This window comes from Sinohyriopsis cumingii, chromosome 9 (genome assembly GCF_028554795.1).
Source record: "Sinohyriopsis cumingii isolate HCF-2022 chromosome 9, ASM2855479v2, whole genome shotgun sequence".
NCBI classification, from domain to species: Eukaryota; Metazoa; Mollusca; class Bivalvia; order Unionida; family Unionidae; genus Sinohyriopsis; species Sinohyriopsis cumingii.
In genome coordinates, this window is record NC_142969.1 from 100,010,249 (window position 1) to 100,298,606 (window position 288,358).

The 288,358-nt window shown below is 36.7% G+C and overlaps 4 protein-coding genes across 5 annotated transcripts in view; 1 reads left to right on the top strand and 3 right to left on the bottom strand.

Moving 5' to 3' along the window:
* Positions 1 to 4,289: 4,289 nt before the first annotated feature.
* Positions 4,290 to 118,642, bottom strand: LOC149792340 (uncharacterized). 2 transcript variants are annotated; one of them, XM_089970914.1, is made up of 9 exons: positions 118,536 to 118,642; positions 52,400 to 52,615; positions 51,871 to 51,934; positions 47,189 to 47,350; positions 39,854 to 39,963; positions 36,965 to 37,299; positions 26,232 to 26,309; positions 20,337 to 20,566; positions 4,290 to 19,468 (listed from the first exon to the last, which is right to left on the bottom strand). In XM_089970914.1, the coding sequence occupies exons 2-9, from the start codon at positions 52,462 to 52,464 to the stop codon at positions 18,962 to 18,964; spliced, it is 1,551 nt and encodes a 516-aa protein (XP_089827040.1). In that variant the 5' UTR covers positions 52,465 to 52,615; positions 118,536 to 118,642; the 3' UTR covers positions 4,290 to 18,961. The 2 variants fall into 2 exon arrangements, with proteins under 2 accessions (XP_089827040.1, XP_089827041.1); XM_089970915.1 differs by lacking the exon at positions 26,232 to 26,309.
* Positions 74,971 to 80,421, bottom strand: LOC149792341 (E3 SUMO-protein ligase ZBED1-like). The gene is made up of 2 exons (XM_089970911.1): positions 77,189 to 80,421; positions 74,971 to 76,701 (listed from the first exon to the last, which is right to left on the bottom strand). Exon 1 carries the CDS (start codon positions 78,518 to 78,520, stop codon positions 77,288 to 77,290), a length of 1,233 nt encoding a protein of 410 aa, XP_089827037.1. The 5' UTR covers positions 78,521 to 80,421; the 3' UTR covers positions 74,971 to 76,701; positions 77,189 to 77,287.
* A 52,064-nt stretch (positions 118,643 to 170,706) lies between the features above and the next one.
* Positions 170,707 to 209,393, bottom strand: LOC149792342 (c-Myc-binding protein-like). The gene is made up of 5 exons (XM_089970916.1): positions 209,276 to 209,393; positions 185,062 to 185,134; positions 176,384 to 176,432; positions 173,594 to 173,723; positions 170,707 to 170,939 (listed from the first exon to the last, which is right to left on the bottom strand). Exons 1-5 carry the CDS (start codon positions 209,288 to 209,290, stop codon positions 170,892 to 170,894), a joined length of 315 nt encoding a protein of 104 aa, XP_089827042.1. The 5' UTR covers positions 209,291 to 209,393; the 3' UTR covers positions 170,707 to 170,891.
* A 231-nt stretch (positions 209,394 to 209,624) lies between these two features.
* The window catches only part of LOC149792343 (serine-protein kinase ATM-like), a 360,810-nt gene continuing 282,076 nt past the window's right edge, over positions 209,625 to 288,358 (top strand). The window contains exons 1-4 of the mRNA XM_089970917.1: positions 209,625 to 209,781; positions 226,166 to 226,292; positions 276,475 to 276,591; positions 282,675 to 282,819. Of these exons, the coding sequence (XP_089827043.1) occupies positions 226,224 to 226,292; positions 276,475 to 276,591; positions 282,675 to 282,819 (331 nt within the window). The 5' untranslated portion in view covers positions 209,625 to 209,781; positions 226,166 to 226,223. The remainder of the gene's footprint in view (positions 209,782 to 226,165; positions 226,293 to 276,474; positions 276,592 to 282,674; positions 282,820 to 288,358) is intronic.

Genomic DNA, 288,358 nt, shown 5'->3' on the forward strand with positions numbered 1-288,358 from the left:
GCGTCACATTGAGATAAAAATGTCACACTGCACAGCATAAAAGTGAAACCCTGAACAAGTTCTAACAATATCCTTGCTTGCACACATGAATCCTCTCACTAACAGCTGACAATACACAGCTGGTATGAAAACCGATGCTGAGGCAATAGCAGTTAAAAGTCTTGCCAAGAGATATGCCAGGACAGCTGACTCCGGCTTGCTGGGTCAAAATTTAAACACTTTACCAACTGGCCAATGACTATGCCATCATGTTGAGGAAGTAAATATTACTAATTAATATGATTCAGGAAAGTTTAAGCACTAAATGATCAAAACAAAGTGTGATTAGATATAATAGGGTTAGATACAGAGGATCTAACAAATGGCTAAAACTACAAATCCAAGTCAATCATGAATGGTAGGTCATAGTGACCTAGTTCAATTACTTTCACTAAGATGCATCTAAATAACAATATTTACAAGTGTAGGTATGAAAGGGTCCAGAATACTAACCATGTAATGAATGGAAGTCCCTCAAACATGCGAATTACATAGAACTGACATATTTCTAGTACAGCTGAATTAATTTATCTTAATGCAACCAAATTATTTTCATGAGTAATTTAAACAGGGGGAAAAATAATGAGAGTGTAACTAATTATTCAGGCTGAAAATACATTCCACCAAAGTGTGAAGTTAGACCACAGTGACCTGTCATTGGCATGCTTGACCTACCATACCCAAAATGCATCCAATCACAATGTTTGACAGCCAACATGTATATACTGAGTGTATTAAGAATAAATGACTGAATGAGTGAAAATACAATTCTCTCAAGTGTGAAACATGCATAATCAGTGATCCATATTTGGTTTCGTCAAGCTGGTCTTCTTGAAATGCATCCACATAACAATAAAGTCTGAGGAGTGTAGTGACCTAATTTTGGTATGGTGGAGTTGCTCTCTTTGAGATGCAAACACATACCTATAAAACAAAATGAGGAGTGTAGTGACATAATTTGGAATGGTGGAGTTGCTCTCTTTGAGATGCAAACACATACCATTAAAACAAAATGAGGAGTGTAGTGACATTATTTGGAATGGTGGAGTTGCTCTCTTTGAGATGCAAACACATACCAATAAAACAAAATGAGGAGTGTAGTGACATAATTTGGAATGGTGGAGTTGCTCTCTTTGAGATGCAAACACATACCAATAAAAAAGAATGAGGAGTGTAGTGACATAATTTGGAATGGTGGAGCTGCTCTCTTTGAGATGCAAACAGATACCAATAAAAAAGAATGAGGAGTGTAGTGACATAATTTGGAATGGTGGAGTTGCTCTCTGAGATGCAAACACATACCAGTAACATCAGAGTACCAGTATTTTTCAACTCTGGCAGCTTTCATTGCGACCTTACAGCATGCAACACTGAATCTGGTTTGTACTGGATCACAACTTTAGACTGACCATGTCAAAAAATGTCCATGTACTTTAACAGTGATTTTACTTTGATGTATCTCCTGGGGCATATATAAAGGAATGTGAATGTATGAGGATCAAAATAAAGTAAATAACTGCCATTTAAAGGTATGTGTAATCAAATTCTAAAAAATTCCCATCTTACTGAAATAATATAGAATGTCTACATGTCAATACATCACAGTGTCAATTTCAGCAGCAACTTGGTCTTGTCCACTACAAATGTCAAAAATAAACTTGTCTCTCCTGCTGCTGATGTCAAAAAATACTTTTGTCTCTTTGGCAGCTCAAAATACTACTAGTCTCTTCTACTGTTGATGAATATAATATTTTTGTCTCTCTGTTTGCAATGGGAAACAAGAATTCTCCTTGCAGCACCCAGCTAATGTTTTATGCCCTCCAGAAAACAGGATTTTAGTGTTAAAATCTACAGGCAGCTGTGACTGCACCAACAAATTATGGTACAATAAACCTTCAGTAGTTCAATCACTCAAATGCTCTGCTTAATTCCAACATAACATATTCTCTTGACTGTATGTAACCTAGTAAAACTCCAAACAACAGGAAATTTTACTCAACAGTTTGGCCCACAGCACTTGAAATTTGTAAGTTTTTGTTTCCACTTCGAACAAAGATGCTTAATAATGAATGCATTCAAAGCAATCTGTGTTCATGAAACATGAATACCCTTACACTTTCATAGTGTGCCTTTATTCATGGAACATGAATACCCTTCCACATCCAGTGTGCCTTTATTCATGGAACATGAATACCCTTCCACATCCAGTGTGCCTTTATTCATGGAACATGAACACCCTTCCACATCCAGTGTGCCTTTATTCATGGAACATGAATACCCTTCTACATCCACAGTGTGCCTTTATTCATGGAACACGATTACCCTTCCACATCCATAGTGTGCCTTTATTCATGGCACTTGAATACCCTTACACTTTCATAGTGTGCCTTTATTCATGGAACATGAATACCCTTACACATCTACAATGTGCCTTTATTCATGGAACATGAATACCCTTCCACATCCAGTGTGCCTTTATTCATGGAACATGAATACCCTTCCACATCCACAGTGTGCCTTTATTCATGGAACATGAATACCCTTCCACATCCATAGTGCACCTTTATTCATGGCACATGAATACCCTTACACTTTCATAGTGTGCCTTTATTCATGGAACATGAATACCCTTACACATCCACAGTGTGCCTTTATTCATGGAACATGAATACCCTTCCACATCCACAGTGTGCCTTTATTCATGGAACATGAATACCCTTCCACATCCACAGTGTGCCTTTATTCATGGAACATGAATACCCTTCCACATCCAGTGTGCCTTTATTCATGGAACATGAAGACCCTTCCACATCCATAGTGCACCTTTATTCATGGAACATGAATACCCTTACACATCCACAGTGTGCCTTTATTCATGGAACATGAATACCCTTACACATCCACAGTGTACCTTTATTCATGAAACATGAATACCCTTACACATCCAGAGTGTGCCTTTATTCATGGAACACGAATACCCTTACACATCCAGAGTGTGCCTTTATTCATGGAACATGAATACCCTTCCACATCCATAGTGTGCCTTTATTCATGGAGCATGAATACCCTTCCACATTCCTGGTGGGGCTGTGCTCAAGGAACAATTACCCTTCCACCTTCATTGAGGGGTTTTTGTTCATGGAACACAAATACCCTTCCACATTCATAGTGGGGCTGTGCTAAAGAAACAAGTACCCTTCCACCTTCATTGTAGGATTATGTTTATGGAACACAAATACCCTTCCACATTCATAGTGGGTCTTTATTCATGGAACGTGAATACCCTTCCATATTCAAAGTGGGACTGTGCTCAAGAAACAAATACCCTTCCACCTTCATTGTGGGGCTGTGAACAAATGCCCTTCCATATTCATAGCGTGTTGTGTTCATGGAACAGAACACCCTTCCACATTCATTGTGGGGCTGTGTTCATGGAACAATCTTAGCCGGAATAAGTAATTATTTGTGCAAATAAATACCATCAGTTTCATGCATTTCATTCATGAATGGGCTGTGTATTTATGTGTGTCTGCACATGTGTCGATGAATTTCATTCATGAATGGGCTGTATTTATGTGTGCATGCATGCATGTCTGTGGGTGGATGCATCAAAATTTATGTTTATATACAAATAGGTGCAACAAGTCTTCTCACATGATATATTCTTAAAGTAGTGGTTTGACCTGACTTACAATGTTACACTGAAATATACCTTACAACTACCAGTATAAGAACAATAAAGTTTCAAAAGGAAACTAACACACATTATGAAAACAGCACACGTTTCCATGAAAAAATAAAAATAGAATTATAATATAGTTCTACTGTTAATAAAGCCATAAAATAAAAATGATTCAGTGCCACTGTTATTTTGTTATAATGTACATTATTTTATGTTGGCAAAAAGTAGAAACTGGTCATGATTATGCGAATCTGGGATTTAATAAAAAAATTTAAAAATAAATTACAAATTGCATATGTTTGGCTGCAAAACAAAATTCGCAAAGCATTTAAGTAACTATTCATACTCAGAAAATCAAGCAAGATCTTTCTCCAAGTTTCTATCACAAAATATACGACTTTAGAATCGTGAAGTGTGTGCTGACAACACAACAATGCCATGTGAGTTTCTATTACAAAATATATGATTTTAGACTCATGGAGTGTGTGCTGACAACACAACAGTGACATGATTTATGTATCTGGAAAGTACTGTAATTGGTGATTTAAATTAAATGAAAGACAACAAATAAAATCAAGAAAACTGTATTCAGTTAGGAGTAGTGTATCATTTTCTATGATGGAATAAACTAGGTTAACTGCCTTTCTGGAATGCAAAACAAAATATAATGAATAAAATGAAATACATCCAAGCATTATTACATCTACTTGAAACAAGATTACAGCAATAAAAGTAAATAATTTATGCCAAGCATTTTAAAATCTAAACTAGGATCTATCTTGTCCACCATTTATAATGATCAGAATGTATATATGCACAGTTGCACTATTAATGAATCAATAGGCATTTCAACTAAAATTTTCTGTGGCTGGGGTTTTCTTTCTTCCTTTTTTCTGACAATAACAAAAGAACAAATTTTGATGTAGCAAGTATTAGCAACAAAAATAGGGTACAAAAAATTCTAAAACAGTGTACAATAAATTTAAAAATAGGGTACAACAAATTCTAAAATAAGGTACAACAATTCTAAAATAGGATACAACAATTCTAAAATAGGGATATATTTCATTCAGAACGAATGAAACTGCTCTGACATGAACTGCCACAATATGCAAATAAAATCTGGATTTTAAGAATAAAAGGTTCAAACAGTAAACTGAATTAAAAACTTAAATGACAGCAAAAGACACCATGTATTGGTCAATTTAAAATGAACAATGGATTCAAAACTGAGCACACATCATTCTGTACAATATTTAACACATAAAATCTCCCAACAAAAGCATGCTATGAAAGCCTGAAAGCATATTTCATCACATTAAGTCTCTTTCTGCATCGTAAACTCAACTATAAAAGCCTAAAGGCATAATTCTTCATCATACACAGAAAACTAAGACAAAAGACACTGAGCAAAATATACAAATGGACTTTCAGCTCTACATGGAGGATTATGTTGACATATTGCACACTAAAACTGGACTTTTGATACATCAACCTGAGTTTGAATTAGAGACAGATATTTGTACAGAATTCTGAAATGAAATCCTAGAAGCATACTGCAAATAAAAAAAAGATTAAAAACATGAACAAGTGTTTGATCTCTGTGTTTAATGCTGATCACATTACAATTAGCACACATGCTGCCAGGATTTTATCTAAAGGGGTGAACTCCCCCTTCTCACCATTTTAAAGCGGGGAGAGTATTCAAAAAAGAGGAGGAGGAAAAAAAGAACATAGTTACTTAACACATCAATATCTCTCTCTCTTCCTGCTCCACTGTTGGAGCTCTATTGAATCAAAATCTTTGGAAGATGCTGCAAGTAGATGTATAGGCATTAATCAGTTGATTGTTTCTGAGCAAAATCTGTTCCCCATCTGTGTAAACTGTAAATATTGCTTGGTGCTGAGACCCCCAACATTCAGAGTTGCCTGACTGAAAGGGCCTATATATAGCAAGCTTAGCCAGCTTGAACATGTTGGGAAACTGTTCTTTATGGTTGTTATGTACCTTTATTTGGATACTTCAGCTCAAAATAAAAATTTTAACTAACATAAGCTCTGCCAAAGTTTAACTTTGTTGAATTGGTGCTTTACTGACTATTAAGCCTGATTTCTCATCATGTCCTAAATAGTGCATAGGGGTTTTAACAGCCATCAAAGCTATAGCCTGCTTGTTCAGACTGGTATACTGATCAAACAAGTATCCTTACTTAAGTTCATTTTTTTATATCTTATTTGTTCAGTTCATTCTAATCCTGATATAGCAATACAGTTTTGCATCTCAAGATCCTGCAAAGCTAAAATGTTTGAGCAAAAATATTAAAATTGCACTCTACCTATAAATTGTCTGTATTTTAATTAGGCTTGGTATTCAACCCTTTCTATGATTTAATTTTGAAATGTTGCTGAAAATGGACAGGGTAACTGGTATGTCTCCTATTTTTGTCCATACAGCAGGTACACTGGACTTCTATCTATGCCATTTTTGGGCTGACTGGTCTCTCTTTAACACCTTCCCAGCTCCAATATTCTTCTCAACTTTAGAAATAATAACTCACTGCCAAATCATCAGCCAGTATAAGTGGAAATATTTGTCATGCTGAGATGAACTATGCTGGGAATCAGCCATATTGAGTTTTCAAGGTAGCTCATATTTTAAACACACATTTGTAAAACTTCCATGATGCAAGGTTCAAACTATGGCTGAATGCTTGTTCCATGGTCCAATGTGTCATTCAAATATAGCTTAACAACCAGTCATGTCAAGATGAAAAATCTAGATGTGTAAACAGTTGCCTACCTGAAGAAAAAAAAAAGATCACAAGTGCCACAATACCTCTGCTGATATGTCTGTCGTGGCAAGCAATTTAAGCGTGAATGGTTAAATAAAAATTCTAAACTGTGTAGAGTACATTTTGCGACTGCAAGTTATGGAAGTTCTTGTCGAATCACTGCCATCCAAGTGTGCAAAGTCATACATATTCTGCCTGATTTGCACAATCACAAGGCCTGGTAGCATCGATGTATCGGTATATAAAACTTAACCTGAACTAGATTAGATTACCTACCATGAACCTCAGACAGCTCATGTTAAAGCATTGCTTACTTACTTTTTAAAAGTACGAAAAGACAAACTACAAGAGGTATTTCTGGATCTTTTCCGTTTTTTTTATATAAAAAATTACTCATAAGGAGTAAGAGGTATCCTGGTTGATGACTAGTCTGGGTTTTGCATAATGGTTAGTATATGACTCTATTTATCAAATGTGCTAAAATCAGCTGGTGCTTTCCAAAATAAATACAAAACTGCATCTTGCTGCGAAGTGGATCATTTACATAACTATCTGTGACCACATAAAAGTTCGAGTAATCACTGTTTAATGTATTTTTGTACGTTTTCTAAACTGCAAAAATAACTAAGTTGAAATAATATATGAGAAAAGCATTTACACAAATACATACAATGCTGTGCATTCCACTGATGAAGTGTAAGAAAAATCACATATTTTTGTGTTCAACTTTGTTTCAACAGCATCTAAACTTTGCATTACATAATAATAAGCGGTTACATAATGACACAAATGTCAGTAAAACTTTTTAAAGTTATATACAGTTAGCAATATGCAATCATACATGGTTTGTTACATTACTGAGCATGCCAGGAATCCAAAAAGCTAGTGGAGTCCAATTCTTGTAATGAGTTTTCTCACAAATGTCTTCAATTTAGCAAAGTAAAATGTGATCATTAATCCTGCAATGTAAATCACCAATCAGCCAATCATAAATTAATTAGTGAAACAAGTGGGGTTCTTTTGCTTCTCATTTTGATATATGATACAGCATCTGCATTGAAAATGTTTCATTAATGCTAAATTTTGAGACGAAACTTCATAGTAAAGTAAAAGAATGTTAAGACAGGACCCAAATAGTACAGAGAAAATAACTATTTTTGACTACCAGGCACAATTCCAATGTTTAATGCTAATTTCACTTATAGGGGCTATTTACTCATTTATCATTAATAATCCTACACTTCAAACCTATAGAAAGGATATCAATTGTTACAATAATCTAAATGGAGTACCAACTAAGGCTTATGTCTTCTTTAAAATGTATATACTTTGTTTTCCTGCAGGTTTTCCAGTTCACTGGATTCACAATGGAATGTGTCTCTTCCAGCAATCAACATAATTATGGTGCACATTATAAAATTATCATCTTCACATTTAAGTGTATTTGGTGTTTTATGATCCTTCCATGAATATTTCAAAGGAAACACTATTTACTAATAAATACATGCAGCTGATGAATTTGTGCTGATTTAATGCATGAACATGTGTAAAAATGGTGAAATTTTTTAATATTTCTAGCAAGATCTGTCACTGATACTGGCATTGATTTTTTTCCCCCCAAGACATTGATAAATGAATTAGATTCTAGGCTGCTGATAGAATTTCAAAAGTTACCTCAAAGAAAACACTAACTTTGTAACTTTTATTATTTGGTACCATAAAAGGCTGCAAAATGAAATTTTACATTATGGATATTATTCATAAACATTTTTCCTAACAGTCTGCCAATTAATCTAATTCTGAATGAAGTTACTGTAGTGAGTCCATGGGCAAGACACTTTAATTGCCTAGGTTCTAAATAATCTTCTTATGTTGCTGTGCTGTAAAACATTAAACATCAAGAATCCAATTTTTCCAAGTAAAAATCTCTTCAAGAATACTTACCAATCATAATATCTTAGAAGAACTACTACTACTACCAATCATAATATCTTAGGAGATCTACTACTACCTCCCAAACCCAGCCCTCCCTGATACTGTTTTTAGCTAAAGGGAGCTAAAAATATCTGCACACCTATTTGGTGGTCAGAGTGATCTCCCTTAGGTACAAAACTTCGGGGCAAAAAATACCTCAGTTACTACTGGAGTGGTGTGTGTGTGATTACAATTTTTAATGTAGCTTTAACAACAATTCAGTCATATTACTACAATGTCTGCAGTGTGGCAGTTTATAGTGATGTCTAGCACTGGGGCATCATGCCACAGACATGCAGCATGATGTCCCACCCAGTCAAATTATCCTGACACCAGGCCGACCAGTCCTAACACTTACCTCTTAATGCTGAGTGCCTAGCAAGGCAGCTATTACCATTTTTGTAAGTCTTTAGTATGACTCGGCCAGGGTTCGAACCCATGACCTCCCACTTCTAAGGCGGATGCTCTAACCACTAGGCCACTGGAGCAGTCCCCACTGGAGTGGAAGGTACACTCCCTATGGATGTGACTGCAGGGAGGCTGGGAGGGTGTATGTGTATTATGATTGGATAAGTATTCTCAATGAAACATATTTTACATGGATAAATTGGTTTCTTCTTCAAATATGTGATCAGATCATAATACCTTAGGAGAATAGGTAAGCAGTGGAGAGAGTTATATCCCCTTACACTACATATATCATCTCCAGTCCATAAAGTTATGAGAGATAGCTTCTAGGTAACCCAACTGGAGGCATGGCTTCAAATGGGACAAATTTCCTGTGCAGATCCAGTGGAAGTCATGAAGCCAGATTTTAAGCTGTTGACCAATCATTTGAGCTGGGGTTATATCCCTATATGCTGAGTGAATAACCCCTTTTACTCAAGGACTAGTCTGTTTTGATATATCCTCCAGTCCTTGTATGAGAAGTAGAAAGAGGTGTGATCTCCCTCGACGGAACTGCTCTTTTCTACTCAGGTACCACATGAAAGACTGGACTGGGTCTTGTAGGTGGCTTTCAGCTGATGTGTCCAGATAAGACAGAGGTTCATGATAAAAGTTTGGCTCCCATGGAAAAGAGATGATTCTTGGTGATGAAAGAGGATTCCATCATGAGTAAGACTGACCTGCCTTGTTGGAACTGTTAATAGCGCATGTATTTTGCGAATTCTGCCTGCCATCGCTAACAACATGAGAAAGCAGGTTTTCTAGGAAAAAGAGCACCAGAGATACCCTTGAAATTGGTTCAAAAGATGTTTTGTTCAGCCAAATAGATTCGTCTTTGGGCATAGGGTTAATGTTTATGGCCGTGTATACACAAAGTTGGTGAATAGGTCAGGTAAGTCCTGGGTTTGTCCAATATCTTCTCTCCCATGATAATGAAAGGTGTCAGTGATTGTGGAGCAGTAACCTTTGATCCTACTCAGTGCAAACTTTCTTCGAAGAGTCAGAGGAAGAAATTATCCATCTGCTGTATGGATGCCTGGAGTTGCAGGATATGTTTGTGTACCACTGAGTGAAAATGTGTCATGTGCCTTCATATGTTTTTAGATTGGAGGGCCCTCACAATTCTCTCCGTGACTGGATGTAAGAATTGTTTAAATCTGAGGGCCTGTTTGCTATGATCCAGACATGCAGGTTCAGGAGCTCTGGACAGGGCAAAGATGAAACAACTGCCATCATGGTTGCTTGATTAAAGGAAAACCCAAATTTTCTGCAGCGTTTCCAATGCAAGATTGATGAGGTCGTTGATCCATGACTCCTCCAATCAGAGTGGTGTGATGAGGATGAGGTGACAGGCTGAATTCCTAGCTATTTGTGAGTTCAGGTTGGTCCAATCAAATGATAGGATGTTGACTGCTGAAGCTGTTGGGTCAGGGATGGGAGAGACAAAGGATGGGAGTTTGGCATTGAAACTTGTTGCAAACAGGCCCACCAATGGTTGGTCTAAATGGGTACAAATCTGGGTGAGATACGAGGGATGGAGAGATAGTTCCTTCTGTACTAGTCGATTATTCCATGACAAAGAGTTGGTCAGCACACTGAGACATCCTGGCATATGTGAACGTGTATGTAGCTTTGGTGATGACAAAAACAATCTAAAACTTCCCCACTATGATGCAAAAGTCTGGGGAATTAGGTCCTTGTTGTTGCTGGAGATAAAGAACCACTATATAATTGTCTGGCAGAATGAGAACTCCCTTGCCATGTAAATATTTATACCACCAGTGAAAGGATTTCCCAATGGCCATCCTCTCCAGAATTACTGATGTGAAAATGTTGTTCCTGGGGAAAGCATCAACCACTGGTGTCCTGAAAGGATGGTAGTAAGTGGGTTTCTCAGTCTTCGTACTTGCGTCGGTACAGACTGTAATCTCGAGGGTTGGACATTTATACTGATGATGAGCCAAGTTATGTCACTCCCAATTCCGCTGATGTTGCCTTAATTGGTGCAGATGATGAGAGGATAGTCCAGTTTGTAAACTTTAGCAATCCATTCGTGCAGAGGAAGCAGCTGCAATGGGCTCATAAGGCCACCTAGGACCATGAGATCCACTGCCACATTGAGAAAGTCTAGTAGGTTAAGGGATTACTGTGTGGATAACATTTCCTCAAAAGTAAGGTGCTACCATAGATTGTATTTCAATGCCCAATCCTGAGGGAGGCAAAATATGTTGCCTGTGTATTGAACTCCATACTTAGGTGAACAAATCATTGAGATAGTACTAGGTCAGCTTTTTCCTTAATTTCTGAGAAGACCACATTGGTAACAAGGGTTATCATGCCTTGTTAGATCTAACTCACTGATGTTTCTGCAGGATGTCATCCAAGTAATTTGCTGTTGCTGCCAATGTCATCCAAGTAACTTGCTGTTGCTGCCATAGAAATGGTCTGGACTTGCACCATGACTTGCAGAGGTTCATATCCTATAAGTGACCCTTGGGTCCTTTTGTTGATTTCCCATACTATCCCTGTATCGACACTGTGGTTGTTGGAGAGAGGGAAATATGTATTCCTGATGGTTTCTTTGCAGACTTCATCTATCTGGATGTTAAACAGAAGGTTCGAGGATAAAGGTTGTGCTCTTAGCTTGGCCATATAGTGGTCCTTCAGGAAAGTGTAGACAGAGGGCATCGAGTCGCATTCCACCAACTGCACTTACAGCTGCAGTTACGGCATTGGTCAGTGTGTGTTGAGTGGCTCTGTTTAATACTCCAGCCATTCTTGAGACTGACTCCCATGCATGCCCTGAGGTATTCGGAGTTTGCTGGAAGATAACCAGAGAGAAGGAAAGTCCAGCAACAAAGTCATGATAACGAATTTGCTCACTAACTGCCGAGTGTCATCTAAGGCCATCTGGTCAACACACATGGAGTGTGGCTGTGTCAACCCCCAAACAGCGATATCACTGTCAAATGCTGGGATTTCCAAATGAAAGAATGGGGGGGGGGGGGGAGCAAAGGTAGAACCACCAATGAGTCAATGATGAAGGTGGATAAGAACACCTGTAACTCTCCCAGAATAAGGAAGTAACTTAAGTCAGGCTCTTCTGTTCTGTCTTAAGATCAACAGATGCTGGAGCTCTGGTTCAGGCTGTTGATGGAGTGGGAGGAGGACAAAACTCTGGGGGGCGGAAAACGTCCTCAACAGAGGCATGGAAGGCTAAATCTTCCCAAACCATAAGATAGCATAGAATAGATGAAACAGTACTGTAGAACGAGCAACATCATCTTGGTTGTGTGAGGTAAGACTAAGGTCCCCTGTTAATGCTCAAGACTTGGCTGGCAAAGATCTGTCACTCACTATACTTGTAGAACGTCCTGAATTAGAAACTGTGACTCACTGAGTAAAGATGCTCTTCTCATGGCAGAGTGTCGAGGTGGTATGAGAGTCAGTCTGGTCCCAGCACATGTCTGTAAAAGTTGGATGTACCATACTGTTATTGATCGAGTCCATAATATAGATGTTTGGCCCATCATGATCCAAATTATATGGCCTAGACTGGTCACAAGAAAAATAGATCATCTGTGTGAGGAGGATATCATTAGGATCATCAGTTGGGATTGGTTGTAGTATATTTGATCCATGTAACCTGTCTTTATCTCTGTTGAGTGTGAGGGAACTTGGCTATTAGCTCTGTCCCTCGCTGTTTTGCTAGAGGAATCAAGTCAGACCCCAAGGATGTAGGGTAGAGGGAGTTCCAAAAATGCTGTGATGGTGAACTGGTTGCCAGAGCTGTTTTCAGAGTATGTGAATGTTCTGTGCTTCGTTGCTGAAGGGTAAGCTAAATTATCTTCCTTGTCCCCATAAAGATTCACACTGAGGAAAAACTTGGCATGCAGTCTTTGTTCTGCATTGTGTTATTTAAGCTTGGTCTGAACTGAATGTGAAGTCGCTTAGGCTACCCATGCAAATACCTAAATGTGTGACGATGAAAAAGAGTTAGCAAGTAGTAATGGCAGAACTTTGTCCCGACAGAAAGAGAATAAAATTGGAAATACAGATGGAGTATACTTTCTTTAAAAGTGGCGAACTCTTCATACTTGTAGTGGTATATCTTCTATATAGATTTTGGCTTTTGTGAGGTCTCTCGTGGGGTCAGAGCATGCTTCTTGACATGAACGGAGGTAGTAACTGAGATATTTTTAGGCTTTGCTACTGAGCCTTATATCTAAAGGGAGATCACTCTGGTCAGGAGACTTTTACCTCCCTTTAGCTAAAAATAGTATCTAGGAGAGATGGATTTACGAGGTAGTAGTAGTTCTCCTAAGGTATTATGATTGGGTAACATATGTTTGAAGAACTCAACCTGATGAGCATTTGATTTATTACCAAATTATATATTTTTGTGAGTTTTTATCTTTAGGTATTCACCACACAGTGCCGAAAATATTTTACACTAGCAGATGCCAGTGACTTCAAGGTAAAGGTCAGCAGACAACAACACTGGCCGATTTCATCATCAGTTGTTTCCAACCTGAAAAATGTTGATCAACTTAGCTGTACACTGTACACAGCAAACAAAATTCTAATATTAAAGTGATTATCACCACATATAGGAAAATTATTTTTACCTCCCTTTAGCTAAAAATAGTATCTGGGAGAGATGGATTTACAAGGTGGTATTAGTGGTGATGAATAAATTTGTGTGAATTTGTTTTTGTCAGAGCAATTTCAGTCTGGAAAAATGATGAATATTTTGTGTGAAAAAGCTGCATGGTAAGGAGAATGTCTTGAAAAAATCAAATGAACTTTGTAATTATCTGTCATGGGTAAACTGTATGCGTGGGATATACACTTTTTCATGATGTACAACTCTCTTAACCCTTTACCTCATAGAGCAAAGTTACCCAGTGCGCTATAAATAGAATACCTATTACCTATTCAGCTCCATACACATGCCTGTTAACTGTTAAGCAACGTAGTGTATGTTATGTTTAACAGCAATTTTAACCATTTTACATTTTTTACATCTATTATATATGGAAAAATTTAAGAGTAAAGTCCAATCATTATAGCTGTGTAATTACTTTTCATGGAAGAATTTTTTATGCGCTTTAAAATCTTGAGATAACTTGTTCACCGTCAAGTCAGTGAAGCAGCGTGACCAACCGTAGCTGCCATTTCTCATACTCGAAATTTTTTTGTCTGCGTCTACATCACTAAGTCATCTGAATTTGATAATTTATAAAAACTAATTGCTGCCTACATCAATATCAGAGCCTTTACCTAAGTTATTGAAGCTTTCATAATTGTGATTCTAATCTTGAAAACTTCAAAAGTACTGAATGAAATCAGTGACCTTCATTTTGGAGAGTGGAGAATATGACACAGTTACTTTAAATAGCAGATTTCGACTAGAGCATAAACAGTGACCACGTGATCTGACATAATGGTCATTCGCAGAAATAAATGTAGTATCTAATGGGGGATTTTCCCCGAAGGTGGCGCTACGAAAACCCGCTTAAAATGGCTGATGTTAACAGCAGGCGTCAAAAAGGTGCTTCCATGCAAATAGAGTAGAGGCATCAAAAGGCGCTTCCATGCAAATGGAGTAGAGGCGTCCAAAGGTGTTTGCATGAGGTAAAGGGTTAACACCACTGTTCTTAAAGTTTCCCTGGTATTCATAATGAAAGGATGTCATGAACTGACTTTCAAACTCAATATTGTGAAAAAACTTTAAAATGTCAAACTGTATGATCTAGCAAGCCTATAAATCAGAACCATATCAATCTCAAGTTGAAACTGAATATTAAATGAAGTAATGGAGACCATATTTTAAAAAATGTCAATGATTATTCTTATGTTAGTGTAAATTAATATATTCATATACGAGTGTAAAAGGCTTGATAAGACAATAATTAAATTTAAACCAAATGCAAATCTGCATTCAATGTTTAAGTCATTAAGCTTTAAAAAATTCATTCAATTAAAAATGGACAACAAAAAATACTGATGTCTTTCACAATCTCTCATGCTCTATGTTAGAAAGTGAAAAATATAACTTATTATGATTTTGCAGTTATGAGTTTGTAGTAACGAGTTTTAAGTATTGAAAAGTATAAAAATTTTGTACATTAGGAGACAAAAAAGAACCCAATTCTCTTATTCATGCCATCTTACACACAACTCAGAACACAGGTAATAGTAATAACAGTAATAAAACAATTATATGGATTTTAAGTTCCATCAACACAAAACATCAATCTAACAAAGAACATCAATCTGTCAAAGCTTCACACTGAGCAAATATTTATTTTGTGGTGGTTTTGACAATTGTATCATATAACAACTATCTAACTACATGGTTAAAAAACTATACCATTCAATTCTGAAAGTATGACAAAGATGATCTCACTGACTTAACTGGTCAAGTTTAAGGTAAAGAAGTGCTCAACAAGAAAAAGAATCTTTAATTATGTTTAATGAAGCAATCTGTTGGTCTATCTTAAACCAATGAATTGCCTGATGATAATCCCACTCATTAGTGAAGCATTCTCTAAAAAATCACGTTATTTCTTACGAAACTTTGACCATTTCCATAGGGATAAATATTCTGTTGATAGCTAAATTTCAAGAAATTGGATAAAAATAACAATAACAATCTCATTCTGTCCATCATGTAATTAAAGTACTTGGGTGTCTCAATGAATAAATGCAATTGAGCATCTGCATATAACTGATGTACTTAGGTGTCTACATATAAATAATGTAATTGGGTGTTCACATTTAATTAACATAATTGGTTGTACATGTAAAATTAATGTAATTGGGTGTCTACTTATAATTAAAGTACTCAAGTACTCTGGTGTCTAACTATCAGTAACCTACACAAGCTCTTGGACAAGCTCAGCACAATTCTTTTGATAAGGTAATGAATCAAAGAAAGCCAAGTTCAACACTTCTTTCCACTACATAATGACTCAAACATAGCCAAAACAATTCTTTTGACAACATAAGGAATCAAAGAAAGCCAAGTTCAACACTTCTTTCCACTACATAATGACTCAAACATAGCCAAAACAATTCTTTTGACAACATAAGGAATCAAAGAAAGCCAAGTTCAACACTTCTTTCCACTACATAATGACTCAAACATAGCCAAAACAATTCTTTTGACAACATAAGGAATCAAAGAAAGCCAAGTTCAACACTTCTTTCCACTACATAATGAATCAAACATAGCCAAAACAATTCTTTTGACAACATAAGGAATCAAAGAAAGCCAAGTTCAACACTTCTTTCCACTACATAATGAATCAAACATAGCCAAAACAATTCTTTTGACAACATAAGGAATCAAAGAAAGCCAAGTTCAACACTTCTTTCCACTACATAATGAATCAAACATAGCCAAAACAATTCTTTTGACAACATAAGGAATCAAAGAAAGCCAAGTTCAACACTTCTTTCCACTACATAATGAATCAAACATAGCCAAAACAATTCTTTTGACAACATAAGGAATCAAAGAAAGCCAAGTTCAACACTTCTTTCCACTACATAATGAATCAAACATAGCCAAAACAATTCTTTTGACAACATAAGGAATCAAAGAAAGCCAAGTTCAACACTTCTTTCCACTACATAATGAATCAAACATAGCCAAAACAATTCTTTTGACAACATAAGGAATCAAAGAAAGCCAAGTTCAACACTTCTTTCCACTACATAATGAATCAAACATAGCCAAAACAATTCTTTTGACAACATAAGGAATCAAAGAAAGCCAAGTTCAACACTTCTTTCCACTACATAATGAATCAAACATAGCCAAAACAACTCTTTTGACAACATAATGAATCAAAGAAAGCTAAGTTTAACACTTCATTTCTTTACATGATGAATCAAACTTAGCCAACACAATTCTTTTGACACCATAATGAATCAAACACAGCCAACCCTATTTTTTTATAACTATATATGTTTTCAACATAACGTGGTTTGATATTGGAGTTTCAAATAAACAACAATTAGCTGGAAGCTGATGGTATAAAGATGGAGCATGGGAATTCATCAATTCAACCTGACTAAAAAGTATCATCGCTTTAATATCACCTTTTTATGTGATCGGGTTGGTTCTGTTCTGGTTTGACATCATGCACTTTTGTAATGTCAGCTATACTCAATCACTATAATTGCATGTGCCGCCCGAGACAGCGATATCTGACGTATTTAGTATATAATGTATGTGCCTAGTAACTGACCATGTAAGAACAAAAATAATGAAGCAGTCGGAGAAGATTCTGAACCCTTGTACTCTAACTCTTCCCATGTGTATTAGCAAAAGCGCACATGAAACCATGTACTGTCCCTGTATTATCATACTGTTTAAAATTGTCTGAGGTGTCCTCAATATGCAATCAACATAGACCATAGCATTTATCATAATATACTCCAATTCAGCCCCATAGACTTAATATAGGAGGGATGTAGAAAATATTTTCCTGTATACATCATCATCAAATTTGATGTTGATATGGTTGTATATTATGTCATGTTGTCCAAATTGCCCAGAGTATTCAATATTTATGCATACCAAGAATAAAAGAAAAGAAAGATCATATATACCTGATTGTTTGTAAGATTTTGCTGAAACTAATGTCAATGAGACCTCTTAATTGATGCTAATTAGAAAATCAGAGTTACTTCATCTGAGAAATCGGACACTATATATACAATAATCTATAAGTACTGAAGGGATATGCAAAAAGGTAACAAATTTACAAATAGTCTACCGTGTTAAAATCATGCCAATTTCATCAAAAACATATTTTTAAAACAGTAAAAGAAGTAACCGAATTCTTCATATTAATATCCCAATAAAGGATTTTTTTTAAATTTAAAAAAGTTAAAATTGACATCAATGGTGTGAAACTAGAACACTGGATTTAAAATGAAAAAATACAACCTTTAAAAATTTTTCTTCAACTGCAAGAAACTTGTGAGGAAATTTGTGTTATTATTGTCATAGGGTTTAATGTCATTTTTCAGCACAAGAAAGGCTATACATGGCAGCCAGTATAAATGGTGGAGGAAGAACCCAGGAAAACCCCTGGGAAGACCCACTGACCCACAAGAAGCTACTGGCAAGCTTTCTCACATACCCACATTGGCCAAGCCCAAGACTCAAACCCACGCAGACAGAGGTGAGATGGCAGTGATCTGTAACACTGAGCGCTTTAGACATTCTGCCACTCAGGGCCCCCTTGTGAGGAGAAAATGTTTGTTAAGTACATGGCTGTAATTGTGCTAATCTGAATTTATTAAAGATTAATTAGTTGAATCATAATGGAATCAATATTTTCATTTGCTGTTAAAAATATAAAAAGTTTCAGTGTAAGTCATATTGTCATAATTAAAACAAAATATATTTCACAGTCATTTAAAGGAAAATCAAATGTGTTTTTTTTGTGTTTGTTAAGGCTACCATTCTGAAAGTTAAGAATTTGTTTTACTTATAAGATTGACAGGCATGTTCTGAAAATGGAACATTACACTTTTCCTTCACAATCCAGCACTTTTTAAATCATGAAGTTGGTTATTATATTCATGAAAAATCTCTCCACATAAAATTATTTTAATCATTTAGCAATCCAATGTCAAGCTGTCTACAAGCAAGTCAAACATTTCTGTCACTAGCCAAGAAGTTCATACTGAATATCAATGGTCAACAACAAAAAAATATCTTGCATTATTTAATGAAAATACCGATTCCAGACTAGTAGGTAATTTTGAGAATTTTTCAATCCTTGATTATAGTTTAAAATCTATTTTAGTAACATTTGATTAGTGAATCATTTATTGAAATTGCTAGTAGATTTCTTCTTTTAAAAAAATCATAAGTATTTAGTAACAACTGTATAAAGTAATTATTCAATTAATGACAACAAAACATAACAAGGTCAATATTAACACAATCAACTTCCTTTTTACATTGTCAAAACCATCACATCAATAAAAAGTACAAATGCTAGGAACTTTTGGGTTCCCCATATTTATGTTCAACTGTAAAATAACAGACTTCTGTCTCTGTCATTTGTTCATCAGGTAAATCTGTTGAAGGGCCATCTTCATCTGTTTCTTTTGGTGAAACATCCCCAAGTGTGTCACTATGAATTATGTCCCTTTGTACCCTAGTGGATGATGAATTAGTACGAACAGGTTCTGATGCTGGGGATTCACTACGACTAGTATGATCTGTAAACACACTATCTGTATCAGAGAATACATCCAACACAGCACCTTCCGATGAAGCTTTAGTAACAGAGTTCCCTGAATGTTCATTTTTTCGGATTGGTTCAGGTTCCGTGGGTGTGCGTACTGTCACCACGGGACTATAATTTGGTCCTAGAAACCAGTTAGAGCGCTGACGTAATCGCTCAAGCTGCTTACGTTTTATAGAATTATATCGGCTAAGGCTTTTCGTTTGGGTCTGAGTATGGACTTCATTCAGACTGTCCTCCATTGATTTGGGTCTCTGAAACAAATTTAAATAAAAAGAATATAATTTTACTAATATGTTGAATGTACAAATCTGTATGAAATTAACCATCCGTTTTCATTTACAATGATATAGGAATACAAGCACCTTTAATATTAACTAATAAACATCATTGTGTAATTTTAAGACCAAGGTACCATCTGACAACATGGTCTGTATGTTCAGGACTTTATGAATTATAAAGCCCGATGCCCAGGACTAGTCCAATGTGTCTGTCAGACAGATGCATGGTGCATGTATCATTGTTTGTGAAAATATCATCAATACTCGCTTATTAGTCAAGTCTAGCTGCAAACTGCAAAGACCCAGATCTGCTGGCGCATTATGTGTGGTCTGTGCTGCTTGTTTGGAGTAATCAGTAAAACAAACAATATGGATCCTGATCTGCAGGTGCATTATGCTACAGCAGATCAGGATCTTGTTGTCTGCAGTTTGCTTTGACTTATAGGCAATTATTAGTGTATGAATAACTAGATTTTTTCTAAGCGATACTGCACATAGAAGTACTATATCACTCAGGAAGAAAAACTTGTTCATATTTTCCCACTAAAATGTAGCAAGTTATTCATTAAATATTCATTAGGTCACTGTGAAAGTCATGACATCATAAAGAAGTAAACATTACTGACAATATATTGTGGATTTTACTGTGCAAATTTTGCATTCCACCAATTAGAAAAAATTGTTACATTCATAGTTTCTACATTTCACAAATCAGAAAATGTTTTAAGTTGAGAGCTGCGTTAGAAGACAAACTTATCTACGTATATATCTAGAAAAATACATATTAATCATAGCCCAGAATCTGGAATGACCAAGAAATCCTGACATTAGCCCTACTAACCTTGCTGACTTCTGGTGATGGTACAAGAGAAATTTCTGGAACCGACACAGTGGAAGTGGCCATTCTCTGAGAGTCCACATATGGCCCCTCTGGGGTCAGGTAAACTTTGGTTGAGACGTGCGGAGTGTCGGGTCCAGGACTTGCTCCCCCCTCCTGCTCATGTTCATGTTGCCGTGGAGGAGGATGCAACTGAGTAATGTTGATATCATTAAAAATGTCCTCTGAAACAGCTGAAAACAAAAGAACACAGGTCACTCAGTGATACATAGACAATTTTTTGCTAATGGTAGAAAGCATCGCTTCTTGCCCAGGTAAAGTTAATACCATGACATTGTTAAACCTGCAACCACTGAAATATAATAGCCAAAATTTAAAACCTGTGTTGGAAATATTCTTCTAGGGAAACAACAGGAACTCTTCTTCATTCCATAAACTTAAGTACAAACAAAAATGACATTTTGCACTTATCAATGAAAATAGATACCCAAAGAACCATAAAAATTCAAAAACCCATAAAACCATGAAAATGTATACCCACAAAAATAAACTGACAGTACATGCAGTGATCAGAACGTTTAGAACTTGATTATTCTTTCAAATGGTTAACTGTATTAAAACTGGCTATCATCTGTACTTGCTTATAAGTCAAGTCCAAGAGCAAACTAAACAGACCCATATCTCCTGGTGCATAATGTGCTGGCAGATCTGGGTCTATACAATCTGTAAGGAGTAATCAGTAGAACAGAAAACAGGACCATAATCTGCTGGTATTTTATACTATGGCAGATAATGATCACTGTGCTTGCAGTTTGATTTGACTTATCAGCAAGTATATATGTTATGCTTAATAGTTTCTTTGTAGTCTTCTTCTTTCCCCTTAAAGGAGTACATGTATGTATGTATGTATGTATGTATGTATGTAGGTAGGTAGGTATGTATGTATGTATGTAAGTACATGTATGTAGAATATCAGAATGTATTTTCTTCAATTTGCTTGCAAAGCAATAACTTATTGATATGAGGTATCATAAAATGTAATAGATCCCTGAGACAAAATTTACTACATCAGAAATATGTAATGATTCAATTGTTGAACAGCTTTAAACAAGTCACCACAAGGCACTCCTATCATTTTTTTTACCAGGTGATCAAAGATACATAAATATAGTGAAGAAAGTAAAATACAAACATATATGTAAAAAAATGAATATGTAACCTCCCATGAATGTCTGATTTCCATTATATTTACCATCTTATTACAGGACTCGATGCTATTAAGAGGAGATGGTGGGCCTAAAAAGAGGCGTAAACTGAGCCATTTCTACCTCAAACTGTTGGAGTCAATGAGAACTGATAGGGCATAATCATCTAGTTCATTCTTAGTTGGAGTGGCATTGACTGGGCATCACAATATCATTCGGTGGAAGTGACATAAAAGTATTCTGCTCCATTTTCAATACCTCATCATGGCGGGTAGGGACTTTTCTTCCCTGGATGATGCTATGCAAGGCTTAGTGGTACATAAACAGAAGATGAGACAGGTCGGTTCTAAGACCTTGAGAGAATACTGTTCAAGGGAAACTGCAATGTGGTTCTAAATTTGCAACAAGTAATTTCTCTCAGGTCACGTCATGTTCAATACAACCATTAACATGGAACCCTTAATAACTGTTCTGTGTGTGGGGATGTGAGATTCACAATTGGATAATGATTTACTGACGATTCTCCACTCTGTGGGATAATATATTCATGTGAAATGGATGAGGTTTATCGAAATGAAAAAGTAAACGCTACGTTACAGCAATTGGCAAGTTATTACTATTAAATCCAAAAATTAAATGAAAGATCATTTCTTCATTTTAACTGCCGAGTGTTGTAATCATCACTGATATTTATATGCAATAACAAGTTTCTCAAATTAGCCACTGTGGTTGCCATATTGGATGTAACATCAATACAAATTTAATTTAGGACAAAATATACATCATCTGAAGTGTTTAGGTGAAAACCCCAAGTGAATATCACCATTCATTCAAGAGTAGCAGCAACAACATTTTCAAGATGGCTAACACAGTGGTTATATTTGGAACAAAGCTAGGCACCATTTGCATTTAGGACCAAGTAGACAGCATGAAAAGTCTTTTCTTGAAAACCCATGTCTATATGACTTTCTGTTCAGGAGGAGTAGCAATAACATGATTTTCAACAGAACAGCCATTATGGCTATATATCACATCAGCATCATTTTCATTTCGGATCAACCTAATATCACAAGAAGTCTTTTTGTGAAAATTATGTTTCAAAACGAGCATCCATATTGGAGTAGCATAACAAGATTTTCAAGATGGCCACTGTAGCAGCAATATTGGAGGTCAGATTGACACCATTTTCTTTGGAACCAACTTGATGTCAGAAGTCTTCCAGTGAAAACTTTGTCGGTATGACTTTCCATTCAGTAGCAGTAACAAGGTTTTCATGATTATGGTCATGATACAAGTCAGACTGGTTTTTTAGGACCAAGATGTCATGATCAATTTTTCTGTAAAAACCCCATGATGCTATGACTTTCCATTCAAGAGAAGCATCAACAACAACAACTTCGAAGACAGCTGCTGTAGTGGTCACGATGGATGTCAGTGTGGCACCATTTTCATTTAATACCAACTAGACATTATACGAAGTCTTCTGGTGAAAACTCCATGTAGATAAGACTTTCTGCTCTGGGGGAGATGCAATAATAAGATTTTCAAAATAGTTGCTATGGCCATATAGGATATCAGAATGTCACTATTTTCATTTCTGATCAACAAGGCAGTAAATGTGTGTATAAAGTTTCCTTGCAACCTTCCAAGCTGTTTAGGTGTTGAAATGATAATAAACTTGTGCTGAAAGATGGACGGATGATGGACAACAGGCCATCTATTAAGCTCTTTTGTTCACAGGTTTCATTTTTGGTGAAAACATTCATGCATGTGATCTCAATGAAAACACAGAATTATGGATTGAAAATCCATTTTGGATGCCAGATCAATTATGTAAAAGGGTAATCAATGAAAAAAGTAAACTAATGAGTATTTTTCATTCCAATCATTGTCCTATATCCTAATCATATTCAATGAATCAAGGCAATCATCTGGTTACAGATTACACCACACATAATCATGAAGTCTTAAGTCTTTAACTTAATCAAGGTGTGACAGCACACACATAAAAGCTGCATGTATTCAAGTACATGGATAAACAGGCAAGATAGGGAGTCCCCATAAAGTAAATGTATAAGCAAAGAAGATAGGGAGTCCTCATAAAGTACATGCATAAACAAGCAAGATAGGGAATTCTCAAATTACTTCAAAGCAAGCATGGATAACTAGAAATCTTCAACCATGCAGTATAAAGCATATCTCACTCAAAATCATGTTTTATACCATTTTCTTAATCTCCTTCTCATTCCCTCTATCCCCACAGAACCAGTTGTTTATGGTTTTTTGCACAAGATCTTTCCTGAACCACATTCTATACCATTCTCTCCATTCCTATCTTTCTCTTGTTGTTGTTGTTGTTGTTGGGGGTTTAACGCCATTTTTCAGCACATGATAGGCTATGCATGGCGGCCAGTATTAATGGTGGAGGAAGAACATGGGAAAACCCCGGGAAGAACCACCGACCCACGAGAAGCTACCTATCTTTCTCTCGGCACAGAACTAGTTGTACTGGGTTTATACATAAAAGCCAGATAGATGTATAGGTATAACTTGATATTAATTAAACATTACTCTTTTTCCTTTTCTAACAAAAAAAATTATATTCAGGACCCTATTTCATAATTAGTCTACTGGTGAAAATCCCACGTCCCATTTTTCCATTTAGGAAGACTTGCAATAACAAGATTTTCACGACGGCTGCTACAGTGGCCATACTGGATGCCAGATTGGCACCATATATATTTAGGACCAATTAGAGAGAGGACATGTGCTTGAAACAAATGAAAAATGGAGATATTTCACTGCGTTGGTGAAAATCTTGCCACTTGCTAAAATTTTCACCAAAGAGATGAAATATATGCTCAAACATATTGGCCAGCAATATGCAGAACAGATCACAGAAGCAAATTTCTTACTAGATCCCACATGATGTTAGCAGTTTACCATTTATGTTCTGTTGTGTTTGGTGAATATTTGCACAGAAAATATAAACACTAACAATTATCCCTCAATTCAAAGTAAAACAGCACATTAAGATAAAAGAGAAGTTGCATCTTGTTGGATTAGAACTTGGTTCACCATCAATGGGAAGTGGTCATACTCTCTACTTAACCAAGCAAGCATCAAAGAATATCTTTCTTGGCCATAATGTTATCATTGTCTATTCACAGGCAGTGAGAAAACATATTATTTTGCTCCAGTGAATTACCAAGATTTCACTCAGAAAATCAACTAATTCACGGCCAAGCATGAAATAAATATCAATATAAAGCTTCTAGACAAAATAATGATGATACAACCATCTTTTCAGATGCAGTAGCAACTACAAGATTTTCAAGACTGCAACCGTGGTGACCAACATTGGATGTCCAGGTAGTAACATTTTCATTTACAATCAACTAGACATAATAAGAAGTCATCTTGTGAAGACCCCATGCTGATATGACTTTCTACTGAGGAATAGTAGCAGATAGGTTTAAAGAGAGTAGAAATAACCAAATTTTCAAGACTGCCACCATGGCAGCCATGCTGGATGACTGAATGGAACCATTTTCATTTAATACCAACTAGACATCATGAAAAATCTTCTGGTGAAACCTCATGCTGATGTCAGTTTCTGTTCAGAAGGAGTAGCAAAAGCAACATTTTCAAGAGGACTTCGATGGCAGCCATAATAGATGTCACATAATTACAATTTTCACCTGGACATAATGAGAAGTCTTTTAGTGAAAACTTCCATCCTGCTATGACCATCCATTCAGGACGAGTCATTACAACAATATTTTCAAGATGGCTGCCACACAGCAATAATGGAAGGCAAAGCTGCATCATTTTCATTTAGGATCAACCAGACCATGGAATGAATGTGTGGGTAAAGCCTGATGACAATCCTCCAAGTAGTTTAGGAGAAGTAGCAGTGACAAACTGGCCTTAATGAACAGACAGATGACAGACAAGAGGTCATCCCAGAAGCTTGCCTGGTCTATCATTAGTACTAATCTGACAAGACAAAATGCCTTTCATGATACCAACACATACATGTACTACCATGTTCCGTAAAATGAAATGGTTCTGGAGATATTAACAGCATGAGAGCATAGTGGATGGATATGTGAAAACAACTTGTAATAAAAATGCCAATATCTCTTAAAAATGCTGATGGGACTACACTCCTTTGAGGACAAAATCTCCAGCCATAATACAAACGCATTCCCAATTTCAGGAAGATATTTGAAAGTGTTCAAGGATTTTGGTGATAAAGTAAGAAAGAGAAATGGACAAGCCCACTCCAGCAACATGTCCCTCCTAATTTAGTGGGGTGGGGATAGTGGATAAGGGATAAAAAAGTTAACTCAATGCATAAAATCTTATGAATATGAGGAATTTTTTAAAGGGTCCTTTGGGGCTGATAATGAGTCTGTCTCATAAAAAACATTTTTTTTCCAATTATGCAGTTTTACTCATATCATCAACACCAGAAAATTTTTCAAAATATCATGCTTGCCTTTTTCTTACTCCAAATTGATAGACCCAAGCCTGATTTAAATTTCCCCCCCCCTAGAAAATTCCCTGCAACAAAGATTGTAGCAAGGAAAGTGGCATATTTTGCTCTTATAAAATACGAACAAAAGAAACAGAGGAAATGCAAGATCCTGGTAATATATAAGCTTCTTATCAGGCATTCTGATCTTACCATGTATTTTGGGATCAAAGCCAGACTTAATTCCCTCGCTCAAAATAAAAAGAGCTAAACCCCGAGCAGCTTCCTTCACTAATCATGCAAAAGAAACAAAAAACAAACAAAAAATGCATGCACTTTAACATAAATAGAAATATACAGACAAACAAGGTGGCTAAATAATATACAATTTACATGGAAGGATGGAAGGTTAACAGCTTTATATCATGATTGATATTTTTGAAATTATTTGGAGAATTCTTTAAAAGAAACTGAATGTTTAAGATATATTGTAGTTTCAACAATTAAAGTAATTTTAAGTAAGAAAACATTTTCAAACAAAATGTATGCAAATTAAAAGCACATTCAGACCACAATTGCTAAGGGAGGTTACTTGTATTAGATAAGAAACATGCATTAATTAGCTCCCATGGTATGATATGTTCATCTGCAAATTTGTGACAATGATTTCTCCCTTGGTGCATTCCAAGGACTGGCATAAAAAAAAGACTAGTCTCAGCCTCTAAAAGTCATGAAAAAAATGTGTTGGAGGACCATGTTATGTGTCTAATACAGCCTTGAGTTCATAAGGTAAGTGAAAAAAATATGTAAAATTAACAAGTGAATAACACCCAGAGCAGAATCCTAAATATACTTCAACAGTTGCCATTTTACAAGGCACATAAATACAAAAGGTACAGACAAAGATGCATTACCACACAACATGCCAGAAGATCTGGGTCTGTCTTTTGATGAACACTGTAAACCCTAAACTGCTGCTGCACTGTGTGATGGCAGATCCTGGGGATACGCTATTCAACTCACGATAAAATAATGTAGACTCTGATCTGCTGGCATATTGTGTGATGGCTACCTGAGTCTATGTTGTTGATTCCACCTAAAAAGTAGACTTTCCCCTGATGTGTTGGCATGTAATGTATGATAATGGATCTGGGTCTACACTCTTGGTTCTTTTTATGACAAACATTGTAAACTTCCCTATTTCTAATATGCTGCGTGATAGCAAATCTGTGCTTATGCTTTAAGCAGTTTCATGTATGGTACATACTGCAATGACACAAGATCTATGATCATCTAAAATGCAATAAACTATGTCTCAATAATGAGTAGGGACTATTCTAGGAAATGCAATAAATTATGTCTCAATAATGGGTAGGGTCTATTCTAGAACATGCAATAAATTATGTCTCAGTAATGGGTAGGGTCTATTCTAGAACATGCAATAAATTATGTCTCAATAATGGGTAGGGTCTATTCTAGAACATGCAATAAATTATGTCTCAATAATGGGTAGGATCTATTCTAGAACATGCAATAAATTATGTCTCAGTAATGGGTAGGGTCTATTCTAGAACATGCAATAAATTATGTCTCAGTAACGGGTAGGGTCTATTCTAGGACTGGCAATTGAAGGATTTATCCTAAATTCTATAAAAATTGCAAAATAATAAACGGAAGAGGCAAAGACTGTGTATCATAATTAAAAGTATTACCTTTACTTACTTTGGTAGTGCCCATAGTGTTAGAAAATTCCCCCTTTTAAAAAAAAGTTGAGGGGGTAGTGGGATTTCCCCTGGAAAGTTTCAGAATAGTCCCTGTGCTTTTTCTATTTCCTTACTATGTAGCTTGTGTTATATTGGACATAAATGTTATATCTGTTGCACGTATTGTCTTGCCTGTTTATGTTTAAAGTGTACAGCCTGACAGATTGTGCATTATTATGTGCAGTAGAATACATGTGTAGGGGTCATCTCAAAATCCCCTGTAGCATGTATATGTAAGTAGGTAAATCAGCGAAGTGAGTGAAAAAATAAAAGTATTTACCATAATAGCATATGTAATGTATTTTGGCATGCATTACTAACCACGTCCTATTCTCCTTTCTCTCAGTAGTCTTAGAAGTCTTTGTAGAGAGCAGTTGTGCAACTCTCTCTAGTATGTAGTAATACTTGTAGAACATAAATCTGTATCTATATATACATTTCTTATACAATAATTATAAGCTAGTTATTACCATGAAGTCTTAGTTCTGGTAAGGACTGTGGATAATTTATAACCAAGGATGATATTTTCATCAGGTATAAACTGTGTGAAGTTTGTACTGTCTATATTACATTTTTGTTCTTTATTTTGAAGGTTTAATTGCTACCTACCTGACATCAGTGAATCAATGTATAATGACTAGTGAATGAATCATGATCATTCAGTATGTAATTATAAAGGGAAAAAATAAGATAATCTGATTTAAAATCCTACTGTTTTATATTGTCTCTAGTATCTAAAACTGAAAAGTACAGACACAGTTAATTTAGCCAAAGGACTTGTGCAGCATGGAAGTACAGTCCCTCATTCTAATGCTGCTCATGCAAACCCTTAACAACAGCCAATGTTATAGGACCTTGTACTGAACAATATGTCCTAACAAATCAATAAAACACACAGAGCATATTTAATGATGGGGGAAATTGCATCATAAATGGTGCTCAGGAGCCAGAAACTACTATACAGTCAAATAAATGTACTAGCAATTAATGATTTAATGGGATCCATGACCATATCCATAACAACTTTAGCAGTATACTGACGGGATATATAGTGAGGGACCACTGCAATCAAGTGATCTGAAAACAAGAGCCTCAAGGTGGGCTGAGATCACTCATCTGACTGACATCTGTCTCACAGCCATATGCAAGAGTAGTTAGCAATTAAATCTGTGTCAGCTGGATACCTTCCTTAAAAATTTCTTACTATGCTGCTAATTGCTTATTTATACACCTGTTTCTAGGTTTCTTTCTATTTTTAAAAATATTTATTCATATATGACAGCACATAAGCATCACTTGTCCAGTACTGAAGGAAACTTAAGCAACAATATTTTCAGATAGTCAAATTCTATTGAGCATTTATTTTTTGGGGGTGGGTGGGTGGGTGAGGGGTGATAATGTTCAGTCTGTTTTTTGTAACAGCATATTTGATGACAGATCAGCATAATTTGTAAAACTGTTAAGCACTTAATGTCAGAATGCTTTCTGTCAAAATTGGTCTAAGTCTGCTGAGTGTTTAATTTTAGATGCAATTTTAAGGTTTTATACTTTGAGTAACATCAGCCATATTAATGGTGAAATGGCATCATTTGTTTAAGTTGAAAGCTCTTCAGGCCAGAATATTTAGTAAAATTCTGCTATAGCATTTCTGAGAAAAAGTCATTTAAAATGGGGTTCATAGTTTTTTCCTTAGTAATGAGTTGGCACCATTTATAAGAATAAGAAAGGTTTTCAAGCCATGGAAAAATCTGTCAAACATGGTCAAATTCTGTTTCTAGTTTTTAGCCATTATTTGAAAAAATTTCTTTTTTAAGTCAGAGCAACCATATCTGACTGCAAATTAGTCTAATTTGTGAAAATCTGAGAAGCCCTTGTGTTGGGATGCTTTCTGTCAAATTTGGTAAAATAGTCACCATATTTGATGACAAAATGGCATCATTTAAAGGAACCTGAAAGCCTTCAAACTTAAAACCATTAATACTGTTATATTCTAAGCATGTAATATGAAACTTTTACTTGCAAAATTTCTAAATTGTTCTGGACTACCAAGCAAGGGATTTTTCTAATCCAGAATAAGACTTTCAATCAAGACATAATTGTTATATTCTAATTACATGTACATGGCAATGAAAACAAGAGAGAAAGAAAAAATAACTGAAAGTGAACTTGCTGTTCAACTTGATTTATTTGTCCTAAAGTACTTCTGATAATATACATTTGTACAAATGTCTGCCAGTAAGTGAAATCTAGGTCAAGCACTCAGTGTAGGGCTTCCTGCATATAAAGAGGTACTCTCGAAGCCAAGTATATTATGATCCAAATCAGATTAATTACATATGAGGTTTATAATAATACCAATACTAGCTGAAATTACACTCAATCAGATTTTATCATCTAAGTACTACTGACCTAGCATTAAGGGGAAGGAAAAAAGTTGGGCTTTTAAAGAGGGGCAGTGAAAGGGGGTAAATATCTAAGTAAATAAACAGGAGGGATATTCAGATTTCAGCATGATGTACTTGCTAAGGGGAGTGACGATCATGAAAGGTTTGACTGTACATTTTTAAAACTGTTTTCTAAAATGCTGACACCTTATTTCAATCACCATTTGTATTCCAAATGCCGTTTACACATCCCTAAAGTAGGGCCTAGTTGAGATGCCAACTCTATTGGTAAGTCTTGTCATTGATTAATCACTCAGCAAATTTGCATTCAAAATCCTGATCCACACTGCTGTAACTTGAATGGTATTAGGTGCCATCCTAGACCTAGGGCAAGTGGTTTGCTCCCAGTTGTGCCATTTTTCTCTGCATTATTGAACACATCTTGCCTGCATCTGGGTTGTCAAGTCTGTTTGAAAGTAGTTCGACAATAAAGTCTACATTGTAAACATAAAATTCAGAGCCATATTCTAGGTACTCAGTGACCTAAGAAATACATACTGACAAAATTGGACTTCAACCACTGTATCAGGAAATTGTCCAGAGTGACAAGAAATTAGTCAAAAATGAAAAGTACTTAACAGTTACTGTTTTTAAAAAGTTTAAATATTCCTTTTATCTATTATCTGTAACATAAGTCACTCTCTCAAAAGTCTTATTCCAGTGTGGAGAATGTCTGTCCAAATATGGGCTCCACCTGTACATAACATAATTGACATGATGAGTTGAATATTCCAATTAGTTCTCTTTATTATCATTCATTATCTTAATCTTATTAAAATACTAACTATTAATTGACCTATGCTTTTCAGGATGACCTTAGCCATGAAATAGACTGATTGAAAGACAATAAAAATCACACCTTGTGTTTGCACAGTTCATTTGCATTGATAAAGCATTACCACCCACACTGGACATGGGCATTAATTTGGGCTTGTGGAATTTGAGTGAGGACTGGTGATTTTTTATCATCACCAGCCCGGGGCCCGTGTCTAAAAAAAATTCTTTGAGCACTGCATATGATAAGGAAGCCACCCACTCCCCACTTTCTAACTTTGTTTCATTGCTAGAGATCAACAAAGTTATTTAATAAAATATCATTAATATAATCTGGTAATCAAATTTAATTTTAGCTTTTAAATGTTTGTTTTATTTTAACCCTTAAAATAACAAAAAAATTATAATGAATTTTATATTGCTTCAATCCACATGTATCTATAGGGTATTCAGTAGTTGTAAGTTCCATTCACTAACTTAAATTGATATTCTGAGTGACAAGAATAAAGAGGAATGTGATATAAAAAAAGGTATTTTAAAACACTAGTATTTCTGAAAGTGAAAGAATTATAAACGATACCAATATATGAAAACTGGAGTTAATACTTAGTCGAATCAATTCTGCATTGAACTATTGCTTGAAATACAATTACTAATAAAACACAAGGATTTACACAAATTACTGCATAGTACTAAAGCTCACATTTCACTGATTTTTGGATGAAACCAATCAGCATCACATCACTCAAATCACCTGGTCCTCGTAAGTGATACTCAGGGCTGTTCCATTTAAACACATATGGCACTCAGAGAAGGCATTAAAAAAAAAAATATATGCCAGGGTACTCTTATTACTCAAAGAGTTCACAAAACACTTGAACAAAATTCTAAACTGCATCTATGGGTGACTACTCCATGCTGAAAGTGCCTTTCCAGGGTCCCAAGTATGTTTTACTGGAACTGCCCTCGGGTAAATAATACAGAAATTGTTGAATTACTGGTAAGCAGTGATATTTAGACCCAATCATTTATGTTTCCATTCAGCATGAACCTGATAAGCAACTGCTGTTCGTTGTCTTTACAGTTTTGTTCTTTTGTATTCTTTATTTGGTGTATTTGTAAAAGTTAATCCATGAAATCAAATACCTATAAAATAAGCAAACTTTGAGGGGCCCTGAGTGGTCGAGTGGTCTAAAGCGCTCTCCGTCATGGATCACTGCCATCTCACCTCTGTCCGAATGGGTTCGAGTCTTGAGCTCGGCCAGTGTGGATATGTGAGAAAGCTTGCCAGTAGCTTCTCGTGGGTCGGTGGTTCTTTCCGGGGTTTTCCCGGGTTCTTCCTCCACCTTTAATACTGGCCGCCATGTATAGCCTATCTTGTGCTGAAAAATGGCGTTAAACCCTATAACAACAACAACAATGCAAGCTTTGACAGGCACAACCATGAAAATAAGTACCCGTGAGAATATCTGTTGTTAAAAACCCCCACAAAAATGCAGACCAATGAACATAAGTGATACTAATTTACAACAAAGATCATGACTTCACAACCAACCATCCATAGCACTTTCCTCATATTCAACTTGATGAGAAATAGACGAGCAAAAGGAGGTGTGGGAGGAGTGAACAATTATCCATAGCTAGCAATGAAATAATATTGGAATGCATCAAAGATTCCTGCAGATATGATAACTGTTAATCAACAGCAAGGGAATCCACCACATGGCGAAATGAAAATATATATAAATATGTTGGCAATGAAGAAATACTTTGAATTCTTTTCATGGACATCACTTTCCATCTGATTTGCAAATAATGACATGTTCATCAGAATTTAAATTCATAAGGAGGGGATGGGGATTCCATGGAGTGAGAATGGGGATTCAGTTTTGTTTCTATCAGAAATTACAACTGAGTAGTTGGGATAAAGAATACGTTTGATTCCATCAGAACTTAAATTCATGGAGTGGGGATGAAGATTCCAATTGTTTCCATCAGAACTTAAATTCATGGAATGGGGATTGGGATTCCATATAGTGGAGATAGGGATTCCATTTGTTTCCATATTGGGATCATTGTTCATCATGTCTTTAAATTTTTGAGTTGTAACAAGTACAAAATCCAAGACAATGGGATCCTAAGAATAATGGGAAATTTTAGAATTGTAGTATCTACAAAATCCATGAAACTCAGATCCTAAGAATAATGGGAAATTTGTGAATTGTAATAACTACAAAATCCATGAAAACTGGGATCCTAAGAATAATAGTAAATTCACAGTATCATGTACACACTGAAAAGCTGTTGTGGGGTTTAATGCCATTTTTCAGCACACGATAGGCTATACATGGCGGCCAGTATTAATGGTGGAGGAAGAACCCTGGAAAAGCCCGGAAAGAACCACCGACCCACGAGAAGCTATTGGCAAGCTTTCACACATACCAACATTGGACGAATCCAAGACTCGAACCCATGCAGACAGAGGTGAGATGGCAGTGATCCGTAACAGACAGCGCATTAGACCAGTCGGATACTTGGGGCCCCCCACAATGAAATGAAAAAATTCCATAAATCAAACACGATTAAAGCAATCTAATTAAAATCAGATCTCCACTGTCCTATGCAAATATCTGACAGCGATGGCTTAGAGGTCATGTTGTGGTGACCTATGTTATTATCTTTACTGCTATTATGTTAGCATTTGGATTATTTGAATGTTAGGGTGTGTTGAACACTATCAATAAGCAGCATAGTGATAGTGAAATCAATCATCCAGAAAACTAAGATGAGTTGGACATTTTGTTGGGCAAGTAATATTTTCTGTCCCTTGCCCAGGATTTTATATAAATATGAAGGAAAGATCCAGATTTTTAAAAATACTATTTCATGAAAGTTTTTATTTTTCTAGCACAAGACATCCTGCCCTGCATCATGTGTGAATATTCTTTTGTAACTTAACCTATGAAGGGTTTTATGATGATAAATATATTTGCCATCTTATCTCTACCACCATTTCGTGATACTGTGAATCAACTTTTGTGGTGAAATCCACAAAAATTGGTACAGCACTAAAAAACTACATTATACATCATCCCAGGCTTTATGTAAAAGCTGACAGAATGCTCTCTATCCTGCCTGAAAGAACTATAAATTGTCCAGCTACATGTGCCCCCTCTATGAGTCACGACTATTAACGTCCATTTAGTATGGATAATTGAAGCAGTACAATGCATGTAGCGAGGTTAACTTCATCTAATACATATATGAACACATCACAAATAAGGATTAGACAGCTGTGGTCTACAAAGTTACATGTCTAACCAAGAAGGATCTGCGTGAAAATTCTTAAGATGTGAGCAACATCCTAGCCTTGTCCACTAATTTACCATGAAATGTATGCACTAATTTACAACTAACCGTGAAACGTATGCACTAATTTACAACTAACCGTGAAATGTATGCATTAGTGGTTGCAAACCTAACACTACTGCCTATAATCTCAACCATGCAAACAGTTAAAGACATATAGTTTGTTTTAAAAATGTTCAGGAAGAATGTAAACTTTTAGAAATTGTAACAACCAAGATTTTGTATCTATTACCAAGATTTCTAAATCCAAAATGTGAAACACAATTTTAAAAAAAATATTAAAGTTAAGGGGGGTTTATGACAAGTTATTGTATATTCTCACTTAAAAGTCAATTTTTTTTTGTACCAAAAAGTCTTGTAAGCACAACATACACCAAAAAAATGTAGTCAATCCAGGAATAATACTGGGAACTCCAGATCTCTGCAGTACAAATAATGTACTGTACAGTTAAACATTTTGTTCTTAAAACACCATTCCCATTCAGAATGCTTTATCCATTTCAATATGGTATTCATTACATCTTACAAGTATTTATATTTTATTTTTTATAATCTGAAGAAAAAATTCTAAACTGAATTTTAGTTCAATACAAAGTGGCGTGTCCATCAATGTTGTTTACCCGTAGGCTTTTACTATGAAGTATGTTGCTTTTGTGCATGTCCAAACAACCTGTATTTTTACTGTATGTTGTGATTTGTTGTGTAAACTGTTTACTTGTTTTAGTGAGTGATTTGAATTTTAATGTTGCTTTAAAAAATTTTCAGTCATATCGCAACCTCCTGTAACAGAAGCGGATGCTCTAACCACTATGCCACTTATTTTTTTTATGTAATAGAAACTTTGATTTGATTTATATTTGTGCATTTGATAAGCCAGATCTAATTCTCATTTTCTATTTCCAAAGTTATCTTCCAGTGCAAAGCCCTTAGCTTCTAAACACAGCATTTACACTGAGTTCCCAGTTGACAATCCTTTGATCAAACAACGAATGTAATACTGGTTCAGCGCCAATTAGAGTTCTACAGGTCTAATTGTCTGACCTTAATTTCTTAGCTAGTGAAGGGAGAGCCCACTTTATGACAACCCTTGGATCCAGCCACAAATCTGATACTTGTTTAGTTCCAAAATGAGTCCAATATTCAGTTAAAAGAGTTGATCTGAACTCTCTGTAATCATGCTGTACAGTCGACACCTGATCAGTTGTGCCATGTTCTTTAACAGATTTCACTGAATGTATGCTCAAAGCATCACTAACAAAGCTGAAGCTCAGTCTCCATATAAAAACACACAAATGAAAGAAAAGATGAGAAATCAGGATCTGATCATGTTTAATGTGACCAAGATGAATTCTTGGGCCTTGTATTAGATACCATTAGACACTGACATTTACAGGATAATGTGAATCACAAATGTGTGGACTTTACTTTCAGTGTTTATGTGCAAGATGTGAGAAATTAACATATTACAGGCTCTTGTGAACTGCATCATTGTCGACTACTATTTCTATACCGGTATGTGACCTATAAGAAAATTCATGGATTTATAATATAAATGTATTTAAACTGTCAAGCAATATAAGCTGTTCATTTAATTTTAACCATTTAAATTCAGTAATATAACTGTATTTATTTTACATTGTTTTTGTCTTTATTTTCTCCATCTATCTAAACATCCAGTTTGGTCTCTTTAATTCTTACAAAGTGCAATTCGGGGGCCCCGAGTGGCTGGGTGGTCTAAAGCGCCCTCCGTTACGGATCACTGCCATCTCACCTCTGTCTGAGTGGGTTCGAGTCTCGGATTTGGCCAATGTGGGTATGTGAGAAAGCTTGCCAGTAGCTTCTCGTGGGTCAGTGGTTCTTTCCGGGGTTTTCCAGGGTTCTTCTTCCACCATTAATACTGGCATCCATGTATAGCCTATTGTGTGCTGAAAAATGGCGTTAAACCCTACAACAACAACAGTAACAAAGTGCAATTCTGAATCACTGATGACAAGTCACCTGCTATAAACAGATTTGATGTGCAAAGTACACCTCTACTTACATGAGGGTCAATGAGAAATTAGCTTTTGCAGACCTAAAATGGGTGTGGAGGCATTCTATAATTGAGTATATAGGGTATTTAACAAACAATCTGAATTTGACAGGAATTTCTAACTTATGTACGACATAAATACAACATGAACAATAAACATTTGTTAAAATAGACCATACTGTTTACCATCATTTACTATCCTGTCATAAGTACTGCATGGCAATGACTGAGAACTTACGTCACATGTAAATATCACTGAGACACACAAAATTTATCCCCTTTTTGTCCAGACCACCTTTTACTTGACTAAACAGAAACCTGAACATTCTAGTTATTTTAGTGCTTGAAATAACATGGATTCATGAACATAGAGATGGATGGACAAAATGTACACAAACACCAAACAGATCACAATGTCAAGCTTCTGCCAAAGATGAGCTGGACAATTATGAAATCTTTTAGTAATACAATATGCTAGGTCCTGCAGGCATTTTGCAGCATGTTACATCATACAACTAGTTTGATAAATCTAGTACTGTACTTAGTCTTAATGTATGTACTTACGAGGCAGAATATCCTCTGCTGGGTATTGATACTGATATCTAAACGTCTCTCTAACATGAATTTCTGTACGTGTCGTCTTTGCAAAGTATTCAATATTTGTCTGCCCAAACATCCTTGCCACACCAAAATTGTCAATAAGAAGCTGCATTATTCTACTAGCTTTTTCCACTTTGGCAGGATCCATTGCACATGTGTGAAACATACTTCCTGCCACACTACGTGATAATGCTTCCGTGGACATGTAATTTTTCTCTGAATTATGAACCATTGTAAACCAAATCCCGAACAACAATGATAACAACTGCTGGTGAGGCAGCGACAATGAATGGATAAACCTGAAAATAGAATGAAATTTTGGATTCTAATTTCTTTCAATCTTGTCCTTAAACCTTCTTAAAAAAGTATCACTTGAATAATAAATTAACTCTACGTAGGCCTTTGTGTATTCAGTATCTAGATTGTCTAACAATGCACCAGTGCACTGGGTCAAAATTGTGTCAAAATTTAAATTAGATGGACACCATTGTGAATGCAATGATTTGCCTTCTACAAAAGACAAACAGGATTATTTATGAATACTTTCATTCTCATCACACATTACAAACATGGAATAATATACTTAAATCTACTTGGGGGTGGGGGTGGAGAGCAAACTTCCAACTTTCTTAACCTTTCACCTAGGGTCTGGATAAGTGAAGCATGTGCATAGTTAATCAAATAAATTGCTATCAAGAGTACTGTGAACAGAACAATATATGCTTAGCTCGTATTTAATTTGCCAGCCTACAAGTCAATGTGGAGTGTAAGTCAAATTTTTTAATTTTTTTAATTTTCCATCCTTCATCCAAATACAAGTCAATGCTGAGTGTAAGATGAGGCCAGATCAATACCACAGCTTCGTCTTTTTCACTTAAGTTCATTCCACACAGCATCACAAATTTTATCCTATCTGCAAGTCAGTAAATTTTCAAGTCAGCATCATTAAATGTACCTAATTCACATCATGAAGTACTTTAAATCAATTGGATCGTTTTAGCTACATTTTTTATAACACTGACCAAAAACTTCCGGAGTTATAGATAGGATAAAGTTTGCAATTCTGTCAGGAATGAAACTACAGTAACTTGAGGTGTCATGAATAGTATCGTTTTGCTGTTTCAGATTACTGGCAATAGGGAAATTGCATTACTCATGTTTCAGATTACTGGCAATAGGGAAATTGCATTACTCATGTTTCAGATTACTGGCAATAGGGAAATTGCATTACTGATGTTAAAATGCTTTTTTCAGTTTTGTTTTGAAGAGAGAGAGATGGACGCATATATATACTCCATCGCAATTGCTTCTTGCACTTCATGATCAAAATAAAATATACCTAAATATAAGAGAGATATTTCAGCCATTAAAGTTATTTTGTACCTTACTGCCTCTGTTGAGCTGACACTTTTATCAAAAAGTGAAAACAATAATAAATTTTAGTAAATGAAAACTACCATTATTAAAATATATACCATGCTATTTCAATTTCAAAGCTTAAATATTCACAATATTTATATCCACAAAGACTCCATTTAGGGTAAATCCCACAATGACCATTTACCATGTTGTGTAATTTTCTTTGCAAGTATAATGACCTCTCCATTTCCAATAAACAAGATTAGGCTTTATCACAAAGTGCATGTATGCATTCTGTAGATAGGTAACATTCAGTTTTGATCTTTGCTCGTGCAGAAATAATGTTATTGTGTGGAAACCATTAACATTCCCTCATTCATTGTGACCTTGACTTTTGACCTCAAATATGCTTCTTTACATCAAGAGCAAGCCAGTCACACAGTTTGGTGACTTTTGATGGTGGAGAACTTGAGTTATTGTGCAGTAACCATTTTTCTTCCTTCATTCATAATGACATTGACCTTCAACCTTTTGACCAAATATTGATAGGATTCTTCCTTACACCAACTGCAAGCCATCCACAACATTTTGGCAAATGAAGACGGTGGAGAACTTTAATGTCTAGAAACAATTCTTCTTTTCTAAGTATCAGTGATCTTGATCTTTGACCTTTTGACTTTCAAATTTCCAGGTTTCTTCCCTATCCTAAGCAAAAGTAATACACAGAGCTTAACTGAGGTAAATGCTATGTACAACTTAATTTGCTGTGTGGAATACAAAAGTTAATGGACAAACTTAGTCATATCATTATATATTCCACCAACCATAATGGCAGACATATAAGAACATAACTTTGTGAGGGTTTAAAAGAACGATGCATTTTAAATGCAAGTGTGAAGGGTATAGTTACATGTATCAAATGTTTTAATTTTGTCCATAAGAGAAGCTTATGTGTATGACTAAAGTAGAAAACAAATAGTGGGTGTCACTGAAGTAACTTCCTGCAGGAAAGCTCAGAAGACAAAAACGTCCTGAATGAGAATATCAGTATATTTGTGCAACATAAACTTTATATCCATCATCAGAAAAAGTAAAGAGGAATCCTTCCAAAGAAAATGGTTAAACAGTTCCCTCATTTAGTTTGGAAAGTTCTTTCATTCAAATAGTAAATGAACAAGATACTCACTGTATTCACTGTTGAGAAACCTGTGCTGGTAATAAAATCAAATTCTGGAAATCAAAGTGGTAATGTACTTAATGGAATAAAAGTAGGCAATGTGTTCACAATATATGATCTACAGTCATGGGTTCAATCCCATTTCTAGCACAAGCAGGGGAATGTGGATGCCACCCAAAGTAAGTGGTTTCTTCTGCTTTTTCAGGCTTTTGTCAAACATCTGGACTATCTCAAGTTGGAGCTAAGTCACTGTATATGCTATCATAACTTGTTTATTTGTCATAAAATATAAAAAATGCAATTAAATTATTACTTACTCACTAATGGCATCATATTGCTCCATCTTGTGCCCAACAGACAACACCTGCAGCAACTGTTCCTCTCCGTTTTCACCGAAAACTCCCCCAGGAATTGTCAACAGGAATTTCTAGTGGGGGGTACGGGGAAAAAGTGTAGAGATTAATGCTTGGAACATAACTGGAATTACTGAGTACCAAAGAATAAGCCCAAAGTGCACAAATATTTTAGACATATTTCCCTATTTCCAAAGAAAAGATGAAAAAAGTATGACACACGTACTGCTGTATTTCATGCAAAAGTTTGCACACTTTTTTGATTGTTGTTGTTGCAAAGTATGAAAAATAATGTGTAAAAAATGAACTTATATTGATCCAACATAAACTGAACTAACAACATCATGCATTAGTATACTATGTTGTTCAGATTAACTTTTACAAGAGCCCTTGTGTTCATCATACATTTATCCTCAAACCTCATGGTCCAAATAAATTATTACAAAGATTTAAAATTCAAACCATTTATATCCACGTGTCCTCCATTTAGTTTAAATCCAAAGGACAATCAGATATGCAGCAAAACTAAGCCACCTTAACAGTTAGCATGCAGTGTTTTGTTCTTTGCCTGGGAAACACCAACATTAACCATTGAAAATCAGTAAGTGCATGAACACTTCCTCAGACAAGGCAGCACTGGGCCTCATCTATACTTTAGTCAGGCTTACTTGTTACTTTGTGTTCAAAGATTAGACAGTTCTGTCAGTGAATACAATGGTGTCACTGGCCACCAAACTCATAACAGTAGCACCTGGCATACACCGTACCATATACATCAACATATACGCAAATCATACATGAAACAAATATTGAAAATATATACCAAGCAACACAGTGGTATACATTCTAAATAAATACATTGATTGGCAAAAAATGAGCAGGAATGATAGGTGGCTGTCTATAGAGAAATGGTATTTAATATTTTGTACACCAAAGGCAGGGATTTAAAAATGTTATAAGAATGGACTTGTCTTTGGGACACCCGAGTTTTTACTCAAACATTATATCCCAAACACACACACACACACACACACACACACACACACACACACACACACACATATATATGATCAAGAAGATTGTTGAACTATTACACCATACCTGCCAGCTTTTTAAAAGCCAATGGGGAGATTGAATAAAAAATAGGAGGATTGGGACCTAAAATAGGGAGGTTTTTATGCAGTATTTTTCAAGTGTCAGTTTCAAATAATATTGACTGATTTTCCAGGTCCAATATGCTTGAAATTCGCAAATGATATGCCACAGGCACTTGCAGAAAAAAAAATTGGGGGGGGGGGGAGGAGGCAAACATGTAGTGGTCAGTCATTAAATTGTATGGATGCAGGCCTATAAATATTCAAAGGTACTGTTTGCAAGTGCCCATTGGACATGCTGTATTTTCTCTCAGGATGTGACCCCTTTTCATATTTTGGAGATGCTCCACTGACAAGGCCATGGACAGGGACAACACATGCAGAAACATTTGCCATTGCTTCTAATTAAACAAAAGTGGCAATGGTGATAGGAATTCTTTTCTTAGCGGGCTGAGCGAGACTGTGGAAAAGGTATCCGTATGCTCTGCAAGGTCAGAGACTTTGTCAAACCATAGACTGCAGAAGGGATAACCATATGTCTTCTTGCAATGAGGGCAAGATAAACAAGTCTGGTGCATGTCCCCAAGGGACTTTCTGTGACCACACCTATTAATGCCCTCCAAATACACGTACATTGTTACCAGCTGAAAAACAGACTTTATTTACAAAAGCTAAAAGTAACACAAGGAATGTGTAGTTTAAGTTTACATTAATTATGATAATTTAGCAAGAAGTCACCCACCTGGGATTCTCACTAATGTATTAATATATTTATCAATTTTTTTTTCCTGAAAAGAAAGAAGAGACAATGCTAAACCCAAAGAAGTAATTAAAAAAAGCAACAAAATAACAATGTCAACCAGACTTAAATAAAAACTTAAGACTACCAAAATCAGCAAGAAACCAATAGATATGATCGCTAAAATAATAGGTAACAATCAAGGGCAGCTATCCAAAATTAAACTTGAAAGGGAACCTGCGTTCAAACACCAAGTACATAAAATGAAGGAAAAAAAAGTGGTGTGCAACCTGCTTTATTGAATACAAAAATAACTAAATTCACAATAATAAAATTAAAGTCAGAATGATGTGTAATGAATAATAATATGAATAAAGTAGAATCCATTCACTGCAATGATGCAAGGACATGGAATATTCACTAAATCTAAACCCATGGTAGGTGAAAAAAAAACATTTTCCTTTAATTACCAATGTCCTTGAAAAGGAAATGAAGGATAAAAGCAAAACATACATAAAATGCTTGGGTATACAAAATGCAATAACTCAAGAAAGAGCTTAATTAAATTATCTTAAAAAATCAAGCAGGGTAGAACCAAATGTCTTGCAAGAATATGCTAAAAACAGATATTTAAAATTCACTCAATGATCTTCTAAAGCACTGGCAATCTTCTTCAATGTGGACATTGCAGACATTATGACCATGTGACCAAGAAAGAAAACAAAATGACCACCATGAGTATGTGGTTTTCCAGAGGAGATCCAGTGTTCTGAAATTTTCTGATGTACCCTAATGGGAGCATGAATTCTTGTCAAACAGTCTGGGAATTTTTTACTTGGAAAAGTACCAGTTATGCAATAGCAACAGGTATGGTATTACTGATAATAATAATAATAATAATAATAATAATAATAATAATAATGACCTTATTTAAAGAGGGTAACACAATTAGCTAAAAACTAATTTATTTATGTTAGCTGCATCTCTGAAGCCACTGGATATATTGGGTTTGGAAGAAGGAAATAGAGTGGGCATTTCTAATCTCAGCTGGAATACTATTCCAGAGCAGAGTTCCAGAGTACTGGAAACTTTTTTTTAAATAACTCCTTGTTTGGTTTGGGAATTTTAATATTAAGAGCTATCTTTTATGAGAGAGAGCTATCTTTTTATGAGAGAGAGAAAGAGAGACAGAGAGAAATGTTTAGGCAAAAACTGAAAAATTAAACCAATGACAACAGTCTAGATAGGTTTACTCATTACCATCACACTTTGACTGAAATCCTCCCATGAATAATTGTTAGAGATTAGTGTCTTTTATTTCTAAACATATCTGTCAAGTGAATCTCTTGAGTTATACTATTAACATTTAACACCTACTCAAATTAAAATCAGCCAAAAGCACTTAAGCACTCTTTGAAAAGCCAAATGACTAGAGTTGGCATGCTCGCAATCAACCTATGGCTCTGAAAGCTGGTGAATCCCCATAAAGTATAAATTGTACCATTTAAATGAAATTGATATGTTACAATAGAATTATTTATTCCTCATATGCCAAAACTTGCATTAAATAATAAATATTTACAGTATCATGTTTGCGTGAGAAAATGCATAACCTTGATGCTGACAAGATGGGAATGAGATAAGACAGATAAAAAATGTAATAGAAGAATATGGTACATACATACACTAAATAAAGGAGTCTGATGTTTTATCAATAAAGTACGGCGAAATCTCTGACAACATGAAATCAACTTATCGAGAATATAAATGAACACAAGGAGTGCAAGTGTGACCACAACCATCCGCTCGATTCGACTTTTCTCACACGTCTTTTCTCACTTCAGAATGACAAAAAGACTGAAAAACTACACATATAAATTCAAAAGACAGTAACATACCAATGCGTAACTCTCAGATGAACATCGCATGAATCCAATCCAGTGAATTAACCTTTATTTTCACCATTATTTTCTCAGAAATGGCAAGTATTATAATCATTATGTCGCTAATCCAGTCAAACAAGACGAAACTAAGGTGTAGATGAAACCTGACCCAGTACTCACCATTTGCATTACTAGTCACATGACTTCACAAATCTCAAATGAGGACATCGGAAGTCCAATATTCACGTGATATCAACAACAAACTCCTTTATACTGTTGTTGCACTGAAATTCAATTATATTAAATAAAAGTCAGACACTTTTTGTAAAAACCAGCAATATGGCCAGTCTGATTTATCAAGCAGAGATCACATGTCAACGTGGTGGTCACGTGATACAATACTCCAAATGTTGTTCTTGAAATATATAAATATGGAGAATTTTGTGTTTTTTCATTTTTGTATTTTTATTACAACCAGTATATGACTTTCATTTAATATTTTTTTTCTTTTTCTATAAGATCTGAAAAGGTGGGTTGTTAGATATGTGTACAGTACTCATGTGACTAGCAATGCAAATCACGAGCACTAGGTCACATTTCATCAATGACATAGTTTTATCTTGCCTTTCAGCATGTTAAAGACAAAACGATATTACAACTCACAATTTCTGAGAAAATAAGTAATTTTCATATCGATTTCATGCAGGTATCACTTGATCTAGCAACGTTTAAAGTTTGCTAAGCCATCTAGTAGCAGCTACACTTTACCACCACCATGTTGGCCTCTTGTGATGCTAGATTGGTTTTCATACCTTCCATGTAAGGAAAGATACAGATATCGAGCTGACTTTGAAAATAAAAGTCTACCAGATGAATCTAATCCACTGGGTGTTTGGATTGACTCAGCATATATGTTTATTGTAAGCAACCAAATAATCCATACTGCACCCTCTGAATATTCTGGTTAGAACTCAATAAATTTAACTCAAGATCAGTTTAGTTACAACTCATTTATGTGATTGTTTCGGGCGTCAAGTGGTGGCGGAAAATTCCCTTGTTTTTCCCTGACTTTCATTAATATTAGCAAAATTCCAGGACTTTTCACGGTCGGAATTTTTTAAAATCATTTCTCCTGACTTTTTCCCGACTTCCTGGTAGTGTGGGAACCCTGATGTATATGCACTGATCATGTGTAATGTTGTAATGCATGTATATGCACTGATCATGTGTAATATTTGTAATGCATGTATATGTACTGATCATGTGTAATATTTGTAATGCATGTATATGCACTGATCATGTGTAATATTTGTAATGCATGTATATGTACTGATCATGTGTAATATTTGTAATGCATGTATATGTACTGATCATGTGTAATATTTGTAATGCATGTATATGCACTGATCATGTGTAATATTTGTAATGCATGTATATGTACTGATCATGTGTAATATTTGTAACGCATGTATATGTACTGATCATGTGTAATATTTGTAATGCATGTATAAGCAGCGATCATTTGTAATGCATGTATATGCACTGAACACATGTAATATTTGTAATGCATGTATATGCATTAATTATGTGTAATATCTGAAACATCAAGATTGTGATTTTTATGCATTTTGAAACATTCTCATATATTAAATAGTAAACTATTGACAACATAAACATATTCTTATTTTATTTCCCAGCTCTACAGAAAATAGTTATCATCACTGAATTTTCAGAAGCATCCAACAGTTTGTTACTGAAAACAGTTAAACATTTTATGAACAAATGCACAGATGATAATGTAAACCTAAGCCAGGTATAGAAACAATCCAGCTTTGGACTGGAGGAGGGATGCAACTGCAAAATGCAGGGCACAGGTGATAATCACCAGTAGGTCACATTGTACCATTCTAAAATTACCAGTAGGTCACATTGTACCATTCTAAAATTAGCATATCCCTTTCAAAAACTGCAAATCTTGACAGTATCAATACTTATTTTTAGATCTGTATGCCATTTTCTGCAATATTTGATTCTTGTTACAGTGAAATGCCATCTTCAATTTTTTTTCTGCATTCCCTGACCATATCAGACATGTTTAAATGACACCAACCCAAGTGCTCAAAATATAATAGCCCAACACTCAGGGCCTCTATAATTTTGTATCTGGCCCAACTTTTTATTTGATGCAAAGTGCAAAGTGCCTGTCAGGCTTATACAAAAAACCCTAATTTGCCTGGGAAAACTTTGATCAATTGACTATCTGCAGAATTTTATTTTCATGTTGTTGAAAGACTAGTGAGTTATTAACACTGATCCTCATGCATGCCCTTATGAAGATTGTCTACTTACCATACTTCTACTGAAAGCTGAAAACTTTATTTACAAAGCAAAGAATGTGACTTATGAATAATGAACAGATTTCCTGGGTTACCTACAATTATAATGCTCACTTATCTTTAACATATATGTGACTCTACTGGTGATGGGACAAACATACAGATTTTAAGACCATCTATGTACATACTGTTTTAATGCTAAAATCTAAGCTTTTGAAAATTCAAATTTTGTAATTTAAGAATATTTTAAAAAATTGAATAAAGAAAAGCAAAACAATAATTTAAAGTGTTCTATCTATGCATGATAGAAACAAGCCAGAACCAGTCTACTGGATACTGGAACTAATCCAGCAGTCATTGAGACCAGTGCAATGACAAATGACTGAGTAAACAGATTAAGTATACATAAGAAACTACTGATTAATTTATTGTTGTAATCTGGAGAATTTCAGCCAAACACATGATGGGGGGGGGGGTATAAGCAATAATCGAACTAAAGGTGGTCAAGAATGGCTCTGAGTCTTTGATTGAAAATCAGCCATCCTTTGGCAGAGATGAGATAAAAAGGAAAGACTGCCGACAAAATAATTTTCGTACAAATATTTAAGTAATCCAAGACTGTGACAGTTAATATGCAACAATTCTCATCTTCATATGACCTCTCCATCATAGATAATGTGGGTAACTGTGCACTATGATGTAGATTATTTATACTGCATGTGTAGCAATAAGGCATTAGAATTAAACTGTCTTATAAACGCTTTCCAAGTAATGGTATTTAGAGTAGTATATTAAACCATGAATGGAATGTTTCATGTTTCTTAAAAACAAGGCTTGGTCTTATGTCAAGCTTACATTTACATGAAATACTTCAACAGTGTCAATATCAACCCTGAAACACACCCAGGAAAGTGACCATCTTGTTTTTTTGCAGATATGGGCTTCACACACAAAAAAAGAGGTCCCTTTCGTTTGTCTATCCCACCACTAAGTTTGCAAAGTAAAGTTTTAAAAATACTTAACATTGAGATTATTCTAAAATTAAGATTAAAACTGACCCTAAATTAGGGTTTGGTTTCTGACAAGAAAGACTTCACAAAAAGAGGCAAAATCTTACACATAAAATTCACATTCTTTAATACATTTAACTTCTCATAAAATGGAACATTAAAAATATACCTTTTTATTCTTAAAATTATTGTTCCAATGTTGAAGGATGCATAGCTTTAGTATCTTTGTACCTTTACCTTGATAACAGAGGCTAATGTATAGAAACTATAGTTGGAGAATATGACTGGTTTGCCCTCTGATAGTCTTTTAACAACTCGCCGAGTGTCACTGGGATTGCCAGGCCGACGAAACAAATCCACTGTATTGATACCTTCCCTTGCCATATACACCAATAAGTCCTGCAAGAGAACGGATGAATGAATATTTTCAAGGATAAGAACTAGATCACATCATCTAGAACTGTTTTCAAAATTTAATCTGTTATTATGTTCTCAAAAGCAAAATGTACTTTAAATTGTCACACAGTATCTTGCAGCATAAGCCTAAGTAACTTCAGAACCAGATGGATGGGAAGTAGTTCTTGCAGGTATTTTATTTTGGCTATTTGAATGTATATGAATTCAGGATTATCAAGAAAATTATCCTACATCAATTCTGGCCCTAGTTTCATTCACATATTCTCTTTCATTTGCTTGAATGCATCTGCCAGATCTGTGAATCCCAAATCCTAACTGATCCAGAAAGTGATCCTGATATTTTTATGTTGCACAATAAAGTCAGGAGATGATTGTTTGTTTGTTTGCTAGTATTAATATTACTTTCAACACAATACTGGCAATATTATGCTGAGGTAATAAGCTAAGTGCCTTTCCTAAGGAGATGCTGAGGAACTGACCCAAGCTGACCTGCACAAGTATCAACTTTACCACCCTTGAATCACAAATTTGTTCTTCTACCAACTGAAATAATGTGATTCCTTCAGGTGAGCTGGAAAGCTTAAAGAAAGAGTTTCAATAACATCCTGGATCAGGAAACTTTTGCAAAATAAAATGTCATAAATTTTGCATTTAAAAAAAAAAGAAGCTGTAATTGTCTTGCTTGTGCTTGCCCTGTAAATATTCTGCACAAGTTCTGGTCCCAGTTTCAATCAATCTTTCTGAACTTCTCCCTACATTGAGATTTTACATTATCTGGCTAATTATACTGAAATTTGTTTTCACAAGTGGAAACAGTACAAGGGTAAAATTGTAACCTTGTGGTATCCAAAATGTACACCTGGGTGAGAAGAAAAACAATGGAAAATTTCCAAAATTATCCTCAGTAATAAATGATATTTCTTTTCAGACGGATTAAAGTTATTATGACTTTTATTTTATTTACTGATGACTGCTAAAGTTAAATAAAAACGTTACTGCTGCAAATCATGCAAGAAAAATAGTGAGTTAGAAATGTGTTCATAGAACAAGTTGCCGAGCCACAGAGCCTGAAAACTGATCAAAATGCTAAACTTAACCAAGACTTGATGGATGGATTGATGAATGGATCAATGAACTAACTACAGTAACAATATATGCCCTCTCAATGCCATGACATCAAAACTTCAATTTAAGGAATACAACTTTAGACATTTGGTGAACTGCCAAACAATTAATATTTAATTCTTTAACTACTACAAAACTTAAGTTTCCTAACAATGATTTGGCTGTAGCAAGTGACAGTGCAAGAGTGAGGGAAACTGAAACTTTTGTTACCAACTTCTCTAACATTCAACATTTTTAGAATCTACCAACTTTTGTAGATGCAGAAGAATTATCATCTCCATTGTCCTATACAAAGATTCATCTAACAGACTGAAATATTATTGGATATCAGATTTTATTAAGTCAGATTAAGTCAATAAAATGATTAAAAACATTCAATATAAACCCAGTTGGCATGCTGTACTCACAAACTTGTGTATCAATAAAATTGTAGTTACCTCCCTTTCAATATCAGAGAAACTGCATCTTTTTATAAGCAAATACAATTCTTGATGTCGTAACATTTTAAGTAAACTGTAATGATTGGAATGCATTCTAAATTCTTCTCAAATTGTGTGTTTGTGTGTATGTATGCATGCATGCATGCACGTACATATGAATAATTTTATGAGACTTCAGTACAAACCTTAATACTCTGTGACTTGACCCTTTGATATGTACTTCTCTCATGCTGTGGGATTGATTTACATAGATTTTATATATAATTTAGATGCAGCAAAGTGCACAAAGATTTAACTGCCTGTTATTATTTTGAGCTGCGCCTTGCAACATAATATTTGCTAGAGTCATGCAAAGTAAAGAAAACTTCACCATGATATAGTGTAATAATGTTGGCAATGCTAGATGGTTACACTGAAATCATTGCTAGTTATTCAAAGTAAAGCAAACTTCATCATGACATAGTGTAATAATGTTGGCAATGCTAGATGGTTACACTGAAATCATTGCTAGTTATGCAAAGTAAAGCAAACTTCATCATGACATAGTGTAATAATGTTGGCAATGCTAGATGTCTATATTGAAATCACTGCTAGTCATTCAAAGTAAAGCAAACTTCATCATGACACAGTGTAATAATGTTGGCAATGCTAGATGTCTACACTGAAATCATTGCTAGTCATGCAAAGTAAAGCAAGCTTCATCATGACACAGTGTAATAATGTTGGCAATGCTAGATGTCTACACTGAAATCATTGCTAGTCATGCAATGTAAAGCAAGCTTCATCATGACATTAAACCCTTCATATATGGCACATGATACTCATGGTTTAGCAGGAGATAAAAAAGAACTGGCTGATTTGGTTGAGTGCCTCAACACAACTTCCACAGCATACGGTATGGAGATTAGCACCAAAAAACCCAAACTGATGACAATCAACACTAACGACATCAGTGGAGAAATAAAGGTCAGTGGAAAGAAGCTGGAAAGAGTCACAAGCTTCAAGTACTTGGGATCAATTATCAAAGATGAGGGCTCCAAACCAGAACTACTTTGCAGGATTGCCCAGACAACAGCAGCAATAATAAGGTTGAGACCAATATGGAAAGATACCAACGCTGCTTTTGTTTCCAAAATAAGGCTGACGCACTCAATTGTGATATCCATTTTTCTGTATGGTTGTGAAACATGGACACTCACATCAGATCTACAAAGAAGGATTCAAACCTTCAAAATGAGATGCTACAGCAAGATCTTGGGCATCTCATACATTGACCATGTAATCAACGAAGAAGTCCACAACAGGATCCAACAAGCCATTGGATCCTATGATGACCTCTTGACCACTGGAAAAACGCGCAAACTGAAGTGGTACAGTCATGTCTCAAGATCATCTGGACTGGCAAAAACAAGAGGCAGACAGAAAAAGAGGTAGGAAGAAGATAACATTACGGAGTGGACAGGCATGGGATTTGGAGATTCCCAATGGGCAGTAGAGAACAGGGAAAGATGGAGAGAATTGGTAGTAAAGTCAAATGTGGTGCCCCAACAACCTCTTGGGTTAAGATGATGATGTTGATGATGATGATGATGATGATGATGATGTAACTAAATTCAAATCTCCCTCTTTTCCCAAACTTTGCCCTATTTTGTTGGGAGATAGGTCTCTTTACTGAAAAAGTTGAGTTGAGTGTGAACCCTGAGCAGTTTTGTGTTAGTATAAATATTTATATGCTGATAAAACCCCATATTATCTTTTTTATTCCTTGGGTCTATCCTAGAACTGACTGGTCAGTGGGGCAAATTCACATCATTTGGGGAAAAAAGGGAGAGGGAATTTTCTGAATCTATGGACAATTTACTGAAGGAAAAAGACAGGACTTAAAAATATGATGCATGCTTTTCACAAATTTGGTTGATATTTTAGCAAAATTATAAATGCATGCCACTGAATAAACACAGTTAATACACATTAATAAGAAAAGATAACTGGACATTTCAACATTTAAATGTGTGAATACAGAATATCCAGTAAGATAAGGTGTATGCAAAACAGTGTTACTGTCATTATCTTCTTTATTTTCATTTCCGAAGTTTGTAGAAAGGAGAACCACACAACTTATTATATATATAAGCTGGTTTATAAGTTATCAAAACACAGATTAACTTGCACAAACCACTGCTATGGGCATAACAGTGATTCCTAATTAATACTGCTGAGACAAAGCACTACTATGGGCTTAACAGTGATTACTAATTAATTCTGTCAAGGCAAAGCACTGCCATGGGCATAACAGTGATTCCCAATTAATACTGTTGAGAAAAAGCTCTGCCATGGGCATAACAATGATTTCAATTAATACTGTTGAGACAAAGCACAGACATAATACTGTTGAGACAAAGCACTGCCATGGGCATAACAATGATTTCAATTAATACTGTTGAGAAAAATGACTACTAATGGCATAACAATGATTCCTAATTTAACAATCTGATTAAAATCAGATATTCACTGTCCTACTTGAAGATCTGACAGCGACCACTTAGGGTTCATGTTCTGATGACCTGTGTTATTACCATAATCATTCATTTTTTCAGCCAATCAGATGAAGCCTTATATCTTTGCATTTGGGATAATGAGCAATATAGCTGAAGAGCATCAGTGCACGCCTACTGAGCTGATTCACTTGCAAATTTCTGAAAGCTGTATTTCCACTGGCTAACTCAAAGGTAACCAGAACATGACCCCCCACCAAGCGGTCACTGTCAGACCTTTACCTGGGACAGTGCAGATCTGATTTTAATCAGATTGCCTAATTTAACCAATGCTTCATCACATGTGTAACAAAAATGTGTTGGTGATCCTTCCCACCATTCTAATGTCATATTAGTAAAAGTGTCTTCATCAACAGCCAGTGATGCAGAACTATTCTATTACCATGAGAGGATCTGGTATATATCCATGCTTCAAGGTAATGGGTAAGGGAGCTCCAAACTTTATTCTGAAAAGAAAATTACAAAGATGACAAGTATGTGCATGAATTTTTAATTCTCTATTTTGCATTTGAACTGTTACTATATTAAAAAATCCATATTTTTGGAACAGGCAAATGACAAGAATAAGCATGAAAAACTTTTCAAAATTGTACTCTAGCTTTTAATATCAAATAAGTTTAGTAAATCTTGCTTAAATCATTTACTTTTGTATGCATGTATCTTCCATCTACAACGTAAATCATTTACTTTTGTATGCATTTATCTTCCATCTACAACTCGTCAAGTGTGTGTTGGTGTGAATGCAATGTATCTGGACTGCCATATCGTGACCAGATGTTGGATATATATTGTATAATCAATGGAAATACACAATCTTAACAGGAAACATGACGTCTTGATAAAAACAGTAATACTTTAGTCCTCCCCATTCCCCCCAAAAAAGATGGCCAACAAGTGAGCAAACAAATTACTTATTTTGACGCATTGCCTCTGCACTTCGGTCAGACACACATCCACCAAACACATTACGCAACATGGTCAAATAATCCAACAGGTTCCATCATCTAGGGAAGCAGCTGCAGGATAATTATTCAAAGCATGCTTCTAGTTAAAGACAGGCTTGAAAACACCTCCACTGTATCCAATCATAGCTCCTCACAAACAGTTACACTCTGAATCTGTCCTGTCTGCAACAAAATGTAAAAAAAAAAATATATACATACAGGTTAGTTTTCCTTAACCTAGTGAATAAAACAGTTAAAAATCATCCTGGCTATTGATTTCTAAGCAAGTCATAGGAAAGAAATTCAAATGCATATTTTTCATATAAGGAAAAATCATTTTAAAACCCTAAAGTGGCTTCCATTTCAGCAGAGAACTCAAAACGGTTTACTAGTAAATGAATCTTTACATGTATTTGCTCCTGATCATCTTAAATGTAACTTTAAATTTGTTAAAATGTACACAGGTACGATCCATCTCAAACAAGAAGTTGTATGTACCTAAACCAAATTCGGAGTTCTATAAAAAGTTTTGCTTTTCCTCTAGCCAAACCAACCATGGAATTCCATAGAACCTTATATAAAGTCAGCTGACTCATGCCAAGTTTTCAAAAGCTTCTTAGTCAGCATCTACAGAAACAATCATTTGTATGATTTTATATAATTGGTTCCTACTACTTATTCAACATTGTCATGTGCTCACCTATATTGCTTACTACAAGTTTGTTACTACTATTTGTACTCATCCTTAAAGCCTTGTGCATATTTTATAGTAGCAGTACATCATTTGTCTAGTTTTAATAGTCTAAAGACACCTCATCATGCAAAAATTGTCCATTATATACATATTTGTACAAATGTAATTGTAGAAGGCCTCGTGGAAGATTGGTCACTTGACCAAATGAATTTCTTCTTTAAAAAAAGTCATTATTATTATTATATTATTAAAATTTAAACACATGAAGGTCAGGGCCTACGTGCAAGCATCTTAGACCACCTGTGGCTCTTAGAGGCAGAATGAGAAACTAGTAAGTGATCGCCAAAATGCTGCCTTCACAACATTGTTGTAGCTGTGTGGGGTGGGCAACAGCTACATTGGGGAATTTGCAGGTAGAGCAAACAACAACAAAAAAATAGGTTACATATTCATTAAATTCAAATTCAAAAGCTCTCTCTAACCATTTCTGCCTCTATATCAGCCTAGCAGACTTCACAGGAGACATCCTGATATCATATTTCTATAACTGGCTTGATTGTTTCTGGTACACAGATCTGTTTCCTACATTAAACTAAACATTTGATATCTTGCTAATGAGTTGTCTAGAACCAGTTGATTTAAAAACATATAAATGATTATAATATATCTGATCAGACTCACACTCACTTTCAACCTCTTCCTCAAAATATAAATGTTAAATAAATGTAGTTTAAGTGTAAGGGTTGGCAAAGATTGTCAGAGTTCAAGTATAAAATTCCTATTTCTTTAAAATCTATATAAAAGATATTCTTGCTAATTAGATAAACTTAATCTACTATCTTGTTTCTAATATCATCAGCATTTTCAAAATCTAAAACTAACTGTAAGGCCTGTAAATAATCATTTAATTAATCTGCATAAACACAAATGCCTGTTTTCACTTATATAGACCATAGAGCTAGACCTGTTAAACCAAATGATTAATGTCCATAAGGCCATGGGGTGAGTGTGCTGTAAAGATTCTGCTTGTATTGTTTTGGAAGATGTGGATTCTGTTCAACATGACTATGTACAAGACAAGAAAATTGGAAAACAGTTAAATCATATAAAAAGTCCCTTCTACAACATCCTCCAAGGATGAATAATTAAGACAGCCCCATGATGCAGTGAAGGTTTGAACCTCTTACACATTTAGTTTCATAAAATAAAATTATATACTGGTTGTTGTTGTTGTTGTTATAGGGTTTAACACCATTTTTCAGCACAAGATAGGCTATATATGGCGGCCAGTATTAATGGTGGAGGAAGAATCCGGGAAAACCCCAGAAAGAACCACCGACCCACGAGAAGCTACTGGCAAGCTTTCTCACATATCCACATTGGCCGAATCCAGAGACACGAACCCCCCCCCAGACAGAGGTGAGATGGCAGCGATCCGTGACGGAGAGTGCTTTAGACCACTCGGCCACTCGAAGCCCCTAAATTATATACTGGTAAGGGACTGAAAAGTCCTATTGATGGTAGTGATAATCAAGCACGAGATGGTGGATGTTGAAATATCAACAGAGTTCCTAAGAGAAATGAAAATACTTATCCTGCCCTTCCTTTTCCCTTTAGAGGCAACAGAATCATAGTACCTTAATGGGCATAAAAACCTGTCTTGATCATCCTCAGCACAGATTCAACTCAGACTGGGAATCTCTGGGGGTAGATGGGCTAATGAAACTAACTTATGTTATTCCTTAAAAAAATCCTGGTTGACAAGACATAAAGCTTGCTCCATCTTCTCGCAGATGCCAGCCAAAATGAGCAAAAACAGTCTGAGTGTGATGTCCTAAAATGTGAACTCAAAGGGGGGTGTTCTCTGAGGTTGTTCAGCTAAGAAGTTCCAGACCTCCATGCAAAAGAGAAGGGAAATTATGCCTCTTTGATGGAGCACATAAAATACTGACCACTTACTCACTCAATGCACCCTTGCAAGCATAGAAATATGGCTTTCATTTATATGCTGTTCATGTGAAGGGACAAACTGTCTCAAGTTCATTGATCTGAAGGAATTACACCCTCTGGCTAAAAATAAGCACTCCAACTGGAATCTGACATTTCAGGGAACATATACAAGTGGAGGATGGATTCATGCATAGGGAACACAGTCAGCAATCTATCCTGATTCATCAACTAGCACAAGTGGTGATGACAATCTGGTCTTAGTAGAACGAAAGCTTGTATAGATTTGTGTGTGTGTGGTTTTCACCTTGCAGATGTCCTAAGGAAAACAGCTGCAGCAGTACTCAAGGTTTGCAGTAGGGATAGAAAACAACAAGCAGAAAATGCTGTCTTTGCTCATACATGTCTAAAAAGTTCCAGGATTTACTTATCTGATCTCATGGGTTCTGAACTAAGTTCTGGTTCATGTTGAAGTTCATCCCCACATAAATGAAGTACTTAAATGAAATGAGCTCTGCCTTTTCAAGAATGGGTAAAAATAAAACAACCAAGTTATTCTAGTCCAGCAACAGAACAGACCCTGATGGATGGACAGTACCTGAACAATGTGGATAAACCAGTTGTCAAAATACTGGAGAACTGGAGTTCCCAGTAATCAGAAATATATAGAATCAATGTTGTAGTTTGGACAGAGACAAGGAAATCCCAGTAAAAGGGGTTACATTATTTGTCTCCCCACGAGGCTTGCCAAGTAGGGAGACATATAATGTAACCCTGCGACTGGGATGTCCTTGTCTCAGTCCAAACCACAATGTAGATTAATTTTCTCACCCAATATTTTCCTTTAAAGAAAAGAAGAACTCTTCACTAGTGTAATATAGTTCATGTGCAAATGTTTACATGTGGCTCATTAATACAAATATGTTAATGAGGGCTGTGGTGTGACCACTGCATCCAAAGTACAAAGTTTATATGCATGAGCAAAGAAAAATAACAACATAAAATGTTGCACAGTAATGAGGAATAAAATGTCGCACAGTAATGAGGTATTATCACATTTAATATATGGATGTTATATGAAACAACAAATAATTTATATTTATTACAAGAAACTGTTTCATTTTCATCAGTTCCAATTTGGAAAAGTTGTATTGTAAATAATGAAACAAGACTGGGTATTCAGTTCTACTGTAGTTATACTTAGTACAAGCTGTAACAAAGAGTAACATGTTGCATTAGATTATTCATGAGTAATTAGGGATCTGTCACTATTGTATATAGCTCTCCTTTTCTTTGAAGGAGGTGAAACTGTGACATACTTGTGTTGTCCTTAATACTGATTGTAAAATTACCCCCATGTATAAAAGACCCTCCAAATATGGACCCTAGCAGATAACAATGTGCTAAACTTTCAAGTTAACTGATTCTTTGAAAATTTACTTTTCTTTCTTGGAAATATGGCAAGTGCTACAGTGAAATTTGCTTATGAATTGATGTGTTGATGGATATGTTGATGGATAAGTGCATTATTTGTCATTAAATATTGTAGGCATATTTTTGATTCGACTGGGGCACAATGGAGATGCTTAACAAAATTAGAATAAAGCATATTATAACACATTTCTGGCTGTAAATAAGTTTTCCGAAGTTGTTAAGAGAGTTGGGAGGCTATGAAGTATATAGGTCTATAATCTATGTGCATGGATCAGTGTTTTCTGGCATAGTTCATTTCACACAGCATTGAGAATTTTATCCTATCTGTAGCACAGTCAATTTTCAGGTCAGCGTTATTAAATGTAGCTAACAGTATATAATTTGTTTCACACAAAGTATTTACAACTAGTTAGGTAGCTTTAGCTACATTTAATGATGCTGACCTGAACATCTACTGAGCTAGGCCTGCACAAAGGATAAAATTGACCGTGCTGTGTGGATTGAACTAGCACAATACCAAAAAGCTTGACACTGTATGCGTGTGCATCTTTGTCTCTCTCGAAATGTTTTTGTATGGCGTGTTCTCAAAGATGGATTGACCTTAAGTTACAATGATTTTGTTATATATTTGTTGTTGTTGTTTGATTTTAGAACAACTACTATGTCAGGCAAAGCAGAAGACAAGAAGGCTTTCTTTTTTAAAAGTAGTTCCGAGCGTGTGGACACCTTGACTCAGACGACTGGTCCGAGATGCCTAAACTGAGATAAGAAAAGTAAGTTTAGCAAATCAGCTAGATTTTTGCAGATGGATTCATTAACACATTAACCCCTAGTGACAACTTAACGAGCAGGAGGTAGTAGCCTACTGCCGAGCTCTTTAGCATCATGGTCATGCATGAGACACTAAAGTGGATGATATTATAGAAAGGTAGACAGATGTAACTCTACAATGATACCAAATAATCTGGAATATCTAGATGCACTACAAAATACAGATCAAAAACCCTCATTTTTTGGACCCGACTTTTCTACCCAAAATTCACCCATGGTCGGAATCCAATTTTGTGTCTGGATTTTAGACTTTTTGGTCTCAGATCTAAGGCAAACCGGTATGAACTGCAAACAGACAGATGAGCCTTTGCAAAAAGTAGGATAAAATGAACATTTGGAATAAAGATTGGTCTCGATATAAAAATAATGGCTCTGTTTAGCAAAAAAAAAAAAAAAAAAAGAACTTTAACTTTTACCTTTCTGCTCATGCACGAGTCAGATAGTCAATGAAAAACAATGTTTTTAACACAACTAGGCAGTATGTTACTGAAAGATCACCAGGGATTTGGTGTTTTCGGATCTATTCAGAAATAGCTTTCAAAATGTGTTTCCTACTCTATTTTCAAATGACAAAAACCTCCAGGGGTTAATCGTTAATGTGTTAATGCCTCCTTCAGCATAATGAAGCAGCTGAGGCGAGATCAGCATAAGAAGCTATGCTAACTAATAACTGGACATTTTGATCAACAGCTTCAATTGACCTTACGCCAGAAGGTAGATCGCTCTGCCCACCAAACACGTGACTTGACAACCTCTTAACTTCCGACAAACATTCTGTGAAAATGGCGGGCGTGATAACATTAAAAGATATACCAGTACCAGACGATATTGGTGAGCAATATTTGTCATATGAAACAACATTGAGACAGAGACAGAAAGCAAGAGCATTTATCCATCATTTGCACTTCTCTAAGTTACGTCGGTATGCGGAAAACTTGCCCCCACGTATCTGGAGAAGTCGCCCCAGAGTGGTTGGAGAAGTCGCTCCAATTGGTTGGAGAAGTCATCCCAAAACTTGTCACCCAAATAACCTTTTTATAACAGAATTAAGTCATCTTTTACGTGATTCATATATATATATATATATATATATATATATATATATATATATATATATATATATATACGAGATCACAAAAGAGATGTTAACTAAATTAAAGCAATATCATAGTAATATTTATAAGGACAAAATTAAGTTTGTATATAATCTAATGAATGATGACAGTATAGTGATTAAGAAGGATGATAAGTCAAACACTATTATTATTGTGAATCAAGATGATTATGTTAAAGAAGTGAACATCAATTAGAAATTAAATTAAAAATTTCAACATGCATTAGTGAGATCGCTAAAAATAATAATTCTATATGTGAGGAATTTGATACTTTCCCTCTTAACATATGTACACCTCAATTCTACATATTACCCAAAACTCAAAAAAATCCTCACCGTAACTTACCTATAAATTATCCAGGATGGCCCATTTTATCAGGCTGTAGTTCATATACTGAAAACCTATCCAAATTTATTGATAGTGTTTTACAACCTTTAATGAAATCACTTCCTTCATACATTAAAGATACAACTACTTTCATTAAAAAGTCAAAGTCAAAGTCTATTCCACATCTATCTGATAATTTCAATCCTGGTATCATTAGATGTAACATCACTATATACCAACATTCCGCATGCAGATGGTATTGAAGCGTGCAAATATTTTCTTGATAACAATCCTAATAATAGCTCACTATTTAGCAAAGATATTTGTAAAATAATAATAACTTATCTTGGAAAATAATTATTTTCAATTTAATAATACGAATTACATACAGATAATGGGTATTAATATGGCTCCTATATACTCATCCCTTTCATGGGTGAATTAGAAAAGGATTTTATTCAAAACGAAAAGTTTAATCCATCTCTTTGGTTCAGATTTTTAGATGACATATTTATGATCTGGAAGCATTCAACTGAAGAACTGAAAAAAATTATCGATATACAATAGCCGAGTTGATATCGACAGATGCAGCTTGTCGGAGGAAAATGGCGGACGTAAACAGTGCCTGGAGGTCAATCAAGCAGAATGATTGACAGCTGGCGATAGGTCAATTGCCTACATGGGAAGGCATGCCCCAGCTCAAGCTGAAATACCCACTTGATTGGGGAGGTTTAATAGGTCACTTCAGGAAATGTACATTCAATTCACTTGTAACACTACTGAGTAAGTCTTCAAAATGAATTTTCCCAATGTTGCATATATTATCTTGACCATGGTTCCCATCAATGTAAACTGGTAGACTTTTGAAAGTTGTTGTAGTATTCTGTTTAACTTGCTTCCAGAATTCACAGTCAAAATTTCAAATAATTTGGGCTAGCAAGTCTGCTCTGTTTTACTTCTTCCTTCTTACAGATTCTAAGAGCGTACTTAAATTGTGTTCTTCTTTGGCATGTTTGGTTACTGAGATGGCCATGAGGAGGTTTACCGTTATCATGCCACGTAGGGTAAGCATATTGTGCAAAGTCATGTAGTTCTTTGACACAGTCATTCCAGCCTGGTATAATCCGGTGATCACGTTTGGACTTACAAGTCAAGCTATTATCGGAGTTCGACAAAGCTTTTATCATATTTGTGTATAATTTACTATAATCCATTAATGTGTTTCATATGCACCCGATTAATACAGCCATTATCATTACAGACTGCAACATATTGTGGGATCTCTATCTTGTTTAATAAGAATGCAGATGTCTAAGTATAATTCCATTTCTCATCAGCAATTGATGTTGTATTTCAAGGTTAAGTTTACTGGGGCAAGAATCATATCTAGGAAGTAGATCAGTTTTTATAGTCATTAAAGTAGAATTATGTGCATTATTCACATATCATTTATAGCGGAATGAGCAGACTGTGTAGAGACAATGATCCAACCAAGAGACTGTATTGTGTGAATCACTGAGATATGTAAAATTTGTTTTGCAGTCTACTATTAGTTTTAAGTCCGTTATGATACAATCATATTCATCACAAAATAGGCGAAGTTCATCTCCAAAGGCAGTGGTTTTGAGTGTATATTCCAATCTCCTATTACATAAACATTTAGAGTGTTTGCATTTTCTACAAAAGAATTAATTTTCCCTAAATAATCTACAAATTATCCCAAATTTTCCGCAAGATCACAAGGTAAATAGAAATTGACAAAAAGCAAGGAGGAATCACGTCTTGATATTAATACCTATTAATCTGGGATCATTGAGGTGTTGTACTTCTATTAATACTTGCAAGAGATCTATGGTATAGTAAGTACCCTGACACCGTACAAGGTCTACCTGTATGAATATCGTTGGAAGGTTTAATTGGCAACTCCCCTGATCCATAAAACTCGTGTACGGATGAGAGACAATCTGTCTCACTGTCGAGTAGCCACAATTCTTGCAAGAAACAAATATCAGAAATATCACATAAAGTTCTTAAATTGTGCATATTTCTTGCTAATGAACAACAGTGATAAAAATAAACGCGTAAAGTATCCATTATGTATTTTTCAGTCCAATCTAGTCCAATTTCTGAATATTATAGTTTAATAAGGTAATATTAAGCTGGTTTTGTTGCAATAAATAATGATATAATAAAAATATCTGTAACTGTCCCTTTACTGTTAGTTTATGCAGTCAGCCATGATGATGCTCTAGTTTTCTGCCTAGCAACCAGTCTCAGTAGCTGTTATGATGATAAAGGCCTCACTGTACTACTAATGATATGGAAGAATGGGAACCAGTATAGAAATGGGTGAAGATAAAATAAGCGTATACATGAGTTTGACTGGCCAGGATTGGTTGATAATGAAAGTAATATTTAAGTAAAAAGAATCTTTTGGGAGCTTATCCTATATGTAGTTGTAGTTGGAGAGAAAAAACCCAAAAAACAGTTTTATTCATGGAATTTCAGTCATTTTATAATTAAATACTAAAGAACTCAGAAAACTCATTAATAAAATTAGCACCTGAATCTTTGGTGCAGATGGGAAATCACATGTTTGAAACACATGCTGATCCAGCTCAGAAATTTAAAGTCACTGAATTTTAATATCATCATGTTTACATATATTTAGTATTGGAGCTGAATTAGTACATGTACCAAGAGTCCAATAGAGAACAACAGCCCTATAGTGGTTACACATATAAATGTACAATTAAATTTACTATAAATGCAAAATTATGGTTTGATTTGTGGATAATAAGCAATATGAATACCTTCTGTATATCTCAGAGTGACTTTCAGTGGGATATCAAACACACTTTCAGATATGGGAACTGTTGCCATGAAAGGGGAGGGAGTGCAGTGTGTGGAGTATGTAGATTTGACAATGCATGTCCGTAGAGTGCTTTGCAGATTGGTTAATATCTCTGCAATCAGATATATAAAGTTTATACAATTTACCATTTATAGTCTTATTTTGGTCAGCAATGTGATATTTCCTTTTTGGAATAATAAACATTATGCTCCATGGCGATGACATCTCATGAATTCGTTTCCTATCAGTTTCATTCAGTGAATATTTTGGAACCTAATATTTTGCATTTTAATCGATTTATGCCTACCTGCTTTAGTTTAAAATTAAATATGTTCTGGTTGAATTTCAGGTAATTTCTGTCATTCAAATCTCCATTTCTGCAATGATGCATGAATATACACATGGTCACCTTCACCTTTTACTCATTTTTTGGGCAAAATACGACAAGGCTGATAATATATTTCAGTCTTACATTTAAGAGATAAACAGTGATAGTAAAAATGGTAACTCTTGATGAAACGGATTTTTAAAAGAAATTTTTCTGATTTTCTGCAAAGAACCTCAAATATTAAAATGCTGCTTCAAAAGCTCCAATGTTATTGATGATGGTGTACATGAAATTAAAACTTAATGTAATATTCACTAAAATAATCATAGACAAGCAGAACAATGCACACTTATGCATTCTGCTACTATGCATAGGTCTGTCAAGTAAATCAAGTAAGAATACTACACTCAAGGTACTAATATACATGTATATGGAAGAATGAGAACCAGTCTAGAAATGGGTGAAGATAAAATAAAGTATAAATCAGTTTGACTGGCCAGGATTGGTTCAAAATGAAAGTAAGATTTTTGCAAAAAAGGAATCTTTTAAGAGCTTATCCTTGTTGTAACAGAAAAAAGCCAGGTTCATTGTTTTATTGATGAAATTTCAGTCCTTTTACAGACTTGTGTGCAGAATTGAAACCATTTGTTTCCAAAACAAAGACATCCAGAAAATGCAACAGCTTGTAAGGTTTTCTCAACAGTGAACCTGTCAATGACGAAATCTCTCTCCTAATAAACATAGGTTTGATCTTGAGCATTCCAAAATGTAACATTATTGAATTTTTAATTTCATGGCATTAGCATAGACTAACTATGGGAACTGAATCAGTACTGGGAGTCAATAAATTACTGCAGAAAATTCATTCCAGTAATTCTTTAAAATACAAAAAATTGTTGTTCCATTAACACATATTCTTATTCAATACAATAATCTCTACAGATACACTACATTATGATGAAAAAAAACAGCTGACAAAAAATAATACAATAACTCCATACTGGGTCTTTTTTCATTAAAACTAATGTACTGCTGTTAACAAAATGAAATCAGATTTTGATTTTCATTATTTTAAAGCCAACTTTTCTGTCTGGGATATAAGTGGTGAGATTATTCCAATTAATTTTTTTGTGCATTCTTAACACTTCTTTGGTCAAACTATCAATCCCAGTACTGGTAACCGCATCTGTTAACCAAGGGTAACCAATCCTCTTTAAGACTAATTGGAGCAAAGTGGATCTTCTACCCTTGACCAAGCATAAATGTGGAATCAGATGCTGTTGCAAAGTCCATATTATCATGGGCACCAATTTCAATTCAGGTATTTTGTAAAGTCACTAAATAACTGAACTTATATCAGACCATCAGAATGTAACACTTTCAATGAATTGCATATTTAAATGTGAGATATTCTTTAATTCTTTAAAATTTGCTTCCAAAGACCTCTATCAGAGCAAAGTGATTTAGATCAATGAGAATCTTGCTGAAGAGATGAAATCAACATCTTGATTACTAACTGTACCTGCCATATAAATGGGGCACTAAGCACAAGCTAGTACCCTAAATAATACAAATGTCTAATTCTATGCAACTCTGTTACACCATGTTGCCCATGTTTACATGTGCCCTTGCACATTTTGCTGTGAAAAAGTGTGCAAGGACACAGCATGGAGAAAACACTATTAGCAGTATAGGGAGCAACCTTCAAGCTGACTGTACACAGTACTATGCAATATTGTCCTTGGAAAGAAGCTAAGTGGAAAAAATTAATACTGACATAAAATGGCACTGACAACTAATATTTATGTCTTGCCACTTTACTGTCATTCATGAAATGAAGATGAATACCTGTGACTTGTTTCATAGTCCCAGAATATGAGATCTGAAACAGATTCTTTGATATATGAATAAATTCTGTTAAATCTAAAGAACAAAATCATGTTTCTACAAGTGTATTGATACAAAATGAACAAACTCTATCTTCGGTTCACTAGATGTAAGTTACGTCATAACATGAGACCACCTCCCACCCCCATAATGTTCAACTGGGGAAGAGAATGGGCTTGATCTAAACACTTGAACTTTGACGTTACTTCCAATTGTGGATGGGCAGACATACTTATGGATATACAGAAAGGCAGAAAGTGATCACTGTTTTGAGCTGTTGCCAATGCTCGTTCAACAAATTAATATTAAAAAAGTATTTAAAAAATGTCTTAATCTCAGAGAAACTAATCCCAAGAAATGAGACAGTGTGATCTAAAAATCTATATTAAAAAATTCTAACTTGTGACTTTACAAGTGTGAGGCTGCTATAAACATTATGTCTTGCATGGAGGGTCTATTCCATTGTAGGGTAAACTTCTTCCTCTTTTCAAAAAAAGGAGGTTATTTTCCAAATACTGGAAGGTTTAAACAAAGAAATAAACAAAGGACTTGAAAATACGATGCACAATCTTAGTGCATTCTGTAGATTTTTCTGCACAATTAAGAGGAATCAGCTTGAAACCTAAAATTGTGCATTCTAGAATAAACCCCAGCTTGACTGACCTCTCACATGATCATGGATGGCAATACTGCCTCTGGAAAAATGATACCTACTGCTGACTGGGAGTCCACACAGACTGACAAGATGACCAAAATAGACTATGATAATATGATCACATACTCTGATGAAGTGACTGTATAATAGACTCGAACAGGGTAATCAGAGACTGATAGGTAGACCACAGAGACTCTGACAGGATGACCATGCACATGTAAACTGACAGGGAGACTACAAAGTCAAACAGGCTAAATACATGGACCTGGACAGGTGACCACAAAGACAGACAGGAGACCTCAGATTCTGATAGGGTGACCACACAGGTTGACAGGGAGACCACAAAGACTGATTGGGTGAACACATAGATTCAGGCAGAGAGATCTCATGGATCTATGGCATATGATCATACAACAGTTGATCACTACCTCTTGATCACCACAATGACTGATCATCATGCCATTCAATCACATGAAATATATTGTAAAAATTGGTGATCTGTTCGATTATCACAAAGTGTATTGTTTAATTGGTATATTTATTCTGAGTTACACTTCTGATGTGTACTATATAAATACTCATGCATTCTCATCATTGTAAGTGTGCCCCTTGTAAAATATCCATTTATGGCAGCAATATCAGGAAAGTTGAAGCAACTGAAAAACACACTGATATCGTAATTTTGAATTCTGGCAACAAGACAAACTTAAACTGGCAGACTATATGGTGCTACACCAAATATCATCAACTCCACAGTGAAATCATGCATACCAAAGACGATCATCTAAAACTCCAAGGAATATACATGCCAGCTACATCAATAACATGCCTGCATGCAGAGCTTTCAGAGCTCTCTTCCCAATCAACCAGTGGAATAAATGTAATGCATCTACAGATGGCATCACTCACTATTAGCTGTCTTTGTCACTTATTTTAGACCAACTTCATACAGAGAAGCAGAAAGAAAAATGGAGATGTTTTGACCATTACATAATTCCCTAGCATGCAGTCCATATAAACAGTCCGGCTTAAAGCCCATGACAAATGTCTTGGGCGTTTACATGGCTGAGAAGGGCAAAGTGGTCACAAGTACAACTGTAAGCAACCATCACAGCACAGACTACTTAATCGGCTGAGAAGAGCTAGAATAAAACCATGTTAAATCCTTTAAAGACTACTGTCAGTAAGTTTCTTAGGCTAAATTGCACGGGTAGAGTGAAACAACCCAATTCATTTTAAATTATAAGTAAATGAATGGGATGCATGTTCAACAAAAATTACTACAAATTACTGCACTGAATGAGAATGTTAAAGTCATCTTTATTAAAGATTACTGACAAATTCATGATAAGCAGAAACATTTCTTTATACTTGGATTTCACTCCATACATAAAATGCAAAACAATTATTTCTGAAATCAGAATAGTGTACGAGACTGAATCGTTTTTAAAGAAAGATCTTGAAAGGCAGCTCTGATTCAGGAAAGGATCTGCAAAGTGAGCAAAAAACAGCAAAAAACTAAATTTCAGAACTCCTGGACAGAGTCTGACTTTGTACTGGTCAGCTAGTGGGGAGTATTTTATTTTTGCACACAATGCAAACTCCGTATCAAAATCGGTCATTCTGCAGTGTATAATATCCATTTACATGGCAACACCACCCAGCATAATTGACACTCCCTCACAGCAATTCTGATTCAGAAAGATCACTTTGTATGCCAAGAAAAATTCAGCAAGATCTTCAGAGAAATGTGAACAACAGTATCATCCAGTACCAATAAATTTAGTGCAAACATTAGCACAAATGACACTTGCATTACCTTGAACTCTCTATGGAAATGATGCAAGCATGAAAAACTGCAACTAATTTATAAAATATTCCACTGTCCAATGAATTTTAAAGACAAAAGCTTGGGGTTTTTTTTCGCTAATATAAGTTTAGTTGTGATTATGTAAGTGTTGACATGTGTTTGTTTTTGTGGTGGTGGTACTGAACATTACTAAATCTACCAACTAACTATATTTTGTTTGCTCGTTGTAAATGCTTTGGAGAAAAAAAAACAAGGTTATTTTTTTGTCAAATATGAATTCAAATAATTTTCACTAAGCTTATATGAAAAGATAACTTTTTCACAAATAGATGATGTTGCTCTCTTGGCATTATGTGCACTGACACCACCACCACTTGAGACCTCAAACATTTTAAAATTTTCTGAATCCACAAAACCTACCAGCACTGCCTCGGAATATGGCTGGTATGTGATAACTGTATACTAACATTATGAAACTAGAGAAATAACTTTCGATGCAAGTGAGCAAATGTCATAACGATCAAATGTAGTAATGAACAGTGTCTGGTATATTTCACACATTATATATGTAATTGTACAATATTATTATGAAACTTAAGAAATTAACTTTGTTTTGTGGTGAACAAGCATTGTGACTGATAAATGTAGTGACAAGCAAATACTGCAGTGATCAACATGTAGTCATCAAACATTAGGTTACTTGATCTCAAAGACACCTACTTAGGTGCATACAAGAAGCCAGCCTGACATCTCTCATTACTGCAGGGAAGTTAAAAGCAACAAAGTCCACATATGTGGTCAGACTACCATCTCACCATGTTACTGCAGGCAAGACAAAAAACATGAATACTTCAGTCCAAAACCGTCTGAATCTTTACTAATCTGATATCAGGGCCTACTTTTCAAATCTTGAATAATTTGACATCAGGGCTTAGTCCCCAACAAATATTTTCCTGTTAACCTTCATATGAACAAAGAAAAAAAATCAGGGACAAAATTTGTATATGTCTGCATTTGGAAATTTATGGAATGTGGGTATTTTGTGCTCCATCTGTAGAGTTCATGTCTGAGGTTATCAATGAAAAAACCTGGAGCCTCTCTTCCTGCCTAAAATTTCAGAATGAACTGACAGTGTACATGACAGAAACATTTATTGGAATGGATTGACAAACAGTGTAAACAACAGGATTATTTATGTCATGGCTGAATGTGTATTTAAATGATAATAAAAATATTTTCTATAAATGTAAGAAAAACATCTATGTCCAAAGAATAAAGATAAAGGGTAGGCTTTAATCTGTTCTTCGATAACTCCATATTTTCACAATGGGACTGATGCTCTACTATCCAAAAAGAATTTGCTGAATTCATGAGAAATCTGCTTCTTCTTTCGCATTAATTGCTGAGTACTGAAATCAACTCAAGTGTTCTTGAGAAACTCTAACAAAAAATAAAAAGGTAACAAAAATATTTTCTAATGTGTTCGAGTTAACATGTTTATAATACATGTACAAGTTCAGCGCTAAAGTCCTCTTCAAGACCTTGGACCTCAAAACCTGACAATATCACTTAACTCATCTCAGATATATTGTCAAGTTCAACCCACATGCTAAATTTGCATTAATTCTTAATAACGTTTGGAGGTAGGGGAACCAAACTTATTGAACCTGAACTGTTTAAGGTATTCTTCTACTAGTCAAGATTTTCGACAATAAAATCAATGTCTTAGTCTTTACCTGAAAAACAACAAAATGCAAAGTCTGGCCAAAATTAATTTTTTATGTACAAGCCACTGTCTTCATAAGCTCACTAAAATAAAAAAATTAAAAAAAATTAAAATGCAAGGGGACCTGGTTGGCTGAGTGGTCAAAGGTGCTCGCCTTTACAGATCACTCACATCACAACTCTTTCCATGGACTGAAGCTCGGCCAATGTGTGGGTATGTAAGAAAACTTACTGGATGGTTCACGTGGGTTAGTGGGTCTTCGAGGGGTTTTCCCACTACCAAATATATATGTAGTGGCTTCCATAGCCTATCCTATACTGTAAAATGGTGTTAAACTCACAAAACCAAAGCAAACAAAGATGCAAGCAGTGACATTTGACTTGACCGCATTTTATGCATCATCTACAGGTAGTAATTAGTCCTACAGTGAAAATACTACATTGATCTGTCCTGTGAAAGAGGAGTATTTAAAACTGGCCATGGCAGCCATATTGGATATCAAATCTGCACCATATTGATCTAGGACAATCCATGTGGAAAGTGATTGTTGCATTGTAAAAATTTATTAAAAGAGACCAATGTTGTTTTATCACATTACTTATTTCTTTTGTATCAAATCAAGTAAGGTACAAAGGCATGCAAATCCTACTTGTTCTTGTGATCACTATCAAGTCCCAAACTCGACACATTTTATCTGACCAGTTGAAGATGGTTTCACATCTTATGTACTTATCATACTTATCATTATAACGTAGTATATATTAATCAGTAATTATCGTAATCACTGTAAATGTGATATTGGGGGGTCAAGGAATCAAGAGAAAGGCATACATGGTCGATGAATATCTTCATGTCTTAGAGAGGGTTCATAATGGTGAAGTGAGATCGAAAGTTTGTAGTAACTCAGATTACCAAGTCAACAATAGAAGGTTGGTTCAAGGATAAACAAAAATGTTGGGATTACTTGCCTACCGTATATACTCACAATATAAGCCCATTTGCTTATAAGCTGACCCCCAAACTGAACAGGTATAAACGCTAAAAAGTGCATGACCCGTGTATAAGCCGACCTACAACTCAGAGAAATCTCAAGATGCACGAGGTAAGTTCTAAATGCATTTATTTAGGCAAACTTATATTTTAAAAAAATTACATGTATACTTATCTGTTTTCTTATTGTTTCAGCCTAATTGAGATTTGTGTATAATTTGATCGAACAAGAATTTAGCAAGAGCGTGTTGCTGTATCACTACCTCTCTCATTTGACTCGATTATTGTTTGTTTATGCATTATTGCATTGGACATTTTATATCAGTGCACTGGTAATTATGTTTTTACTTTGCTTTGAAGTTGTAAATACCTAACTCATTAAAATGTAATCTCACTATGACAACACAATGAACAAACAATATAGTTCGATTCAATGCTCGCAATTAGGCTACTGAACGTATTTACATAATGGCACTACCATATGTACATTGTAGGTTTGATTACTTGCTGAATTAAGTACATCCCTTGGAGTTGAATAATGGGCACCACTGCGCTAAACTTTAATGATATCTCCTAAATACAATAATCAAGTTTCAGAAATAATGCTTCAAAAATTATGCTAATGCCGTAAAAGCTGAGTTGTAATTTGCTTTGATGTAAGCGACCTTACACTGTGCCTGTCAACTCTCATGCCAGGAGAAGAAAAAAAACTCCAGAATTTTGGGGTCGCTCCATGGCTACCTCCCAATTTCATATCTTCCGATTTTTGCAGAGAACTCCTGATCATTACATTATGTCTTCGATTTTCATTTCTTCTAAAGAAGAAAAGTCCCACATGTTTTGTATAACACCTGTGAATGATTGTTGTGACGAAATAATTACTTAACTATAAAGAATTCGCTTCTTCACTAAACAGAATGTTAAGTTTAAACATTATTCACGTAAAATAATGATTTTTTTTTACCTCTTCAATAATAAAACAATAAACCACAACAACAAAAAAAACCACAACAATAAAATCATCCACAATTAATTTCAATCCCAAGAATGATTGCTACAAATACTATAACTCCATATGCTGTAGTGCCCTTCCCACAAAAGAAACTTACACAAGTGAACACCTGACATTTTTATACCGTTTATACCAATGTTAATCACCATCATTAAATTAAAAGAAGGAATGAAAATATATACCACGCAGCAAATGTGTCCTCAAAAAACTAATTCATTTAGAATACATGTTTTATAATAAACAATACTAAATGAGTATATATAACGAGTGGAAAATAGTGGCAACATGTATGGTACCATGAGGCTGGCTATTTTGGTACCTTTAGTGCAACAGAATTGGGAATCCTTTGCTGGTGCTTGTGTAACACACAATAGTGTATGTAATACGTTGTCTCTTTGAATTACAACTGAGGGCCAATCATTTTCACAAAATAGTTGCATGGATAAAGGATTAATTTTTAATTACTTGCGCTGGCTTTCTTGCTTGTTTATTTAAGAGTAGTCTTTAGCTATTTTGCAGTCTGGCCACAACTTACCAGAATATGAAAATAAGGCACGTCCTGTGGGAAAATAGGACACATCACTGGGAGAAATGGCAAGTCTTTCTTCACACATATTGGACAGGAAGATTTTAAAAATGCCACGAAAAACCTCCCAATTTTAGGTCCCAATCAATATGTTTTTTATTCTGTCTCCCTACTTGGTTTTTGAAAAGTTCATAGGTATGCCTTACACCCCGTTTTACAAAATTATGGTAAAAGTGCTAATATTATGGAATAAAAGGCAATTACACATCAATGTACTGGTAGTTACCATTAAAATTCCCTCTTATCACAAGCCAGTTTCAGGGTTTCAATGATTAACTGGCCTGTATTGCTGTTGCAAAATGAAAGACAAATTTCCTGACTATCAACATAGATAACGCCCAAACATCAAGCTTTCCATTGTGTGGAAAGTTAAAATGTTTGTTCAGCTAAAACACAAAACTAAAATTGATTGATGTTGATCTTAGTTGATCTATACGAGGATTTCAGCCTTTATTATTACCACTCTTCATGAACATGTTATGCTGGTTATATGCCAGGTGCAATTAAACGCGCGTATATTTTTATAAATATTACCTCTTCTATCACTGAAAAGGAGTAGCTCGTAAGCGCGTGATGCAACATTAATGAAACAGCTATTAAAGCATTGGTGAAATGTTATCTGGAAGAATGCAATTTGGTCGAAACAATTAATAAAGCAAAATCTGCATCTAACATGTTTGGGAATAAGTAAGGATTTCAGTGACGCTATGCATGCTTTGCACTGTGTAAGTACTGTACATTATAGTCCAGCATGGTGTCCCCGGTAAACTCAACCAGCCCATGAATTATGAAGCCTGTATTTACCTTTATTTAATTTCATGTTTGAGAAATCAGAAAGTATGCACATGCAAAATAATAACAAAATCAATCATAGTACTTTATAACAGTTTAATAATTGTTGGGTCAACGAAAGTTACCTTTTTACATGCCTATGTCTTAGGACATGGAAAAAATTATTGTTTCATGTCCCAAGATTTACAGCCTTAATAGTAGTCAACAAAACGATTGAAAACCTGTCAAGTTTAGACATTGGACCCCCTCTTCTTCCAGGCCTTTATTTTTCCTAAATTATTCAGCTTATATGTGAGTATATAAAGTATGCTAATTCCGATGATAGGTTCAAACAAAAATGGGCACAGACTGCAAACAATACAGAACTAGATTTTTTAGCATTCTACAGTAACAGTATCTACTGGTGAATCAACAATCAATCTATCCATCAGTGAAACGTAGCACAGTGAACAAATTTTGTGTTTGATTCTGGATCGAATGGATAGCCAGTGTTATGCTAAGGATAAAGAGTAGCAGGAAGGTGTGCTCTAATCGTGGTACTCAAAGTATGATCCGAGCAGCTGTTTTTAACTTTTTGAAGTTTCTGACGTAGATATTGAGATGAACCAGACAGAACTGAGTTACAATAGTCCAGTCTTGAAAGTCTTGCACATGTTCATGACATGTTGGTGCAACGTGAGAGTACTGTCTAGAGTGACACCTAGGTTTCATACTGATTGTGTGAATTTAATGTTGGTGTTACTCATATTTATTGTTTGAGGTAAAGGATGTGACTGAGAAAGTCATTGTGTTGTGATCAGAATGGCCTCAGTTCTATCATCAGTCATCTGCAGCTTCTTACATGTCATCCATGATTTCACAAATGCACCTCTCTACACCTTGGATGGTAGCATCAACTTCAGTTGAGTGGCTAGATTTGTATATTTGGGTGTTGTCAGCGTACAATTGGTGAGACATTGGATGATGATCTATGACACTTGAGAGCGGCTGAGTGTACAGGATGAAGAGAACAAGTCCAAGAACAGACCCCTGTGGAACACCACAACATCGATTAACTGGGCCAGAGTGTATTCCATTTGCAGACACAATTTATGTCCTGTTGACCAAGTAGGACTTGAACCACAGTAAAGCTGTATCATGAATGCCAAATACAAGTCAAGGAGGGTGAGGATTGTAATCTTTCCACTATCCAAAGCAGAGAGAATGTCATTAACTACCTTTAGAAGAGTAGTTTCAGTACTGTGGCAAGGGTGATATGCAGATTGTACATTGCTAAAAAGACTGTTGAATTCAGATGAGATACAAGCTGGGATAGAACAACCTTATCTAAGATTTTTTTTATGAATGGGAGATTAGAAACTGGGCTGTTGTTCTTTAAATCATTATGGTTGAGTGTTGGTTTCTTCAGCAAAGGCTTTACAATGGCAGTTTTGAAAAATGATGGGAATTCCCCAAATGAGAAAGAGGTAATAATAACATCAGTTAGTGAAGGCAATACTGGATCTGCATTCAAGCAGCAGTGATGTTGGAATTGGATAAAGTTCACAAGACTATGGTGCACTCTTCATCACGATTGTACATACTAAATCCATACAGACAGGTTCAAATGCTGCTAATAGTTGCCGCTGAAATTCTGTATCCCAACTGTATGGTGATGACGAGTCAACTGAAATTGTGTTGTCACGCTTATCTCTAATGGTGTGTACTTTGTCACGCAAGAAATTTGCAAACATATCTGGAAGTCGACTAGAGAGAAGGTAGTTGAAAGTGGTGTACATTAATCTCGAAGAGCTGTTTGTTGCTGGAACTTTCCATGATCTTAGTACTGTAGTGATCAAATAGAGCGATGGTCAAAATATTGCCTGTCTCTATTAAGAAGTACATCCTATTCTAGTTTATCTGATGAAAGCCATTTGGACTGAAATTGTTGGTTTAATCCAACTGTCATATATAAATTAACAACCAGTAATCTGTATTACAAATTTGTATCTACAAATAAATCATTCTGATCATTGCCTTATTTGCATATGATAGTCAGAAAAATGGAAACATGATAATGTAGGGCAGGTAAGTATGTATTTGTGCCAAGAAAGTAGCTTTGGATGGAAGAAACTTGCTACACAAGGCTTCTCCCAGAACATGGAGTCTTGACCATAAATCATGAGGTGATATAACCCCACTTCATCACCTATACATTCTGGGGTGGAACATTCACTCGCTGAGTATGGGTGAAAACGTCCATAATTTAAATGATGATTCACTCGCAGAAATTTGCTAATGGAGGAAAAAAAAATAATGGGATTAATATGCAGTGGGTGTTAAGAACGAATGACAAAGAATGGATGGAAAGAAGAAAGAAAAAAAGACTTTAAATGAAATCATGAAGTTTACCTTTACCTCAGTTTTACATCTCATTCACTCATGACTGAAAATAGTCTATCCTCACATATGAATTGAGAATACAAGACTAGCAACACTTTCATTCTTAATTGCAGTAATACTTAAGACCCAACTACCATTTCTTTATGGTAACATGAGCAATAGATGTACATAAAATCCAATTGAGATAAATATAGACATGAGCAAAACAGAACATGTATCCCATTATACAATAATCAGATAAACTAAACAAAGGAGTGTCTTTTCCTCAGGAAGGATAGTACTGACTTTTCAGGATATTAACATTTCTTACCTATCATATTATAATGATCCGCATCAATTACTATTATCAGATGATCAAAATTTACCACATAAAACTATGCAGCAGTTAATAATCATGTGCAAGAATCAAAGTTCAACTTTAAATATTTGTCATCACCTCCATAAATCATGTACAAGGCCAAAGCCTGAATTGTTCTACCACAATTACCTACATAAATTCACCACTAAAAAAAAAAAGAACCCACATAGCACAATTTGAAAGACAAGATATGGAGAAAGTTTACATTTTGTCTAACCAATACAGTAAAACCTTTCATCAAATTACCATTTAGAATTTCAAAACCAAGATCATTTAGGTCTACAGTATTAACATTCTTACTGAATAAAAATACAATGTCAACCAAAACTATTAAAATTCTTACCCTAAAACATTTTTTAAAATTAAGACAAAATATATTTAAGGTATTTAAGTCAAGAAAACAAATTCTCTAAGAATCTTATATAATGCTTTATGTCATCAATTATTGTAAATTCCTAATGTTTCACCGAGTACCAGATTTCATAATTGCCATAGCTTTAAGTAGGGGTGAAACGATACGCCTGTGCCACGTATTGATACGATACACGATACACAGCCTACGATACGATACATATCGATACATGTATCAAACTGAAAATGGGATTATCACAGTACATTTGATTAATCATGTGAATGTATATGTTGAATGGTATTTTCAAGTTCAAACAGTGTCAAACATGCAATGTATCAGCAGTGAGTCACCTTGTTAACCTGTTATGTATAATGATAACAGAGAAAAAATTGAATCAAGATACAATGTCACGACTACTAACATTGTTGTTCTGTGTAACCAAATAAAATATAACAAAATCTTTGGTGTGTTTCTTTATCCTTCATTCAATAAAAATGAAATGTTACAAGTTTTGTGTCTGATTCATCATGCAACAACATACTGGAACAAAATAATATATTAAAAAGTACACGTAACACAAAAATACAACAAAAATTTAAAATGCTTAGGATTAGGAAATCATAATTATGCAACCTTTTCTAAGCTGTATACTTTCCTCCTTTCTTCAGTTCAAGAAAGATCATCTTAGAAAACACAAATGATAAACTTCACTGCAGCAAACACTAATTAATTTCACATAAATTGCCATGTGTGTAATTGAAGTCTATAGATGAATTAAAGAAAGTTCCTAATAACTGAAGATGATATCCTCATCAACTTAAATGCATCTTCCAGCAAATGAATAAATCTTCTTAAGTCACAAACTCAGTGTTCTAAAACTAGCTGACAATTGTGATGACTGTAAATGGCATAAATGAACTGAATTAGATAATTCTGCCTAACAGATGCACAGGACTATTACAAGTTTTGTGTCTGATTCATCATGCAATAACATACTGCAACACAATAACACACTAAAAAGTACATGTAATACAAAAATACAAAATAAATTTAAAATTATTGGGATTCAGAAATAATAATTATGCAGTGTTAAACCTGAGATCTGTTATATCAATCTATATCACACAAACACCCAATTGCAGTGTAAAAACTGAGATCTGTTATATCTATCTATAACACATACACGCACCCAACTGCAGTGTCAAACCTGAGATCTGCTATATCAATTTACAACTTGCAAGCACCTAACTGCAGTATTGAACCTGAGATCTGCTACATCCATCTTTATCACACAAGCACCCAACTGCAAACAACGTTGAGCCTGAGATCTGTTATATGAATCTATAATACACAGCACCTAACTGCAAATAATGTTGAACCTGATATATGCTATATCAGTCTATAACGCGCAAGCACCTAACTGCAAACAGTGTTAAATGTAATTTCACATAAATTGTCATGTGTATTCGAATTCAATAACTGAATTAAAGAAAAGTTCATGATGATTGAAAATGATATCCTCATCAACATAAATGCGTTTTCCAGAAAATGAATGAGTCTTCTTAAGTCACAAACTCATTGTTCTAAAACTATCTGGCAATTGTGATGACTCTGTAAAAGGCATAAATGAACTGAATTAGATCATTCTGCATAACATATGCACAAGACTGTCAGACTACTCGTCACAACTTTCAAAGTTTCATATTCTTCTTCAAAAAAATCAAAATATCCACATTCTCCCCAGTCAGAGAGGCTCTTTGTGCTGATACAACATCTCCAGCAGTTGAAAAGACTCTTTCAGATGGCACTGATGTTGCTGGAATAGTCAACAACATCTTGGCTAGTTTGGCCAGCAAAGGGAATGATGTTTCGTTGAATTTCCACCACATCAGTGGGTTGTCACCAATATGTATACTAGATGTCTCATTCCTATAACGTGTTATCTCCGTGTCAGCCCTCTGAAAGAGGGACTTTGATGGCTCCACCTTGACCACGTACACATCTCCAAAAAGATCTTCAAGTGCACCCTTTTTCACTGGAGGCTCATCAGCTTCAACCTTCGCTGTTGCTGCTGGTCTGTTATCTCGTTCTGTAACTTGTACTGCAGGAAGCTGTGGTAGTGGGGGAAGACTAGATGGTAGTACATGAGTGAGTTCATCAGTCTTCTCTGTCTTCACTACTGTTTCACACTGTAATAAAAATCAAAATTATATAATATGTACTCCTTAAGTTAATACGAATCTCGCAATTTTATGTTAATTAACATTTTGGCATTAATTCACTGGCATTTAATATAAATAAAACAACATGATTTTATCAATATAAGATCAATATTGAATATTAAGAAATATTTGTGTATATGAAGTTATGAACTTCAAACAATGAAGTTATGTAATAGTCTGTGTGTTTGCTCTATATGTGTGTGTGTGTGTGTGTCAGTGTTTCAGAGGGAGATGGAGAGAATCGGATGACATAAGAACTTTGAAGGTGACTCTGGGGCATACCAAGATCAGTGGTGCATCTAGGGTAACGTTTGGGGACAAGTGTCCAATTTTAACTACCAAAAGAAATTTCATATATCCTTAAAATCTTGAAAGGGGACAATAATATTATGTTATACTTCAACTGCTGCACGTAGATAACACAACGATACTCATATGTAAATTTTTGACTTACCTCATTGACCTTCACTGTTTGCATGACAATGGAAGCATATATTTGGATCCTTGTAGCATCGTCTACATCAGTTAGAGCCCTAAATCTTGGATCTAGGGCTCAACTCTGCAACAGAAACTGCTGCATGTCCTTGTCATTGTATCTTTTGTCTAGGTCTTGGGAGATTGCCACCTTGACTGCCTTCACAAGTGCAGAGTCACTTTCTTGCACTTCCATTGCACTAATAATACGATGTTTAAGAGGAAAAATCATTGATATGGTAGGTGCTGCTTCATTGCACAATATCGTTGTAATGGTTTTCATTGGTTTGAGCAGTTTGAGAATATCCTCTGCATTTGATACATCATCCTCTGATAAAGTGTTTAAGTCCGTCTCCCTCTGTCTGATTTCCTTACTTAATAGAGTAGCTACAATGGCAGGCTGCTGCTCTAAAAATCGATCAATCATATCATAAGAACTATTCCAACGTGTCTGGACATCTTGGATAAGTTTGTGTTTAGGAAGCTGCAACAGCTCTTGTTTGGATTTCAGCAGGGTAGTAGCAGTTGTACTGCGATGGAAAAATGAGACAATGTGCCGGATCCTCCCAAGAAGGCGTGACATCTGATGAACTTGCAATCCTCTCTGGGTTGCTAGATTTATAGTATGTGCAAAGCACTTAATATGTGGTGTGAACTTTGCCTCTTGAATAGCAACATCCATGTTAGCAGCATTATCTGTTACTATGGGGAGTAACTTGTGGGGCCTTTCCAGTTGCCATTCTTTACTGGCATCAACTAGTACTGTTCCTATATTTTTACCAGTGTGAGACTCGTGTAAAGGTCTCGTCTGAAGAACAAAACTTTTCATGCACCATTCCTTATCAATCAAGTGAGCTGTGATTGTTATGTAACTCTCTGTAGCCCTTGAAGTCCAACCATCTGTAGTAATGGCCACTGATTCTGCCTCTGATATGGTGCTTTGCACTTCTTGTCTGGTGTGAAGGTATAGGTCTGGGATAACTTTCTCTGCGAAGTGTGTTCTTGATGGGATGATGTAGCGAGGTTCCAGGGTACGAATCATATTTCTGAAACCTAGCGAATCAACCACTGAGAAAGGGCGCATATCATGTGCAATAAACATCGCTATATGCTTAGTGATTGTCTGTGATCTTTGCGATGATGGAATTAATGGAGAATGAAAAACTTCAGTCAATCTGAGCTGACCAGTGATTGTTGGATGTGATGGCTTAGGAGTAGGAGAAACACTGACTTTGGGAGCTGAAATCTTGTCATCTTTAAAAGGAATTCCAATGGCAATGGTTGGGTGGTGCCATTTTAAATGTGTAGACATATTTGTGGTGTTTCCAGTATTCCTAAGAGCTGTAAAACACAGTTTGCAAACACACCTGGACTTGTCTACTTTTCTTACTCCATTCTCATACTCCACAGGATATCAAAAATAGTTCCAGGCCGATGATCTTCTAATCGCAGGTAACTCGAGTTCAATTTTTTCGGCCTTTTGCGTCTGCTCCATTTGACCGGATGTTGGAACCACCTTGGTCACCCCGCTGTTTGTAGTTCATTGCATGAAAGCATCCCAAACATCTTAGTGATTACGAATAATCATAAGTTCTATCACTGGTTCCACACCCATACCGATAGTTTAGTCCCACGCAAAGAGAAAAGAATTGACACTTACATTATTATAATAATTTTAAGAAAAAAATTTTTCCTTCAGAAACTATTATTAATTTATGTCTTTGATTATATTTTTAAATTATGGTATTATTTAAAAAACAAAAAATAATGTAATTTCCTAGTACAAGGAAACTCTTATCTATAGAACTGGTCCGGGTGCGGGAACGGAGATGACTAACTGAATCTCAAACGCTATACTTCCTGTGTATACAAAACAACTACCGCAACAGTTTGGTCTAATGAGCTCCTAATTTAATTATCATAACTGCTGAAGATTTATGTAGCTATTATAAGGTAGATATCGTTTTGTATCGATTCTTCACCTTGTGTATCGATATGTGTATCGAAATGGCAAAAGTATCGATGTATCGATGAATCGTTTCACCCCTAGCTTTAAGGATCCAACAGTGATCCTTCAGAGGAAACAATATGAACTCTTTTACAATCCACAGCAGTGTGAACCCTTTTTCAATCTGAAACAGTATAATGAACATATTTTACAATCCACAATAATATGAACTACTTTGCAATCCACAGCAACATGAACCCTTTAACAATCCAAAACAGGATGAACCCTTTTACAATCCAAAACAGTATGAACACATTTTACAATCCACAACAATAAGAACTACTAAACAATCCACAACAATATGAACCCATTTACAATCCACAACAATATGAACCCTTTTACAGTCCACAACAATATGAACCCTTTTACAATCTGAAACAGTATGAACACTTTTTACAATCCACAACAATACGAACCATTTTACAATCCACAACAATATGAACTATTTTACAATCCACAACAATGTGAACCCATTTACAATCCACAACATGAACTATTTTACAATCCAAAACAATATGAACCCTTTTACAATCCACAACAATATGAACCCTTTTACAATGCACAACAATATGACCCCTTTACAATTCACAACAATATGAACCCTTTTACAATCCACAATATGAACCCTTTTTGTTCTGCTTTTTAAAAAAAATTAATATTAGGAAACAGAAATCTAGATCAAAACAAAAAGGTTTTACATCACTAAGCACACATGATGAAAACTTCTACAGCCTGATTTATCATAAATGTTTCTTCAAAGTAAAAGTACAGTAAAAACTATCCTTCCAATCACAATGGAATGAAACTTGCAAATTACAGTTTAATCAATGGTCTGGTATCACTGACTGGTTGCCACACTTAGCAATTAGCATCAGTTAAAACCAGAGTAATTTATGCTGACATATCAATGTTTGTTATGTTAGTATATACTGAATATTTCATGTTCCAGTCCAGGTTAAACAAAAACCACCAATCAGAACTGAATGAAGCTTATTCACTGCATGACATACTGTAAGTGCAGGCATCCAAACTTGATCAAATTAGATACAAAGCAACAGAGACATTTCTCATAAATTGGTTATTACACAGGGATAAGTTTGGAATGTTTCCTTTCAAGATAATAAGGAAATTACACCATTTCTTCTGTTTTTAAGATGATAATATAGAGCTTTCAATGACATTGATAATTAGACAATTTTAAAGCATTCATGCAATACAAAACAAACGACATGACATGGTGACCAAGCCATGTCCTGAAATGACCGAAAAGGTTGAATTAGAATCACCAACAACTAGCCCGTAGTCTGTTTGGAAGTATTATCTAGTCAAAGATGAGACTGGCATATAAATAGATAATAAATCTTGGTCTGATTGTAATCTGCATACTAGAAATACAACCAATATTTTGACACATGAAATGGCTCCACATTACCACTGACAATCCTTCTAAAAATGACAAGACCTTCAGTTGATATGTCTGTGGATAATGTATCAAATGGTAAGTTGTGTGTCATGATATGTATGATACAAGGCACAGATGTGTCATTTCACCCTCAATTTCACTGTGTATTATACTGTACAGACTTGCTTATAAGAGAAGTCCAAGTGCAAACAGCACAGACTAAGATCTGCCATCATGTAATGTGTAATAAGATCTAGATCTGTACACAGGCCTTGATCTGCAGACATATTATGCTACAGCAGATCTGGATCTTTGTTGTTTGCAGTTTTATGACTTATAAGCAAGTACATATGGTATTAAATGTTCAAGTTGGATTCAACTGCAAACGACCTATGCCCTCATCTGCTGTCCCATAATGCACCATCAGATTAGTCATAACAAGCATCAAAGACCCATATCTGATTCAAATTATGAGACAGCTGATACAGATCTATGATGTTTGCAGCTAGATCCAACTTGCACATGTATACATACCGTACCGAGGGGTCCAATTAAACGCAGTCACTGTGCACAGGTGGCCTTTACATGCAGACTATTGATTTATAAATGCATGAGACAAATGCACTTGACCTTTATACATTTCTGCTTAACTATAGGTTGGTGGTAATTGTACCAGGTATGAGTGTACACTTAAACATCTCATCCTACCATAAACATCTCTCTCTCTCTCACATACACACACACACACACACACAATTTACTTCTTTAAGAATAAGATCTACAATGCATTATTTGCAACAAATTACCCAGTGCAATGTAGATCTAGAGCAAACTCAGTTCACTGTACAAATTATAATGTAGATCTAGAGCAAACTCAAATCACTGTACAAATTATAATGTAGATCTAGAGCAAACTCAGTTCACTGTACAAATTATAATGTAGATCTAGAGCAAACTCAAATCACTGTACAAATTATAATGTAGATCTAGAGCAAACTCAGTTCACTGTACAAATTATAATGTAGATCTAGAGCAAACTCAAATCACTGTACAAATTATAATGTAGATCTAGAGCAAACTCAGCTCAATGTACAAATTATAATGTAGATCTAGAGCAAACTCAGTTCACTGTACAAATTTGAATATAGATCTCGAGCAAACAAACTTTACTGTACAAATTATAATGTAGATCATGGGCAAACTCAATTCAACAGTACAATTTTCTGGCAACTAATTCTAGCCAAAGGGTCACTGAGTTCCCATGGTGTCCTTCAAACATATGTCAAAAGTCATGCAAAACAAGATGTTCTTTGTATATCTGAGTAACCTGAATGTTGGGATGTACAGTAGATTTTATTCAGTACATCGCTGTCTACACCTGAGCCTGTAAAGCAGGCAGTAAAAGCCTTCACCTATTTTTGGCACATATGTACTATGTACCCACACATACATAACGATTTCCAAACAGGAAATACACAAATGTTTTAACAAATATACAACAAAATCATCCACATCAAGTTACATGGTTTTTTATTTCCTTTTTCTCATATTAAAACATCTCCCATCCCATCAACCCACACCCAAGGCCTAAGATCACTTCTCCATCACAGCTAATCACTTCTTCCTTACAGTTACAGTAACAACAACACCCACTTATTTATTTTTTTATTCTACTAATCGTCTTTACCAAAGATACTGGTGCTTAGTTTCCAGAAATGTCCATTACCAACATTGAACCTCATTTTCTTCTTCATTTTCTGTCATTTTCAGCTTTCAGTTGTTGCAGGCAAGGGAAGAACAAAGTTGGTCAAGTGACGTCTGGTATATGAATGACTGATGTCTGAGTTACCTAAGTCTTACTGTGTAATGACCATCTATGAAACTGGCCAAGCAGCTGGGAAAAACCTTGATTGCAACGAGAACGGATCATATTCAAAATAAATACTGTAACCAAAGTATGTTGTCCACAATCAGCCAATATTTAGTACTATTTGTATTTTTAAATAATCTGTACACAAACACCCAATAGGTCTGGATAATATAAATATGTTGAAGCATTTAATTCACTTTATAACATGCTAGGATTTATGGTTAGGTTGCTTATTTTCAAAGCATGACTTTTCTCTTTCATATTTTTTTCTTTTTGTAACTTTCCAGTCCAAACCCACTCCAGACAGCTCTGATGGCCTAAGTGGTTAGAGCATCTGCTACAGATGCAGGAGGTTGGTGGGTTCAAACCCCAACCAGGTCATACCAGAGAGTTATAAAAATTGACTAACAGCTGCCTTGCTAGGAACTCAGCATTAAGTGGTTGATTTAGGACTGGTTGGTCTGGTGTCAGGTAATGTGACTGGGTGGAACATGATGCCACATGTCTGTGGCATGATACCCCAATGCTAGACATCACTCTAAACACTGCAGACGTCATAGCAATATGACTCAAATTGTTAAAGCCACATTAAATATCCAAAAACATACACACAACCCCACTCCACCCAGTCTATGTCAAACCTCCTCATTTTAGTACATTGTACTTTTCTTGCAACTTGCTATCATTATTGCCTAGAGGTTACTTGCACAGTATATTCAGTGTGAACATGTTGGAATAGAAATGGCACCTCCCCAAGTGGAGAGTTCCCAGAATGGATGAATGGAGTTAAAGTGTCTGGTGCGAACATGTACATGCATATGATGAAGACACTATTTATGGCACTGTCGATATACACTTGTTATGATGTGCTCTAACATCATGAAATTTAACTAAAGAATAATATTAGTCAGCGCACAGTTCAAGTATTATGTCAAATGTTATGTCTTTTGATGAAATTCACAAGTACATTGTATACAACAGCTGGTGACCTAGATATATTCTTTAATGTTATACAGTCTTTACAAAATAAGAGTCAACTTCCTGACAACCTAAAAAGATTGACTTTATTCACAAACAGGAGTCCTATTGACGTTTGTTCACTGTATCATCATTCAATATGTTGCTTAGTTTTTACACTTGCATGAGCATTACGAGATGACATGAGAAAAAAAAAATAGATACAAGGAGTCTAGTGGCATGACATTGGCAGTTTCTCTTGAAAAATAATGAAAAAGCACTAACAGTTTTATTAAGTATTTATAAAGTGAAGCACAGTTAACTGCTGCATGATGATTTAGTCCTTTTGTTTTGTTTTCAAGAATTCTAACTGCTGGTTTACTTTCTATTCTCTTTTATCATATACATCTGTATGCAACTTTTCATTGGCCAAGAACCTTCCAATACAAACTGATTAAAATCAGATCTCCACTGTCCAACATGAAGATCTGACAGCAACTGATGACATCATGTTTTGATGATCTCTGAATTATCAAAAGAAACCAATGGAAATGCAGCTTTCTGAAATCTGAAGGTGAATCAAATTGTTAGGCACACATTGATGATCTTCAGCCATACTGCTCAGTCTCTCAAATGTGAAGACATAAGACTTCACCTTATTGGCTGATACAATTAGCAATTATGATAATAACATAGGTTGACAGAACATGACCATTCAAGCTTGCCTTAGCCAAATCTGTGCTTGTCCTAGCAGTCAGACAATTGGACTTTTAAATATCTCATGGTCTGCTCTTGCACCTGGTGGCAAACAAGTCCACCAGAGGCATTCCCCATAGTGAGAAAAGGCACTCTTGTGTAGCAGTTACGAGTCCATTTTATGAAAAATTGATTTGCCTGATCTGCACAGATTGTCTGCCAAAACATTTGTCTTCCCTAGAATATGACCAACTCAGAGGGTAATGTTCTCTGAGATGGCCCAGTGGAGAATGTTATGTATCTCCCACAGAATGAGAAGTGGAATGTGTGCCTTCTTGATGTTGGAGATATGCTACAATGGACATGCCGACTCAGCCGAGCATTACACATCAGCCGTTTATTCTGATGATGCAACCTGGCAAAGCTAAAAATACAGCTTTCATTTCTAGGTTGCTAAATTGGAAGAATGAATCATCCAATTACCCTGAAAAATTACTCCCAGCCAAAGTTCTAGTTTGTGAAGAAATTCATCTCGATGTAGACAAAGTCCTGAGATGGAGTGAGTTCTGACCAAACAGACTTAATGTGAACCAACAGCAGAACAGATCCTGATGAAGGTACTGAACCTGAATATTGTGGATCAGCCAGTCATCAAAATACTGGAGAATCAGGATTCATAAGCAATTCCAAATAGAAGAATCCAGAATTGAAATAAGTCCTGATCCAAGCAAAACCGGCAGTGTTTCCAATGTTTGAGGAAAAATCAGTATGTGCAAATATGCATCATGAAGGTGAATGAAGACCACCAAAACAAACAGACACATTATGTTCCAAATTGAGGATATGTTCTTATAGAAGAAACCGGATTAATAGGAAAATCGATTATGATGTGAAATTTCCTGCTTTTCTGGGTGATCAGTCTATGACTATAGGTCTTAAATTCTGTAACAGACACAAAAAGTTAAACCAACAAGTTAAGTAAAACCAATAATTTATTTCTCTAAGTTATGAAATGAAAATTTAACAGACACATACAGCATTGTGAATCAAAGTGCAGAATGTTATGAATGAATTCCAGATGTCCTGAATATCCTGATGTATCACACTGATGCAGTCCAGAATGTCTTTGAATGAGTTCACAATAATTCCAAAATAGTATGTTAACCCTTTACCCCAAAATCCTAAATGTCCAATCAAAAGTGCAGAATATTATGGTTATGAATGAATTCCAGATGTCCTGATGTATCACAATGATGCAGTCCAGAATGTCTTTGAATGAGTTCCCAATAATTTCAAAATAGTATGTTAATCCAAAGTCAAGGTTCTAACTTAGTAATTTCAGTGAATAACTGAAATAAATAATTCCTCTAGAATTATATCTGAATAAAACTATTAAGGATTCCCATAGACTAATCTTAACCCTATACCTCATGGAAGCGCCTTTTGACATCTTTACTCCATTCGCATGGAAGTGCCTTTTGACATCTGCTGAATACATCAGACATTTTAAGCTGGTTTTCGTAGCACCACCTTCAGGGAAAACCACCTATTAAATACTACATTCATTTCTGCAAATGACAATTACATCAGATCACATGGTCACTGTTTATGCTCTGGTCGATATCTGCTATTTAAAGGAACTGGTTCATAATCTCCACTCTCCAAAATGGAGGTTACTGATTTCATTCAGTACTTATGAAGTTTTCACAATTTGAATCACAACTATGAGAGCTTCAATAACGGCTCTGATATTGCTGTAGGCAGCAATTAGTTTTTATAAATTATCAAATTCAGATGACTTAATGATGAAGACGTGGACAAAAAACTTGTAAATTTCGAGTATGAGAAATGGCAGCTATGGTTGGTCACACGGTCTCACTGACTTGATGGTGAACAAGTTCTCTCAAGATTTTAAAGCACATAAAAAATTCTTCCGTGAAAAATAATTACACAGCTATAACAACTGGGCTTTACTCTTAAATTTTTCCACACATAATAGATGTGTACCAAAAGTGTAAAATGGTTAAAATTGCTGTTAAACGTAACATACACTACATTGCTTAACAGTTAACAGGCAGGCCTATGCATATGGAGTCAAATAGGTAACAGATGTTCTATTTATAGTGCGCTGCAGTTTGTAACTATGCTCTGTGAGGTAATGGGTTAAAACAGGAACTAATTATTTGTTTATCAAATCCCTTTCAGAGGAGGGGATATGTGTGATCTACCACTATGGTGCTTTTGTTATCATTATTGAGATGATTGACCATGGTGTTATTGTCCGGATCAAGTAAACAATAAAATATGAAATTAATGATGTAATAATAAGAGACCTGAGCAGGAATATAAAATACAACAATATGAGATTATGTTATGTAAAATATAACAATTTAATCAATATGTAAAACAAATGAAATTGAACATGATATTTGAATGATTCACTTTCTCTTCGAAATAGAGTGCCAAAATTTATTGGAAATTCAATTAGCCATTCTGTTACACTGACAAAATAAATTTCATCATATAATCCAGTTATTGATCAAACTCATATTGCTGTCACATCATCATCACCTGGTTGCTTTTGGTCCTTTCCAAATCACTATTGGTGATAGGTTGGCATTGTCGTATTTTTTTTCCTTCACTCTCTTCCTCTGCCTCTTTGGGTCATCAACTGTTCTGTTTTAAGATTGAACTCTTTTCCGCTGTGCAGTATTGGTATGGAGCTATTTTTTCCTTGTGCTTTATTGAGACTAACTCTTACTATGCAGCTAAATTTCTCTCTTTCCATGTCCTCAATTTTCTGACACACCTCTCTTAGACAATCTAACAAGAAATACTGTGATTTCATGGAGCAAAACTTCTGGCTACAATCAGAACTTAGACTAATTCTGTGATTGGGATTACTTAAACCTTGAATTTCATCTGGAAACAGACACACCCTTGTTTTGCTTAGCCAATCAGGATTAGCTCTCTCAAACAACCAAAATTTGTAACAAATATTATTGTATGACACCTATTTCATATGTCCCAAGATTTCCGAAAATTTTCTCTGGTTTGTCTCAACAATCATTTTCTGCTCTTTGACCTTATGTTAACATTGGCCTCTTCCACCTGTCTGACCATTATCGAATGGACTGATTAAAATTCACTTATGCCTCCAAACAGAGAATATCCCATCCTTTGCAGGCAGAAATTTATTGCAAGCCTAGATCATATGTCAATCTGAATAGTTGCATGTCATGTTGACCATGCCAGAAAAGATGTACTGCAAACAATATCTATAAAATTTTGCATCATTACAAACGCTTTCACTTGACTTATAACAAAATGTGAAGATTTCCAATAGAAAAACTTAATCTGTAAACAAGACTGACCTTTAATCACTTATGCCTCCAAACAGAGCATATCCCATTCTTTGCAAGCCGAAATTTATTGACAGCCTTGCCCATAGTCAATCTTTATGGTTACGTGTCATGCTGACCATGACAGATTCTACTACAAAACATATCTAAAAAATGTTTGCATTGCACACACTTTAACTTAACTTAAAATGTAATGTAATGTGAAAATTTCCAACACAGAAACCCAGAGTAACTGTAAACAAGACTGACTTCGGACTCTTAATATGTAAACAATTCTCTTTCTAGAATGTCCTGAATGAAGTGCAACTCACATATGTCATTTATGCACTCTGAGTCACTTTTTGCTGCTATATGTGCCATTTTGGATAATCAGGTTACACATACCTCTAAATGGAATTTATTCATTTTATTTTGCTCCTTGTTCATCAAAATTCAACTGAAGATTATTGCATAAATTCTTTGAGAAATGTTTAATAGCAAATTCAGTGATAACGTACGACATTTCTAAATGCAATCGCCTAGAAGGGTGATCTTGTTTAATCCAGTTTCTGTCATGCACTATGATCTAACAGGGAAAGCACCTGCTTGTGGGGAAGAAGTTGTACTGCAAATATCAACAGAGAAGCAACAATGTCATCATTATAAACAAAGCCTGGGGAAAACACCTGCAGAAAAAATATAGAACACAATTCCAATAAATTGGTTATTAAGTAACTTCATATATATCTTATGTATGGTATTTCATGTCTTATATTTCAATTTGTAAATTATACCTATTTTTTCCATACAAATATCTTCCTTCATACACATAAAAAGCAGTAAAAATGTGGCAGTTGTCAGATTTTTGTTAAATTTTGCATTATGCTAAATTACAATTTTGAAGAAATGTATCGTACAAGTTACCAATAAAACATACCTTAAAAAAATGTATGTTACTCCTCTATCCCAATCATAGTTCAACATCCATATAGGAGATCAATGACAATGCAAGCAACTTCTTGTTCACATGACTATACCTTGATTCCCCATGCAGTAGTAATAGTTCAATCAACATCAACTTTCTAAACCTAGTCTGATGCCAAGCTGCCATTTTAAAAGTCTATAGCGATCAATAATTTTCGTCTAGAAATTGTTGTGCAGATCTCTAAAAAATCAAGATTCAATAAAAAAAAATTTAACACTATATTATGATTACATTTTAAACTAAAATTAATTTTAAATTTATACCAGTAAATGTGTTTTATTGACCCATATGACTTTTACTATAAAATGTTATGCCAATATGTTATTTACAACTGACAATTATGGGCAAAAGTTAATCATGTAAAGACCCTGTTTACAAATAATCAATATTTTCATGTACAATTTACAGTCATGGAAGGAAGATATTTAGCTAACTTTTATTGTTCTCTAGGTGCAATTCAGATACAATAAAAATGAGATTTGTCATTATTAACATACAATGGTGAGAAGAAAAAATCACACTGAATAGATCTTCAATCAATTCTTTAATTAAGGGAATTACAAATTCCTGTTAATTATGGTTGGGTTTATTTTGTGTTATAAATTAACAAACATGACCTATCCGTGAACCAATCATGCTCTAAAAATAGGTGGGATGCTGGGGTGCACCCTAACCCCAAAAGGATCAAATACAATATCCCAACAAGAGAAGACCTGTCCAGAACTAAATACTTTTCAAAGACATTTTACAGAACGAACCTGTTACACAAGTAAAAATCAGCTGCCAGGATTGGTGGCTAGTTGCCAGTCCATAGAAGCTAGAGATAATTATAATCACTATGCTTTTAAGCAAAGCATTGTAATTCATATTCATTTAATATGTTCCATATTTATTAATTTTAATAAAATTGATAAAGGAAAAGACTAAAAATAGTGTCAGAGTCATTGTGACTCTAGCGATGGTCATTACATTTATAATGGACCAGGTTTCTCAAAAACAGAGTAAAGCTGTGCAACAGCAATGGGTAGACTTGGAGCTATTAAATGGGGAATATATCATCATATAGAAAAAATAAGTTGCATGTGTATTAGTGACCTTCGCACAGCAAATGTCAATGCTGCCATACAGTCAGTCACTAAGCACTGACATACAGTAGGCTTAATTGTCTTAAAGCCCCCATGCTGCCATATTTCATAAATGTCACCATTCTTCCAATCTAATTGACATTTGAAAGTAAAGAATGATTTGTTAAAAAAGAACTATCTAGCATTAACCTTTCTTTGAAATAATCAAGATGTTTGGTTAAACACTGATCAAATATTCAGTTTACAATTATGAGCTGCCACCTCCTAATTCAGTCCCCCAAATCACTCATAATTCTGTTCTCTTTCAGGTGTATTCCAAAAGAAGTAATGTGATTCATTTTGACAAATTCTGTTAGTGACTAATCTAATAAAAAGAACATTGGCATGTGGCGGACAAACTGATTTGAGAGGGAATGAAGATAGACAGGCCTGCCTTTTTTAAGAGGATCTGAGAAGAAATAGTGTGCATTTGAAAAAAATTAAGACTAGGGTGAATACTGGTGATGAACTAGGGTGCTGGAATACTCTGAAGGGCAAATGTAGGCTGAAGTCAAACCCAGATGTTGCTAATTTCCGTATTAATTGGTAAGCATATTACAAGGACATGCAAAAGATAATGTAATAGGTTGACCCCCAGATGTCGCTCATCAACATCAGATTAATTTGTACACACATGAAAATGGCTGGGTTTCTCAGTTTGAGGGAGAAATAACATGGCTCATACTGTAATGAAACACTGAAGTCATCTATCCAAATTATCAAGTTTTAATAGCACCCAATGATGTTTAGGACCAATATCTTTCAACATTCAGTATTATTCATATGATTTGGCATATAATACATTTTGTGCATAATGGGTGGCATTGCAGCTTTAAAGGAGTTATTGAGCAACATCATAAATGTTATCTAAATCTCCAACCTAGCTCTTCAAAATTGAGAGTTTTCAAGTCAGAATCAAAAAGATGTAAACAGTTTTAAATCTAGGGATGGAACTAAAATTCAGACTAAAAAGAGAGGAAAATCCATTTGTCTTATCCCTTCTAGAGTCATGGTCTTGCAAAAAAATATAAAACACACACACACACACACAATACCACATTACAAAGTCAAGGCAACCAACAATGTCATGCTTGTCATCATGCCAAAAAACAAGAAAACGTTACTCTGTTAATGCAACTAACAACATCATGCATGCCATGTCTCCCATTTTCTTATGACGAAAGGCAGGACGAAAGTATCAAACCCACATACCAGAATATTAAGGACATTAAGACTTCAGTTGACCTTAATATAATCTAGTTCCAACCTCTATTAAACACTTATGTGACATATTATTCTTTGCATATTAACAACATGAATTGTCAGTACTACATCTTTCATTACACTAGTAAACAGGTGTTCTGGCAAGTTTGTTCCAAGTGTGTGCATAACTTAACATTATAGGTAAATTTATACCAATATATACTTGCTTATAACTCTAGTCAATCTGCAAACAATAAAGATCCTGATCTGCCATAGAATAATGCACCTTCAGATTCAGGTCTGTGCTGTCTGTTCTACTGATTAATCCTAACAAACTGCACAGGCACAGATTTGCTGGCGTCTAATGTACCTGCAAATATGGGTCTGTACAGTTTGTAGTTGGACTCATCTTATAAGTGAGTATATACTGTAAGTACCAGATAAGATGACATTATACTCACCATAGTGTTGGACATAATGAACTCCGGAATACCAATAAATGATTATGTTAATAAATGTATTTGCCTGCAGACATGTGCGAAAATTCATAACCTAGAATTCAACAGCTGAGGTCACTTTTAAAAGGCTGCATGATTACCTATTAACAAAAACTACCTACTGCAGTGATTTTAAGCATTTATCCATGGGATAATAACACACTAACAAGAACATATGCTAGCAGAGCTAAATGTAACTTTTATAATTAACTACCACATTACTGACAAGAACTTTCTCAAGTAGAGTTAACTGCAGCAATTATGACTAATTACCACTGTATTGAAAAAAATCCACCCCAAAACAAACAAAGCTTAAAGAGTTGCCTAGTTTGAAATGGAAGTATACTAGAATCAGTCTTGAAAGATCACTCCATCTGCCATTCAGGTCTCTCAAGACAGGTGGTCCCTCACAGCAATGGTCTTTCAAGACAGGTTTAACTGTACTTCAAAAAAGATTATCATAAAATAAAGTGTCATTCAAAAGTAGCAACACTTTGTTTTTGTAACATATACAGTAAATGCAATCAATGGTCCCTATTATTGAATGGTGTCTTATAACATCTGTTTTCCATATTACTGATGAACAGTTTCTGAACAACATCTGTGCAACAGTAAATGGAATGATTTTTGAATGACATCTGTGTAACTTGGTCAGTGAATGCAATCAATGGTCCATAAGATCCAAGCAACATATACAATAAATGTAATCAATGGTCCATGTTATTAGTTACCTGCTTCTCAATGAGATCTGTGAAACACATACAGTAAATGAAATCAGTGGTTCATATTACTGGTGAATGACATCTGAATATGATCTAACACATGAAGTTAACAGAACCAATGGTCCATATTACTGATGAATGACTTCTGAATGCAATCTGTGTAACACACAGTAAACAAAATCAATGGTCCATATTACTGGTGAATGGCTGCTGAATAAGATCTGTGAAACACACAGTAAACAACATCAATGGTCCATACTGAATGGTTTCTGCATAAGATCTGTGAAACACATGATATCTACAGAATCAATGGTCCATATTACTGGTGAACATCATCTAACTGAAACCTGTGAAACACATTAATGAAATTAATTGTCCATATTGGAGGTCAGTGGGTTTTAAATGAGTTCTGTGTAATACATACAGTAATCAAAATCAATGGTCGATATTAGTGATGAATGGCATCTGGGTAACATGCACAGCAAACACAATCAGTGGTCCATATCAGAAGTGAACATATTAATTTTTTGCTACTGTATTATTTCAAATTCCAAGGTTGTGAAAAATTAAGTCTACAAACTTCAATTGGCATCGCAATGTAGTAAATAGTCAAATGCAGTGGATGTTTATAATTTCATAAACCAAGATCAAAACACACACACACAGACAGACAGACAGCCAGACAGGTAGGTAGGTATAGGTAGGTAGGTAGGTAGATAGATATATAGATATTACTAGCGGTCAGGCTAGATCATGAATGAGGTTGTTGTTGTTGAGTTTAATTATAGTAGCGTTCGCACAATTGTGCATGTGCCACTTTTTTCTGACTGCACCGCAGCCTGCTAGTTGTTCCTGGGGAAGGGGATGGTGCCACCTCCCCCAGGCTTTTATGGATTCAAGGAGCCCTGATAGTTTGGTCTCAATCTGTGGGTCCATAAAGGTCCCTACAGTTGAATGGTTGGCTGTCATTAGTGGGAAGGAGAGCTCGGGAACGGTCCTGCTGCTTTACATCGCTGGTTTCTTGTTGCATTTGCCTGTTGTTTTTTTTGTTCTTTTTTTCCGAGATTTTTTTTTTTCCTTCTTCAAAATGTTCTAAAAGGAGGGGGGATGTTCTATGCTGTTTATAGAGGTTCTTAGTAGATATCATGTATGAAGAATGATTTGAGGGGAATATTACATCTACATATCAATGATATTACTGACTGGTGTGAGATTTGATTCTAATCGTACAGTAAACTTGTTACCACAACCAACGTAGCTGCAAGCAACGTGAATTTTTATAGTCTACCACTGTACCAACTGGGTTTATTACAACTGATTTTCTCATACATTTCACAGCTAAACAAATATTCAAAGCAGCTTTCCACATAGACAAAAAAGTATTACAAAAAAAGAGTCCCTGGTGAAAAAGAATGTATAGTATTTCAAGTCCTGTCCTTTTATTCTTTTTATCTGCTAACTATTCCAAAACCTGGGTTTGATAAAAATCCATTCATACTTGTTTATTATATCATTTTCACAAGCTGGTAAATCTGAAAATCTGAGCAACAACAATTAACCTTAAAATAATGTGCTGGTTTTCAACTTGTTCACTTGCATCAACATCATTAAGTTCCATTAATACCAGATATTACTGATGTTTCATCACATCATGAGCCATGTAATTTCTACCTCAAACTGAGAAACCCTGCTATTTTTTTTACATGTACATGAATCAATCCAATGTTGATCGGTGACATTCATCAGTCAACCCATTTTAGGACAAAGCTGGAACACAAGATTTGAAAATGTCATTGTTGTAAGCCAAAAACAATGTTATGTCCAATTGTCTTCTGCCTAAGTTCAGCCTTGAAATTATTTCAACATACCAGCTGAACACCAATATTCACCCGAGACTTAATTATATCTAAATGCGTGCTTTTTTCTTATCAGATGTTCTTAAAAATAGCAGGCATGCCTCTCTTCATTGCCTCTTTTATCAATTTGTGTGCCATATATAAATGTTATTAATTAGATTAGTTACTAAGTTAATTTTCCGAATGTATCACATCACTACTTTTGGAGCACACCCAAGAAACAGAATTATGGCCGACTTCATTGACTGAATTAAGGGGTTGCACCTCTTAATTGTAAGCTAAATATCTGAATGTCGTTCAAACAAAATGTCTTGATTATATCAAAGAAATTCAATGTCAGATGGCTTTTTTAATAAATCATTTCCTTCCTTCCAAACTTTAGTTAGATTGGAAGAATAGTGAAATTGATGATAAAAAGCGGCATTGGGGCTTTAAGCTTTTGAAAGTCACAAATCCACATTTGTAACTGCATTTAGCTGAAACTTATCTATAGCACTACATGTAATTTTATATACCTAGGTTTCCTGTCTTGTACTGATGGTAGCATCTACTGTGTCAAGGTTAAGATTCTTTGCTCAAATCTCTTAACACATTAACCCCTGAGCCAAACAGCTAGGCAGTCCCCTGCATCAAACTTGCAGAGATCACCTAGAGCAGTGTTAGCCTTTCCAGTGCCTGTTGTTGTTGTTGTTGTTCTAGGGTTTAACGCCATTTTTCAGCACAAGATAGGCTATACATGGCGGCCAGTATTAATGGTGGAGGAAGAACCCTGGAAAACCCAGGGAAGAACCACTGACCAATGAAAAACTACTGGCAGGCTTTCCCACGTACCCACGCTAGCTGAGCCTTGGACTTGAACCCACGCAGACAGAGGTGAGATGGCAGTGATCTGTAACGGTGAGCGCTTTGGACCACTCGGCCACTCGGGGGCCCCCTCCAGTGCCTGTATCCCTGAGACTAGCTGACAGCAATTGGCTTGCAGATTTTTATAGAGGGGGCTACTTGCAATAAAACTGTTATTATTTTATTTGTATTCATTTAATTAAGCTGAAATTTGGCACGGCAGTTCTCAATAAACTTACATACATAATGGTATAAATTTCATGCTACATGCAGAAATAAAACTAATGCATGATGGTGAAAACAAATGATGTACTTGTCAATTTGCTTGTCTTGCCAATGAATAATCCATTAAGAATTCACACTGAATTATTAACACCATCAACACATGAAATAATTATATTTTATGTACACAGAAATTCCACTTGTCGTCTCTTGTAAACTGAACATACTGTGAATACTGTACACAAATGGGCATATTTTGCTTGCTCTTTACTTACCTTTCTTCCTTAGAGCTCTCACTGAAAATTTTAAAACAAATAAAACACTTAACAAACCTTGAACTATGAACACTCATGTTATTGTTAACAACATATATTTCCCAAACATTTATTTAACGATTATTCAAAAGAAGAAAAAAAGGCTCCACGAAATTAACTTCATTTGCATCAGGGTCTAAATCTGTTGCTGGTCCTTTGTATAGCCTCTTGTCAATGTGTTTTATCATTTACGATCATCGATCAGCTCTACTTTCATTTTCTTCTTCTTCTTCAACATTCTCATTCTCATCACTACCGCTGTTATTTCCAGTAGCTTTTTCGATGTCACTATCAATCGCATCTGATTAAAATCCAGAAAATTCTCCATCAGAATCTGTCAAGTAAAAGTCTGCTGATTCTCGTCAATTTGCATCATTTTCAGATGTATATATTTTCACTATTTCTGCTGCCATCAAAGTCAAATTTTTTTCCCTCTGTTCAGCAATGTTCACTCTACCTATGTAAGCTACAATTTTATTGGTTAAACTGCTTGTACAATTAGGAAATGGCTTCAAATCAACCAATGGTTTGTGCCGATTTAACTTGTCATGCGGGATACAGGCCTAGACAAATACTGCCTCACAAACTCGGTGCTCGGGATACAAGCTATGTAAACTCAGCCACGTTAGCGAGGTACATGGGAGATCAGGGAGGAAAAGTATGACGAGTATTCTTGTTGCCAGGGGTCAGTGTGTTAAGATGCTGTATTTTCTACATCAGTTGTGTATTCAGCTGAAACTGTCATAATTATTACTATTTACTGTACTCACTTGGAAGTTGGCTCCAACAGCAAACATAAAAGACACTGATCTATCATCACATAATATGACAGCATATATTATGTTTTAAACATTAGTTATTTTATGGAAAATCTGTGACGGGGTATTTCTTCCTATACTTTTCTAAGCAATGAACTTTTCCTGGGGATATATATTTACCCAGGGATATTTAACTAAAGGCAATCCAAGAAAATACCAATGCTCACCAACAGATAAACTTTTTACAATAATGATAGCAAGTTGCAAGAAAAGTATAATGTACTAAAATGATAAGGCTTGACACAGAGTGGGTGGAGTGGGAATATTGTGTAAGTATTTGTGGATATTTAATGTGGCTTTAACAATGTGAGTCATATTGCTATGATGTCTGCAGTGTGGCAGTTTAGAGTGATGTCTAGCACTGGTGCATCATGTTGCAGACACGTGGCATCATGTCCCACCCAGTCACATTACCCGACACCAGGCTGACCACTCCTAACACTAACCTCCTAATGCTGAGTCCCTAGCGAAGCAGCTGTTATTACCATTTCTACAAGTCTTTGGTCTGACTCTGCCGGGGTTCAAATTCACAGACCTCCAGCATCTGAGGTGGACACTCTAACCACTACACAACCGGAGTGGTTGATATATACAGTCTAATCACAGTGCTGTTTGGCAAGATACCTCCTAACACAAGATACTACCATTTTGGTAAATAATGCTGTTTATAGGCAAGACACTTTACTCCCGGAGAAACTTTGTCTAGTCATGGCTTCCCAACATGTGAACCTCTGATGTGAGCTTGCAGTGGACTCATGTGGGTTTCAATCATGGATGCACATGTGTAAAAAAAATCCCAGTAGGGAATGGTTGTAGGGAATGCAGTAAGGGTTCTGGGTTGGGAGTCATGATAGGTAAATATGGCCTAGGACCCCTATTATAATACTACTACTGCCAATCAAAATCCAATATTGCTACAAAGTAGTCTATGGAATAAACATTTGTGAAACATTAATGAAACAAACAAATTATATATACTTCACACGATTATAAACAGAATGTAGCATATAAGCGTCAGTATGTAAATTCATTCTTTCATTACTGAGCATTTAAAATTGAGTTTTTGAGTGCACACTCAAGGAGTTCAGTGAATACAGGGCCAGGTCTCTACATCACCAAAATATTCTAAAATGTCTCTTGACTTGAGCCTTTTGGTTAAACTTAAATTCAATGTCACAGAGCAGGATTTATTACATAAGATTGAATCAAAACTTGTTTCCCCACTGGCTAGATTTGGGACTGAAGTAACTTGACAAAATTGAATTAGTATGATTTAAACAAAATTTGCTGGTGCAATATATTGTAAAAGTCCTATATAGTACATGTAGTACAATCATCTCATTATTTTCTGAACCTCAAATATGGGCACTAATGCAAGATTTATAATCCAAAAAATGTAAGTGTTTTAAACTAAATGGCTAAAATGTTAAAACTTGTTATAAGTACAGTTTTGCAGCTAATGAGAAGACCTGCTATTGTTACAGTTTTGTGTCAGAACATCTTATTCAGCATTCCTATTTGATCTTCAGATCTGAAACACATTCAATCTGTAACCCCCTCCCTCTGCATGAAATGTAACAGTTGAACTAGATATTAAAGAAAGGAATTCCTCTTATAAAGACCAGTTATTTTTGCCCGCCACCTTCACATTCCCAGCCCATCGTTTGCAGTGTTGGTTCCCCTATACAAGAGCAATTGTTAGACAGAGCTAAATGTGCACTATTATCAGCATTTAGACAGGCCTGATGATGTACCCACATAACTGTTCCCATCTACTCTTGGTACAAAATAAACCTAACCCTACAGTTCAATAATGTGATTTCAGTGTACAAATCTCCATGGCCTAGTGGTTAGTGTGCTAGAGATAGAACTGAAAGGATGAAGATTCTAATCCTACCACTGAATCAGATAAGGTCAGCTACTGTGGTGTCCTTGGACAATCTAATTACTCAATTGCCTCTGTGCTAAAAATGAAGGGCATGATATTTTTGGATCACATGAGCAAGCGATGTTAGAAATGGGCAAATATGAGGCCCACTTTGTCAATACTATTTTTGTTTCAAGTGCTGGCTTATTAAAGAGAAGAAAAAAGTTACATCTGAAAAAATAAATAAGCTAAAAATAAATAAGCTTCCTATCGATTTCAGGTATATGGGCTCGATGGAATGTTGCTTTAATTTGTCGGCACAGTAATAAGCAGCTATTGCAGGATTTCCACAAATTCCAGCTTTACAATAATAAATGCACTCTTGACTTCCATCTCAACATAACTGTCTAAATACTATTTTATCACCTTTTGACCCCTGTGTTGAGATTTCTTCATTCCTAATGAATATGCACAAACCTCCTATTAGCAATAACTGAGTGTAAGAAATGGGCTAATCAAAAATTCTCTCCCAAGCATAGTCACTAATCAATTGATTAAAGAGATACTTTCACTGATGTGTAGGTAAGTTTAACACTGTATTGTTATATTTGTTTATGTGCACTGGTAACAAGGAATTCCATGCACAGGCAGCCATGGGTGATAAAGGACTGTAGTGAATCTTCAAATCTACATCTTGAAATTATGGTGTTGTTCATATGCAAGCACTTTCTAGATCAAATTATTTCCAAGTGAAGGTAAGCCCCATAAATATCCAGGTGTCCATTCTTAAATGATTCCTAATGATAAGACATAAGCCTGCAGTAGGCATGCATTTTACCTATCAGCTACAATAGAAAGCCCTTATCCACTTCTTTTGAGAATTTTTTTTGGGGGGGGGGGGGCAGGTCTGATAGCTTACACATGAAAAATGGGACTCACTGGTGCCAATTCTACAATGATCATACGACAAAATGAAAATGTCATTATCAAAATATTCAGTGATGTCTGAGACATTTGTTGCAGACAAGAATGTCTGAGACATTTGTTGTAGACAAAAGATAACAAGAGGGTGAATAAATTAGATGTACTCCCTTAACTGTAAATTCCATCTTAAACTGAAAGATATACTAAGCTGTTCTTCAGTGTGGGTGTGTACAGCAAAATTCCATTTGGTGGGAACAGTTCTTGTACTTGTCTACAGTGCTATAGGTGAGTACTGTCTGCTCCACTGTTCTACTTAAAATCCTGCCAGCTTCCCTAGAAGCACCTGCAGACAAATGTGGTTCCCTTCTGATGGACTTTTAATAGTACCAGTAGTAATACCATATACATCTACAAAATATGCACAATTCAAGCACCAACTTGGGCTTGCTATTCTGGAACATAAAAGCCAATCCTAGTGTGCAAAGTCCCAGCTTAAACTGCACAAAGTTGAAAATAAAAACATCAGTTGCAAAGATCTATGACAATGAATACAAAAAATAGCAAGAATAAGGAACTCTTGGAATGAGTTTTCATGGGCCAAGGAAAACAAAATTATGTATGATCTCATGGTCAGAATCACTGTTCATGGTGGAAAATCTGTTTCCAATGAACACCACCCATCAGTATTTGGACAGTCACTTGTGTTGTTGTTGTTGTTGTTGTAGGGTTTAAGGCCATTTTTCTGCACTCAATAGGCTATACATGGCGGCCAGCATTAATGGTGGAGGAAGAACCCGGGAAAACCCTGGAAAGAACCACCGACCCACGAGAAGCTACTGGCAAGCTTTCTCACATACCCACACTGGCTAAATCCGAGACTCGAACCGGCACAGTCAGCGGTGAGATGGCAGTGATCCGTAACGGAGAATGCTTTAGACCACTTGGCGACTCGGGGGCCCCCAGTCAGTTGTGTAGTGCTAGTTGTTGTTGTTGTGGGGTTTAACGCCATTTTTCAGCACACGATAGGCTATACATGGCAGCCAGTATTAATGGTGGAGGAAGAACCCGGGAAAACCTCGGAAAGAACCACCGACCCACGAGAAGCTAGTGGCAAGCTCTCTCACATACCCACATTGGCTGGTGTAGTGCTAGTAATCACTAACTTTAACTCTAGCTTTATGAACCTGTTAAAATAGTATAATAAATCACTGCCCAAAAATCTACCACAAACGTAACATTTGACCAAAACAGTAGCAAACAATCAGTCTGAAAATTTTATTCACTTCAACTGGTTTACACGTATGGCCATCTGGCTGGTAAACTGAGCAAAAATTGTTAACAGTGTATATAATGATTAAGGCAAAAAAACAAATTAGCATATCAAGGGCACGCACTTTTGAACTACAGATGAGGCTTGATTTATAACCACTGATGCAGTTCCAAGGTTATGGCATAAATTGAAATTGGCATGATTCAAAAGAAATTTTCCCATAAGATACTTGTAAAATTAAGGAAATTCTTATGCAAATAATACTTATATATATTTAGGTAATGATTATGCAAAAGTTTCAAACAAATTAAGCAAATAAGCTGCATGAAGTCACAGCACAAGGAAAAAGCAAACTGTTATTTCTTTAGTATAAATGGCATTAAAATGAGAGTGCGTAAATCGAATTGCCTGTACAGTGATGAGTTTATTTGAATGAAGCAAGTGGTATGGACAATTACGTTTCTAAAAAAACTTTTATACATTTTAACAATGTTGACACAAAGCAAGACAAACATCACAGTCAGGAAAGTAATACTACAGTAACATCTGTCTTTAAAGACCCCTTTCTTAATGCAATGATTGACTGATTATATAGCAACATGACCTGTAATGACCTACATCTTTTGGCAGAAGGTGTAGTCTTTCAAGAGAGGTTCCAGAGGGCATGAAGACCTTTGAACCCCAGGCCAGATCCAGTATGTGACCCATAGATGATAAAAACATTTTTTATTTTACCTCGAAAAACGCGTTTTTTTGCGTTTTTTATATTTGGTACTTCCATTTTTTTTTTTCATCGGCCATACAGGCGGTCCTCTGTCATACTCTAGATAACAAATATCGATCAATAAAGAATCTATGATGCTAGCCTATGATACTTTATGTAAACATGCTACAACATAGTGCTGATATCTGGTAGTGTAGGTCAGGCATCTATACACTGGAAGATGACGCTGTGTTTAACCTTTTGCAGTCCCTTTTTTGGAACTTTAAAACTGGTATGTAGTGTGTAAATAAGTAAAATATTGATTTTTGTGTTGTCCAAAAACTACTGGAACATTTTTTTTCTTCATTTTTTATTTATTGAGAAAAAAATGTATTTTTTTACGTCTTTTATTTTAATTTTAACGTTTTTAACATCTATGATGTGACCTGATTTTATATATTTACATCATAGGGCATGACTTTAAAAACTGCTTGTATGGCATGTGCACTGGAGGAAGTTACATATGCTGTTTTAGTTTATATCTCTGTTTATGCAGTTGACAAAAATAATGTATAGTCATTTGAAAACAGTGGGCAAAGTAAATGATCTGCAAAATATCCACCTGTGTAATCACACTTATGTAAAGTTAATTCATGTGTATGTAGATTAGTTTTGTCTTAAGGACAATTCTGATTTCATTTTCAGCAACAATCTAGTCTAGTTAGCATTTATATTGAAAATCACCAAATCACATGTTTACAAATTTATGAAAAATTCTCTTACATGGGTTTTATATCTTTCAATATTCCACAAATAATATGACCTCCAGTCGTAAACCTATTCTTGTGTGCAACTTCATTTTGACCTCGCTCTGGTAACCTACTTGGAATAAACAGAACTGGAATGCTTGTAAAAAAATATATTCCTGCAATCCCTGTTGGAACCACTCACCTCCAAAATCTGTGCTGCAAGGTAAAGTTCCTGACTAAGAACAAACACAGAACCCAATTTATTTATGTATCTGAATTCATCTTTTCATACTCTGTAATATGGCTTTATGGTGGCACTCCCAACAGTATCCAAAAATTATAACCAAGGGTCTAAGTCTGAGTGGGGTAGGAAGGAATGCACCCAAAGTCAATTCCATGCTTAAATTCATCTTTTCATACTTGCGGTAGTATATCATAATGGGCAAATCACAACAGTTCATAAGTTATGACCCAGGAGCTACAACCTGATGCCTCTAGGGCATGATTCAAGGTTGTTATTCTGCTACCCCTTCCCCATTTGGGTCCATGATCATAGACACGAATTCCCAGACATGCTGGCCTCATAAACACTGTGTGCCTTTTAAATACATATATGCAAAAGCACCACTACCATCTAGCACTCTCCCCTAAAAGAGCTACATAAAAAGTGTCAAACCATTCAACCTCCCAAATATATCCATAGGTATGAAGTTTCTATCTTGAACAGCGGGGCCCCGAGTGGTCGAGTGGTCTAAAGCGCTCTCCGTTACGGATCACTGCCATCTCACCTCTGTCTGCGTGGGTTCGAGTCTCAGATTCAGCCAATGTGGGTGAGAAAGCTTGCCAGTAGCTTCTCGTGGTCAGTGGTTCTTTCCAGGGTTTTCCCGGGTTCTTCCTCCACCATTAATACTGGCCGCCATGTATAGCCTATAGTGTGTTGAAAAATGGTGTTAAACCCTAAAACAACAACAACAACAAAAATCTTGAACGGCAAAGTTACAAACGGACAACAGGTGGATGGGATTATAATATATGCCTTTTCTATGAAATTTATTTAGTCAGTTCTATCACTGTTCATTAATTACACAGAATTCAGAGGTATACCCAATTATGGAAGACCCTCATGCCATCTAATAACAAAAGAACATGTGGAATCTCCAATTATGATTTAAAAAAACCATCAACTCTGAATGTGTTCATGTAACATAACTGACACAAAACAGTCAGGCCTTCTACATTTTCTTGAGTGTTCCTTGCCCATGGTCATGTAAATTTCAGATTTTACTTGCCAGTTTGACTTTAACTTTCCTTGCTTTACTGATATGCAAATAAAAGAGCATCATGCATAAAATTTAAGCACATTTTTATTATTATATACAAATCTTCATGCACAATGCAGGAAGCTACCTCTTTCCCAAATGGAAATCTTGACCATGATATTTATTCCAAAGTGAAATTTTATTTGCTACGGGCAATAGGCACTAGGAACTTTGTGTGCCTGACTGTGTCTGAAACTGCCCTAAATACAAAACTCAACGAGACAGAGAGATAGATCATTAAAAAAGTATATTGTGTATACGACCATATTGGATAACGAGGATGGATGTGGTGATCATTTGGATGGACAAAAATTTAAATAATAATATTCATCATTTTTACTCAGTTACAGTAAAATTCAACCATCATTACAGCTTAACATTGGTTTGCCCCATGTTCTGGATCAGCGGCTACTGTGCTAGTTTGAGCAAGAAACTCTGATGTCCACTTGAAATAAAATACAGACAACTCATCCTCTCTATGAATAAACTTCTAAATGGACTAATGAATCAGGGTATAACCATGTTATAGTTAGACCTCATTTTGTAAGTGAGCAGGTACTGTACTACAGACAGCTATGTGATTGGCATAGTCCAAAGTATCAAGTTTAATGATGGATCATGACACACCTTTTGACATCTTCCCATGCACTCATTCACACATACTCCCATTCTGAAGATTATTTCTTTACAATCATGATGGACAATGATCAGCAAAATGAAACATAAATGAATTTCTATCATTCATAACCTTTATGAATTTTTCCCTGTACAATGTATCATCGATTATTTACAAAAGGTCCATGGCTAGTAAACATGGACTATATCATATCATCAACTAATGAACTATGAAAAGATTCCCCTCCATTTTAACCCAAATTGGAATCCAACAGCTACGATAATGATCTTCCAGAAAAAGAATCTTGATCGATCATGTCATCAGCACATATACAGTAGCTAAGCAGAGGTATAAAATATAATTGTATATTTTCAGGTACATTCCAGTGGGCTTCACCCAACCTCTTTTAAGGAACTAAATAAGGTACTTAATTATATACTCTCCCCCCCCCCTTTGTTTTTCAAGAAAGAAGAATCAGTCTGCTTGGACAACAATCACTCTCATAATGGGTCTATTCTTTGTAAACTGCATAGATTTATATCCATTGGTAATATATATCATAATGGGTTTTCAAATTGGGTCTATCCATTGTAAACTGCGTAGAACTATATCCAGTGGTAATATATACCATAATGCAGGGGAGTCCAAACTTTTTTTGGCATAGGGGCCAAATTAGATAAAGGCTTAAGGTAGCGGGCCGCATGACAATAACAGTTCCTTTTCACAAATTATCCATAGTAATTAAAATGCATATTTTCAAAAGATTGCCTACATGGCTGCAGGTGGCACAATACGAAGGACTGGGCTGAATGTAACCTGCAGGTTGAACACACCTGCTGCCTTAACTGGTCTTCAAATTGGTTCTATCCTTTGTAAACTGCACAGAACTATATCCAGTGGAAGGGGTCTTCAAACTGAGTCTATCCTTTGTAAACAGCATAGAACTAAATTTAGTGGTAATATATACCATCACTCTTCACTTAGCTGCTTCTAGTGGATTCATTATATCCCATCCTCCTGTAAGGATCTATATAAGGTTCTGAAGTGATCCTAGCTGGATAAACAGCTGAGTGAAGCACATGGACAGAATTCACCCATCTGCTACAAATATTTGAAGTTGCATTCCTCCTTCAATTGTTTCAAATGGCTTCAAGTGTGGCGTGGCCTATGTATAGTCTAATCTGTTTAGGTACCCACATTATATGGCAGATGCCCCAATTAAAGTGTAACCCTTCCAATCTTAGCAATTTGATCAGGTAAACATCTTCTTGACTTTGGTATGGCAGATCCATTTCACTGCCTTGGCAAGGAAGCCAATATTAACAATATTAATGGTCTTTGATAACCAAATTACCCCTGCCCGTCAGTGACCTTTCAATATTTAGAACAGCCATGGGGAGTTTCATCTGTGGTTTGAATCTTTTAACTGTCACATTTTGATAGCTGGTTACATGTTTGATATGAGAAAACTCATATTTTAATAATGACCAGGTCTGGAGAAAGAGTACCATGGCACATTATCCCCCACCCTGCTTACATATCTAATAGTCATTTATGTAAGTACAATTTGAGGGGAGGATGTTGTTAATTCTAGAAATTATTGACCAGTGAGTCTCAACAATCTAAATCTTTGGTCAAGATATATGGTCATGAACTAAACTTATTGTACAAAACAACATTATTTATTAATTAGTCTTACCATGACAGTCAGACCCCAAAATATATAGCTTTCTTTATTACCCTAAGTGCAAGCTATCCACAAAGTTCAATAACAGAATTTATATGTACACTAGAACAAAAGCTACTAATAAACACATGTTAATTGAAGCCAATGACCTTTTGATACCAAAATCAATAGGTTTCTTCAACCCCAAGTCCTCTACATACTTTGGCTGTGGTATGTGATACAGAAGTTAATTTATTATGCAAAATAAAAATTAAGTCACAGCTACATTGAGCTTTAACCTTATGACCCCAAACAAAAGTAATCTTTCTGGCCCAAACCATCCACAAACATTGATGGAGTTAAATATACATGAAATATTGGGTCTAGAAACCATTTTTCTTTCAGGTGCAGATATGAAAGCACATGTTTCAAACACATGAAGGTCCAGAAAATGCAGCGGCTCATACCCTTTTCTCTACACAGAAGCTGACATCTAGGTTTCATCTATACTGTTAAATATAGGTTTAATATCATGGTCTTTGCATAGGTTTAATATGGGAACTGAATTAGTACCATGAGTTCTTCAGTCACAATTGGCTTGACCTTTAGTGTCCAAAATAAAGATGCCAACAGGTATCTGGGTACCAGCCCCTTGAGAACAACCGAGGTAATAAAATGAGCCATTGGGTACCCATTTACCATATACAAGTTTTATGCCAGTGTTTGTAAAGGCAGCACACTCTTTCTTTTCATAATGGCAATCCTTTTGATTGATCCACAAATGCATGTACTTTTTCAGTGCCAACCAGAGGTCCGTCTCTTCCAGTCAATAACTGACCTTAATCTCATAGCATGTTTTCCCATGTGACAATTCTTTAGGCTGCGAATGTGGTACAGTGGCAAGTAACAGGTTGGTTATTTGATCTTGCAGCACAACTGATGTATTCAGCTGCAACCTTGAATAGATTTCACAAATTGTATGATCAAAGTGTTACTTACAAAGCTCAAGCTCAGTCTCTAAATAAGCATCCACATATGACAGTGAGGCCAAGTAAACAGAGCCAGGTGATATTTATGATGACTAGACCAATTCAATTTACTAGACTGACGATGGAGGATTTCAGACAAAGAGGATGAATTCTTGGGCATTGTACCAGATGACATTAGTATATATATTAATTTTAAGTTATTGTGAATTGAAGAAATATGGACTTAACTTCAGGTCTGTACACATTAAATACAATTTTTCTTTGATCAGGTGCCCAGGTAACCAATCATCACGATCAAGGGGTACCCAGCAGAAGTTTTTTTATATACAATTTTAACAGCTTTAGTCCAAAATCAATAGACATTTTCCCTACCCAAAGTGCGAGCCAATCACAAATTTTTAGTCCTATTTGTGATTTAGAACTAATCTAATTGTGGCAGAAAATATTTGTCTTCTTTCAATTACAGTAACTTTAATTGTCCACCTTTTCATCAAAACTTAGAAAGGCTTTTTCCTAACCACAAGTACAAGCCATGCACAAAGTTTTGTCCAGGTCTGTGATGTAGACTAATGCCATTGTGCAAAAAACATTTTTCTTCTTTCAGTCCCAGTTATCTTTACTATTTACCTGCTAAACCCCAAATCAAAAGGCCTATTCTTTATTCTAAGTACAAGTCATACAAAAAGATTGCTTCAGAAATGTGATGTCAAATTCTTTCTTTCTGGCTAATGACCCTGACCTTTGACTCTTTCGATACCAAAATCAACAGAACAGTTTCTTTCACCAAGGAGATCTTACATGTTTCTTAAATGTTTGGTGAAGGTTCATGCCATACTAAAGTCATGGTGAAAATAATATGGCAATGTACACACAGATAGAACCACAAAATGGTCATTACTAACTACAAAAACAACAACAAAATTTGGTACAGACCAGCTGTGAAAATTTCTGGAACTAATTGCTAGAACTCTATGGTATTAAACTAAGTAACAGAAAAGGGTGAAAACCAACAAGTTTGGTAAAATTCAATACATGTAAATTATTTATTTCCCTACATTACAAGGTGAAAATTTTAAAGGAGTATTTTCAAATTAAATCATAAATAGGTATAAACATTCTAATACTAAGTCCAAAAGTACAGAGTAATCTGAATGAATTACAATGGTATTCAGAATGTATTCCAGTTTTGAATGTCCAGATTAACCAATAGCCTGTAGTGTTGATGTGCTAGGAGTCTTGATGTATCACACAAAATGTCTCTAAGTGAATTCACAATAATCCCAGAAATGTAGTTTTTTTGGGGGGAGGACAAAAGTAATTTTAATTATGCAATAGTAACCAATGACTATTATTTAGCTTTCTTTTCTTGCCGAATAAACGTACCATCCATTTGATGTGCATACATCCAATAACATACCAGGGACATGCAAGCTGCATAAAGAATTGTGTCACACTGATAATTCTTCACTCTAAGGGAGGATGTATGCACACCAAATGAACGGTATATTTTTTCAGCATGAAATAGAAGGCTAAACAACAGCCATGGGTAAACTATTACTGTTATTATATAGTGATATTGTCCTAAAGTAAAAAAACACTTTGTAATTCCAGGGCCCCCAAGAGGCAGAGGGGTCTAAAGCAATCTCCATTACAGATCACTGCCATCTCACCTCTGTCTGCGTGGGTTCGAGTCTCGGATTCGGCCAATGTGGGTATGTGAGAAAGCTTGCCAGTAGCTTCTCAAGGGTCGATGGTTCTTTCCGGAGATTTCCTTGGTTCTTCCTCCGCCATTAATACTGGCCGCAATGTATAGCCTATCATGTGCTGAAAAATGGCGTTAAACACTACAACACTTTGTAATTCCAATGAACAATTTAAATATATAAATCCTCTCAAAATTTTAATTGAACACAGCCAAAATTGATTCCTCTAAAGCAATGGTTCCCAATCCGCAGGTTGCAACCCAAATCTGGTTTTCATACTAATATATTTAAATAATCTGTGAAGTAATCATCTTGACAGTGTGATTTAATCCACAAAAAATACGATAAACTACTTCTGTGGCTCATCATGGCATAAGGCCCCTTAACTCTTTATCAAGTGTCTATCTCTAGACAGCCCCTGACCTCCATGAATTCAGTATTTGTGTCCTACAACAATTGATGTGTGTCTAATGTTCAATAGAAAAATATTTCAGAATATAACTGTAATTCAATGCCTGTATATATAAACTTTGACCGTTTCCAGAGAAACAAAAATCATACTCATTTTGCACACTGATGCCTAATGGACAATCTATATACCAAATTTTGGTAAATTCTTCCACACGCAGTTTAGGACATGTGCCTATAGACAGATGGAGGGTATAAAAATATTGTGTCTGGCAGCCCTGGACAATGTGCAAATTCTGCTGGGGCAAGTAAAATTTTCTGTATTTTCAGCTGGGAAGGGCCGGCCAACATGTAGTGGTCAGTTGTTAAGTTTTACAATTGTAGGCCTAATGATGGGAATCAGTCAGAATTTTACAATCAATAATTGGTTCCACTTAACCAACTGATAATCGATTATAATCAGTTACCATATTATACAGTTATATCGTTGCTCAAGAGTTCAAAATGTTATTAAATGTACAGGAGTAATCTCTTTTATGACAGGTGTATTTTAACCAGATAAAATATTTTTTTAAATTCTATTGTTATTTTTATTCTACAACTCTGATAAATGAGAGCAACTTTTTATGGCTGATGAGTCTTATGTAACTGAAATACTGCTGCAATCCCCCAAAACCCTTTTTTCATATGTGATGTGTCTATCGTCTAAAATATAAAAGAAAGCGGTTCTCTTATTTGTCATTATTTACAAATAGTACAAAAGATTTTACATTTAAACTATAACAAATCATAAAAATTTGTTTATATTTATTGACACAACAATTTAATAGCTTAATCATGTAATCATGGCTAAATGTTCCTAATTATGAATGTTTGCACCTTCAGAATATGGTATAGTTTTATTTTTGTATGTTGTGAAATAAATAAATAATTCAGATCAACTTTAATGGATCGGAAACCCTATTTAATTGTGGAGTTTCACAATCATATATCTCATTCGTTCAGTCAACCAAATGATGATCAATTATAATCGATAATTGGAACACTAATTAAAATCATAAAACTTGGCATACAGTTTCAATTTGAGTCTAGCTGGTCCTAAATAAATGGATGTTATTGCTCCTCCTCCAGAATGGATGGTTTTAACCAATAAGGGGCTAAAACAGCAAAATCTTGTAATAAAGACTATATGTTCCTAATTAGGAAAGTTTACACCTACAGAGTATGATATGGTTTTATGTTTATATGGTTTATGTTTGTAAGTTATGAAGAGAACAAATAATTCAGATTTACTGTACTGGATTGAAATTCCTATATAGCTTACCATTTATACTGTAATTTTACTAACCATTGTTTTGCAGTCAACTAAAAAGAAGCAGTCTCCCTTTCCACAATCGATTATGAACTTTCACAATTGATTATCTTACTGGCTCGCTCAACCAACCAATGATTGATTATAATCGATAATCGGAACAACACTATGAAGGCCAAAACATATAGAGGTGAAAATTGGGGGGGGGGGGGATCTTGCCCATATGTGTGGACGTCCCATCTTCGCTAGCCAAGGTTCCGATAACCCTACGTACACCTTAGCAGACTGAACAGCTGTAGTGGTGCTTTGTCCTAGTGACATCGATTGGATTTCATGTGTTGCTCCCTTAGTATGTAATGCCAAGCAACACACAGCATGGTGCATTGTACATCAGTCAAAAATGGAAGTGGCAACTGACCTAAAAAGGATGCTCTATAAGTTTAACATAAAAAAAGTATGACTATGTACAAGAGCAAAGCCATTACATGTGTATTTAAGTGAAAGGTATTTGTACGAACATGGACTGGTACTAGGAAATTGCTTATTTATCAGTCCCTTCAAGTTGTGTGCTCCCCTTGTCTCAATAACATGAACAGTGTTCAAATCTGAACTCAATTTTGAGGGGATGCAGTAGCTTGCCACTGCATCCAATGAAATTCACAGACCTGAAGCACCAAAATATCTACTTGATATGACAAGATATAGATAGGCCTTGGCTAGCAAAGATGGTGGACATCCATGCCTACTGTCATGCTTGGTGCACTATTACTATAGACTCTTGTATAAAATGGCCTCACAACATGGGTCACTTACACTGGTATATGTGAAAGACAACTGCCATGAAATCTGGGACAAAAAATGAGAAAATTGCTAAGAAAACATCTTTTGTTTCGATTGGGGAAAACAATGGATCACTCTCCTGGAAGCATTGTAAGGAGTGCAATGGTACATGAGAGCAATCACACTCCTCAAAACACAAGGTCAAAACACAAAACCCAAAGGATGCCTGTGTTGTGAGCTTTAGATTCATCCTGCACAATATGTGACTGATTTATTAAGTATGGTATATACTCAACTGAGAACTACCATTGTGGATAGAAAAAAGTATTAATGTGTCATGTTTACATTAATAATTACCACATTACCAGCCAAATATTACTTTCTAAAAATGAGGGATGGGATGGCCTTGTTATACCAGAGTCAAATTGTCAAAAACTGGGTCTATCATGTATCAGTTGTCACTAGGTTACAGACAGTGTTAGTGATAGAAATTCCTTTAAACCATGTTATTTGCCTTCTAGATGACATCTTCATCATAAAAACATTTAGATCAGGGGCCTCAAACATGCAGCCCACTGAGTTATTTTCTGCACCAGCAACCACACCTGGATATTGTAAAATAATAATGTTTTTCTTCACAGCCACTACGTTTAGAAAAAATTTGACTGATACATCATTTGCTTCTTGTTTACAACAGTTCAACTGACTACCTTTTATAAGAGCCACTTTTGCTATATAAAACGGTTTCAGTGATGCGGCCCTAGGGCCAATGTACTAGTCCTTATGAGGCTCTCAGGCCAATGTAATAGTCCTCATGTGGCCCTCAGGCAAATGTACTAGTCCTTATGTGGCTCTCGCCAATGTACTAGTCCTCATGTGGCCCTCAGGCAAATGTACTAGTCCTTATGTGGTCCTAAGGCCATTGTACTGTTCATAGTGTGGCCCTAATAGAAATTTGAGTTTCAGACCCTTGATTTTGAGCATATCACTATTCATCTGTTGAAAATCCTTGTAACTTCCACAGACACAGTCAAGAAATTTGTCCCTAATCCTCAACTGTGATTTGCAACACAAGACTGACCAGGTTCAAATTGTAGTTGTTGTTGACTTTAACTACACTCTGAGTACATTGTGGCTATACCAAACTGTTGAATTGGGAGGCAAGTGCCAAACCCAAAGACACACCAAGGCACTGACCCATTCTTTCAGGACACAAGGTACTAATTATATGGAAGAATGGGAACCAGTCTGGAAATGGGTGAACATAAAATAGAGTATATATGAGTTTGGCTGGCCAGGGTTGGTTAATAATGCAAGTTATTTTTCAGGGAAAGGAATCTTTTGAGAGCTTATCCTAGTTGCAACTGAAAAAATAGAGACAATGTTTTACTGATGGAATTTCAGTCCTTTAAGAGTCTTGAATTTGGAACACTCATTACTGAAATTAGCACCTGACTCTTTGGTGCAGAATTGAAAGCACATGTTTCAAACACATGTAGTTACAGAAAATGACATGGCTCGTATCCTTTTCTCTACACAGAAGCTGACATTCAGATTTCATCTATACTGATAAATATAGTAGGTTTGATCATAAGCACTCAGAAATTTAACGTTATTGAATTTTTAATATCATGGTGTTCGCATAGGTTTACTATGGGAACTGAATTAGTACTGTAGTCCTTCAAAGCTTTATGTGGCTACTAGAAAAACATAGTACGTATACAAACAAAATATGACCAAATCTGTTAGAAAACATTCTGGCATAAAGACCTTTAAATCTGTACAAATTGTGCAGATTTTCCTTAAATAAATATGGCTGCCATATTTTGAATGACTTCTTATAATATCTAGTTGGTCCTAAATAAAAATGATGGTGATCATTGGCAGCCATCTTGAAAATCTTGTTATCATTACTCCTCCTGAAGGGATAGCCTTATCAACATGGGATTTTCACTAAAACGTATTTCAATATATATCCTTGGTGTCATGGAATTGTGTATATTTATTGTTTATGTATATTTGGACTAAAATGTACTTGAGTTTAGTTTCTGTTTACAGTGTTACCTGAGGGTGGTTTATCTATACTGTACATTATTTCAACAAAGTGAGTTCAGTTCACTCCATGCTACACAAGCAAAGTGCTTACAATGGGAAAACCAATATACCTTGAGCATACAGTCAGACCATTCCACCATAGTCAGTGTACTTAAAGGCACATAGTAGATTCTAACTCCACATTACGAAAAGTCTTGTTATTCGATGGTCCACTTCACGGTGCAACATCTCCAGCTGTAGAGGTATGTGAATTGTAAAGTTGTATCTTCCTATCAGTATTATAGGTTAGAACTGTTTTATTCTAATATTTATTCTGGATTTTAGTAGTTCCGAATCATGTGATATAATGCTATGTTATTAGATTTATTATAGTCTGTTTTCAAGTTCACCAGTATGTAACTGAGCAAAAAGATTATAGTTCACATTAATATTGCATGTATTAATGGATGAGGCAATGTTACTTCTAGTTCTGTGAGATTCTTGTCAGACTCAGGTTCACATATGAACCCGATTATGATGCTACCCAAACACAATGGTCCCAATGATGATTTTTATAAAATAATCAACACCACCTATGCTCATTGTGCATCACCTATGTCACTGCATGATATACATGACTGTGTCAAAGACATTATAAGGATTCTGATGTTATGTTCTCAGCTGAAAAGGGTGAATGGCTAAAAGGAGTGAAAGGCTTAAGGGGTGATGGAGTGATAGTGATGGCATTATCCTTTATCTTTGCTGTGTTTGCACCGTAATGAAGGTGTTGTTTTAGCCATTGTTTGCTAATTTTGGGTTGGTATATACCCAGTGTGCTGCTGTCAGTGGGGACATTGGCCCAGATGAAGATAGTAGCTATCATATGGTGAGGGACCAAAGATTCAGGAACAATGTGTCTGCAGGGAACAGAAAGGGGTTCTATACGAATCCTTAGGCAGATAGGGAAGGGTGGACCATTCATGCAGGGCCTCCCTTGGAAATATTTTTCTTAGCGCCATGAAATTTTCCAAATTAAAAAATGTAGAGCCACTTTTCAGCCATAGGAATCATGCTACATGTCTGTGGCATGATGCCCCAGTGCCAGACATCACTATAAACTGCCACAAAAAAAAATTAACACATGCATATGGCACTGAATCTTTTTGCTGACCTGTTCCACAATAGAGTATATCCCTTGGTCATTCCTTTTTTCCTACTAATCACATTTAATTGTTTCTCAAAACTGACTCGCAGCCTGCAGTTAGCTACAATCATGTTCGAATAACATCTTTTTTTTATCTTCTACCGTCATGATCCACTGACTGCCGCATATTGTGAAAACAGGTATTACATGGCCTGAGTCGCTTTTATCAATGAAAAATTTAAAAATTACTTTATAAAACTTTATTGCCAGCAACTTTCACCAGTCAGTAACAAATACCACCACTTTCAGAATTCTTTCGCATTTGTTGCTATATGTGAAGCCTAGCGGAGGCCCTGCATTCATGGTGGCTCCTTGACCATCCCGCAAAACAGTGGGGCTGGAAATACCTTGTGGTTGTAAACAAGACACAACAAGATATATCCCAATTTATATGAAATCATTTATCACTATGTGAGTAAAAACTTGTTTAAATTCATTTATCACTATTTTTATATGAATCTAGTTATTACCATTTCAATGAAACAAGATCATAATTTTGAAATGAGTGATTAATCACTGAGGTCTTTTTGTGCTTAAGTTTTGTTTAATTTTAATTAATTCATTATTGTTGACTATTCATTTTAAATTATATATTAAAATTTGTTCAAGATAGGAACAGTATCTTTTTTTATCTTTAATCAATTATTTAACTCAGTGCACATCATTGTGTTAATAATCCAATGTGCGCCAGTTTGGTGTAGAATTTTTATATCTTTAATCATATATCTTTCTTCTAATAGTAATTAATTGCACTTTTTTCCAGATGCCTTCTGTGCTTCAATTTTTCTGCATGCAGTTTCTTCTGAAGGTGATGTTCCAAACTCTTCCAACCACGATTACCATATAGGAGAGGTCCTCTAGCATTCAGTTTTCTTATAAACTGACCAACTAAATTTCCGTCAACTTTTCACTCCAGCCGTTCCCATTTCCATACATTTTTTAAACCTTTATCTAAACTTTTCATGTCACTGTCTCTCTCAACAAATCGGGACGCGATGTTTTGCAAGCATGCTTCTTCTTTCCAACTGCAATCAGTTTCCATTACATGAAGACTCATTGGATAAATTTAAACCTTTGACCAATCAGAATACTTTTTATGACAGTCGTGTGCTAACTAATATATGGAACAAATAATTTACAAGGGTCATTGTGGATGGGAGTGACAGACCATTTTTTTTAAAAACTGGATTGGAGATGATATAAAAAACAGACTATATCAAGAAAAATCTGATTCAAATCAGGTGAAAAGCGGAATTTTGATTTAGAACAGAGAAAAATCATGTCTGTGATATGTATTATCTGTACAACCTGAAAGCCCTACATGCCAGGTTGATCTCTCAGGCCCATGTAAACCTGAAATTGCTCCCCTTGCTGACATCTGCCTTACAGATAAATGCATGATCACTTGGCATATACACTTTAGTCTCGAGTCATTTTTGAGAAGTCCCAGTTGCTTAAAAGATTTTGTTTTTCACAAAAGTGGCTATATTTTATGTTGGATTGGCATCATTTATATAAAACCCTTAATGTCCCATTTGTGGACAAATAGGCATCAGTTGTACAAATCTGAAGGGGAAAAACAAAAGTGTGAAAGTTCCAGTCTTTGGGATCAAAAAGGTCTGATGGAGTTGTAAGACTTTGGTTAATCTTCTTTAACTAGTCTAATGCTTTCCAAGGTACCACCTCTGTTACTTTTTGACCTGTTACAAGCCTGTATTTTACTCTTTCGTCTTCATTTACACACACTGTATAATTTACCGTAAAGTAATGCACATCAACATATGAAACAATGCCTTTCGAACTTAAAATATGATCTGTGGTAGTTTGTTTTAAGCATGCATATATATATAGAATTTGCTTCACCACTAGGGGTGGGGCTAAGTGCATGAGATATGAGCCAAGAAGCAATAACAAAAAAAAAAAGAAAACAAGGTCAATTATATCTCACTGACGACTTCTAGTAAGTGCATTTAATTCAACTTTCATATCTCCAGTTCAATATAACTGAACCTTGCATGATATATTTTCCACGAGAAGTGTACTAATTCATGGATGCACAAACATATCTAAATATTTCGCTCAGATTAACGTTTATATGTGTAGATGGCTTATGGCTAAGTTTAGTTTACTGCCTGTAAACAATATAAAAATCAGTAACCTTGTAAACAAACATGCAAAAGATACAGCTGGTGTTGGCTGAGCACATGTCCAGGCAGTATGTAGGTTCTATTTTTTTTTCTCATCATGTACATAAACAGAGCAGTTAAAAATGACATCAGCATGATCCAAGGCCCTCAATGTTCAAATATATTTAAAAAAATAGGAATATCTTGCACATCCAATTTCATCATATTGAGAGGAAAAAGAGCAAATGAAACAATCACAAGATGAACTATGTACAGAATGCACCGTGTCAGCTGCTTGATTATAAATAACTGTCAGTTGTAAGCCATATAAAGGCTAACATGCTGATTAGTACAAAAAGGTTGAGTTTTAAGTCAATGCTTTAAATTTAGAAATTTTGGTGAACACTGCAACTGTATTAACTAAAGTCAGAATTTTCTCATTCATGATTCAGTACACCAGAAGTGAGAATGTATTGAAACAACTCATAAACATTGCATATCACAATACACATCCATGGCAAATAAAAAAACGAAATTACAAAAACAGCAACATTTTTCACTTTATATATCCTATAAATACAAATATTTCAAATAATTAGAACCATGATGAACAGTAAACACATCCAATTAACTAAGCAGACTGATGTAATTCAGTATTTAACAGCATTCATTGAAAGACCTGCTAATATCTGTCTAGAGTTTGCATTGCTTCTCTACATTACTCAGCGATACGAACACCAACAAAGAAAGAATGAAAACTGCTTTATGAAAATTATGTACCAGTCTAGTACGGAATTCAAAATTATTGGTTGACCATTAGCCACAAGCTAGTAAAGTTACAGTTCTCATCAGTCAACATTTTGAAAGATGGATTTGTGAACAGCTAACAGGAATAGTAAATTTCTCAATCTGTTAGTTTTTCTAGTTCAAAAGATATCTATTTTAAATTCTAGGCCTGTAGTATATCACACATGGCTAGCAAATCGGTTGCAAAACAAAATCAATACATTTTTGCTGAAGCAAATAAGACATAATCATCAAAAAACTTTATTGGACATGTCCACATATAAAGCTGAATATATACAGTAGTAGTGCCAATTTTAGGGAGTGATGGAGTTTACTTTATTTAAATCTTAAGATTCCAAATATTAACAAGATTATCATGAAAACATGGTCACGTTAAACAATTTCTTGTTAACCTGATCCATTTCTAATATTAATCTCGCATTTATTTGTAAAAAATAATTTCCAGTAATGTTACTCACTGAGTGTAATTGAGAGCCTGTTTTAGATTTTGCCCCAAAAGAGACCTGCTCTCAGATGAAGTTATTCAGTCACATTATGCTGTTAAATAAAAACCAACGTCTATAAAATAAAAATATCTACAGTTAAATTAAAACAGAAATTATACACAATTTGTATATTATTAATATTTTAGGAAAATATGAACAGCACTTTAGCTTTCTGATGGAATGAACTGATATATGTGCAGATATGCCAAGCTAGGATTGCCTGATTATATCTATGAGGGTGTATCAGGTAGCCTACATCCTCAAGCCTGCCAGGTCTTAGCAAAATCTTAACACTCAATATTTCACTTTACACATAAGCATAAAAGCAATATCAAATAAATATGACAGCAACTCAAAATAAGCTTGGGTGACTGTTCCATAATAGAGACAACCCCAAAACACATAACATTTAAGCTGTTAATACTAGTCAAGTTACTAGTAACAAAATGGCAGTAAGAGTGCCTCTGAATCATGCCCCAAAGTCAATGTTATATTTATGGCGCAAGCATTGACTGAGAATTATAATTCTTTTTTTTCTTCTTGCCAACTCTGAAACTTTAAGAACCAATATTGGGTCAAGTTGGACAATCGCTACAAATTTAGAAATATCATTCAAAAGTAACTTATTTGATATGAGTTTATGTATGGCTGGCATTTTACAGAATGCTGCAGTTTTTGATAACACAGTATCTAAGCATGCATTCTGCATATGACATGCACGTGTATGCTATTAACATTATCATGCAAAATGGCTTTGGCATTTGAGTGGATGGATATTATGTAAGTTGTACAAAAAATTAATAAAGACAAAATAAAATAATAGTAATCATAAACCGTTGGGCTGTCTATATTTAACTAATGGCTGGTATTTATAACCCAGCTTCTTTTCACTCTAGTTTAATCACTGCTGAGAAGACAGTTTACTTTCGGCGTGCATTCCGGACTTAAGCATACGGTTTATCGATACGCAATCGTATGTCTCCCAATCTCCGCTGAATGAACACGTGTTTAACAAAAGGACCGCCATCCCCATCTTAATAAAAAATAAAACAGGTAACATAAATATAGTTGTCTTAGAATCTAAAAATGCTATACAAACTGGAATCGGCGCTCTAAATATCGGTGAGAAATGATGATATCAGGAAAGATAAGGGGTTAGGCCTATTGAAATAAGCTTATGTGTTTCATGCTAGCGGTAATAAACGCGCCGCGGATTCATGTGGAGCACATTTGCGTGCCGTGTTTGGTTCACACATAATTTCCAACAACTTCAGAATGGCCGACTTAACGTCCTAAACCTGTGCAAAAGTGACATTTACAGAAACCCTATCACGACGCGCGTATGCAATCAATAAGCGTCAGAGAGCTTGACCTCAAAAGACGGTTATGCCTGGGAACAGCCCTCGCTTCGTGCATACTATTTAATGTGGAAACCAAATCGCTGGGAAATACACAATACAAATCTAATTGTACAGTTGCTTTACATTTTTAGCATATATTTACTTACCCCTCATCACACCCGATTTCTTCAATTTTCTACATGGTGTTGTATTTCCCCATCCTTTCCTCATCAGTCGGATAAAATTGTAACGGTTTGAAAGCGCCCCCGTTGACCCGGAAGTGAAATAATGGCCGTGTTGGGGAGAAATCTTTGCAGAGAACAAACAAATCCAAACATAAACTGTTAGGACGTCGATTCCTACAGTAGGATGATTGGTTGGTCGGTCTAGCGTTAATCATAGCATACGTATATAAATCAACACTTCAAAGTTTTCACCTTTTTTAAATAATTGTTATCTCTGACTATATCTTACATATTTATAATATCGTCCAAGCAGTTTTTACTCATAAGCTCTGGGTTTCGAAGCAGCCGACAGTCAAGCAAATGTCATCTGGATAGATGCATTTGACCTCTGACATTTGCTTCACAAGAATAAAATGATACTATTTGTAAATTAAAGAAATCCAATGTAAACATTGATCAAAAGTTTAACTTTGGCATTATGTGGTCAAAAGTGTTTATAAAGTCAAAGCGTGTATACGATGAAATGGGAATGTCAGTGCTAAAATGGTAAAGGGGGAGGGTAAAGTGTTCGACAGTTTGTTGGGGCAAACGGGAATGTTAATGTTAAAACGGTAAAGGGAAAACTGGTAGATAGTTTATAACGACAAGGGAAAAGTAATGTTAACATTTTGATCTACAATTCAACACATCGCCTATAAAGTCCAAACGTACGCCTTAAAATCTCTCACCCACTGTTTGATTACTGTCCAAGGGGCGTCCGCATCATTTTTTTTGGTGGGGTGGAGGGACAAATAAGTTGTGGCCAGCGATTAAATTGTACGGATGTATTGGCCAAAATATGTGAAACGGGGAGTGGGCAAGTGCCCTCCCTCCTTGCCCCTACGTGCGGGCACCCGTGCTTTGCAATCCAAATACACGCCCCTATCATTGTAAGAAATGATTATGGGGTGTTTATATTGTTAGCACTCTAGTTCTTAGGCCAGAGTTCTCAAACTCAAACCAAGCTGAGAGCCGCATGATGACATTTTCGATGGTCCAAGGGACGCACCACCTTTGTTATCTCTCATGACACCTTTTGACGCCAATCATTTTGCGGGCCACATGATATAGTTTGGAAGGCCGTATAGGGCCCGTGGGCCGCGTGTTTGAGACCCTTGTTTTAAGCCGTGTAATAGAAAGAAGCGAAACAGAAAGTTTAGTGAAATCAATAATAATTTATTTCTCTGATTTACAAAGTGAACATTTTTGAGAACAGTATTGTGAATTAATTTCAAAATAATCCAAAATATAATGTTACGATCCCAATAGTTTAGAATATTCCGAATTAATTACAATTATCATGACTCTTGTAATGTACCAATAATATTGAATTTCCTGATGTACCAGTAGTCTTTAACGGTTTCACAAAAATACCTAAGCAATTTGTTTGTTCAAATGTCGATAAACACTTTGTAATTTCAATGAATAATTTAATTAAATAATTCCTATCAAATTATATCTAAACTCAGTTTTAAATGATTCCATGGTCTGATTTGATAAGAAGGCATGGATTATTTGTGTATAAAAAGGGCGTGAGCACGTCTGGGGACAAGGGGAATTTAACATGGGAAATTTAACATGGGTGTGTCTATAGAGAGACAAAACGTATTGGGCCTGTCTAGGGACAATAGGAATGGAACAAGTAAGGTGACGTCACGGTACTGGAGATCGGTAACAATGTAGCAAGGGCTGACCTCAATCGGACCAAAGAGCCGGGGGGGGGGGGGGTTGGGCCTAGAACACTTGGCATAGATACATATAACACATACAACATACAACATACAAACACAAACAACCAGGACCGGCGCTACCATATAGGCAAACTAGGCAGCCGCCTAGGGCGCTGATTTCAGGGGGCGCATTTTTAATTTTTGTATTGTTCATAAATTTGGAAATTGATATTTTCCGGGGGAGGGGTGCCCCAGAATCTAACCTTGCCTAGAGCGCCAGATAGTCTGGCCGGGTCTGGCGCCGGCCCTGCAAACAACTATACAACCGACTAAACCATTTTTGTAGGCAAGCAAGCAAATTTTTTCTAGGCATAACAGTGGCCCTGAAAAGGGCCTTTGGATTCTTCTTTTTTCTCCAGTTCTTCCACCATCTCCTCACTTTCTCAATAATTCCGTTCTTTATCTTCTTCTTTTCCGACTCTGCAATCCAGTCAGGATGCCCCATCAATCTAAATTTTTCCTGTATCTTCATCCAATTTTCATTCAATCTTTCAAACTCCACTTTTTTCTTTCTGTTTTCTTTCTCCTTTCTTTCTTTAGCCCAGTTATCTTTAATCTTCTTAACCTCTTCTTCCAGCACTGTTCTCATCATTTCTTCTCCTTTCTTTAGTTGGTCCAGCTCCCACTTCACAAATGACCTCTCTGTCTAATGCAATGTGTCTTCTAGAAAGCATCTGACTTTGATGACACCATCAAGTGCCTCCTTCAAGATTCCCACTCTCACATATGGAGGTTTAATTAAACCTCTTAACTTTTCTACTTCCTCTTCTACCATACCTTACCGCTCCGATGGCCTAGTGGTTAGAGCGTCCGCCTCGGATGCGGGAGGTCGTGGGTTCGATCCCCGGCCGAGTCATACCAGAGACTTACAAAAATGGTTTTACAGCTGCCTCGCTTGGCGTTCAGCATTAAGAGGTTAGTGTTAGGACTGGTGTCAGGATAATGTGACTGGGTGGGACATCATGCTACATGTCTGCGGCATGATGCCCTAGTGCTAGACATCACTATCAACTGCCACAATGCAGACATCGTAGCGATATGACTGAAAAATTGTTAAAGCTACGTTAAAACTCAAAATCACATCACAACACATATCTATCATACCTTGTAACAGATCCCTGGCTACTTTCAGGCTAGTCACAAAGTCTAGGCTACCTTGATACTTCCATTCCGTCTCAAGCCTTTCCACCACATAAGCTGCATCCATGATCCAGTACCAACAGTCCTTCAATTTGTTGAACAAATCTATTGCCATCTTCGTTTATTCAATGTTGGATGGTGCGAATGACGAACGCTTTGATTTTGTATTTGTCAAGCACGGACGTGAAGGAAAACATCCCATTACACTCACTTAACATATTATATAATATACACACACGAAAAGGAGAAAAACAAATATTTACTATACTATCCACAAAACCAAAATATACTATCTACACAGGGGAAGGAGAAAAAACAAACCCTTACAATACAATACACAAAACCAAAATATAATATCCACACACGGGAAGGAGCAAAAGCAAACTCATACTATACTATCCACAAAACCAAAATATGCTACCCACACACGGGAAGGAGAAAACAAAACAAACCCTTACTCTACCATCCACGAAACCAAAATAAACTTTCCACACACGAGAACGAGAAAAAAACACACTTTACACACACACACACACACACACACACACACTATCACATTAGTAAAGGAGTGAATGTTTCACACTACTCCACATTCACACCAATTGGCAACTTGAATAGTCTCTTTTCTAGAGTATTTGGGTATGTCTGAAAAGGGCTTCAGATGCACCTCTTAATCTGTACACCTTCCAGGTCGGGCCGCACATTCACACACACACACACACACACACACACATCTCCTACTCAAGTCCTGCTCCCCAGGGGCAGATTAAGGCTCACTGGTACCCTAAGCACTGACAAATCTTGGTGCCCCCCTCCTTTCCACGTACACCTGGGAAGATAACCCTAGGGTGCACCATGATCAAGAAACAGAACATTATGATCAATTTGCACTAGTTTTATCATTTTTTTTACAAATCTTCATTCGTTTTTTTTTTCTTTTCACCCTTTTCTCAACTTTGTGGAGCCCCCTTTGGCCCTGGTGCCCTACGCACGTGCTTAGTCTGCTTAATGGTTAATACGCCCCTGCTGCTCCCAGTTCAGACTGACTCTTGGGAGCGCAGAGGCTGCTTGTTTGGCTTTAGCAGCCCAATCTTCCGTTTGTAGGATTCTGAAGAGTTTTTCTTGCCTCAGTAGTGAATAGAGGCACTAGAGCGTCAATGGGACTTAGCATTAAAAACACCCCCTGGGCAAATATAGCGTCAAGGGAAATTTAACATGGAGAAAAATCGTGGGCAAATATAGCGTCAAGGGAATTGAACATGGAGAAGAATCGTGGGCAACTCTAGCGTCAAGGGGAATTGAACATGGAGAAAAATCGTGGGCAACTCTAGCGTCAAGGGGAATTGAACATGGGGGAATAAAATGTGGGTCTATCTAGGGACAAGGGGAATTGAACATGGGATTTTTTTAAAAATATTTTTTTAAAAAAAAGGGGTAGGCAATTGAAAGTCATTCTCTTTTCGAGAAATATGGGTGGCCCTGAAAAGGGCCTTTCGCTTTCTTCTGCTTCTTCTTCTATTTCCTCCATTTCCTCATCCAGCCCCTAATCTTTCCCCAAATTCCTTTGTTCTTCCTCTTTTCTTTTTCAGGTAACCAGTCTGGGTGACCCATAGCCCTGAACTTCTCTTGTATCTTGATCCAATTTTGATTGACTTTGTCAAAGGCCTCTTTCTTCTTTATTGTTTCCTTATCCTGTTTTTCTTGACTCCATTTCTCTTTTATCTTTTTCACCTCTTCAGTCATCACTTGTTTAATTATTTCTTCTCCTTTTTTCAACCTGTTCAGTCCCCTCTTCATATATGACAACTCCGTCCAATACACTATATGTTCTAGGAAGCACCGGACTTGGATGACATAATCCAGTGCTTCCTTCAAACTCCCCACTCTGACATAAGGTGGGTCAATAAATCCTCTTGATTTGTTGACTTCATCTTCTATCATTCCTTCTATTATATGTCTGGCGGATTTTATACGTTCGACTTGACTGGTTACCAAGTGTTCTTTATCTTCATACTCCCATTCCTTTTGTATCCTTTCTATAGCATATTCTGCATCTATTATCCAGAAATAGATATGCCTGAATTGATTAAATAAATCAGTCACTTGCGTCATCTTGTCTAGATTATTCTTTGTAGAATGGTTTGAACGACGAATACTGTGGGTTCTTATACGAAAGCGCGGACGTGAAGGAAAACATCCCACTGAAACATAAAATTGATCTTACCTAGATCATGACCAAACAACGCGCGGACGTGAAGGAAAACATCCCCCACTTTTCTCATTTCATATAATAAAACCCTAACTATACTCTTCACATACGCTAAGAAACAATAAAGAAACCCATAATCTACTATTCACACAAACTTGCGTGAGCAGTTACAAACACAAACACACAAACACATACACTCGCACCATGAAAAAAGAGTTAGTGTTTATATTCACACTACTCTACCTACACACACTGGCAAATTGATGGTTATTTCTTTTCTTGAGTATTGGGTAGCCCTGAAAAGGGCTGTTTTTTTTTTAACTTCATGGACACCTGGTTAATGGTGGCACCTTCCAGGCCTGGCACCACATACACATCTTGTTCCCCAGTTGCTTTTTACTTTTTGGGGGAAGAGAGCAGAGGGAGGATAAATAGCTTCAGAATCCCAATTTTCGGTTTCTGGGATTCTGAAATTTCTTCTTCTTCTCTCCTTTTCCTCCTCTTCTTTGTTTCTTCTCTCCTCCTCCTCCTCTTCTTTGTTTCTTCTCTCCTCCTCCTCCTCCTCTTCTTTGTATCTTCTCTCCTCCTCTTTGTATCTTCTTTCCTCTTCTTCTTTATATCTTCTCTCCTCCTCTTCTTTGTTTCTTCTTTCCTCCTCCTCTCTCATCCTTCCCTCTTCCACAATGGCTTCCGCGGCCAGTTCATTTAGTATGCGCCTGGCATATTCCAGATGCACATGAAGTTCCAACAGTTTCGCCAGTCTCGTGTTCATTTTTGGTGTTGATCAATCAACAAGGGTAGCTGGACTGCCGAACGAGTTTCAATTTATGGTGAAAGTGCGGACGTGAAGGAAAACATCCCCCTAAAAACATAAAATTGATCTTACCTAGATCATGACCAAAAAAACAACGCGCGGACCTAAAAGAAACACTCACTCACTTTTTTATACTGCTCATTACTATTGTAAAAAAAAATTTTTATTAATCACTTCAATAGACTATCCACATACGCAAAGCAATCCAATCAAACCCCCAAATCTACTCTCCCCACACCTCAAACACCAAAAACACAAACATCATCTTAATCTACTATCCATACCAACGTACGTGAGCACTTACAAACACACAATCCTATACACAAACACATACCCTCACATTTTTAAAAAAAGAGTTAGTGTTTATATTCACACTACTCTACCTACACACATTGGCAAATTGATGGTTATTTCTTTTCTAGAGTATTGGGTAGCCCTTAAAAGGGCTGTTTTTTTGTTTTTGTTTTTTTTTTTTTGTTTGCTATGGCAATCTTTTTTTAGTTTCTAAGACTGCGATGTCCTCTGAGGATAGACTTTCTGGCAATAGGTCTGCTTCTTCGGAAAGAGTAGAAGAATTCTTTGGTGTCGATACGACAATCGACAAAGCCTCTGTCAGGTTCAGGTTGCTGCTGCTGTTGTTGTTGTTGTTGTTGCTGTTGCTGTTGCTGCTGTCTCTGAAGTCTGTACTTCTCTGTCCATTCTTCTTTCTCCCTGTTCACTTCTTCTCTGAAGAGCTCTTCTATCAGGTCTTCAGTGACTTTTAGCATTCTCACATTCTCTATTTCTTCTGGCTTCGGTATCAGACTGTGTCTGACCCTATGCAAATTCACGTAGGCTTCGTTTAGCTTAGCTAGTTTGGAGCACATCTTCGTAGGAGGATGAGTCGACAATGGATGGTTAGACTGGAAACTGCCCCGGTTCTTAAAGTCAAAGCGCGGACGTGAAGGAAAACATCCCTCCACGGTTTTCGAGCCGCAACGTTCAATGAGTGTCATGAGAGGGATAGAGAGAAGTCAAAGAGCATGAATCAAACATTCTTATAGCCAAATAAAAGACAAAGGCATTTTTGTTTCAAAACACAACATTTTTTATTCAAAAATCACTTAACACTAACCAACAACAACTCTAACATTTTTAACAATAATCCAACATTATAACATCAAACATTTTTTCTTCAAATGACAAACATTTTTTCTCAATTTACAGTCTACTTTAAACAGAGCTGACAACGTTGTGAATGAAATTGTGATTTCCACTGTTGGAAATCATTAGGCCATTGATGGACACTACGTTTCCTAGCTTGAGACAAAAGATAAGCATAATGGTCACAGAACCATCGATCTACTTTCACATCGTTTCTAGAAGAAGAACGAGGATCAAAATGAGTCACTAAATGTTCTAAGGAATAGCCCAGGCTGCGCTGATGCAGAAAATACACACAGTACTGTCCACACGCCAAGGAATCTGTGCCTTGTAATTTCACATTATTGAATCGGGTGGTCTGAGCATTTCTTCTCATAAAGTCAATGATATCGTCTTCCAAAGGGGGCAATCCGTACGAATCGAAATATTCCACACATCCTTCTTGAGGAAAGTAAACGGCTACCCAGTGGGTTCCTGGGAGATGACTGTCGTCCGTGTTGATGACATAAGCTTGATGGTCTTGAGGTTTGCGATGAGGGAGTTCATCTTTAGCACAGACGACAGGATTCCAAGAAGCCGTATACGAACTGTGGTTCAAAAGGTAATAAAGTTCCCAGGTATCCATTGTTTTGTGTGTTTTTTTCTTCACAGGTAATAATAAGTCATCAATTCGATCCTGACTTTTTGCTTGAAAATGTCTGACAAGTAACCGTTTCTTCGTTTCGTCTCCTCACTCTGATTCAGGAGAACTTCGATACGATGGATCTCTTGAGTGGTTAATGGTGGACAAGAATGTTCACGCAAGTCTTTATACCACTGATGCAACACGTCTTCGTCCGAGATGAGACTCCAAGCCTCGTCCAGATACTCGTCCAATTTTTCTTCTTGACTCAACATCAGGCATTTATCGTGTTGAATTTGACTGGGATGATCGTTTTGACATCCATAACACTCTTTCTTGATCAATTCCGTCATTTTTTCGACCAAGTGTTTGGCAAAACAGCAGACTAAATGGGCTTCTTGTTCTGGCCATCTTGACTTCATCATGATCACTTCTTCTTTTTCCATGGTCTCCTCACATTCCATCTCCAAAGTTTCTCCACTAGGTAAAGAGGGATAACAGTCTTCCATGGCTTCTAATAATCTAGAATGACTTCTCTCAAACTGTTGATTTCTATCGTATTATCGAATTCGGCATACAGGATGACGTTCAATGTTACATCATCATTAGGACCCTCCCGTTTTGCAAACTGAATTTCCACACGAATCTGGCCGGATTTTATAGGGTGGAAATGTCCCTCGTCGCTGCCTTGGTCTGGAGTGAAATCAAAAGCCCACAAAGCATAGCCTCCGTCATGATCGTCGTACGTAATGCCATGACTGGTGTTGGTTCCTAACTGTCCCGTGGCTTCGTACAGGGACAAGTACGATCTCAAGTAATTCTTCTTCTCAAAGTTTGGTTCGAAAGGTCGGGTACACAAGGTCTTGCCATCGCGACTGACTTCAATCTTGGACACGTTGAAGTGATGAAAGTTGAAAGGATTTTTAGTGATAGCTCCGTTGAAGGCTATATTCGAGACCATACCAAGGATCAAACGTTTGGGTAGCTGTCCTTGGAACAGATGATCTTCGATCATGGATCGCTGTCCCCTATGAATGGTGAAAGTTTTCACTTCCACGCGTCGTATGGGATACTTGGCGGTCGTTCTGCTCAACGTCTGACTGATCCCACTTTAGGAAACACTTCCACGCGTCGTACGTAGAGTTTGGCCTCCTCGATTTTGCTTTTGGGATTGACGTCATCACTATTAGCCATCAAATGGAAAGCGGTACTGCTCCGATTCAGTCTCAAGCGGACATCCACCCCGTTCAGCAAATACTTTTCTTGCAACCACATGTCCAAATGCAAACGATCCATCAGTTCTAAACTCTCTCCATTTAATAGTTTCTTTCTTCGTTCTACAAATCCCTCATTGATGGTTGTTTTTGATTTGGGGTCAGGATCAATACCTGTTTGATCAAATTCGCCCGCTTCGTCAGGTTCCCATAGCACGCAGGCATTGAGGTGGGTGTTCTTGGCATCTATTCCGTACGTCAAGAGATTTTCCAGGTAGGCACGATAAGGGTAAGTATCCATGCTGCTGCTGACCAGTTTGTTATTCAAGTACAAGCCTACTGAGCTGAACAAGGAATGCATGAAATTGTTGACGGGAGCTACTGCTTCAGTGTCTATAGGACCTCCATCCTTATCTAGAACTTTGACTTTCAGGTACAAGTAACTGCTGTTCATATCGATGTAATCTTCGGGCTGTCCTTTGATTTCAAACTCGATAAGAGCGGAATCGGTCAATGAGGAAACGGGATGAAATTCCACCCACTGGGATTCTTGCATGGTCATCATCGTGGGGGGCATGGCAAACAGACCCAGTTCCGACTTGGAACAAGCGCAAGACTCTCGGTGCATCATTTTTTTTTTTGTAGCTGTGTCTCAATAATCGAAAACGTCTAAGTCTCGAACGGTTCTTCTTTTCTTGGCCTTTCTCGCTTGAAGTCTGGTGAAAGGGTGTTTTCTTCGTCGTCTCTTTCTGCCTTGTCCTTGCTGAATGCCTGATTCGGTAGCGTGCAGGGCATTTATAGGTGTGTCTCGGCGGCCCAAAAGGTCTTTGCCCCTTTGCAGCAAGACATTTTTGCCTGCCCTCATGAAGGCTTCTTTAGGGTTTTGTTTGTCGATGATGACATTTTGGAGAAATTCTTTGCCTTGCGTCAGTGCCGCATCTTTCAAGGCGTGCAATCCGCGTGTCACCATCGGTTTTAACACCGGGGCTACCGAACGAAAGGCCGATTTTAACATATCTCCTAAACCGTGTCCTCGCTGTCGTGCAACCCTTCGGTACACTGGATAGATGACTTAAGAATCGTGAGAGAACCGTTTTCGAAAATGGAGTTTCACCGTGACTTTTCCTTTGGTGAATGGAATATTTTGTCCCAAATCTCCTTTTATAGCAATGTTGACAGTGTCCAAATACGACTTGCTGACAGGCAAATAGTGAGGATGGACAAATTCGCGGTGGACGTGATAAGTGTTTCCACCTTCCTCGTCATTGGTCGTGGTACTATCCACTTTGAAAGGAATGACACGCAGTAACGGCACGGAGGTGTGTCCCACCACGTTGTACTCCACCACATCGGAGTACACAAACATCAAATTCAGTCCTTGGTTCAGTTCTACCGGTTTTCCAAAAGCTCTGTAAAAATCCATATTATTGTTGATCTTGGGGCTCCAATTGTTTGCGACCATTTCTGCATGTCCACCCAAAATTTCAAACAAACTACCATTGAACCTGAAGGACAACATTTGGGTATCCTGAAATTTCATCAGTAAGCGACGAGCCACTTTATGGTAGGCCAGGGTGACACGTTTATTTATTCTGTTCAGGGCTCTGCCAAAGGCTAACTCGAACCTGTCCGCAATAGTGTCCACCAAATGTTGGCCACTAAAATAAAACCCTGCTGAAATTTTCAAGGTGTAGATTTTGAAGGCTGGATTGCTGGTGGATGGTTTTGTGATCCCTGAAAACTCGTTGATGTCATTCATGGTCTTTTGTAATTGTTCGTTCAGGATTTCGACCTCAAAAATGTTTTGCTTTTCAGTAATGTTTTGGATTTGTGTAGGGTGAATCATTTCCACTAAAGCCACTTCCCAATGGGCCTCGTGATCTAACTGGATGGCTTGAGGTAATTTGGCCGTGTAACAGCACAACGTGTTGTGGGGAAACACCTCCATGGAACTCTCACTGGGTAAGGTTAAGTAAAATTGGTTTTGGTGACTCATAATTCCAGAGTTCTGTGGCTGTCCGAGGGGTTACTGGATGTCAGAGGCGTGTCTCCGCCCAAAATGGGGTTCTGGTTGTGGTTGTTGTTGGAGTGGTGACTGGCACTGGCACTGGACACTAGGTTCCCGTGGTTCCCGTTCGAAGAGAATTTCGGGGAGGGATTGGGAAGCAGGTAACCGATGCAACTGCTCAATAAAATGGTCCACAATTGTTTGTCTCCTTGTTGCAAACTCAAATTGGCAATGGCTGCCCCGATGACACAATACACCACGAAGATTTGGCAGAAAAAGACGATTTGCGTTTTAGGCACACGTTCTCCGCACCACACCCACAAAGGTTGTTTTTGTAAATCTTGCACAGAAGAACTAGGTGAAGGAGGAGTGGTCGACGTAGCTGCATCTGTGTGAAAGAGCATGATGGTCACTTCTTTTTATAGTCGATGACTTGCGAAGCGTCGATCCAAGAATCAAAACTGGGTGGATATCCTTTCCAACGTACTTTGACTTCTTTGATACGTCGTTTGCCCACTTTACGGGTTCTGCGTTCGAGAATGCTTTCGATGTCGTACACGTCGTCTTCTTTTTTGGTGACACGTTGTAACTCGGGCAAATAAAACGTTCCTTTGAGCACTTCTCCGTTCATGTCTTCCAATTTATAGACGGTAGGATGACGACCATGCACTCGTCCAGTGACGCGAAACAATTCGGTCGTCCAGTTAGGTAAGTAACCTTTGTCGAAAGTGCGTTTGGTTTTGCCAATGCGCACCCAATCTCCTACGGCCAAGTCTCCACTTTTCTTGGGGACAGCCCTCGTCGGGGACGTACCAAACAGGCGCTCAAACACCAACACTTCGTTCTCGGGAGTCACGTCTTGCGGGGCACGTCCGATACTTCGATGGTAAGATTGGTTGTACGCTTGCACCAGGTGCGGTAAGATGTCGATGTACTTCAGAGTGTGGTGATGCGTAAAATATTTCCACATGCGTTCTTTCAAAGTGCGTTGAAAACGTTCCACGATGCTGGCTTTGGTTTCGGGATTCTCGGTGGTAAAAAAATGAATGTCACGTTTCTTTAATTCTTTTTGGAAAGCTTGGTTCAGAAATTCGGTGCCTTTGTCTGTTTGCCATCGAAGAGGGTGACGACCGCTTTGTTTCAACACTCGTTGCAGGGCTCGCACTAACTCGCTGCTCGATTTGGAAGTCAAGGGCACGACCCAGGCAAATTTGGAAAAGACGTCGATGACACAAAACAAATATTTGTAGCCACGATTGTAGCTGGCCAAATGAGAGACATCGGCTAAATCGGCTTGCCATTGATGATCGATGCCTTCCACTCGGGTGCGACTTCTGGCAAACTTGCGTCGAATGGGTTTGTGTAAAGTGTAGGTAGCTTGTTCTTGTAACCATCGTTGCACTTGAGGTAAACGGAGACTTTTCAGTCGAGTTTTGGCAGCACGATACAATTTTTGAACTCCTGCGTAACCTGCAGGATGCGAGGGATCGTAGTAAATGCTGGCTAACACTTTTTCCATTTTTTACTTTTTTGTGTTGGTTGGTGTGTTAATAAGGCACCCACTCTTGGAAGATGCTACTCTTTTTCTCTTGGGGTATTTTCTTGGATTGCAATGCTTTGCGTGTGCGACCGGCAATAGGTGTTGAAGAGGAGGATGTCTGAGCGGGGGATATCGGTTCTTGTTTCACTTCTGTCTTCACTTCTGTCTTCACTTTCTTTTTCTCTTGTGATGAAGAAGGGGTGGCCATCATCTTTTTAATCCATCCAATTCTGGAGGTAGGTGGTGTTGTTAACTTGCGTACTTTTTCTGGTGGAGTTTGAAACCCTTCTTCTTCTTCTTCTTTTCCTTTTTCTGTCTTGGTCACTGGTACTGGTACTGGTACTGGTGATGGTGCTGGACTTTTCATCAAGGTCTTAAAATCTTTCAGAGTGGGTAGGGCTGTTTCGTCTAAAGCTTTCTGGTGAAAGAGTTGCAGTCGTTGCAAGAGTTGACCGTACTTTTGCGATTTTTCTGTTTCGGACAAATCTTGGCGATCCATCAAGGACTGCAATTCGTGCTGTAACTGGGACATCTCGCTCAAATTGGGATTGGGAGGTAAATGCGGGGTGCGTTGTTCTTGCCACCGATGGTATTCCATCCATCGTTTGTAAGGTACTAAAGCTAGTTTTCGTCCTTCCATGGGGTTGTCAGGGGTCGATTCTGAGATCTTGGGACTTCCGAGGGCCTTTTTATCTTGCTTCCACCAGTCCTCCCAACATGGTTCCCAAGACTCCTTTCAGTATGGGGCCTAACAAGAGAGGCAAAATGCCTATACGTTGGACCAACATCTTCTTCTTTTGACGAATGGGAATTTTCTTTTGAACCATTTGGCGAAGAACGTGACGATGTTTGCTTAAGCATTGTTTCTGGTGTTTGGAAAAAGGGATCGTGACTTTCAAGACGTTCAAACAACATTCGCACACGGTATCGATGACCTGTTTGGAGGCCGATTTAATGAATTTTTTTCGTAGGGGTGGAGAAGCTTTGGACAGGACAGATAACATGTCCCCATGTTTGACTAAACGTGGTGGTAGTCCTTTTCTTTTCTTTCCTTGGGGTTTTCTGGAGGGTGACATCTTTGAGTCTTCAGGAGCACCAAAAAAACACTGATACCCCCCGACTTGGTCACAGGTCTTTTTTATACTGGAACGCGTCGCCACTGATTGTCTTTACGTCGTATCAATTTGAGGACAGGCATGATACGTCGTGGAGGGGTACGCAACGGACTAAATCGAGCCAGTTCTTGCTTGGACAAATCCAGCAAACTTTGTAACATGCCCGATCTTTCATGGACTTTGATTTTGGGAGAAGGTACTTTGTGAGCTGCAGCCACTGCCACTAAATTGGAGGGTCCTGCCACTGGGGAAGTTCTTTTTGGGGTCATCAACGGAGAAGTTCTTGGTGTGATCAACGTCTCGAAGTACTCTTCAGTTCTTGGTGTCATCAACGGAGAAGTGGATGAACGTGAGGCTGCCGGTGACCGTGTCACTGCCGTGGCAGGTCGTGGTTTGCGAGTGTAAGGTTGCGTCCTGGCCGAAGAAGTGCCTCTCTTGCGACTAGTTGTTTTCTTCTGTGGACTTTTCTTTTTCTGGGGACTTTTTCTCTGTTTCTTTTTATGGGGCTTCTTTTCTTTTTCCGGGGTGATGGTGTCTGGTCAGAGGAGGGTCCCGCCACTGGAGAAGTTTTTCTTCTTCTTGGGGACCTGGTTTTTATCTTTTTCGTCTTCTTGGGGCTTCATTTGACTTTTGTCTTGGGGATAACTTTGGGGGCATTAGGATCCCATCTTAAGAGTGAGCGAATGATGACCCCTCCTAAAGTACCACTCCCTCCAGGTTTCAAAATGATTTGTTTTTTGGTTTGAGTGTCGATGCGGGGATCGGCCAGTTGGACCAAAGCGACTTTGTTTCGATCAAAAAGCGTTTGGTTTGATGAGGAATCTGAATGATTCCTTGGAGTATTTGACGTGCCGTCACCGTGAACCATCGTAAGACATCTTTGAGACTAGCTTCTAAGACACGAGCCCGTATTTGTGGATTTTTTCTCGACTGATGCCATACAAGGCACGAATCAATTTAACGGGAAGATGCGACTGAAGGGACGTCATGTTCACACTGTGTGTGAGACAGACGAAAAGGGTCTGAGGTTTTTATAGATTTTTTTTTATGTGGAGTGAAGTTAACTCGAGGACGGAGACGTGTACAGGACAGGCCCTCTGTCTTGGCACCAGTGGTGAAACAAGTGGGTACGAAATCGCAAATCCTCGGGGGTTGTAGGTTTCAAATCGACGAGTAAATAGGCGTGTGGCGTTTGAGTGGCATCGTCGTACGCCTGAGTTAGCCAAGGCGTTCCTAACTGTTTGGCTAATACTTGCACTTGCGATTTATCTCGAGGGCTTTTAAACAAGACCACGTAATGCGCATTGAGACTGATGGTGCGAAGGGCTTTACTTTGTTGAAACAAATTTTGGGTGATGTAAACGACACTGGCATTACGGCGATGCCCTTTGCGCGTGAACCACAGTTTAATTTCTTCTTCGTCTTCTCCTAACATGTCGTCGAAAATGACCAAATGGGTTTGACGGGAGTCCGAGACGATGCCGTCGTCTTCTTTAGGAATGCCTTCCACAAACACGATGGAATCGCCTTGACTTTCTCGCAAGAGGCTGTACGCCGATTGCCACTCTTTGTAACACCACACGATCCGCTGAGGTGGCCGATCGATCAAATGATGTTTATGTTCTATCAAACGTTTGACGAATTCGGTTTTGCCTGAACCGCTAGGTCCAGCAATGAGCATGTTAAAGGGATGGCGAAGATACAAAGCATCCCAACTGGCACGATCTAAGTGTTCGTCGATGACTTTGACAGTAGAGGAAGAGGGAGCAGAGACAGCAGAGGTAGCCATAGTGTGAGAAATGTCACTTGTGACACGAAAAACAAACAAGACAAGAGTTTATATACTTTTTTCAGAACACGTTTATTGAATGTTTTCAAACATGAATACGAAAGACAAAAATACATAAAAGCCAAAGGCTTAAGTACAAGGATAAAAGGCACATGATAACCATTAACGTGGAATAAACACAAGTGTCTGTACAACAATATGTTTTGGGTAATGTTCTAACCAGTTCTATAGTAGGGGGTAAGGTCACACAAGTGTCCTCCCGAAAGGGTCTTTCAGGCCTGTCCACGACAGTCCCGTCCTGGATGACGGGTTCTTCTGGCACCGTCACTAACACGGGTTGAAAAGTAACTTTTTTCCTTGAACAACTCTCGTGCATACTGGGCCATTTCTTGGGTCCAAGCCTCAAAATCCCATTCTTTCCAGGCACGGACATCTGTCCAATGGGGATGTAAGTCACAAGCTACACACACATCGTCATACACGAGTTGGGTAGCTAAAAGTTGACGAATCTTTTTTTCCTGTTGAGGTCGAGAAGTATCCAGATGAAAACGCAAGGCTTTGAGCAAAAGGAGTTTTTCGTGACCATTTAAGGCCATTGAGGTGGTAAGTACTGATCGTAAAGAGTCCACAAAGAATCGGCTGGTAAACGAAATCCCAGAAAACAAGTCACTAAGACACACACCACTTGTCGACCCAAATTGAATGGATACAGTTCTTGTAATAATCGATGGTAATGATCCACGGTTTGAATATGGTCATTGAGTTCCTTCCACGGAATCTGTTGGATTACATGCGATAAAAGTCGTGGCATGGCAGCCTGTTTTTATAGTCTCTTTGTTTCGGAAACAATACACGTACTTTCTAGCCAGACATCTTCGTTCTCCAGTAGGGAATTTCAATGTTGCATACTGTAACCGAAACGTCAGACTTTGTTTAGAAGTTTCTTCTTCCGCTAAGTAGATTCCACGTAAAATATGTCTGTAATCCTTTACCTTGTCTTCCTCAATGTGTTGTACTAGGTGAATCTCGAAGTAACCAAAATGATCAACACGTGGATCATCGGGTGCCTGGAAGTATTGAACAAGGTCTGACCGCTGAAACAATTTCTGACGAATCAGTTCTCTTATACCATTCAGGTACCGGTGGTTAAAAATCTGGTGACGTAACGGATGCAATTGTTCTGTACGTTTCACTTGTATTTTCACCAGCTCTCGGTAAATCCTTTCTCTCAACTCCACAGGCAAGGCACGAATGTTCTCTAGCAAAGTATCCATGAATAGGTCATACTAAATCCTCTTTGGTCTGACACAAGACATGTACTGTTTGCACAGACATGGTTTTAATTCATTGTCGAATCTAAATCGTTTAGTTACTAATTTACACGTTACAATTCGTTCAGAAGTTTCCTCTTTCACTAAGTTGACATTGTGTTCGAGATGTTGGTAATTCGTTAACTCTTCCTCTGGAATTCGATGCAGTACGTTTACAATGTAGTAGATAGAATCGTCAATACCAAACCATTCCTTTTTAAAACCAGGGGGTCGTTCATCAATGTCTGTCCAATGGAACACTTTCAACTCAATCAGTCCTTGTATAGCATTCAGGTACCAGTGGTTCAAACACCGGTGACGTAACGGTGCAATTGTTCTTCACGTTTCACTTGTATTTTGACCAGCTCTCGGTAAATGGGTTCTCTCAACTCCACAGGCAAAGCACGAATGTTCTCTTGTAAAGTATCCATGAACAGATAATGGTAAATTACTTCAATGTCTCGGTCCCACTAAGGGTAAGTAATGACAATTCGGTGACCATCGAGCATGTTCTACGTAGGCCGAATCTTGCGGTTCCCAGTAATGAAGTGACACACCGCAACTGAAGCACTTGACTTTATCTCCTTCGCCCAAGTAAAAAAATCCGGCTCTGGCTAATTCTTCGGGGTCGGTCCTCCCAGATACTTAGGCCATTTTCCTTTGAACGATTGAAGACGATTTTCAAAGTCGCAGCATTCCGACAAACGCACAGGAAACGAATATTCGTCTTTCACAGGTTCGTTTCGATGAGGGTTGGGTGACATGAACAGGAGATTGCTTAGGGCTGGATGACATCCGTAGGGGGGGGGGTGTAGACGTGAAGGTGAACATTCCCCTTTACAACGAAACCCAGTAAAATGTCCAAGAGGACGAGCGGCATCACTTTCGCATCCCTCAGGTTGGACACGCACAGCATCCCTTTCCATGATAGGGGTAGTGACACTAAAGTTCCCATGATGCTTTACGGCATCGCTAAGGTCACAACGTACAGCATCGTACCCATCGCAAGGCTCACAATCGCATTCCACTTCCGAAGCCTCACACTTGAATTGTGCCTTTCTAAACAACTTGTTTTGTGTTTCTCTGAAAGTATTCATCTTGTTCGCTCGGTCTTGGTAGTCCCAATGAACTATCGATCTTGCCTAGGGTTCCTTTTTATATAGAGACCAATACCGACGTGTCCATACGGCAAGGTGAAATGATTGGGAAGTCTCACTCGCTTCTGGTACACGATTTGATAGACTTTTTCCAAGGGTCGACTGACGATGTGGTGAGTGGGTAAACGTACAATCTTGTTCGGTTGGTAGGTGGTCACTTTAAAGTTTCCATCCTCTCCCGATTGCAAGGCTTCTTTCAATACCCCAAAGTTGACCACACGACTGGTACGATAATTCAAAGTCAGTCCTTTCACTTTGCACGTCGTGTGCACTTCTCCTTGTTTGTCACCGTATTCGTAGCCGTAATTTTTGGGACCGCCACTGACGAAACTTAGAATCTTGTCGTCGGGATGCTCGTCTGTCCAGGCTCCTAAACGGTCTCCTTCGGTGTCAGGGTGATGTTGACTCGGGTGATGGATGTAAATGCAACTGTCCGTGTCAAAGTACAGGACGCGTTCTCCTAACAGTTCTAAAGCTTCGTACAATTTTAAGCGAGCATGAGCTGTCACGTAAGCCGCAATGATGACATTTTCAAAAGGGTCGTCTTGTACAAAGTCCAGATCTTCTTCGTAATTGACCAAGATCAAATCCTCGCGAACGACGTCCACGTGTTTCATGTATTTGCTTTTGTCGTGAATCATCTGCAAGTAGCGGGAAGGTTCTGTCAAATATTCCGTCTTGGGTAAACACGGACGTTGTGCCATTTTACCCCACAAGCAATTTAACATCACTTTGGTAAACGATCGCCTGCTTTCGTTTTTCTCGATGTGGTCTAAAGTGATGCCTTCTTGTTCATAGTATTTCTCTTTGAATTGTATTTGGTCTTCGGGAGTGTGACATCAGGAAGGATAGCCGCTGGCTTCTTGTTTCAGTTTTAAAAAGGCATCCACGTAGTCAGCGAAAATGCCTTTCTGACTGGGATCACCCTTGCGGTATTGTTGTGTCTTGGGAAAGTGGCAAATTTCGTACACTTCTAACAGTTGGTATCCCATGTCCAGAGCTTTGAACAATTCTACGCTGACCCAGGTTCCGGTCAAGGCCCGTTCTTCCTGGGTGTGCTGACAAGGTTGGTCTTGGTTGCACGTTTCGGCACAAGTACGGCACAATGGAAACATCAGTTTGCCTTGACAATAGTGAGGTAACACGGGATGGTACAAGTCCGTGGGCGGCAAAACTTTACACTTGATCAAGCCTTCGTATTGTCGAATGTTTTTCAGGTCGATGTGTTCCGTCAGCAATTGCGGGTGCCCTACAGGAAAGCGACAATATTTGCACACGTAGGGATACAGCGAACACACGTCCAAGTATTTGATTTCTTCTCCTTTCTCTTCGTCGCCTTGGTACAGCAAACAGGTGGCATTGGTCCTTCCTCCGTACAAACTATCCCTCGGGTTCAGGGGGTCCATGAACGGTAACTTTCCACGAGGCGTTTAAACTCGGGATCGGTTTTCATACGGTGATCGTACTCGTGTTCCCACATTTCCACCACTTGGTATCCTTCCTGTTCTAACTTTAGGCGCCGCTGACAAGTGTCCTGGTACAAGTCTTCCATGGTTCGTTGTAAAAACTGATTTTTAGTGCTACGATCAGGGTAACAGACGGGACATCCGTGAAATAAGCAACCGTTAAACTCGTACACGATCTTGGGGTTTTCTAAGTCCCAGCCATCGACCGAATACGTTCCGATGGTTTTTTCACCCCCTCCGTTGCGGGCATGCTGAATCCATTTGTCTTCCTTGTCGCACAAGTAATGTAACCAACGTAGGGCTTTGACCGAGTATTGACGTTTGACAAAGTTGGTCGTTTGAGGGCTGATGACAGCCACGGTGTTTTCAGGCATGAATCGTTGTCGATACACTAAGGAACAAGCTTTGGCAATGGCGCAAGCTTCTTTCAAAGGATCGACCCCTCCGTGTTCCATGAATAGTTCTCGAAATTTCCCACAGCAACGCCGTAAAATGTCCACGTCGGAACGACAATACTTTAGCATTTCTTCCTGAAAGTCGAAAGGGTCCGAGGCGTGAGCCTGGTACCAAGCGTAGAAAGCTTCTCGTTGTTCGGTACGCATGTTGCCGGGGTCGTAATAGTGAGCCTCAGGTAAATGGGGTAGAACGACGTGTTGATTGGCTTCCGTATTGAAAAAGTGTGGAAAGTACCCTTTAGCCATTTCTGTCATTCCAAACGTTTTAGGCATTCGGCTCAAAGGCATGGCCAAATAGCTCATCGAATCTTTAAACTGTACTTGTCCCACTTGCATGAAAATGATTTTGGCTCCGTTCAAAGTCACTTTAGGACGTTCGGTGCCATGTTCCGTATAGTATCTGAGAAGAAACTGTCCATCGTATCCGGAGAAATTGTGAGCCATCACCGTGGCATGACGATGACAATCTCCGTAACGTTCGATGTCCTCTTGGCTCCACGTCTTGTCGATGGGGTCTAAGACCCATTGGGCAAAATCGGCTAACGTGTTCGGTCCCCGAAAGATTTTTTCACGCCCTCCAGGAATCTTGCTGCAGTGAGAGCAATGACTGAAGATAGGTTCTTGAATGCACTTCTCGCACGCTCGATGAGCCACGCAGAAATTAGGAATGTGAATGCCAGTCTCTTGCATGCATTCGAAATCGAAAAAGATGAAATTGCTTTTCTTCTTATGACCGTCCTCTTTCTCTGGTGGAGGTTGGTATTTTTGCACGTAGCATTGGTGTTCCAAGTCCACGATGTGGTGACAAATGTGACATTTTTTCTTTCCTCGACATACGTGTGCCTTGGCAGCATTGGTACATATGCCTTGTCCACACGTAGGGCACAATCTCAGGAGTTGACAAGCACATTTCTGCTGTGAACCTTGCGTCTTCAGATGTTGTTGGTAACAAGTAGGGCTGACAAACGTGCGCAGACAAGTTGAACAAGGCACTGGTCCTTCGCTCAGACAGGGTGAAGAGGCCAAACATCCTGAGCATTTCAATCCACAATGCTTGTGTTGCTCTCGATTATTATAACCATGGTCACATTTCTCACAGTAATAACTGTATCCCAGGAATCCGGTGATACTGGTAATGGTATCGAAATGTTCATCGTGATAATAGACATGAATGTATTTTCCGTCTTTAAAGTCTTGGCCTCGAAACAACAGAGGTCCGCGCACTTCTTGAGGGTGCACTTTCAAGGTGTATCGTGGAGCTAGGGCATCTTGCAATTTTTGCATCTCAGGAATACCACAGGGTGTGTCTTTGGATAGGCCAGCTTGTTGCAACAGGAGTTCTGCTTCGTTTCGCTGTTTGGCTCGGTCCGATTGTTGAATAGTTTTCCAGGCTCTTTTCCATTCTACCGTGTCGTTCTTGTTGGCATAGGTTCGTCCCACCACGATGGCACGGGCTAAACACATCTGGTCTTGAGGGTTGTGAATTTGGACAAGGCTACGCTTAATGCTGCGAAGCTCGTTCACCAATAACATCTTTTTGCGTCCAGTCTCTTGAGGAGGAGAGACGTGGGTCATGTCCAGTGTGGCTTTTCCATCGGTGATGTCAAACTGGTCATTAGATTGTTGCACGTGTTGAATCTTGTCCATGACTTTGGAAGCGGTCAATTCTGCAGGGGTGCTAAACTCGATCCAAACAGGGGATTTCAAACCGTCGTGTTGTATGGAAAGTCTCAAGCGATCGTCTTCTTTGGGTTGACATTGTCGCTTGAGTGCGGTGAGCAAAGAATCCCACACCCCAGTGATAAACACTTCTGCTTTCTCTAACGGCACTTCAGCCTTGAAATCTTTGAACTTCACCGTGTATTTGTAAGCCGTGGTTCTAAATTTTCTAGAGGAGCGCTTTTCCGCCTCTCGAATGGAATAGTATTTTTCAGGGTTGACTAAGGGTGGTGAACTTGGTTTAGAGGGTTCGGATTCTGGTTCACTCATGTCCTCTTCAAAATCACTGGCATGAATTTGTGCCAAGATTTCAGCCCTGGTACGAGGCGATAGATCACGTTTCTGCCTCTTACTTTCTTCTTCTTCTTTCTTCTCAAATGAATAGGATCGTTTCATCTTGAGTGCAAAACGTCAAATGACTCAAGTTTAAACACCATAGACTAATTTATAGTCATGGCAGACCAGCGTATATAAAAGGGTGTGTGTCTTGTCCTTTCACTATTCATTTCACTCTCAAGCCGAGCACAACGATGGAAGAGACTAGCCAAATCGAACGTTTCATCAGAGCTTTGCGAGGGGTCGTTAGAAAATTCTCTTCAGACCAGCCCACGGACTACTCTCCTTCCTTTCGAGATAAAAGTCAAGATACTTGCTATATCTGTCAGAAGAAAGGGCATTGGTCTTCAGAGTGTCCAGACCGTCAAAAAAGAAAAAAAAACAGGGGCTAAAAAAGACAAAAGTCAAGATACCTGTTATTATTGTCAAGAAAAAGGACATTGGTCTCCAGATTGCCCAAAAAAGAAACAAGAGGAGTCAGAAGAAAAGAGGAATTCTTCAGAAGAAGAGAGGGATTCTTCGGAAGAAGAGAGGGATTTTTCAGAGGAAGAAAGCAGACAGGTGAAGAAAAAGAAACAGGAGAAGAAAAGAAGAAGGGAAGAAAGTGAGGAGCAAGAAGAGGAAAAGCCTGTGACGGTGAAGAAATTTAAAAAACAGAGAGACTAAACAAGGAGAAAGAAGAAGTCAGTGAACTTTTTTTAAAGTGTTATGATGTGAATTGTGAATTGGATTGTAACAATGGATAAAAGAATAAATTAATTATATAAGGTGTCTTTGAGTTTTGATTTTAAAATAATGACGTACACTCACGCACTCATACAAAGACACGTACTATAGGGGGTAAAATGGGCTGGGGTTTTTTGAGTTATTGGTAAATTGAAAGGATATCTCTTTTCGAGAGACGTGGGTGGCCCTGAAAAGGGCCTTTTATTTTGGTGCAGGGGTGAGTTCAAGCAATCAACTTTAACTGCCTTAAGCCTTTGCCACGGCCAAGGCCTACTTCTGGACTGCGTACTGTTGATGATGATGATTGGGTTGAAATCACTAAGGGTGGTACGGTAGGCTTAGTCACAGGGTTGACGTGTTTAGCTCGGGAAGGTCGTATTCTCTTCGGTCGTAATAAAGAAGTCTGATACATTTGTTTCAGACTTCTTAACTCCGCTAAAATGTCTAACAGTACCGTAACCGTTTGATTTTCACCCTCTTGTTTCTTTGCTGCTACTTCTTCTTGCTGTTGTTTTTTTCTTACCTCTTCTTCTTGCTGCTGTTGCTGTAGGAGAAAAGCTTGTTCCGCTTCCTTTTGTCGTTGTATAAATTTCTCCAATTCTTCTTTCTGTCTCTGTCTAAAATTCTCCACTTGCGGTAATGAAGAAGGTAACGAAGGTTCCGGAACAAATTCTTGCGAGGTAAGAAAATCCACAAAATCCCAATTCACCTCTTCTGAAAGTAAGTCCGGGTTCCCTTGGGCGGTCTCCCCTGCTAGTGCACCCCAATGGATCGTTTTCTGAGTTTCCGTCATGTTGAATCACTGTCGCATAGATTGACTGCACACAAGCGCTAGCGAATCTATATAGACCACGTGACGTCACAGACTGCTCTCTTCGGATTGGATGCGAGCTGACTGAATTTTGTAACGCGTGTTCGGATTGGTGAATGAACTCAATCCGTTTCAATCCTTCCTCTACCTATAAATAAGCGCAGTTCACTGCATTGATTCACCTGTTCTCGTCGCTTCAAGATGTGGACCACAGTCGAATCATCCACCCTTGTGTCTTCCATGATGTTTAGGACGGACATGCTCATGCATGTCCGGTCCAAGTGGACCGTTGTCGACAAGTCAGACACCAGTCTGTGGATACGAAGAGTGTACGTAGAAAGACAAGGTTGCCTCAAGAGGACACTGATTTATGGCCCTCGAGTAAGACGCAGTTTGAGGACAAGAAGATGCCGCAGATGCCTTTTATGTTAATGGATACATTAACATAAACCCAAAGGCCCTTTTCAGGGCCACCCACATTTCTCGAAAAGAGAATGACTTTCAATTGCCTACCCTTTTTTTAAAAAAATATTTTAAAAAAAATCCCATGTTCAATTCCCCTTGTCCCTAGATAGACCCACATTTTATTCCCCCATGTTCAATTCCCCTTGACGCTAGAGTTGCCCACGATTTTTCTCCATGTTCAATTCCCCTTGACGCTAGAGTTGCCCACGATTCTTCTCCATGTTCAATTCCCTTGACGCTATATTTGCCCACGATTTTTCTTCATGTTAAATTTCCCTTGACGCTATATTTGCCCAGGGGGTGTTTTTAATGCTAAGTCCCATTGACGCTCTAGTGCCCCTTTCACTACTTTCCTCCTTCTCCTAATCCACACCAGTGGATGATGTGGTCTATATACGTCCTGCTGACGCAACTCCTTCTCCCAGTTTCAGTCTGGGGGACCATGGGCCTCTGTGCTGGTGGTAGTGGTTGCGGATGAGGTAGTGGCTGTGTTGGTGGTAATAATGATGTTACCAGAGGTTTCACCTCACACACATGCCTAATCATCAGGTGTGGTATGATCCTTTCTTCCTTCTGTGTCTTCTTCCTCTTCTCTTCCTTAAGCCTGGCTTCGTCCTCTATTGCCTCCATGGCCAGCTCATAAAGGAGCCGACTGTTATGCTCCAGGTGCATCTGAAGTTCTATCAATTTTGCAATTCTGCTCATGTTAACGAGCGAACTCTGTTTAGCCAGACTGACGTACGCTCCCTTTATATATGTCCAGCACGAACGTGAAGGAAAACAACACCATGATACAAAACTAACAATATCCATAGCATCACACCCACAAATATGTAACGCGCGGACTTAAAAGAAACACTTACTCACTTTTTTTACTTACAAAGGTCAACTACTAACAAAAACTCATTTAGCGCACGATTTTATGAAAGCATCTATATTTATAGACTGCAGGTCAATTAAGGACAGAAAACCCACGTCGCAGCAATGGCACACAGTACGTCACATCCTCAAGAAAAGGTTCAACGTTGCCTACACTCAACATCCCGTGAATACACTGATAGAAGCAGCTGAAGGTTTAAGCGGGTTCCATAGATTCGAAGGTTTTCCAGCCAGAAAGCGAAGGGAAACACGGACAACGGAAGCAATATGCGAGGAAGAAGTTAGCCAAGGCACCTTCCCGCCTAGGGAGAAATAACGGCCCTTCTTAGGGCTACAAATTGCCACTTATCTAAGGGGACCAGTTTGGTTTAGTTTCCCAATTTGATAAAACCACACAAAACTGACTTGATCGTTTCGGTTGCCTGCACCAAATTTAAACCCAATTACCTAACAGTGACTAAACTTTTATTTGTCGCTTAGACAATTAGAAAAGCAAAAATGTTGGGCCATCTCACTATGTACTAGTACTATCTCAATTTTTAGGAGTTAGGAACATTATCAGACTCATTTGAATTTGACTCAATTGCACAGGTGGTTCACACAATATTGGTTGTTAGGGTCCATTTACAAACAACTGGATATAATTTGGGCGGGTTGTCTGATGCCGGAACTCCCCAACACTTCCCACGTCCGGACATTCGTACCAAGGGCGGAGATGTGGAACGATTTCCACCCGCCTAAAATTGTTGTCCCAGTGTGACGTCATTGTCACCAACCAATCGCGACTGACGTTACAATTGCATTGGTCGACACCACAGTGATTGGTAAACAGAAAATTTTAGTATCATGAGAGCGTGGGTCCATTCCCACTCATGAAACAGCCCTCCAATCAGACCGCAATGGGAACCAAAAGGACCCGCGGCTGAAGGCTATAATTACCAGTGTACCTTGTACACACAAACGCCTGGGGGGGGATGAGACTCTTTTTCCTTCCCCCAGGATCAATTATCAGGTCGCTGTGCGACCATTAACAGTGGTACATGCACAACGTGCGCACACCACTATAATCCATCTAATCAATCAATCAATGGACAATTTGACAAGTCACCGAAACGAAGTGCTTATTGACACGCTTCTAACAAAGTTAAAGAAACGAAGTGCTTATAGACACACTTTTAATTTTTAACTTACTAACATACCATTGGCAATTGAATTAGTATCTCTTTTCTAGAGTATTGGGATAGCCCTGAAAAGGGCTGTTTTTTTCTAGACGAGAAGTTATCTAATCGTTTATCGTCTAAGATTGCATCTCCGTCTGGTGATAGGCTGTCCCACCGGATAGGGTCTGCTTCTTCCGAAGAGAAGAAGAACTCTTTCGTGTCTAAACGGCAATTGACAAAACCTCTGTCTGGTTCATTCTGCTGTTGTTGCTACTGCTCTCTCTGCTCCTGAAGTATCTACTTCTCCGTCAATTCTTCTTTTTCTTTCTTGATTTCATCTCTGAAGAGCTCTTCTATCAGGTCTTCGGTCACTTTCAACATTCTGACATTCTCTGTCTCTTCAAGCTTCGGTATCAGGTTTTGCCAGACACGATGTAAATTCACGTAAACTTCGTTCAGCCTGGCTAGCTTTGAACACATCTTCATAGGAGGATGAGTCAACAATGGATGGTCAGACTGGAGATTACCCGCTTTATATTGTACAAGCGCGGACGCGATAGAAAATATCCATACACTGTTTAGAGTCGAAACGCTAGGATAGTTTGATTTGAGGGAGATGGATAAAGATAGGTCAAAGAGCACGTATCATTATAAATATCGAAAACAAACGACTGACATAATTTTTTCAAAACGCAACATTTTTATTCAAAATAACTAACGACCAACAATCAACAATAAAAAAATTCTTCAAATAACAAACTATTTTGACAAAGTTGACAACGTTATGAAGTGAAGTTAGACTTCCACTGATGGAAGTCATTGGGCCATTGATATACACTACGTTTCCTAGCTAAAGACAAAAGATAACCATGATGGTCTCAAAACAATCGATCTACTTTGTCATCGTTTTTAGAAGAGTGACAATCAAAATAAGTTACTAAATGTTGTAAAGAATATCGACGACTGCGTTGATGAAGAAAATGCACACAATATTATCCATACACCATGGAATCTGTGCCTTTTAATTTCACATTATTGAATCGTGTCCTCTAGGCATTTCTTCTCATAAAGTTTACGATGTCGTCTTCCAAAGGTGGCAATACATATGAATCAAAATACTCCAAACAACCTTCTTTAGGAAAGTAGACGGCTACAAAGTGGGTTCCTGGGAGATGACTGTCGTCCGTGTTGATGACATAAGCTTGATGGTCTTGGGGTTTGCGATGAGCCAGTTCATCTTTACCACACACGATAGGATTCCCAGAAATAGTGTACAAACTGTTGTTCAAAAGGTAATGAAGTTCCCAATTATCCATTTTAGTGTTTTTGTTTATTATTGTTTTTTTTTTTTTTTCCCCACAGGTAATGATAAGTCTTCAATTCAATCCTGACTTTTTGTTTGAAAATCTCTGACAAGTAACCGTTGCTTCGCTTCGTCTCCGCACTCTGAGCCAAAATAACTTCGATGTGATGGATCTCTAGACCCATCAGTGGAGGACAGGAATGATCTTTATACCACTGATACAACACGGGTTCATCCGAGATGAGACTCCAAGCTTCGTCCAGATATTCGTCCAATTTTTTCTTCTTGACTCAGAATCGGACATTTTTCGTGTTGAATTTGACTTGGATGATCGTTTTGACATCCATAGCAATCTTTCTTGATCAATTCTGTAATTTTTTCTGCCAGTTGTTTGGGAAAACAGGAGACTAAATATTGTTTTTGTTCTGGTCATCTGGATTTTATGACTATGTCCTTGTCGTCTTTGTCCTGGGATTTTTCTTCCACGGTATCCTGCCATGCCATTTACATAGATTCTCCAACATTCAAAGAGGGATTACAGGCTTCCATTGTTTTTAATAGTCTAGAATGATTTCTCTCAAACTGTTAATTTATATCGTATTATCGAATTCGGCATACAGAATGACGTTCACCGTCTTAGCTAGAGCTTTAGCAAACTGAAGTTCTACGCGAATCTGTTCTGATTTTATAGGGTGGAAATGTCCCTCGTCGCTGCCTTGGTCTGGAGTGAAATCAAAAGACCTCAAAGCGTAGCCTCCTGCATAATCCTCGTACATAATGCCATGACTGGTGTTGGTCCCTAACTGTCCGGTGGCTTCGTACAGGGATAAGTACGACCTCAAGTTGTTCATCTTGATACTAAAGTCAGGTTCGAAGGGTCCGGTACACAGGGTCTTGCCATCGCGACTAACTTCCATCTTGGACACGTCTTAGTGCTAAAACTCGAAAGGTTTTTGATTGTGGGATCAGTTGAAGGCTGCATAAATAAACGATACCAACGATTAATCGCTTGGGTAACTGTCCTTGGAAAAGAAGTTCTTCGATCTTGGATCGGAGTCCAGTGACATTGGTGAAGGTCTTCACTTCCACACGTCATATCGGATACTTGGCGGTCGTTCTGCTCAAAGTGTGACTGATGTCGTTCCCCACTTCATGTAACACCTCCACGCGTCACACGTAGAGTCTGGCTTCCTCGATGTGGGCTTTGGAATCGGCAGCACCAGCCATCAAATGGAAAGTGGTACTGCTGAGATGGAGTCTCAGGCGAATATCCACACCGTTCAGCAAATACTTCTCTTGTAACCGCATGTCCGAATGCAAGTGGTCCATCAGTTCTAAACTTCGGCCTTCAGCAATTTTCTTTTGACGTGCGTCAAATCGTTTTTTGGTGCAATCTTTAGCTGCCACCTCATCGAACTTTCCCGCTGTATCATGTTTCCATACCACGCAAGCATCCAGGTGGGCGTTTTGGCTTCTTTTTCGTACGTCGAGAGCTTTTGCAGGTACGCTCGGTAAGGGTAAGTATCCTTGTTGCTGCAGACTAGTTTGTTATTCAAGTACAAAGCCACTTGGCTCAACAAGGATCGCATTAAATTGTTGACAGGAGCTACTGCCTCATCGGTGTCTAGATCTCACCATCCGAATCGTTCACTCTGACTTTCAAATACAAGTAACTACTGTTCAGATCGATGTAATCTTCGGGATGTCCTTTGATTTCAAACTCGATGGGAGCTGAGGCCGTCAAAGAGGAGATGGGGAGAAATTAGACCCATTGAGATACTTACATCGTCATCATGGTAAGTGGCATGGCAAACAGATCCAGTTTCGACTTGGAACAGACACACGACTCTCAATGCATCATTTTCTTTCTTTCTGTCTATGTGATCCTTTAATAATCAAAAACGTCTCAGTCTCGAGCGGTTCTTCTTTTCTTAGTCTTTGTAGCTTTATGAGTGTGAAGTCCTCTGAAGGGGTGTTTTCTTCGTCTCTTTCTACCTTGTCCTTGCTGTGGCGTCAGGGATGCGGAAATGCCTGACTCGGCAGCGACCAGGGCATTTATAGGAGTTTCTCGCCGACCCAAAATGTCTTTGCCTGTTTGAAGCAAGACATTTTTGCCTGCTCTCAAAAAATCTTCTTGGGGTTTTGTTTGTCGATGATGACATTTTGGAGAAATTATTTACCGTGAGTCAACGCAGCATCTTTCAAGGCGTGCAATCCTCGTGTCATCATTGGTTTCAAAACAGGGTCCACCGAACGAAAGGCCGATTTCAATATATCACCTAAACGATGACCTCACTGTCGAGCAATTCATCGGTACACTGGATACATGACTTACAACTCGTTAGAGAATCGTTTTCAAAAATGGAGTTTCGCCGTGACTTTTCCTTTGGAGAATGGAATATTTTGTCCCAGACCTCCTTTTATAGTAATGTTGACAGTGTCGAAATAAGACTTACTGACCGGTAAATAGTGAGGATGTATAAATTCGCGGTGAACGTGATAGGTATTTCCACCTTATTGGTCATTGGACATGGTATAATCCACTTTGGAAAGAATGACACGCAGTAATAGTACGGAGGTGTGTCCCACCACGTTGTACTCCACCTCATCGGAGTACTCAAAGATCAAATTGAGTCATTCGTTCAGTTCTGCAGGGGATCCAAAAGCCCTGTAAAAATCCATATTACTGTTGATCTTCGGGCTCAGATTCTGTGCTACCATCTGTGGATTTCCACCGAAAATTTCAAACAAACTACCATTAAAGCTGATCGACAATGTGTCGGTATCTTGAAAGTTTATCAGTAGGCGACGAGCCACTTTATGATACTCAATCTTAACACTTGTTGGCTCTGTTCAGGGCTTTGCCAAATGCTAACTCGAACCTATCAGCAATTGTGTCCACCAAATGTTCACCGCTAAAAAATAGCCTGACGTAATTTTCAACGTGTAGATGCTGAATGATGGATTACTTGTTGAATTTGTGTCACCTGAAAACCTGATTTTATTCGTCTCTTCTTGCAATTGGACGTTCAGGATTTCGACCTGGAAAATGTTTTGCTTTTCAGTGATGTTTTTGATTTGTGTAGGGTAAATAATTTCCAGCAAAGCTACTTCCCAATGGGCTTCTTGGTCTAACTGGATGGTCTGAGGTAATTTGGCCGTGTAACAACACAAAGTGTTATTGGGAAACACCTCCATGGAACTGTGACTGGGTAAGGTTACCTAAAATTGGTTGTTGTTATTCATAATTCCAGAGTTCTGCTGTCCGAGGGGTCACTGGAAAACAGAGGAATGTCTAAAAGAAGATTATATTGGTGATTATTGTTGGAGTGGTGATTGACATTAACCGCAATGCTCCCATTCTTTCTGTTCGAGGAGTATTTCAGGGAAGAATTGGGGAGAAGGTAACCGATGCAGCTGCTCAATAAAATTGTCCACAATTGTTTGTCTCCTTGTTGCAAACTCCAATTAGCAATGGCCGCACCGATGCCACAATACACCACAAAGATTTGGTCATCTTCTTGTTGGATTTGGTATTTTTGAATATAGCATTGGTGTTGCAAGTCCACTGTTTTCTGACAATTGTAACATAGTTTCTTTCCTGAACATACGTGTGCCTTGACATTATTGGTACGTATGCCTTATTCACAAGTAGGGCACAATCTCAGCAGTTAACAAGCACTTTTCTGCTGTGAACCTTGCATCTTCAGATGTTGTTGTTAACATGTTGGGCCCCGAGTGGCCGAGTGGTCTAAAGCGCTCTTCGTTACGGATCACTGCCATCTCACCTCTGTCTGCGGCGGTTCGAGTCTCGGATTCAGCCAATGTGGGTATGTGTGAAAGCTTGCCAGTAGCTTCTCGTGGGTCGGTGGTTCTTCCCGGGTTCTTCCTCCACCATTAATACTGGCCGCCATGTATAGCCTACCATGTGCTGAAAAATGGCGTTAAACCCCACAACAACAACAAAAAGTTAACATGTTGGACTGATAAGTGTACTCTGACAAACTGAGCAATGCACTGGTTCTTGTCCTTCGTCAAAACATGGTTGAGGGGCCAAAATTTCAATCGACAATGTTTGTGTTGCTCTCGATTGTTATAGCCATAGTCACATTTCTCACAATAATAGCTGTATCCCAGGAATCCGGTGATACTGGTAATGGCATCGAAATGTTCATCATGATAATAGACGTGAATGTATTTTCCGTCTTTGAAATATTTGCCTCTAAACAATTGAGGTCCGCGCACTTTTTGAGGGTGTACTTTCAACGTGTAGCGTGGAACCAAGACGTTTTGCAATTTTTCCATTTCAGGAATGTCACAGGGTGTGTCTTTCGATTGCCCCGCTTGCTGTAACAACTGTTCTGCTTCTTTTCGTTGTTTGGCTCTGTTCGATTTTTTAATCGTTTGCCAAGCTTATTTCCATTCTACCATGTCCTTCTTGTCCGCAGACGTTCGTCCCACCACGATCGAACGGGCTCAGGACATCTGGTTTTGAAGGTTTTTAATTTGGACGAGGTTCTTTTTGGTGCTATGAAGGTTGTCAAGCAAAAGAACACCTTTATGCGTCCGATCCCTTGGGAAAGACAAACGTTGGTCATGAACAGTGTCGCTTTTCCATCGGTGATGTGAAACTTGTCGTTGGATTGTTGCACGTGTTGAAACTTATCGATGACATTGGAAAGTGTCAGTTCTGATGGGCTGCTAAACTCGATCAGAATGGGGGACTTCAAACGATCGTGATGAATGAGAACGTCTCAGGCGATCGTTTTATTTGGCTTGACATTGCCGTTTCAGTGCGGTTAACAAAGAATCATACAGCTCGTCGATGAAGCCCTCTGCTTTCTTCAACAGTATGTCGGACTTGAAATTTTTAAACTTCTCCGTGTACGTATAAGCAATATTTCTAAATTTTTTAGAGGAGCGTTTTTCCGTCTCTCGAATGTGATAGTAGTTTTGAGGTGTTACTGGTGGTGGACTTTGGTTGGGTGTAGACTCTCTGGGTCTGGATTCTGATTCTGCCTCACTCATGTCATCTTTAAAATCGCTGCCATGATTTTGAGACAATACTTGACCTACTGCGCGAGTCGATAAGTCACGTTTCTGCCTAGTAATTTCTTCTCCTTCCTCAAAGAAACAATGCGATCATTTCATCTTGACTGCAAAAAGTCAAATGACTACATTTTAAACGTCATTTGTCCTTGTATATTCATGTCTGACCAGTGTATATATAAAGGGTCATTGTCTTCCCTTCCAGTATTCATTCCACTCTCAAACTGACCAGAACGATGGAAGAGCTCACACAGATTTAACTTCTGATCAAAGCTTTGCGAAGTGCCATACGAATGTTTTCTTCAGACAAGCCTACGAACTACTCTCCATCCTTTCGAGATAAAAGTCAAGATACATGATATATCTGTAAGAAGAAAGGGCATTGGGCTACAGAGTGTCCAGACCGTCTAAAAGGCAAGACAGGTATCAGAAGAGACAAAAGGCAGGATAGGTGTTATTATTGTCAAGAGAGAGGACATTGGTCTTCAGAATGCCCTGAAAAACAAGAGTAAAAAACAAAACGAGCTAGAGGAAGAGAGGGGTTCAGAACAGGAAGAAGAGGTATCATCCCAAAAGAAAGAACCCAGACACGTCAAGGCAGAGAAAAAAGAGAAGAAAAGAAGACGAGGAGAAAGTGAGGAATAAAAGGAGAAATAACATGTGAAAGTAAAGAAATTCAAGAGAGAAACAGAGAGAGAGAGAACAACGATACAGAAGTATATGAACTTTTTAGGTGTTGTGTTGTGAATTGGATTATAAAATTTGTACCAGAATAGACTAGACAGAAAACGTAAATGTAAGTTGGTTTTGATAGAATAAGGACATACACTCACGCATTCACTCATACACACATACACACACACACACACACACACACACATCCACATCTATCATGCGGTAAAAACGGGATTTTGAGTTTTAATTGATTTTGGAAAAATGAATACTATCTCTTTTCGAGAGAAGAGGGTGGCCCTGAAAAGGACCTTTTGGGTGTTCTTTTTTTTTTTTTGAAGTACAACTCAGGAACGGATGTAATCAGCTTTAACTGCCTTAAGCCTTTGCCACGGTCAAGGCCTACTTCTGGACTGGCTCCTGTCGATGATTTGGTAGAAATCACTAGGGGTGGTATCGCAGATATAGTAAAAGGGTTGGGTTGTTTAGCATGGGAAGGTCTTTTTATCTTGGGTCGTATTAAAGAAGTTTGATACATTTGTTTCAGACTCCTTAACTCTGCTAAAATGTCTTAGAGTACCGTCACTGTTTGACTTTCACTGTCATCCTTTTCTCCTAGACTTTGTTTCTTCTCTGCTGCTTCTTCTTCTTCTTCCTGTCCTTTCATTCTTCTTGCCTCTCTTTCTCGCTGTTGCTGTTCAAGGAGAAAAGCTTGATCTGCTTCTTTCTGCTGTTGTAAACATTTCTCCAATTCTTCTTTCTGTCTCTGTTTAAAATCCTCGACGTGATGTGAAGAAGGAGAAGGTGGCGAAGGTACTGGTACCGGAACAAATTCTGGCGAAGAAGAAAGAAAATCTACCTCCTCTGGAAGTAGGACTATGCTGACTTTGGTAGCCGCTGATATACCACCGCTTTTTGTCTCCACGGCCGATGCACCCCAATTCATTGTCTTCTTAGTCTCCGTTATGTTTGAAAACTCTGTCGCATGGATTCACGGCGCACAGCCGCTAGCGCACCTATATAGGGAATGTGACGTCACATGCAGCTTTCTTCGGATTGGAAGACAGACTCAGCACTGTGACTGAATTTTGTAACGCATGTTAGGATTGGTGAAAAAAAAAACTCAATCAGTTTCAATCCACTCTTCAACTATAAATAAATGCAGTTCATTTCATTCCCTTCACCTGTTCTCGTCACAAGATGTGGACAAACGTAGAATCATCTACCCTGGTATCGTCTATGCTCTGCTGCACGGATTTACCGATGTATGTGAAATCATTATGGACAATTTTCAGGATCACCAATACGAGCGTTTGGAAAAGAAGAATTTATGTTCAGAGACTAGGCTTTTTGAAGAGAGTGTAAGCGCTGGTGTCACGCTACCCACGGTCCACTTTGTAGAAACCTTACAAAGTCCCCTCTTTTTGCAAGTGGTGTGGGTTGGCGGATTGTACCTTATTTCAAGATGTCCGCTTAATTTGGATTTCGTTATCTAGAGGTTGACCGCCCTCGATATTATTGCCCGGTTCGAGTAAATACAAATACAGTTGGTGAAACTTACAGGTGGAATAGAGGGATCTGAGCAGATATATAGAACAAACCAACACGAGCCCCCGTACATGTAAATAAACAATTTAATCAAGTACATAAAACAACTGTGAGAATTCATTACATCAGGAATATACTGTGCTTTTAGATATAAAACTTCCACTGAATTACAAGAAAAACCCATAAATATATTTAAATAAAATAGCTGATCTGTGTTACTGATAGATTTTGTTCATCACAGGATCGATTGAACAGTCGAAGTCAGTGCCTTGTATGATTGCATAACCTGTTCCTTCGGTTCACTCCACTTCCATTGTAGCTGTTCCTTCGACTTGTGTCGGTCTTGCGTCTTTCGGTCCTCACTCTGTGCGTAGTACGTAGATTCACAGATACTTGGATCTCAGGATAAGTACGTCTCACTGTACTTCTCAGAATAATACGTCGCACCATACGTCGCAGGAGCTATTTTCTCCCTTTTACAAAATATAAATAGAGACAACCTAAATTTTCTGTTGTTTATGATAACAGGGGCTTGCATTATCCACATCTCGTTATCAGATCTCACTATCGGTGCTAAACAGATGATAAGGCTATCAGTAGGCTCCACGTGTCCTATAATGACCCTAGTTAGTTTAATGGCTAATTCATTACACATTAACACCACACGAGGCATAACGCTTTCGAGCCAGCCTCAATGTACACAAGTGAATAAATGAAATACATTATATGACTTACTACGTCCTTTCAGTCAATACACATTCAACCGTAATCATATGTGAAATCTTCTAAATTCGGTGAATTCACAAGGATTCTCGTAACTCATATTAACTAATGTAATGCATGAAATTCTTAGAACCTAATTATTATGCAAACAAGACGACAAATTCAAACAATTCGTCAAACTTATCTAAAGATTAATGTACGACTTCCTATGAATAAACTCAACACAGTTATGCTTCATAAAGCAAATTGATATACGAATGTAGCAAATAGATTCATGCAAATATAAGTAAAGAAATTCAGCAAAACATTATATATGGCATCAACAAATTACATGGAATTTTCACAAATACCTTTGAGCTTTCAGCGTTCCTCGCTTCTATCGTCGGTTTTCCTCGACAACAGTTTTACGAGAGAATTTCTCCCAAATTCACTCCCAGAGTCTTGTTACACTTGTTTTCTCTTGTAGAAAAGCTTAGACTGATTAAAATTTTCGATGTGGCGATATTAAAACTAGAAAATTTAGTGGGGGAAACACGCCCCTTATTTAGCGTAACCAATCAGGATTAAATATATTTGCCGCCTTTTTTTCCAGAGGCGCCAAAGTCGTGGTCAACTTGACCTTGTAGTTTGAGCAACAGAGTTCTGCAATATTTCAATCCTGACATTTACACTATGGAATCGAAGTTGGCTTTTGTTTCCACCAGTCTTCTGTGGGCTAAATAAACGAATGCTTAATTAAGAATGAAATTCTCCTCTCGAAAAGACATTACCGATCATGGCAGTATGACGATTTGATACGCGCTTGTCCCCATCAATTTAATCAATTGTTCTCTTGTCTCAGCTAATGTGTTCTTCATATATGGCCAGAAATTTGTCCCTTCACAGAGAGTCCTCATTGACAGTCCAGACGTCAGAAGAAATTTGAGGAAGAGGAGAAGACCTATGCAATGCCCTTTGTATGGCTCGAAAATATTTGCTTTCTTGCCTAAAATTGTTAGTAGGTTGTATAGTTATTTGTGTGATAGATTACTGTTCATCAATTTATGTATATATGTTCAATGTGCTATATATGCCTATATCCCTCCAGTCCCGTTCCCGCCAAGCGTTCTTTGTATTTTTTCCCGTTGAATGGTCCAATTGAGGTTAACCCCTTGCTATATTGTTAGCAATTTTCAGTACCGTGACGTCCTCATATCTGTTCCATTCCTATTCAACCCAAATTTCCAGTGTCCGTAAACAGACCCAAATAAATCTGGTCCATAAACGTGCACAGGGTGATCTGAAAAGCCTTGTCCGTAAGCGTACCCAAGGGGGGTCTTTAATGTATTTTCCCATTGTGCGTAAAGTGCCCCACTATACTATATATGATTTCATTTGTATCGCGAGACTGACTTTACTCCGTAATCGAGGGCAGGGGTTCGGCCTACATGATTAGTGTCTTTTTTTGTGAACAACATATTACATACATTATTCTTAACGATGATTTTAGAGTATAAATTAATTATTATTAATTTGATTTGAACATGTTTACTTCTACCTGAATTCAGAATATTGGTATTCCCCTTGAAAACATAGACCACCTGCATGTTCCCAGGTAGATTTCTAAAACTGAAGTAAACAGATCAGACCTTGTTTACGAATTTTATGGAAATTTCCATTAAGATGTTTGAGTATTTTCGAAAAATGATTATTGCTTCATATGTTACGTGGTTTGGTATATACGGTTCCTTTAGAATTACTCCTACCATATATTAACATCTGTATTATTGAAATAAATTGTTGTTGTATTGAGTCGAGATGATTTAATTTATTTATTTTATTTATTCATTTGAATTACAAAGTGGTCATTGATTTCGGACTAAATCTTTATTCTGGCATTATTGTGAATTCGTTCTAGGACATTTTGGATTATATAATTGTGACATGTCAAGATACACCAAGACGACTGTTAGAACATCAGCACTATTCTAAGTTATTGGCACATCAGCAGATTCAAAATTGGAATTCATTCTGATCACCACTGGAATTTTTCGGAAAACGCTGTACTTTTGGATATGTGATAGAACTTGTATGTCTCTTTAGGATTTAATTCGCAATACTGTAAGCTCTTTTTAATTTGTCACTTTGTATTGTAGGAAAATAAATTATTTGTTGGTTTCCACTCCTTTATGTTACTTAGTTTATGACCATGGATTCGTAACAGAAAATTGGGGCATTCGTCCGCGATATGAATTTTTTTAAAGTATTTCAGAAAACTTTTTTTTTAAAAACATTCAAAATTTAAATTCGCTTTGATTCGGATTTTTTTTTAGTCCCTGGTACACTACACGTTCACATATTTGAGAACTGGTCAAATTAACAACTTTTCACAACGTCAACAAAAGTGGAGATTTTTAAAAAATTCAACCAAGAAATGGTTAGAGCCCTTGAAAAATTAGTTCAGCTTGCCAAAAATAAATTTCTGACGTGAATACATGTTTAACAAAACATGAAATAAAAATATTTTGGTCTAATTTTTGGTGGCAAAGACAATTTCTTATAAAAGTAATTTGGGTTTGATTAGTAGGTATATAGCTAGCTCTGAAATTAAATTCAAAGAATTGAAATTTTAACCAAAATAAATCAGATAAAATAGAGCTATGAAAGCTTAAGGACCATAAAGAACTCAAGGAAATCCAAAATAATGAAAGTGGAAGAGAATACATTTGCAGAAAGAAGTAAAGAAAAGAGAGAGAGAGAGAGAGAGAGAGAGAGAGAGAGAGAGAATAGCAAGAAATGGAACTACAAATGTAGAAAGAATACAGAGAAACAAAGATCAATTAACAGAATAGAACTGTCAAGCGGAAAAGACTTCTCTTTTACATGCAAGTTCAAATTTGTATGTGATCAGAAAAATTAGGGTAGTACCCACTTTTGAAGAAATAGAAGTAGATCAATATATTCCGGATTTTGTTAAAATTACTGAAAAGCTGAAATGGAAAGGGGGAATTTGACCCTGCTATTATAAACTGTACTTATTGTCAAAGCTCGTGAAGTGTACTGTTTACTGTCGGTACAGAGAAGTACTAATACGATGTGGTTAAAGACTTTATCTCAAGGGTCATAACTTGGTCTCTATCGGGTTTTGATAGGAAATTAAAAGAATTGGAGCAAACGACTACATGGAAATAGTTAAGAAAGTTTAAAGAAAAAGACGAATTCAAATGCAGAAAATAGAGGGAAATAGGGAAATTTAATTGAAATTAAAAGAATTAAATCGGGCAGGTGGAGCCGCGCCCATTACATCCAAGTACAGACTTTGATGCTACCATAAATATTAGATTAGTAGAAAATAGTATATCAATACTCTCCTCATTATTAGAAAATTGCTTGAAATTTGAAATGGTCAAGAGAGCTTCGGACTTTATTAATGCAAAGTGTATTTAATAGCAAAGCTCGTGAAGTCTACACTTCACTCTTAGTAAGACAGAGTTCTGATTATGATGTTGCTAAGGAGCACATGTTGATGGGTTAGGATTTCATATCTGAGGTATATCGACAAAGGTTTTTGAAATAGAAAAGAAACAAGACGCACCAATGTCGAATTTGTACGGGAAATGGAACACATATTTTATAGCTTATGTTTAGCCAATAATGTTGATCAAGATTATAATAACCTCAGACAACTCATATTAGTCAAAGTTTTCAAGAACTGCTTCCTCCGTAGTAACAGCAATACCTACCTTGATGAGCAAATGGTTGAACTTTTTAGAAAATGCTACACGTACAGCTGACGATTTTTTTTATTGTCCCCGTAATATGTTGACCATTGGATCGGGGAACCATCCCAGGGTCAACTAACAACTGATATAGCCTCAGGACAATAGCTATATTGTAGGAGGGGAAAAAATAGCATACAAAAACATACAAGCACACGTGCACACATTCATGTATCACACAATCTCTTATTTGACAATTATAAATAATACAACATCTAGGTGACACTCTGTACACTATAACATGACGCTATTAAACACGTATTTTAGTTAAACACATCATTCTAGTTACTGTGGAATAATGTTTCCCACTGTTCCCAAATCAACATAAACGTTTCTTTCCTTTCAGATTTAATTGCAAAATATTTTTTCTAGACGATTATTCCTTGACTAACAGAGTTTAATTTTTTCAGTTTGTCTTCCTCTCAGCATTTTTTTCTTTCTTGAAAGATGCATCTCAGTCTCATAGGACACTTTCAAATCTCAACATTTAGGAATCAAATTTCTGATAAGACTGGTCATAAGCCCTTGTCTCTTCCTACGTGCTCTTATTTCTTATTGCTACAGACTGAAAAATAAGCAACAGAATAACATATATTTATTACAAATGCTTTACTTTCTAAGAGGTCAAGTTTACTGCCAATATTTTGTTAGATAAAACAAACCCATGTCTGATTTTATTATGGAGACTTATGAACCATTCATGTCGAAAGGCTCTGTATCATTTGTTGTTGAATCTGCCAAGCCTATCACTATTCAGATATTAAGGGACACGGCAGATTATCGGTGTATTTTTATCAGGCACATTGCTTTATTCGGAGAAGCATTCTAGTGAAAGTACCATTATTCAGAGCGTTGAGTGCGTATTCGTTAATGTCCCTCTCCAATGTGTAAATTTGTCATCCGATTTAGTCTCATGAACCGTGACAATCTGAACACTAGTTTCTTCGCCCGTTGAGGGTATACTTTTGTGACTAGTTAAGGACCTAGCTGGTGACAACGTTGTGTTTCATCTACTTGTAACGGTCAGCTGTCTTTGGATGAATATGACAATCTTATTGAAAACAAAATCCTTGATTTACATATTGTTTGTGCAGTTACCTGAGCTATGGCAAATGAGCTCTTTAGAATGGTGTTAATAGGAAGTTATGCTATTTGCTGATAAATTTGTTGGTCAGCAGTTTGATCCGTCCATTTTTGCTCTTGGTATTGATCAATCAAGATGTATTGGCCAAAATGATCCACTTTTTACTACTCATTCTCTTGATTCTAATCAGGATGACATACGACAATCACTAGTTGTCGAATAGGAACAAGATCCTGAGATCTCATATTTGTTTCATAGGGCTATTAGTGAAGCCTCTGGTACTCGCTGGTGACGAGTGGTCAGTGAGCTATCAAATTGTTGTTCTTAGGTCATAATGACAGGAAATTCTTGATATAGCTCATGAAATTCCGCTGTCTGGTCATTTAGGAGTCAGAAAGGCTTGCAACAAGATCTTACACAAATTTTATTGGCTGAAAATTTTAAAAAGTGATGTTTGTAAATACTATAGATCTTGAGGTAGGAACACCCAATCAAAAGGTGGGAACATCCAATCAAAAGATACCAAATACTCATCTGATACCTGTTCCTGCATTTGAAGAACCATTTAGTGTAACAATGGTAGACCGTGTCGGTCCATTACCCAAAATCACAACAGGCAACCAATACTTGCTGACAAAAATGTCTTCGTCCACAAAATTTCCAGAGGTAATGACTTTCAGAAATATTAGAACTAAAACCATTGTAAATCTTTGGTAATGTTTTGTTATACACTTTTGGCATTTCCTACCAGAGCTGTCCAGCTGATGATGGGTCAAATTTTATCTGTGCAATTTTCCACCTTGTGATGCTTGAATTAGGCATGCAACTGTTTAAACCTTCTGACTATAACCAGGAGAGTCAAAAGGCATAGTAAAAATTTCATAAAATTTTGAAGAACAATTTAGTCGTATTGATTTGATACAGGAGAGCATTGGGATGAAGGTTTTCAATTATTTTTGTCGGATGTTATGGAATGGGTTCAATATTCATTAGGTTTGGACCCTTTAGAACTTGCTTTTGGACATACTGTCCGTGGACCATTGAAGTTATTAAAATAGAAAGTTTGTTCAACCACAGAGTGTGACTTATTCTTCTTGATTATGTCTGTGATTTCAAATACAGACCATCAAAGGCTTGTGAAGTTGCAATGACTAATCTTCAGTCTGCTCAGTCAGGAATGATATTAAGATATGAAAGAAATGCAGAGGAAAGAAGATTTCAGCATAGTGATAAAATTCTGGCTCTCTGGTTCATACCTCAAAATCCCTTCAGGCGAAGTATTGTTTTCCTTACACAGTCGAAAAGAAAGTAAGTGATTTAAATTATACCATCAAAGATCCTTGGTTTAAATTACACCATCAAAGATCCTTGGTTTAAATTGCACCATCAAAGATCCTTCAATGAGAACATAGAAACAATTTTGTCACATAAATATGTCAAAGGAGTATGTTGATAGATATAGCCCTCTGAAACATTCAATCAATTTAGTTTTGACTGTCACATACAGTGCGGATTTAAACGATGACGTGAAATCAGGCTGTAGTGACTTTGGTGCAACCAGTCTTCGAAATTAGGAAATATTGTACAATCAGGACCAGCAACTTCCATATCTGCTGCCACAAAAGAAGGGTGAACTAAAACAGGTATAAAGCACTTGTTTGCAGATGCTCCAACGCGAATGAATATTTTCTATCAAGACGTTACAATTGTCGATTGTTTCCATGAAACAGCATCCTACCAGGATTAAACATCCCAAACAGGAACGTTAGAAGGAAATTCAATATTTGCTGGAGAATGATTTAAATAGAACAAAGGTAATATTGATTGGTTTTCACCATGTAATCTTGTGCGGAAAACAAATAATACTTTCCTTATGTGTACTGACAACGGCAAAGTGAATAGTGTTTCTAAAACATATTCATTTCCAATACCAAGAATCGATGACTGCATTGACAAAATTGGAAATGCAAAAATATGTCACCAAGTTTGATCTTTGAAGGGACTCTGGCAAATCCTACTCAGAGAAAAACAAAGGAATTTTCAACAATTGTTACTCCAGATGGACTGTATAAATTTAAAGTGATGCCGTTTGGAATGAAAGGTTCAGGTTCGACTTTTCAAAGTTAATGAGTATCATCTGTTGTGATGCTTAGAGATGACGTCATAATCTACAACGACGAATGGAAAGATCACTTGGAAACCATAACCGACTCAGTGATGCAAATATAGCAATCATTTTAGGCAAAAGGGAGTTCGGTCATGATTTGATTACATTATTAAGACAAATTGTTGGACACGGTCAACATTTAGAAGTTACGATCACTGCTATTTCTCAATTTCCAATGCCTATCAGCAAGAAGTAATCGATGCCAATTTTTAGATATGGCTGGATATTATCGGAAATTTTGCTCAAATATTTCCATAATTGCTGAATGCCAGACCAAAATACAAATCCTTGAGTTAGAAAGACCAAGTTTCATTTGTCTGGCAAATGTAAGGAGGCTTTTGATAAATTAAAGATCATACTCAAGACTGCACGAGATCTTTGAGATCCAGATCCTAATCAGTCACTGAAAATGTCTGATGATGTGAGTGATTTAGGGTTGGTAGAGTACTAATACAGGAAGACAACAATGGTGTTGATTATCCAGTGTGTTATTTTCTAAAACTTTAACAAGCAACATAGAAATTATTCCACAATCTGGAAGGAATGTTGGACTTTGAACACTTTGAAGTGTATTTAAATTCTGCTCCTTTCCGATTGTTGTATTCAGTGATCATAACCGACTAACTTTCATTGACAAAACAAATTGTTGATAGTTTGATGTTGCAGGAATGCAATGTCAGGCACTTGAGAGAAAAAAAAATCAATTGCAGACACACTTCCCTGTTTACAGTAGCATTGCTTCATTTTGTGTATGTGCTATATTATTATAAGAAGTACACGTATGTAATTTTAATGATGTATATTTTTGACAAATAAATAAAAGAAAGATTTATTACATAAATCCGTTTTCTTTATGAGGGGATTGTAAGGTATATTTCATATGTATTGTGATTCACCTGTATCCATAATTGAGAGGGTAGAAGTGGAGCCTACCTTAATGATGTCTCTTTTGATAAACACCATATTAGATATCTAATTCTTGACGATGATTTAAGATTATATATTGAAATTGTTGTAATTTGAAGGTAAACATGTTTAGTTGGGATCTGAATAAGGACATTGGTCTTCTCCTCGAAGAAAAAAAAAAATGGTCTACCTACCCGTTTCCCAGGCAGCTTGCTAAAATTGAAGTAAACAGACCTAGCCTTGTTTAAGATTTTGATGGAAAGTTCTACTGACATGACACAGTATTTTCGGAAAATGGCTATTGCAACGTAGATCAAGTTAGATAAAGATGTTTCCTTCAGAATTACTCATTTTATATCTTAAAATCAGTCTTAGTGGAATAAATTTTAGTTGTGTTCAGTTTAGAGGATTTAATTTATTCATTGGAATTACAAAGTGGTTATAGATTTAGGATTAAATCACTAAATTGGATTATTGTGAATTCAGTCAAAAACATTTTGGATTATGTCATTGTGGTCTTAGCGCTTCAATACTATTCCAAACTATTGTCACATCAGCATATTAAAACTTAAATTCATTTGGCAAACTGTTGAAATTCATTCGGAATGCTATATACTTGCGATAGAACCGTTAGAATTACTTGAGGGGTTAAGTCACAATACTTTTAGTTCTTTTTAAATTGTCACTTTGTATTGAGGAGAAATAAACTATGTGTTGAATTTTACTAAACTTGTTGGCTTTTGTTCTTTTTCTGTTACTTAATTTAAGATCATAATATTGTAGCAATAGTTTCACACATCGATACGACCTCATAAAAGGGTAGGAAGTGTTTATATACACATAAACATGCCCTTGCATACTACCACACACTATCACAAGAGAAGGGGTAACTGGGGATTTTAGTTTTAGTTTCTGAACAACATACACGAAGAAACATATACATACACAAGCTATAAAACACATTGCTTTTGGCAATTATGATTAGTATCTTTCTACTCCAGAGGTCTAAGCGGCCTGAAAAAGACCCGCATCAAACACTTCTGCCTTTCCACATACATTTAAAAAAAAAAAAAAAATATTCTTGTATAGACTCTTTTTTCTTTCAAGTTTTGACATTACAACTTCAGATGTATGCTAAAGATGTATGTCATAATTTGCTCAGCAGCCGATTAACACTGTAATAAGGTCTACACGGGGCCTGCATCTTTAAATCGGCATCTTATGAATTTTGCTTTATTTACTTTGTAAATTTAAGTGTAGCTCTCTCAGTGGCGTAGTGAGGGTAGGAGACAATTGCCATCTGATGCCAGTTGATAGGTGTGTGTGTTTGCGTGTTTGAAGACCATTATATCTCAACAACTGAAATTTTCATAGTATTTCACCTTCATCTTAGCGTAACGGGGATGATTTTTAACAAAATTTATATCTGAGGGTTGGGAAGTAACTTCTCGTTATTAAGGTTGGGGTGCCACTAAAGAACACCCCCCCCCCGCACGCATTAGTAAAACGGCAGGCAGTACCGGTCCAAGGGTTCTTCGCGCCCTTTGCTCCTTGAAAAATATCACTTCCGTCTAATTGAAAATATGTAATTTTTATAAAGGAATAAATCAAGTTCTTTCCGACGGCTTTAAAGAAATATTTTCATTACCTGGAACAAATTAATCGTCTGCATTATAACTGAAACAAAATATTGATAAATAAATTGCCTAAGGAATATTAATTGCTAACATTATACGGAATCAACATGCTGAGGAAATTCTGGAATAAAGAACGTTGCATACAGCCTGACGCACAACCGATAACGGATGTTCTCCAAGTATAACGATTATGAAATTTTAGAGTTGTAACTCTTAGATTTTATGTTCACAACGACTTCTATATTAGTAAACTGCTCCTTTACTTCAATTTAAGTGTGTAATGATATGTCTCTTGTACTAGAACTTCTGAAATCCAGTGGTTTATGAAGTCATTTTGTCATAAAAGCATTGAACTATAAGGGGCGGTAAATCCAATGAAACCCAAGAAGACAACCGCCTTTATTCCTCCAGTATAAAGGTAGAAGTACACATATATACATGACATTACAATTAGAGTACTTTGCCATTATCTACTTGGACCGTAAGTAGGCGAACCTACACTTTTTTATTATCAGTGGTTACTCACCCAGCTTACAGTCTTGCTTCAATAAGCTTATTTCAATACAACCACTGAGAAATGCTGATACTATCTTCTTTAAAAAAATGGTTGCATGTTGTTTATACTCTGTAAGAAAACAGTTGTATTGTTTACAACACCAGTCAACAAGTTTAATCCTTTACCAAAAAAGTTACAAGGAAATTAAGTATGCCACTCAATGGCCAGTCAGAAACCAATTTTAAAATGATTGTGCTACAGATTCATTCATGTATGTGTTTAGTGAATGACAATCCAAAGTGACAAAATGAGCAATATTGTTTGTAGTGAAATTGAATATAACAAGTATTACATTAAGCCCAAATTGGCACAATGCAAGTGGAGTTGATAAATGACCAAGGTTAGGAGTGTGCTTTCTGTTCCAATTTCTACAAATTCTGTTCATGACAAAAGTTGTAACATTTGATATTTGATGGCAGAAGAGACTCGTTTGTACAAAACTCAGAACTGCCTAAAAGTCAAGATGGGTTTTTTTGTTTCTTTAAAAAAAATTCAAACTCTCTTTATCAGTTTTAGTCAGGAAGTAATTGAAAGGTTGTTATATCTGTATAGATAAGTAATATTTATACCCCTGCCCTCAGCAAAGTTAGGGGAGGGGGATATACTGGAGTCATCATGTTCATCCATCTTTCCATCAAAGTCTTGCTAACTTACCATCTCATCCCTTCAGTACTCCTTTCATGAAACTCTGTATGCTTCTAATTCATGACAAAGCACTGTATCCTGTCAAAATTAAACTCGTCTCTATTTTCATTACAAACTGTGGATATCCAGCTGTCATACTCGTCTGGTCCATTTCTCCATAACAATCTGAGATATCTTCATAAAACATGGTATCCATCCGTGTCTTACCACGAGTGTTATGTCCCTTATATCATTAAACTTTACTCAGATTAGTATTTATTCAGTTTCTCCATTTATGGAGAAAACATTGTATTAACACTTCATTTCTCCAAATTGGGGTGAGGTTTTCTATAACTACTTGCGTATTGACAGATCCAGTTTACTGCAGATCTGCATATTTTGTACAAATATGAAAGGCTACTAAAATGCTCCCTGCTAAATATCATCAAGTGTCTTTTAACAGAGTTAGAGAAGAAATGGTTTACTTTTTTCCTCTCTTTATTTTGTAATTGCAGGCATTCTGGATTGCAAATTAACATCATACATGCAGAATTTAAAAGCATTTATGCAAGGATGCTTTTTGTATATTTTTAGTCACACTGAATTTTAGCATTTAATATTAACCACCATATTTGATGGATGATCAACATAATTTCCATAAACTTGAAATGCTGTCATGCTGTTGGTCAAAGTCTGATTATCCAATTTAGAGAAGCCATTTAAAATTTTTTTCTGCTTCAGTAACAGTGTCAATATCTGATAGTAGATCATCATTTGTACAAAATTAAAAAGCCTTTATGCCAGAATGCGTTCTTTTAATATGTTGATTGCTGTTGAGTGGTTTGTGAAAATTAAAAAGCCTTTATGCCAGAATGCATTCTTTTAATTTGTTGATTGCTGTCGAGTGGTTTGTGAAAATTAAAAAGCTTAATGCCAGAATGTGTTCTTTTAATTTGTTGATTGCTGTTGAGTAGTTTGTAAAAATTAAAAAGCTTTTAATTTATTAATTGCTGTTGAATGGTGTGTGACAAGTCTTTTTAAGTTTATCTGTTTTAGTAAAATTAGCCTACTTGATTGCAGATCTACATCATTTACACATGAAAGGTCTTGATGCCAGACTGCCTCCTGACAAATCTTGTTGAAATGGACAACTGGAAATTAAGAAGAGTAAATGATGATCAACAATGGAGAGCTGATGCAGTGGACACAAGACTATACCATAACTCTCACTTGGTGATATGGCTAAAAAATGTTAGTGAAATATAATGTATTACTTCCTAGTGTTATGTATATTTGATTTAATTATATCTGATATTAATTATCAGTTTTAAATTATTTTAAAAATTTTCATTACATGATATTGTAATGTAAATTTATGCACTGGAGATGATACTTTTTCCAGAAAATAGTTTGACAGTGACTGTTCGTTTTAGTAAACACCAGGTGTTCATCTAGAGCTTAACCTTTATTCAAGATTTGTAGCAACCATGTAAATAAGTTCTATTTTTATTTTAAAATGATTGGTTGTTGTCGAGGTCATGATGGGACTATGTGGTTTAAGATGTAAACAATTATTTTATTTTATTTCTTAGAGTAAAATGATTGGGTCTTGTCAAGGACATATATGGGCTACATGATTTTTAACATGTAAACATGACAACGTGACCCTTATCTGGGGTGTAAAATTCAAGTTTTAAACCATCATATTGGAGAAGTAAACACAGTTGAGCTGTTTCTTTACACTGGAAGGTGTTGTGAAGTTTGGAATTATTTCAAATTACTTGGATTCGAAAGGATTAATTCTTTTTCCTGGAAAATACGTGTGCTCACATGAAATTCCTGAACAAAGACAGCTGTTATAAAAATTGATTTTGATTTCCAAAACTGGAATAATATTTGTTTCTACAAGGAACTGTAGACTTCAACACTACATGTTACAGCATACGTTGTCTGTTGAAGTGTCGAATTTTGAATTACAGAAAATTTTAAGGCTGAATGCAATGAGCATTAAAATCTTATCGCATTTAAGCCAGGAAAGTCTTTGTGAAGGGTCACTTCGACCTTTCTTCGTTCATCTCCCCATGTCAGTGTAAACTTCAAAGGGACAGCATTCTGACTCTGTGAAATTGACCAGGGTATCTTAACACGGTCTTTAGAAAATAAACATTTGAGCTACCAACCCTAACTGCTTGGTAGGAACCTATGTCCACTTAACATTTTTTCAAAGGGATATTGTCACACACTGTTGTTCACAGATTCTGAGCTGTCTAAACCTGGTGAAAGGAATTATTTCTTTGGGAAAAATTAGGGACCGCTGCTTACAATTGGGCAGAATAAATTAGGACGTACACTTTAGAGCAACCAGACTAAAGTGATGACCTTAGGCGAAATTCTTTAGTCTGAAAATTTCTTGGAAGAGGACTCTGGGGAAGCATAGAGAGATTAGTGCTTTCATCGTGAAACAAGAAAAGGACCAGGTGGTTGTCTTGTAAAAAGACATGTTTAGTGCTAGGACGCACAAGTTCTGAAAGAACAGCTAATGTATGCAATTTTAGTTTCCCGTAAATTATTTGTTTGTTTGTTTATGCAAATGTGTCACTATGACTAGGTTTCCATATATTGTGTCGTTTATTCAGTTCATGGAAATGTGTTGATGCTAGAGTTGTTATGCAATTTATTTTATTCAATTTCATGGAGACTGTTGATGCTAGAGTTGTTATGCAATTTATTTACAATTTCATGGAGAGTGTTGATGCTAGAGTTGTTATGCAATTTATTTTATTCAATTTCATGGAAAGTGTTGATGCTAGAATTGTTATGCAATCTACCTTTTAATTATACAGTTATTAGTTCATTGGTAGATTTGATCGCATGCAATCCAAATGTTCATATGGTTATAAGAGAGAACTGTTTTGTTTGTTAGGACAATACAGATATCGTGAGTTAACAATACTTACCTTCCTTAATTTATCTGATTTTGTAATACTTGGATAATCCTGTAAATGTGTAGTAGCATATGTAAAATAATACGGTAATTTAAGACCTGCCGCCGGAAAGCAAGGTCAATGTCCTATCGTATTAAGTCCGAATTTACGCGATGTGTGGAGAGCAAGATGCTCTGAATAATGTAAGTGAATTGTATGTACCTATAGAGAGTGGGATATATAGAATTATGGGGTGATTTTGTCCTTTAAGGAACAGCTTTCTGAGAGAAAGACAAGACAGTCTGAAGTCAGAAATCCAAGAAAGAAAGCCGAGATCAAAATAAAGGACCAGGCAGGGGCAAAGACATTGATATACGGTCAGACAGGAAGGTGATGCAAATCAGTTGTGGACATTGCGCTCTTTTCACCTCTTGTTATAATGATGAAATAAATCCAAATTTGGCACACCTGTTAAATTCTACTGATATTATTATATTTTTTCAAATCTTGTTGTTTTCACACTTTCTTGTGTTAATGTTATTTCGAGCCTAAACATGTAACATAAGAACAGTATTATGTCATACACAGAATAAGTTACAACTACTGATTCTATTTTTTTTTACAAGTACTGTGAAAGACACCTAATACACCTGTCCCATGTCTAATAGTCCTCTATGTACTTCCTGACGATGCAAAACAACTGTTGCAGTCAAAGACACCAATTTTTGAGTGAAAAAAATAAACTACTGACAATACCACTCTCCTTCTATTGAAAATGAACTAAATCACACAAGTTGACAGACTTCCTTGGCTTGAAATCTGTTTCCTCGCTGAATTTGTGCTAATTTTACTTATCCTGTCTGCATGTTCAGTCACCGATTGCAAATAGCAATAAAACGAGACATTGCAAATTTGTTCCACATGTATGATTTAAAGTACTTTACAGATCATTTCATAACCACTTTTACTCAAAGTTTCTATGCTGCTTTGTATTTACTTAGATCTGTATCTATTTAGATGAATTTAGATGCAAGTACTTCCTATGTGTCACACAGGGAATACACACATATATTAAGTTATGAATGGTGGTTATAGTTTACCCTGGACTATAAAAAAAACATTAACCACCAATCAGAACTGAATGGATCATATTTCACTGCATGACACATGAGAAGTATAGGCCGCATATCTGACCCAAGTGGACAAGATCCAAAGTAACAGTAAAACTTCAAGTAAATGTGATTATTAAATAATGAGTATTTAAATTATACCTGGGGAATATGTATGCAACGTCTCCTTTATACTGAACATGTGGACTAGATAAAATAATTAGCACTGAATTGGTGAGTGGTGGATATTAAGAACCATGTTACCTTGTGTGAATTTGTAGAAGGTACAAATGGATGTTGTCTGTAGTTATTTTTATCTTTTACTGACAAAAATGAATGCTTGTGCCAGCTGCTTCAGATGAATTCCGAATTAAGAATAAAACAACAAACCCGACAAGCTGTCTTTTGGTAATGTGTTAATAGTGCCATATTTATTTATGACTGCTAAAGATTAAAGTAACATGTACAGGGTAAATGTAATTTTGTATTGATTCTTCATTTCTTGTATTTATATGAGAACAGATATGGTAAAAGTATTGATGCACTGATGAATTGCTTAACCCCTATTTACCATGACAATAACCTCTGACCTTCACACCTAAGTGTCTATAGCTTTATTATTCCCCTAAATGCAAGCCATCCACAATGTTTGGTCAAGGAAATTATTCTAAACAAAAGTTATCCTGTAAAACCTATTTTCTTTTAGACAAATGACCCAGACATTTGATCTTTTAACTCCAAAACCAATATAGACTGCAAACCCTTCACAAACTTTGATCAAGGTGCACAGTCTAGAGTTCTTGGTATTATGCACACAAAAAGCAACTATTTTTCTTCTTTCTGTCAATGACCTTGACCTTTAATCTTCAAACCCTGAAATCAATAGGTTTCTTCCTTATTGCAAGTACAAGCCATCCACAAAGTTTGGCAACTGTTGATGGTGGAAAACTAAAGTCACTGTGCAGAAAAAAAAATTGGCAATCAACAGGTAGACTAACATAAGAAGTATCTGTTAAATGTAGGAAGAGGATGCATATTTTTGTTGATATATAAAAGTCTGATCCCAATTAAAATCCAATTTTTTCCACTTTTTCTTCACATTCCAAGTATAACAAAATTTGAGTACCACTGTGATTGGTCAAACAGGTGCATGTAACTAAACAAGAAATTTTAAATTTTGTCACACTTCAACTTGAACTGTTATTCTTTGTGATCTATATCTAAATTGTCAAAATGTGCTCCATGGGCTAAGTCCATTTCCAAACAAAGCAAACCATTATCTCATACAGGTGCATACATATAGCATTGTTACTGTTCTGCAACTGGAACAGACCTGCATTATAAACTTGCTATTATTACATCAATTATATAACAATATAATTTCTTATCATGACAATGACCTCTGACTTCAGACCCCAGAATCAATGTTTCTTTCTTACCCTAAATGCATGTCCCCCTCCCAGTTACCACACGTGGTTTTGTCCAAACCTTAATTTCAAGTCCTCCACAGTGATGTAGCAAGAAATTCTGGTCCCCCTCCCAATAAAACAAGTTTTTAAATGGGAATTTGTTGCCCCAACTGGGCCAGTAGCACCCCACCCCCGAAAAAATACATTGTCACAGGGGCAAGGTGGTTGCTATGCAACTGGTTTTCCACAAAGGGTACAATTTCATCAGAGCATACTGAACACTTTTGAAATAAATTAAAATGTATGGGTCATTTATCTATGTCAATAGAAGTGGCCACAAGACCTACGATGATTTACAAGTCTGACATTTTATAAAAAACGTTTTTAAAAAATAGTGTTTTCAAAGGAGTCAAATGGACTATTTAAACAGAGGACACTATAAAAAAATAAGAATGTGAACTGTCAAAATTGTGAGTTTAGTTTTGCATCTGTTTACAAATTAAATCAGGAAACGACTGAATTTATTATCTGATGTCTTTAGATCAATAAACATGGATGTACAAATTCATGGGATCTTGTCATGGAATAAATCATATGGGAAATTTTGAAAGTGCAAGGGCACCTCAATGTGAGTGACAAATTATTGTCAGATCAAGAGATTAGGCAATTAATTAATTTTGACAGGGATAACTTACCAAATTTGTATATACTGAAAGGTTCAAGCCATAAAGATATAGATTAACTGTCATTTCATAAAAACATTAAAGACTAAGCTTTGACATAAAATCAGTTGAGGCTGTCAGATCTATACAAAATAATGTGCAAATCAAGTACAAATGATGGTATAAAAGTGCTCCATTTTACTGACTGCTAAACAGCAAATGGACACATAATATTATTAAGATCTATGATAAACAGTATGTACACATTTTAACCTTGATGTGTTCTGATGTCTGCTAGTTTGTCTGTGCTGCATGGGGGATGAAATGAAAAAATTTGATGGCTAGAGTGTCATAATAAAATTAACTCTCGGGAGCCTGCTCCTCTGCTGGTGGTTCATGTTGCTGCAGCTGAAAAAAAAAATAACGAATGAATTGTTAATAAATAATAAGAAAACTGCTTATTAAGAATAATCAAGGATGAAACGTGTCCTTTATGGACAGAGGTCCCTTATATGGAATAGTCATCAAGCTATTGTGTATTTTTGCAGACATATGTGGAGTTTTGTAACAACTAATTGAAGTGTTTTGAATAAACTAAGTAATATGAAGAAATGTGTTAAGCGTTTATTACAACAAAAACCATGGACGTTTAAAGGCACATGTTAGCATGAGTGGGATGAACATTGTCTGAGAATGTATTTTTTTAATAAAGAATGATTAAAATAAGAACATTATTTTCAATCATCATATGAGATATTGATAAGTGAAACACTGGTATCTTAAAATCAGGTAGAAATGGCCCAGATGATCACACCTTACAACATCCGTTTAAGATTGCAACAGGGCTGTAATGTTTTCCATGTCTAAAGGTTCAGCTGATGCAGCATGCTAAAAAAAAAAACCCATGTGGCCAATGACATAAGGTCAGAAACTGGACCTAAAGTGTCATCTAATTTAATGATTTAAGCATAAACAGTTAAAACAAAATTTAACCAAAGTCAGTAAAGCATGAAATATCAGTCACTGAGAGCTAATTATGTGACATATGTATCCCTCACATAGTTTCATGATTTCAATTGCAAGTGTAACTTTCTGTTCAGAACACGTGGTGACAAGATATTCAAGATGGCAAATGTAATGGCCATGCTAGGTGTCTGAGTAGAATCATCTTCATTTAGGACCTACCAGACATAAGAAGCCTCCTGGTGAAAACCCCATGTGGATGTTATCATCTTTTATGAAGGTCAGAGTAGAAATAACAAGATTTTTCAAGACTGCCTCCTTTGTGACCATACTGGATGTCTGAGAGGCACCATTTGAATTTAGGACAAAATTGGCTTCGGGACAAGTGTGAAAAGTTTAATGACAATCTTTCACATGGTTTAGGAGAAGCACCAATAACAAATTTGTGTTAATGGACAGATGGGCAACAAATGCATGATGGACAACAGGCCATCCCATAAGCTCTTCTGGTTTATGACCACCAAAAACCAAAATATATTTTTGTTGGCACATTTAGAGTCATATCTGTCCTAAAAGTCGCCTTTCATCAGTTATCACCTGTTCACAACAGTAATTCTAATCCCCTCCCCCATTTTGCAAATTTTGCATATATAAATACTTTGTATGTAACTGTAGCCTGCCTTTGGTTGCCAGGTGTTTCCTAATTAAAATTTTTCTCCCTTCCTTAAGTAGTCACTGGCATATAACTATACAGATCGCTCAGTACATGAAAACTAAATTTTTGCTTGATGAGGAAGGCACTGTTTAGATATAAAGGAATGTGCAAACATTTCTTATCTTGCTTTTAATGCATACACCAGTCACGTTGACAATGCAACTCCAAGGTGACAATATGTACAATTTGAAAGAGAGGTAGTTTTTATCATTAGGGTCAAAGCAAAGTGTTTGTTGGATGGTGTTTAAAATAGTAGTTTTGTTGTTGCAGAGATATGTTGGCCTTTTGTGCCAGGTATAGTTCAATATCTTCATCTAGTGACCTGTCAAAATCTGAGCTATCTCAGAAGGATTTTTTTTATTTTTTGAGAAGACATACAAGTTATTCCTTTTTATAAGGATCAGGGGTCATATAATATTTAAAATGAGACTGTAAAAGCAAGCAAAGTTTCAGTTCATGGGTCACACAGAGTAGCCATATATGGCTTCTTTTGATTTGTTGTTAATCACTGGCATTTCATATAAGCTGATTGTCTATTGATCTTAGTGCACAAATGGCTTAACCTCATATTATTTTTAAAGCATGAACAGCTTTTTCCAAGTGAAATTTGGCCAACAAAGAGTCAATCATCTTTTATAGTCATATGTAAACTGTCAATCAGTAGTGAAATTATGGTTTTGTCATGGTGCACGAAACAAACTAAAACAGTGATGATTTAAATTACAGGACGGATTGGGGACCCTGAGTGGCTGAGTGGTCTAAAGCGCTCTCCATTACGGATCACTGACATCTCACCTCTGTCTGCGTGGGTTCGAGTCTTGAATTCGGCTAATGTCAGTATGTGAGAAAGCTTGCCAGGAGATTCTCGTGGGTCGGTGGTTCTTTCTGGGTTCTTCCTCCACCATTAATACTGGCTGCCATGCATAGCCTATCGTGTGCTGAAAATTGGCGTTTAACCCAACAACAACAGGATGGATTATTTTGAGCAGGATAAAGTAATTTTGTGTGGAACATAAATTTGGAGTGAACAACATTCAAATATTTTATGATTTTGCGGAACAGTGAACATAAACAATCTTTATATAATAATAACAATAAGAACAACTATAATGATATTTGGTTTATCATATTTGTTCAAAAACTAATTTTAAAAGAAGAACTTGTTCATAAAATTCACCATGTATGAAGGCCAGTTTTGCCTATTCCCATGGATGGCCTCTATTGACAGGTTTTACTACTTAAATTTCTGGATAGCAGATGGTATCCTTTTCATTTCATGTAATTCTCATTATTCAATGGTTCTTTAAATTCATGGTTTCCTGCAAGAATGAAATCCTGGAAATTGGCAACTCATAAAAAAAATAGTGACAGTAATATGCTTCACCTTTGCTCTGAGTTCATCATTCTGCTCCTGTAACACAGCCATTTTCTGTCTGAGTTCTGACACCTCAAGCTTTAGAGCTTCTACATCAGCTGTCTCTGGGCCTGCAGCCCCCAAGTGCTGTTTGAGAAAACTGGTATGCTGGTTAAGGCAAAATACTCGACTAAATGAATCTTGGCTTTAAAATGACCCATCGCAAGACTGAACAAAATCTGTCAAGGGGTTTTGGGATACATGAAAATGAAAAATCTGTGACCCAAACCTTTTATAAAACATTTTTCTATAACTGGGACTTTGACATATAATTCATATAATTATCAATCAGGTACAATTATACACACACACACACACACACATACACACACCAAATAGAGTGGAATGTTTTACCTCTGGATCCTACAGGAGAATGCTTGCCATGGTACACTAAGGGTAAATGAGTTGGCACATAAAGCCAGTGAGCGGTGTAAATGGTACTCAGGGCAATAATGATGGCCCAAAGGGCCGAAGCCAAGGTAGTGTTATTTTCCTGCTTTTTATCAGCTGTTCTGGCACCCCAAGATATCTGGCACCTGGGGCCCCTGTTTGCCCCCACCCCACATGAGTATGCTACTGAATGCTTGATAACATTAACAGAACTTTTAAATATAAATAAATAATACTACCAATTTCCCAAAGAGATTTAAAAGGCACACAGGGAAGGGTGATGCTGTTGCAATCTCCTTCTCGGGAATGGAGGGGGTGCCTTGATATGAAGATGAAGTGGGACCGTTCTTCCTTCCTCTATAAATGTGGCAACATTCAGCCAAGTCCCATACTACATCACTCAACAGACAATAGGACAACCATCAGTACATGTACATTCAGAATTAGACTGAAACATCCCCAGAAAGGATATGTTTGGACAAATGAGTCTACAGACAACAAAGGTGAATTTTACTGAGCATTCATACACATGTTGGAGCATGAGAATTAAGGAGTAAGACAGTCTGCATGTTGGGTGTGACTATAGAATCTGACTAGAATTGTGCTCTTTTCCTTTCTGTCCCTCCATTGGAGGAGGGAAAATTTAGCTCTGTGTCCCTGAAGAAGACAGCAATCAAATCATAGCTTGTGATGCATTAAGCAAATAATTAAAACTTTGGCACATATACAGATTAATCATACAATCTTCAATTGTATCTGAAGGTTTCAAGTCTCCGTCCTGAGTGGTGTTGGAGGAATAGCATAGCAAACAAAATAATTTTATTGCTCATTTTATTCATAATTATAGCCTATCAGGGGTTGACAAATTCTGAAAACCCATGGCTGTCTCTGGGCAACCTGTCTAAAAATCTGGCTTCTCAATAGATTTATCTGGCTGCTCAGTGAGGTGTACAATTTAAGACAGAATGTTGGTATCTTAAAGAACATATTTTCTTTTCCTTTGCTGTGGAAAAAACCATTGATATTCTCTTTTTTTACATTTAATCTGTTTAAGATAGGCAAATAAATCTTAATCAAACCATATCCTTTATTCATGGTGTCTTGTTGTCCATGAGCTGAATTTAAATAATTATGGTTTAGGTACGTGCAATCTATAATCATATACTTGAATCCAGTGTTTAAATTGTCCAGATCTGTAAACTTTCCATGTGGGATGTTTGTAAAGTAGCCATTTCCACATGTGCCAATACTGCATGCAACAACACTTGTGACTGGTTTGATCATTTAAACTTGCCATTCTGCACTCTTTGTTTAAATGAACAAAGCCACCAGAAACAACTATCACATGCTCGATACCAAAATGCTCACTTCTTCAACAGACCAATCAGAATGCATAATACCAGATCATAGACATTCAGTGTGTCAAGCCAAAGATGAAAGAAAGCACTATCATATGCTGGTGTGTTGACAAAGATTAATGTTATGTAAGTATATATCCTGAGAGGTTGGTAGTACTCATTGATTACTGGCTAACAGCTCTGGATTAATGCAAGTACTTTTACTAATAACTACCACCGAATACTCAAACTAAGGCTAATTTAATGATTACATGTTTGTTTATGGAAAATATATTAACTATCATTAAACTTATAACATTATCAATTTTTTAATAGTTTTTACTTGCACTACTGGGCTTTCACACTGAAAAAAAAGTAGCTGCCAAGCCATATATGTTGAGTTGTCCTCATGAAATTGAACTTTCTACCCCTGTAGATGCAAAAGTATGCCCAACCTCCATTCCCTGGAAGAGATCAAAATTCTGAAACCACAGATTACCGGCATCCCATTGTATCCCAAGTTTTTAAGCCTCCTTCTTGAACAAAGTGTTAGGAATTGTGGGATATTGGGAGCATATCCAAGGACCATGTGTGCACAGACATATATGCACATCTAGCTAGGTGGGCTCTATCACATAATCCCATCTTTCTTAATAAGTACAGTGATAAAAAGTAAACTAGACTATAAAAAAAAATACTGCTACTGTGTATATAACTTTATAGTCTTGATTCCCATGATACAAAATAATGATACCTACCGTGATAGATCAAACAAAAAGTATTAGCTAATTTTAGGTGGTCTCTCATTAAAGGTCATCACATTACATAACACATCTGATCAATGCATCTTGTATGACAGGCAGGCATCCATAAAAGTGGTATTTCAAGTCCTTTCATGCAAGGTTGAGAGGCCAGGTGTGTAACAAAAACAATGTTTAGGAGGAAAACAGTAAAATCCCATCTCTCTGCAAAGAATTGGGAAACGATTACAGTATCCTTCATTCCTGTAATCTTCAGACTTGATAAAGGATACTCTAAGGCATTGTTTGGTTTCTCTGGCTCCTCATACAGCCCAACTAATACTGAAATCATAAAAATACTGATAGTACATAAATCAAGAAACACTACAATACACTGTACTTTCTTTTTACATGCTGAAAATGTATGCAATTCTAAAAACAAAAAAAACATCAAGGTTCACTGGCACTTCAACAAATTATTTTCTATTTCATGCCAGTATGGCTTCAACTGAAATAATGTAATAATAATAATAATGACCTTATTTAAAGAGGGTAACACAATTGGCTAAAAACTAATCTACCTTGAGGCCCTCATACAAAGGAATTTATTTATTTTAGCTGTATCTCTGAAGCCACTGGATATATTGGGTTTGGACGAAGGAAACAGAGTGGGCATTTCTAATCTCAACTGGAATACTATAGTATTCCATAGTATTGGAAACTTTTTTAAAATAACTCCTTATTTGCTTTGGGAATTTTATACTGCTTGGTAGACATGGATCGCAGGTGGGGAGTATTACTAGGTAGCCTATACTGGAATAGTGATTGTAAATATTTAGGAGCACTATTATGGGATATCCTGTACATTAATTTGGCTTTTCTCAAACAGATTCGGTCTTTAATAGGTAATATTGTTAACCTACCAGCTAAATTTTCCTTGCTTTCTTTCTGGATTGATATTAGCCCAAATGCTCTTTTTTGAAAATGTGCTAGCTTTGCTATGTTTTTATCATCTGAATTACCCCATACTGTACTACAGTAGTCCAAATAGGGTTGTATGTAACTATTACAAAATAGTTTTCTGTGCCTTTCAGGGAGAAAATGTCTTATCCTACTGAGAAGCCATAAACTTGAATTGACTTTTTTTTACTGATATGTTTGATATGTTCAGTCCATGATAGGTTATTATCTACCAGAATACCATGTAGTCTATCATAACAGACCATTTGCAAATTTTTATCCTTCCATGTCAGACATAGTTCATCACTATCAAGATTTGTCCTTCTTTGCCGTGTTGAGATAAGTAATATTTTAGTTTTATCAGTATTTACCACCATGCCATTGCATGTGCACCAGTTTTCCAGTTTGTTTAGGACATTCTGTAAAGAAATTTCGAGATCATGCTTTGTGTTTTGGATGACTGACAATATTGTGTCATCTGCATAAAGATCTGTAGATGATATTGAGTCTCTTAGTAAAAGTGGTAGGTCATTAATAAATAAAATGAATAGTAATGGACCTAGAATTGAGCCTTGTGGTACTCCATATCTAATTGTTTCAGGTTCAGACAGAACATTATTTATGTAAACATGTGTTCTCTCACTTAAGTAAGAAGTAAACCATCTAACTGTTCTTTCATCACACTGGTAGATTTTCAGTTTCTTCAAAAGGATTTCATGATCCACCATGTCAAAAGCTTTCCTGAAATCTACAAATGCAGATCCTATTATTCTACCTTGGTCAAGTGCTTGAAGCCATTTATCAGTTAGGGAGATCAAGGCAGCCTCACAGGAATGTTTCTGTTTAAAGCCTGATTGATCAGGGTGTAACAGCAAGTGTTTGGTTAAATATGACATGAATGAGTCATGGACATGTTTTCAATTAATTTTGACAAGTTTGGTAGTATTGAGATTGGTCGGTAGTTATCAGCATCATCCTTAGAACCAGATTTGTGAATAGGAGTTACTTTTGCAGTTTTCCATATTTTGGTGACAGATGAAGTTGCAATACTTAAATTAATTATGAATGTTATGCTATCTACAATAGCGAGGCAGATTTAATGAGTCATGGACCAATCTGATGAAGTCCTGTAGCTTTCTTGGTATCAAGTTCACTGATACATTTTTGAACAAAGTTTTTTTATACTGGTGGGATAGAGAAACATACTTCCTTAGAGATTTTGCTGCTGCAGAACTTTTTCAGTTCATTAAAGTTGTTTTCTATCACTGGTTCTTTAAACTTTGTGGTAATGTTCGTGAAAAAATCAATGAAAACATTTGCAATGTCAGTTTCATCAGTGACTATGGTGTCATTTACCAGAAGTGAGTGAATTTTATTTGTCTCTTTTTTGTGTGTTCCTCCAGTGAGTTCATTGAAGACTTTCCAAATGGAGTTTGTGTTCTCTTTTTATTTTCAACCAATGATTGATAATAAGTTTTTTTTAGCTTTTTTAATCATTCTTGTTATTTTATTTCTCCATACTTTATATTGTGCATGGTTTCCCATAACCTTGAATTGGTCTCGTGTTTTCATAGCATCTAGGATTTCAGCAGTAAGCCAATTAGGTTGAATTTCAGTCTTTACTCGATGTACTTTCAGTGGTGCATGCTTAGATACTACATCCATGAATAAGTCAGTCCACACCCTCATGGCTTCATCTATGTCATCCAAATTTTGGATCATATGCCATGGAATTTTATATAGGTCATTGAGAAATTGGTCTTCATTAAAATTTTTGAACGATCTGTAAGTGATCGTTTTGTGTGTATTTTTCTTATTTTTCATGCATTTAATCTTTCTTGTCAAAAAAGTAGGATAATGGTCACTAAGACCAACATTCAGTACATTAACACAAGCCACATTGTCTGGTAGGTTGGTATAAATGTGATCAATAAGAGTGCTAGATTTTTCTGTTACCCTTGTGGGCTCATTTACCAGCTGGTCTAGGCCTAATGATTTGATAAATTCCATCCAGTTGTTCCTTATTTGAGTATTGAGAAGGTCCTTATTTACATCTCCGAGTATACATGTTTCTTTCTCCTGTGCTAGAACATTTTCCATTTGTTTCAAGAAGTTATCATTCCAAATTGTTTTGGAGGAAGGTGGCCTATAAATGAAACCAACTAGGAATTATTTTGCATTATTCCGAAAAATTTCCACCCAGATACTCTCAATTTGATGTGACTCCAAGTCAAGTCGCCTTTCTACATTTACATCTTCCCTAATGTAAACAAGACCACCCCCACCCCCACTGTCTCTGTCCCTATGTAATGGTTATTTTAGCCTTGACAGTGAAATAGATCATCATTGTGGTTAGCATTTAATTTGGTTTCAGTGAGTCCTAAAACATGTATATTATTTTCCTTGGAAGACAACATTAACTTAATCTGGTCTATTTTTCCCACTATACCTTGTACATTTAAGTGACCTATGTTAAAACCTTTTGTATTTAGTTTTATATCAATTATATGTATGTCATCATGCAATGGGGTACTCACTGAGATTGTCTCCACACTACTTTTATCATTCTTACATCCTATTTCTATATTTAAATTTTCATACATATTAGCATCTTCAAAGTCACATACAAACCCTGAAAATCCATTTACGTTTGCGTCTACAATAGTGTCCATTGAATAGTTAGAGTCACGAGTCTCACTATGTACATTTAGATTTGTTGTAAATGAAGCACTGGCATTCTCCTCTTTCCCAGCTTCATAATATGTATAATACATCGATGGACAAAGTCTTTGTTTGTGTCCATATTTATGGCATCTGAAGCACTCAATTTGGTTGTATTTGGTTAGGGCACTGTTCATTATTCTGTCCATGATGTTGCTGATTTTTGTACCTCTCAGAGTCTGTACATCTGTTTTAAAAAGTCTCCTTGGTATTATACTTTTCAATATTGAGGAGCCAATTATTAGAGTCCTATCTTTTCTGGTTTGTGATGTCATGTGTTGGACTCTGGATTGTATTTCAGACCCATATCGTGGAGGATGGGGTGCTGAAATTGGTGTTTCAGTTGTGTGAGTTGATTTTGACACATTTGTCTGAGCAATGGGAAATGCAGTTGTTGGTGAAGGCAACATACTTGTCTGAGCTGAGGGCCATGGGTGTACACTTATTGCTGTTGTAGGTGTGACATATGACTGAGAGGGGGGTAATGTTGTTTGCATGGTCATTTTACATTTTCTTTTGGTTGGTACTGGAATTGTCTGTCTGAGCATCTGATAGTGTTGATATTTGGGAGTATATCTGAATTGCTGTTTCACATGAGGTTACTTGCTCATTAACCCTTCCCTGTGCTGACTTAAGAGCATGTAACTAGTTTTAATTCTTTAATTATGCCAAACTATTTATGTGATAATGAAATGTATGTGTGATTTGGATTTTTAACGTAGCTTTAACAATTTTTCAGTCATTTCGCTACAATGTCTGCAGTGTGACAGTTTATAGTGATGTCTAGCACTGGGGCATCATACTGCAAACATGTAGCATGATGTCCCACCAAGTCACATTATCCTGACACCAGGCCGACCAGCCCTAACACTAACCTCTTAATGCTGAGCGCCAAGCAAGGCAGCTATTAGTACCATTTTTGTAAGACTTTTGTATGACTTGGCCAGGGATCAATCCCATGACCTCCTGCATCTGAAGCAGATGCTCTAACCACTAGGCCATTGTAGTGGATAATGAAATATATTTCGTTTACTATTCAAAGATTATTTCAAAACAGTTGGAATACAGAATTAAAAGAGTCCCTCACAGGAATTAATGCTCCACAAGCTGAAGAGAATGTCCAGGATTTCACTGTAACTCCAACCATCTTAGATATTCTTGAAAAGCTCCAACATATGAAATTTAGTAATAAAAGTAGTTTCTCATGTTCAAGCCAACATGTTCATGAGACACCTATATGTGCATCACAAAATTCTTTGTCATGACCTTTGACTTTGAACCTGGTATCACAGATAAAGTTTGGTGAACTTGTCTCAGGGACTATCAAAATATGCTATAATGCTAAGTTTGGTTAAATCGATAATATATTTTTGACGAACACCCATCCCTCCCCAATAGTGTGAACTAGTATAATTTCAAGCATTTTTTTAATAGCTGTATTAAAAAATAGATTTGATAAAAATCCATTCGTACTGTTTCTGTCAACTTGCTCACAAGCCAGTAAATTTAAAAACCGGACTTAAGACCTTTGACCTAAAAATCAATATCAACCCCGACAGCTGCCAAATACAAAGCCTAGTAAAAATTCATTTTTACATCTACAAGTCTGACAATGTGTTCATAAGCTTAATAAAACTCAACAAGGCAAGCAATATGCTCTGATCTGGTCCCAATGTCAGTTACGTCTGGTTTTCATCATCTTTCACAAAAGTGCATATAAATTGGTGGTCAGATCTGCATTGTTTACATGCAGAATAAATTACATATTGCAAAAGTTTTTAGTAAAAACCCTATGTCAATGTCACCATTTGCTCAAAACTAGTAGTGGTAACTAGATTTTTCAGACTGCCACAATGGTATTGTGTTGGATGACAGATCAGCATCATTATCATTCAGATGCAGGCTCAAATAGCTATAGTGTTTTCAGTGAAAACCCTCGGTCATTATGACCATTCGTTTGCGAGTAGCCAAACAAAGATTTTTGAAATACAATGTTAAGTATAAAGACAGCCATGTTGGATCTTGGGTCAGAATAATTTAAATACTGAAAGAACAACAGACAGCAAAAATGAAACATGTTTAAAAGAAACCCAAAACCAAACAACAGCAGCAAGTTGCTATCATAATTCATTTAGAAGTGGCAGCTGTAACAAATGAAGCCATTTTGGCATCATTTCATTTCCAACTATCTACATATGGTGAGAAGAGTTTAAATGAAAACATGATCACTTTAGGAGTGATTATAAGTTTGAGTTTTAGGATTGGCACTCCACTAATATGTCACATTGGTAATTTGCATGTCTGTCACTATTTTCATTTCTCTCTCTCTCTTTCTCTCTAAAACAGATCTGACACTGCATAATGTATCAGCACTGCAGGGTCATTGCAGCTTGTAAGGATTAATCAGCAGAACAAACGTTTACCCTGAGCTGCTGATGAATTATCCAACTGAAGTTCAGGATCAACATTGTTTCCAGCTGGATCTGACTTCCATGCATGTACATTGTATATACAGGTGATGTTTGATTTACACCAGAGTTGTGTACCAGAGGTTATGGCATCAATTGAATTGACAGTTATTTTCCCACTGGATATTTATAAATTAAGGAAGTTCTTGTGCAAAAATTATACCTCTAAGTTTACAAGTAATGATTGTTTATGCATAATTTTAAAGCAAATTAATAATATAATTTGTAAATTGGTGAAAACTATATACCTCTACATTCCAGAGAAGATTTTAAAGATGGTCAGCATGTCAGCCATAACTGAGGCCTTATCAACAAAATTTTCAATCAAGGCCAACAACATATCATAAGAAGCTTTAAGTCCATCAGATTCCCAATAAAAACATTTTTAAGAAAAGCCACTGTTGTGGTAATATTTTATTTGGTTTAAGGGGTCCCATTTTCATCCTGAGACCAAACAGGCCTGTGATAAATGTGTGTGCAAAGTTTTTACTGTGATCTTCTTGGTATTTAAGGTGGACTAATAACAAACTTGTGCTAATGAGTAGACGATGGATGACATACCATCACATAAAGCTCTTCTGATTTCACTAGTTGAGCAATTAATCAACACAAATTTTCTTCATTGTTCAATAATACAATGTAGTTATGACATAAACTAATTAAATGTACATGCATTTGTATTTTATCTGACTTATTTTTAATACAATAATTTTAAAACATATGAAATGAACAATTTGCTCATGCATATATATCCCCACCTCCTCCAAATCCCATGACTGTATCATCATGGAGATGAATCTACAGTAAAACTGTTAAAAAGAAGCTCATAGCACATCTGAAAAAATTGTCAGTACTATGACTGAACATTAACTTCTGATGATGACCATACTATCAACTAAGTTTCACAGCAATCAACAAAAGAACTGCAAGAGTAAACTAGTTGCATTCACAAAATGCTGTCATACATGGCAAGCAGGTTTAAGTCACAAAGTCAATAACTCTTATAAAAATCATCAGTTAATATGTGCATCTTTAGATGATGACAGTAATATACGCCAAGTTTAGCATTTAGCAATGGTACAATAATTGAAAAACATGCTGTGTTCACAAAGATTCTGTCTTATAACTCGATCTCAAACAATTTGTGACAGTACAATTTCTCTTCTGAAGATGGTCTTAACATGTTCAAAGTTTCATAGCAATCTATTGAAAACTGTGAGAAGTTCAAAGTTTTAAGGCAAACTACTGAAAACTGAGAGAAGTTCAAAGTTTCATGCCAATCAACTGAAAACTGAGAATAGTTCAAAGTTTCAAGGCAAACTACTGAAAACTGAGAGTAGTTCAAAGTTTCATGCCAATCGACTGAAAACTGTGAGACTAGTTGTATTCATAATACAGTTCTCTTTTATACACTATATCCAGTTTTAAATTTAAAAAAGCAATTAACTCTAGCCAATATTGCATTGGCATTGTGATATGTTTACATGCACATCTTTCAATATTACCATAATATATATATATATATATATATATATATACATACACACCAAGTATCAGAGTGATCCATAAAAAACAGCAGGATTAATTGTGTTATGCGATCATGTCATATACTAAATTTGGTTGCAAGGCAAAAAGGGCACAAACAAACTGTGTGAAGGATGAAATCTGTTTACATGTACATCTTCAAACAACAACCATAACAAATAACAATTTTAATGGTGATCCACTGAAAACTGTTATACCAGTTGTGTTCTCAAAATTATGTTGTACCCTACAAACTGCCCCAATTAAAAATAGGACAATATGTCTGATGAAAATTCCACGAGAACATTAATATGTCCACATCTTCATAACATTTACCAAATTTCAGTGATAATGCATTTAAATTTGGATGCCTAGTTGCATTCTTAAGATTCTGTCACACAATGCATCCAAAGTGATTTGTCTATATGAGCATCTTTAGGAGATGACCATTGTATTTTACAAGCTTAATGGCAACCCATCAAAAACTAGGGACTTGTAGTTGTGCTAACAAGATTATGTGCCAGATGGCAGATTGTTAATAGGCTTACTATATACCCCACCTCCTTGAGGACATGCATGTCTTATAGGTAAACTCATAAACTTCTCACTCACTTCCATTTACTGCATCTTGTAATTTACATTTAATTAGTCAATTACCACAAACTGTGGTCCTATACAGTAGATTACAAAAATGGAATGCACAAAATACTCAAATTTAGCAAAGCAAATAAATGCAAAAGTAATCTGCATTGTAAAGACTGTATGCATGGAGGTGATGGTACACAAAGTGGTGGTGGTGAGGTGGATAAAGAGAACAGAACATGTTGATTCACAGCTATCTGTAGATGGTCTGTGTTCTTTGTAATCACTTTTATAGACGTATAATAGTAATAAAAGCTGTGTATACTAGTGATTAATATCTGATACACTGCATTATCATGGAGATCAAGTGAATTTATTCCTAACAAATAGGACAAGCACATCAACATCTAGGTATGATGGATGTCCTGTGATACATCTGGGGTCTTCTTTGGATTGCAGCCCTCGAGTTATCAGGAATTCTAGTGACACCAATGTACAGCACATTTCAAACTTCTGTAAGTGGCAAGCAAACTTTTCCCATTGTTTTTAAGAATCAAAAATGAGAAACCCTAAAAACATGGTAATAATACGGTTCATTTGCTGATCTCATTCCTGTAATTAATTTTAGATTTAAACAGGAAAAAACAGACTGGTATTTTACATGCACTTGGAGCCAAAAAATTGGCATTTTTTGTAAGAAAACAAAAACTATTTACCTTTAGTAAGAGCATCTAGCACGCCAGCTTTTTCAAGATACTTTCGAAATTCTTCTCTTTTAGAATCTGCAGCCTGAAATGAAACATGGACTAAATACATGTAACAACAAAGTATGTGGGATTTTTTTGGTGGTAAAACTAATTTTAATTATGTAATTCTTACCTGTTACTAATGCAATGGTTTCCTTTATCGGAATTGTAGTCCAAGCTAATTAATGTCTCTTCCAATTAGTATTGGAGGACTGGAATTCAAAAGAACATGATTCCAGCCTGACTCTTTAGTCACAGCTGATATAGAGTACTGGACATCAGAACTAAGACCAGGAAGGAGGAAATTTTTGCAAGAGTAGCAGGCATGTGTTACATAATTAAAATGACTTTACCCCACCCCAAATACATTTTAATAGTAGTAACTCAAAAAATTTGCAGTAAAAGCTCCCTAATAATATAAAGTTTGAAATTCCTGAAATAGTCACGAATTTGTGTCGAAACACATTTAAAAGTGGATGACTGTAAAGCTACAGGACTTCATGTGATTGGACCAGGGTTGCTAAAGGTAGCTGCACCTGCTAGAGTAGAGAGTATAGCTTTTGACTGCTATGAAAGTATTAGGTGTTACAAATTTCCACAGGCATGGAAAACTGCCAAAGTAACACATTGCATAAAGCTAGATAAAAGATGAGATAAATAAATACAGCCCCATATATATCCTTGTCCTTCCAAATTACTAGCAAAAACATGTATATGATAAAGTAACGCATTGCATAATGCTAGATAAAAGATGAGATAAATAAATACAGACCCATCTATATCCTTGTCCTTCCAAATTACTAGCAAAAACATGTATATGATAAAGTAACACATTGCATAAAGCTAGATAAAAGATGAGATAAATAAATAGACCCATCTCTATCCTTGTCCTTCCAAATTACTAGCAAAAACATGTATATGATAAAGTAACACGTTGCATAAAGCTAGATAAAAGACGAGATAAATAAATAGACCCATCTCTATCCTTGTCCTTCCAAATTACTAGCAAAAACATGTATATGATAAAGTAACACATTGCATAAAGCTAGATAAAAAAATACAGACCCATCTCTATCCTTGTCCTTCCAAATTACTAGCAAAAACATGTATATGATTCTTTTCCCAACTATCTGAAGACTTATGATCATATTCATAATAATCAGTCTGGCTTTTGAAAAAATCATTTGTATGAAACTACACTTATATAACTATGACTGATAAATGACTGAAAGCATTAGACAGATGAGAAATGGTTGGAACTACATGTATTATGGTTGATTTTGTACAACTTTTGATCTTGTAGACCATGCAATTTTGCTTGAAAAACTGAGAATCTATGAATGTAATAAAAACTCTCTAAACTGGTTTACTTCTTACTTAATTGACAGTGCAAAAGGCATCCTTAAATGGTCAACTTTCTGAAAGGAAAAAGTATTGTGGAGTACAATGGAGCTCCGTCCTTGGACCAATGTTATTCGTTGCGTAGGGGTAGAAAACTGATAGTCAAAAAATTTCCTTGGTGTCAAAATTGGGGTTTAGACTGAGCAAAAATGAACTATGGCATCCCAAAAAATGCGAGGTCAAATTAAAATTGTGGAGGTCCCTGAAGCACAAATTAGGGTAAAGGGAAACACTCATAATAGCAAAATGTATGGGAGAATACTTCTTTTTTTAAAGACCACCCTTGACAGCTAGAACCTTAACTCTTCCTGGCATATGGTTATGTAACCTCTCACATTAAACAAAAACAAATATAAACATGAAAACAGTATGACATATACTTCGTTAAAAAACATGCAAAAATTTCATTTTATAAACGTTATATACTTTACAGCAGTTACAAAGTTGGGTGACAAATAATTGTAAAACATTAAGGCAAATTTGCGCACATGGAAATTAGAGTCTGGGCTTGAAGAATTTAAGTTTGGACTAGCCACTCTTAAGCAATTAATAAATTTATTTTGATCTTTGTAAGTAGATGGTAAGTAAAATCCCTCTTCTTTTGACACATGGCATTAAATCCTTTAGAACAGTCACATTTTGGTATTAAACCTTGTCAGAACAGAACACCTGTGGATCCACTGCTTCTCGTCGGTAGGTGGTTCTTTCCGGGTTTTCCCCGGGTTCTTCCTCCACCGTTAATACTGGTTGCCATGTATAGCCTATGTATGACTGTTTGTCTCTAGTTTATTTTATTATTTTACTAGTTCAAGTTTCATTAGAGACTCATGTAACTTTTAGATCCTGTCAGTAGTATATGGGGTCGCTTTACGTACAATGGGAATTAGCATTAAAAAACACCCTGGGTCACTTTACGTACAATGGAAATTTAACATGGCGAAAAATCGTGGGTCACTTTACGTACAAGGGGAATTAACATGGGAATAAATCGTGGGTCACTTTACGTACAAGGGGAATTTAACATGGGATTTTTTTTTTAAAAAAAAGTTTTTTTAAATTTAAATTTAAATTTAAATTTTAAAAAGGGGTAGGCAATTCAAAGACTATCTCTTTTCGAGAAATATGGCTGGCCCTGAAAAGGGCCTTTGGGTTTTATGTTAATGTATTCATTAACATAAATGGCACCGCATTGGTCTTCTTCTTCTCCTTAGGCTGCGTCTTACTGTTGGTCCGTACATCAGCACTCTTTTCAGGCATCCTTGTCTTTCGACGTAGATCCTACGTATCCACAGGCTGGTGTTTGTCCTGTGGACAACGGTCCACTTCGATCGGACATACATAAGCAAGTCTGTCCGAAACATCATGGAAGACACAAGGGTGGATGACTCAACTGTAGTCCACATCTTGAAGCGACGAGAATAGGTGAATCAATGCAGTGAACGGCGCTTATTTATAGGGACAGGAGGGATTGAAACGGATTGAGTTCATTCACCAATCCGAACACGCGTTACAGAATTCAGTCAGCCCGCATCCAATCCGAAGAGAGCAGTCTGTGACGTCACGTAGTCAATATAGATTCGCTAACGCTTGTGTGCAGTCAATCTATGCGACAGTGATTCAACATGACGGAAACTCAGAAAACGATCCATTGGGGTGCACCAACAGGGGAGACTGCCCAAGGGAACTCGGACTTACTTTCAGAAGAGGTGAATTGGGATTTTGTGGATTTTCTCTCCTCGCAAGAATTTGTTCCTGAACCTTCGTTACCTTCTTCATTACCGCAAGTGGAGAATTTTAGACAGAGACAGAAAGAAGAATTGGAGAAATTTATACAACGACAAAAGGAAGCGGAACAGGCTTTTCTCCTACAGCAACAGCAACAAGAAGAAGAAGAGGTAAGAAAAAAACAACAGCAAGAAGAAGTAGCAGCAAAGAAACAAGAGAGTGAAAATCAAACGGTCACGGTACTGTTGGACATTTTAGCTGAGTTAAGAAGTCTGAAACAAATGTATCAGACTTCTTTATCACGACCGAAGAGAATACGACCTTCCCGAGCTAAACACGTCAACCCTGTGACTAAGCCTACCGTACCACCCTTAGTCATTTCAACCCAATCATTGTCATCATCATCAACATTACGCAGTCCAGAAGTAGGCCTTGGTCGTGGCAAAGGCTTAAGGCAGTTAAAATTGATTGCTTAAACTCACCCCTACACCATGAAGAAAAAGGCCCTTTTCAGGGCCACCCACATTTCTCGAAAAGAAATACAATTTCAATTTGCCAATAACTCAAAAAACTCACCCATGTAACCTTTATAGTACGTGTCTGTGTATGAGTGCGTGAGTGTAGCTTCTTATTTTAAAATCAAAACTCAAAGACTCTTACCTTATATCATTCATTTATTTTTTTATAAATATTTACAATCCAATTCACAATTCACAACATAACACTTTAATAAAAAGTTAATTGACTTCTTCTTTCTCCTTATTTAGTCTCTCTGTTTTTTTGAATTTCTTCACCGTCACACTCTTTTCCTCTTCTTCCTCCTCCTCACTTTCTTCCCTTCTTCTTTTCTTCTCCTGTTTCTTTTTCTTCACCTGTCTGCTTTCTTCCTCAGAAGAATCCCTCTCTTCCTCTGAAGAATCCCTCTCTTCTTCTGAAGAATTCCTCTTTTCTTCTGATTCCTCTTGTTTCTTTTTTGGGCAATCTGGAGACCAATGTCCTTTTTCTTTACAATAATAACAGGTATCTTGACTTTTGTCTTTTTTAGCCCCTGTTTTCTTTCTTTTTTGACGGTCTGGACACTCTGAAGACCAATGCCCTTTCTTCTGACAGATATAGCAAGTATCTTGACTTTTATCTCGAAAGGAAGGAGAGTAGTCCGTAGGCTGGTCTGAAGAGAATTTTCTAATGACCCCTCGCAAAGCTCTGACGAAACGTTCCATCTGGTCAGTCTCTTCCATCGTTGTGTTCGGCTTGAGAGTGAAATGAATAGTGAAAGGACAAGACACACACCCTTTTATATACGCTGGTCTGCTATGACTATAAAGTAGTTTATGGTGTTTGAACTTGAGTCATTTGACTTTTTGCTTTCAAGATGAAACGATCCCATTCATTCGAGAAGAAAGAAGAAGAAAGTAAGAGGCAGAAACGTGATCTATCGCCTCGTACCAGGGCTGAAATCTTGGCACAAATTCATGCCAGTGATTTTGAAGAGGACATGAGTGAACCAGAATCCGAACCCTCTAAAACAAGTTCGCCACCCTTAGTCAACCCTGAAAAGTACTATTCCATTCGAGAGACGGAAAAGCGCTCCTCTAGAAAATTTAGAACCACGGCTTACAAATACACGGTGAAGTTTAAAGATTTCAAGGCTGAAGTGCCGTTAGAGAAAGCAGAAGTGTTCATCACCGAGGTGTGGGATTCTTTGCTCACTGCACTCAAGCGACAATGTCAACCCAAAGAAGACGATCGTTTGAGACTTTCCATACAACACGACGGTTTGAAATCCCCTGTTTGGATCGAGTTTAGCACCCCTGCAGAATTGACTGCTTCCAAAGTTATGGACAAGATTCAACACGTACAACAATCCAATGATCAGTTTGACATCACCGATGGTAAAGCCACACTGGACATGACCCACGTCTCTCCTCCTCAAGGGACAGGACGCAAAAAGATGTTATTGGTGGACGACCTTCGCAACACCAAAAAGAGTCTCGTCCGAATTAACAACTCTCATGACCAGATGTGTTTAGCCCGTGCCATCGTGGTGGGACGAACCTATGCCGACAAGAACGACACGGTAGAATGGAAAAGAACCTGGAACACTATACAACGTTCCCATCGAGCCAAGCAACGAAACGAAGCAGAACTCCTGTTGCAACAAGCTGGCCTGTCCAAAGACACACCCTGTGGCATTCCTGAGATGCAAAAATTGCAAGATGCCCTAGCTCCACGCTACACCTTGAAAGTGCACCCTCAAGAAGTGCGCGGACCTCTGTTGTTTCGAGGCCAAGACTTTAAGGACGGAAAAAACATTCACCTTTATCATCACGATGAACATTTCGATACCATTACCAGTATCACCGGATTCCTGAAATACGTTTATTACTGTGAGAAATGTGACCATGGTTATAACAATCGAGAGCAACACAAGCATTGTGGATCGAAATGCACAGGATGTTTGGCCTCTTCACCCTGTCTGAGCGAGGAACCAGTGCCTTGTTCCACTTGTCTGCGCACGTTTGTCAGCCCTACCTGTTACCAACAACATCTGAAAACGCAAGGTTCACAGAAAAAATGCGCTTGTCAACTGCTGAGATTGTGCTCTACGTGTGGACAAGGCATACGTACCAATAGTGTCAAGGCACACGTATGTTCAGGAAAGAAAAAATGTCACATTTGTCACCACATCGTGGACTTGGAACACCAATGTTACGTGCAAAAATACCAACCCCCACCAGAGAAAGAGGACGGTCACAAGAAGAAAGGCAATTTCATCTTTTTCGATTTCGAATGCATGCAAGAAACCGGCATTCACATTCCTAATTTCTGCGTGGCTCATCGAGCGTGCGAGAAGTGCATTCAAGAACCTATCTTCAGTCATTGCCCTCACTGCAGCAAGATACCCGGAGGGCGTGAAAAAATCTTTCGGGGACCCAACACGTTAGCCAATTTTGCCCAATGGGTCTTAGACCCCATCGACAAGACGTGGAGCAAAGAGGACATCGAACGTTACCGAGATTGTCATCGCCATGCCACAGTGATGGCTCACAATTTCTCCGGATACGATGGACAGTTTCTTTTGAGGTACTATACGGAACATGGCACCGAACGTCCTAAAGTCACTTTGAACGGAGCCAAAATCATTTTCATGCAAGTGGGACAAGTGCAGTTTAAAGATTCGATGAGCTATTTGGCCATGCCTTTGAGTCGAATGCCTAAAACGTTTGGAATGACAGAAATGGCTAAAGGGTACTTTCCACACTTTTTCAATACGGAAGCCAATCAACACGCCGTTCTACCCCATTTACCAGAGGCTCACTATTACGACCCCGACAACATGCGTACCGAACAACGAGAAGCTTTCTACGCTTGGTACCAGGCTCACGCCTCGGACCCTTTCGACTTTCAGGAAGAAATGCTAAAGTATTGTCGTTCCGACGTGGACATTTTACGACGTTGCTGTGGAAAATTTCGAGAACTGTTCATGGAACACGGAGGGGTCGATCCTTTGAAAGAAGCTTGCACCATTGCCAAAGCGTGTTCCTTAGTGTATCGACAACGATTCATGCCTGAAAAGACCGTGGCTGTCATCAGTCCTCAAACGACCCACTTTGTCAAACGTCAATACTCGGTCAAAGCCCTACGCTGGTTACATTACTTGTGCGACAAGGAAGACAAGTGGATTCAGCATGCCCGCAACGGAGGAGGCGAAAAGACCATCGGAACGTATTCGGTCGATGGCTGGGACTTAGAAAACCCCAAGATCGTGTACGAGTTTAACGGTTGCTTATTTCACGGATGTCCCGTCTGTTACCCTGACCGCGACACTAAAAATCAGTTTTTGCAACGGACCATGGAAGACCTGTACCAGGACACTTGTCAGCGACGCTTGAAGTTAGAACAGCAAGGATACCAAGTGGTGGAAATGTGGGAACACGAATACGATCACCGTTTGAAAATCGATCCCGAGTTTAAACGTGTCGTGGAAAGTTACCAGTTCATGGACCCGTTGAACCCGAGGGATAGTTTGTATGGAGGAAGAACCAATGCCACCTGTTTGCTGTACCAAGCCGACGAAGAGAAGGGAGAAGAAATCAAATACTTGGACGTGTGTTCGCTGTATCCCTACGTGTGCAAATATTGTCGCTTTCCTGTAGGGCACCCGCAATTGCTGACGGAACACATCGACCTGAAAAACATTCGACAATACGAAGGCTTGATCAAGTGCAAAGTTTTGCCTCCCACGAACCTATACCATCCCGTCTTACCTCACCATTGTCAAGGCAAACTGATGTTTCCCTTGTGCCGTACTTGTGCCGAAACGTGCAACCAAGATCAGCCTTGTCAGCACACCCAGGAAGAACGGGCCTTGACGGGAACCTGGGTCAGCGTAGAATTGTTCAAAGCTCTGGACATGGGATACGAACTGTTAGAAGTATACGAAATTTGCCACTTTCCCAAGACACAACAATACCGCAAGGGTGACCCCACGCAGAAAGGCATTTTCGCCGACTACGTGGATGCCTTTTTGAAACTGAAGCAAGAAGCCAGCGGCTATCCTTCCTGGTGTCACACTCCCGAAGACCAAATACAATTCAAAGAGAAATACTACGAACAAGAAGGCATCACTTTAGACCACATCGAGAAAAACGAAGGCAGGCGATCGTTTGCCAAAGTGATGTTAAATTGCTTGTGGGGTAAAATGGCACAACGACCGTGTTTACCCAAGACGGAATATTTGACAGAACCTTCCCGCTACTTCCAGATGATTCACGACAAAACCAAATACATGAAACACGTGGACGTCGTTCGAGAGGATTTGATCTTGGTCAATTACGAAGAAGATCTGGACTTTGTACAAGACGACCCTTTTGGAAATGTCATCATTGCGGCTTACGTGACAGCCCATGCTCGCTTAAAATTGTACGAAGCTTTAGAACTGTTAGAAGAACGCGTCCTGTACTTTGACACGGACAGTTGCATTTACATCCATCACCCGATTCAACATCACCCTAACATCGAAGGAGACCGTTTAGGAGCCTGGACAGACGAGCATCCCGACGACAAGATTCTAAGTTTCGTCAGTGGCGGTCCCAAAAATTACGGCTACGAATACCGGGACAAACAAGGAGAAGTGCACACGACGTGCAAAGTGAAAGGACTGACTCTGAATTATCGTACCAGTCGAGTGGTCAACTTTGGGGTATTGAAAGAAGCCTTGCAATCGGGAGAGGATGGAAACTTTAAAGTGACCACCTATCAACCGAACAAGATTGTACGTTTACCCACTCACAACATCGTCAGTCGACCCTTGGAAAAAGTCTATCAAATCGTGTACCAGAAGCGAGTTCGACTTCCCAATCATTTCACCTTACCGTACGGTCACGTTGGTATTGGTCTGTACATAAAAAGGAACCCTAGGCAAGATCGATAGTTCATCGTGACTACCAAGACCGAGCGAACAAGATGAATACTTTGAAAGAGGCATCGTTCCAGTTTGGGGATTGTAAAAAAGTTGTATCTTCCTCTAGTGTGACTAATATTGGATGGATAAGACCCATGCATTGCGACGGAAAATGTCCGGAAGGAAACTGCGATTGTCCATGTGGTTACCATTGTAATTGCGTAACGGAGTTTGCAGACGAGTGCGATTGTGAGCCTTGCGATGGATACGATGCTGTACCTTGTGACCTGAGCGATGCCGTAAAGCATCATGGGAACTTTGTTCTCACTGCCCCTATCATGGAAAGTGATGCTGTGCGTGTCAAACCTGAGGGATGCGAAAGCGATGCCGCTCGTCCTCTTAGACATTTTACCGGGTTTAAAGGGGAATGTCGACCTTCACGTTTGCCTCCCTACGGATGTCATCCAGCCCTGAGCAAACTCCTACCCATGTCACTCAACCCTCATCGAAACGAACCTGTGAAAGACGAATATTCGTTTCCTGTGCGTTTGTCGGAATACTGCGACTTTGAAAATCGTCTTCAATCGTTCAAAGGAAAATGGCCTAAGTATCTGGGAGGACCGACCCCCGAAGAATTAGCCAGAGCCGGATTTTTCTACTTGGGCGAAGGAGATAAAGTCAGGTGCTTCAGTTGCGATGTGACACTTCACCACTGGGAACCGCAAGATTCGGCCTACGTAGAACATGCTCGATGGTCACCGAATTGTCATTACTTACCCTTAGTGGGACCGAGACATTGAAGTAACTTCTTTACCATAATAATCTGTTCATGGATACTTTACAAGAGAACATTTGTGCTTTGCCTGTGGAGTTGAGAGAACGCATTTATCGAGAACTGGTCAAAATACAAGTGAAACGTAAAGAACAATTGCATCCGTTACGTCACCGGTGTTTGAACCACTGGTACCTGAAAGCTATACAAGGATTGATTCAATTGAAAGTGTTCCATCGGACAGACATTGATCAACGATCCTCTAGTTTTAAAAAGGATTGGTTTGGTATGGACGATTGCAGTTACATCATTGTAAACGTACTGCATCGAATTCCAGAGGAAGAGTTAACGAATTATCAACATCTTGAACACAATGTCAACTTAGTGAAAGAGGAAACTTCTGAACGAATTGTCATGTGTAGATTAGTGACTCAACGATTTAAATTCGACACTGAAGTGAAACCATGTTTGTGCAAAGAGTACATTTCTTGTGTCAGACCAAAGAGGATTTAGTATGACCTATTCATGGATACTTTGCTAGAGAACATTCGTGCTTTGCCTGTGGAGTTGAGAGAACGCATTTACCGAGAGCTGGTGAAAATACAAGTCAAACGTAAAGAACAATTGCATCCGTTACGTCACCAGATCTTTAACCACTGGTACCTGAATGGTATAAGAGAACTGATTCGTCAGAAATTGTTTCAGTGGTCAGACCTTGTTCAACACTTTGAGTTAGTGAATGATCGAAATGTTCATTATTTTGGTTACTTCGAGATTCACCTACAGCAATATATTGAGGAAGACAAGTTAAAGGATTATCAACATATTTTACGTGGAATCTACTTAGAGGAAGAGGAAACTTCTAAACGAACTCTGAAGTTTCGGTTACAGTATGCAAGATTTAGATTCCCTACTGGAGAACGAAGATCTCTGGCTAGAAAGTACGTGTATTGTTTCCGAAACAAAGAGACTATAAAAACAGGCTGCCATGCCACGACTTATGTCACATGTCATCCAACAGATTCCGTGGAAGGAACTCAATGACCATATTCAAACCGTGGATCATTACCATCGATTATTACAAGAACTGTATCCATTCAATTTGGGACGACAAGTGGTGTGTGTCTTAGTGACTTGTTTTTTGGGATTTCGTTTACCAGCCGATTCTTTGTGGACTCTTTACGATCAGTACTTACCACCTCCATGGCCTTAAATAGTCACGAAAAACTCCTTTTGCTCAAAGCCTTGCGGTTTCATCTGGATACTTCTCGACCTCAACAGGAAAAAAAGATTCGTCAACTTTTAGCTACCCAAGACGTGTATGACGATGTGTGTGTAGCTTGTGACTTACACCCTCATTGGACAGATGTTCGTGACTGGAAAAAGGGGGGTTTTGAGGCTTGGACCCAAGAAGTGGCCCAGTATGCACAAGAGTTGTTCAAGGAAAAAAGTTACTTTTCAACCCGTGTTAGTGACGGTGCCAGAAGAACCCGTCACCGAGAACAACCACTCGCTTCAGGACAGGACTGTCATGGACATGCCTGAAAGGTCATTCCGGGAGGACACTTGTGTGACAATACCTCATGTAGAGACTGTAAGAACATTACACACTGTCCCTAGGACATCTTGGTTAACCAAAACATGTTGTACAGACACTTGTTTATATTCCACTTTGATCGCTTTGCTGTGTTTTATATTCCTGTACATCACTGTTTGGGTTGTATGTATTTTTGTCTTTCGTGTTCATATTTGAAACATTCAATAAACGTGTTCTGAAAAAGTATATAAACTCTTGTCTTGTTTGTTTTCGTGTCACAAGTGACATTTCTCACACCATGGCTACCTCTACTGTCTCTGCTCCCTCTTCCTCTACTGTCAAAGTCATCGACGAACACTTAGATCGTGCCAGTTGGGAGGCTTTGTATCTTCGCCATCCCTTTAACATGCTCATTGCTGGACCTAGCGGTTCAGGCAAAACCGAATTCGTCAAACGTTTGATCGAACATAAACATCATTTGATCGATCGGCCCCCTCAACGGATCGTGTGGTGTTACAAAGAGTGGCAATCGGCGTACAGCCTTTTGCGAGAAAGTCAAGGCGATTCCATCGTGTTTGTGGAAGGCATTCCTAAAGAAGACGACGGCATCGTCTCTGACTCCCGTCAAACCCATTTGGTCATTTTCGACGACATGTTAGGAGAAGACGAAGAAGAAATTAAATTGTGGTTCACGCGCAAAGGGCATCACCGTAATGCCAGTGTCATTTACATCACCCAAAATTTGTTTCAACAAAGTAAAGCCCATCGCACCATCAGTCTCAATGCGCATTACGTGGTCTTGTTTAAAAGCCCTCGAGATAAATCGCAAGTGCAAGTCTTAGCCAAACAGTTAGGAACGCCTTGGCTGACTCAGGCGTACGACGATGCCACTCAAACGCCACACGCCTATTTACTCGTCGATTTGAAACCTACGACTCCCGAGGATTTGCGATTTCGTACCCACTTGTTTCACCACTGGTGCCAAGACGGAGGGCCTGTCCTGTACACGTCTCCGTCCTCGACTTCATTTCACTCCCCATCAAAAAATCTATAAAAACCTCAGACCCTTTTTCGTCTGTCTCACACAGTGTGAACATGACGTCCCTTCAGTCGCATCTTCCCGTCAAATTGATTCGTGCCTTGTATGGCATCAGTCGAGAAAAAGATCCACAAACACGAGCCCGTGTCTTAGAAGCTAGTCTCAAAGAAGTCTTACGATGGTTCACGGTGACGGCACGTCAATTACTCCAAGGAATCATTCAGATTCCTCATCAAACCCAACGCTTTTTCGATCGAAACAAAGTCGCTTTGGTCCAACTGGCCGATCCCCGCATCGACACTCAAACCAAAAAACAAATCATTTTGAAACCTGGAGGGAGCGGTACTCTAGGAGGGGTCATCATTCGCTCACTCTTAAGATGGGATCCTAATGCCCCCAAAGTTATCCCCAAGACAAAAGTCCAACGAAGCCCCAAGAAGAAAAAGAAAAAGACCAGGTCCCCAAGAAGAATAACTTCTCCAGTGGCAGGACCCTCCTCTTACCAGACACCACCCCGGAAAAAGAAAAGAAGCCCCCAGAAAAAGAAACAGAGAAAAAGTCCCCAGAAAAAGAAAAGTCCACAGAAGAAAACTAGTCGCAAGAGAGGCACTTCGGCCAGGACGCAACCTTACACTCGCAAACCACGACCTGCCACGGCCGTGACTGCGTCTCCGGCATCCTCACGTTCATCCACTTCTCCGTTGATGACACCCAGAACTGAAGAGTACTTGGAGACGTTGATCACACCAAGAACATCTCCGTTGATGACCCCCAAAAGAACTTCCCCAGTGGCAGGACCCTCCAATTTAGTGGCAGTGGCTGCTGCTCACAAAGTACCTTCTCCCAAAATCAAAGTCCAAGAAAGATCGGGCATGTTACAAAGTTTACTGGATTTGTCCAAGCAAGAACTGGCTCGATTTAGTCCGTTGCGTACCCCTGCACGACGTGTCATGCCTGTCCTCAAACTGATAAAACGTAAAGACAATCAGTGGCGACGCGTTCCAGTATAAAAAGAGCCTGTGACCAAGTCGGGGTATCAGTGAACTTGTAAAAGATGTCACCTCCAAGAAGCCACAAAAGAAAGAGACAAAGGCAGAGGCGTCATCCGACAAAGCGCTTAGCCAAGCATCGACATTACCCTAAGAAAAGACACAGTCGTTCCAAGAAAAAGAGGCGTCAACAAAGGGGAGGATTCCTTGGCGATTTTGGGAAAAACATTGTCACCTTTATGACAAAGCGATAGTCCCAAAAAAAAAAAAAGATAAAAGGGTGTGCGTTAAGTCATCGACGTTAGTGTCTGTTCGGTGAATGTCCCGGAACCCACAAGCAAAAATGTCACCCTCCAGAAAACCCCAAGGAAAGAAAAGGAAAGGACTGCCACCACGTTTAGCTAAACATGGGGACCTGTTATCTGTCCTGTCCAAAGCTTCTTCGCCCCTACGAAAAAAACTCATTCAAACGGCCTCCAAAGAGGTCATCGATACCGTCTGCGAATGTTGTTTGAACGTTTTGAAAGGCACGATCCCTTTGTCCAAACACCAGAAACAATGCTTAGGCAAACATCGTCACGTTCTTCGCCAAATGGTTCAAAAGAAAATTCCCATTCGTCAAAAAAAGAAGATGTTGGTTCAACGTGGAGGCATTTTGCCTCTCTTGTTAGGCCCCATACTGAAAGGAGTCTTGGGAACCATGTTGGGAGGACTGATGGGAGCAAGATAAAAAGGCCTTCGAAAGTCCCAAGATCTCAGAATCGACCCCTGACAACCCCATGGAAGGACGAAAACTAGCTTTAGTGCCTTACAAACGATGGATGGAATACCATCGGTGGCAAGAACAACGCACCCCGCATTTACCTCCCAATCCCAATTTGAGCGAGATGTCCCAGTTACAACACGAATTGCAGTCCTTGATGGATCGCCAAGATTTGTCCGAAACAGAAAAATCGCAAAAGTACGGTCAACTCTTGCAACGACTGCAACTCTTTCACCAGAAAGCTTTAGACGAAACAGCTCTACCCACTTTGAAAGATTTTAAGACCTTGATGAAAAGTCCAGCACCATCACCAGTACCAGTACCGGTACCAGTGGTCAAGACAGAAAAAGGAAAAGAAGAAGAAGAAGAAGGGTTTCAAACTCCACCAGAAAAAGTACACAAGTTAACAACACCACCTACCTCCAGAATTGGATGGATTAAAAAGATGATGGCCACCCCTTCTTCCTCACAAGAAAAAAAGAAAGTGAAGACAGAAGTGAAACAAGAACCGATATCCCCTGCTCAGACATCCTCCTCTTCGACACCTATTGCCGGTCGCACACGCAAAGCCTTGCAATCCAAGAAAATACCCCAAGAGAAAAAGAGTAGCCTCTTCCAAGAGTGGGTGCCTTATTAACACACCAACACAAAAAATGGAAAAAGTCTTAGCTAGCATTTACTACGATCCATCGCATCCTGCAGGTTACGCAGGAGTTCAAAAATTGTATCGTGCTGCCAAAACGCGACTGAAAAGTCTCCGTTTACCTCAAGTGCAACGATGGTTACAAGAACAAGCTACCTACACTTTGCACAAACCCATTCGCCGCAAGTTTGCCAGAAGTCGCACCCGAGTGGAAGGCATCGATCATCAATGGCAAGCCGATTTAGCCGATGTCTCTCATTTGGCCAGCTACAATCGCGGCTACAAATATTTGTTTTGTGTCATCGACGTCTTTTCCAAATTTGCCTGGGTCGTGCCTTTGACTTCCAAATCCAGCAGTGAGTTAGTGCGAGCCCTGCAACGGGTGTTGAAACAAAGCGGTCGTCGCCCTCTTCGATGGCAAACGGACAAAGGCACCGAATTTCTGAACCAAGCTTTCCAAAAAGAATTAAAGAAACGTGACATTCATTTTTTTACCACCGAGAATCCCGAAACCAAAGCCAGCATCGTGGAACGTTTTCAACGTACTTTGAAAGAACGCATGTGGAAATATTTTACGCATCACCACACTCTGAAGTACATCGACATCTTACCGCACCTGGTGCAAGCGTACAACCAATCTTACCATCGAAGCATCGGACGTGCCCCGCAAGACGTGACTCCCGACAACGAAGTGCTGGTGTTTGAGCGTCTGTTCGGTACGTCCCCGACGAGGGCTGTCCCCGAGAAAAGTGGAGAGTTGACCGTAGGAGATTGGGTGCGCATTGGCAAAACCAAACGCACTTTCGACAAAGGTTACTTACCTAACTGGACGACCGAACTGTTTCGCGTCACTGGACGAGTGCATGGCCGTCATCCTGCCGTCTATAAATTGGAAGACATGAACGGAGAAGTACTCAAAGGAACGTTTTATTTGCCCGAGTTACAACGTGTCACCAAAAAAGAAGACGACGTGTACGACATCGAAAGCATTCTCAAACGCAGAACCCGTAAAGTGGGCAAACGACGTGTCAAAGAAGTCAAAGTACGTTGGAAAGGATATCCACCCAGTTTCGATTCTTGGATCGACGCTTCGCAAGTCATCGACTATAAAAAGAAGAAGTGACCATCATGCCCTTTCACACATCAGACGCAGCTACGTCGACCAGTCCTTCTTCCCCTAGTTCTTCTGTGCAAGATTTACAAAAACAACCCTTGTGGGTGTGGTGTGGAGAACGTGTGCCTAAAACGCAAATCGTCTTTTTCTGCCAAATCTTCGTGGTGTATTGTGTCATCGGGGCAGCCATCGCCAATTTGAGTTTGCAACAAGGAGACAAACAATTGTGGACCATTTTATTGAGCAGTTGCATCGGTTACCTGCTTCCTAATCCCTCCCTGAAATTCTCCTCGAACGGGAACGTTGTGTCCAGTGCCAGTGCCAGTCACCACTCCAACAACAACCACAACCAGAACCCCATTTTGGGCGGAGACACGCCTCTGACATCCAGTAATATCCCCTCGGACAGCCACAGAACTCTGGAATTATGAGTCACCAAAACCAATTTTACTTAACCTTACCCAGTGACAGTTCCATGGAGGTGTTTCCCAACAACAAGTTGTGCTGTTACACGGCCAAATTACCTCAAGCCATCCCCTTAGATCACGAAGCCCATTGGGAAGTGGCTTTGGTAGAAATGATTCACCCAACCCAAGTCCTCAATGTCATTCCACAGCAAAATTGGTTTAAGGTGGAAGTTCATGACAAACCATTGCAAGAGGAGTTAAATAAGATTGGCACATATACCAATAAAACCTATGATGACAAAACTCAAACATGGACCTACAACTTGATCATTCCCGCAGGCTATTATTTCAGCGGTCAACATTTGGTCAGCACCATAGCCACCAGGTTTAATGGCGTGTTCCATAAAGCTTTGGGGAATGTCCAAAAAAGTGTCACCCTGGAATACCACAAAATAGCTCGTCGCTTTCTGATGAAATTTTCTGAGGGGTCCAAAAAATTCATGTCTTTCTTATTTTGTCCTGAATTGTTTGACATATTGGGCGGTGACACGGAGCTGAAGAAGACAGGAGAACAAAAAAAAAGCCCCGAATTAGCAGTCATTCATGACAACGACTCTTTTGCGAGGTATTTTCGTTTCCCGGTAGAACTGAACCAAGGACTGAATTTGATCTTTGTGTACTCCGATGTGGTGGAGTACAACGTGGTGGGACACACCTCCGTGCCATTACTGCGTGTCATTCCTTTCAAAGTGGATTCTGCCACGAACGCTGACGAGGAAGGTGGAAACACTTACCACGTCCACCGCGAATTTGTCCATCCTCACTATTTACCTGTCAGCAAGTCGTATTTGGACACGGTCAACATTACTATAAAAGGAGATCTGGGACAAGATATTCCATTCACCAAAGGAAAAGTCACGGTGAAACTCCATTTTCGAAAACGGTTCTCTCACGACTCGTAAGTCATGTATCCAGTGTACCGAGGGGTGGCTCGACAGCGAGGACACGGTTTAGGAGACATGTTAAAATCGGCCTTTCGTTCGGTGGCCCCAGTGTTGAAACCGATGGTGACACGCGGATTGCACGCCTTGAAAGATGCGGCACTGACGCAAGGCAAAGAATTTCTCCAAAATGTCATCATCGACAAACAAAACCCTAAAGAAGCCTTCATGAGGGCAGGTAAAAATGTCTTGCTGCAAACGGGCAAAGACATTTTGGGCCGACGAGACACACCTATAAATGCCCTGCACGCTACCGAGTCAGGCATTCAGCAAGGACAAGGCAGAAAGAGACGACGAAGAAGAAAACACCCTTTCACCAGACTTCAAGCGAGAAAGGCCAAGAAAAGAAGAACCGTTCGAGACTTAGACGTTTTCGATTATTGAAACACAGCAACAACAAAAAATGATGCACCGAGAGTCTTGCGCCTGTTCCAAGACGGAACTGGATCTGTTTGCCATGCCCCCCACCATGATGACCATGCAAGAATCCCAATGGGTGGAATTTCATCCCATCTCCTCATTGACCGATTCCGCTCCCATCGAGTTTGAAATCAAAGGACAGCCCGAAGATTACATCGATTTGAATAGCAGTTACTTGTACTTGAAAGTCCAAGTTATAAAAAAAGAGGATAAAGGAGTAGAAGACGATGATAATATAGCTCCCGTCAACAATTTCATGCATTCCTTGTTCAGCTCAGTGGATTTGTACTTGAATAACAAACTGGTCAGCAGCAGCATGGATACATACCCTTACCGTGCCTACCTGGAAAATCTCTTGACGTACGGAACAGATGCCAAGACAAGTCATCTCAATGCCTGTGTGCTGTGGGTAGATGACACACCGGACAAGTTCGACACAATAGATCCAAGCAATTCCGGCTTTGAGGCAAGAGGAACCAAAATCCTAGGTAAAAAGAGTTTAGAACTGATGGATCGTTTGCATTTGGACATGTGGTTGCAAGAGAAATATTTGCTGAACGGGGTCAATGTTCGCTTGAGACTGAATCGCAGCAGTACCACTTTCCATTTGCAGGCTGCTGATCTTGCTAAGGCTCCTAAAAGCATAATCCAAGAGGCCAAACTCTACGTACGACGCGTAGAAGTGTTACCTAAAGTGGCAAACGAAATCAGTCAGACGTTGAGCAGAACGAACGCCAAGTATCCCATCCGACGCGTGGAAGTGAAAACGTTCACCATTCCCGCTAACCTTCAATCCATAACCCAAGATCATCTGTTTCAAGGACAGCTACCCAAGCGTTTAATCCTTGGTATGGTCGATAATGAAGCCTTCAACGGAGCCATCCATAAAAATCCATTCAACTTTCAACACTTCGACGTGTCCAAGATCGAAGTCAGTCGCGATGGCAAGACCTTGTGTACCCGACCTTTCGAACCTAAATTTGGTGACAAAAATTACTTGAGATCGTACTTGTCCCTGTACGAAGCCACCGGCCAGTTAGGAACCAACACCAGTCACGGCATTGAGTACGAAGAATATGACGGAGGCTATGTTTTGTGGGCTTTCGATTTCACTCCAGACCAAGGCAGCGACGAGGGACATTTCCACCCTATAAAATCTGGCCAGATTCGTGTGGAACTTCAGTTTGCAAAACCACTGACCCAGACAGTGAACGTCATCCTGTATGCAGAATTCGATAATACCATAGAAATCAACAGTTTGAGAGAAGTCATTCTAGATTATTAGAAAGCCATGGAAGACTGTTATCCCTCTTTACCTAGTGGAGAAACTTTGGAGATGGAATGTAAGGAGACCGTGGAAGGAGAAGAATCTCAAGACAAAGACGAAGAAGTTTTGATGAAGTCGAGATGGCCAGAACAAGAAGCCCATTTAGTCTCCTGTTTTGCCAAACACTTGGTCGACAAAATGACGGAATTGATCAAGAAAAATTGCTATGGATGTCAAAACGATCATCCCAGTCAAATTCAACACGATAAATGCCTGATGTTAAGTCAAGAAGAAAAATTGGACGAGTATCTGGACGAAGCTTGGAGTCTCATCTCGAACAAAGACGTGTTGCACCAGTGGTATAAAGACTTGCGTGAACATTCTTGTCCAGCATTAACCACTCAAGAGATCCATCGTATCGAAGCTCTCCTGAATCAGAGTGAGGAAACAGAACGAATAACCGTTTATTCGTCAGACATTTTCAAGCAAAAAGTCAGGATCGAATTGACGACTTATTATTACCTGTGAAGAAGAAAACAAACACAAATGGATACCTGGGAACTTTATTACCTTTTGAACCACAGTTCGTATACGTCTTCTTGGAATCCCGTCGTCTGTGCTAAAGATGAACTCCCTCATCGCAAACCTAAAGACCATCAAGCTTACGTGATCAACACGGACGATAGTCATCTCCCAGGAACCCACTGGGTAGCCGTCTACTTTCCTCAAGAAGGATGTGTGGAATATTTCGATTCGTATGGATTGCCCCCTTTGGAAGACGATATCATCGACTTTATGAGAAGAAATGCTCAAACCACCCGATTCAATAACGTGAAATTACAAGGCACAGATTCCTTGGTGTGTGGACAGTACTGTGTGTATTTTCTGCATCATCGCAGCCTGGGCTATTCCTTAGAACATTTAGTGACTCATTTCGATCCTCGTTCTTCTGCTAGAAACGATGTGAAAGTAGATCGATGGTTTTGTGACCATTATGCTTATCTTTTGTCTCAAGCTAGGAAACGTAGTGTCCATCAATGGCCTAATGATTTCCAACAGTGGAAATCACAATTTCATTCACAACGTTGTCAGCCCTGTTCAAAGTAGATTGTTGATTGAGAGAAAAATGTTTGTGTTTTGAAAAAAAATTGTTTGATGTTATAGTGTTATATTAGTGTTAAAAAATGTTAGAGTTGTTGTTTAGTGTTAAGTGATTTTTGAATAAAAAATGTTGTGTTTTGAAAAAATGCCTTTGTCTTTTGTTTAGCTATAAGAATGTTGAATTGATGCTCTTTCATTTCTTACTATCCCTCTCATGACAATCACTGAACGTTGCGAATCGAAAATCGTGTGGGGATGTTTTCCTTCACGTCCGCACTTTCACTATAATAACCGGGGTTGTTTCCAGTCTAACCATCCATTGTCGACTCATCCTCCTAAGAAGATGTGCTCCAAACTAGCTAAGCTCAACGAAGCCTACGTGAATTTGCATAGGGTCAGACACAGTCTGATACCGAAGCCAGAAGAAATAGAGAATGTGAGAATGTTAAAAATCACTGAAGACCTAATAGAAGAGCTCTTCAGAGAAGAAGTGAACAGGGAAAAAGAAGAATGGACAGAGAAGTACAGACTTCAAAAACAGCAGCAACAGCAACAACAAGAACAGCAGCAGCAGCAGCAGCAGCAGCAACCTGAACCTGACAGAGGCTTTGTCGATTGCCGTATCGACACCAAAGAGTTCTTCTTCTCTTTCCGAAGAAGCAGACCTATTGCCAGAAAGTCTATCCTCAGAGGACATCGCATTCTTAGAAACTAAAAAAGAATGCCATAGCAAAACAAAAAACAGCCCTTTTCAGGGCTACCCAAATACTCTAGAAAAGAAGTAATGATCCATTTGCCAATGTGTGTAGGTAGAGTAGTGTGAAAATAAACACTAACTCTTTCTTAAAAATTTTGAGGGTATGTGTTGGTGTGTTAGTGTTTGTAAGTGATAAAGTAGGTTGGTGGGGATAGTAGATTAAAATGATGTTTGTTTGTTTTGTTTTTTTGGGCTGCTTGAGGTGAATATTTGGGGTTAGATTGGATTGCTTTGAGTATGTGGATAGTCTATTGAAGTGATGGGTAGCATAAAAAAGTGAGCAAGTGTTTCTTTTAGGTCCGCGCGTTGTTGTTGTTTTTTTGGTCATGATCTAGGTAAGATGAATTTTATGTTTTTAGGGGGATGTTTTCCTTCACGTCCGCGCTTTCAGTATAAATTGAAACTCGTTCGGCAGTCCAGCTACCCTTGTTGATTGATCAACACCAAAAAATGAACACGAGACTTGAGAAACTGTTGGAGCTTCATGTGCATCTGGAATATGCCAGGCGCATATTAAATGAACTGGCCGCGGAAGCCATTGTCGAGGAGGGAAGAATAAGAGAGGAGGAAAGAAGAAACAAAGAAGAGGAGGAGAGAAGATATAAAGAGGAAAGAAGAAAGAAAGAAGAAGAGGAGGAGGAGGAGGAAAAGGAGAGAAGAAAAAATTTCAAAATCCCAGAGAGCGAAAATTGGGATTCTGAAGCGACATATCCTGCCTCTGCTCTCTCCCCCCAAAAGGTAAAAAGTAACTGGGGGATAAGATGCGTATGTGGCGCCAGGCCTGGAAGGTGCCACCATTAACCAGGTGCCCATGAAGTTCCAAACAAAACAGCCCTTTTCAGGGCTACCCAATACTCTAGAAAAGAAATAACTATTAATTTGCCAATGTGAGTAGGTAGAGTAGTGTGAAAATAAACACTAACTCTTTATTAATAGTGGAAGTGTATGTGTTTGTGTGTTTGTGTTTGTAACTAATGAAGTAGGTTGGTGTGAATAGTAGATTATGGGTTTCTTTATTGTTTCTTAGCGTATGTGGAGAGTATAGTTTGGGTTTGATTATATGAAATGAGAAAAGTGGGGATGTTTTCCTTCACGTCCGCGCTTTTTGTATAAGAACCCACAGTATTCGTGGTTCAAACCATTCTGCAAAGAATAAAAAGAAGATGGCTTCAAACCACCTTAACAAAATGGAAAAATTGCAAAACGTCATAGACAATTTAGGAATGTTTGAGCAAATGTTGGTTAACCTAAACGAGGATCACTACTCATATAGTCCCCATAGAGTGAAGATGGAGATAAACAATTTACGAAAAATGAAGGTAATCATCAGTGATCTGTTAAAAGAAATAAAGGAGGAAAAGGAGGATGAAGAGGAAAGGATAAGGATGAGAGAATGGAATGAAAAAATTGAAAAAGAAGAAGAAAATGAAAAGAGGAAGAAAGAAGAGGAGGAAGAGAAGAAGAAAAAAAAGAAAGAGAAGAAGAGTGTAGGAGATAAAATAAGAACTTGGTGGAGGAAAAGAAGAAATTAGAAGAAGAAGAAGAAAACCCAAAGGCCCTTTTCAGGGCCAGCCATATTTCTCGAAAAGAGATAGTCTTTGAATTGCCTACCCCTTTTTTAAAAAAATTTTTTTAAAAAAAAAAATCCCATGTTAAATTCCCCTTGTACGTAAAGTGACCCACGATTTATTCCCATGTTAATTCCCCTTGTACGTAAAGTGACCCACGATTTTTCGCCATGTTAAATTTCCATTGTACGTAAAGTGACCCAGGGTGTTTTTTAATGCTAATTCCCATTGTACGTAAAGCGACCCCATATACTACTCCTGTCATATAGAATTGTTATGATGATGCATATCATTTATGACGTTACATAATGACGTAATTGTTGTTTTAAAATAAAAGACGCCATCTGTTACTTTCAAAACATTTCATGCCTGAAGAAGCATACATTAACTGCGAAACTAGCTGCACAGAATTTTCAGCATTTGTCTTGTTTTTTTATCACAGTGTAAAAGACGGACATGCTCAGATCCATTTCCAGTTTCTGGACAAGTCCGTTTTCAGCAATGGGGTGTATCATGACTACAAATGTACATACATAAGTCGTCTGCTTCCGATATTTACAATGTCGAATCAAGCAAAGGAAAATAATGACAACTATAAATTTGCTTTTCATGCGGATTTAACAAGCGGTTTAATTCTATGTTCACATATGCAAAGGGATATCATTCCAAACTCTTATGTTATTAACGCAATTATTCTGCAGTTGCCGAACAGGATGAACTACATCATTATGTTGTTTAATGGAAATAAACTAGCCTATAGTGTACGCAATATGGCGCTGTGTTAGTATGGAAAGTCCGTTAAGCATGAAACGGTGCAGGGGATGCCAGCATTTGTGCCATTCTGGTCACAGTCAGGTTAGAAATTATAAATCAATGATTCAATTGACTTAGTTCTGTACTTTTTATCACATTAAACGCTCTCGTTTTTAAATCAGTAGGGGGGTACAAACAAACGGGGATGTAGAGTCAGACTATAGTATCATATTTTCATTCCGCCAGGATAAAGAAAGCAGAGTAAGTCAATTAATTGCACATAAATTTGTGGAAGAGTGATGATATTGGCTGCCAAGTGCGTGCAATGTTCCTGAAACTTTGATTGATGTAAACGACATCAGAACACACTATATAAGGCCATTATTTGGATAGTAAGACACAGCACCTAAACAAAATCAACATGTGCTATGTCTTACATGTAGGACTAGATTCAAGTGTAGTCCTACATGTAAGACCTGACACTGATATTTATGTTTTGGGCGTCAGGGTCTTACTGCCTAACTAACAGCGCTGTGTAGTGTGTTTTGATGTCGACTAACATGTAATGAAAGTCAAATTTTCAGGAATATCTCACAAAACTGGCAACTAAAATAACAGCGCTTTTCGACAAAGTAAGGTAATAATGTTTTAGTCAGACTTTACTTACGCTGGTGTCTTTTTTCTAATAAATTCAAATTGTCACAAAAGAAATGGACCTGTTTTCAAGTTTCGTTGGCCTACATTTCAGCTGACTGGAAAGCAATGAAAGCCGGGAATGCCGAAATTGGGTTAAGTGGAAATATTATTCTTTAACGAAATGAATAAAAATATAATATGCCTATTGGAACTTTAAAGCAACGTTTTGTTTTGTTCAAGAAACATATCTGCCACATGAACCTACTTCGGCATACCTCGACTACTGTCACATTGCAACAAATTAAAATGTATGACAACGGAACATGAAAATGCATCCATTTGCTAGTGTCATATTTTCATTCTGCCAGGATAAAGACAGCACAGTAAGCATATTAATTACACATAAATTAGTGGCAGAATGTCGATATATGTTGCCAGATGTGTTAAATATTCCTGAAACTTTGACTACTCATTCCGATGTCAACGACATCGGAACACGCTATACAAGGCCGTTATTTGGATAGTAAGACATTGCTCCTAAACAAAATCAACATGTGCTATGTCTTACATGTAGGACTAGATTCAAGTGGTGCAGGAGCACCTGTCAAATATAAAAAGAACGAAAACAACGTTTCTCTGATAAAAACCACACGTCATAATTAGAAATTATATGAACAAATTATAAAAGCTTATGTCCGTGTGTAGTCCTGTCAAATACGCAGAAAGAAAAAAATGAAATATACGTCTGGCAACCAAAAACACTAACAACAAGCTGCTTCTGATGTTGTGTTAACAGTTCTATAATTTGTACTAGTTGTCAAAACACGGTGAAAAGCTGCATTCTTTCAATGTACGTAGACGTCATTCAAAAAATGTCACATACTTACCCTGTAACTAGTCATTTTTGTCAAATTTACTATATCTAGCCGCCTCTTCCGTTGTAACGGGATTGTTTTGAGTACCACTGGTATGTAAGTTGCTACACGCTTTGTAGTTACACGCTTTGAGCATGCGCAATTATGTATCTTGCTGTCGAAAGTAATTGAAATTAGACGACAAACAATGATTTAATATTTTATTCACTTATTCTGAAATATTATTTTAATTTAAATAAATATAATAAAATATTAATATAAAATCGTATGCATTTCATAAGGTTGTCCAAGAACATAATGTTTTAAAGGTAAACTAATTGAAGTACTTTCTTCAATGCTCACTTTCTTTTGACTTGATTTGTTTGATGAGATTTCCCGGAATCCGCCATTTTTGAAAACACGTGAACTGTATATAATTTGTTATGCCGCAATAATCAATCTGTGTCATACTAAAATGAAATGACAGTCTTAAACCACATATTTTTTTAAAACGTGAATTAAATATCAATAATGCGCAGGTACTGTCACTTCGGTTTTCATACTGGAAAATTGTTTTTTCGGTGGCTACAGTGGTGTCGCCGTTATCAATATCATCATATATTTGAGACTTTATTATAGTTCAGTACTACTCGGGTTGAATTTCCAACCTGTGCCAGTTTGGGATGATGTCTGCAAAACATCTTTCTTTCCGAATGTATAAATTCATCCCAGGATAACAACCTAATGCAGCTGAAAAATTGTCTAGCTGTCATATTTGAATTCTTGCAACAGAGTTTGGCTTGTGTCTCTTCTAATAAATAGTTACTTTGCATCTATTGGCAGTCTTAAGTTTTATCTCTCCTCTTGTAAATGAGTTTTCCATATCTGAATCTCATTATTGCCATGCAAGAATAATTCTGCAAAAAATACGTTAGCTTGCATGGCGGCTACTTCAAAAGTGCCCATATATTTTCGTTTAAATATGATTGTAGTACAAGTCACACAGTTCATGTAGGCATTAAGCACTGACTATTTCAGTAATGTGTGTCATTTTTTTGGAATTTGATTCCACATAGCTTTAAGTGGCAAGTATTCACTTCATTTGGATTCGTATTCATCCATATTCCTTTGGAAGGTCATAATTCAGATGCCCCAAGAGGTGCATACAGCAAAATAAATGTTGAAGTATGCAGACATTTTTGGACAAAATAAAGCTAAAGGTGTGATCCAGTACAATCTGGATTGAATGTTGCATGCTGTGATGTCACAGTGAAAGCTACACATATTGATAAGCAAATTCGTACTGTCCTTGATTGTGATGATCCTGCACAACGTTCTCTTAGTTTGACCGAAGTTTAGTACAAGACCACCAGTGTAGAAGTCCAGAGTAATTGATAATTTTCATCTGAAGGTTTCTTGGTGACAGTTAAGGTGCAGAGCATTCAATAATCTGGATTGAATAGACTTTTGTTAAAGAAAATTAATGTTAAATTTTAAAAGAATCATTTATATTTATTTTAAAATGAGTAAATGCACATACAAAAAAATTGACCCATGTGACTTATACTATAGAAGCAGCTCTGTAATTGTTCCACTTCACATGCAATATCACATTTTGAAGTTAATCCTTTGTATAATCAATTAAAGATTAAAAAATCATTTCTCTTATTTAATCAATTCATAACCAACACAAATATTGTTAAATATTTCATTAATTACACTGACTTATTGGTTTCAAATCATAGGGAGCCATGTTTGAGAACTTGGTTTGAGTAAACACAGTACAACAAATCTGCTTAAAACACTGCTAATCAGTGTGTTCATTCATTTTACAAGTACAAGGGTTTGCCACAAAAATAGGGCTTTTAAATATTTTTTGTCTTCAGAAATGTTTATTGATTTACTGAGTATAGGTGGGTGCTAATGACATAGTTGGGTGGGTGGGGTAAAATCCCTGGACCCTGGTAGCTAATGACACCTCAGTAATTAATCATGCCGACTTTGTTTTGTTTGATATGTTTTGATTTGCCATTAATTTGGTAGCTTGACTCAATTTGTAGTCAAATGGTTATAAAACTTCTGCAAATGCAAGTTATCAATGAACACCAGTAATGTATGATAGAGGATGTAAAGGTATACATGGAAAAGGGTAGAATCAAGGATTCAGTGTGTCTGGTGGGTGAAATAAATAGTCTGGGACATTGGGTTATGGGATTTGATCAGCCCTGCAAATAATCATCTTAGAAATTAAACTAGAATTGCACATAACTGCAGAGAATATGCCAGGGTGTGCAAATGCAGGAATTGCACAAAATGTGCACAAGCTGAAGCACTCGGAGAGCAAAGATGTATAAGAACAGCAGTTTAGTATAAAGTTATGCATCTAAAAATGTATTCTGTGTAGTATAGAATTTTTATTTAACTGTTAAACTTTAAAATTCTCATGCAACCAGTAAAGGTATCCTAGTGCTTTTAATGTCATGTCTCTTTTCAGGTAGGCAACTGTTTGCACGTCTATGTTCTTAGGCTTGATGTAAATGGTTGCTAAAGTAAATTGATTGCATGTTGCATAAAGTACAAGCATTCTGTCATAGTTTGAACCATACTTCAAGGAAGTTTTACAAATGCATGATTAAAGTATGGGCTATGTAGAACACCAAAATGCCTGAATCTTGCAATGGTATCTGCCAGTTGTAAAGCTCAAGAGCCATATACTTGTGTGCCATTTTATTGACTGAGGGAAGTCTAGGCATAATCAGTTGGTTGTTTTTTCCAAAATCTGATTTAAGCTGGTTCAAGAGCAATAATCTGTGAGGAATGCCAAAATTCGCTGATTAAGGCCAAAAGTGAAATATGTTTCCAGTCAGCCAATAGTCCTGGTTTATTATTGCCGACCCAAGCATTTTTTCCCCCCACATGGTAGTAAAAAAGACGAAAATTCCCAAAATTGATTTGTGCATCCAAATTGCCCAGTACATTGAAGCCTTTAGTACATTACATATCCTAATTATTATAATTATATATATATATATATATATATATATATATATATATATATATATATATATATATATATATATATATATATATATATACTGTTTAAAAAACAAACCACCTACCCATATTTCTGAACCAGTGCAATAGGAAACATTTTTTTTATATACTAATGGCTAATTTTCTGCAATGCAAGATATGTATAATCACATATTTATTTTCTTTCAGAAAATATACCCCTAGTTTAACCAATAGGGCCGATCAAATTTGATAGCCCAATGTCCCAGAGAATTTATTTTCTGCGTTGGACAAGTGGAAGTTCAGAAGATGCTAGTCGTGATCAAGTGCTTTTGATATTTTGAAATGAGCCGGTACATTTTGTTTTCATTTTATCAGATTATCAACATCTATCTGCCCATTTGTACTCATTATGTATACTGTATCCTTGAATCACCTTGTCTCTATTCATTTATGGTCTGTGATGTATCACAGTTACCATAAATGGTTATAGATAATAAATGTTGCTTGACTTTTTAGCAACTGTTGATTGGCCAATCATCAAATTCTTTAATCATGTAAAGATTTTGAATGTGTTTATCAGTTTTTTTTAAATACATTTAACAGAATTTTAACATCTCTATGTTTTATCTTGTACTTATATCCCTTGTATGCAGTTCAGATTTAAACCTTTCTTGGCACTTGATAGCCACGTCTGTGCTGAAGTATCATAAAACAATGCATACATATACACACACACACACACACATACAGGTAGTCTTTTGTGCCAAGGAAGACAAGTTGTGTGATCTCGTCAATGGTGGACACGCATGTGGCTCCGGTGACAAAATTTTCAATGCACACAGGCAGTTACAGGTGGGGCATGGGACACTGGTGGTCGGGGGTGGCTGGGATACAGCTCTGTGACGTCTCTCATGAGCTGCAGCAAGATGCTGCAGCGGTCAACATCGAAGTTGAAACAGGCTTTAATGGTCAGGGCATGCCAGTGGCTTCTGTCTGAGGCAGCGAGCTCGAGCTGATGGGGTTGAAGGTCTGACCATTTGATGTGCATCTTGAGATTGTCTCTGTACCTCTTGCAAGGGTGACCTTGTTTTTGGTTGCCCTGGACTAGCCAAAGAACAGCTGCTTTGGGATTCTGTTTTGATTCATGCGGATGACATGGCCAGTCCAACAAAGATGGGCCTGGATTAGTTTGGCTTTGATGTTTGTTGTGTTGGCTCTATCAAGGACTTCCTGGTTGGTGATTCAGTCCTGCCACTAGATCTGCATGATATATCTCATGGAGCACTGGTGGAATTGCTGGAACTGGCTGATATGCTTTTGGTAGACAGTCCACATTTTACAGCTGTACAAAGAGACGTGAGGACAACTGCATTGTACACTTTTATCTTTGTTGACAGGCATATGCCCTTGTGCTGCAAGACCTTGGTTCCGAGTTGTCTGAGTGCTTGACTGGCTTTTTGGATCCTTGCAGTGATCTCTTTGTCCAGGAAGCCATAACTGGATATTGTGCTGCCAAGGTATTTGAAACTGTCCACATTCGCCAATGATGATGCAGGGTTGTGAAGGGACAGTGTTTGGGGTGGGCTGGAAGAGGACTTCTTTCTTTCCTAGGCTAATTGTGAGTCCAAATTGGTTGGATGCTTCAGAGAACCTGTCTGTGATTGCCTGTAGGTGAGTCTCTTCATGTGCCATGAGGACACAGTCATCTGCAAAGAGTGCTTCAGCAATGAGTCTTTCTAGTGTCTTAGTTTTTGCAGCTAGGCAATGGAGATCAAACACTGGTCCATCCAGGCAATATCTAATGCAGATACCAAGGTCAGGGTCAAAGATGGCATGGATCAGTACCTGTGTGAAGAAGAGGTTGAAGAGTACCAGAGCAAGTACATAGCCCTGTTTGACACCGTTATGGGGAATTTCTCAGAGAGTTCACCGTCTCAAAGAATCTCTCCAGTCATGTCATTGTGGAAGAGCCGGATCAGGTTGGTAAACTTCTGAGGACAACCAAGCTTCTTGAGTACTACCCACAGTGTGTCTCTTGTTTTATCGAAAGTGTTTGTCAGGTCCATGAAGACGGCATACAGATTCATGTTCTGCTTAAGGCACTTCTCTTGGACTTGTATCACTGCGAAGATCATGTCAGCGGTGCTGCATTCTGGGTGAAAGCTACACCGAGTCTCGGGGAGGTTATCTTTTGACAATGCCGCAATAAGCCTGTTGAGAATGATATGAGCTAGTATTTTGCCAGCCATGGAGAGCAAGGAGATGCCTCTGTAGTTACTGCAGCCCGCATGTATGCGTTTATTCTTATAGAGGGTCACAAGTGATGTGTCACAGAGGTCGTCTGGCATCTCCTCTTCTGTATAGATGCTGATTAGTACATCGTTGAATGCCTCCAAAGTATGTTCACAGAGAGCCTAGTACACCTCCGCTGGGGTTCCATCCTTTCCAGGTGCCCAGCCACAGTTCATTTTTTTAATGGCTGTCCTCAGCTCCTTTATCATTGATGGAATATCAAGTTGGTTATGCGTTGGCTGTTGGGGTATTAAGTCAAGAACAGACTGGCTGACTGAGGAGAGCTGATTTAGGAGCTGATGGAAGTGTTCTTTCCATGCATACATACATACATACATACATTGTTATGATCACCTTCGAACTAGTTAAATAAGGTTATCTTTTCATTGTGGAGAAGAGTTTAATAAATTATATTTGCAAGAATGGTAAAAAGGTAGATTCAGAAAAGGAAAATTCACATGAAGTGGAGATAAAGTTGGTAAAGCTTCCAAAGAATCAGAAGTAACTATTTCTAATTTAATCAGATTCGTATAATTTCAGATATGACAGAACTTTGAGAAATTATTGCACATTGAGTTGATGGTTACTTGTGACCTGAATTAAGTGATTCAGAAAGAAAGACATTTTACAGTTATTGCAAAATAAAATCACAAATGTGCACGGGATGGAAATTCATTCTGTATGTTTGTAAATGGATGTGACAGGTTTATGATATCATTAAAATATTGTTATTGCTACTGTGTTTGAATGGCTGACCATATCAGCATAGGGTTTTCACTTGAAGATCTCTTATGATGCCTGGTTGATCCTAAATGAAAAGGGTGCAGATCTGAAGCCCAGTATGGCAACTATGGCAGCCTTCTAATAAATCTTTTTTTGCTACTCCTCCAAAATAGATGGCAATATCAGTGTGGGGTGTGCACACAAAAGAAAACTTTTTAAGATGCCTGGCTGGTCTAAATGAAAGCTGTGCTGCTTGGACATCCACTTTGGCCACCATTGGAATCCTCTTGAATATCTTATTACTCTGAATGGATGTCTATTAAGATGGGTTTGTCATCCAATATGGCCACCATGGCAGTTATCTTGAAAGTTCACTGCTCTTGAGTGGATGGTTATGTTAAGATGGGCCACTATGTCAGTATCAAAAATCTTTTTATCGCAACTCTGCTAGAACAGAAAGTAATTTTTTTGTGGGGTTTTCACTGGAAGAGTTCTTATGATGTTGATTTTAAATAAAATGGTGCCAGATCGGATATTTGGTATGGCTGCTGCAGCAGTCATCATTACAGCTACTCTTCGTAAATGGAAAGCCATATCAGGAAGACTTTATCTCTACTCAAATCGAGATGTATCATCATGGGGTTTTATCCACTAATCTTATTGTGACTTCTAGTTGGTCCTAAATGGCAATGGTCCCAGTCATGCATTCAATATAACTGCTACAACTGTCTTAAACATTTTGTTGTTACTAGTCTCCCTAAATGGATGATCATTATGACATGGGGTTTTCATCCTGTCTTAAATGAACATGGTGCCAGCCATACATCCAATATGGCTGCCATGATTACTTTTTTTTAAAATGTCACTACTCCCCATGAATGTATGATATAACATGGGACTTTCTTTCCAAAAGACTTGTAATGATGTCTACCTTTGTTGTAAATGAAAATTGTGCCAAGCTGACATTCAATACATGTTCTGCAGAAATTAATTAGAAATCCTTGTTACTGCAGAAGAGTATCAGAGAGGGCATCAGCACTTGACAGGTCTTATATTGAGTTCCCGGAAATTCTCTAGTCCAGTAGAGCATCATTCCCATTGTGGGATGTTTGTTCCTTTTTGGCACATGCAAGTTCCGTTAATGACACAAATAGGTTGCATAAAAGACCCAAGAAAATAAGGATAAAAGATTATGGATGACATCAGACTGAATGAAGTTCAACCAAGCTTACTGTACGGAGCATTCTCATTGGCTGACAGAAATGTACTGATTTTAGTTAGCATGGGCAGGCACCAAATGAGAGCACATGGTAGATCATTGATAGAATATGTAATGAAGAGAAGATTAACTCTTCATTGAAACTGCTGCATTTATTTCCAAAGTAGCGTGTGGAGGGGAAAAATGCAGTCCTAAATGTCCAAAATATTCCCTAAGTATGAGGAATTAAGATCACAGCATTGGATGCTGATGGTAATTACAAGCAGTCAGGTTGTGGATTTATTAATTTCTGCTGTGTATATAAATTTTCTAGCATTATATACTTTTAATCAGTTGTTAAAGAGGCAGACCAAATCATGGTTTGCTAGAGGTCCCTTCTGAACAAAAATAAATATGTCCTGAACAGCAGACAGTGGCTTTTTAGTGGACAAGGACATTGTATAAAAATGTGCTGTTGTCTGACTCCAGTCCAGAATGACAGATTCATAATAATAATAATGATAATAATAACAATAATGACTTTATTTAAAGAGGGTAACACAATTAGCTAAGAACTAATCTACCTTGAGGTCCACATACAAAGGAATTTATTTTTATTTTAGCTGCATCTCTGAAGCCACTGGATATATTGGGTTTGGAAGAAGGAAATAGAGTGGGCATTTCTAATCTCAACTGTAATGCTATTCCAGAGCAAAGTTCCAGAGTATTGGAAACTTAAAGAAAAAATTATTCCTTATTTGGTTTGCGAATTTTATTCTGTTTGGTAGACATGGATCGTAGGTGTAGAGTATTGTCAGGTAGCCGATACTGGAATTGTGATTGTAAATATTCAGGATCACTATTATTGGATATCTTGTACATTAATTTGGCTCTCCTCAAACGGATTCGGTCTTTAACAGGTATTTTCTTTTTAACTTACCAGCTAAATTTTTCCTTGCTTTCTTTCTGGATTAATATTAGCCCATATGCTCTTTTTGAAGATATGCCAGCTTTGCTATGTATTTATCATTTGAATTGCTCCATACTGTATTACAGTAGTCTAAATAGGGTTGTATGTAACTGTTATAAAGTAGTTTTCTGTACCTTTCAGGGAGAAAATGTCTTATCCTACTGAGAAGCTATACACTTGACCTTTTTTTTTTTTTTAACTGATATATTTGGGGGCCCTGAGTGGTTTAAAGTGCTCACCGTTCCGGATCACTGCCATCTCACCTCTGTCTGCGTATGTTCAAGTCCAAAGCTCGGCTAGCGTGGGTACGTGGGAAAGCCTGCCAGTAGCTTCTCATGGGTCGGTGGTTCTTTCCTGGGTTTTCCAGGGTTCTTCTCCACCAGTTATACTGGCCGCCATATATGGCCTATCTTGTGCTGAAAAATGGCGTTAAACCCTAGAACAACAATTTACTGATATATTTGATATGTTCAGTCCATGATAGGTTATTAGCTACCAGAACACCAATTAGTCTATCATGACAGACCATTTGCAGATTTTTATCCTTCCATGTCATAGTTCATCACTATCAAGATTTGTCCTTTTTTTGCAGTGTTGAGACGAGTAATATTTTAGTTTTACCAGTATTTACCCCATGCCATTGCATGTGCACCAGTTGTCCAGTTTCTTTAGTGCATTCTGTAAAGAAATTTTGAGTTCATGCTTTGTGTTTTGGATGACTGACAATGTTGTGTCATCTGCATAGAGATCTGTAGATGATGTTGAGTCCCTTAGTAAAAGTGGTAGGTTATTAATGAATAAAATGAATAGTAATGGACCTAGAATTGACCTTGTGGTACTCCATATCTAATTGTTCCAGGGTCAGACAGAACATTAATTATATAAACATGTGTTCTGTCACTTAAATATGAAATAAACCATCTAACTGTGCTTTCATCACATTGGTAGATTTTCCGTTTCTTCAAAGGGATTTCATGATCCACCATGTCAAAAGCTTTCCAAAAATCTACAAATACAGATCCTATTATTCTACCTTGGTCAGGGCATTCTCACATGAACATTTCTGTCTAAAGACTGATTAATTAGGGTGTAACAGCAAGTGTTTGGTTAATTATAAATGATTCACGTACATGTTTTTCAATTGATTTTGACATGTTTGGTAGTACTGAGATTGGCCATTAGTTATCAACATCATCCTTAGAACCAGATTTGTGAATTGGAGTTACTTTTGCAGTTTTCCATGTTTTGGGGACAGATGAGGTTGCAATACTTGATTATGAATGTTATGCTATCTAAAATAGCAGAGGCAGAAGTGAGTCGTTTAATGAGTCGTGAAATAATCTGATCAAGTCCTGTAGCTTTCTTGGTATCAAGTTCACTGAGACATTTTTTAACAAAGTTATTTTATACTGGTGGGATAGAGAAACATACCTCCTTAGAGATTTAGCTGCTTCAGAACTTTTTCAATTCATTAATGTTGTTTTCTATAACTGTTTCTTTTAATTTTGTGGTATTGTTGGTGAAAAAATCATGGCAAACATTTGCATCAGGGACTATAGTGTCATCTACCATAAGTGAGTAAATTTTATTTGTCTGATTTTTTTGTTCCTCCAGTGGGGTCATTGCATGAACACTGTTCTGTTTACATGCAAACATAGTCAATATCATTGTAAATCTGTGTGTATAAATATAATTTTTCTTTCATGGTTTAGTCAAACTGGTTGATACCATTTTGTTTTTTTGAAGAATGAATGTTTTTATTTGGATAAAGGGGTCCTGAGATGTTTGTAAGGTCCGAGGCCCTCATCTTGACAGATGACTTGCATCACTCCTCTATCACATGTGAGTACATGTATCCAACCAACCAATGTGGGTATGTGAGAAAGTTTGCTAGTAGCTTCCCCAGGGTCGTTGGTTCTTCATGATTTCTTCATCTACCAAATACACTGTCATGTTTGGCTTTTTCTTGCTGAACAAGACAACCCCCCCCCCCACATGCACACACAAAACAAAGCAAAAAATATTACTTAGATAAAGTATTCTTCCATCAAGTTTTTTTTTAATTTTGTCTTTTGTAAGAATAATTTTGGTCACCATGACAGCCACTACAAATTATTGAAATATTTTTAATTTTATATGTGACTATTTGTATTTATCGATAAACAATTGAATATATTTCATTTGGAGACCATTGGTGATTAATTGAACTACATGCAGATATTAAAGAAACTGAATACACGTATTTAAAACTACCAAACAATATAAAGTTTGAAATTCCTGAAATGAGACCTGAATTTGTGTTGAACTGTATTAAAAGAAATGGATGATGGTAAAGCTACAGGACTTGATATGATTGGACCAAGGCTGCTAAAAGGATCTACATCTGCAGTTATAGAGTATAGCTTTCATTTGAAATGAAAGTATTAGGTCTAATGAATTTCCACAAACATGGAAAACTGCCATGGTTACACCATTGCATAAAGCGGGAACAAAAGATGATGTAAATGACTAGACCCATCTCTGTCCTTCCTTGTCTTTCCAAATTACTAGAAAAACCTGTGCTTGATTCTTTTATCAACTATTTGAACACTTACGATCTTATTCATTATAAATCTGTCTTTCCACAGAATCACTCCTGTGAAACTGCACTAATATCGTTGGTCCTGACCTTGTTTCAAAATCAGTGGCAGTTTTGGTAAACATCTTTTAAATTTTTTTTTTATTCCTTCTTAGTAAGAATTGTTGAGTCAAGGACACACATGGACTACATGATAATTTTTGATGTAACAAACTTCCATTTCTTCTTGACCCCCCTCCAGGAATCTGTTTTGCATCTTAAGTTAGCCTTATACCTGATTTTTTGTATAGAAGTAGTCAGTGGGTTTAAACTTTTGACACGTTCAGTTGTGTTGTTGTGACCAGTTTGGGCTGAGATTTTCTTTTCTTCCCCAAAAACTTGACTTGCTGTTGACATGTTCTCACACCCAGCTTAACATTAATTTCTATGAAGCTGACCCAGTTGCCCATATTTATCATTGCTTTACCCGCATCTGTCTCTCAAATGCCTGTTTCTAAAACTAACCCCCCCCATATATTACTAGTTAGAAACCTGATATTGGTACTGCTGTATATTTAACTTTTTCCCCACACTAAAAATCACTTTGGCAATATGTACTAAGAATCTCTTTGGTCACATGAGCCTTAATATGACCTCTTGTATTCTTGGTATATTCGTTGATAACAATCTTACTTGGTCTGTTCACGTTAAACATGTTTCAAGAAAGGTTAATTCTTATCTTTGGCTACTGAGGAAAATCAAAACATACTATCCTCGTCAGTATAAGGTCATCTTTTATGAAAGTTATATTCAGCATATCAGGACCGTTGTAATGTAATTTGTGGTAATACCTCTAATTCAAACATAACACTTTTAAGACTCCAACAGAGGGCTTGCCATTTAATTCTAGATCAGTGTATAGACAAGGATGCAATAAATAATATAAGGATTTTAATTATACATGAAAGAATATCTCCTAGAAAGGCCAAATTGATGTATAAAAGTATCTAGAAAAATCATTCCTGTCTATCTAAGCAATATCTTTAACAGAGATGCTGATGGTACTCCAAAGTTAATGACCATAAAAAATAAAAATTACATGATACCAAGGCCAAAGAAGGGATTATTCGCTTTCAGTATACTGATCCACTGGTATGGAACAATATTCCCAGTAACATGAGACAGGCTCCTAGCATTTCTTCTTTTCATAATCAGTGTCTCAAATTGATGAAATCTTTAGACAGTTGAATAGTTTAGTAAAATAAATACCACTTTCTTTTCTATAATTTTGCATCATTTTTACAGTTGAATTTTTTAGTGCAGTATGATATTTTATGTTTTATGTATGTTTATGTGTTCACAGATGCCTGTGCATATGTTCCAGGGTTGATACTGTGTATACTTGCATGTAAGAAAGGTTCATAGGTATGCCTTACACCCTGATTTACAAAACTTCGCTGATCGTGCTAATATTATGGAATAAAAAGCAATTACACATCAATGTACTGGTGTGGTTACTGGTCAAAATTCCCTCTTATCACAAGCCAGTATCAGGGTTTTAATGATTAACTGGCCTGTACTGCTGTCGCAAAACAAAAGATAAATTCACTGACTATCAACATAGGAGATGCCGAAACATCAAGCTTTCCATTGTGTGGAAAGTTGTGATGTTTGTTCAGTTAAAACACAAAACTAAAATTGACTGATGTTGATCTTAGTTGATCTCTACGAGAATTTTAGCCTTTATTATTACCACTCTTTGTGAACATGTAAATTATGATAATTATGTGCCTTGTACAATTAAACGTGCATACCTTTTGAAAAATATTGCCTTAATTTGTAGGAACGCTTATATCATTGAAAATGAGTAACTCGTGAACACATGATTCAACATAAATGAAACAGCTATTAGGGACTAACTTAAATGTTATCTGGAAGAATGCAGTTTGGTCGAAACAATGAATAAAGCAAAAATCTGCATCTAATATGCTTGGGAAAAAGTAAGGATTTAAGTGACACTCTGCACGCTTTGCACTGTGTAAGTACTGCACATTATAGTCTTCCTGGTAAACTCAACCGGCCCGTGAATTATGAAGTCTGTATTTACCTTTATTTAACTTTGTGTTGGAGAAATCAGAAATTATACACATGCAAAATAATAATAAAATCAATCATAGTATTTTATAAGTTTAATAATTGTCGGGTCACCGAAAATTACTCTTTTTTTTTACATGCCTATGTCTTAGGACTTGGAAAAAATTATTGTCTCATATCCCAAGATTTACAGCCATTACAGTAAACAAAAAGACAAAAAACCTGTCATGTTTAGACATTGGTCCACGGATAAGCCAATTCCTCTTCTTCCAGGCCTTTATTTTTTCCAAAATTATTTGGCTTATATGCGATTATATACGGTACTTTGATTTCTAAAATCACTTAATTATTTCGTGTCACATCATGTTGTATATACTTTATATATTGTACATAACAGATAGAAGGCCTCAAGGTAGATTAGTTCTGTACTAATTGAGTTACCTTCTCTAAATAAAGTCTTTACTATTATTATTATTATAACATACTGAAATGTTTGGTAATGTTAAACAGTAAACCTCAAATTATATGATTTGGGGTTATGAACTGAGGTCAGATTTGGACAATCTGTACAAATTTTGGACAATTGTATTTGATGGATGAGGAATGTTATTTGTGTATTACATTGTACAATTTCACCCCAATATGACTAAATACTGATTTCACCCCAATATGACTAAATACTGATTTCACCCCAATATGACTGAATACCAGTTTCACCCCAATATGACTAAATACTGATTTCACTCCAATATGACTAAATACTGATTTCACCCCAATATGACTGAATACCAGTTTCACCCCAATATGACTAAATACTGATTTCACCCCAATATTAAAAAGGGTTAATTAAAAAACTTCACATGGATTTACCTCCCCAGTTTAAATAAATCCATTTCTACCAGACTTTAAAAATATTTTGTAAAAGATTATCTGAGGAAACTTGGGTTAAACATTTAATTTTTAAAATATTGAATTTTATTTATTGAAAAGCATACAGTGTCTTGTCAGTCTTCATTTTTCTGAGGTGAAATTTATCCTTAGATATTTCCAAAGTCACAGATTTTTTTCCCTTCAAAGTCCCACTTCTGAATATTGATGGAAGATTATACAGCTGGTTATATTTACAAAATACAGTGTTAAACTTAATTGGCCATCACAAACAACAATCATAGGAATGTGTGAAGCTATTTACAGAACTGCAGAGAACAGATCTCTAATGTTATTTTGTTGATGAGCTCTGCACATACAAGAATGAGGCGATTTTTACATAACCATTTAGGATGCAACTCCATTTTTGATATATACAACAGATTTTTACAGGCAGATATTGGGAAGTAGTTCATCTGAGGTCATGAGGCCAGAGTTATGTCATAGCAACATTTTCTAGTTTATATCCTGTTGAGGCAAGTATAGTATGCAGTCCAAGGACATACCACAGTAGCTAGGTCAGACTGATCTAGTGGAAGTTGAACCTGCAACCATTTGGTCCCTAGTCTAATCCTGTAGCCATTGAGCAACCACAATTTCACCTGTTAGGTGAACACTTGCTTATTATCCTTCATGCAGTCATCCTCTTTTTGGTTACCAAAGTTTGGTCACTAACTTGCAATCATAATGGCAGGATACACTTGAATAATGTTCCAAAGGTATGATTTTATTTTCTTCAAAATATTTAGAGACATTTGTGGAGATGAAGTATTGTAGCATGAATTTTCTGTGAAAATTGTTGTGAATATAATGATAAAGACAACTGATTCACCACATCGATGGTGACCAGAAACAGGTGTTGAAAATTAAGTCCACGTTAATATTCATCTAATTGGTCAGTTGCATGTTTGATTGTTTTGATAGCTAGGCTTGTCCTCACCTTTATTGATAACCAGGTACAGACTCACACCTGTAATAATATTTTGGTGTGGTCTACCTTTTTTAGGGGCCCTGAGTAGCAGAGTGGTTGAAAGAGCTCACCGTTATGGATCACTACCATGTCACCTCTCTCTGCATGGGTTCGAGTTTCGGGTTGTGTCATTGTGGGTATGTGAGAAAGTTTGCTGGTAGCTTCTCATGGGTTGTGGTTTTTTCCTGGGTTTTCCAGGATTCTTTGTCCACCATTTATACTGGCTGCCATGCATAGCCTATCTTGTGCTGAAAAATGGCATTAAACCTTATAACAACATCTTTTTTAATAGCTAGTTTTGGCCTCTCCTGTTCTAATAGCTAGGCCTGACCTCACTTGTATTGATGGCCAAGCATGGCCTAAACCTGTATTGATAACCAGGCCTTGCCTTGTGTCTCAGCTGTATTGAGAGATAGGACTGGTGTTACACCTCTATAGGTTTAATCACCCTGATTAAAAGTCCAGTCTTTAAGTTCCATACTCATTAACAGAGAAAAAATATCAACTTTGAACAATAGATCATCATGTCCTGAAAATAATATATATACCTGGCAGCTGTGGACATCAAAGATGCTCTACAAAGCACCTGTGAACATTACAGCACAAAGCATCTCTGATCATCATAGTAAGACACTACAAAGCAACTATGGACATAAGAGAAAGATACTGTTCAAGCAGCTATGGACATCAAAGACACTATGAAGCGGCTATTGACATCAGATAAAGACACTGTACAAAGCAGCTGTGGACATCAAAGACACTGTGAAGCGGTTATTGACATCAGATAAAGACACTGTACAAAGCAGCTGTGGACATCAAAGACACTATGAAGCGGCTATTGACATCAGAGGAAGACACTGTACAAAGCAGCTGTGGACATCAAAGTCTGTGTACAAACCAGCCATGGATATCTGAGTAAGACAATGTATAAAGTAGATATGGGCATCAGAGACAGTGTATGAGGTTGCTATGGACATCAGAGCAAGACACTATGAAGCAGCTGTGGATATCAAAGACACTATGAAGCAGCTGTGGACATCAGATTAAGACATTGTACAAAGCAGCTTTTTACGTAAGATGTACAAAGCAGCTTTTTAGATACAGCATAGAGCAGTTGTGGACATCAAAGACAGAACCATCAGAGTAAGGCATTGAACAAAGCAACTGTGGACATCATAGTAAGGCACTTTACAAAGCTATGGACATCAGAGTCAGACACCAGGCAAAGCAACTCAGGAGAAAAACAGGACAAGAGTGTTTAGTGAGCCACTTGGGATCCATGCTTAATCATAAAATTGGACCCAACATTTTGAGTAAGAGACGTTATTCCCTAATTGGAAATCTTACCAGAAATGTACGATGGTCTGAACATTTAAAATGCCAAGTTCTCATATACTGGCATGCAAGTTGGATCCAACTGCAAACTGCATAGACCCAGCTCTGTGATCGCGTAATACACTGGCAGAACTAGGAGTAATCAGTAGAACAAGCAGTATAGACCCTGATCTGCTGGCATATTATGCATTTGCAAGATCAAGGTCTCTGTTTGCAGATGGATCTGACCTGTAGGTGACAGCAGTTTCCAAGAGGTTGCATATTTAGAGTCCAGCATGGCTCAGTAAATAATGCCTCATTTCTGTCAGCATTCTGAGATGCTTGGTTAATAGCCTATGCATTTGGAAATAAAGAGGAGAATGCAAACAATCAAGTGACATAGCACAATTGAAACTAGGATTTTGTTCTCATCTGATTTCAAATGAAACCAGGCTGTCAGAATCTCTGCACAATGATTTATAATTTATTCTTAGATTGGGGCTCAGTTAAATTAGAAACTGGACCTATTTGTAGCATTGACTGATATCTTCAAAACCCTCTAGAATTATAAATCTTGTTATTATTGTAGGGTTTAACTGCATTTTTCAGCACAAGATAGGCAATACTTGATGGCCAGTAAAAATCGTGGAGGAAGAACCCAGGAAAACCATGGAAAGAACCACCGACCCACGAGAAGCTACTGGCAAGCTTTCTCACATACTCACATTGGAATTTTAAATAAACAGTTGGTACAGAGACCTTATTCATTTGAAATTGATTTAATTTATGATAATGAAGACCTTTCATAGTGACTTTTACTTTTTCGTGATTAACCACTTGTTTTAATTTTTTGCTTTGTACAGGAGGTGATTCAAGAGATAGCTCGACAAGTTCAGCATTGTTCACCACTGAATAAATAGCATGGATCAACTTCAAGACCTGTTTTCATGCTGCCGAGATCTAAGTTCAGAGAAGGCCAATGATAGAAAGGTATTTTTAGCTCAAGTGTTTGTCAGGTCAATGTAGCTTATGTGTTCATGGCCCTGCGCTATTAGTCTTTTCGTCATTAATTGTGTATTATCACTCTGGAGGTCATATTTCTGATTTGATTTTGCTCAAACTTGGAACATGGGCTTATATCTCAGCTGGGTCAGTAATTAACAAGGTCCACACAGGTTAATGAGGTGACTTGTGTTCAGTGTTTCCCTTTACGCGCATTTGTGCATCAGGGAGGCACGCTGGAGAAAATTGACGCACACATTTTGTTGCCATGCATTTTTTTGATGCAAGGGATTCGCATAATGCAATCAGGATTTTTTATTTAATATCCAATGTGTTGGACGAAGGATGGCATCGTGTATACTTCAAGCATAGGTATTGACTGGTTCCCCGCTTTGTTTACTTCCTGTGTTGGGCTCCTCGATTCATATAGCAGAGTGGAACGCAAGGAATATACGAAATAAGGAACCAGACTAGCATAGGCAATGTTATGACAGAGTAGCTTCCCCTAATCTCACGAGCTCTCACGCGATTTCCATTGAGCTCATCAAGATGTCATCTTGATGTTTAACCTCAATGCTTGTTGCACTAGAAAATGATCTCCACATTAAAACGTCGTGCACTAAAAATCATTAGCGAAGAAAGTGAAAGAAGCAGAATTCAAAAGAGTAACTGTGGATCTAACTTTAATGAAAAATGGAGAAAATAATTCCCTTGACTGGAATACGGCACATCCATTAGGATTACTGGTGTGACTTCTGATAGCGTGATTGCGAAGACTGCAGAAGTGAATAATCCTTTCGTGACAGGGTTTAAGAATTTTAACAAATCTGCCCTCGTTCGCCACAAGATATCTGGAGAACACATTATTACCCAAGACATTCTTTCACAACAAAGAAATCAGTAAACTTGCCGAGACAAATGCGTTTTTTTGGATTACATAGTCAGGGGGTCATTGCAGATTTTGTTGGTTTTTAACTTTGCTGCAATAAAAGAAAGACCTTAAAGTTCAAGTGTAACTTATTAAAAACAAGATGAATCATTAGCCTCCTTCATTTTTGGATAAATTTGTTCTAGGATGAAGTACAATGAAACCGATGATAGTACACATTTTATGACAGGCAGTAAATTGACTGCCATTCGGTTAAAAAGATTTATTAGGCTTTTTGTATTGGCTTGTATGTAATAAGATTATAAGGAGACTGTTAAAAGTACAATTTTAAAAGAAAAATTAACTAATAAAATTATTCTTTGAATGGACAATGTATTTGTTTGTTAACTGTGCATGTTGGTTTATTTGTACGTTTAGAGAGAGAGAGAGAGAGAGAGAGAGAGAGTATGTTGTGCAAGTTGCAATATCCTATTTCAAGCTGAAAAAGTATGAGTTGGATGAAAATTTGTCAGGTTATTTTTGACCCCCACATTTTTTATTTGACCCCCAGTTCTGACACCAAGGTTTTTTTTTAACCCTCAGTTTTACACCCCTGGGGGATACACTGCTTGTATTTGATTGGCTGAGCATGTTGCCACTTTAGTGGCCATATGTTTGTTCCAGTTTACATCAGACTGTGTTTAAAGACGTATCATCAAGATTTCAGTTGAGTTTAGAACTTCATCCTGAAATATGTCCCTGAGGGTAAATGCTGTCCTAGTGGCCAATTTTAGTGATGCATGTGCGTTTTTCTTTTCGTGCCCTCTAAATATGTACAAGGTTAAAGCAGATCTCATAGTTAAAATTATTTTCATTTGTTTGCTTTTTATGATGCTTTTTAAAGCCCCAATACTGCCATTACGTGTAGAAATCATATATGCCAAATCACCTGAATATTAATTAATTTTAAATGGTATTGGTTTGAATCATTGTACTGTGCCATGAAAGCTAGATAGTATAGCGTGACTCTGCAATAGCACACTCCGTTATAACACAAATTCGGATATAACATGGTTGTGGTATGGCTTCCAAAATTTTATATGCATGTATTTTTCTCGTACACAAAAAAAAGTACGAAAAAAATGTACAAAGTTTGTTATCATTTTGGGGAAGAGATTATACATGAATAATATAAGATGATTGTGGCATGGCTCCTGAAATTTTATATTTATTTTTCTCGTACGCAAAAAAATTGTTTTTTCTTCTTAAAAGTATGAAAAATAATGTGTAAAACGTTTATTCTGGGATCGTGTAGGGCTTTGCCAATGTCACAAACTGTGATTTTATTTTCCTTATTGATGGCAAAATATACCATTTGGTGATTTTTTTTATTGACGACATTGTTGGCTGTTTAAACTTGTATCTGCAGCCATTGGTTTGGAGTGGAGAAATTCAGAGGCACCGTGAAAGGACGCCACAAACTAGATATAAAATGCACTGAAATTTATATCTTGTTACATATACAATGTCTTTGTCCATATCCATATGGAAATGTTATGGATTCCTTACGTACTTCTAATGGAAAATCCCATGTAATATGCAAATTAGTCCATGAGCGCTGTAGGTTGTCCATATGTACTGACAAAAAATAAAAAAACCCAAAAATAACAATATAATAAAATAAATACTTGCTGGTGTATTCAATAGGCAGGGTCCTGTATGAAATTTTCTATATGGACTGGATATGGAATTTATATGTACTTTTATAGAAATATCCATATGGAAATGTTATGGATTCCTTATGTACTTCTAATGGAAAATCCCATGTACACCGCTCCCTCGATAACTCGTGCCCGGATAACTCGCGATCCCGCTTATAACGCGGTGTCCGTCTTGGCTCCTGATTTTTTCCAGAGAAAATGTATTTAAAATATCTTTAAAATATGCTGAACATGAAAAAATTACGATAAGAATTGATAAATTAAACCTTGATACATTGCTCGTTTTATCATCAAAAATGGTGATTAATGCCCGTAAAAATATAATCCATATTTTGAAATTTGCAAGTTCTAGAGAAGAATTAATTTCAGAGATCTCGAAAACGCTTAATTACGCGTATTTGGACGCCAATTTTTGATCTGGGACGCAGAAAAGGCGGGAGTCCTCCGTACGCATGTAATAGGTGCGCGGGAAAATTCAAAGATTTGCCGGTCCTGTTTCAGCCACCTGCTTTGTGGGAAAATGTGTTGATCAGTTTACTGTGCTGATATTTACAATGACAGAATTCAGTGACTGAAAGACTCTTTGATGTACTGTTGCTATTTCATAAGAGTACATTAAAAAAAAAAAAAAAGAACATGATGCAACAGCTAGGCGGCTAGTTCAAAGGCTTTGACTTGGCGGCCGAGTGAAAAAATATACTGATATTTAGTGATTGAATTCAGAGGCAGAAAGACCCAGTTTTAAAATCCTAGCGAGACCTCTGTTTAAAGATATCATATATTATGTAAGTTTTTAGGATAAATAGTTGTCATTATACTGTAAATAAACAGTCTGGTGAAATAGCGATCAATGAAAACTTCTGGTAAATGTTAACAGGTGGCAACAGAGAATGAAATAAACACCAATTAAACGTCTTCCTGTGTGAAAGTCACGTTCTAATCCTTTAATTCCGTTTCAGTGTAAACATTATAATCACAACATATTCTGTTCATTGAAAACATGAAAAGAGTCAATCGACCGTCACATCGAAACCCTAAGTACTTCTGTGAGAACCTAATTACATGTACATGCCGGCTTTGTTTTGATCAACAACTTGGGGAAGTGTTTGTTGCATTAAAAACAAAAATCGATTACAAGAGACCTCGGGTGCTGGATTAAGGGTCTTGGAGCTGCCTTTGACGTAAAGCAAAACAGTAACAGAGACAACGACGACGATAGTGACTTCGAATGTTTCAGTGAAACTGATGTCATTAATGCCGAGGCTGTTTGGGAGAAATTAGTACAGACTCATGGTCCTGAGATGGGCGTTTCTCTTGATGGAGGAGTGGATTTGTGCTGACAATGATTGCCCTACAGCCGCATACATGTCAGATGAAACTATAATTATTTCTATAGCGAACAAATTTGCAGCAGAAGACGATTCTAACTGGAATAACACAAGTGTTGAAAGTGATGCAGACACAGATGTTGCACCCCCACCCCTCTGCACAGGAAGCAAATATTTTGATATTGCCATAAGGTGGCTGGAGACCCAAAATGTTGACTACGTAAAGCTCATGCAGTTGAGAAATCTGAGGGATTTTGCTCGGCGGCAGAGAAACCAAGGAGTAACACACACAAAAAAATTAACTGATTTTTTCAAAAAGTGAATTGATATTTGTCAAGCGTGGCACAAACGGCAAGTATTAACTTGTTCTAATTTACGTTGTTTTAAATTTGAGACCAATTAAATATGTTAGTACTGATTAACTCTTGTTTTTTTTTTTCCATTTTACTTCTATCGCATTCAAATCTATCTATCTGTCTATCGTTCGATCGACACTGTTTCTCGAAAAGAGTCGATCTTTTGTGTAAAAAAAAATTATAATTTGGCTCAAACAATAAAACTAGAATGTATACAATTCAACATAAAAATTAGTGACGTAGTACACAATGTGTGAAGTGGTACACCTGTTCAGCGAACGGAAACCACGTGGAATAGTTTTCGATGATCGCCTCAATATACTGTAATTTATCCTGAAATTTTTAATGTTGTCCTATGAGAAAATAATAAAGTACACCGTTATGAAGAGATATTTATTAACAGTTAATCTCAGAACGATTATAAAGTGAATATTCAACAGTATAATCTGCCTACCCCCCCCCTTATTTTTCCGTTATGTCGTCAATCACTTTATTGGTTTTGGGCTTATTTTATAGGTCCCTCGATAACTCGCCCCTCGCTTATAGTGCGGTCGATGTTTCTGGACCCCAATGTGCGCGAGTTATCGAGGGAGTGGTGTAATATGCAAATTAGTCCATGAGCGCTGTAGGTTGTCCATATGGAATAAAATTAAAATTCCATATGGAATTTGGCAATAATCCATATGGAATTTGTGAATAGTCCATATGGAATTGGGAAATATGCCATATGGAGTTTGTAATGGTCCATATGGAATTTGTAAATAGTTCATATGGAATTTGACAATAGTCCATCCTGTATGAAATTTCCCAGGCATACTTGAGGCGGATTTCAGGCTGGTTTTTTACGTGCTTTCTGCCTAAACCATAAAAAATCTGCTTCAGATTTTTATTAAACTGCCTAATGATTCATAGACGTTATTGGGAATTAATGATAAATATTCACAATAATTTTTTTAATGGATCATTCATTTTATTTTGACAGACATTATCAAATAAGATTTGCTTTTCTCGTCATTTTCTTTCTTGCATACATAACCTATTCCATGATGGCATCACTTAAGTCTTTTTCATTTCACTGAAATATTTGTGAGGTTTCAAAAATAAATTGACTAAAACATTTGAGATTTCATGAAAATTTTGATCATTATATATTATTTTCCTGAAGTTTCAATAGTTTTTCTGACAGTTCAGAACATTTCAAATAAATAATGGATATGAATTAAACAGGACTTCATTAACCAAGGTGATATTTAAGTGTGCATGAAAAAATTATACAGATGTAAAATGTAATTATATGACATTCAAGGAAAAAGATATGGGAGTTATTATTATTATTATTATTATTAATAAAGACTTTATTTAGAGAAGGTAACTCAATTAGTTACAGAACTAATCTACCTTGAGGCCTTCTATCTGTTATGTACAATATTTACAGTATATACAATATGATGTGAAGAATCTGGCTTGACACTAAATAATTTAGTGATTTCAAAAATCACAGAATCAAGCCTGGAATATATGCACAGGCATCTGTGAACACATAAACAGATATAAAATATAAAATAGTAATCTGCATTGAAAAATTCAACTGAAAATAATGCAGAATTACAGAAAAGCATCCATTTGAGACATGAAGAGAAGAAATGCTAGAAGCCTGCCATGTCACTTGTACTGTAACTTGATTTTTTGATTAATGTACAAACTATGATGCTGTTGTGGTCTCTTGAATTAGTCCTCGTTCAATAAGCACCCGTGGCATTTATCACGATATAAATACTCTTATTTTACAATGAATTCAAACAGCTAGAATATTTTGATTATATACACAGTAATGCCTAACCATATTGAACAATGATTCTACGTGTGGGCCAAGAAAATTCCGCAAAGATATGATGATCTTTGATAGACATGGGTATTTCGCAACAATTCCCACCAGTGATCTATACATTGTCCTCCTTAAATTCATCCTTGAAGTTAATCAGTTTTGAGTTATATAACTTCGAAATCATCCTGGTTCAATTCCTTGTCCTATTTAGCATGTTAGCCGCTACTGTAGAGCTGTTTATGGCACAAAAAGCAAAATGCTAGTCCTGGCGTTCAGTTTTCATACAGACTGACCAATTACATTTCAAACTCGTATCCCGCTCGAATCGCCATGTTTAGTATTTCCATCAGTTTCTTTTATGCAATGATTAATTGGGCAAGTACAAAATTTTGACCATCAGAAAGCTCATTACGATGATCATCCTTTAAATAATAAACGGGACAAATACTTATTAGAAGGCTCTTTGCAGAATGGGACCGAATAGAACATTATTTCTAAAAAAAATGTTTCGGAGACATTATTAAAAAAAGGGTCCGTATCAAGGAAAATCAGATCCAGGTCAGGAGAAAAGCAAAATTCTGATTAAAACAGAAAACGAGAAAACTTGTTTGAGGGGAGTTAAATCCAGTTTAAGTTTTTTCAAAAATACAACAACAACAATAACAAAATTTGATGAAGAAATATAATACAGAAAGATGTGGAAAGAAGTTATTGTTCCCAAAATAAACAATACAATTACAGCTATCAGAAACAGGGAATATAAATGCTGCTGAAAATCATTCAAATTGTACAAGAAACAAAAAATAAATTTTATTATATCTTATTGATATTTTTTACTAAAATGTCAGTGATATTACAATCACAAAGTATCATTATAATTTTAGAATTTTTGACGAACTCTCACTGAAATTTCAATCACAAATTCCCACTGATATTTTCAGAAATGTTGGCAGAGTCAGTGAAATTTCATTCCCAAAATTTTACTGATATTTTCAGAAATTTTGATAAAATCTCCTAAAATACCATAATTTTAGTGAAAAAGGACATTTTAGTGAATGTTAAGAAATGTTCATTGATTTTGTTGAAATTTCACTAGGGTATGATTTTTGAAAGCATATTTCAATAGGTAGCCAACAAAATTATTTTTCAGAATAAACATCAGATCACGCCCAAAATCCACCTTGCACCAAATTTTCTTTGTCCAAAGATTCATCTATTCTTGTACTACCAGATATTAATTTTCTGATCATGTTTACATTTTCTCTACTTTTTTGGTCATGTCTTTGTTTTCAAACATCTGTGAAAATAAATTAAAGAAAACTGACATACATGTGTTTCTTCAAATTTATATGAGTATATATTCATTCTTCCACATCAGCTACATTGACATATACATGTACTCTAACTCCCACCAATATTTCTATTTGAATCAGATAGTTTAGGTTATTAATTCTTCAGAGAGTATTTTCCATGATGCTATATTACACGAGTTTGCTTTCCATATGGAAAAAAGTGCTTATGGATTAAAGTTGCAACTTTATTCCAAATGTAATTTTCACTTGCTGTGAAGTACTTATGGAATTGATATGGAATACATTGTCTGATTCCATAAGTTTTTCAATCCATCTCTCTTCAATACTGATTCCATAAGTATTCCGTATGGAATCCATGAGAAATTTCTGTACAGGAAGGACTTGTAAACATGGTGCTAGCAGCTGCTTTGCTTGGTGCTCAGCTTTAAGAGGTTAGTGTAAGGACTGGTCAGCCTGGTGTCAGGATAATGTGACTGGGTGGGACATCATGCTACATGTCCGCGGCATGATGCCCCAGTGCTGGACATCACTATAAACTGCCACACTGCAGATATTGTAGCAATATGACTAAAAAATTTTTGATTATTTCAAAGATATGTCAGATAGCCTTTTAAACAAATCCTTTCATTCCTTCCAGACATTAATTTGATTAGAAGAATGATGAAAAGAATGATGAAAAATTTATGATAAATGGGTTTTAATGAGTGCTTATTCATAAGCACTCCCTGCCTGGGGTGATTTTCACTTTAACTGAACTGAGCTTTTGGATATATCCAGACATTGTCTTAGACTAGTTCAGTAATTTTCTGTGCATATCAGGTTCAAGGTCAGAGGATATGAAAGGGCATCCATTCTGCACTGATAGTTACATTGTGAACATGTTACTCCTAACCAGTAGAAAATATTTTGGTTACCAAATCAGTTATGTTGTTGTTTCCCCAAGAATATTAGAGATGGTTTAAATTCTCAGCCATGAAAAATAAAAGAGTAGATGAGATGGTCATATCTTGGATTCCTGTAAATTCTTTTCAGTCAGTAGAGGATCAGATACTTCAATGAACTCTTGTTGATAGATTATGCATAGACCTTCCTGAGTCCCCACAACTGGGAGATTTGAAGAAAAACATGATGGATTATAATACTTGTCACACTTTGGGTGAAACACATATTCCTAGTGGAAATTATGCATTTGCCTTAATACAGATGAAAGAGTTACTGCCCATTGCAAGCAAAATCAGGTGAATGTTGAGCGAGCTCATTATGTTAGATATTCGTTGTTTTCTTCAACATGTATGTTTGCACAAATCCCCCAAAACTGGCCAAGTAATTTTGAACTAAAGATCCTGCTTGAGAAGTTTTCTTTAATGACTTTTATTTTCTGAGTTCACCAACTCAACTGCTGCACAAGTTGATTTCGGGGGTGTCGAAAAATCGTCAAAATAACTGGTCACAAAATATCAGGGTTTAGTTGACAATCTATTGCAGAACATTGGTTATGTATCTGAAGCACCAAAAATGAATTTTGTTTCTAAAAACAAATGGCATTTCTAATGCACAGTAAAAAATAATCATTGAGTCATGCCTGGATGCAGAAAAAAGAAGATTTGAGGTTATTTAAGTTAGATTAAGTAACATGTCACACAATTTTACAACACTTAAGTTACTGCAACAATGTCACTGGTTTAAAGTTTTTATTATTTCTCTGTTAATAGCCTCATTAACTTTGGTAGCCTCAGCAAGACAACGACTTTCTTAGGCTGTCCAAAATCTGGGCCAATTTAAGTACATGTACATGTAGGACTACATTTTTAAAAAAAAGTATCTTCTTTTGCTAGAGAGGACTTATGATTGGCAGCAAAATGTAACTGACCAATATTGTGCATGAAAATCAATTGTTTTTGTTGTTTGTCAGAGGTTCCTTTATAGTAAATGCGTTTTTACCGATGAAATTTGCCTCTGTGCTGGAAAAAGACAAGGCTGTTGGCATTCATGTACTGACAAGCTGTAAAACGTCTTTAAAGTTAACTGTTTCAGCATCAAATTCCTTATGAAGCCAGCTTATTCTTTTCATACAGTTCGAACTCAACTGATTCCATCCATACAGTTGTAGTCCCATATCCCTCCCGACTTTGATTAGTGACTGTTGGCAAGAACATAGCACCAGAAGGATAGTTGACTAATCTCTTTGATGGATTACAAGACTTTGATATTCAAGATAAAAACAATACAAATGAAAGCAATCCTCTTTCTGTTTCATAGACGTTAATCTTATCAGTCACTTTCTGCTTCATTCTGTTTATGTTGAAGAACATGTTATAATGGCATTGCAATCAACAATTTCTGTACAAAAAATACTGGGTGCTATGGATTTTTTTATACAATAACATTGGTGCTTTTATTTACTCCTATTCAAAACAAATTAATAACCAAGTGTTGGGGGTATGTTTTTTTTGGGGGGGGGTGTCTAGCTTAGTTTGGAATTTTAAGGGTTTCCATTTATAGATTATTGTGTGTCACATGATCTAGCCATGGTGATGTTGAAGGCTTACACTCGCACCAAGCAAGGAAACACTTTAACTTTTACCGAATTCGTTTTAAATATATTGTGAAAAAAAAAGAAGGTATTTTTAGCTATATTTTAATGATGTTAACCTGATAATTTTCGGAGTTACAGATAAGATCAAATTTGCAATCTGTGTGGGACAAACCATATTGTCATGGTGTTGACATTTATAGTATCCATTTTGAATGCAGCTTATTTAAAGGTCAGAAATGCATTCATTCAATTTCCTTACTCAAAAGTATTGTTTACAAGATAATTTTTTTCACTCTATGCAAATGATAAACCATGCATGGATGAGATTGGTTGATTACAGGATTCCCACGCTACCGAGAAATCTGGGAAAAAGTCAGGAGAAATTATATTTGTTTTCCCGATTGTGAAAAGTTCTTGAAATTTGCAAATATTGATGAAAGTCTGAAAAAGATGGGAATTTTCCTCCACAACTTGATGCCCGAAACAAGTAATTCAGTTGTAACTGAACTGATCATTAGTTAAATTTATCGAGTTCTAACCAGAATATTAGGAGGTTGTAGTATGGATCATTTGGGTGCTTGCCATAAATATATTTGTTCAGACAATCCAAACTCTCAGTGGATTATATTTGTCTAGTAGACTTTTTGTTTCACAGACATCTCGAAATCCTATCTTTTTTATATGGAAGGTATGAAAACCAGTTTTGCATCACAAGACGCCAAATGGTGGCGTTAAAACTTAGCTGCTTAGCGAAAGGGCTAGCAAACTCAAAAGTTGTTAAATCAAGACTCATACCTGCATGAAATCGATATGAAAATTATTTATTTTCTCAGAAATTGCGAGTATTAAAATTGTTTTGTCTTTAATCTGTTGAATGAAAGATGATAAAATTAATATGTTGGTGAAATTTAAGCTGGTACTAGTGATTTTGATTGCTAGTCACATGAGCAGATAGAATCTCACAACCATCATTTTCAAATATTGTAGAAAAAAATATAAAATGAAAGTCGTATACTGGTTGTAATAAAAACACAAAAATGAAAGAGCACAAAATTCTCTATATTTATTCCAAGACCAACTTGCAGAGTTTTGTTGTATCTAGTGACTGCCACGTTGACATGTGCTCTCTCATGCAGGGAGCATATGAAGCAGGGAACCAGATACTCTGATGAATCAGACTGGCCAAGTTTCTTGTAATTGTTCTCAAAATAAATTTGTTGAGAATTATATATTCTTTCTGGTTTTTACAAAAGTTATCAGACTTTCATTTATTATAATTGAAATTTTGTACAACAACATTAAAAGGAGTTTGTTGTTGAGATCACGTGACTATTGGACTTCCAATGTCATTGTTTGAGATTTAGCAAGCCATGTGACCATTAACGCAAGTGTCGTGTATCGGGTCAGGTTTCATCTATGCCGAGTTTCATCTAGTCTGTCAGCTGATTAAAGATATAATTATTATAATACTTGCTATTTTTGAGAAAATAAATAATTTTCCTATAGATTTCATGCAGATATAAGTCTATATAACATAGTTTAAATTTGCTAGGCCCACTGGTAAGCTATCTTAAGGTGGCGGCAGATTCCAAATTTTTTTATATGTAGTTGCTCTGAACCAACACTCAATCCTAAATGTCCAAATGTGAAAATTGGGGTTCGAATATTCGAAGGAAACTCCGATTAGAAAAATGTAGAATCTCTGAGCTGAACTTTGGTGTGAAAATATTACACAGTGACATGTAGCTTGAAGCATTGGTTTCAGAACACAGGAGAAATGGGAAATTGTTGTCCCATTTACTATATATTAACCCTTTAACTCATAGAGTGTATGGCTCAGATACACATGAAGCAAAGTTACCCAGTGCAGTGCGCTATAAATAGAACACCTGTTACCTATTCGACTCCATACACATAGGCCTGCCTGTTAACTGTTAAGCAATGTAGTGTATGTTACGTTTAACAGCAGTTTTAACCATTTTAATTTTTGGTACACATTTATTATGTTTGGAAAAAATTTAGAGTAAAGTCTGATCGTTATAGCTGTGTAATTATTTTTCACTGAAGAATTTTTTATGTGCTTTAAAATCTTGAGAGAACTCGTTCACCGTTTTGTCAATGAGGCCGCGTGACTAACTGTAGCTACCATTTCACATACTTGAAATTCACAAGTTTTTCGTCTTCGTCTACATCACTAAGTCATCTGAATTTGATAATTTATAAAAAGTAATTGCGGCCTACATCAATATCAGAGCCTTTACCTAAGTTATTGAATCTTTCGTAGTTGTGATTCTAATTGCGTAAACTTCATAAGTACTGAATGAAACCTGTGACCGCCATTTTGGAGAGTGGAGATTACGAACCAGTTACTTTAAATAGCAGATATCGACCATAATATTTACAGTGACCACGTGATCTGAGGTAATTGTCATTCACAGAAATGAATGGAGTATCTAATAAGGGTTTTTCCCCCGAAGGTGGCATTACAAAAAACCGGCTTAAAATAGCTGATGTCTACAGCAGGCGTCAAAAGGCGCTTCCATGCGAATGGAGTAGAGTTGTCCAAGGACGCTTGCATGAGGTAAAGGGTTAAGAGGGAATTTTGACTGGCGACAGCAGTACAGGCCAGTTAATCATTAAAACCCTGAAACTGGCTTGTGATAAGAGGGAATTTTGACCGGTAACTATACCAGTACATTGATGTGTAATTACCTTTTATTCCATAATATTAGCATGATTACCATAGTTTTGTAAAACAGGGTGTAAGGCATACCAATGAACTTTTTAAAAGCCAAGTAGGGAGAGTGAATTAATAAATAAAGATTGGGAACTAAAATTTCGAGGTATTTCGTGGCATTTTTAAAGTCTTGTTTTCACTAAATATTGATCGATCTTCCTGGCCCAATGTGCGTGAAATTTGCAAAAAGACTTGCTGTTTCTCCCTGTGACGTGCCCTGTTTTCATGTTCTGGTCAGCTGTGGTCAAACTGCACAATAGCTAAAGATTAGTTTTAATAAAACAAGCAAGAAAGCCAATGCGACTAATTAAAAGATAATCCATATCAATGCAACCATTTGATGAAAACGACTGGCCCTCCATTGTAATTCAAAGAAACCACGTTCTACACTATTGTGTGCTATGCAAGCACCAGCAACTGATTGGCAAATAAAAGATTCCCAATTTTGTTGAACTAAAGGTACCAAAACAGGCAGCCTCATGGTATTTTCCCCTCGTTCTATATCCGACCATATTCCCTTATTGTCAGTTCATAAAGCACATAGTACTGTTTATTATAAACAGATATTCTGAATTAGTTTTTTGAGGACACATTTCTGCATGGTATGTATTTTCATTCCTTCTTTTCATTTAATGATGGTAATTAACATTGGTATATATGGTATAAAAATGCCAGGTGTTCACTTTTGTACATATCTTTTGTGGGAATGGCGCTATAGCATATGGAGTGATCATTCTTGGGATTGAAATTAATTGTGGACGATTTTATTGTTGTTTATTATTTGTTCTTCTGTTTTTAATTTTTTTATTGTTGTAGAGGTATAAAAAAAATCATTAATTTACGTCAATAATGTTTAGTAACTTAACATTCTATTTAGTGAAGAAGCAAATTCTTTCTAGTAAAGTACTTATTTCATCACAACAATAATTCACATGTGATGCAACAGAACATGTAGGACTTTTCTTGTTTAGAAGAAATGAAAATCGAAGACATAATGTAATAACTGGGAGTTCTCAGCAGAAATTGGAATATGAAATTGGGAGGTAAGCATGGAGCTTCCCCCAAAATTAGTTTTTTTTCTCCTCCTGACATGATAATTGACAGGTATGGTATAAGGTCGTTTACATCAAAGCAAACAACAACTCAGCTTTTACGGTATATGCATAATTTTCAAAGCATTATTTCTGAAACTTCATTATTGTGTCTTGGAAATTTCATTAAAGTTTAGCACAGTGGTGCCCATGATTCGACTCCAAAGGATGTACGTAATTCAGTGCGGAATCAAACCTACAATGTACATGCAGTGGTGCCATTATGTAATTACATTCTTTTGCCTAATTGCGAGTGTTGAATCAAATCATAGAGCGTCTGCCTTGGATGTGGGAGGTCGTGGTTTCAATCTCTGGCTGAGTCATGCCAAATACTTAGAAAATTGGTACTAACAGCTGTTTCGCTTGGCGCTCATCATTAAGAGGTTAGTGTTAAGAGTGGTTGTCCTCGTGTCAGGATAATGTGACTGGGTAGAACGTTATACTATATGTCTGCGGCATGTTGCCCAAGTGCTAGACATCACTATAAACTGTCACACTGCAGACATCGTAGCGATATGACTGAAAAATTGTTAAAGCTTTGTTAAAAATTCGAGGAAAGAAAAACCCATGCACATGTGGTATAGCTGTATATAGCTAATAATGTAATTTCTTTTAAGTCTTTAAAACAAATTATTGAAAGATTCATTTGATTCAGGAACTAAAACTATTTCACTGTTTAATTTATCAAGTGATTATAACTCTAAACCACCTTGTTAATAGGTGGATTGCTCATTTCTTTTTGTTTTTTGTGAAGAAGAGAACATATTGGTCTATTTAGAGTTTCCTCCCATATTTGCTAGAACTGATTTTTGTTACCTCCCTTGAAAGCCTCATTTATACTAGTAATGGTTTTTGTTACTTCCCTTGAAATAATTTTTCTATCAGCATGATTCTAATACATCTGAATTTAGTTCATATTTTTTTATTTGCATGAATCATTCATATTTTCTGAAAGTATAATCTTGATCCTTATTTCATATAAGTTATTAAAATGGGAATTCCTAGATGTCTTCCAGTACAAAAAAGAAATCAAATGAAAAGATATGCTATGTAGATTAGTGTAACTATTATTGAAATTCAGTGAGTTGTGGGTACTTTATATAGTGTCTCATATCAGTGCAATAATGGAGGTCCGCTGCCATTGGATTATTCTCTGACTTATCTTGGTTTACAATGGTCTATTATGAAAGTTTATGAACTTCCAATGGTGTCCCATGACTTCCATTTTCTTGCATTATAATCTTAGGTTCAAGTCTGTTGCTTGCTCAGTTTGATTTGTCAGTTGGAAAGATTTTAAACTAGCTGGAAAGTTTTTTGTTTTTAAGAGTAATTTGCTTAAAATTGGAAATCCCTCAGGATTTATAAAATGTATGCATTTTGGGATAGGAATGCCTTACCAGCTTCCATGGCTTTCTAAAATAACATCTCTGAGAAGTCATGGTAAAATTACAGGTCAGAACAAATAATACTTTTTATGTGCCCATCAGTGTCTTTCAGGTATCATATATAGTCTTATAAGTAGAGTCAAATATCTTAAACTGCTGTAGCGTAATGTTACACGGGGGGAGTGAATGTCCCTCCATATTTGGTTTTTGTTATCTAGGGGTTGACCGACCTCGATGTTATTGCCCGGTTCGAGTAAATATAAATATAAGGGGTGAAACTTATAGGTGGGATAGATAGAGGTCTGAGCAGGTATATAGAACAAACCAACACGAGCCCCCGTACATGTAAACAAACAATTTAATCAATTACATACAAACACTGTGAAAATTCATTACATCAGGAATGTACTCTGCTTTTAGAAATTTAACTTTCACCGAAATACAAAGAAAAACGCAAATAGATTAAAATAAGATAGTCGATCTGTTACTGATAGATTTAGTTCATCATAAGATCGAGTGAACAATCGAAGTCAGCGTCTTGTATGATTTCATAACCTGCTCGTCCTCAGTCTGTTTTTGCCTCCTTGGATCTCGGGATGATACTTTCTACCACCCGTCTCAGGACACTCTCAAAATACTTCTTCAGAAATTAATACGTTGCAGGGTTGCGTCACAGGATTATATGTCTCACTTTCTCTATGCTTCTCCATATAGGTCTCAGAATAACATCACCATATTCGTTCATACGTCTCTGGAGCTATTTTCTCCCTTTTAAATAAATATAAATAGAGACAACCTAAATTTCCCGTTATTTATGAAACGGTTAATTCTTCATTATTCTCCCTTGTTATCAGATTTCACTATCAGTGCTAAACAGACGCTAAGGCTATCAATCGACTCCACATGTCCTATAATGACCCTAGTTAGTTAAATGCTAATTCGTTACGCCTTGACCTTACACATTACCACATACACAGCGAATAAATAGGATCCATCACGTTAATCAATTACTAGATCATTTCCGTCAATACACACTTATTCTTAATCATACGTGAAATCTTCTAAATTCGGCGAATTCACACGGATTCTTGTAATCATATTAACTAATGTAATGCATTAAATTCTTAGAACATAATTCTTATGCAAACAAGACGACAAATTCAAACAATTCGTCAACTTATCTAAAGAAGATTAATGTACAACTTCCTATGCATAAACTAAACACAGTTATACTTCATAAAGCAAATTATTACACGAATGTAGAAAAAAGATTCATGCAGATACAAATAAATAACTTCAGCAAAGCATTATATATGGCATCAACAAATTACATGGAATTGTCACACTACCTTTGCTGTCAACGTTTTCTCCCTCTAATCGGTAGATTAGTTCATCGGTTCCTTTCGACAATCGTCCCCTTTTTGGACAACAGTTTCCTTTTTATAAGAATTTCTTGCAAATTCCCGGAGTCATAACCTTTGGGTCTCCTCTAGTAGGAAAAGCTTAGACTGATTAAAATTCGATGCGGGCGATATTAAAACCTATGAAATTTTGCGTTGGAACACGCCCTCTCATTTAACGTATCAATCAGAATCAAATATCTCTGCCGCCCTTTTTCCAGAGGCGCCAAAGTCAGGGTCAACTTGACCCTGGTAGTTTGAGTAACAGAGTTTCTGCATTCTCTCAATTGTGACAACTTTACCATGAAAATGAAGTTTTCCTCGTCCTAAATTGTCCGCCTGACTGCTGTATAAACAAATGTTTAATTAGGAACAGAATTCTCCCTCTAAATGACATTACCGTACACGGTAGTATGGCGATATGATACGCGCTTGTCTCCATAAATCTAATTAATGGTTGTCTGGTCTCAGCTAATGTATTCTTGTTAGATCGACATAAAATTTGCCACTTCACACGTCATGTACATCAGATTAGGGTATCTCTTTGTTCTACTAATTACAAACTGCATAGACCCATATCTACCAGTGCATTTTGCAATTTGCAGCTGGGATCAATTTATTAGTAAGTATATACAGTATGTGATGATGGTATGCAATATTATTATTGTCTGACTGACCTTTGAACTGTTAAAATTGTATTGTACAATCTTTAAATTTAAAATGGTTGGAGAGATTTTCATGAAGCCTCTCCTTAGATATTATCATGATGAGATGGTGTGATTTACCGTGGTCACCTTCTGTCTGAAAGTCAAGGACATGGTATAAAAATATGCAATTCAGTTACTGCTACCCTTGTCTATATCTTATAACCTTGAAGTTATTTAAATGAAACTTTGCGTTAAATGCCGTATTTTCCGGCCTACAAGTTGATGCGGAGTATAAGTCGAATTGACCAATTTTGTACATTTTCCATCCTTCGTCCATATATAAGTCGATTCGGAGTATAAGACGAGATCAGGTCAATAACTTGGCTTCGTATTTTATACTACCGGTAGTAACTTCCGGTTGCATGAATATTGATGGTATCGTTGTATGATATTCCATATTACCGGCAATCGTGAAATTGTATTACCGATGCTAACATATTGTGATTTTACTTCTGAACTGCTATATTTTGTTATCAATTGACACAGCTGAATAAACAGTCCATGCTTGTCTTATTATAATTGAAAGCACATCCATGTTGTAGTTCATTTTATTACCCGTAGTTACGAACGTAACTTATACAAACTTGTCATTTTCTATCGTAAGTTTGAAAGTCACGGACTCCGTTAAATCGATTCGTATATATATATATATATACTATTTTTTAAGTGTTTGTTCTGTTTGGACTTGGATATAATTAACATTTTATTACTAATCTATTCAATGATATACCCCACTATTATCTTTATCGGCGAGTTCGAATACAAAGTAATGGGTATGATCTCTTGTCCTTATAACAAATTTTGTATGGACAATGACTTCAATAAAATGTTGACAGATTTTCATTTCCCTAAAAAAAGCCTCATTTCCCTACTGGCAGCCTCGCTGATTTGACCTATTCTGTCAATTCTTGCCCTCAATCTGGTTTCAATTATAGCCAAAGCGCTAAGCATGTTTAATTACCGTGTAAATAACACTGCATAGCCATGTGGTTGTTGTGACAATGTACATCGTAATAAAAACAAGAATGAATTGTTGATTTAGAGGTGTTTATTGATAATGGAATATAGTAGGCTCATAATACATGAGGATTATCACAATTGTCAGGTAACTCAAAATACCGTCTTTTTTCTCTTTGCAAAAGCTACAAATAAAAACCGCCCTGAATAAAAGAACGATCTTGTACACGGACAATTTTTTTTCATCTCTCACTCTCTCACTCTCGTGCGCACACACACAAGCACGCGCGCGCTCACAGTATATCTGAGTTTAGTTTAAACCATATTTGTTTTAATTATGATATCCATTGCAACAAGAGCCACGTGGCTGTGCATGCTATGAAAAGATTGATCAAAATATACCGAACTCATTAAAATGTGCCCGTACTGTAGCAATGAAAACAATGCCCATGGCTAAATTCATTATTTACATCTAGAGAAGGGAGTGGGCATCATTTCCTGTTGTACTTAATCCCATTGATATTAAAAACGGGTAGCGTAATTGATGTGGATTAATGATAAAGAACAATGGGGTACCGGCAATATGGTAACTAGTATCGGTAGCTAAAGCCAATATCAAGGTCTAAACAGTTGCGGCAACTGGCTTTGCTTGTTGTTGGAAACCAAAGACCAATTTATCAACAACCAGTATAATCAAAGAGAGACACCGAATCGTCAGCTGGTTAAGAATGAATATAGGTGAAGTGTTGACATTACAGTTTGCTTTAAACTGAATTGCGAAACTAAAAATCATGGTAGTCCATCTATATATCTGATTTTAGTGTAGTTTAAACCCAATTTATTTGAGAAACTTTGTCAAATACAATTAGAAACATATGATTTGGGGGATTCAGTAGAATGCATGATCTACCGGTACATTATTTTATAAATAATCATAGAACGCTCGAGTTAATATGGATTACATCCCTTTGTAGGATCAATTGGATCAATCAAAAAGCTATGCCGGTAATTGCTCACATGTGTCCAACATTATACTGGAAAATCAAATATTAATGGACCAGTTATTTCATATCTTTTTTTTTAGGAACAAACAATATGCTTTGAATTAGTACAGTACACTATAGAGTATAGACCGTAAGTGTGCTATGCGGCCCGGTGAAGTTTTTACCGGTACGGTAAATTGTTTTCTTTTATTTTATGTTTGAGAAATAAGAAAAAACACGCAGAATGCAAAATAAATAATGACAAAACTTACAAATATAAACGCAGTCATATTAGTTTATGACAATTTATTGACATAGTAATTTAACATGAATTTGTACTTCTATGTGACCTGTTTTCGATTATGCCGATTATAGAGCAATGTCAATAGCATACCGGATACTGTAATCCATATATAAGTCGATGCAATTTCAATGACACAATCCATATATAAGTCGATTCGGAGTATAAGACGAAGACCAAACTTTCAAGTCAAAAAGTATCGACTTATACGCCGGAAAATACGGTATATATAATTACAGGACGATATGTCACATAACATAACCATATCCCATGCTTGAAGGTCAAGGAAATGGCAGTAGATAATGTAATTTTGTGACTTGTATCCTTGTCTGAAAACAACATTTGAATCACTGAAGATATTTTCATGAAACTTGGGCAGTAATATATTGTATATAGAGAGTGTGTCACATGTCATAGCCATTCTGCCTGTATCAGCAACTAGAACTTCCAGATTATTTGGTATCATTGTAGAGCTACATCTGTCTACCTGTCTATAATACCACCCACTTTAGTGTATCTTACACGACCTTGATGCTACAGAGTTTGGCAGTAGGCTACTACCTCCTGCCATGTAAACTCGTGGGCAGGGGCTAATGTGTTAACAGGGGTTTTTAAGGGCAAATAAGCAACCTGACTGATGGCACCCTCCTAGCAGCAAGCAACAGTAAGCTTTAGTTGAAGCTGGACACTGACTTCAGATACAGTATATCAGTATAGCTAAGGACCTAGGATTTAATCTATCCAATGCTGACCTAACTGAGGGTGAAATAACAAAATTACAAATATTTTTGGGTAAAATTAGAGATGTTATTGCTCAAGACACGTAAAGTCGTCGCGAGGGGTTAATGTGTTAAAAAGATCTATCAACAGAATTCCTTCTTGAAACTGATGGTTGCTTTGTTGTTTTGTTCTTTTTTACAAAAAATGTTAACTTAAAATGCAGGAGTAAAGCTTACATATTACGTCTTATCATTGGGATCTTATTAAAATAAAAGTGTCCCTTTTCCCCCAAAGTTCCCCTCTTCCTCTCCCCTCTCTGAGAAATTCGGATTTTTTAGCATGTTGCCAAGTTCATTAGTCCCCCTGAAGCACTCCTTCAGTTTTTAAAAACACAAACAAAACATGAAGTTGTTCATTACCTTTAACCTAAAGTATGTGAATTACTTCTCAATTAGTCAGAAATATCACTCTTTTACACTTCTTTCCTGTAGCATGTTATTTTAGAAGCATCATTTTAAACCAATTAGTAGGCAGAAAAGTTTTTTTTTTTTTGATTTTCCAGCATATATGTAAAATTATTTTTCACTCTAGGTGTTTGTTTAGAAGTGGAGACACAATTGGTCAAAGTGCTGTAAACATTACGAGAAATTTCAGTGTAAGCTGGACTCAGATTCTGACTGCATTACTCAGCATGAAGGGTTCCAGGGAAATGTATTGATTCCCACATGTTTTAGACATGTCCTCATATGAATTCCTACAGGCAGTAGGACCCATTGGTGATGAGAAGCCAATACATAAGTTTATTTTTCAGCTGTGGAGTGTGAATCACTTTTTATATTACTCTTCAATCCGCCAATTCCTTCTCTCCTTCCGACTTCCCTCCTAACTCCTCCTTGACTGCTTCTTCTCCAGTTTCTCCTCCTCGACTCCTTTTCCTCCTCCTCCCTGACTTTGCTTTCCGACTAGCCTCCAATTCACAATCGACTTCTCCACTAGTCTCTATTCCATCTCTCTCCTAGAGACTCTGGACTAAACACACTGGAAGTCTGTCCCCATAAAAGCTTCCTTTTCGAAGCTTTGTCTTTCCTTAGAATTTCTAAGTTTTCCCGCCAATTCACGAGTGGCTTTCCGGAGTTATTGCGAATTCTCAGCATGATGTTTCACAATGACTGGGGTTTCTAGTCTAAAGGACTCAGTTAAATTCGGGTTGAAATGGTGACCACACCCTCTCTCAGTTCTGATTGGATATCGATTCTACTCTTTTTTATTCAACTTAGCAGACAATGCTCTGACTGTCAGCGTGTTGAGATTTATGACGCCAATAAGGGTCATTTGTTCTTGAACAAAGCTTTCAACGTCCACATGTGATTTTTGACACCCAACAAGCTGGGCTCTCGTAACAGTTACGAACAGGACCACTATAGCCATGGGATATAACATATATACATGGCTTCTAACCAATTCCTTTGTTCTTGACTTACATAATCGTGGGCTGGCAACATGACACAGTCAACCAGTAACAATTATATTTGTCAATAAAACACTGATAGCAAATAAATCTGAATGTACTACATTAAAACCTGTTTTGAGTGACCTCGATTTTATTATATAAATGCTCTGTTGTGAGCGACCAGCATTTTGACACTGTAATGAACAACTGCCTCGCAAAAATGAGGGTTAACTCCACCAACCTTTATTTAATCCCTGTAACAACGACCGCTCATAACGTTTAAAAAAATTAGTAGACTTGCTACTGTTATCTGAAATTTTGTAGGTATGTTAATAGTGATTTTTAGTTTCTGTTGTAAACCAGACTAAAGTACATGTAGGTTATTCCCAGAGTATGGTTACCAGCTTCTTATGCTCACTGCTTTGTTCTCTGCTATTTGTAATGGGGAGAGCAATGTAGGGAGCATACGTAGCAGGGAACCAGACTAATTATTACTGTAGATCATATGTATGAGTAGGACCCAGCCTTCCTATGAATGGCCGTATCGTGAGAACAATGACACCACTGACATTTATGTAATCATTGATTGATTGATCAGTTATGATTGATCTGATAAAAACCTAACATAAAAAGAATTATTAAAAAAAAGACTACTGGTGATAGATTCTACAGTCTATAAACCGGGCTAATGTACATATCATGAATTGCCACTGTAGTGCCGAAATTGACGTAGTGGTCACAAATATTGTTTGTTAATTCATATTGCCTGGGGGTAAACAAGGTCATCATCTGTTAAACCAGCAAGAGAGAATCGTTTGTGAGATTTTCTTGATAATATTCAAAACTTGTGATGTTTATTGTTTTTCCCCCCGATATTAAATGATTACATCCCAATCACAAAGCTGTCGTCTATTAAAGTTGGTGTGACTGGATTGTCTTCTTTGAATTAAGCCATTGACTTTTGTCTTTAAGTAAATGGTTCTGTTTCTGGATGAGATAATTGTTTCATTTTATTTCATTAATTGTTAGATCTGCAATGCACATGTATGGGTTTTTCCTAATTTTTCAAAGCTCATTATAAACCGTCTTTATGTTCGATATTGCAACTGAGCACTAATAGTGTTAGCACCTGGAACCTTAAAAACAATTGATGAACCTCCAACTAAAAAGAGACTTTAAGTCTGGAGAAAATAGTTATTGTAACTGAAAGAAGTAAAAAAGAGCAGACCACTAACAAAAAAGTGGTTTAAACATTGGTAAAACAAATAGAGGAGAAGAAGTAATTCACAAACAATTTCATATGCTGATATATGTGATTTCCAAATGTAAATGTGATTTCATGTTTGATGATAGAAGTATATCTTTATTGCTATATAAATTTGTTTTTAGATCAATGCATACAATATTTTAGCAAGAACTATTAATAAAGAGTAGAATGTTATGTACAGTGATTGTGGTTATTTTTCTTTAAATTGTTCTGAAACTGGACTTTCAAAACTGGTCTTTTTGTACAAACCTGATATGAGAGACCACCTGTCTTGAGGGACCAGATTTTTGTTGGCAGAAGGGTAGTCTCATAACAGGTTTTAATGTACACACATATTTTCATATAAGTTAACATACTCTGGCTCTAAGCAGAGAGGTTGTATTTTGAATGAACCAGTGAACACATTATGGACTAGAAATCTATCTATTTGTTATATTGATAAAATAATTAGTGGACCAGTCTATACTTCTGAAAAAAAAATCATGCTAGATGTTAAGGGAAACGAGCTTTATTGATATGACTCATCGATTATATGGGACTACAAAATCTTTTTTAAACTTCACAACATGTTAGATTAGAAAAAGGATCAGAAGCACTTTGCAGATTTGAAAAGAAGAATAGAAGTGATGTAAAACCGCACTCTTTAAGCACATTGGTATATTCATTGCAGAATTTGTGGACTTTGATATTCAGCACAAGTTAGATATGTTGACTATTTAAAGTGAGTATTGTATATAAATAAACTGTCAGTATGTTTTTTGTTTGTATTCTGATACGACATGTATTTTGTCAGTTTGTGACAAGAATTTAAACCAGTTAAAGCTGTGAGTAGCAAAAATAAACATACAATTTTCATAAAGAGTGTTCTGTAATTATGGCATTATAGATTGTAATTATGGCATTACACACTTTTTGTATTCATATTATGCTTGTTTGCCACTTGTATTAGCAATATATATGGTTATATCTTTCTGGGGATTAGCATGTATGCAGCGATGTCAGAGAAGGGATTCCATATAAACTTAATGCACTGCCTGTACCCTGTTTAGTTATAAAATGTGAACTTTGCAGTTATCACAATTTGATCATCTATTAGTCTAGACGTTAGTGTCAGTTTTATTTCAGATTATTCAGACTGCTTTAAATCTGATGTAGTAACTGTATAGTATTAACCTCTGAGTGTAGTACATATACTTCTTACTCTTTATCATTAATAGAATGCAATATCGGTATTGAACTGTGCAAAAAATCCCCATTGTACTTAGAATTTGATGTTTAGATTTACAAAATAATTATAATACATGTACTTCTATCAGATCTCTACAGTGCCACATGTAGATCTCACATACACTGATAAAAGTTAACGTTTTGTTGGCTTTGGAATTTACAGTACTCTTGTATTTAGTATTTTATCAGATAAAATATTGGACATTCATGCTTGTGAGAGTTATTGCTAGTAATTAAAATGTTCCCAGTGAAATGTGTCACTTTCGAAGAAAAAAAATTGAAGTTGTAATTTATTTGGTGTCCCACAAGGTCAACAGAACTCTTATTAGAGTCCACCAGATCTCAACGCAACGATCTAATTTGAATCTGATTGTAATTCTGTATTAAGACATGGGATTATGAGGATAATTAAATCATAGCATGGATCATCTCATTATCAGTTGTTTTCTTGTGAAAATTAATTGGCATTGGGAAACAAATTTAGATTTTAGTCCTTGCCATTTTAAACTTGACATCACCACTATGTAATTCTGAACAAGAATATCAAATGTTTCTTATCTTCAGGGAAGAAAATTGCCTTCACTTTGTGTGTGGAAAAGAAATGTGGGTCTGTATGTACAAATGCTGAGTACCATGGGGTGGGGTGGATTTCTACTCGAACTTGTAATTCCCATTCATTTTCAAATCAGTGTAACAAAAACTGTTAGTACAGTTCAATAACAAGGTTTTGAAGGAAATACTAGGAAATATTCATTATGGAATGTGGAAATACCAAGTATGCAGACAGAGGCACAACTATTTATGGATATTTTCCAAATCCTTTTTGCAAGAATTGATTTCTGCATACAGTTGTTGGCTTATGGAAAAAGCAAATGAAGGTGTGGGAGTTCTCAGGTGATTTTTGTTCGATGATGCACACAGTTTTTGGCTTTTGGTAAAAGCAGATGAAGGTGTGGGAGTTCTCAGGTGATTTATGTTCGATGATGCACACAGTTTTTGGCTTTTGGTAAAAGCAGATGAAGGTGTGGGAGTTCTCAGGTGATTTATGTTCGATGATGTGTACAGTTGTTGGCTTATAGAAAAAAGCAAATGAAGATGCGGGAGTTTTCAGGTGGTTTTTATTCATGATGCATATCTGACACTATGTTTTTGTGGCTGAGTGTTCAGACATATTACCTATCAACACCTTGCTCAATGGATCTGGCACAGACGTACAAAGTATGACATGCAGGTTCTACCACCATGTGCTGTGAATGCCATTAAAACCAGATTTTCTTCTAAGAATATAAAGTGTGTGATTTCTGACTGCAAAATCATGATCTGCATAGGGTGACAGTTTCTTGCATGGGAACCTTTTTAGCAGTGCCAGTTAGAGTTGGTGGTGATTAGAGATGCCTTGAGGTTTCCTCGAGTCTCTCCATGAGAATTGTATTATTGAAGATGAATAGCTACTTCTTCCAACAGAGCAGCCGCATATTCTGTTTAAACGATATGTTATTTATGTTTTAATATTTATTCCCTTTAACATAATCAAGACATTTTTAGATTTCTGTACAAATTTTGAAAACATGATAAATATATTTAATCATATCACATGGACATGAAAGTGTTTGTTGATAAAAGATCTAGAAACTTGGCATGTTAATTATAGCATAAATTAAGTACTACATTTCATAGTATTTCTTTTGAGAAGTAATTGTTTTATCATGGAAATATTTATGATTTTGTTTTGCAATTGTGTAAAATATGATTATTAGTTGTTTTTCACACAGCTATAGGAAAACTTTGAACTATGAAAGGCACAAGATAGGTTATACATGGCGGCCAGTATTAATGGTGGAGGAAGAACCCAGCAAAAACCCCGGAAAGAACCACCGACCCAAGAGAAGCTACTGGCAAGCTCTCTCACATACCCACTTTGGCTGAATCTGAGACTCGAACCCACGCAGACAGAGGTGAGATGGCAGTGATCTGTAATGGAGAGCGCTATAGACCACTCGGCCTTGAAAAGCCCTTTAAAAGTACTTGAAAGTAATCCTCATTCTTTGAAAAATATAAAATTAATATACAAATGAATGTGCAAAATTTTCTTTTCATACCATTACGTCATGTAATTGAAATAAAACTGTTTGCCATGGATTGTTTACAACATGTCCAATCAGATATTTGTAATTGCCCATGGACCTGATTATAGAGCATTAAAAAGTGCTAGAATCATTTCTAACAATCATTCTTCGTCAATTTATTTTCTGTGGCAGCGGTACATCTTTCTACTTTAAACCATGGTGAATCAGCTGTTCAAACTCTCAAAACAATTGATAATGGAAAATGTACAAAAAATGGTCACAGTTTGTTCTTATCGTATGTCCAAACTTCTGATTTTCAGCATGCGATCTAAAAGTTGGAAGTCTGCTGGAAGACTATTATTGACTTTTTGGTATCACAACCAAACTTTGGGCATAAATTATTGATGTATGCCTGTTAACAGAAAGGCTGTACTTACATCTGTGTGTAAATGTACCTGTAAAATTTTGATGGGCGATCATGTGACAGCAGAAATAAAAAGTTAGATACAGCGACATGAGGCATACTTTCATGGGGGACGATTTTAAGATGCAAAGTGAATGCATCACATTTGGCTTTAGAATTTTAAGAAAAGATTGTGATTATTCTACTTTGTCTATCTTTTATACTTCCATTGTATTTTGTGACTGTCATACAAGCAGACTCGAAACTCCAGTAGTTGTAGTGTAGTTGGAGTTAAGAATTTAAAGAACCGTTGAACCTAGTGTACCTTATTTGCTATGTAATCTATAGGTTTGTTTTTGTTTGTTCTTCACATAAAGCTTTGAATTCATTTGTTTTTCTTAGAAATAAAGCGTTGTTATTCTCCTAAGATTTAAAAAAAAATTAATTTCTATTATAAAGTCTCAAGCCTATTGCACAGATATTAGGAAGCATCTTGACAGGAAATTACAACATTCACACTAATCCTTTAAATGGCCATTGATAAATATACCTAAAGTGCATGGGGCATTGGGGTCCTTGAAAAGAAAACTGGATAAAGTCCTTGAAAAGTACTTGAATTTTGCCATGACAAAGGTGTATGAACCCTGTCCACTGCATCATCATCACCACCACTGGATGCTGTACAGGTGATTTGATATGGACTTTGTCCACTGTTCAATGATGTCAACTCCCCTTCTTCCCTTCTGCTGTTTTTTTTTATTTGGAACAAATAACTGAATATTTTTTGTTCTGATTGCCTGATTGCATTTTTAGGCCAAGAACATAATTATCAAATTTTCTTTTACATTCAGAATTGGAATTTTTAAAATTTTAAAACTTACTAGCGAAAATACGACCAAACCAATGAATGTATGAAAAGATTGAAATTTGGTATGCAATTTATTAGCATATATTCAGAATTTTTTTAACATAAAGACTCTTTGCGGTGGTAGCTTATGTTTTGCTAACAAATCTGCTTAAGCAGCTTTTTGTTTTGGTTTCTTTGTTGGATATCAGTGCATGCAATTTTATTCAAGAAATTATGTTTGTCAAGTCCGTGAAAGTAGCAATATTTTCAGAATATAACAAACTGTGTGTAACATATGTTCTTGCATTTTCTTGTTTCAAAACAGAAATTGATAGAACCTATCATAGCTAACTCTAGCTAGATGCCATCTAAGGAACTAGTGGTTAATCATCTTCTGTTGCTCCTTCAGGTAGTGCTTAGCATGTATATGCTGGTCTGTTGTTATGTCGGTGATGGAGACACCAGTTTCCTCTTTCCTCCCTAGTGCCCTCATGAAACCCTCCAACTCCATTGCATTAGAATTTCTCACCTCATTACTGTATGAAAAATAAATGTTTTCGAGACCAATAAAGGTTGAGTTCTTTGGCTTGAATGACATCATCAGAATGTTCTGTGAATATGCTAATGTGTTTTTGTGTTTCAGGAGTACCAGTTATTGTGTGAATGTGTGTTTCAGGAGTACCAATTATTGTGTGAATGTGTGTTTCAAGAGTACCAATTATTGTGTGAATGTGTGTTTCAGGAGTACCAATTATTGTGTGAATGTGTGTTTTAGGAGTACCAATTATTGTGTGAATGTGTGTTTCAGGAGTACCAGTTATTGTGTGAATGTGTTTCATGAGTACCAATTATTGTGTGAATGTAGCGTGGTAAACCTCACAATATGCCTATTTGCACATTATCTCACTAAACAGGATGACCCATGCAAAAGTGTCCTTTATAGTACAGATTGCATTTTGTAAAAAAAAACTTCACATAAGTTTCTATTCAGTATTAACTTAAGAAAATATTATTAGCAAAAAAATTACTAGTATCTGAACTTTCCATGCAATAGACTCAGTATCAACTTACAAAGAATATATATATATATTCATAAAATTCCTGCACTAGCTCCACAGCCAACACAAGCCCAGTCTTTAGATCAATGATGTATAACTAGCAAATTTAGCTGAATGACCATGAGAACGGCATCTAGCATGCCTTCAACCTAAACAAGTTTGCCTCTACATTCTCTCAAAGTTTATGCCTGAGATCTTTCCCATACTTTTGAAATGGCAGGTAAAACAAATTATCTTTGAAACCAGAAATTATATTCTACTATTATTTTTACATTGAGATATTTATAAAAGGTCAAAACTTCGGATGGTGATGTTCCGTTGAACATAATGCCTCAAACATTTTAGAAGAAGATTAATATTTCAGACAATATATTTGGCTTCCTTCATGCTGTTTGCTGCCTCCTCAAATGTATTTTCCTTCTTATAATTCAAATTCACATAGACTCCCTCATCTGGTTCCCTGTCTAGATAAGTTTTCTTACTGTCGACTAGCTCTCACCACTCCTCTGTATCTAAGAAAGTTTCCTCCACAACCACTGGATTGTCATCAGGGTCTGGTAACTGATCTAGTAGTACTTTGGTTCAACTGGGCCAATGCGACTGATTTTATATCATGGTCATTCTCCTGTTCTTTATTGTGATGCTTACAGTAAGGGAGAACAGAATTTCATGACTTGCATCCTTGATTTGTGCATCACATTAGAATGAAGATATTTTCCTGAAACTTAGATTCACACCCCCTGTCTCTGGGCTGCTTTCTCAGATGGAAATATATATTTGTGTGGCCTGTGTTCTTGTGCATGATATAGTTTTTGAAGGATTGAAGATTGTTTTAATCTCAAAGTTTGCATATGTATATATGTTGAGAAGATGGCGTATCATGTATCACGGTCATTCACGGTCATTCTCTTATTGTTTATGGTGGTTGTTACAGACAGACAGATAAACAGAATTTGATGACTTGCATCCTTGTCTTGAGCATCACATTAGAATGAAGATATTTTCAAGAAGCTTAGATTCACGCACTCTGCCTCTGGGCTGCTTTCTGTGATGGAAATATATTTGTGTGGCCTGTGTTCTTGTACATGCTATATCTTGAGAACTGCTAAAGATATTTTAATGAAATATATCCTAGATGCACCACCTGACTTGTTGATGTGTCCCATAGCATATCAAAGCCTCCCTACTTGAAGATGATGATCATGGGAAGGAAAAGTTCAGTTTTGTGACTTTTATCTTTGTCTAGATGATACCTCTTGAACTATTGAAGATATTTTCTTGCAACAACCTTTTATGTCCTGTGATGTCAGTGTGTTGTGGTCCAAAGCCATCTTTCCACTTGATGGTCAAGGTCGTTGGAGGGGAAGATGCAGCTATGACTTGCATCCTTGTCCTGTGTTGAACTTTTGAACCAAAGAAGATATTTGGCTGAATCTTGAAACTGTCGAATGCCATATTCAGAGCAAGTGAAACAAATCGGCGATTTCTCTTTATGTGTGGGTATAACTTCCTCACAAATGATGATAGCTTTAGCCTTTTCTCTGTTATATACCTAGACAGTTAATCAATTATAACATCATGGGCGATACTTGAAGATCGAAGTTGCAGTGTTGGCTAATGTTACTAATATACTCTATCCATGTTTGCACCCTTTCACACTTTTAGATATTTTCATGAAACTTTAGCCTGTTCCACAATTTATCATAATCTTTATGGTTAATTTTGGATTGGATGAAGCACATTGGAAGTTTATTGAATCCTGTCTGCTCTGTACCAAAGAGGCATAAGCAATCAATTTCATTGGCTGGCTAAAATATCAATTTTTATGATTTTGACAAAACTCTTTGATACAAAATGGAAGGTACAGAAGATAAAATGTTGAACAAAAGAAACCAATTGTGAATTTATTTCCATTTCCAAAGTAGTTAGGTTAAAATATAAGAAGACTCGAAGATCTGAAACAAACGTAAAAGAGGAATTGTTTAATCAAGCAGTATGGATGGCTTACAAAATTGGATGCTGATAATGATGACTGGTGGTGAGGTTATTAACAGTTGTTTAAATGGTCTGAACCAGGCAGTCTTTTTAATGGATGATATGTTTATTCCTTGAAGTATTTGTGACTGAGAGAAGTTTTTGGGTTTATATGTGAGTTATCTCCCATTTATGTCAGACTTGGTTATTTACCTTGCAAGAAGAGTTTTGGAGTATGATTCTAACACTGATACAGTTTAGCCAAAGAACATATTTATTTGCATTGCATAAGTCCCATTTCTTGATAATGATACATTTGTACCAATTACCTGTAATGGATGTATGTGGGCAATTCTTTTTATATTTCCAAATGAACTAGAAATTTGTAAAAAGCCAGCATTCTATGTAAATATGTAGTACTTTGAGAGGAATGAAATTTTGTTTGAGTAGTTTATTTTGAGCTTGATATTGTATTTGTTTTTGGAGATCCGTTACCATTGGTATATTCATTATTACACAAAAGAGTATGACCTCTAATGGTGTCCCTTGATTTCCATTTTGCGTCTTTTAAATTAAGTGGAATACTTTTGAATAAAATTGTCATTTTTTTAATTGCTCTCTTTTTTTAAATGAAGGATGATTGTGAATTGGTCCTTGTCACATTCTTTTGGGGAAAAAAAGTTGAACCAGCTGGAGCCATTGTTTTCTGGAGTACTGGGGTAGTTTGGGTAAAATTGATAAAAGTTGTGCTGGATTGTATTTTTTGTATTTGGAATAATTGTCCATCATCATCATGTCAGGATGAAAACTGTCTCTGCCAGATTCTGCTAAGATTACCATTTAGAATAGTTAGGAGGAGATACAAGCAGATACAGGTTAGATGGATTGATAATAGATTAGGTCTGGTTTTGTAACTCATTTTGTTTTCCTGCTTAAATGTGATTGTTATTATCTTTGTATATGACCATTTTATTTGATGGTATTGTCTGTGCCTTAATTCATCCATATAAATTCTCTTGACCTGCTCTTGGCTTCTTGACAGTTGCAGAGATTCTAATGAGTCTGTATGCACGTTTGTATGATGATTAGACCATGTGTTGCATTCCATTGCCGTGCCACTGTATCAGGTTGAATGACATGGGGGAAAAGAAAATATAATTCTGTGAGTCCTATGCTTGTCCGGATGATAGCAAAGTTTGCGTATGTATATACATTGAAAGGATGGTGTATCACGTATCACGGTCATTCTCTTGTTGTTTATGGTGGTTGTTACAGACAGACAGACAAACATAATGTGATGACTTGCATCCATGTCCTGAGCATCACATTAGAATGAAGATATTTTCAAGAAGCTTAGATTCACGCACCCTGCCTCTGGGCTGCTTTCTGTGATGGAAATATATTTGTGTGGCCTGTGTTCTTGTGCATGCTATATCTTGAGACCCATTTAAGACATTTTAATGAAATGTTTCCTTGATTAGACCATGTGTTGAAATACCATGGCCAGTGAGTTGTGGTCAAAGCCATCTTGCCACTTCATGGTCAATGTCATCGGAAGGGATGGTGCAGCTATGACTTTCATCATTGTCTTGTGTTGAACATTTGAACCACAGAAGATATTTGGATGAAACTCGAAAAACAGTTTGACATGCCTTAGCCCCACTTTGATTGTTGACATCAAGCTCGGAGCAAGTGAAACATAAATCAGTGACTTCTAACTGAGATTAATAATCATTTGTTTTGTTTGTCTGAACCAAGCAGTCCTTCGATGGATAATATGTATATTCCTTGAAGTATTTGTGTGTGAAAGAAGTTTTGGGGTCTATATTTTGAGTTATGTCCCTTTTATGTTAGATTTGGTTACATCCCTTGAAAGATGAGTTTTATAGTATCATTCAAACATTGATAAAATTTAGTCAAAGAACATATTTATTTGCATTGCACAAGTCCCAATTCTTGACAATGATACCTGGATCCCATTTACATGTAACAGATGTATATGAGCATTTCTTTTTATATTTCTGTGTGAAATAGAAATTTGTAAAATGCTGGCTTTATATGTAAATTTGTAGATCTTTTGAGGTGAATGGAATTTTGCTTATGTGTTTATATTGAGCTTGACATTGTATTGATGTTGGAGGTCCGTATCCATTGGAATTCTGGATTATCCAAAAGTGAAAGCCCTCTAATGGTGTCCCTTGATCTCCATTTTGCTTGTTTTAAAAGTAAGTATAATACTTTTGGATACATTTTTCATTTTTTTTAATTGATCTATTTTTAAGAAGGGTTGATGGTGAATTAGTCCTGATTGGATTGTTTTTGGGGAAATAAGGTTAAACTTGCTTGAGCTATTGTTTCCTGGGAATTTTAGTGTAAAATTTGTTATTATTGGAAAGTTTTTTTGTATTTGGATTGCTTGTCCATCATGATCCTGTCAAGAGCGCTTGAAAAATATCTCTTCAGGTTATGGTAAGATTACCATTCAGAATAGTTAGGAGGAGATACAAGCAGATACAGATTAGAGGGATTGATGATAGATTGGGTCTAGTTTTGTAACTCATTTTGTTTTCCTGCTTAAATGTGATTGTTTTTATCTTTGTATATGACCATTTTATTTGATGGTATTGTCTGTGCATTAATTTATCCATATAAATTCTCTTGACCTGCCCTTAGCTTCTTGACAGTTGCAGAGACTATAATGAGTCTGTATGCAAGTTTGTATAATGATTAAACCATGTGTTGAATACCATGGCCATTGTGTTTTAGTCCAAAAGCCATCCTGCCAGTTCTTTGTCAAGGTCATTGGAAAGGAAGATGCAGCTATGACTTGCATCTTTGTCTTATGTTGAACATTTGAAACAGTGTGACATGCCATAGCCCCACTTTATTTGTTGACATCAAGTTTACAACAAGTGAAACATAAATCAGTGACTTCTATTTATGTGTGGGTTTAACCTTTTTACAGTTGATGAACCTTGGCCTTTTCTCTCATATATCTTGACAGTTCATGAATTATAATGTCATAGCTGATGCTTAAAGATCAAGGTCACAGTATCGGATAATATTACTAATACACTCTCTTCACGTTTCCACCTTTTAACACTTAGAGATATTTTGATGACACTTTAGCCTGTTCCACAGTTTATCATAAAATAATCTTTATGGTTAATTTTACATTGCATCAAGCACATTGTGAGTTTATTAAATTGTGTCTGTTTTGTTCCCAACAGGCATAAGCAGTCCATTTCATTGGCTGTCTAAAATATCAATTTTTTTTTAGTTTGGCAAAACACTTTGATACAAAATGGAAGCTACAAAAGAAAGAATGTTTAGGCAAAAAAAAAAAAGAAACTACTAAATTTTTTTCCATTTCCAAAGTAGCAGTTATGGTAATATAAAGGTAGTCTCAAATATCCAAAATAAACTTGAAAGAGGAATTGTTTAATTGAGCATGGGGACTCCAAGTTCCAGTATGGATGGCTTACAAAATTTAAAGCAGATTATGATGACTGGCACTGAGGTTATTAATCATTTGTTTTATTTGTCTGAACCAAGCAGTCTTTTTTAATGGATAATATGTATATTCCTTGAAGTATTTGTGTGTGAAAGAAGTTTTGGGGTCTATATTTTGAGTTATGTCCCTTTTATGTTAGATTTGGTTACATCCCTTGAAAGATGAGTTTTGTAGTATCATTCAAACATTGATAAAATTTAGTCGAAGATCATATTTAATTGCATTGCACAAGTCCCAATTCTTGACAGTAATAGCTGGATCTCATTTACATGTAACAGATGTATATGAGCATTTCTTTTTATATTTCAATGTGAAATAGAAATTTGTAAAATGCTGGCATTTTATGTGAATTTGTAGATCTTTTGAGGTCAGTGGAAGTTTATTTATTTGTTTATATTGAGCTTGATAATGTATTGGCGTTGGAGGTCCGTATCCATTGTAATTTTCTGGATTATCCAAAAGTGAAAGCCCTCTAATGGTGTCCCTTAATCTCCTTTTTGCTTGTTTTAAAAGTTAGTATAATATTTTTGGATACAATTGTCTTTTTTTTTAAACTTGATCTCTTTTTAAGAAGGGATCATTGTGAATTAGTCCTGATCAGATTGTTTTTGGGGGAAATAAAGTTAAACTTGCTTGAGCCATTGTTTCCTGGAAAGGTTAATGTAAAATTAGTCATTATGCAAGATTTTTTTTCTCATTTGGAATCCTTGTCCATCATGATGCTGTCAAGAACCCTTAAAAAATATCTCTTCAGGTTATGTTAAGATTACGATTCAGAATAGTTAGGAGGAGATACAAGCAGATACAGATTAGAGGGATTGATGATAGATTGGGTCTAGTTTTGTAAGTCATTTTGTTTTCCTGCTTAAATGTGATTGTTATTATCTTTGTATATGACCATTTTATTTGATGGTATTGTCTGTGCATTAATTTATCCATATAAATTCTCTTGACCTGCCCTTAGCTTCTTGACAGTTGCAGAGATTATAATGAGTCTGTATGCAAGTTTGTATGATGATTAAACCATGTGTTGAATACCATGGCCAGTGTGTTTTAGTCCAAAAGCCATCCTGCCACTTCATTGTCAAGGTCATTGGAAAGGAAGATGCAGCTATGACTTGCATCCTTTTCTTATGTTGAACATTTGAACCACAGAAGATATCTGGATGAAACTCGAAACAGTGTGACATGCCATAGCCCCACTTTATTTGTTGACATCAAGTTTACAACAAGTGAAGCATAAATCAGTGACTTCCATTTATGTGTGGGTTTAACCTTTTTACAGTTGATGAACCTTGGCCTTTTCTCTCATATATCTTGACAGTTCATGAATTATAACATCATAGGTGATGCTTAAAGATCAAGGTCACAGTATCAGATAATATTACTAATACACTCTCTTCGCGTTTCCACCTTTTAACACTTAGAGATATTTTGATGACACTTTAGCCTGTTCCACAATTTATCATAAAATAATCTTTATGGTTAATTTTAGATTGAATCAAGCACATTATGAGTTTATTAAATTGTGTCTGCTTTGTTCTCAACAGGCATAAGCAGTCAATTTCATTGGCTGTCTAAAATATCTATTTTTATGAGCTTGGGAAAACTCTTTGACACAAAATGGAAGCTACAAAAGAAAAAATATTTAGGCAAAGAAAAAGAAACTACTGAATTTATTTCCATTTCCAAAGTAGCAGTTATGGTAATATAAAGGTAGTCTCAAATACCCAAAATAAACTTGAAAGAGGAATTGTTTAATTGAGCATGGGGACTCCAAGTTCCAGTATGGATGGCTTACAAAATTTAAAGCAGATAATGATGACTGGCACTGAGGTTATTAATCATTTGTTTTATTTGTCTGAACCAAGCAGTCTTTTTTAATGGATAATATGTATATTCCTTGAAGTATTTGTGTGTGAAAGAAGTTTTGGGGTCTATATTTTGAGTTATGTCCCTTTTATGTTAGATTTGGTTACATCCCTTGAAAGATGAGTTTTATAGTATCATTCAAACATTGATAAAATTTAGTCAAAGAACATATTTATTTGCATTGCACAAGTCCCAATTCTTGACAATGATACCTGGATCCCATTTACATGTAACAGATGTATATGAGCATTTCTTTTTATATTTCTTTGTGAAATAGAAATTTGTAAAATGCTGGCTTTATATGTAAATTTGTAGATCTTTTGAGGTGAATGGAATTTTGCTTATGTGTTTATATTGAGCTTGACATTGTATTGATGTTGGAGGTCTGTATCCATTGGAATTCTGGATTATCCAAAAGTGAAAGCCCTCTAATGGTGTCCCTTGATCTCCATTTTGCTTGTTTTAAAAGTAAGTATAATACTTTTGGATACATTTTTCATTTTTTTTAATTGATCTATTTTTAAGAAGGGTTGATGGTGAATTAGTCCTGATTGGATTGTTTTTGGGGAAATAAGGTTAAACCTGCTTGAGCTATTGTTTCCTGGGAATTTTAGTGTAAAATTTGTTATTATGGGAAAGTTTTTTTGTATTTGGATTGCTTGTCCATCATGATCCTGTCAAGAACTCTTGAAAAATATCTCTTCAGGTTATGGTAAGATTACCATTCAGAATAGTTAGGAGGAGATACAAACAGATACAGATTAGAGGGATTGATGATAGATTGGGTCAAGTTTTGTAACTCATTTTGTTTTCCTGCTTAAATGTGATTGTTATTATCTTTGTATATGACCATTTTATTTGATGGTATTGTCTGTGTATTAATTATCCATATAAATTCTCTTGACCTGCCCTTAGCTTCTTGACAGTCGCAGAGATTATAATGAGTCTGTATGCAAGTTTGTATGATGATTAGACCATGTGTTGAATACCATGGCCAGTGTGTTTTAGTCCAAAAGCCATCCTGCCACTACATTGTCAAGGTCATTGGAAAGGAAGATGCAGCTATGACTTGCATCTTTGTCTTATTTTGAACATTTGAACCACAGAAGATATCTGGATGAAACTCAAAACAGTGTGACATGCCATAGCCCCACTTTATTTGTTGACATCAAGTTTACAACAAGTGAAGCATAAATCAGTGACTTCTATTTATGTGTGGGTTTAACCTTTTTACAATTGATGAACCTTGGCTTTTTCTCTCATATATCTTGACAGTTCATGAATTATAACATCATAGCTGATGCTTAAAGATCAAGGTCACAGTATCGGATAATATTACTAATACACTCTCTTCGCGTTTCCACCTTTTAACACTTAGAGATATTTTGATGACACTTTAGCCTGTTCCACAATTTATCATAAAATAATCTTTATGGTTAATTTTAGATTGAATCAAGCACATTGTGAGTTTATTAAACTGTGTCTGCTTTGTTCCCAACAGGCATAAGCAGTCAATTTCATTGGCTGTCTAAAATATCGATTTTTATGAGCTTGGCAAAACTCTTTGACACAAAATGGAAGTTACAAAAGAAAAAATATTTAGGCAAAGAAAAAGAAACTACTGAATTTATTTCCATTTCCAAAGTAACAGTTATGGTAATATAAAGGTAGTCTCAAATATCCAAAATAAACTTGAAAGAGGAATTGTTTAATTGAGCATGGGGACTCCAAGTTCCAGTATGGATGGCTTACAAAATTTAAAGCAGATAATGATGACTGGCACTGAGGTTATTAATCATTTGTTTTATTTGTCTGAACCAAGCAGTCTTTTTTAATGGATAATATGTATATTCCTTGAAGTATTTGTGTGTGAAAGAAGTTTTGGGGTCTATATTTTGAGTTATGTCCCTTTTATGTTAGATTTGGTTACATCCCTTGAAAGATGAGTTTTATAGTATCATTCAAACATTGATAAAATTTAGTCAAAGAACATATTTATTTGCATTGCACAAGTCCCAATTCTTGACAATGATACCTGGATCCCATTTACATGTAACAGATGTATATGAGCATTTCTTTTTATATTTCTTTGTGAAATAGAAATTTGTAAAATGCTGGCTTTATATGTAAATTTGTAGATCTTTTGAGGTGAATGGAATTTTGCTTATGTGTTTATATTGAGCTTGACATTGTATTGATGTTGGAGGTCTGTATCCATTGGAATTCTGGATTATCCAAAAGTGAAAGCCCTCTAATGGTGTCCCTTGATCTCCATTTTGCTTGTTTTAAAAGTAAGTATAATACTTTTGGATACATTTTTCATTTTTTTTAATTGATCTATTTTTAAGAAGGGTTGATGGTGAATTAGTCCTGATTGGATTGTTTTTGGGGAAATAAGGTTAAACCTGCTTGAGCTATTGTTTCCTGGGAATTTTAGTGTAAAATTTGTTATTATGGGAAAGTTTTTTTGTATTTGGATTGCTTGTCCATCATGATCCTGTCAAGAACTCTTGAAAAATATCTCTTCAGGTTATGGTAAGATTACCATTCAGAATAGTTAGGAGGAGATACAAACAGATACAGATTAGAGGGATTGATGATAGATTGGGTCAAGTTTTGTAACTCATTTTGTTTTCCTGCTTAAATGTGATTGTTATTATCTTTGTATATGACCATTTTATTTGATGGTATTGTCTGTGTATTAATTATCCATATAAATTCTCTTGACCTGCCCTTAGCTTCTTGACAGTCGCAGAGATTATAATGAGTCTGTATGCAAGTTTGTATGATGATTAGACCATGTGTTGAATACCATGGCCAGTGTGTTTTAGTCCAAAAGCCATCCTGCCACTACATTGTCAAGGTCATTGGAAAGGAAGATGCAGCTATGACTTGCATCTTTGTCTTATTTTGAACATTTGAACCACAGAAGATATCTGGATGAAACTCAAAACAGTGTGACATGCCATAGCCCCACTTTATTTGTTGACATCAAGTTTACAACAAGTGAAGCATAAATCAGTGACTTCTATTTATGTGTGGGTTTAACCTTTTTACAATTGATGAACCTTGGCTTTTTCTCTCATATATCTTGACAGTTCATGAATTATAACATCATAGCTGATGCTTAAAGATCAAGGTCACAGTATCGGATAATATTACTAATACACTCTCTTCGCGTTTCCACCTTTTAACACTTAGAGATATTTTGATGACACTTTAGCCTGTTCCACAATTTATCATAAAATAATCTTTATGGTTAATTTTAGATTGAATCAAGCACATTGTGAGTTTATTAAACTGTGTCTGCTTTGTTCCCAACAGGCATAAGCAGTCAATTTCATTGGCTGTCTAAAATATCGATTTTTATGAGCTTGGCAAAACTCTTTGACACAAAATGGAAGTTACAAAAGAAAAAATATTTAGGCAAAGAAAAAGAAACTACTGAATTTATTTCCATTTCCAAAGTAACAGTTATGGTAATATAAAGGTAGTCTCAAATATCCAAAATAAACTTGAAAGAGGAATTGTTTAATTGAGCATGGGGACTCCAAGTTCCAGTATGGATGGCTTACAAAATTTAAAGCAGATAATGATGACTGGCACTGAGGTTATTAATCATTTGTTTTATTTGTCTGAACCAAGCAGTCTTTTTTAATGGATAATATGTATATTCCTTGAAGTATTTGTGTGTGAAAGAAGTTTTGGGGTCTATATTTTGAGTTCTGTCCCTTTTATGTTAGATTTGGTTACATCCCTTGAAAGATGAGTTTTGTAGTATCATTCAAACATTGATAAAATTTAGTCAAAGAACATATTTATTTGCATTGCACAAGTCCCAATTCTTGACAATGATACCTGGATCCCATTTACATGTAACAGATGTATGTAGGCATTTCTTTTTATATTTCTGTGTGAAATAGAAATTTGTAAAATGCTGGCTTTATATGTAAATTTGTAGATCTTTTGAGGTGAATGGAATTTTGCTTATGTGTTTATATTGAGCTTGATATTGTATTGATGTTGGAGGTCCGTATCCATTGGAATTCTGGATTATCCAAAAGTGAAAGCCCTCTAATGGTGTCCCTTGATCTCCATTTTGCTTGTTCTAAAGGTAAGTATAATACTTTTGGATACATTTGTCATTTTTTTTTAATTGATCTATTTTTAAGAAGGGTTGATGGTGAATTAGTCCTGATTGGATTGTTTTTGGGGAAATAAGGTTAAACTTGCTTGAGCCATTGTTTCCTGGGAATTTTAGTGCAAAATTTGTTATTATGGGAAAGTTTTTTTGTATTTGGAATGCTTGTCCATCATGATCCTGTCAAGAACCCTTGAAAAATATCTCTTCAGGTTATGGTAAGATTACAATTCAGAATAGTTAGGAGGAGATACAAGCAGATACAGATTAGAGGGATTGATGATAGATTGGGTCAAGTTTTGTAAGTCATTTTGTTTTTCTGCTTAAATGTGATTGTTATTATTTTTGTATATGACCATTTTATTTGATGGTATTGTCTGTGCATTAATTTATCCATATAAATTCTCTTGACCTGCCCTTGGCTTCTTGACAGTTGCAGAGATTATAATGAGTCTGTATGTAAGTTTGTATGATGATTAGACCATGTGTTGAATACCATGGCCAGTGTGTTTTAGTCCAAAAGCCATCCTGCCACTTCATTGTCAAGGTCATTGGAAAGGAAGACGCAGCTATGACTTGCATCCTTGTCTTATGTTGAACATTTGAACCACAGAAGATATCTGGATGAAACTCAAAACAGTGTGACATGCCATAGCCCCACTTTATTTGTTGACATCAAGTTTACAACAAGTGAAGCATAAATCAGTGACTTCTATTTATGTGTGGGTTTAACCTTTTTACAATTGATGAACCTTGGCCTTTTCTCTCATATATCTTGACAGTTCATGAATTATAACATCATAGCTGATGCTTAAAGATCAAGGTCCAGTATCGGATAATATTACTAATACACTCTCTTCGCGTTTCCACCTTTTAACACTTAGAGATATTTTGATGACACTTTAGCCTGTTCCACAATTTATCATAAAATAATCTTTATGGTTAATTTTACATTGCATCAAGCACATTGTGAGTTTATTAAATTGTGTCTGCTTTGTTCCCAACAGGCATAAGCAGTCCATTTCATTGGCCGTCTAAAATATCAATTTTTTTTTAGTTTGGCAGAACACTTTGATACAAAATGGAAGCTACAAAAGAAAGAATGTTTAGGCAAAAAAAAAAGAAACTACTAAATTTATTTCCATTTCCAAAGTAGCAGTTATGGTAATATAAAGGTAGTCTCAAATATCCAAAATAAACTTGAAAGAGGAATTGTTTAATTGAGCATGGGGACTCCAAGTTCCAGTATGGATGGCTTACAAAATTTAAAGCAGATAATGATGACTGGCACTGAGGTTATTAATCATTTGTTTTATTTGTCTGAACCAAGCATTATTTTTAATGGATAATATGTATATTCCTTGAAGTATTTGTGTGAGAAAGAAGTTTTGGGGTCTATATTTTGAGTTATGTCCCTTTTATATTAGATTTGGTTACATCCCTTGAAAGATGAGTTTTGTAGTATCATTCAAACATTGATAAAATTTAGTCTAAGATCATATTTATTTACATTGCACAAGTCCCAATTCTTGACAATGATACCTGGATCCCATTTACATGTAACAGATGTATATGGGCATTTCTTTTTATATTTCAATGTGAAATAGAAATTTGTAAAATGCTGGCATTTTATGTAAATTTGTAGATCTTTTGAGGTGAATGGAATTTTGCTTATGTGTTTATATCGAGCTTGATAATGTATTGGTGTTGGAGGTCCGTATCCATTGTAATTTTCTGGATTATCCAAAAGTGAAAGCTCTCTAATGTTGTCCCTGGATCTCCTTTTTGCTTGTTTTAAAAGTAAGTATAATACTTTTGGATACATTTGTCTTTTTTTTTTCTTAACTTGATCTCTTTTTAAGAAGGGATCATTGTGAATTAGTCCTGATCAGATTGTTTTTGGGGAAATAAACTTGCTTGAGCCATTGTTTCCTGGAAAGGTTAATGTAAAATTAGTCATTATGCAAGATTTTTTTTCCATTTGGAATCCTTGTCCATCATGATCCTGTCCAGAACCCTTGAAAAATATCTCTTCAGGTTATGGTAAGATTACCATTCAGAATAGTTAGGAGGAGATACAAGCAGATACAGATTAGAGGGATTGATGATAGATTGGGTCTAGTTTTGTAACTCATTTTGTTTTCCTGCTTAAATGTGATTGTTATTATCTTTGTATATGACCATTTTATTTGATGGTATTGTCTGTGTATTAATTTATCCATATAAATTCTCTTGACCTGCCCTTGGCTTCTTGACAGTTGCAGAGATTATAATGAGTCTGTATGTAAGTTTGTATGATGATTAGACCATGTGTTGAATACCATGGCCATGCCCCTTTAATCACATTAAGCAAGGTGGGGTAAAAGAAAATTTAATTCTTTTAGTGCTATCATTGTCCGGATGATACTTTTTCAAGCACTGAACATTTTTTAATGAAACATAACCTGTTTTATGTCAGATATAGACAGTCTTTTGTAGTCCAAAGTCATTTTTCCACTTCATGGTCAAGGTCATTGGAAGGAATGATGCAGCTATGACTTTCATCCTTGTCCTGCATACATGTATATTGTTTGAACCACAGACGATATTTAGATGTGGGTATAACGTTTTCACAACTGACGAAATTTGACCTTTTCTCTCATATATCTTAACAGCATATTTGAAGTTTATTGAATTGTGTCTGCTCTGTACCCAAGAGGCATAAGCAATCAATTTCAGAGGCCGACCAGTCCAGACACTAACCTCTTAATGCTGAGTGCCAAGCGAGGCAGCTGTTGGTACCATTTTTGTAAGTCTTTGGTATGACTCGACCGGGGATTGAACCCTAGACCTCCTGCATCTGATGCGGATGCTCTAACCACTAGGCCACTGGAGTGGTTTGTGACCAGTGATGTCCTGGGAATATTTTTATGATAGCTTATGCTTTTCCTTTATTCATGAAAAATAATCTTTATGGTCAATTTTAAATTGAATCAGCAGATTGCAAATTAATTAATCCAGAAGAAGCTTGATAATATTTTTCTGTTTTTAAATTTGTTGATTGATAATGTAAGGTACAGAAGGTAAAATGTTGATTGATAATGTAAGGTCCAGAAAATAAAATGTTGATTGATAATGTAAGGTCCAGAAGATAAAATGTTGATTGATAATGTAAGGTCCAGAAGATAAAATGTTGATTGATAATGTAAGGTCCAGAAGATAAAATGTTGATTGATAATGTAAGGTCCAGAAGATAAAATGTTGATTGATAATGTAAGGTCCAGAAGATAAAATGTTGATTGATAATGTAAGGTCCAGAAGGTAAAATGTTGATTGATAATGTAAGGTCCAGAAAATAAAATGTTGATTGATAATGTAAGGTCCAGAAGATAAAATGTTGATTGATAATGTAAGGTACAGAAGATAAAATGTTGGGCAAGAAGACCTTACTGAATTTACGTCTAGTTGTGAAATAGGAAATAAATTTCAAAGAGGAATTGTTTATTTGAGCACGGGTACTTCAGGTCTCAGTATGTAAGGTTCTCAACAGGGGAGGTTGATTATGATGACTCGTGCTGGGGTTATTATTTAGTTGATTTATTTCTCTGGGTGGGTGTGAGGGTACTTTGGATTTTTAGTATAGTTCTAATTTTTCTGTCTTATGGCTATGATGTATGCATTGTTCCATTTGATAGTGTCATCTTGAAGTGTGGCATCTTGCTGAAGATATGTAGCATCATGTCCCAACTTCGTACATTTCTCTGACCCTTGCAATCCTTTTAATCAATAATTTGTCTGTGTAAAGTGGAGCACACTGGGAAAAGCTACTGTTGTTCTTTATTTCTGAATGCAATCTTCCCTACACCTTATGCTTTGCCCACCTGGACTTGCGCAATTAGTACCTTTATACTGAAAGCAAACCTTAATTTTTCCAAAAATCTAAAATAGTTTGGCACATACTTAGTCTCACTTATGAAAAACAATTTTATGAGGTACTAAGCTATGCCTTGTATGAATGTATATAGAAATGTCATTGAGCTGTGTGAACTCTTGTTTTCATACTTTTGCTTCACTAGCAAAATCATATTTTGAAATAAAATGAAATCTTTTAACTATGAGTTGTGTCTTATTCATATCAGCACTTATTGAACTTCACATGGGTGATATGGGATAAATCACATTATATCATATTATGTAATAACTAGGTCAAAAGTCAATGTACCAAATAGTATGTACCTTTCCTACTTCAAAAAGTACAATTCACCTAAAAAAAAGTAATTTGTATTTGTTTTGTAGATGCAGAACTTGACATCAGAGACAGATGGACATGACCCAATCTTATTATAAAGTATAAGCTTTGAACTTTTTACACTGTCTGCAGATACATGAGGTCACTAACCCCCAAGTCCCCACACAAAGGTCTGCCTACCAATCCTCTTTGTAACAAACTGTAGGCTTCTTTCCTTTGTGTTGTGAATAAAATTGATTCAGTAAGCCAATCAGTCACCAAATATAGTAGATAACAGCTTCTAAGTGGTTATGTTGGATTGGGGGTGAAATGAGGGGAATAAAATACAGAAAAATGCCAAATATAAACAATAAGTATAGCACATCAAATGGAGTTAAAAACAGGAGGAAGGTGTGTATCTAAAAGGGAGAGGTAGCTTTTGATAAAGGAATTAAAGGAGACAAAATCAGCAATGCAAAAAATGAGAAATGAAAGTTTGATGACCTTACCTTGGACAAATATATTGGGGCAGGGCCCCATAGGTCCAATGACAGCCTAAAGGCAACTGTGCTATAACATTCCTTACAGGTACCCAAATTTCAGGTGAAGTGGTGTTCATTGCCATCTAATATAAAAGGGTGAATAATTTAGATAATATAGATACATATAATGTAAATTTCTTCTACATAAGAAATTAACAGTAATGGGCTTAACCAAACAAAACATACTTTATCAGTTTTTAAACTTGTAAACTTTACTGTGAGAAATTATTAAATTGCTTCTGCTTACATTTGCATCAAGATTGAGGGCTAATATAATATTTCACAAATTTTCTCTTTATTTTTATAACCAGTCACTGAAAAATGTGAGTTTTTATTTTATTTAAATGTTATGACTGGTGTAAAGGAGATAACTGAATGATATACATAAGGTTTGTTAATTTTATTTCCTCTAATATGTTATCCATGTAATATAGATGGGTTCATGAATGACATGTATTAACTTCATTGCAATTAAATTATCCAAAAATACATTATTGATAAAGTGAGAACCAAACATTTAGACTTCTGTATGTAATGGAGACCTCAAGAGTGATGTAATTTTAATTTCTAAGATGATATGGCTCTTTCACATAACATAGTTCATATTTTCTACAATGTCAGTATGTAGAGTGCAGCCTTCCATAACCATGCAGATATGATCCCATGACAATTTGGATTCTTGTGATGGGGTGCAAAGTTTCAAGAACAGTGGATTTGAATGGAATGAATGCGCACTGTGTGACTAAAATGGTTATCACTCAGTAATGTTGGACCTAATATGGAAATTCCACAAGAACAGCTGGACAGAAATAAATAGAATTAATTGAAAGTCAATAGTAGATTATAATTGAGCTTATACAAGTGTCAATGGGAAATGGTGACTTAAAAGAAACTGCTCTTGTCTGTTGGTATTCCCTGCTACTTCAACAAAAGGGAATGGCAAGAGACCTTAACTAAATAAACTGTATGAACAATTTCAAGGCAGGAAAGTGTACAAAAATGGACAGTTAGAGCAGAACAGTTAAAATCAAAGTGGGAAGGAATACCATATCTTTAATAAATTACATAAAATTACTCATACCAGAACATCCTACATGATAAAAGTAATCTAAGTCCAGTGTACTTAAGAGTGTTCTCTATCCTGGCTTATGGCATACCTTACAAGAACAAGATAGTTGTTTCTGTACACATAATTTTTCATCTTTTGCAGGTAAAATAGTCCATATTTGGTCAAAATCAACTATATTATGTTTACATAACTTATTTTGTTGGATGTATTCCAATCTAGGAGCTAACAACACACATAAAGGCATCAGGCAACACAAGTCTGTATCTGTCATAGCTATAGTTATCATAAGTCCCCATCCAAAGCCCAACTTGTGCTATTTTCTGAAGATTTCATACATTTTATTCTTAAAGGACTTTCAATATTTGACCAAAACTGTTCAGCACCCATTTGTTTTCCTACATCAGACTAGTAGAGTTCATAAATGCCGCCCACATGTATGCGTTTCTATGGATACACTGTGAGGCTGTTCTTCCCTTTAGGTATCACGGTACCAATTGTTTTTCCATATACCTCAATGCTAATGTTTTGTGAAATAAATATACTTTCTATCCTGCCTCAGCATTCTTGTCACACACTGTCATAGAGAACAATACTAGATTGTCAATTTGACAAGGACAAAACCTGGTACTCCACTGCATTTAAGAGAGATAAGTCTGCTGGAACTAGACAGGGGTAAGAGTTATCGAGTCACAACAGACACATTTTCAGCCATGTGTACCACATTTTAAAAAATCATAAAAAATACAAAATGTGATCTAGATCTGAATTAACATAATCTTACATGTTGCCAAGAGCTAAAGTTTTTTTAAAGCCTAACAGAAAGTACAACTCTTACATAATGCACCAATCACAGCTAGTGTTGTTCTTTATTTCTGAATGCAATCTTCCCTACACCTTATGCTCTGCCCACCTGGACTTGCGCAGTCGGTACTGTTATACCAGTAGTGTGTTGCTCCCTTCCATTAGGGAGGTGGAGTTCTACATAAGTTTGTTACTCCCTCCCATTAGTAAGGTGGAGTTCCACATAAGTTTGTTACTCCCTCCCATTAGGGAGGTGGAGTTTCACATAAGTGTGTTGCTCCCTCCCATTAGGTAGGTGGAGTGCACAAGCATGGTGCTCTCATCTGTTAGGGGTGTGTTAAACTACACATATCCTGTTCAGGTAAGTTCTCAACTCTCTCACGGGAGATGGTACACCACTCCTAACGTTTTAAACTTACTCAGATGGGAATTACCAGCACTGCACATTCTGACTGTTGAATTAGTTGAGGATGATACATTCTCCTATTATGATTGGATGGCCTCATGGTATGGGAATTGATTAGACATGTGGACCCCTCTTCTACCATCCCATTCTATGCAAGATTGGGAGTTTGCCCACCTGAATCAATGAGGTGATGATACAAGTTGTGTCCCACCAACACTTCACCAGTTATGATCCTGTATACCCATTCTAGCTACTCTGAAATATGGGACATTGCACAGAGTGTGTCAATGCTCACTCTGATGCCATCCAGTCCCTGATTAAGAGTATGCTAGTCGATGATAATGCCCTCTCTATCCTTGTTTGCTCCAATGAGTTTGAAGTAGAAGCAGTACCATTGACATCTTCCATCAGCCTTCCTCACAGATGGATGAAGTTGAGGTCTGGTCATTTGATAAAACAATAAATAATCTACTGTCTCTTTACCTGGGAGTTGTACCCAACGAATCTGGTCCAAAAATATCCTTTAAGTTTTGGAAAATCATGCTCTGGTTTCAACACTGACCAGATCTCTTGCTTCATACTCATTTCTCTGTGATTTTCAGTTTTATCGTGATAGTTATTAACAGATTGTTTTGTTTCTCAAATATAAATTAAGTACTTTTAGGAAACAGAAGTCAGTATTCAAATCAGCACACCTTGACTGTATCATGGACTCTGTCATTATGTATATACAGAATTGTCTGAGTTTTGATGAGGCATCAGTGCACATTATTAACATTACAATTATTTTCAAGATCAGAGGTCATGAAATGATGAGAACTGTCATTGGCATGCACACATTTGAGTCTTGGTGTTCATTGTGGGGATATTTGTGTCTTAGACATTTGATGTTGGTGCATTCGTGAAAGAGTAAGGGGTTGATGTGTCTTGGTTGACTCAGATAACTCATCCATTGTAGTATATCTTCAAAAGTTTCTCCTCCTTGTCTTGATATCTGGAAAACTTCAGCTCTGCTACTTCAGAGAACATCACCTCTGAGTGTGCCACTTTCCAGGTAGAAGAACATATTAGCAGACAACCTTTCCAGGATTGATAGAGCCATCTTAATGGAATGATGTTTTTGCCACTCCATAACACATAACAGAGTCCCTTTTCACCTGTGGTGGACCTGTTTGTGATTTGGTTGAACTACAGGCTTCCATAATGTATCTACTGTCCCAGATCAGGGAGCATGGGCAGTTGATGCCCTGAGTGGATTGACATTTGCATATCCTTTCCTACAATTTTGTCTGCTACTTCACTGGAGGGATCTTCTATTGCAACACCTGGGACCCCCCACAATAACCCACTGATTCTCCACTTTCTCTTTGGGGATGATACATGTAATCGGTTCTGATGCAGATCATGCCAATATTAAGTACTTTGAACTACACAGATAACTGTTTTGCACTCTCTTATTCCCCAATGGAATCTATCTTGTGTTTTGTGGTCTTTGACCAAAACCCATTTTGAACCTTCAAGTGAAGCTCCTTGCAGGACAGCATACTTGACTGTTTTTGACTTGCTCTTGTATGAGTGAGATTCTTACCTTGTCTATAGACACAGGATGTATCTGGTTTATTGCAAATCAAGAATCCATTTCTTTCCAGTGTCAGCTGCAATTTTTAGCCAAAAATCAGTTACCTCCAGTAGTTCCATCATCTGTAGAGATTCCCTGTCTCAGTCCAACCTGTGCTGGAAATGATAAAGATAGGCACTACATTCCTATCACAATGAACACAGTGAGGTTTGAACCAGAGCTGCCTCTTGGACCTATTGCAATGACTCCTTGGGGGACATTATGAAGGCAGGATATGGTGATTTCATACTGACTTCTCTTTTACTGTCGATTGATAGCACAACATGCACAGGAATGTTTTCTCTGGGTCCAGAATGTGTGCTCAAGAGAGAGATGCCAACAAAATGTAAAGTGGATCTCTCCCACTAATGGTGATTTTTCTTTGTTAAAACTTCAATCTGTCCACCTAATGCCAAACTCCACTTTGTAATAGCAATGGGTAACATATTGCTGCTATTAAAATGTAGTTTTTTGAGTGGGAGACTACTTTTAATTATGCAATACTTACCCATTGCAATTACTAAACGCCCCCCCAGCACCCAGCTGAGATGTCCTGTTGTCAGTGAAAAAGATGATGATTAATGCACAGGCACAGTGGATACATGAGTGTACCTGTGTCATTTGACAATTCTTATGTCTGTGAGGATGTATTCACATTGAACGAATGGGAATTTTCGCCAAGAAAAGTAATTAGCTAAGTAATAGCAATGGTAAAGTATTGCTTAATTAAAGTTAGTTTTACCTCTCAATAAAACTGCAATTTTGTGGCTAAAATCTTGAAGTAATAAGCTGTTCACAGTTTTTAATGTCACAATTTCTTCAGTGTGAATGATCTCCGACTCGTGTTTTTACATCTCTTTACTGGGCAGTATTTATATGTTTTAGATCATGTGATGTACCCATTTTGCTGGCTAACATTGATATATTCTAAATTAATGTACCTACTTTACTGGGTAATAATGATATAAGTACTGAATTTACTGGATAGTAATGATATATTCTAGATTAATTAATGTACCAGGAAGTATCGAAATATATTTGATTAATTAATGGACCCAGTTTGCTGGCAGTATTTTTATATTATACGTTGTGTAGTGTATCAAGTTAATAAGGGCAATATCGATATTTTGTAGATATATAATGTACCCAGTTTACTTAACATTATTGATATTTTCCACATGATGAAACACAGCTAGACATTGTTATATTTTAGATTATCTCATGCACCTAGGTTACTTGGCAGAACTGATATATTCTTGATTCTGTTATGCACCCAGTTTTCTTGGTAGTATTGATATTTTCTGGATTGTATATTAGACTGGGTATATTAGACAGTATTATTATGGTATATTATAAATTATGTTTTTAGTGTACTTTGCCGTATATGCTGAGTAAATGTCGTAAGAGAAGAAGACATTTTATATTCAGTAAATAAATTTTCACCATGCTGTAGTACTATTCCAACATGGTATATTTTCAGAAAGCAGCAGAGAAGCTTCGACAGTTGCTGAGCAAGGCACCTGTGTTGAAATCTCTTGACAGAAATGTGGATCAGAAGCAGTCTGGGAGGAGTGTTACCTGGGATTATGTTTTCAAAGTGATTATCTTGTCTTCAGCATGGAATTGACCAAAACTCTGAGTAGACATTCTCATATCCACTTAGAAGCAAGCTTATTCATTAATAGCCAAAGCAGACATGACCATACAAACTTGGCACCGTATTTATTCACTAAAGATCAGAGCAGTCATCACCATACCCACTTGGCACCATACTTACTCACTAAAAGTCAGAGCAATCGTTACCATACCCACTTGGCACCATATGCACCATATGTATTCACTAAAAGTGAGAGTACCGAGAGTTATCACCATACCCATTTGGCACCATACTTATTCACTAAAAGTCAGATCAGTCATCACCATACCCACTTGGCAGCATTCATATTTACTAAAAGCCAGAGCAGACATACTAATACCAACTCTGCATTTTCTCTATATTCAATTCAGCCGTAGACAAGGAGTATACTTTATTTACTGTATATATTGGGACATAAAATTATAAATTATTTTCCTGTCCCAGAACATGTGGTGAAAGTTCTTTTCACCTTGGTAATGTAACCCAAGATTTAGGAAACAAAATATATTTTTTTTGAATTTGTGCTACCCACCCCTGCAACTGCACGTTGCAAAAACATAGATAAACAAAATGCTTATTTGATAATAAAATGAAAGAAACTTAACTTTATATTGTTATCATGTATTCCTCTTTGATCATTGTGAGCAATTGCTTAAAGAAAAAAGTATATCCATGAACTCTTGTATGGTGCATATGCATTGATACCATAGTATGTATCCCTTATGTCCAATAAAACAATGACACATTGTTCATTTTCGTGAATATGGTGATAGGAATCATGTTTGATTGTACTCCAAGGTTTAAATATGTTATCAGACTGAAAATTGGATCTAACAAAATGAAAAAAGAGAGAGATATCAATCACTTGCTTGAGGCACCTGCCATTCATGCATGATAAGGTGTAATGTAACCTGTAAAATAACCAAGATTGTATTATATCCAGGTTAACTATATGACAGTATATCACAAATAAAAATCATTATTATATGCTCATTTTTTTCTCCGTTAACTTTACAATCTCAGAATCGTTCAGTATTTTACGATATTGCACACCTTCATCTTCCATTCACATGTAGAAAGGAACTACTTTCTATTGTAAACAAAAAATGGACACAGATGCCAGCACTTTTGAATTGTAAACAAACCATGTACACTCATGTAGTAGGTGCTTTGCGTTTTGGTTGATAAAATTTGTTTCTGAATGAAGTAAAGCAAATGTTTTATGGAGTGCCACATACCCATCTGCTTTGGCACATTTCACGTTAACTTTTTTGATACAATGTTTCGGATTTAGGTTAGCTATACAGTAGACACAATAAAGGGTCCTTACAAATAACATAAAAGTGACAAGACATAAACTTGATTACACATTTTGAAATTGTACTGTAATTTCAAATGTAAGTGCAGTTACGTCCTCCTTAGTGCACTTAAAATGAAATAAGCATTAAATTCTACAGCGTCTTTTTGACAATTGCAATTGAAAGACTTCATATTTTCCCCACATTATGATTTCAAACATACAATGACAGAAACTGAAACACATTTGCAGATGTCAACACGCTTCTCCCTAGCTTCTTCAATCCAATGTATTTTCATGTGGAATTGTCACATATAAATCCAGTCCATAATCACAAAATTTCGTAGAATCAACAAAAATACCAAAATCTATTCATTCCAGATCAAATGGAAAACTTATTGCAATGCGCATTCATTCACAATATGACTCCAAATTTCAATTTTAAGCCAACTTTGGTTCCTTCTTACCTGCATTCATGGGAATTTTGAAAATAAATTGAAACAGTGGAACAGATTTTAAAGTGACACAGTCTAGTGCTTCATGCACAGTAATTGATGACCCAACATTTCCAGGAATATTTAGAGGAGAAAATAAAACTAAAATCAGTCAATGAACTTGTGAAGGCCAGAAGAAAAGATGATTTTGCCAACAAATATGATCATTGACTTGGATGAAACACAGGTATACTTGGATCTCATTCCAAGACAGACTGTCAATAAGAAGGGGTTTAAAAGTTTGAGAATTTGCACGATTGGTACAGATTTTCATAAAATCTTACTTTAGTCCTTGCAGTTTCTGCTTTAGTAGATGTGTTGTCTCCAATGAAAATTTTTGCAGGAGAATTTGTGGTTAATAAGACGATTCTGCAATGGATTGAAATGTTTTATCTCAAGGACATAGTTGACATTTTTTTAAGTTTGGTTGCATTTTCTGACATGTACTTTTCGAATGATTTACACGGTCGACCACAACTTACAACTCAATAAAAGAGACATGTCCCAGAATGTACAGTGTGCAAAAAAATTACTTTAAAAATTAATTGATGGTGTCCCAACAGATATGGTATCCCAATATATACAGCAACTGTAGTATTTATCATGTATTTTATACAAATAAATTTACTGAAAATACACTAAGATTTTTTAAAGATCCAGTCCAAATATCAAAACACTTTAATTTTAGACAATTAATCCAGATTTGTCAGTGTATTTCTTCTGGTATAAGTGTAGTTTTATTTGGGTCAGTTACAGTTACAGTTTAGTTAGTAAAATCAACCTGATCAGAACAAATTCCGTAAGTTCCATGCATAACTGAAATGTATGATAAAAGTTGTCATAAAGAAGACACAGTCTGTTATTGTACATTGTTATGTTCCATGTTCATAAAATACTCTCTTGAAATTTGCAGAAACTTAATTAGTTCAAAATCAGGGAGTAAAATAGCCATTGCATCAAAAACTTTCATGGAACTCCTGTAAATTATATCTCTGTTGGCCATATACCAGATGCGCTTTTGGGTTTGCCTCTTGCCCATCATTTGTAGTCTGTACATATGTCTGTTAGCACAAATGTGCTATTCCTACTCGACTACTTGGATTCCAATAGAACTTTAGACATGCCAGGGGTCTTAATAAAAAATGATGCTATGCAGACATCTAATATGGTTGCCACAAGCTAAAAATATTTTTATTGCTACTCAAGAATGGATGGTAATATTAATATGGGATTTTGACCTGAAACAGCTTAATGATATCTAGTTGATCTTAAATTAAAATGATGCTGATTTGATCTCCAATATGACGATCATTGTTGTCATCTTGAAAGTACTACTCCTTCTGGATAGATGGTCACTAAAAGACTTTGTATGATGTCTAGTTGATTCTAAATGAATATGGTGCCAATATGACTTACATTATGGCTATCACAGTATCCATCTTACAGATCTTGTTCCTGCTAAATGGAAAGTCATATTGACAGGAGCTTTTGTACCAGACTTGTTACTATGTCCCAGGACCGCTCTGGTGGCCTAGTGGTTAGAGCATCCACCTTAGATGCGGGAGGTCGTGGGTTTAATCCCCGGCTGAGTCATACCAAGGACTTACATAAATGGTACTAACAGCTGCCTCACTTGGCACTCACCATTAAGAGGTTAGAGTTAGGACTGGTCGGTCTGGTATCAGGATAATGTGAATGGGTGGGACATCATGCTACATGTCTGCTGCATGATGCCCCAGTGCTAGACATAACTATAAACTGCCACACTGCAGACACCATAGCGATATGACTGAAAAATTGTTAAAGCTACGTTAAAAATCCAAATCACACACACACACTATATCCCAGTTAGCTGAGTGTTCTAAGATGTTTGCCTTTACCAATTACACATGTCACTTCTGTCGGCATAGGTTTGGCTGTAGGCTCTGGCTAACATTGGCACATGAGAAAGATTACCAGTAGCTTCCCACGGATTGGTGGTGCTTTTTGGTGTCTTCCTGTGTCCTTTCACTACCATATATACTAGTGACTATGTATAGCATGTCATGTGGTGAGGAGTGGGCTTGAAACCTACAAAACACGTGCAGTGTCTAGTTAGTCCTAAATGAAAATTACACCAATTTACACTCCAGTATGACAAGCATGGCTATGTTGAAAATCTTATTGAAACTTGAATGGTCGGATTTATATAAGGTTTCTAGCAAAAGACTTTTTACTATGTATGGTCATCATAAATGAAAATGGTGCCAACCTTAGTTCCAGAATTGCTTCCATGACATCCATTGCTAAAGTATTGTCACCAGTCCTTATGAATAGATGGTCATCTAGACATGGGGGCATTCACCAAAATATCTTGTAATAATATCATGAGTTGGTGCTAAATGAAGATGGTGTTCTGACGTAAAACCTGAAAATTTTAAATTAAAATGGTGATCTTTGGACATTGAGTATTTCTCCTACAGCAGACATCTTGAAAATCTTGGCTTGTTTTCTCTTAAACAGAATGCTGTAACTGCATGGAACTGTTGTTAAAAGTCTTCTTATAATGTCTAGTTGTAAGAGAAAAAGGTGCTAATCTGCCATCTAAAATATCTGCAGTGGTAGCCATCTGCTTCTGAGCAGATGGTCATGTAAACATTGGCTTTTACTGAAAGTGTTGGTGTGCTATCTGGTTGGTGCTGAATGCAAGTGGTGCTGATCCAACTTCCAACATGATGGCTCTGATGTCCATCTTGAAAATCTTGTTAAGAGATTTCTTCTTACCAACTTGATGAATTTAACGAAAATTTTCAGCATCTTGCCATACAGGGCTTTTAGGTGTATACAAATGTTACTAATCTGCCATTAAATTTGGCTGAATTTACAGAAAATCAGCAGTCCATTAAACAACTTCTCAAAAACAATGTGGTGGAATGTTACCAAATTTGACTGAATTATCCTGGCAGAAACCTCTTTTACAAAGCCAATCAGCAATCATTTATGTCTACCCTTACTTTTATTAAAATAGAAATTTAAACATTTTCCCATAAACTGCATGGTAGAATTTAACCAAATGTTTGAAGAAAGCATTCTGGCATGAACCTATCCTGATGTGATGATCTTTAAAGTTGGTACACACAGTTTGAACCACCCTTAAATATTGCTGCTATTAAAAAAAAATTATTCTACCAAAATGTACTAGCTTGCTGGTCTGTCTGTCAAATGTATTCCAAAAAATGCTGATCTGCCATCAGGTTTTGGCAGCTATTAATAAAAATAGCAAGAGCAAATTTATCCTGAAAGACTGCTTCACAGAATATGACCAGCTTTGATAGCATCTTGGCACTGAAGCCTTTTAATATTCAGCAAATGATTCTCTTGTGCACGCAGAACTAATTCTGACGAAGATACTGTACGAATAGGCAAATCTTGAAACATTGTTTTCATAATGTGCAGTCAACATTATTAGAAGAAATTTCTACAAAACTGCATTTGGCTGTTAGGTGATGACAGCTGGGCAGCAGTTTCAGGCACATTACATTAAAACACATGTCCACATGCATCAACACACAACCAAATTGTAATAATACATTTTTAGCCGTTCCCGTTATGGACCTGTGGAGCTTATGGGATGGCCTGTTGTCCATTGTCTTTCCATATCATAGTAAAAGATTGTTATCACTATTCCTAAACTACATGGAGGATTGTCATTAAAGTTTACACACACATTCATCGAAAGTCTAGGTAGTCCTAATGAAAATGGTGCCACTCCAGTATTATCACTACAGTAGCCATCTTGAAAATCCTCTTGTCATTAAACTTTCTGAACTAATGGTCTTTTCAACATGAGGTTTTCACTAAAAGACTCCTCGTGATATCTAGTTGCTCCAGTATGAAAATCGTGCCACCCTTAAATTCTATATGGCCACCATTTCAGCCATCTTGAAAATCTTGTTTCTGTTGCTCCTGAACAAAAGTTGTATCAGCCAAAAGACCTCTTATAATGTATAGTTGGTCTCATATTGAAATGGTGCTGATCTGATGTTCAGTCAGGCTGCCATGTTGAAAATATTGTATTGGCTGCTCCTGAACAGAGTGTCAAATTGATATGGGATTTTCACCCAAAATCATTTTATGCTGCCTAGTTAGGCCTAATTAAACATGATGTTGATCTAAAATCCAGTTTTTGGTGGGTTGTAGAGTGTTATTTTGTTCAAGACTTGTAACTTGCCTTTGCATTCTTAAAGAGTACAGTTTTTCTTACTTTTGTGTAGGCTGTCTGTGCCTATATAGATGTGGAAACACAGGCATTGCAGAAAGCGCGAGAAAGTCAATCGTCTACTACTCAGTTGAACAGGGAGAAAAAAAGACATGAGATTAGTGCACTGTTCAAGCTTGTTGTCAGAGTTGCAGACAAACGTATGTATACTTCTGTGAAAGAGAGAAACAAAAAACTTCCAATGTTATTGCATGAAAATTTCATTAAAAATTATTGTCATGTACTAAGAAATGTTACATGCATGAAATGAAAATGGGATTAAAATGTTCTTCTGATTTAGGCAGAAAATCAAGAAATGCCTTCTCCATGTTGTCTGCAATATAAAAACAGAGCATTAGTGTGAAATAAGTACAGTTTTTCCAGGCTTGACATTCATTTTTATGACTCGCCAGACCTACATGTATTTCAGTTCAGGATTAGTTACAGTGTCTATAATACCAGCAGTGTAAAGACATTCAGGATTAGTTGCAGTGTCTATAATACCAGCAGTGTGAAGACATCCAGGATTAATTACAAAATATAAAATTAAAAAAAGTGTATGGACATCCTCCATTAGTTACAATTATAAAATGCCAACAACGAATGAATGTCCAGGATTAGTTACAACGCCTAAAATACCAGCAGTGTATGGACACACCGTATTAGTTACAGTGCATAAAATACCAAACATTGTATGGACATCCAGGATTAGTTGCAATGTCTAAAATGCCAGGAATATATAGTTACATTGCCTTGAATACCAGCTGTGTATTGACATCCATTATTAGTCAACAGCTGCTGAGCTTGATGGGGATGATTCATTCTTCCAAGTGTAAGAACATTAAACATTTGTTTTTTGTTTCAGGCATTGAGGGATATATTTTTAGTGTGAGGATTCATACAAAATGTTTAACTAATACAGTTTGATTGAATTGAGTGTAAATACACATGCTCCATACATAAAATTGGAACTAAAGTTGCTGTTGTTACGAGCATTATCCATGTCAATTTTGGATGGCATTCAAAACATTCACCCTTTCTTGTGAATCATATTGCAGTTGTCTAAACTGTTCATTCCACTTTGGTAAAGCTCTTTTCACTTTCTGACACTCTCATACTCTTCCTTTGTGGATTCTTTACCTCATCCTCTCTTTTATGAACTCATTTATTTTCTCTTTTGGTGACGAAAATCCAAATGAAAATACCATTTGTTGTTTAACCCATTTTCACATGTATGTTGGTCGCACCTAAATTGCAGCTGGTACAGCAAAACATATCCTATTAGTGTTTTTGTATGACCTTGTTATCTATGCTGATTTGTTTCTAACTGCTCCATCTGTGCATGCTGAGTCATTTTAGATCAATATAGATTTTTTTTCTAGCCGAATCCATATACGGCATATTGCTTCAAAATTAGTATTTATGGTCAGACTGGGATGAAATTGTACCAAGGGGATGCATAATATTGTGCATGCCAATGCTAACACGAAAAATGTCTGAGTGTGAAATTTTGCATGTTCATAGTTACTATAGCAACCAAATGGGGCTAAAAGGTGGAAGAGAATATGCTGAAAATAAATTTAAATGTATACTTTTCCATAAAATGTAATGATTCAATTTATGTGTATAGTTATTTACATTATTGTTGACATATCAGTTTTATCCTTAGTGTAGTATTTCTGGATCCAAGGTTTATAAATGAAATTCTAATTTTAACATGTCCATACATTTCAGTATCTTATAGCATTTAGGCAGTATTTCTATAGTGTTTCAGTTAATCACAAATTATCTTTATATACAATATAACATATAACATTATTCACTTATTTATTGTTTAGTTAAAAGGAACCAACAGTGATCATACAAAATATGAAAAAATAATTCTTGAATTTACTTAGATTGCCTGGACAACCAAAAATGCTTTAGAGGTTGAAAATTGTTGTCACAATCTGCTATCCAACTATAAATAGTATCTATTTTTCATAGAACTCACTACGGCCAGCCTGTTTTAATTACGATGGTAAAATACTAGTTATTATACATGAAGAATAATTATGTTATTGTAGGAAAAGAATTGGGAGGTTTATCATGGCATTTTTTAAGCCTTGTCACTAAAACTTGACCAATCTTCTGGGTCCAATACACATGAAATTCTCAAAGGATTCACCATTTTTCCCTGTGACACGCCTTATTTTCCCCCAAGACAGGCCCTCTTTTCATGTTCTGGTCAGCTGTTGCCAGACTGCATAATAGCTAAAGGTTAGTTTCAAGTTAACAAACAAGAAAGCCAGTTTGTCAGTGTGTTTTATGCGAGCACAGCATTTCATTGGCAAATTAACTCTGTTCTATTTAGTCATAAATATGTGGTTGCAAGCTACCTAACATGTGTATAATATTATCAATTACAGCTGTATTATAAAAGCTATCGGTTAGGGTCTTCTCTCATTACACTACAGATTTGTACAATTTTTCGGTTACATACGGTATGAAGCCTCAATCAAGAAATGCCACTGTTATAAAGCCCTGGGTGCTCTTTGATCCTTACAGCCAAGTTCGCGACTCATGGATTGGAGCTCTTCAGTCTAGTACACATGTATTGCAAGTTGCATTGGTTGTTAGTTATTGAGTGGAGCTGAAAGGCCTGTAATGTCATTAGGACTGAAAGTACAGGCATTTACATAACTTTGTTATTGTTTATGAATCAAACAAGAGTTGTGAAGATTTCTGTGAGGATCATTACTTGCATCCAGCCAACAGTCCTAACAGATTATAATATTGACCTGGTAAAATTACAGAATATTCTTTAAAGGATTTTGCAGAGTGCAACCTTTGGATTAATCTAAATTTAAATGTGCTTTGGTTTTTGTTGTGGACTTGTTGGCTTTTTTAGCACGTGATAGGCTGTGTATGGTGGCCAGGATATCTGGTGGAGGAAGAACCCAGGAAAACCCTGGTATACTGCTGGCAAGCATTTTTCACACCTGTCATTTCTGGCCACAGTTGTAATGCACGGATCGATTTTATTTTTATATAAAGACTCTGTTATGAGCGACCCCCTGCTGAATGTGACCAGCGACCGCAATGTCTTGGCAAAATGTGCATTTCGACACTGCTATGAACGAACGCATTGCAAAAATGAGGATAAACTACACCGACCTTTATTTAATCCCTGTAAAAACGACAGCTCATACCGTTATAAATTTTTTAAAAATTTCTTTAGCTATGCCTATAGTGTTTTATAGTTTCTGTCATAAACCAGACTAAAGTATATGTAGATTATTTCTTAGTCTGGTTCCCTGCTTCGTATGCTATCTGCATTCTCCGCTATTTGCATATGGGTGAGCAATGCAGGGAGCATAAACAGCAGGGGACCAGACTAATTACTCCTGCACTTAGCATGTTTGACAATCTTATGGTAGGACCCAGTATCCCAATCAATGACTGTATCGCGAGAACAGACTAGACACCACTGACCTATGTGTAATCAATTGTTACAATGACTGCTTGATTAGTAATGATTGTTAGAATCAAAACAAGCAGAAAAGGAATATTTTTAAAAAAAGGATTGTTGCTACTGGTGACAAATGCTGCAGTTTGCGAACCAGGCTAATGTACATGTCACAAATTGCTGCTGTAGTGCCATAGTTAACGTAGTGGTCACATATATTGTTTGTCTTTAGAATTAATTCATATTGCCAGGGGGAATAAGGTCATTGTCTATTAAACCAACAAGAGAGAATTGTTTGCGGGATTCGATTGATAGTGTTCAAGACTTGTCATGTTTGTTGTACTTCTCCCCAATGTTAAGTGATTACATCCCAATCACAAAGCTGCTGTCTATTCAAGTTGGTGTGACCGGGTTACACACTTTGCTCATAGGGTTAATCCCTGTATGTCATCTCTGAATGAAGCCGACTTTTGTCTTTGAGTAAATGGTTCTGTTTCTGGATGAGATAATTGTTTCTTTTTATTTCATTAATTGTTAGACATGCAATGCACAAATATAGTTGTCATTTTTTCCCACAGCCCAGTCAAGACTGTATTTACGTTCGATCTTAAAATTGAGCACAAATAAACCTAGAACCTTAATAACAATGGATGGACCTCCAGCGAGAAAGAGAAAAATTTTAAGGCTTGAGAAAATAATTATTGTAAATAAAAGACTTGAAAAAGAGCAGACCACTCGCAAAAAAGCAGTTTAGATGTCGGTAAAACAAATTTAAGTTGTTACAAGGGAAAACGAGTAATTCAGAAATGATTTCGTATGATAAAATGTGATCTTCAGATGTACATGTGATTTCACGTTTAATGAAAGAAGTGTATCTTTATTGCTATATAATTTTGTTTTTAGATGAATGCATACAATATTTTAGCAAGAACTATTAATAAAAAATAGAATATATATTCAGTGATTGTGGTTATTTTTCTCCAAATTGTTCTGAAACTGGACCTTGGAAACTGGTCTTTTTGTACAAACCTGCTATGAGAGACCACCTGTCTTGACAGACTGCTTTTTGTTGGCAAAAGGAATGGTCTTTCATAACAGGTTTTACTGTATTTACATCAGTATTACACTATGACCTTAGTTATATAAGTATTAGACTCACTTTATTTATATCACTATTAGATTATGGCATTAGTTTATCAGTATTAGACTATGACCTTAGTTGTATCAGTATTAGATTCACATTATTTATATCGGTATTAGACTATGACCTTAGTTAATCAGTATTAGACTATGACCTTAGTTATATCAGTATTAGACTGTGACCTTGGTTATATCAGTATTAGACCATGATATTATTTATATCAGTATTAAATTATGACCTTAGTTAAATCAGTATTAGACTATGACCTTGGTTATATCAGTATTAGATTCACATTATTTATATCAGTGTTCGACTGTGACCTTAATTAATCAGTATTAGACTATGACCTTAGTTATATCAGAATTAGACTGTGACCTTGGTTATATCAGTATTAGACCACGATATTATTTATACCAGTACTAAACTATGACCTTAGTTAAATCAGTATTAGACTGTGACCTTGGTTATGTCAGTATTAGATTGACATTATTTATATCAGTATTCGACTGTGACCTTAGTTATATCAGTATTAGACTATGACCTTAGTTATATCAGTATTAGACTCACATTAGTTATATCAGTATTATACTATGCATGATTAGTTATATCAGTTTTAGACTATGCATGATTAATTAGACTATGACCTTAGTTATATCAGTATTAGACTCGCATTATTTATATCAGTATTAGACTATGGCATTATTTACATCAGTATTAGACTGTGACCTTAGTTATATCAGTATTATACTATGCATGATTAATTATATCAGTATTAGACTATGCATGATTAATTATATCAGTATTAGACTATGACCTTAGTTATATCAGTATTAGACTCGCATTATTATATCAGTATCAGACTGGCATTAGTTATATCAGTATTACACTATGACCTTAGTTATATCAGTATTAGATTCACATTATTTATATTGGTATTAGACTATGACATTAGTTATTTCAGTATAGACCATGACATTATTTACATCAGTATTAGATTCACATTATTTATATCGGTATTAGACTATGACATTAGTTGTATCAGTATTAGATTCACATTATTTATATCAGTATTAGACTGTGACCTTGTTTATATCAGCATTAGACCATGACC

Coding starts and splice junctions, on each gene's coding strand:
- LOC149792340 (XM_089970914.1), bottom strand. CDS start 52,464: ATGTTGCGTAATGTGTTTGGTGGATGTGTGTCTGACCGAAGTGCAGAG. Junction 47,351..51,870: donor ATATACCAGATCCTCTCATG/GTAATAGAATAG, acceptor GTTCTCTTGCAG/GACTTATTGGTGTATATGGC. Junction 19,469..20,336: donor CATCACCAGAAGTCAGCAAG/GTTAGTAGGGCT, acceptor AATTTGTTTCAG/AGACCCAAATCAATGGAGGA.
- LOC149792341 (XM_089970911.1), bottom strand. CDS start 78,520: ATGTCTACACATTTAAAATGGCACCACCCAACCATTGCCATTGGAATT.
- LOC149792342 (XM_089970916.1), bottom strand. Junction 176,433..185,061: donor GCTAGATGCTCTTACTAAAG/GTAAATAGTTTT, acceptor TTATGATTTCAG/TATTAGTTGGGCTGTATGAG. Junction 173,724..176,383: donor AAACCAAACAATGCCTTAGA/GTATCCTTTATC, acceptor CCAGCATACCAG/TTTTCTCAAACAGCACTTGG.